This window comes from Phalacrocorax carbo, chromosome 4 (genome assembly GCF_963921805.1).
Source record: "Phalacrocorax carbo chromosome 4, bPhaCar2.1, whole genome shotgun sequence".
NCBI lineage: Eukaryota > Metazoa > Chordata > Aves > Suliformes > Phalacrocoracidae > Phalacrocorax > Phalacrocorax carbo.
In genome coordinates, this window is record NC_087516.1 from 66,419,571 (window position 1) to 66,707,928 (window position 288,358).

The 288,358-nt window shown below is 37.9% G+C and overlaps 1 protein-coding gene and 1 long non-coding RNA gene across 3 annotated transcripts; one reads left to right on the top strand and one right to left on the bottom strand.

Annotated features, from left to right (window-relative positions):
• Nucleotides 1-304: 304 nt before the first annotated feature.
• On the bottom strand, nt 305-137,620 carry TTC29 (tetratricopeptide repeat domain 29). The gene is made up of 12 exons (XM_064450298.1): nt 137,468-137,620; nt 134,517-134,613; nt 130,708-130,791; nt 116,309-116,532; nt 106,446-106,631; nt 87,579-87,791; nt 82,682-82,767; nt 66,797-66,888; nt 57,287-57,410; nt 52,352-52,583; nt 4,667-4,740; nt 305-4,293 (listed from the first exon to the last, which is right to left on the bottom strand). Exons 2-11 carry the CDS (start codon nt 134,606-134,608, stop codon nt 4,703-4,705), a joined length of 1,371 nt encoding a protein of 456 aa, XP_064306368.1. The 5' UTR covers nt 134,609-134,613; nt 137,468-137,620; the 3' UTR covers nt 305-4,293; nt 4,667-4,702.
• Nucleotides 137,621-141,821: 4,201 nt separating this feature from the next.
• LOC135313286 (uncharacterized) lies at nt 141,822-193,149 on the top strand. 2 transcript variants are annotated; one of them, XR_010372904.1, is made up of 4 exons: nt 141,822-142,248; nt 143,339-143,417; nt 180,160-180,225; nt 191,279-193,149. It is a non-coding gene; the product is annotated as an uncharacterized LOC135313286 (long non-coding RNA). The 2 variants fall into 2 exon arrangements; XR_010372905.1 differs by having other exon boundaries at nt 141,822-141,972.
• The last annotated feature ends 95,209 nt before the right edge of the window (nt 193,150-288,358 follow it).

The window sequence follows — 288,358 nt, forward strand, 5'->3', positions numbered from 1 at the left end:
TGTCTATCCCACAGATGAGCTAAGATTAAACAACAGGCTTTCAATTAAAGGCACACTCGCACATTTTTCTCTTTCTCCTCCTCTGCTAAATGGGCTTGAGAGCCCACTTGACTGACCAACAGCCATTCTGGACTTTTATTCTGTAGTGTTAAAAACCAAACCATAAATGTTTAGAAAGAGAAGTTTATCTCCTAAGGTTAAACTCCTGGCAGCGTGCTTTACCATCATAGCTGCTGGGCTCCTTCATGCTCAGCATCACTCTTCGGTGACAAGCCTGTGTCAAAATTAGACTCGCTCATGGAAATATTAATTAACATGTTTATTTGTTTATCTTCAGAGAGGGCACATACATTCTATCTACTTGTAAGCATAAGTGTGGCAAATATGCAGATACTACGAAGTTACACTGTCACACAAGACACAGTTTTGAAAAAAAAAAATGTGCTCTTATTCTCTTCTTTGTAGGTGCTGTCTTCAGAAATACCTGACTGAATCTCAGGACAAAGTCCTTGACATACACCACTTCTGAAGGCTGGTGAGGTCTCATCTCATAGGTAATAGCTGAATCTCACATAACTACTTAAGACTTTAACCTATTTCTTGCATTTTTACATGTATATTATTGTTTCTTCCAGTTACATTCTACTTTTTCCAGCTTTAGCTGGAAACTAAAGCGTGGCTTTAATAATACCTATCATCGATCTTATTTATTCTATCTATTTCAAGGTAATTATATATAGTGTATTTCTTAGTCTATATTCGGATGGCCTATTTAGAGATGAATGGATTCTTTCCAGAATGGCAATGACCTTTCTGTGACTCAAACATTAATTTTCTAAATGGCCTTACAGACGAAATACCTTATATATCATCACAATTAACAAGATATACCCTATTAATGGTCAGAAAACATGCTTTTCATAATTATAAACAATCCTTTCTGAGGTACAACCTTCCCCTCTGCTATGACTTGTTAGTCAATACCATCTGACCCATCCACAGTGAAACCTACTAAAACCCTATTCAAAAAGCAGTCCCAACTGCCAGTCTTACATACCTTAGGCACCCACAAGATGTAGATTTTAGAGATGTTAATAGTATACTTCAGAACTATTCCAAGATTCACCTGCTATAAAATGTTTGACAAGTCTTTGTTTTGAAACAGACAACTAGCATTATTGGTTAAATTGGTTTACCTGCTTTCCTAACTTCATTAAAGTCAACTATGCCTGTAATTTCTCAGAGCACAGAAAAACTTGCAACTGCAATTCATACTCCCTCATGAGACCTTTCTGATTGCAAAGTCTTCAGGGTCAGGGGATTAGTGGCTTTCTGGAAAAACTTGGAGGAAGGATTGCAATGATAATGAACCAGGCAGAGTGGAGAATAATTGTGTTCCATATGAGATGCTCCTTAAAGAAATTAGAGCGTCTCTCATGTAAAGAGACAAAGGACAAAAATTCCATTATACTAATTTAAGCTCTGCTCTCAGCAGATCTTATGAGCAGGACTATGGCTGACAAGAGATCACCTAAGAAAAGTGATGTTGGAAGAAGCATTGATAATTCAGAAAGTGGTGATTTTTCTTCTAAAGAAATACTGAGTTGACACTGTGTACCAATGAGCACTATGCTTTCAGCTGGATCATGCAAGGTGTTACACCGAGGCCTGCCTTTGACCCGTGGAGCTCTGACTGCTTGTATCACCTAAGAGGTTTATTCCAGGATCCTGTCTGAGGTGTAACATACGGAACAACATTCTGCCTAACCTCCTTGCCCCATTAATTTGAAGGGGAAAGCAGAGACTTTGTTATCCCGCTGAAAAAGTCTACAAAGAGCAGAACAACACCTGTGTTAGGCCAAACAGACTTGTCGGACAAATCATTACTGGGATGGGAGGCAGGTACATTTAGCAAAATAGACATAATTTTCTCCCAAACTTTCCTGGCTCTGAAGAACACAACTTGCATTAACATTATAATAGGATGATAAAAATCCCCTTGTTTTTATTAAAAGCTTGATGACTAAGAAGTGTCGTTAAAAGGTATGGGAGAGCTAATGCTCTCGAGGACTAATTTGTGACCATTTTTTTCACAAGCATGCAAAAGTTATCACTTAGTAACGAGTGCAGATTGGCAAAAAATAGTGATGATCATGGATGCTATTTAATATAACTGCATAATAACTTTAGGGACACATACACAGAATGTTCAGTTACTGCAGAAATGTACACGAGGCTCAAAACCCTTAAAAATTTAGAAACTTGCCCTTGAAAAATTGATAATTGTCTTTTCTAGAATATCTGCTTGGTTTATGTAATATGCTATATATATTTTTTTACTGAGAAGGAGAAATTAAAATACGCAATTACTTTCGGCAATATTCTGATAAAAGAAATTCCAAATGTCTAAGAATAGCAACCTCTTACAAGCAGTCCTGCTATTCTTATCAAGATTAGAAGAGTTTGCAGATTAATGTGATTTTCATATGATTTGCAAAACTGTGCTGTTTTTATAATTTTTTTTTTTAATTTCATATCAATAAAATATAAGTGGTAAACTGGATATTGTTATTTCTTATATTTAATTTGTGGTCCTGTTTCTCTTCCTGGTTTTCATCAAGTGTTTACCTCTTTTCAACACTCAAGGAAGAGATTTGTATGCTTATGTGTGTGCGTGATTGCATGTAGGAACATTCCTATACAACTTTTCAGCCTTGTAAAAACATTCTAAATGAACATTGTTGTAATAAGCTTGGTGGTCAGACAATAAAGACCTCTAAGTAAAAGAATTGAAGTATTGAGGTATTTGTATTTACATTGCACGTACACAGCACCTTGATCAAAAATGGTCTAATAAAAGCTAGTTAATGACACATTTTTACCATACCTTAACAGGGAGAAGTCCTACTATCACATGTCAACTAGTTACTCAAATTGCAGTCCTGAAGAAACCCAGTGAATTGAGTTATTACTATGGCAAAAGCTATTGCTTGCTCAAAGACTGTAATAAAAACCGATTACAGGTCTAAGGGACCTTGCTTCAAACTCTGAATCTGGAAACCTCCATTTAAAGAAAGGAATGGGCGACTATTGAGATTCACAAAGCTTTGGTTATGCAGTTTGAAAGAACAGGTTTTCTAATACATGAAATTATGAAAGCTTGCATCAATTTTCCTAAGTAAAATTCAAAGGTTCCAAATCCTGCTTTTACGTATATCTTGCAAAGTGATAATGACCATCTTCTGTCCTCTACCTCTTCTTTGGGCCAACAGTGATGGCAGCTAGAAAATGCCCTCCGAGGGCTGTGGAGACCACAGGAGTCAGACTGCTGTGGGTCATGTGGGGAACCCACTGTCAAGAATTTCATCAGCTCAAAATGGGAGGCAGTTCTCCACACACTCTCGAAAATCAGTGCTTCAGATTATTTATCAGAAAGAATCTAGGCAGAATTCTAGTTTACCTGATTGTGTGAATGAACACAGGCTTTGCTAAAAGAGGCATTTCGGGTTCAATTTTGAAAATGTGACATACAGGTATTCTACCAGATGCACTTTCATTGTTAAATATAGTTGTTTCAGCTGTGCCTATAGATTGATGTTGCACTTGAGACAGTCAATGGCATTTCAAATGCTTTGATTGTACAGGCTTTCAACAGTTTCATGAGCGTGCTCAACCAGATTTTAAATAAACTTGGTTGTGTTTTGGGTCCAACCTGTATTATAGGTTAGATCAAAATTGCACCACAGTGTGCCACCCAGGCTGGACCTGTTCTGTTCAAGTTACTGTTGACCCACAGCTGTTAAGCACAGATGCTAAGATCACTGATAGCCCTATGAATAAGGCATCAAGCCTGTAGTTTATTTTTTCTGAAAGGGACAATAATCTGGGATTTAAAGAAAACTCTCCAGGCACATTTAGAACCTAATCTTACAAGGTATTGAGCATCTTGGATTCCCATTCAGTAGGCATGAAGGATGTTTAATATCTTAACAGGAGGATCTTGACACTTTGGAAGACAATAAGCATTAGGGGCACAGAGTGCAAACTTTCTATTCTGTATTACTCTTTCTCTTTTGTACTTATTTCAATGTCACGAGCTATTTTTCATAAAAGCATGTAATACAAATTGAAGCCACACTTCAGTCACAAAAGAACTTAGAGCTCTCAGATATTTATATTGCTCCCATTTAAATGACAAAATTCCTACTGAAATTCCTACTTTGTTGCATGACTCTTCAAGGATCTTCCTGTACTCATTATACATCTATCAGCTTCACTGTAAGTAGGCATTCTCTATAATAAAAAACAGCAAATAAAAAAATAGTAAATGTTTAAAGTTTATATATACACTTTGATATCTACATTATATTTGGGTTCAGCATCTGGCTAATAGATTTGTTTCTATCTCAAAGGCTTACTTCTGTAAATTAAAAGCAATTACATGTTCAAAGAAAATTAAATTCTAAAACTGGGAAAACAAGTAAAAATCTGAAGGAGGTGTGAATTTGTTCATTTATGGGTAGGAAAAATATTGTTATTTGGACTAAGTAAAAGAGAGATGATATGCAATTGCCTGTCAAAATCAGGTCAAATTTTGATACCAATGACATTTTGCAAAAATCAGCATATTGGTATAAAGACTATGGATTAAGAGCAAATACTGTACCAGGAAGGATCTAGAACTGGTGTCTTTGGAAGAGGCTCACAGGGGCTTTGAAGCACTTGTTTCTAAATCAAGTTCTGTTATTAAAAAAAAAAAAAGGCATTAGCGCTTTAGACTTACAACGTTTTTAATAGTAAAAAGGCCTAAAAGGTTTATTTGAAAAACACATAACACAGTAAAAAGTCACAAGAGAAGGAAATCTAACACAACACAGAGGTGAGCCACAGAAGATATAAACCTAGAAACACAGACCTGACAGGGATTTCTATTTTTACTTCTTGCACTCCCGTGCAGCAGTTCTCAAACAGGCTGGTTTTGCAGGATAGGTCCAGGTGGGACCAGCTGGGGAACCAACAAGGAAGATGCATTTGGGAGAAGATGATGGCAAAGACAGCACTGAAAGATGGCAGGCAGAGGGAAGACTATCCAGGGGAAGATGTGAGCAGTGCAGCAAGCAAGAGGAGGGTACGGAGGTTGGATAAGTGAGGCTGCCACCTCTCAGCAGGGTCCTTCTAATGGGACATGATCAAAAAAGCAGGTGGCTGGGAGGCAATGGCTTAACTCCACACCTTTCGGCAGCCAGGCGCTTCATTTGCTCCCGTCATCTGTGATGCTCAGCCTTGTTCCTTCCCTGCTCAATTTCCGCACCAAACTCCCACCTCCTAGCTGCACTTTCTGCTCCATTCCCGGTGACCCTCTAGCAACATACCTCCCTCTGCCTAGTTACAACCACACCATCCCTGGGGGATTCTTCCCTATTTTGGGAACTACTGATCTGGTTCACCTCCTCAAATGAAGACAGTGCACATACATCTAGCCCATCCCTGACAACCATTTGTCAAATCTGTTCTCAAAGGTTTCTGATGAAGGCTGTTTCACAATATCCCCAATCTCTCTGTTCCAGTGCTTCACAATCTCATAGCTCAGTTTCTTCCCTAATACTTAGGATAAATATTTATTGCAAATTAAGCTGATTTTATTATTGGTCTAACTTTGGTAGACATGAAAAGCAAAGGAACACTGTCCTCTTTTATCATAACTCCTTATAGCTTGAGAGACTATTTTCCTTCCTCTAATCTTCTGTTTTTGAGGCTAAGCAAACGCAGTCTCTTCGATATTTGAAACGAGCTCATGTTTTCTGACTTCTGTATAATCCTTGGCTGGATACTCTCAGATTGTCACCACCTCTTTGCACTGTGATGCCTAAAACTGGACTGTCTTTCAGTCACAGCAATACCAACGGTGCTTATACAGCATGCTAATTTAATCCATGTCCAAAATAAGTACATTAATCCAGTGCTGGAGATGAAAAATAATGTTCAAAGCAGTGTACAATGTTTGGAAGAGATGTAAACTACCGGATCACTCAAGATTCAATAAAATTTATGCTTTGTCATATCATAGGCATTTATTAAGTATATTTGCTAACTAGGACTTCATCCATAGTTGTATGCAAGTAAGAATAGGATAAGTAAATCTATGAAGAATATCTGAGGATTAGCATAAGTTATCATATGAAATCTCATTTTGTACAAGCGCAGCATGGACATTAGTGGTTTACTCTCTGTTTAACAATGTAGTTATTCCAGGAACGTTTTCTGAAACCGGGCCTAAAGTACATCAATGGAAATTCCTTTACTAGCAGACCATGTCTAAACAAAAAAATTTAATAAAACGTAATTGAATACAAGGGGCTCTGCTCACGGCTGCACAGTCTGCAACTTCTCAGCTTGGTTTAGGAACTCAAACACTGTGAAGCAGCTGAGAGCCTCGTGCAATTCAGAAGTGCTAACAAAGGGTCTGAACCACATTGCCCCACCCCAGCTTTACACCAGTGTAGCATTATTGTTCTTTCCAGTGGAAGCTCATTATTGAAAAAGTAGTGGAAGACAGGTGGGTGACCCAAGCCCAAAATGTGATTAGGTATGTACAGTAACATATGTATTTGCAGGTAAGTACACATAGAAGTGTCTCTGACAGCAATGTATCTTACATACACTGACACATGCAAAAAATGGCGGGGATGTTTACAGGACAGATGGGGAATTATAGCATAAACTGCTTTTCTCATGCACCTTTTGGCCTTTTGCCTTCACGCTTGGACACCGAGCTATTATTGTCTGATTAACAGTTCTAACCTTCCAGCAAATATGAAGTGTATCAAGGATAACTGATGGAATACAGAGCCATAAATGTTTTCTTGGCATTTGTTTGGCCTGTGCTATTTGGGAACAATAAAAGCATCTCGTATTCATAATGATAATACATATATACCATCACAGATGACACCATCAAGCATTCTCCTTTTATCTTATTGTGTTGCACAAAATGCAGAGATAAACATGAATATGTATTAATAGCATGTAAATATAATTAATCATAATAGGATGTTCCTGACATATTATCACAGCTGTTGATAAAATATAATTAAAATTGTCTTGTTGAATTTTCAGTGCAGCTAGAATTGGCATCTTGGTACTTGCTGTTTACATGTGTCTATCTAAAGATCTTTACACTTCTAAAAATCTCATTACTTCATTATGTTCCTGGGAGAAAGCTAAGCAGAGCTGCTAGACCTTTACACAATATAATTAGTGAAAAGTCACACAAAGGAATGAAAGCCACACCTACAAAGACTGAAGCTAAAATGATCACTAACTCCAGAGAGGACAGGAATTTTAGGCACCATCCTCTAAAAAGATTGTAAAGAAAATTAAAGAGGCAACACCTGTGTTCCTGAGCTTGCATGCCCATGCGATGGAAAAGCACTCAAATCCAAATTTTGCATCTTTCAGAGACTGCTGGACTTTATTAAACAAGAACTCCACTGAAAAGCTCCATGAACTGATGAAGAATCATAAGAGGACTATTGTTCTGGGAGCTGAAACTGCTTTGAAAAAAAAAGAAAGGCAATATTTTGAGGAGATGACAAATGTAAGAATGAAAGTAGCATGCAGATGGTGACTTGGAAACCATTTTTCACAGTCCCTTCTAATAAAAGAATGAGGTCGGATACACTGAAAATAGCAGGTGGTGGGCTTGGAGACCAAGGAAGGGGTTCTTTGCCAACTCATCCTTGGAACTCCCTGCTGCAGGGTGCTGAGGATGCCTAATTTTCTGCAGGCTCAAGAAGTGACGTGGCAAACAAATAGGAGAAAAGTCTGTACCCTCTCCTACTCGTCCACTTGCTTCAGTGGCATAAAATCCTACAAAACAACACTTCAAAGAAAAGATAGCAACAGTGCTGTTGAATTTTCACACGTATTTGGGTACACATATGCAAGCAAGACCATATTTGCAACTGCTGGTAATGTGAGTGACCTCTTACTATATTGTACATACAAAAGTAGTAATATGAGGCAATGCAATGTTTTCATTACCTCTCTTTTCCTTTAATACAATTAATTCCACGTATTCAGAGTCACTGTTAGCCAATACTGTACTTTTGTCACAAAAGGGAGAGAGAGAAAGCAAGACTGTCTCACCATATTCTTTATGCCCTCCCCATGATTTGTCAGGGTATGCTAGATTATCAAGTTGGCATAATGCAGCTGATGAGATATAGCCCGTTATCGTAATTTAAAAATTACTTGCATTTTTAAAGGTCACGCAGCTGTTTTCAGTTATATAATCTGTAGAATGATGTAATGGAGTAGGAATAAAGATACAGCAGCAAATAATACGACTGCCAACAATATGCACATCCCACACTTGTAGAAGATCTTCCTACTTCTTTTCTGTATTGAAAAATGGAAATTGATGCAATGCTTTTTTTAAAGCAGATTGGGCCTACGTGTTTAACCATGTATCCTGACTAGGTTCACTTGGAATGGAGGCAGTTGTACTTGGAGGTTTTATGAATATAAAGATTAATGAATTTGTACAATTTGGGCATGCAAAGCATTTTTATCAGGAATATTCCATTTAGAATAAGCAGTAAACCATATATAAGGGTTGTGTCAAAGTTTACTGAATAGGGCCCTTGGTAGCTAATGTAACATTTCTCCAACAAATCAAAGGCATTGTTCTATGCTCACATGAATATACAGTAGCCATTACCTTAAATTTAAAACTCACTGTGAACAGCAAACACACAGTGGGGATATGAAGGCCATATTGTATCAGTGGAGTCTGCAGAGATTTTCTTCATATGGCTTTGCCTGGTTGAAATATATGTTGCAGTTGAAAGCTAAAGGGATTACTTTTGAATAGTCATCACAAAGGTTGATTATATTCGTATATCATTTAGCTGGACCCTGCAGGCTATTATTCCATTAGCTGTGCTGGCCCTGCACTGTCAAAAAGTTGATCATATAATGTAAAAAGGTTACATGCTCTGTTAAGGTATGTGAAGTAACTTGAAACAGTAATCTTTTAAAAGCACTACAGTTTTGTACTTGAAGGTAGATTGCATTTAAAATAAATATCCACAAAATGGAATAAATACAATAAATCGACCTCTGTTTCCTATTTTTCCTACTTTGAATAGGCTGTATATAATTTGAGTAAGTTAATTGAACCAGGTAAGATAATGGTTATAGAGTATTTTTTCAACCTCAAATCCAAAGAACTATACCTCCAAATAGCTGTGTCTTTATGCGAAATGCTTACTGAAATTATGTTTCTGGTGAAGAAGATTTGCTGATTATGTTTCCCTTGCACATACAGACACACACACATTTTCTTTCAGTGCTTAATAAAATGGATCTTCAGACGGTTCCATTATGTGGATGCCTTAATATTATTTTATGCTAAAACATGGACAGTGCATTAGATTGAAAGCATCTTACTGTTCCACAAGGCAGAGTAATCATGGGCTATCCCTAGACAGCAAATGCTCCCATTGGGGAAACAATACCAACAACACAGGCTAATGAATCACGGTAGTTATTAATCACAGGCATTTGCAAGAGCCATGTATAATAGAGATGAACTCTCAAGATTAGAAAGGTTAGAAGGTGGGACCAAGAAACGGACAGGAGAGCATCCAATTGCATTTTAGAATAAGTTTATGGACGAGTGTTTCCTTCAATACAATTCCGCCCATGCTTGCTTCAGTCTTTCTAAGCAGGCAGAAAAAGAGAAACAATTTAGTCAGCTAGGTTCACTTAGCTTTCAGATCCTTGTAGGACAATTTGGCAAAAATAAATAAATAAATGCACACATACAAGACCCTTAGGGCTTATGGCCTAGTTAGAAATGAGACAGTGTTTCTTTTATTAGACAAAGTTGTTTAATTTAGATTGTAAAAGCTAGAGTTGGTTCTCTTTTCAGTATACCATCTATATTATTCAGGGCAATGAATGAGTCTTTATGAGTACAAATGGGAGCCTTTAATGAACTGCAGCAAGCATTTGAGCAGGTAGGTTTCTCTGAATAAAGGCTTCACAGACGGGTAAGTTTATGAATGAGAAGCAGAATTTATTTTATACACTTTTAAAGAGCCTACGCAGACTATGGCACTATAAGGAAAGGAAAGTGCAAGGTTTTTCTGGTTTGGATGAGAAAACCTAACAGGAATATGAATTTTCCCCTGCCTAATAACTTCAGTTGTTTACCTATTCATATTAAAGTTCTTTATTCACTCTTCATATTCCATAGTCCTCAGACAAGTTAATCTTCCTCTCTCACATAGTTTGGGCATGTGCCAGACATCTGTACAACAATGGAAATCTCTCTTGATCTTACATTTTTCAGTTCTGTTCATTGTGAAAATTATACACTACCCTGTGACAATATAGTATGGCAGCTTCTTTTGCAGAAACCATTTGTTGAGTATCAACTTTAAATAACAGCTCTATCAGGTTGGGTTGTTGACTGTAGGTAGAAAAAGGGCTTTTCTCAAGGCCAAAGTATGACACTGTGTCTTTTGTGTATCTGGAAGTCAGAGATACAACCAAAAATTCTACACAAGTTTTGGCGACACAGAAAAATCAGCTTTAAAAACAGTCATCAAGAAGATCACTTCAAACACAAAGAAACAAACAAAATAGCAGCCAGATTTTAGTTTATAGTTTTACCTTTACTGTCAACAAATTTTACATGAAATCCAAACTATTAGTTTAAAGTTTCAATAGAGCATATCATCTGGCTCTACTCCAACCCAAGGTAGGCAGAAATTAAGGAAACAATGTTTCAGATTCAGTATCCTGAAAGTTTCTCAAAGGCAAATTTTTCCAGCAACACAAAGCAGGCTGAGTGTCCACCTGGCTGGTTAATCAAGGTTTCCACAGTGCAAAGGAGAATTCCCAGAAGGCCCAGAGAAGAGTTTTTTTCCTTCACCCCCCACCCAGGTGAAGGATAAAGATCACAACTGGAACCTGCTTGCTGTCTCCTAAAGACAGGACAAGCCCTGGGGGAACTTCCCAAGAAAACAAAGTTCTGAACAAAGTGGGACTGCTTGCTCTCATGGTAGAAGCCAAACTCACCCTTGGCTACCCTGAGGAGTTGTGAGGAGAGAACATACAAGTAGAATAGAAACATTTCTGCTAATTCTCTCTCTGCTGAGAACCATGAGCCACCACTAAAGATTGAGCCCAAAATCTACTCGGAAATCCTTATGAAAGGAAATCATTGTCTTGCTCACAGAACTGGTATTTTATAGTCCTGGAGAACTTTTGCCAGCATTTTAAAAGGTATCCCTATAGGATTTTACAAAAATATGTATATCTTGGTGATATATGCAAAGAAGTTTTTAACACACATCTTTTGAGTTATGAGTGAAATCTAATCTCACTGCAAAGGGCAAAGAAGCAGCAAGCAGACTGATGTTTCAGACAACATAATGGTTGTAACAGAAGCAGCATATTTGTTCCCAATTTGTATGCAGAATTGTCATTGCTACGTTCATTTTAAAGCACAGCAACGTATATCAGGTGCTCAGTATATAATGGCAATACAGTAGATGTGAAAACACAGATTCCAGACACAGCGATGATTCTAAGATCAATTCATGGCCAAATCAGTACACTGAAAAATTCTTGCTGTCTTCACCCAAATCACCTCAGCCCTTGTCCTGTAAAACTTCTAAATACTCTGCTTGAGAGCCTACTTTATGCACTTACTATGCAACCTTCTTGCATGGCTACACATAAAACCTCATACCTTATCCTTTACTGATATAGACATAGTCTGTTAAGTATTTGTTATAAAGACTCCATTAAAAACTACAAGACAGGATAGCAGGACAGTTCGTAACTGTGTTTTGTAAACACCATCTTCTACTCATTGAGCAAAATATGTCACTGAACAGAGGAGCTCAGTATTTAAACCACAGGCAGTGTGTGATATTTATTTCTGAATATTCAGCTTGATGTGTTTTCAAAGGATCTGGCTGTCAGAGAGTGCTTAGCACCCCTTTCTCTGAAATCCAGGTCCCTCAAAGGTGTCCCAAAGGGAGGGAAAGCTGGAAAGCTCAGATTGCTTAAACACTTCCTCTTGCTTAATTATACGCCATTAGCATACTGAGCTTCAAATATAGTATCAGACCGCTCTGATTAGAAGTATCTCTGATTTTAGCTCTTTTTGCTTTTATCTCTGTATTTTGACATGAGTGCTTTATGTAATTTTGTTGAGAATTTCTTGTTCTGCAGATCTCATTCCTTATATTCTGGTTTGGCTCTGCTGTTTTCTGGCCTCTAAAGGCTTACCTACTCTTCTGTAATTATATGTAAGAGCACTTCTTCATGGTTGAGACTTCTTTATTTCAGCATCTCCAGTGACTGCTCTGCCTGGTGGCTCACAAACTGTATCATCTGAGGCCCCTATAAAGTAGGTTGGTTTTTTTTTTGCCTGGGAAACTGTCTTCCAAGAGCTTAGCCAAAGGTATCTTCTGGGTACAGAAACTGAAGCCAGTGAAGCAGAGAAAATCCAGCAATGCATCTGCTACAAAAAAAAAAAGGATGCCAGTGAGATTTTTTATCTCCTTATCTGACTTCAGTTTTACATCTTCTAATGCATCTTCAGCATGAGTGCATTCTCTCTGGCTAAGGAGATGTAAGGGGAAGCATCTGGAAGATTATGTTCTTTAAAAAGAAGATACAGAATCCCTTATGGAAGTATCAGTTTTCTTGTGACTGAGGTTTTCTGGGGAGAATATCATCCTCTGTAGCAGCTGAAGTCCTCCTTTAAGATTGATGCAAAGTGCTCCTAGTTCTTTCTTAAAAAAACCCAAAACAAAACAAAAAACAAAGAACAAAAGCAGCTGCTAGAAATTAAGGTCCAGGTTTATGCAGGGTCCTTGCATTCACGTGTGGTGACATCGATGTAATGCTGTGTGAGATACCTCTTCCATGGACACTTTGGAGAAGCTTCTTTGTCTTAGCGTTCCTTGCTGATTTTACCAACAGTGTGAGATCAGACCTACTTCTCTTCACCAGGCATTAGGAACGATACTTTTCTTGGTCAAAGCAACACTGAGTGTTGGGTTTCTCCCTCTTGGTTTTTGGATTTATGGCCATGTTCTTTCAGACAACATAGGACAACTTGAAAGGCCACTACTTGTCTTCTGTCTTTACAGATAAGTAGAGAACTCCAGCTTTCAGGCCAGTCATCCGCTTCTTTTGATGAGAAATAGATACACATGAAAAAAAGATTACACTGAAAAATGGAAATGGATTTTCTGTTTTATTAGCAGTCAGCATAAGACTTGTGAGCTACTTTAGAAAGTTACAGAACTACAGAGATTTTTAAGAACATGGCAGTAGAAGCTAGAATTTAAAAATAAATGCTCTGGCTAGTCTGGGACCAATCCTCAAGTGTTGCAACCAATGCAGCTTCACTGAAGTCAGGATGGTTATGTCAGCTTTGCCAAATTGCTTCAAAACAGCTCTTTTTAGAAAATATTTGACTTCAGTAATTTTACATTCACTTTGAATTATGCCATACCAATCACATTGTCTTGCTCTAGGAACAGCAGAGCTTAGAAACATCCACCAGGCAAACAAATGTCTTCATAAAGTAAAAGATGTCGCCCTGCCACTCCACTCCTCAACTGTAATGACAAGGCTGAGATGAGAACCACTGTTGGATATTCTCAGTGTAGCAGTGACTTAATGAGGCTGAAGGGAGGCACGGACTTCCAGGCCTGAGGGAAGGAGAGCAGCAACAGGTGATCTGGTTTCTTTTGGACCTTTCCCCCAGCCACGATGCAAGGGGAGAAAAGGAAACAGGGCTATTTCTGTGTTGCTGCTATAGGTTAGGCTGTTAAGGAAAGGTTTGACTCTCAGCCCTGTCCCTCTCAAAGGCATCAGTGAAGTGGAAGCAGGCACCATTTCAGTTAGCACTGCTGCCAGTGTGAAATGCCTTCCTCAGGTATGGTAAACCATGTGAATTCACCAGCTGAGAAATAAGGAAAGAATTTTTCCCCAGGGCGCAAGTCTGAGTGGGATTCTGGTGGATTATTTTTTTCCAACTGTTTTTACAACCCAGGAATCCTCTTTTGAAATGAACATAGGTTTGAAAATACCACAATTTCCCCAAATTCACAAAGTGAATGTGGAACTTAAGATGATTTCAGCTATCTGAATCTGCTACAGACCTAGGGACCCCTATACTGTGCCATCATTCCCACCATGGGAGGAAGTGAGAGTCTCTTTGGAAGCTGGATAAATTCCAAGCATTAGATAGAAGACTCTGGGTAACAGTAATTTGATAATTTAACACCAGACTGTATTCAGATGAATGTTTGGTGCTTTGACAGGAAAGCACGTCTTCCCGATTAAAAAAAATAGATGTGCAGCTTTCCCCTTAAAATCCGTGCTGGAATCTCTACGTGCTGATTAAATCATGTTCCAACCTCATCATGAAGCTCACAAGGTATAATAGACAAAATTTCTTGCTCTAAATTATAATAAGACACCCCTGCTTGGAGGTTTAAGAGTCTTCAAGAAAAGCCTTGTTCCATCAGAAGGAATATTTCAAAGGCAAAAATCTTGAAGACTGCCCTTCTTCCAATAGCAGAGCCCTAGTTTGATCCTGGTGTGAGGCATAAAACTAGAAACTGTACTTTGGCTTCTTCTGGGTTCTATTTAGATTGTACCTATTATATTATGAACCAGCTAAGAAAATTATTTGTAATATGAAAGAATAAAAATGCCAAACTTTTGCAGAGGCTTTATTTGAACTGAGCATTGGTTTGTGGTGAGCTTGACAGACTGTGCTAGAGCAGCGCCAGGCCAGTGCACTCAGTAACACGGACAACCATATTCTTTACACATATCTTTGACGATCGCATAAACTCAGCGTGCACAAAGGGAGCATGGTGGGTCACATGCAAGCCTGTCAGGCAGATGGCAGTGGGCTAACAGTCTTGGAAAGGTTTTCTTGCCTGACTGCAAATCTCTCTGGTGAACTGCTTGCCGTGGTTCTATTTAATTCTTAATCTTTGCTTCTCTGCTTAATTCCTAGCTGCTTTAGAGACCTGTTGTAACACAGCAGTTAAAAAAATATTCACATGTACTGTCGGGCCTCCCCAAAGAGCACTAACTTGACACGTAGGCCATGACAGCTGGGCTTGGACTACTAAGAAATGTAATCCAGGGTTTCCATCATCTCAGTTGTTGCCTTTCTTTCATTACAGTTTGACTCAGCCCCTAATGGATTCAGCTTTATAAAATCAGAAAAAGAGGAAAAGAAAGCAATTTATTCATGTTTCACTAGAGCTCACAGAAGACATGAAATTTCTCTAAAAATGCAAATTATTTTGTGCCACACAAGTGAGACTGGGCAGCTAAAGCTCTTGGAGGAAGGCTCTTTCCCAGGGCTAATGTTTTTATACCCAGTGATTGAATAAATCGATCCCTTTATTATCACATCTCTTTTACTCTCCTTTTTCCTTCAGAAGAATGTAACCAAAGGTACCAAAGCACCCTTTTTAATTCTAAGAAAATTGATTATGCGTGTTAATTTTGTTTTTAATCCCAGACATATCAAAATAAACACCGTAGACATGTGTAGCAGAAATCAATATCTCTTAAGCATCAAGTTAGTAAAAACAAGGATTTAGTAAGAATCCAAGATGTAAAAGACTAATGTACAAACTAAGCCCTTATTTATGTAATGTGCCTTTATACAAGCTCGATATAAACCTGAAAGAAACTATTTCAGAAGAGCAGAAATGGTTTACTTGCACTGCATCAAAAATGACCCCATAAGACCTCCTTTACTGAGATAGCCTAGATATTTAATGTGAACATATGTTTTTAAAGGATTTCTTGTCTTATGTCCAGTCATTCTTGTTAATTCATGGGACAGCATACTGCAGATGTGCTCTTTTTTATGTTACATAAAGCAAAAATGACATTTAACAAGTGTAAGGTTGGTCATAAAAAATAAATAAAAATAGACTCTTAAAAGCTGGGAAATCACAAAGTGAAGCTATCAGTCATTCTTATTGAGAAGGGTGAAGACAATGTGAAATAAAACTTGCACATCTATGAGCAGACATTCCTAAAATGCCAGCACTTGGCTGTTATTTCACATTCTCTATAGGTTGCTTTCATCAGCCCTATATCTCTTCCTTTAGGTTAAGCTGCAATGCACATTTTCACTAGATGCCCTTTTCTAGTCACTGACTTCAATTTTAATAGTAATTAAATTAAATATTTTGAACCTATCTGCAAGTTTGTTTAGTTGAAAAAATAGAAAACAAAGTCAATGTTAGTTTTTTGTGTTCTGTTTCTGGGTAAGAACTAAACTACATATTTGTTTTAACAGTAGTATTCATTAATGCAATTGTTTAATATGCAAATAAAATAACTTTCACAATTATTAGTTTTCTAATACTAATCCAAATCTAAGTACCAATTTGTGCACCTTATTGATCTGTACACTAATCGTACCATTATGATTGGTATTTAATTCTGTATGGTTTTACTCCTTCCTGAGCGCAGATAAGAAAAGAAATATCTCTTCAAAAAGGGAGTATTCTCTTCTGTTTTTTCCTGACACTGAAGATCTTCATCCCACATACATCATTTGTAGCCAAGTACTATTCTCCCCAAAACTTCTTCCTAAGTTGGCATAAAATGGCATATTCGAAGACTTGCTACACGGAATTTCTAATTAGAAGCTACTCTTGGAAATTTGGTACAGTATCAAATCAAGGCAAGACATGGAACCAAAATGGCTTGTGAGGCAGTGAGGTCAGATTTCCTTTTATCAACACATAGAGGACAGAAAGAAAAGTCATTCCTTTGGACCACTCATCACCATTTGACACTAACAGAAATTGCTGTCTCACCTCAACAAGATGGATGGAGTCCACAATAAGTCAACAGTGAGACTTTAACACAGTTTGAACCTTTCCCAAAAGTGGGCACTTCTGGAATAACACAAGCACAGCAACAGCCCGCTTAGCTTGGAAGCTTCCACAAGGATTAAGTCTAAATTAAGTTCTTTGTAACACCTTGGTACAGCCATGAAGGATAAAGATCAGATTAGACAGTACCAAATGCCAGCAACATGCGAGTAAGTTGCACAGACCAAGAGACTTCGGTTTGAAACACAACTGAATGTCTCATTTTGATGTGTTATTTATGATATTGATAATGTTACCCAATTCAGACAGGAAGGAATACATTCATGAAGGCACATCTGCACATTAGCTAAATCACTTCCAAATTTTGGTCAGTCTTTATTACTATTCATTATTCTAGATGTCTAAGTGAAATTCAGAAAGAGGAATCATTCTGTGGTCTTCTAGGACATGTTAGTTTAGAGATAGCTAAGTAAATTCACCTATATTAAAAGTACAGACTTCTCAAATACACATCTTTTTGATATATTTATATTCACATTGTTATTTGTAATGGCAAAAAAGCTTCACAATTAATAATTATATGAAAAGGCAAGTTTAGTATGAAATTGGTTTTCCTGTTTTACAGGAAAAACATGTCACAGACAGCAATATTTACAACTCGGTTCCCTGGGAGCTTTTAAGTAATGCTGTAACAAAACAGTATTTTATTATAACTTATTCTGAAGTTTAATTACACTCACTCACTCACACACACACACAGAGGATTTACAAATAACAACTACAGCTACTGGCATGTTAAAACTAGCTTAATAGAGAAGCTTGAATTATGAAACGTGAGAGTAATTTTGAAGACTTCTGAATCTGTTTATGGACAACTAAGTTTATTAAGACAATGCTAATTATTTTTTATATAATACGTTTGCTAAGGAAATATGTATTCTCCAAAAGTAATGGTAACCAAGCAACTTCATGTGAGCTGCATCCCTGCCAAATTAGTGGTTCAGATCTGGATTGAATCCTGACAAAAAACCCCACGTGTCTCTTCACTACAACCAGGGCATTGGTATTAAATGGTTGTAATTTTAATAATCTGAACTGAATTCTTACATTAATGGCAACAGAAACCTGGTGATTTTAAAGAAACAATTTTTGTACAGCTAGATATTTTCTGTAAAATGTTTGGTCAAGTTTTTTACCTCTCACTCAAGTCACCAAGGGAATTATAAATCTTAAAACTGTATTTGTATTCCATCTCTCCCCAACTATACTAAGATTATGGTTGAACCTCACTTCTAAAGATATTAAAAAAAAAAAAAAGAGGGGGGGGAGAGAAGTGAAAAACACACTAACTAGATCCTCAGTAGTCTTAAAACAGACCATAAAGAACTATCTTGAATATAAGGGAACTATGAAGGGAATAATAAGGTACTTTCCCAAAACTTAATCACTGAATCAGGCATCAAGGAGTACCTGAGAGTTTCAGTTTTTCAGTTTACAAGGTTGAATCAATACCCTCTGAACTCTTTGGGATCATAGTCCAAATGTAGCATTCACATAATACAATCTTGTTCATTGAAGTATTAAGTCCTACCTTATCACAAGTCCCTAATGCTTTATTTTTAGGGTGTCTTCAAAATTTCACTACTTTTAGTTCCTCTCCTAAATCTACCTATGATCCAGTTCATCAGAAAACCAGTCTGTTCTTGTGCCAACATTATCCTTTAATTTAAAATGTCTTCTAACTTGGTGTTTATTCATCTGTGTGTGTGCGTACTCTGCTAAATAGGGTGGGATTTGGAACACGCACTAAGTATTTCATTGTATGCAGAGCTTACACCAGCAAGCTGAAAAGGATATCTGTCTGGACTTTTTTTTTAATATTGCATTATGATGCTACTGAACTAACTTGAAAGCAAAAAGGCCTTACATCTGCAGACAAGGCCTTAATACAGAAAGGTTATATAGTATCAATCTGAAGTTATATTTTACCTACATACTTCTATGCATTGTTCTCTTAAATGTAGGTCTTGACTATGTAAAGTAGGTAATTAGAAAAACTGCAAGCTTAGGACACTGTAAAGTGAGAGATTAAAAGTTAAGCTGTTGAAAAAAGGACATGAATTTTTCATCATTTTTTGTTCTTTGAATTTTTTTCAAACATGTAAACAAATGACATCTTAATTCAAACATATATCACATGAGAAGATGTAGTCTGGCAAAAATATAATACACCAGCTTTAAAGATAACTTTGAAAATCTCACACAACATACCACAGAGCACACACCACATCATCTGATATTTTCAAGCTATCAAGCCTAGAAGCTTTCAGGATTCCTTTACAAACAGATCAAAAAAAAAAAAAAGAGTACCCCTTCTTTGAAATCCCTGCCCCCCCACTTTTTGGGTGACCAGGCTAAATGCTTAGAAGATACAAAACTTTCCTTATTTGAGAGTTGATGTTTTCTATGGTTTCACTACATTTATCTATTCCAAATTCTTTCTCTCTCTCCCTTTGTCTCAAGTACCCAAAGACTTCTAGAATAGCCTCACTGAACTATTCCCTCCATTTTTTCTGCAAAGAGGTTCAAGTTTTTCCTCCACTGACTGTTCAATAACTAATGCAGTGGCATTTGCCTAAATCGGCAGACAACTTAAAGCAATGTCCTTTGAGGAGTAAGCTGCTTCTTCCACTCCCAGTTTGATTACGATGTTATCTCTAAATTCAAATATTGACACTTTGCTATCAAGCCAAACTTCACCTCTCATTATTTAACCAGTGCTGTGAGAAGAGAACTAGGAGTGAAGACTTTAGTCCCTGTGAGGAAAGAAATGCGGGGAAAAGGTGGAAGAAAACCCTGAAGACAGTGAAAATGTGAAAAGAAGGATGAGGGAAGAGTGGAAATGGTCATGAACCATACAGCAATTTTTTTTCATATGACTAATGAATAAGACAATAGAGTGAAGAAGCAGCAAGTCACTAAAAGTTTAGTTAGCACATAAGGCTGTATTTTGCCACTGATTACTGTGGAATTTTTCAACATGCAAGAAAGAAGGTATAGATGTCTCTAACATATAGGTCTTAATTAAAAGCAGAGTCAGGGCCTCTGTAGTTTGACGTGCCTGTCAGAAATTCCTTTGGATGGCACAGAAGAACATAGCTGTTTTGCAATCATTCTGTATTCTGCTCATCTGCCACTGACACAGAAACCTGCTCACTGTTACAACCCAGGAACATTAACTTGACACCCTCACTGCACCTAAAAAATAGCTGTTGCCTACCCATTTTTAAACTGAACTCTAATGCTAACTTTCACGATGCCAAGATATTTCTAACTAGAAAAACTAAGAGATTTCAGTGTATTCCATTTTCTCAAACAGAAAAGCTGAAAGATTTCGGGGTATAAGCATAAAATTACAACTTAGTCCATTGCTTTATTTTATGAAGACTGCACAAAGATAACAGAGCACAGATTTCCGGTACATCATCTCCACAGATTGCATTGTTTTCCTATTTCTATTTGTGTCCTTACAATAAAATAGTGGGGAAAAGCATAACTGCATGCTTCTTTTAAATTTTTTTCTAGAAACAAACAAACACACACACAAAGAGTTAAAAGAGGACTCAAGGAATAAAAGATAACAGCAGAAAGGCGAAATGTATTCTTGGGATGGTGGTCACTAAGGAAGATCTCTAGCAGAGATCTACCTCAGCATTTTTGTTTTCTAGGTAAGAGTGAGAGGAACAGTCCAAATAGAAACACCATTGCAGGAGGATTGGAAGAAACTGAGAAATGAATTGGACAAGAAAGTGGTATTTGCTCAAGAGGTTTAAAGGACACATACACAGGTAATGCTTAAATCAGCCTCAATACCAGAATAATATGAAGTGCTAAACAAGACATTAATTAAAAACAAGAATGTTCTGTGGGAGAAGAGACCAGTGAAAATCTGACTTCCATACTAGGCAAATTAGCTACAACTCTAATAAAGGATATAACAATGGAGAAGTTAATTAAAATGTTATAATGAGGAAAAGAAAGCAAGATAGATTTTGTAGAGGTCTCATGAGATTATTGTTCTTTTAAGGATCTGGATGAATATTACCTAGTTGGTTAGATTCCCAGAATGCTTCAGATACCTTCTCTGGATTAATAACTAGCTAAAGGTAGGAAATAAAACTAAGAATAGATAGAATGGTTTTCACTATGAAGACAGATCAGTAGTGAATTCAATAGGGATCTAAGGCAGAATTTGTACAGTTAAACATTAGAAAAAAAGAACACAAAATGCTAGTGAACAGCAAAGTGACAAAATCTACTGCTGGTATAAAATTTCACAAGGTAACCAAAACAAAAACTTTAAAGAACTTCAAAAAGATTTTGTGACTGGACAATAAAACATCAGATAAAATTCAGTGTTGATAAATGTAAATTAATGCACACATGGAACACAGTCTTTTATGCACAGGGACACTGCAAGCTTCAGCTTGATAGATGACTGATGGTCAGATATAGAGAGATGTATGTATTTTCATGAGCACCGTGAAGAGAAGGAGTAAGAAATGATAACTCACTATTTGTCATGGAGCAGAAGTTGAGGGGCAACAACTGAAATTCCAAAACACCAGGCTAAGGACAGATTCAAGGAAGCTATTTTTAAGCTGTGAAATTCAAGGAGGTGCCTTGGCTGCCAAAGTTATGCAACAGTTAGAAATACACTGGACACATTTATGGACAAATACAGGAAGGCCTATTAAATATAGTGGGATCTACACTCATCTTTTCTTCGGAAAGTCTCTAACTTGCAGGCTGCTGAAGATGTGGAGAGAATACCAGACAGAAGTATTGCTTCCAAGTTTCCTATTCTTGTATTTTTTCCTAATCTATTAGCCACTGCTAGACAGATATCAGACTAGATAGACCTTTGATCTGGCTTATTACACCCATTTTTTTCCAGTATATCATGTTACTATTAGAAAAGCATGATCTCTAATCATGGAGGTTAGAGAAGTGTTAACATAAAAAACCTGCAGAGGAACTCTTCCAACTCTTTCTTCTGTATGAAATCAGACTTAATTTACCTCTGCTAAACACTGTCCCAGGGTTTTCATCACTCTACATTTCATATTTTTGGCCACTGAAACTGATTCTATTAAACCTGACGTTTTCTGAGCACTGATGCCTATTTGGCTTCCATTCAAAAGCTACTAACAAATTATGTTTTGTGAGTGCTGATCTTTCCAATATATTGAATGACTATTTTTACTTGCAAAAATAACACTAATTCTACCTGTTGTGCTAACGTAAAGTCACTCAGACTGTTTTTCTACAGTTTTTATCAACAATAGAGCACAACAGCATTGTCACAGAAAAGACTGGACATTAAACTTTTATCTCAACACTTTACCCAAGAGCTAGATCCTTGCTCTGTATACTGAAATTAGGAGCACACTTCCAGTTACTAAAAATCCCAACCCAAGCACCGATGTTTAAAAACAGAAGCACCATTTCCTAGACCGAGCAGAGTTTACAGGCTAGTATTCAGCTTGCACATCATCTGCAGCAGCCCTGTGGGAGGATAGTTTTTATAAATAAAATATTTGTGAACAGCAGTAGTCACAGCATTATTACAAAGTCCAAAAAAAGATATGAAAGGGCACTGTTGCATGTGTTGAGCAACAAGTCTGCATTTTTTTTCCCCTGAACAGTTGTATACTTCTAAATCATTCCAGAAAAAGAGGATTTTTAAGGTAGTTTAAAATACAATGCAGGACATATTTTTTAAAAAACTAGTGTTATTAGTTTTATGTATGGAATGTTTTATGGAAAAATTTATGATGGAATTAATTTTACCTACTGAATTAGTTATGGTTGTTACCATTTTTATGTATTTGCATTTGACTGAGGATATGTTCTGAAATCATTGCTTTCGCCCTAACTCTTTTTTTCAGTGGAAGAGTGAAAGGCTAGGGCAAAGGTTGAGAAAACCTTTTAAAAATGAGGAAAAATTGCCCTTGAATTTGGCAAACTCCTGTGCTGTCCAGGCTTTCACACACACAGTGGCTCTTGCTCAGGCTCCCTCATTCCTGGCTGAGTGACCTAAAGCAATTGTGGCCAGACCATGGAGACTGGCAATAGGTAAAGAAGTCTGCAGGAAAATGAATAAATCTCTAGACTGTATAACCTTTTAATAGAGTCTCTGTCAACAGCTGTAAAGTTCACAATGTGTGCCTATCTTCAGGCTTTCAGTTATCATATATCTATTGAACTCTTCTATGAGTGACTTCCATCCACTAAGGAAGCATTCATCTATGAGGCCATGAGAAATAGTCCACAGAATAGTGCTTTTAATTAAAGTGTTGTTACGAAGACTGCACAGTAGTTTGCAACACATCTTGAGGCTTGACAGCGCTACACTGTTCAAGTAACTCGGGAACTACCTTGACTCCCCATTTATGTGGGATAAGCCTGATTCTTAAGTGTTTACTGTGGAAGTGGGGAGAACGTAGGTAGGTACAGGCTTAATGTTTTCTCTGTTAAGCAAAATGATAAGGACTTCAGGATCTAGGTTACAATATAGCAAAGAAAACCCCTTCTTCTTATGCTATTCTTTCTAGTACTGAACCAACTCAATTTACAGAAACTTGTGTTTGAATGGAAATGCCAAATAATTCTTGGATAATATGTTTATTTATCATTTACATAAAAAATGTGATAGACTAGAAACTTGCATAAATGTATGAAAACAAGTTCATCAAAATACATCACCCGGCACGAAGTATATGCCAGCAGTGAGTCTGCCAGACACAGAGGCAGTAACACAATGCGATATGCAATCTTAGTTCTTTGTAAACAGAGCATTACACTGAGTTGATTAATGTGAAAAGCATGGATGATCCAAGAGCACGCACTGGGATTAAATATTACTACCAGACCTGCACATCATTCAGTAAAACCTGGCAGGATTTTTGATCCTTTAAAGTACTGTTACTGCATTACAGTCCAGACCTTCAGAGATGCTATCACTGGGACAAATACAAATATCTGTATTGATCTTGCTGTTTCCTCCCACACAATGTCATTAGCTTCAATCAAAGACTGTAAAATATAGTTGATCTTTGATTTTGCATGACTGCTAAGCATAAATCTTATGGGTGACAGAAATTTATGACAAAATTTTATGGCAATCTCTGGGACTTTTAGGGGAACACACCATGCAAATAGAAATCATTGCAAGCCAATAGATGTGCATGCAGATTTGGGTCAGATATTTCAGGGAACCTCTGGATCTCATGAAGTAATCAGTACCAGTATTTAAAGAAATTCTGATTTTCTTCTGCTGTACTAATGTAAAAGTGTTCAATTTGGTTCCTAAATGTTACTGTCTACAACTGAGCATGACAGTATTGGTCACAGAAGATTGGACATTAATGTCTTAAAATAATGTAATTTTTATTTTATTTTATTTATTTATAGGAAGTGCCTACCACAAGCTCACAAAAAAAAAGAATCACCATCTGTTTTTGTGCTTAATGTGTATGCTGACAAAGCTATCCTTGTGCTTCAATGACACATTTTTATAAAACATAGTCACTGCTATGTCCATTCTCTAGTAATCAAAATATCTTTAGAACAAACCTATTCAAGCAAGCTTCCAATGCAGATTTTGTTTCCTGAATATATTTCAGTGCTGAAATAGGAACTATGCAGAACATTCCTGGGGTATATTATCTGAGCTGAGGGTCAAAGCCGCCTTGTATTCCTTTGGGTAGGATGTGGGAGCTGGAAAAGACTTCAGCTAAGCATCATCCCTAAACAGTTTTGGTTTTGGTTTTCTTTTTTTTAAACAGACTTGTGCCTGTTGTTCCCCTTTCACTTACTCTGTCTTTGGTGTAGTATAGTATACATAATTTAAATAACCAGGGAATCTCTCTGGGCTCAAAACCACCTGCTGGCTTATATTAGCTAATTAATGGTGATTTATCCAAGTTACTAATTTGAGTGGAGTTGATTGCCTTCAGGAATTTTGAGAACGTTGTAAGAATTTTGATTATAATTATGCTTATTTGATGGGCAGTCTACTTAAAATACTTTAAAAAAAAATTTGCCTGCCAGCTGATTTTTAACTGTGCCAAATGAATGACTTTGTGTTGTTTTCTACTTGAGATCATGCATTCAGGTAGTTTGTTTACTCTGCTACTCAATTTCATCTTTGGCTCCCTATCATTTTCTCTTTTATATTAGGGTTTATTTGCCTAGCTTTGAAACAATGACTGCTTGAAAAATAGTACTGATCTTGAACCTGCAGAGCTTAATCATTTTCACAAAAACTAATATAGCAGATTCATTTTAGCCAAACTTCTCTGTCATGCTGACCTGATTCCCAGGGCCTGAAAGTGTGAATTTAATGGTGGTACAATGTCTGAGGTAAGAACATAATAGAAACCTCTCAGCAGTATATCTATTGGATCAGTGTAATTTCTTTTTTCTCTGCTGGTCTCAATGTCTCTGAAGGCAATCTAGTCTGCAGACAGCAAAGGAGGCTAGCCTTCTCTTTTACTGTGATCCCAATGCTACTTATACTAAACAAAGAATCAACTCCCTAGATAAGGTATACCATAGACATCTGTTAAACACATAATCCTAGAGGAAAATTTACTCTATTAAAAAAAATTATTCTTTTGCTGTGAATTTAAGAGGATACTACTATGAGGTCTATCCTGAAGACCAGAAAATAAAGTTATTACAATTTGGCTGTAGTATTGTTGCTTTTTAGCTTTGGGCATAAGGAATTTTTTCTCTTAATAATTTTCAGGTACTAAAAATAAGAATTATATACTACATTCTCTAGACAGTAACAAGAACCTGGTGGTAGACATGTTGGCTTCCAGCACACATTTGTAGATGAAAATTTAACAGAACTAAAATAATTCACCAAACTGAAGTAACTGCTTCCAATGCAAAACACGCATGAGAAATTCTACTTTACCTGGATCTACTATCACGCATACTCATGTTGTGCAAATTCCTTCTACAGAAACTTGTATGATGACAGGAACTTAGGATATGATGCAGCATAAGCGTGCTCTCACAGATTCTTCTTTATACAAAGCTTTCTGACAAAGGCTTGTCTACTACAGATGAGATGGGGAAATTGTAGACAAGTTTCCTCAAGGTCTCAGTTAATTTTGTATGAGAAAGTATATAAAAGCTATAATTTGTAGAAACTGTCTTTAAAACGGGAGTACTACATTTAGACATTTAATGTCACATCTTTTGACTGAAATCCAAGGAGTGCAAGACAATTAAAAAATGGCCCTGGAATAACACTTTTGATTGGAATCAGAATCCACTGTACTTGAACCATTTTGGAAAGACACTTTTCTGACATACTCTTCCAAAACCTCCAAAAATACACAGATTTCATTCTCTCACTAGGCTTCTTATAAATAAAGTGTATATTTCCATTGGGAGTTATGGGTAATCAACATCTCAAACTGCTTTAAATATTTAGGTACTGCTTTTGCTGCCTAATTATAAATAGCTAATATTAAAGAGATCTGACCTTAGGTTTCAGTAAGCTCTTTTCTTGAATAATGAAAGATTAAGACAAGAATTAATGAATAACTGTGCTTCTCTGTGATTATTTAAGGAACAAGAAAAAAACATATCAGAGAGGAAAAGTGAGTTTTCAACATTTACAAAGCAAATCGGTGTCAAAAAGGGAAATAAATGGCTATCTCATACTGCGCAACCCTCAGTGCCTTATCCTCTCCAGGTATTACTCTCTGTGTGCTTTTCTGATAGTCTGAGTTCTTCCTGTGGTGTCAAATGTTGCTTAGTATGAAAATCAGACTCCATCATTTTTGTCCAAGTTAGGCTGCTCTTTATTGTTAGGCTTTTCCTCTCTGAATAGTGTTCAATGAAATAAAGCAGAGAAATTCAGAGTAAATTTTTCGCTGTTCATTCATTAAAAATTATCTTGCTATTAAGTAAAAAGGGAGACAAAGGACAGAGGTGTTACAGTCACTTCTGCAGTTGAACTTGTTCAGTGACATCACAGTAAAAGCTACTGAGCTTTTGTTGTCTTCTACAGCAAAATAACTAATGCTACTGTTGTTTTTTTCACTAGAAAAATCACACCTTTTTTGGCAGAGAAGACAAAGCCAACTCTCCCTCCAGTTTCTCTCAGATCTTTGATCTCTTAATTCCCCTTTCTCCTTTCCCTTGATATTCTGGTCTCTCTGATCTCTGTTCATCACTACCATATATGTCCGTATAATCTCCCACTCATAACAACTTTAGGACAACCAGAACCTCATTCTCAATTTCTGGCAGACATGCATTTCTTTAGAAATAAAAAGCTAGGCAATCTTGAGGTCCCATTTTAGACTAGTTTGTCAATGACATTCTGCAGAACTTTTTGATTATGACTGCCCAAATTCAATAAGCAGGTCAGTGAATCATGTCTATGAACACCAGATTTACAAAATTTTACAATAATGAGAAATATGTAAAGGAAAATACAAGGGGCTCTGTCATGTCACATCATATTTAAAGTATTGCCCAATTTAGCTGACTCAATTGCTGGTCTGGAACACATGAGTTTTGCTTTATATGTTGATAACGTGATGTTCAGTTTTAATTTTTGAGTAACTTTTTGATGTGTTTACTTACTATGCGTCCAATAAAAAAAGTCTAATCTTTCAGTAATTAATTGATGAAGAGTGTAAGTAGCTAAACATGAAAAAACATGAGGTATACGAAGTGCTTGCCATCACCAAATAAATCAAAGTACACATTATATACAATAGCCTCAAAACCTGCTGCACTCCACATTCTGAGAAGCAATTTATTGCAACATATATTGCACTGTGATATACACAAAATGCATACTTATTGATCATCCCTATTATTTTTATCCTCCTCTCAATTCCTCCCCCACAAAAATTAATATGCTGACTAATCAAATGAAATATTATTTAGCTGAAGAGCCACTGTTGAATGGAATGAAATGATCTTCACATCTCTCAGTCACTCATTCACATCTGGTAAAAACAGAGTTCAAATTCAAACCTCTGAGCAAGGGATGAGTCAAACTGCCAATCTATAGAATGTATTATATTTAGGCTCTACTCACATTTAAAACATCTAGGACTGTTTGGTATTTTGAACACACTATACTCTTCAGAAATTAACTGTGCAGCTTTGGACATACTAATCATTATTTTAAAAAAGACTTTCTTCTGAGAAAATACACTTTAACTTATAGGTACTGTCTTGTGCTTGTACTTATTAAAAACAGCACATCCCTGTAGCCCAGAGGGCTGACAGCTTCCTCCAAAGCTGTACTGCTGCTCTAAGCTAACCTCCAGGGGCTACTCGAGAGTGATGCAGCCTTCATCCCCTCCTACAGAGTCTGAACATATCATACCTATCATACCTACAACAGTCTCAACCTCAGCTAACCTGAGAAATGCTATTCCTAAGGTGGCTACTGAACTTCACTTCTGGTAGAGAGGCAGTTTGGCTAAGCAGAGAAGAAAAAAAAAATCACCTATCATTTTCAAAAAAATTCAAACAATTTTATGAAAGAATAAGAGCACGGATTCAGTGCAACTGAGGGCTTTTTTTCCTCCTGCTCAGACACAGGTAACATTTGTTTCCATTATATCACTCATCCATGACTTTTTATCTCACAGGATGAAAATATAACAAAGAAATAAAACTGCCAAACTCTGAGCCTTATGACTGAGACAGGGAATGCTTGCAGACAGCACTGAAGAACAAAAAAGCACTGAACAAATTCAGTTCAAAAAGACTGATCATATCCTGAGGTACAGCCAGGGCTTTTTTGTTGTCTGTTAAAAGTGGCATAAAATCTTTAGAGATTTTTTCCTCCAAAGATGATATTTCTCTAGTTTACTAGATACACTGTTTTATTTTGCATGAACACCCTCTTTGACATTAAGATCAGCCTTCGGGCTAGCATCGCTTATCTCTGTTTCCAAAAATCCTCATATTTGATCGTCACATTTATTAAGTCAGACTCTGAAGCAACTTCCATCATTCTATAGCCATTTTCTCTTTCTCTTCTTCCTCCAGAATGTAAGCAATCAAATAGTTTAAGCACTTGTAGGAAGCTGGTGAAATTATAGATGCAGTTTAGCCATGCAAGCATTGTACTCAATTTTTCAAATAGTTGTCTGAATTTCAAATGTATAAATATTTGTAATTTCTAGAGGCCAAAAGACATGGGCAAATGCTTAAACATTTAATATTTTACAACATACACTCCCACACCCCAATTTTCTATTAACTTAGTTCACCTTCAAAAGCCTAAGTTTCTTGGGTTAGAGATCCCTTAATACTGAGTTAATGAAGAAAATACCACAGACTCAATAGAATTTCTGTCAAATTCATCTTACTTGTTAGTTACCTATGCCTAAAGTTGAATTAACATGGAAACATTTTTAAATTGAAAAATAAATTTTAATGAAAACCATACTATATCAGAAGGCATGGCAGCAAGAGGAACAATTTTGTGAGTGTGTATAAAATGTTGAATGAGAAAATATTTCTCTTAGTTGATATCAGCCAGTGGAAACAAGCATTTTAGTTAGAGCATGCGGTCATCTCTGGATGTTAATTACCAGAGGTTCTAGGTCTCAAAAATGCATATACCAGAACATTTTACCTTGAAGTAGCTTTAAAACAGTAATTACAGTGTATTATTTGGAAAACGTATCAAGGCAAAACCGACTTGCCCTTGGAGAAGCAGGGAAGTTTCATAAAATGAAGTAAGAACAAGAAAGTAGAAAATAACCTCCACCCGAAATTTTATTTGCAAGCTACTCCTGATCCTAACATTACTACTTGTGAGCTGCTCTCAATGCCTTTTAAACAGGATCTGTGCACCACTCTCCAGAACGATTTGCACAGGAGCCCTTCCCTGGGATATGACGCAACTATAGAGGGACACCATATTCAGGTTTTCATAAATAACTCCTACACAAGGGTTAGGAGCTTCAGTATTCCTCACAATACTAGGACTGAGCACACAGGTGTCAGAAAATATTCAGTAATTGCACCTGTCTTTCTCATATGGTGGAAGGTTTCCAGCATTTGCAGAAAAAACCATGTTCACCGATGTATGCATACATATATGCAAGTATCTATAGCTCCCATTTTGTTTACAATCAAACCAGTTATGTGAAAAAACCCTGAGAAATATAATGAATTGCTGCTAGACACCCTAGCCTCCCACCCTTTCTAGCCAAAGCTGCTAACGTTAGCCCTTAGGTTCTGTGCAGGAAGGATGTTGAAGGCGCTGTATGTGGCTGCTCCCTTAAGACAGGCTTGTCAGTTTTGGGGCATGCAGCCCAGCGAATGGTAATAGGGGAAGTCACAAGTTTAGAATATGTATGTTCTCCTCACGTGAATATTTACATTTGTAAATGTCTGTACCTGAGGATAAACCCCCCATAAAGCCAACAAAAAACTTGTGCTGTATAGTCAGCACGTTCATGGAAGTGCCATTAATAGCAACTTAATATGAAGTCACATACATGGCTTAAGCCTCAAGTGATGATGCCCTGGAAGGAAACACTGAGACAAAAGCTGAAAATACAAAAGATTGCATATGCTACTTGTAGTCCTGGCAGCCCACAGCCTGACAGGAGGAAGAGATGAAATGGTCCTGGGCTGAAAAGTGGACAAGGGACATATGGCAATGCCTGTTCAAGCAGGATGAAAAGGCTGGTTTGTTAGTCTAGCCAGAGAGAGGAGAAACAGGCAGTGGGAGGAAAAGTATAGACTGCAGCTGTGAACTTTGCTCCCTCACATTAAACCTGAATATGAAGCTGATTCCAGGCTTTTCAACAATAGGCAAAACTGAATATTGTTGCCTAAGAACCTACGGGATGGCAAAATTAAGTATTTTGGTGGCCTTGAAATGGTTTCTGAGGAGGGGAAGAGCAGGGATAAGAAGAGAAGAAAGAACTGGAGAGCTTCCAGGGTAGAAAGGATGATGGGATGAATTGGGGTAGGCAAGGAATATGTGTCTCTTAATGTTCTTAAGTCAAGAAGTATTTTGGAAAGCTATTTTATAAAAAAATCAACATCTTAAAGCTGATTTCACAGACAAAAACTGAGGCACAAAGAAATGAAACTATTTACCCAATCTCTCTTAGCAGATGAGTGCTTATTTTAAAGTAAAATGCAAGTTTCTTTATTCCCAGAAAATAATGTCTTTTTCTTTTTCTCTCTGTTAGGCCACAAGATCCTGTCACTGGCATTTCACAGCCTTATCTCCAGAATTACAGCATGTTGAGAATGCTGCTGCCTATATTCTCTAATACGAATCAACAAATATATGTATAAAAATCACCCTCATCATAATGGCAACTCATAAACCATTGAAATATGTGGCTACAATGGATATCACACAGTCCATTCCTGAAACTATTATGAAGTTTTTCCCAGTGGCTAATCAGAAGCATCCTTCCAGTAATTGCACCTATTTGACCTCTTGACCTATCATGGACAAAGAGAAAAGATCATTATTTATTTTCTCCCCCCTCTTCAAATTCTGCTTATCTCAAATCTGCTGTTGTGTCTTCCCTGGGTCTCTTCTGTAGACACAGAAGCTCAAAAATCTACCATTAAATTAATCTTTTTGTTTGGTCATGAGTTTTATCTTCTGTTGAACCTTTCTGAACTTCCTCCAGCTCGTCTGCATACTTCAGAAAGCATGATATCCAGAAGTGCTACAATACTAAGTTGAGACCTTATTAGTGTTGAGTAGAGCAAAAGGATTACTTCGTGAGTCACCATTTTTTAAGATGTTTGCAGTTTTTACAACAGCTTAACACTGTTGATTCAGGTTCAGCTTGTGATTTACTCCAAGTGTAGATTTTTTTTTTCCTCTGTACAGAACTGGTACTTTTCATAACTATGCACTTGATTGCTCTTGATTATACATGCTCACACATACAATAATGCTGAGAACATTACAACGTGTGTTCCTCAACCTTTCAAGATCCTCTTGAATTGCAGTACCATGACCTAGAATGCTTATGTTCCTTCCTTAGTCTGTGTTAGCTGCAAATGTAATAAGCATACTCTCTATTCTGGTCTCCAGATAAGGAATGAAAACACAAGGTAGTAGAGACTCAGATCCCTGTAGAAGCACATGCTAAACAGCCTTCTGTTTCTAACAGCCACCACTGATAGCTTTTAATAGTCAGTTTTTTTAATAATTATTATTCACCCACTTGATAGTAGGTTCAGGTAGTCCATGCTTCTTACTTGCTTCTAAGTGTTGCGTATGATACTATGTCAAAAGCTTCAGACAGACTATATCATATATATTCTCCTTAGTTTGACTTCTTTACCTGGGATTCCTGTTGCCCTGTTAATTATTTTGGCTCAACACAATTGGTTTTGGCAAATCCATTTTAGCTGTGGCACATTTCCTTGTTTTATCCTAGGTATCTATTAAACATCTGATTGTACATTCTGGTATTTTTCCAAGACAGGATCTTAAGTTGATCTATCTGAAATTCCTTGGCGGCTCCTCCTCTTTCCCTTTCTAAAAACAGGGAGCAGGTTTGTCTTTTTCCACTACTCTGGAACCTGACTTGACCTCCATGAGTTTTCAAAAATGGCTAATGACCTCAAGATTGTTCCAGCCAGTTTTTTAAGTGTTGTAGGATGAAGTTTCTGAGGCCCATCTGATTTGCAGATCTCACTCCTCTAAGTACTCTCTAGCCTACTTTCTCCTGTTCTAGCCTTGGATTTCACTTTTTTGTGATGGATATAAACTCTGTTTGCCACATGATCCCAGCTGACCTTTTCAGTGAAGATTAAAGCAAAAAAAGCATTAAAGCACGTTGGCCTCCCCTAGGTCATCTATTAAGAGTTTCTCCCCTCTGTTGTATAGCAGACTAATACCCCCCTTGATCTTCCTCTGGCTAATAACATCCTAATAGTTTATTATCCTTGATGTCCCTTGCTAACTGTATCTCTACTACAGTTACTCTTATTTTATACTTTATCAGAACATGAATCTTTTCTCCTCTGCTGCATGTTCTACTTCCTCTATCACACTTCATTCTGTGTGATTAAAAAAATCAGACACTCGTATATTGGTACATAAAAGGCGATGTTCTTTTTGTCTGCACCAACACGTGCACTTCTGCCTGAAAAATGTCATGGTGCTATGAATTTTTCAGTATTAGCAGGAATAGAGGTGCTATATAAACAATGCTTTAACCATTTATTGATTGGTGCTTTAACAACATTTGACTCTGCTAAAATCACAACTAGATGACTGGAAACTCACTGTTTTATTTAAACTTGTTGTTGCACCATTGCCAATATTGGACACTTGAGTTTAGCACTGACAAACAAATTCGCTGGAAAGAAAATCATATAAAAATTAAACTTATCTCAGTATTTGACTTTTGGCATGTTCTCAGTACAGCTATTGCGAGGTGGGTATAACAGAAACAGTTCCCCCAGTGCCTGGCAACACTGAGGGCACCATCTGGGTTCTGTGGCCTCAGAAAGTGGAAGGAGAATGGGAGGGAAAACTCAGGAAGGGGGGGTGAGAGGGAAATGTTATGAAGGGAGATGACTGCCATGGCAAGTGAGAACAAGAGAGAGGGAGAGGACAAATATTTTGCTACCTTCAGGGCCTGAAAGAACTCCTAGTATCTCTGTCCTTCAAACGTGAAATTTATTACTTAAATCCCAGAAATTATTTTTTCTACTCCAAAATAGGTCTGAAAGAAAACAATAAGAGAAATGAAGAACAAATAAAAGCTTAGCCTTTTAAAGCTTGTTTAAATCTTTCAGATGAACTAATTTTAGAATAAGGGTCTACTCCTGATCCTTACTGCAGTGAAAACTATTCATACGGGCAGGGATTACTCACACGACTAAGAATCACATAATCACATGTATTTCCTAATACATGTATACCAAAAAAATCCTGGATCAATTTTTTCTGCATGTTTCATGGATGTAATATGAAACAATGAAGAAAAGGCTTCAGAAGTGATCTTATTTCTGTTTATCTCAAGTTGTAAAGAAAACAAATTAATAATTTGCAAACGAACAAGAATTCAACCTTGAAATGCCTCTGGTCATCAGCTGTTGCAAGAAAGGGAAAACAAAATGCAAAAGAAAACCAAGGATTACATTTTAAAATCAAAAAAACAACAGCTTCTCTACAGAAGAAATGTTTGCTTTATGCTCTGCACAGATGCTGTACAAGCAAAATTCTCAGTATATTAATATAAACTGTCTGAAAAAAATCCGACCTGATTTCATAAGACCAGCAAAAACAAAACAAAGGGAAGCATGATGTTTATGGGCTTTTTCCTCTAGCACAACCATGCAAGCTGAGCTGTGAAACTGTGATGGAAATATTAGAGCTGTTGTGCCTGAAAAAACGCAGTGATCATTTCATTCTTCCTGTCTTTTAATGCTCCAGGGTTTTGGAGACGAATAGGAGCAATAAGTTCACTTTGCAGAATTAATGCTGTAATTCTTTATCATAAGAGCGGAGCATTACCTCAATCTGATTTTTCTACAAAATGGTTCAAAGTCTATTTTTAATGATGGCCCTAATTTGTTAACACCTTTTAAATTATTAATCCCCTTTATATTCAAGTAGTTATTGCATGTCATAACAATGTATCTATGCAGGGAAATTTAATAGTATTTTCTGCATGTCAAGAAAAGGCTTGTTCTGCAAAATGCTATTAAAACTGATAATGAGCTAAATATTTGCCATAGCAAACACTGAAATTACTATATCAATCAACTTTGGGTTCTCTTATTCAATAAACAAAATTTAACCTATTAACTTTGCCTAATTTTAGGCAGGAAAATGCTTGTTTTCAGGCATATCTTGCCCTTGACTTCATATCTTTATCATCTGATAACTACATTTTCCTGGCCAATTAAGCCATTGTTTTGAATCAGATGTAGTAATATAAGCCTTTTATTTTGTCTTGAATGCAACTGTATTACTAGATCCTGAATGTGATTTTATCTGAGCAAATTTAGACTACATTTTAAAGCACACATATATCACAGGAAAATGATAAGCTATGTTCCTGAAGACACCTTTCACATTAAAGGAAAAAAAAAAGGATTTATAAGGAAGTCAAAGGGTAAAATAAAACCTTATATTGCAAATCTCTTAACTCTTCAGATTTCAGTATCTCCACAGATTTGTCTACGTGGCAGGATGTTTGTGTTAATATTTTAAGAAAATAACTCAAAAAATATAAAAACTGCATGCAAGCATCACCACTGACAGGCACGCGAAGGAAAGCATCTCCTTTCATGAGCATCTAAAGCATAAATCTGAATGCTGATTGAATATCTAACATCCAATTCAGTGAAAAAAAAAGAGGCAGGTTCCATCTCTGAAGGGTACACATAAGCTGAAACGGTTTACTGCATGAGAACCTTGCCTCAATAGTGTCTGTTGGTGTGTGATGTTGCTGTTCATGCATAAGTGGCTGTATTCACCTGCTCACTTGCTTTTGTCATAGCAAATTGTTGTGTGATCAAGAGGGATCAAAGTGCACCCTCTAGAGGCTAAACGCAACTCCTGGCATGATTGCTAGCCACCCACTCACCTCGGCTCCCTACCCCAGGGTTGTGTTTGGCCCTGGATCACCTCTTGCAAACAAAACGACCATAGACGGTCATGAAAGGGGTATTAAAAATATCAGTTTTGCACTGGTGTCTTGATGTAAAATGCTAGAAAGGAGGGATCTTTTGCAAGTGCATCCCGCGTAGCATTGCTGTCCAGGATAGCATGGGTGCACAAACAAAACGAATAAGATTTTCTTACCCCTGCCTGGAGGAAGGGCCACACCTTGCTCATGCTGGATTCCATCATGAAGCTCATAACAACTTCAAAGAAAAACATATCCTACACGTGTGTTGTAGGGGAAGCAAAGTGGAGTCAAAAGGCATGCTCCCCCAGTTTTGAGGAAAAGATGTGTATATACTAATTCAATAATCTGTGGTTCTTCCTCAAAGACAATTTCTTAATATAAAACATTTCCAAGGAAATGATGCAGAGCCACTCCAGAATGGAAATTAGCTGTGCTGTAAGTGTCATTTAGGTAGAACAAGGCTACTTGTAAAGGCTTATGCTCATGGACCTTAATCCTCAGTTTACAATTAAATTATTTCTTCTTTTCTCATATTTCACATCCCACTATACCTCACTGCTGCTCAATAAAGCACCTGTGTGAAAGAATACCAAATTTCTTTTAATTAGGGGCAAGAACAGTATTAAGCTATTTTTTCTATATAAATTACAAGAAGAGTTGACCTAAAAGTACAAAAATTCCCCGCAGAACAATACTGTCATGTGTTAAATCTCTTACACTTTGCTCTCCAAGACAGTACTCAGTTTGCTAAGAAACAATTTTCTGTGAAAGATCTTATTTTTCATAGCAATTAATAAAAATAGTGATTTTCAAAAGGATACTATGGATTGGTCATAAATACATGTAATCTCTTAAACTGTTTCATAGTTTTCTCTGGTTATTAAGATAGACCCAATTTTCAGGTACAAGTTTGCAATCATTCATGCATAAAACTGCACTTGATATGATCATGGCTGAGTTCATATCAGGAATTTGTGTGTAAAAATGGATAAATTATAACAGCAATTATCCCCCCAGCGAGCATAATGAAGCCAGGAAATTCTGAATTACCTTGAGGTTAAATTTAAAAGAATCTCAGATTTAGAGAAAGATTGCTGTTGAAGGTTCAGAAATGTTCTTAGTTTCCTTGTAGTGACATGCAATACATAAAAATTACCATTACTGGCTGCAGTTTCAGTTAAAACTGATTTTAAAAACACACTTTGTAGTTTCAAGTATTTCTGCTTACAATACCACTAATATGACAGGAAAATGAGGAAGAAAGAGTGACTTTGCAACAGGGGAGAGTTGCTTACTTCTATCTCATACTGTGCCAACATAGAAAAGTACGCCATCAGAGGTACACCATGCAGAGACATGCACCATCAGCCAGCTAAACCCAACCCTTCAAGGCAGCTACTGAGACTGAGCCACTGTGGCTTAATCTGAGATCATTCTAAGGGCTAATTTTTTTAGGTGATTATATTTGCTAATAAGGATTTGTTAATCTTATTTTTAGCATATAAAAAGTTGGCAAAACCCTCAAACTAGAGAAATAAAATTCTATATAGCACAGCAAACATGAAAGAACCTGATGGGTCTCCGGTAGGTGTGAAAAACAGGAAGATTACAACATAGGCAACTGCCAAACGGGGGGGGGGTGTGTGTGGGTGGGTGGGTGGGTGGGGGTGTGTGTGCGCGTGTGTAGAGAGAGAGATATATATATATTGCAGTCTGGAGGTACAGCCTGGATAACTGGAGAACTGCACCAGAATCAGCCAATGGAGACAACTCTGGAATAAGGAAAGAACTATGAAGAGTTAGGATTCATCCAAAAAATAAACTGAATTTACTGAGGGGGGAATGAATAATCCATTTTAAAATCAAAACTGTCATTTAAAATATTAAATAAAAAATAAAGTTTCCTTTAACTCTTGCAGCAACCAAACACCTATCAACCGCTAACACCTTAGAATCACAATTAAACACAACATTGATGGAGCAAAACGTTTTTCATCTGTTTCCAGGAAGCTATAGAGCACAATCCTTCAGTCCTCTATAAGTAATGATTACTTCAGAAGCTCTTAAGCCCTTGTTTTATCCATGGAGACTGAGATTCTCAGGCACATAGGAAACCTCAGTCTAGGCTAAATAAAATGCAACAGCCTTGTTAATATCTAGACCACAATGTTCTGTGTACACAGAAATTACAAGGTCAGGAAAAAAACGTTTTCCCCTTAACTAAATGTGAGTGTTTATTGTTAGACATTAGCAGGTCCCACACGTGCATCCTTAGAGACAAATACCTGAAAATGCTTACAGCTAGAGAGATACTGAAGACTCAGTGATTATGAGAACTTGAACACAAAGCTCAAGTTCATGGAAATCAATAATGGTCAACATATCTCATTTTAAATCTGACAATAGGCAATGTTTTAGACAATTTTCTTCTTTCTTTCCATTAGGAACACTCCCCTCTCAAACACCCCCAAACAGAGTGGTATCTCACAACATAAAAAACAAACGAGTATGTGTCTCTGCAGTGCTTGGTGTACGTGTAAGTAGGGGAGACATCCTTTTTCTCCAGAGAGGCTCCATCTATCAACCTGGAACATTCACAGCAGAATGAGATGACTGAAATTGGTAGAAGAAAATCAAACACACCTCTCTCTTGTATGGAGTGAAAGAATCTATGGAAGACCAACTAATTGCCTGGCTTTAACTGCTTCCACAGGATACTCTTTCTGTTCAACTATGATGAAGCCATTTTCCTGAAGCAGTGCCTCCTTGAGCAGAATGCTTGCTGGATGCAATTTGAGTGGGTTTTATTGATCATTTGATCTATTTGAAGATTGATGCTTTTTGTACTCTCTTCCCTTAGTTATAACTTCTGCAGAAGACAAATACAGCCTCAGTCTTTTTTAATGAATAAGTCCTATGCAAACAATAGCCTCGCCATCTTCTAAGTTAGGTAGAAGCTTCTCTGTAGGAAGCTTGTACTAACAGAGGCAGCTATAGTTAAATCTTAGGATAGAAAGAGGAGTGACATTTAGAAAAGAATTTGACTTGAGAACCTGGAGGTAGGGAGCTCTTGCAGATAAGACTATTAGAAGGGGTTACAAGATCAGAAAAAAAAAAAAGGCCTTAAGTAAGTTGCCATAGGAGGAAAAATAAAGAATTGACGAAAAGGGAGTAAAAGCATCTGATAAGGGCTCAAAAGATGAGCCTTTTGGCTTGTAAATACTTTGATTTCTCTTTACAAAAGACTGGAAAACCAGAACACAGTACAGCTTTATGAGAATCAAGAGTTGTGAACGCACACAGAAGTACAGTAATTTTATTTGTTTGAGGATATGTATTCAATTACTGAACTCTGAACCTGGAAAAAAATCAGAGTCTGATTCTGATCTGAGACTGAGAGTCTGAAGTATCAAAACATACAGTCTAGAATGGATAAAGAGACTGTTCAGATCTCACATCTGGGTTTCCAGAAGAAACATCCTCAATCATAAATAAGGATCTAAAGCATTTCATTTGAGTTTAGTTGCATCTTTAGTAAGAGTGAGTGGATTAACTCAGTAAGATGAATTCAGATATCTAGCTGCTTTCCTGCTTTAGAAACTTATGTAAGGAGAAGAGTCCTGAATTATGTAAGAGACTTTGAATAACAAAGCTTCCCAGCACTTACAGAGACCATTTAAGAATAAGCAGCAATGCTTCCCTCTGCATTGGTTTATTTCTGGATGGGGAAGCCCTTGTTCTTCTTGCCCTTTAGGAGCGGATACTAATCTACTGTGTTCAGCTGAGTGATATGGATTAGTCCTACTGGGCAACACATAAAAAGGAAACAGGATCTTTGCATCTTCCTTCCACCTCCTTCCATCAGTTGTGCTCAGAAGAAGGAACTACATTCTGTCATATTTAATTAATAGTTCAACTAAGTAATCCTTATAACCATCCTTTTCAGAAATCACTGTAAAATTTTCTTCTAAACCCCAGCATGTGTCACATAATTCCTTTCTCCAAGGTTACTGCAAAAACGGAAGGAATGAATTTGAAGTCCTCATTGGACAGGACAGATACAGAATTTGAATTACAGACAACTTCAGACATAAAGGAAAAACTTTCTAGTTTTTTTTTTCTTTTCCTGCATCATTTTACACTTTAGAACAGACTATCTATGGATGCTGTGGAAGGTCCATTGCCAGATATTTTTTAAGAACAGGCAAAACGAACTTCTCTTAGAAATGACATAAATACAGTTGCTCCTACATTGGGGCTGGAGAAGATAACTTCTTCAAGGCCTTTCCATTACTATTTTTCTATGATCCTATGTTTATTGTCCTGGCTCATTAAATTCCACAGTTCTGGAAAAGACTAGAGATGATGTTGCCAAGGTGATTTGGGTATCTTCAAATTAACCCCACAGGCTTTGGCACCGAGAAACAGAAGGACTGCCAACTGCTCTTCACATTTTCCCTAGCCTGCTTCTGATCCTTCTCGCTGGCATCTAGTCAAAGTAAGACTGAACTTGTACACCTCTGCGTTTAAATGAATCAAAGTCCCATAGTTTACAGAAACAAATGTTAGAACCAGGTTATTTTTAAAAGGCAGATTGTACTTACGTGGAACCTGAATGTAGCTTTGATTGTCCTATCCAAGTATCTCTAAGTAAACAAAACCTCTGTCTCCATGCCTTATCATATCCAACTCTTATGTCCTAGGTACTTGTATCTTCACAATTGGTAAAGACTGCAGCTTCCTCCATCAGAGGATGATTCTTTCCTCTTTACAGTCTGTACTGAAGACAAATCTTTTCCTAAGACTGTCATTAACATGTATCAAACTCAGGGAACATACACAAAGAAGGTGGTGGAAAGGTGCTTTACTATATTGGGAAATAAATGAATTAAGCTAAAATTACACTAATAAGCTTAAAGTATTATAATACTACTGGAAAGAGGCAACAAAGCAGCAGTGTGTTGTTATTTGGCTTAGCATTTCAAAAGATGCAAAACATTTGCTACTGTGTCAGCCTTATTGACTAAACACAGCTTTAACTCTTATTATGCAGATATAGACAAGCTGCTAAACGGTGAGAGCCCCAAGTAGTAGGCTAAGTTACTGCATGTACATAGTGTCTAATTTGAGGGTTCAAAGCTCAGCTAGACAAGTTAACAGCACGTTACACAGTTATGTACATAAGAAGTACTTTAGCAAACAGCATCTGAAAAAATGCCATAATGCAAATGCCACAATATTATTATGACAATGAAGACCACACATGATAGTAGTCTCTTTCTGCAGATATCAGATGTCACAGTACACATTTATCTGCCTCGAAAAAGATGGTTTCAAACTTGCACTGTAAGGAATCTTCGTTCTTGAACTGATACTCAGTTCACTCTGGAATTGAAAGGAATGGAGACATGCTACGTGTTGCTCTGGAACCTCCTTCCAGCAGTTCCAAAAGACTTACACTGATGTCTTCTTTGGTCTAACTGAAGCGGGAGAGGAACAGTATCCTACTGTTCTGATTCTGTGGTGACAAAACTGGCATGAAGAAGGAATTATACTGCAGTCTGCACAGTATTACTTTATGCTCCAGATTGTGCATAGTATTACCAACTCCAGATGGCTCAGGGAACAAGGGATTTAATTTGAAAAAAAAAAAAAAAAGTTGCAAGAATCTAAATGTAGAACTTAAATGTAAGATCCTAATGATTGAAATGTAAGATCCTGGATCTGCTGCACAACGTACTATTGTGGACCAAATTCTACATTTTAAAGTAACCCCTAAAAATCATAGTAGGACTTAAAATGAAATTTAAAAATAGCCTGAGTATATGTAGCCTACAAAATGGGGAAAGAAAAAAAAAAAGCAAGCAGCTGAGCAGCTGTAAACGCCTTTAATGTTGCATGTACATAATGATGTGCATATATATATTCTGTAGGTATAAGTGAGGATCAGAGTTCAAAATGCCTTGGAAAATCTAAACATCCGGGTGCAAAAACCCTAGATCTCTTACTCAAATGGGAAAAAATACTCAGAAAATAAACACTTATTGTTTCTTCAATCAAAGGTTAAAATGGATTCATTGCTGACTTTGTCCATTTGCCAGTTGTTGACAGCTGTCAATATAGGGATTTGATTTCTTTATCCAAGCATCACAAACACTACATTAGTATCTTCAGTGAAAGATCTTGACTGTGAGCTGCAGTTTCACTGCCCCAACTCAATTACTGCATTCTTGAACTGCAATGTATTCATTTGTGGGCAGTGGGGCAGCCAGTGGGAGGGTATTGATTGGAGTATAATGTCATGTGTAGCATCGAGAGTAAGATGAAAAGTGTTTTCTGCTTAATGGGTTGGTATTAAGTAGGTGGGAATGGCTTCTAATTAGCCAACAATTGCTGTGTTTCTCAGTTTCCCTCCTTTCCCTCCTCCTGTCGGTCACCAGCTGCCAATCTCTCTCTCCTTTTCCCTTTTTGTGTGGAGTTCATTGCTCACTGCAGTGAAAGCCTTTGTTTAAAAAAGAGGGCTCCCAGGGTCTCATCTGCCAGGGTACAGCTTGCTGCCTGCGATGAGTAGCAACTGTCAGTTTATTTTATCTCAACCTTTTCATCATTCTGCTGAAACTGGTCGAGTGAAACCACCTGAGAGACCTGAGGATTCAGTACCTACAAGTCATTAGCCAGGACTGCTCAGTCTCTCCCCACACAGCAAGTCAACTGAACACTGCTTAAAATATAGTCCACTTTAACCCCGTATTTTCCTACGGATGTATTAGAACTCTTCCTGCATCTTCCAGATTTTAGTTTCAGGATCATTCCTTAAACATACTACAACTATGATTAGTGAATAATATATTTTCCAGTGCTTCTCAACACAGATGCTCAAGTAACACTCTTTAGAAATACCAAATATAATATACTAAAATCTATTAGATTACCTTCAGTCGGAACCTCCCTCTTATCTAGGTTATGTTCCCCAGCATGAATATCATACCTAGCGATTCCCCCAATTATTTGAACCTCTGCTTACCTGGACGTTTTTGCTAATCCATCTCAGATAAAAGGGACATATTCTGCTCATAGTTACACTTGCGCAACCCCCCGACCAAATCAACAAGATTTTATGGGCATAAAAAACCCTGTATTTCATCCACATTTTTAGCACATTTGCAGCATTTTCCTCTCTTTGCCGTACAGTTTCCCTCTCTGTATGCACATATATATGTACATATACTCCACATGCACATCCACCTTCCAAACATCTAATTGCAGTACAGTCATTGAAAACTTATCAAAGTAAGTGAGAGAAAGAAATATTTTATTTTGAACTAAAACCAAATTAAATGTATCTAAATCAAATGTCAAAGTCATTAGCCTGAACAATCTTTTTCTGGTAACCACAGTGAACTTCTTGCAGTCATTACTAATAGTTTTAATACAGCAACTGAAGTATTGCTTTCCCCTATGTAAACTGTGAGCCATTTCAAGATATATAAAAGATGACAAGAACAAAACCCCAGTTATCCTCTAATATATCAGTTCATTTCCTAATGCTTAAAATCGTCAATGTTTCACTTCAGCTCTCTTCTTACTGCAGCGTAACTGTGCATACTTCTATGAATATCAACAAAATAAAATATAATTTGCTTTACTATTATTCTAAAAACTGAGCTAAAGGTACCAGTGAGAATAAGCTCACTCTCAGGGAACTGTATGTGTCAAGATGCTGTTCAGCAGACAGAAAGGTTCCGGAGTCAAAGGACTGGGCTCCATAACACCCTAAAGTGCCATTTCCCACCAGGGGAACAAAAGTGTAAGGTAAACAGAGGGCTGCAAGTGCTACACCCTGGATAAGAAGTCAAAAGATAGCCCAGAACTACCAACACCATGCAGCAGGCATCCCTCTCCCCTCCTGGTTCCTACCAACTATAACATTCTGATTTTCCTTGACACCAGCTACTGGGGCATGATCTGGAGCTCCTATTCCTCAAATTCCTTGGGTGCACAACATGAGCTGAGCAAGGCTACTATATGGCATACTCATCCTCCATTTGTCAGGTTCAATTTTATATCAGCAACAAGTTGAATGCACAGTACTATCATGCAGACACAATTAGACAGATCGATGTCTCTGTTCACGTGATCTGTAAATATCTGACAGCATGAAATACGCCTTCACAAAAAAGACACCGTTTGAGTATTGGCTTTCACAGGCATTATCATTAGCATATGAGTAAGAATAAGGTTTAGATGTGAGAGGTGCTGGGCACTTCCAGACCCATTTCAAAAACCGCTGCAGAAGATTAATTCCCCAGAGGGGCTGACACCAGCTACACTGTGTTTGGCTAACATTAAAAAATACACCAGAATTTTTAGGAAAAGAATTATATTAAAACACTGTAACAACGATGAAAAAAAAAAAAAAGAAAAAAAACTTTGAGAACAATTTCAAATTGGCCTCCCCGATCAATTACTCTATCTCATACTTATTAATGTCAGTATTATAGGGTAGTAGCTACATGTTTGAAATTATGTACTTGTATGACACACTGTGGAAAATACCGTATAATTACTTGGCTCTGTGGCAAGACTTGTATGAGCCCTTAAATGGGAATATTCTGTATTACAGATAATATTGAATGCTTAACTGAGTGAGTAGAAACAAGTGGATGAGCCTGGGGGCATGGTCATCTACTTAAGTATGCATTTGGATCTTCAAGCTAATTAATCACCTAGTTGTATACTTAAACTTAGTCAATCCATTCACACAGGTGATTAAGATCTCTTTAAAAGCTATTTTGATAGTCCACAATTTTCTATTAACCATCTTACCAAGATACTCAATACAAAGTGTGATTCTTTCCAGTGTATTCTCTGACCACAATGTAGTAACAACACAGAGCATGAAGAACAGTGCCAAAATTGTAAGTATGAAAAAACTGAAATATCATGCTTAAAAACACCCTATTGATTCTACTACAAGCACTAAAGACATACCTAATAAGGTATAGGTTGAGATGCTAGCTAGTGCATATAAATGTAACTGACTTATACTCCTTAAATATTGACTGGAAACGTACAAAAAATTGGGGTTTAGAATGAAGGTGTGCAGACAAAAAGGGAGAGATAATAATTTGCAATATAAAAGTGAAGAACTGGGGGAAAAGCAAATGAGAAGTAGGGCACAGAACAGACAGGGAAGGAGGATAAACAAAAGGAAAATAACCGTTTCAGAAACTGTTAAAAAAAAAAATATCACAAAATATTCCTGATAACAGAAAAGAATAAAGAGAGGTGGACTTCGGACAAAGGAAATACGGTTTCATAAATATATTAATTGTGGAAGTATGATACTTCACTTTTTAAAGTAGATTGGCTCATTCTAAATGTAAATAATTTAAATCTTGACTATCTTCAGACCACAGAGTCTTAATAAAACCAGTTATTTGTTATTTAAACATAAGAGGAACATAAAAGGATATGTCTAGGCAGGGGAAGGCATCTCAGAAAAAAACACCCTTAAAGATGCAGAAAAAGCTGGCTTGAGAGATCCAGGAGAAGGAAGGTGTTTGATACACTGACTGTGACTTCTAAGATGACCTAAGGGTTCCTTTACAGAAAATATGCACTGAATACAGTTTCTTTGTCTTGGCTTTGATTTTCTGTGTCCAAAGATTGTTGGGGAGCTTTTGGTAAGGAAGGGTTTGCAGCAGAGAACTGTTTTCATGTTGGCCTGAGGTCAATCTCTCTCAGTTGGCATGTTTGCAGACAGCACCAATAAAAGGTTCTTTATGAAGTCTAAATGAGAACAACCTTCTCAATATTAAACAAAAACATAAAAGTCTGCTCTTTGGTTCTTTCTGAGGATCAATTTTCCCTTTTGAGAACAAGAGCATAAAACCACCAGAGACACCTCAGCTCATGTATGCAGCAAAGGAAAGGGGCCTACTATGGGCACATGTGGAGAAGCCCTAGGGCCACTTCAAAGTATGCCAACTGGTTATTCCCCTTTTGGCCCTGCAGCCATCAGGGGACTGCCAGAGCACAGCAGCTGCCAGCTGTTCTACTTTATGACTCTTCTCTTCATCAATGCATTTCTTATGCTTTGCACTGCAGGCAAACCTAAAACTTCTAGGTGCCTCCAAATCAAGGATTTCTCCAGAAGTGACCTAATGTGGTTAGGCAAAAACCTCAATTTCTTTTGCACCATTCAAGTGTCCTACAGAATCAGAGCAGGACTGAGTCTCTGCCCTGAGAATTTTCACTTTTTAAACTGGTAAGGACTCCACTTTTGGTAAAAGTACTGACAAGGCAGTGCACAAAGCTACACTAAAGGGTCTGACAATATAGTGCAGTTTGAACACCACTTCCAACATTTTTTTTCCACAAGAAAGAACAATTCATCTTATTTAGAGAACCATTTTCTGCTGATCTAGAAAGCTTTTCTGAGAAAACACAGCTGGATGCCAACAATGTTTAGCACAGGACGTGTCTAAAGCAAATGCATGGTGAAATTTAGATGCTTCCATAGAAAGTATCAGATGGAAGTAAAATCTAGATGAGAACCAAATTATCTTCTGGTTAAGATGTTTTTATGTAACTGCAGATGACAAGAACACTCACAATCATTTAGACAGGATGATAGTGAACTTTTTGAAGTTAGAACACCACTTAGACACACAAGAGCTGCCAACTCTTGGCAAAGACTATGAAGAAACTTCTCCTAGCACCTTATTCCATGGTTAAAAATTAAAATATTCTACGAACTCTCCTCTCAAATCTGGTACTGCCGGTACATAGACTTGGCCTAGATCCGATCCTGTCAAGCAAATCCCAATTATTTAAGGGAGTATTTAAAAAGAAATCATAGGAAAAACACCTGGATAGTGTATTAGTACAAAGCATAAGAATACTGAATACCAGCACTCTGTCATGTTTTTTTTCAGACAAACTTCAGCCATCAGCAGAAAACAGAACAAGCTACTGCACTCACGGCAAAACTGACATATATGTTTAAATGGAATGGTGTTCTCAGACTCTTCATTGAGAATCTGGTGTGTCCGGCCACTGATCACAATGTGCCAAAAAACTTCCCTGTCTCCCTCAGTTCCTCTCTTCACACCTGATTCTTTCTGTAGCCCAAGAAATAATCATTCTCGCTTATTAAAAATATCAACGTATATCACTAAGCGGACTTAATCAAATACTTAAAAACCAAAACCCAATTAATAATAAATTATATGAGATATAAGAACCACATAAGCTGATTTTCTGAAACACCTGTTCCATGTCATCAACATCTATATGTAAGTGTGCTGTTTTTCAGCATTTACTTAAGGTACTTTGCATTAATATAAAAGGTACAGCAGTTCAAAAAATGAGTGTGGTTTTTTAAAATTAAGAGTGAGATAAGCTAAAAATCAGCGACTGATGAGTGCTACTTGATGTGAATAAGAAGAGGCAATACAAGGGTTTTTTTGCCGTTGTTTTTTTGGCTAATCATTTTCCTAAATGTATATAATTTGGCATTTCTAACCACAGTATTTTTCCAGAAGTAAGTGAATTATTCAATTTGATAAGCCCTACAAAAATGTGGAGAAGCCATCCTGTGAATCTCAGTAGGGGACACTGAAGCATTTGAGCTACTTCTGAAACAAGCTTATTAAGAAGTGAGCCTTTGTGCTTCTGGCACAGGGACAGCCTTGGAATCTGTATTTGGTCACACACCTCCTTTTCATAATTTAAAATTATAATTTTTATTTAACAGTGTAAACAAGTGTGTAACTGTTCGGTTGTATTTTCTGAGAAAACACCAAAATCTGACTCTAAAATCCTTTCAATTTCTCATTATTTTTGGTCACATTAACAATATATCCTGAAAATGTTGATAAACTCTCAGTTTGTATAACTTGTTATTGACATAAATCATAAGCATATAGAGCTTTAAGCAGAGTCCATTACAGATCCTATCTCCGGACTCTTGCACAGTGAACAGACTGCTGAGAGGGAGGAAGGGCCCAGAAGGTCACTGGGGAGCATGAGCATGCTCTCCACCTCCCAAAACAAGGGTCTGAATCATTCCCATCTTCTTTATAGCAGTGATTGGGAAGAAAATCGTAGTTTGGCCTGTTCAAATTCAGTCTAGCTACTTTGTCACTGACAGCATATACATTTCATGATCTTTACTCAACAAGTTAGTTATAAAATCCAGTAATATACCATCAAGAAGAAACGTGTTGAAAAAAAATATTAAGACTGCATGCTAATTTCAGTCACTATACAAGCCTATATATTTGCCTTCTGTACATGTTAACTGCAGAATAGACCTTATCAAGTAATGAATGAGCCAAATAACATAACAGACACACAAACTGTGGCTTAGAGGGAGCACATGCACAATTACAGTAGTGCCGCATCAGCATCATGATATGCCAAAAATCTATGCCAGAGCTTTAGATATGAAATATGCAGTGAAAGAAACCTGCTAACACAAGTCTCTACCTTTCCACTGGCACCATATATGAACTATCTTATGGATGTATATCTGTGTAAGGTACAAAGACTCGCTAGTTTTGATCAGTGCACCATATCTTTTCTTTCTCTTAAATGTTCTCAGATCAAAAAATCTGCTACCACCGATGAACATTTACTGGGCAAATATAAAGGATAATTTATAATGCACATTCCTGATGAAGATAGGTTTTGATTTGCTAAAGTACAGTCAAGCATTCTGGGCACAGGGCCATGGCATAACAGTTTTATTTAGCATGCATTTGAGATAACTAACGATTTATTAATGGAGGAAAGACAAGATTTGTATTGTTAGAAGTTTTCCTGGAATTAGTGTACTTCAGAAAGAAGAGACAGTAAAAAAGCAGTTTATCACATCGTGAAGCAGACTCTTCTACTTTTGGACACCGTTATGAAAATGGCCCATAAATTACATGGCTGTGGTATGTTACAGTACAGAAATGTTAACAGAATTTGTTTAGTGTAATCTTTGATCTCATATCTCACTTCTGACTTCACCATTCTTTACAGATAATTCTTTTATTAATGAATGACAAAGTCACACACAAGCTCAATCTAAAACACACCTGGTAAGATCTCTTTTTCAAATCATTAAGAATTTTGTGCTAGTCACATCTTCTACAGAAAAATCACTATAAAACATCTTAAAGAGCTTTTAAAAATGTAAATTGGAAGGATGACAGTTTAAAATTTTACACAACAAAGAGGACACATTCACATTATGGAATGTACCGTTCCATACACCTATGAGAGGAAGGTGGAGAAAGAATATCGAGGGACTACATATTTGGGAGTAAGAACAAAAGCTCATTGGAATTGTATTTTCCAAGCTATAGTTTTAGCTGGTGCATACATTTTAAATCATGTTGAAGTCTGCTCAGGTGTGGAATGCTAAAAATAGCCCTGATCATGCTGAAATCGATGGTAGAAGATAATTCCATTGATCATAAGACTTCACAATTGATGATATGGGTAAGACAATAATTTATGTTGCATTTGTAGCTATTATAAAAAAAAACACAACCAAAAAGTCAAGAAATGTAAATCTGAATTGTGGTCAAATGCACATAACATTTCTCAAGAAAACAACTGAAGACTTTTTAGTATGAGGAAAAAGTACATTTTAAGTCTAGTATTAAAACTATTCAGATGATTTCAAGCATTCAAGGTCTCTTGCTGAGGCACAGCCCTGCCAGATGCAATGACCTAAACTGAGAGTTGCCACACTCACCGAAAACATAATTCTTGGTCGGCATTTCATGTAATAAATATACAAAATCTGATCCAAAATTTTCCTGCCTTCAGCACCTTTAATTATTCTTCACCCTTCTAGAAGGAGGCAAGTCAGGAGGTTATTTATTGAAAGACCTGTGAAATATTTTCTCATCAGACAGCGTTACTCATGCTGTGGGTTACTTTTTAGGCTTTAATGTGGAGTCACAGGCCTTTTTGCCTACCGATTCTGCCAAGAATTATTTTTTATACATTTAACTAAGCATAGAAGATCAATAAAAACGTATTTGTTCTTACAGTGGCACACTGGCACCTCACAATGGCATAACTAACTCTCTTGTAAGTGAAGTCAGGTGACTGAGTCAAATGCAGCAGACAGAAACACATATTCCTTTGCATTTATAAACATTGTTTTCTGACAATCCCATCTCTTTTGTCCATGACAACTTTGGTCAAAACATTCATATTATTAATAAATGTTGAGGTAAATGTTTGTCCTTTCTGCCTGGTTATTGAAATGATTGATTTAGAAAATAAGCTTTGTTTGAAAGACATAAGGTATATGGCAGTACTTGAATTTAAATGTCATTGTTACTCCATTAGCCTAAGTATTTATTTTGCCTAAGAATACAGAAATTACTCTTGGTTTTTGTTGTCACATTAATATTATTCAATCAGAATATTTAGAAATAAAAACTTATTACCTTCCTCCTTCTTTTCATTAAATTCCTGTACGGATTAAGAACTACCATTGTATCTTGTCTTTAGCTGTTTTATCCTCAAAAAGACTGAGAAAAATCTAGTAGATTTTTGAAGTTGAGCTGTTTGAAAGAGCTAGAAATACTGTTCTATTATCACAGCAGGAATTTTCAAAGTGATGAGTTCATCATAGGATGCACAGACATCCTCCTGGAAGGTAGGATAAAGGCTGTACCTGAAACTCAAAGCTGGTGAATCCTAATATTGGATTGGTGCCAGGTCATGTTTTGCCAGACAAAGATATTAAAAATGTAATGCCAGCACTAACAAGAGATTTGGCACACAAAACGCGAAGAATGTTACAGATTGTGCTGACAGTGTGACACTATGTTTTCCTGGATGTAATCTGGGTATCATGAGAGTAAGCTTGGAGCACTAATGAGAAGAATGATATTGAACTGGAAGAGCTGCTAAATATGCAGTAGCCACAGGGTTCCTGGAGTTAACTGGAACTAAAATGAAAACTGTAATACCGAAAGTAACAGAGGGTAAACTAGGCAGAAATACAGAAGGAAGAGAATCTCAGCAGGCAAAACTTGTTTCTGGTACCATGCTTGCCAGGACATAAAGGGCTTTTCTAATCATACACTTTTTATCCCTGAAGTACTGTTAAAGAGGAGCATGAAGCTCAGCTTAAAGGGGCACATATCATTTCAGGGTATTAATGAGTTTCAGAACTGGCTGGAGAAAATGATGTACAGAAGTTGGACAGAAAACCTCTTCAGGTACAAGAAGTAAAATACATGTTGAAGATACAAAGATCATCCTATATCTTCAAGGCTTCTGTTTTTTTTGCTGTTGCCAGTGTTGATTTTTGTTAGCCTCCTATTTACAACAGCTACAGCTAACGATCCTCATACAAAATGCATATAAAATTGCTTGACATTGGATTGTTCTTTGACCGTCTTTGTTGGAATTCTTGCCATCTACACTACAGGTCTAGAAACTTACTATCCCTTGTAGGAGACATGCACCCAATTAACTCTGCCAGCCAACAAAATCTGTGAGTATGCTGGATATTCACTTAATGAGGCAAAAATCATAAATATATACAGACACAGAAAATGAAACACATTATCATCAAGAAAGAACTGCCCTATTACCATCACTGGAACTCTAAACAGAGTGCTAATTTGTTATCTCTTCACCATGCCAATGAATGTCCTCATTCCACAATTCTTAGTTGATTCCTGTGTTGCCTCTGATATCCTGGCTCCTGTTAAACCGCTAACATCTTCAATTACCAGGCTATTATCTACTTATTTTATATATAAAATTCACAGATGAAGTTATGCATAATTGTTCCAATTATATGAAAGAAAAAGATACACAAGAAAACAGCAGACAAGCTGTTCTTTGTCTTTGAGAGTACTATAACTGAGGGAATCTGGACACAGTAACTCTGAAATTCCATATTATGACTTTGCCCCAATTGTTACTATATTCCAGATTCACACCCCACAGGAATGCAAAGAGGAAAGTTTTAAGGTGGAGTAGACTCATCCCTTTTCCTTCCCCAGTACCATACAGTTCAATACTACCCGTACTTGGAGATAGTGCATAATTCAGTTTGCCTGAACAGTACAGGGGGGAAAAAAGTAAAGAAAATTTAACCTATGAAGAAAGAGATCTACTCCACACAAAGTTATCCTCTAGTCTTTACCCGAAAAAAGGAAACACAGTGAAGAAATCAGAATTGCTTTTTTCCCCTTCCCCTCCAACATCAACTATAAGGACGCCAAAAATAAAACAGCATGTTCTTCTGAATTCAGAACTATGTACACTACGTCAAGCAGAAATTACTTCTTACTTTTAGTAACAGGGAACTTATTTATGGTCACACTTGAAAAACTGACTGCAAATGAAGATTATTATTATTTTTCTTTAAAGATTAAAATAATAATATTTGACTAAACTAATACATCGCTGTTTGCCCATAACTGTGATGTTTTGGAAAACAGCACTAAAAAAACTAAGTTACCATCCATAGCAACTACTACTGTCGTTTCTCCCTGCTGTATTGTATTTAAACCTACTTAATTCAGCCTTTAAACTAAGCACATAAACTAAGCACACAAAGGAGTAAATCTAGCCTCCATTCAGTACAAGGATTAAACCCAGGAAATAATTTAATAAAACTCTACAAGAAAAATGACTTAACCGTTGAGGACAATACAGCACTAATGTGTTTCATAACCAATGTCTTACCGACTGTAAGAGGGTCAGTGCACATGTCACTTCTGTTCTTCTTCCATGCCAGCAGGTACTTGAGGCTGACGGGATCTTCTGCTTCTATATGGCTGTTAAATGCCACCATCAGTTTATGAGCCTTCGCAATGCCACAATAAGTCTTTGTTTCATCCATTAAGGGCAAATTATTTAAAGTTTTTGCTGCCTCAGAAGCCTGACTGAAATATTCAAAAGCTTCATTATAGTTCCCCTAGTAAAGAAGAGAAAAAAAAGACAAGAACTGTAAAAACTACTTGTAGTCACCTGTATTTTAACTTGACATTACAGCCTGCTGCTCCAGCACCTCAGAGATGTTGCAGCTGAGAGGCTAGCCCACATAATGACTCATGGTATGGTATTAAGCAAATCCCTCTCCCTTGCTGTTCCCTAACCTCTAAAATCCAGATAATGCTGCTCATGTCTTTCTCAGGAACTGAATTGGTTTTTGGTTGTCTGTGTGGTATTTTGAACATACAAATCCAAGTATAACAATGCTAAGAACTAATACTGATTCCAGGCAGGCCATTTAGAAATTTTTGCTATTGTTTCATTAAGTTTAACATGTCTGTGGGAGGAAAGGGCCTAATTTACTAATGTGATACCAGATTTTAGAAATCTTAGAAGTGGAAAAAAGAGGATAATGAAATGATGGACCTAAAGCTCAGAAAAGAACAGAAATTAAAGCCTACAGATTTATGGGGGAAGAAGGGGTATACCAAAAACTAGGGGTATTCCTAACCACAAAAACAGAAACAGTAGGAGTAATATAAGCCAATTGTTGCTAAAAAGAAAGCCCAAATAATTTATTTCTCTATTCTGCAGAACACAGAAATCCAACATTCATGAATCCGGTAAAAAGGAGTATAAACTCCAGCAGAAAATAGGTTAAGGGGAATTAAAAAAGTATAACAAGAACTATTTTTCATGTGAGATATAGAAAGAAAACTCCTCAACTTCTTGGCCAAAGAGGAATAAAGAGAAAACTAGGGAAAATCATGATAGGCTGAAGGATACTGCTGAAAAGCTAAAATATTTCTTGGTGTATTTCTTTGTCTTTTGCATATTTCTTCTTTGCCATGAAGATACTTTGAGTTACCATCAGAGATGGAGTCAAAAGAATAGTCGCAGGAGCAAGCTTCTAATCTAAAAAGTAGCATGCCACCAGACCTAAACAGAGCATCAATAAAAGATTTGAAGAAATCTAAACACAGAGAGATTGAATTGCTGGGAAAGAAATTACATCTTTCATTAAAACTAGGTAGCATAATCCAGGCTTGAAAGGTAGTACATTTTGTGTTGGTATTATACGTGGCAGTGTGAAATAATTTTATGCTCTAGTATCACTACTGGCTAATGTTTAATTATTATAGAAAAAGAATCGGATGACAATTTTGCCAAGATTGTCGAAAAAGATAAAGAAGGAAGTTTTTTGCAAGGCTTTGATGATTTCAAAGGGACCTAATAATACTACCTGAATGATTATCTAATAGTAAATGAAATTAATTATTTAGAAAATGAGAGGTAATTCATACTGCCTGAACTATTTGTAACTAATTCTAACTAATTCTGTTTCTAATTAACTCAGGCTCAGGAAGGTGGCCTTGAAATAACATGGGCAGCTCTTCAGTGGTTTCTCCTAAACACAAAACACCTCTAACATCTAGTAAAGTAAAAAAAAATATTAAGATGCATCAAGAATGCAGTGGAGAAAGCTAGAGTAGATATAATCTGTGCAAATAAGCAGTATATTAATAAGACTGGACAAAATAAATATATGCCAAACAGCAAATATAAACAAGGAAGACTGAAAATTGCTACCAACTAAAATAGAAGAATAGCAATGAATTGAATATAACTGAAGAGCAAGAAATTAAAAAAATCTTACAGACAGCTCTCTCCTCTTAATGGATCATTTATAGTGGCAATCTTGATCACAAGCCTACTAAGGAAAAGGTTGGACATCCTTGTGAAAAAAAAATTATCAACAAACAAGACAAAGCAAAAAAGGTCTTCCTGGGAGCAAGTCATTATGGAACAGTTAGTCCTTTACCTTACTGGGAAGGAATTAATCCTGGCTATTGTCAGAGCTAAACAAACTTCTTGTGGCAGTTTCTATATGTCTATCATTAACACTAATTATAGCCTGCCTGCTCCCTGGAAGATGCCTCCCAGTTCTCCCATTGGTGTGGAATTCTGCTGCCCTGATGACACAAACTTCCCGACTGAAAACATTTGCAGAGCTGTTTTATTCTTTCACTCTCAGATTGGTTTAGTAAGATTGAAATTCCCTTCTGCATAAAGACCAGGAGAAGATACTCCAACTGGTTCCTGTTGCACTTGATACCACTTTTTGGGATCAAAATTTGTATAACTGCTAAAATGTGCCTCTAATTTAAAAAAGAGAAAAGAGTAAAAGAAATTCAGGTAGTCTTTAGGCTTTGTTTAATACAGCAGGAGAGCTGAATTGGGGCTATAAGGTCATGGCAATGAATAAAGAACAATAAGTACCAGGATAATAGATAAAAAGCAGAAACATCTACCTACCATACTCATGATAACTATAATAGGTTACATGATGCAATTAGTGAGAGGGATGCAGCAAATCAGACTAAGAAACTGGAGAATAGTGAAATGAGAAATGACTGAGTGTATCATTCCAACTCCATCAGAGTTTGCATATTAAGGAAGCAACCTGCTTAACAAACTGGGAGAAATTAGACCTAATGCTCGCCTGTAACACAAACCCAGGCATTTTAGGAAATAGGAAACATATGGGTAAAACAATTATGACTAGAAAGCGGGAACTGAGCATTAAAGAAAGACAGTGGTTGTGATGGAATAGAGATGACAGAACTGTAAAGATACAGCAAAGGTGTGGACAGAGCAAAGTGAATTTGGTCGAAGTCACTTTGGGAAGAACAGTAAAAGTTATAGCCCCGGATTACTAAAGGTCCCCAAGGATAAATCTGGATATAAATAGAGATATCTTTAATTTGATGAGAAGGACACTACTACTGAAAATTGTATCAACAGGGAAAGTACAGAGCTGAATAAAAATACCCTAATAATGACTTAGAGAACACGGGTGGTGACAGCTGACACCAAGCAGGCAGTGAACCAAGAGAGGAAATGTTAATTTAGACTCAGTTTTGGTAAACATTGCTGACCTTGCAGAAAAATTGGTATAGAAAATAGGGAATTGTAAAGCTTTAAGATATTTTTTTTTTGGTGTGTTTAAATTACATATTTTTATATAAGTTAATAAGATTGTCACTGCATTTCTTCCCTTCTATACCACTTCTCCAGATCAAGGCAGCTAATTCTGAATTGAGAAAGAGAATCTAGAGAATAACGAAAAAGAGGTTAATTCTTAACATATCAGTTCTCATAGAACTGATTATTAGCAATGGTGGCAGAAGCAGTGAAATATAAAAGCAGTTAAACAGAATTTAGCTGTTTATTTTTCAAATCTGGAGTAGAATAATTGAGCACAGTGTCACATCACCCTACTTTCTTCTCAGTTTCATATCCATTTTAAAGTGACTTCAGCAAGTTCTCAAAGACTTTAAAACTTAGTTTTCAATGAGAAATTAGACATTTATGCTAAGGTCATATATAAGTAGAAAACTCTCAGGCTAATTTAGAGATTACAGAGTAAGAAACTTTTCTACTGCTTATGAAACAAAAACAGGCCAGCAACTTTGGTAGTGGGTGTTCTATGTAAGAGCAACACTGGAGAAAAAAAAACCAAAAGCATTTGGGGGTAGTGTAAGTGAAAAAGTGCAAGTAGCCTGTTCAACATATTATATATAGAAAAGAAATTCTGACCAAAAAACAGGCAATAGAAGCTAGAAAGGGTGATTTTCAAAATCTATATTTCAACATCTATATATATTCAAAATTCTATTTTCATTTTGTTCATAATGAAAGTGTTTCCTAATTTCCACATTTTCCAGTCTGCAGAATGAATTATTTTTATTACTTCTTATATCCAAATAATTTAATGTTGCATTTCAGCTCTAAAATAGGTGTTAAAGGGCTTAACATGAATCTTTCACTTCTGCAGTAATGTTTTTAACCTTCTGATTTCAAAACGCAAGTGCTACTGCAGTGCAAGTGCTGTATCTCTCTAGATGCAGTAAGGGACAGGGTAAGCATGGAAATCGCTACCCAGACAGGCAGCCAACCGAGCTGCACCTTTGCAGGGTCCACCCCACGGGAACAATTCAGAGACTGGCACACAGGTCAGAAAGAAGCACCTCAAAGACCTTAGAAACTATGATAAAGGTAGTTTTATAGTTACCGCTAGCTTAATATTGTCTGTCACTGCCTATCTATTGATTTAAACAGGCCAAATCAGCGCCATCAGGCTGGATGGAGGCATATAGAAGACAAAGCCCTTCCATGACCAACACAGACCTTTGCCAAACTATTTGCTGCTAGCATCAATTTAATAAATTTGGCTGAGATAATATAGAGAAGAAACCAAGCTAAGATTAAAAACTGCTTATCGGTATACAGTATAGTATACGTTCATTTTAAAAACCCCACAAATTTCAATGTACAGTAAAATTTCATTTGCATTAACTGATGACTCTTTACGGGCATATGCGGCCCCAGCGGTGATTTGGATGCAGATTTTTCACAACACTTAAAGTTTGTCATGATGTGAACTTGGAGTTTTTATTCACCCCCTCTAGACCAAAAGCCTATGTGTTAGATATGGTGGGAAATTTTCACCTTTCCCAAAATCTTAAGGCACATTTTATTTAGTTACACAGTATCTTCTCCTTTGGTAACTCTTGTAAGATACAACACCTGAGTCAAATCCTTCTGGGTCATCTCATATGCAAAAACAGTTTTACCATGAATTAAACCCATTTTTTTCACATCATTACTACAAGCAGTACTTACTCTTTCATTGTAAATATTCCCAAGTAATACACATGCATCCACCACGCTTTGGCTTAGATGAGCATTCTCAGCAGCCTTCATAAACTCTCCCAAGCATTTAATAGCTTCGGCCGCTTTTCCCTGACTGAAGCAAAAGACAAAATTAAATATTCACTCAGATGGCTTCTCCAAATGCTGAAGATCTATCCCCCTGTTCTGAAGTAACTTTACACTGTGATGACTTATCCATGACCAGACTTTATTTCTGAAATTGATGGATAGGCATTACCTGTGCTGAGACCAATATGCCTAGTCCACACAGAACCTCTGAGGGCAGAACTGGATCCTTGGAGTGAAATAAAACAAAATTCTCCTTCAGAATATTGTGCCATATTTTAAGGCCAAGAGTGAAAATGCAGGCGATTATTTTACAGGGTTTTTAGAGTTTCCATAATTTTAATATTTTTCCTGCTGAGCAACCGATAACATTTTCAATACAGCTGGACCTCACATCCTGACAAAACAGGGGAAGGAGGTAAGGCGGCTAGTTTTTCAGTAAGGCTTTTTGTGCTCCTGTCATTCAGAGCTGCCATTTCTTGCTCTAGAACCCTGGTGGTGTAGCAGCAGCTCCACGACAGCACTGTCTCTTGGTCTGGGGATGACAGCCTTTCCCTGAGTGCAATGCTGCACTTCGGCTGGGTGGATCAAAGGTTGCTGGAATCACACAGGCAAACCTATAAACTGTGGATTGCAGGTGTCACCCCCAAATCCCAGTGAGATCAGAACAATATGAGGTCACAACTGAATCTAAGTTGAAAATTGTTAATGTACTTTGACAATAACATTTGCAGATTTCCTTTTTTTAATAAAGCCAGTCATATTAACAATATAAGATCTCTGCAGTATGATTACAAGATATAAGATAGACATCTGGGTTTGACTGTAAGGCACTGCACTCCTTTTCCCTTTAAGGCTGAAGTATTACTGCAGCTGACCTCAATATTAGCCATGAACTTGAGTCACTAATGTAAGAGTGTAGCATGCTAAATGTCAAGCCACCAAGCAAGACAGAAAATCCAGTCTTAATTAAGAAACTCACAGAAACAGAAATTCCTGTAAGAGATAAAGAATTGTGATTTATTTTCTAACCATTTTAAAACAACTTCAAGTTATATTCCTGCAGCAAATGACTGACTGGGGTTTATTTACATTACAGTTTCTATTATAAACTATATTAGGGATATGCACTTTCAAAATCTGGCAGAAGTCTGCAATTCCCTGTCTTATGATGTGACAGTAATTTTAACAGGGTAGCGCCTGCCACGCAACAGGAAACATAGCAAAGCATGGCTGCAAATTTACAATATTGCAGTGATTATCTGTATGAGACTGAGACTGCTACAAAAGGATGCTAAACCACTGCAAACTAACATGCTTGAAATGTTCAGCTATATGCTACTGTAAAGCTTAGTTGTCAGTAAGCAGAGTTGCATTTACTAACGTTTCCTAATTTCAGTATTTTAATATCATGAAAATATTAAATATTGTACTGTAAACATTTGCCAAATGTCAAAATGCTTCTAAATTTTAGAATTAGAAACACATTTTTTAAACCTATTTTTTTTCCTAAGAAGAGAAAATCAAATGTTTCCCCACAGAAATACAGCATATGATTTATATAAGTTAAAGGACAAGGTTAAAGTGTTAGACAAATATTAATTCCAGGTTTTCTAGTTTTCTATATGCAGTGCACAGGTGCAACTTCAAGAGCATATTATATGGTATAATCATTAAATCCATTCAACCAGACCTTTGAGAGTTAAAAACATATATTCTGAGGAAAAGGACTCCTCGGTCCAAGGAATTAGAATGAAACAGTGCAGAATATTTGTGTATCAAGGTGATTCCAGTTTCCAATTGGGAAAACAGGACTGTTAACACCCACATCCCCTGACAACTGTCCAATTATGTATATCACACTTGGCCTACTGTTTGCAGTAGAAGTAATCAATAAAGGATGTGGTTGAGTGAACATAGATTTTGGTTGAACCAATGCATGAAAACTTAATCATTTACTCAGAGTGGAGAAATCAAATAGAGCAGAGATGAAACAGCCACTAAGGGGTTTGTTGATTGTGCCACCAAGTTTGTGAGCTAGAGGCTGAAAGTAATAAAGCAAATGGAATCAGTGACAGGAGAAAATGTAAAAAGGTTTTCTTAATTTCATGAATTAATAGAAATGTTTTTATGTATTTTTGGCCATCTTTTATATTTCACATAAAAACCTATGCTCCACGTATAGAAAATATGAAAATTGCTAGGGCATATAACCTCTTTCAAGCAAACAGAAGTCAATTTGATACATATCAGAAAGATATTTCTCACTGTTAGAACTTCACTTACACCAACTAGCAATTGGTTGGTAGAGTTTAACAATTTTTCAAAGGAAGTACTTTTAAAAGCACTACAGCTTCAGATATTTAAAGTATGCTAGAAGGATTACTGAAACACTTTATCCTGTACAAGACCTGGAAACATGATAAACAGGTCTTTCCTACTGAAAGGGCTAATATTTTACAGTTCTTTCAAAAATCTACATGTTGTTTTATACAGCCATATACTTTCTACCTCCTTAACCATCACCTTCCTAAATGCATAAAATGTAATTTCCTAAAGATATAGTCATTCATGATCCCACAGAACAGTTATGATGACTTCAGCAGAAGAGATTACATATCTACAGCAACTCATTTCCAGTTTCATGCTAAAATGCCCTATGAGATTTTTACCGCTATTAGACTTTTATGAAAATATGCACCTTTTATAGGATGGCTCATGTGATTGAATTGGATGTATAAATCATGTGTCCACAAGAAGTCATTACCATGGTGGACATTGGCAGAATAAGTCAAGAACATGATGCTATTATGTCAGATTTTTCCTTGGAAAATGACATGCCTAAATGTACATGATAGAGAATTTCAGTTTCCCACGGATTGTGGAAACATCTGCAGCAAAGATTTCACAAAAAATTCCAAAGCCACAGACAAGTTCTGAGCAATTTGGGAGGGCTCAGCCACTTTCTTCAACCTGTCACAAGGCAATCAGTGCAAATTCTCAGGGACGTTACGATATAATGCATTATTTTAGGGAAAGAGTAATCTTTTACTTGTAAAGACATTATCGATCAAATTTAAAATGATTTGAACAAGCCTAGCCTAGATCAGGTAAAAATATAAGAAAAGAAAAAGTGATCAAGCTGAGTATGGAGATTCTGTCACCAGCAGTAATTATTCATGCATTTATCCCATATTTTCCAAACAGGCTTGCCAGAAATTTGCTTGTTTGCTGTACATCAGACAAGTAAATATTGAGAAGTTTGGTGTGAGAGTAAACATAAACTTACAATGTTTTTTTAAATGACTCTCTTTATATTGGCTTTTCAAACCACTTTTCTATCCCCTTTCCTGCTCAAGGAAGAACCAGTAGAGCTGGACCAGCATGATTTTGTTCATGAAAAATTCTGTTATTGAATTTTGAAAAGTAGCCTTGTCTGAAGTATCCATCATACCGGGTTATAGAAAGCATTCAACTAGAAAGCATTGCATGGCTAAAGGGAATTAATCTAGAAGGACTGCTTAAGACAAAGATCACAGAATCACAGTATAGTTAAGGTTGGAAGGGATCTCTAGGGATAATCTCCATTCACCTTGCTCAGAGCAACTAGAGGATGCCTGTGTCCAGTGAAGTTTTGAGTGACTTTTGAAGGATGGAGACTCCACAACCTGTTCCAGCTTTTACCCTCACAGTGATTTTTTTCTTCTTGTGTGTAAATGGTATCTCGTGTATTTCAGTTTGTGCCCAATGCCTCTAGTCCTGTCACTGAACACCACTGAGAAGAGCCTGGCTCCCTCTTCTTTATACCCTCCCATCAGAAGTTTGTACAGATTGATGAAATCCCCCTGAGCCTTCTCTCCTGTGGTCTGAACAGTCCCAGCTGCCTCCGCCTCTCCTCCTAGGACGGATGCTCCCAGTCCCTTAGTCATCTTTGCAGCCCTTTGCTGGACCCACTCCACTGTGTCCCTCTCTCTCGTGCACTGGGGAGCCCAGAATGGGACACAGCGCTCCTGGGGTGACCTCAACAGTGCTGAGTAGAGGCAAAGGACCACCTCCCTCAACCTGCTTGCAACGCTCTGCCTAATGCAGCCCAGGATCCCTTTGGTCGCCTTTGCCATGAGGGTGCATTGCTGTCTCATGGGCAGCTTGCTGCCCACCAGGCAACTTCTCTGTTGTCCCTCAGGACCTTCTCTGCTAGCCTGCTTTCCATCCAGTCAGCTTGCAGCCTGAGCCGGTGCCTGGGGTTCTCTGTCCCTAGGTGCAGGACTTGGCATTTCCCTTTCCTGAACTTCATGAGACTGCCATTGGCTCGTTTCTCCAGCCTGATGAGGTCCCTCTGAATGTCGGCACAACCACCCCCCTGGTGGATCAACCATTTCTCCTCAATTTTGTATTGCCTGCAAACATGCCGAGGGTACGCTTGGTCAAGCCATTCAGGTCATCAATGAAGATATTAATCAGTATTGGTGCCAGTACTGATCCCAGAGTACACCACTAGTGACTGGCCTCCCACTGGACTTCATGCTGCTGCTTAACAATCCTTTGAAGGCCGGCAGCTCACCTAGTTTTCAGTCTACCTCACTGCCTATTTATCTAAGCCATCCTTGATCAGCTGGTGTATGAAGATGTTGTGGGAGAAGGTGTCAGAGGCCATGCTAAAATTGAGAAGGAAGATCCACTGCTTTCCCTTCATCCACCAAGCCAGTCATCTTATCCTAGAAGGTTATGATGTTGGTGAGGCACAATTTCCCTGTCTTAAATCCAATCACCCTCTTGTCTTAATATGTTTGGAAATGGCTTCCAGGAGTATTCACTCCATCACATTATCAGGGATCAAGTTAAGGCTGACCAGCTTGAAGTTTCCTGGATCCTCGCTCTTGAAGACAGGAATGACATCTGGAACCTTCTGGTCCTCAGGAACCTCCCCTAGCTGCCAGTCGTTCAAAGATAATCGAAAGCAGCCTCACTTTGGCCAGCTCCCTCAACACCCATTTCAAATGTTGCTTATGCTATTTTCTCATGTCAGAGACACTTTATGGTGTACTCAGCTACTTTTGCTGCTTGTGATACAGTAAAAGTAATCATGGAATTTATCCATTTCTACTTAAAACAATGAACAGCTTTTATGGGTTTTATGGAATGGTGTCTCCCCATCTGTGAGACCTCTTTACAAAATTGCCCCATGAAGACAATGGATGAAAACTTCCTGAGTCTCTATGGCTCTTGGTCACAGAGTTCAAGTGTTCAAGAAGATTTAAGGCCCGTATACACAGACAGATTTATACATCTTACCTGAGTCTTTTTTAAGGTTTTGGAGCATAAATCCAGAACTGTGATCCTTTGAATTTTTGGTCAACTGAATGTCAGAATTCAGTTCTGATTCAACTCTAGTTGCCATTACTGAAACTTGGTAGGACAAATCTCATGACTGCAGTGCAGCTATCAATGACTACAGGCTGCTCAGAAGGCACAGGCAAAGGAGAAGAGGTGGAGAGGATGCCCTCTACATCAAGAAATAGATAGAGTGGGAAGAGCTGTCCATGAATAATAGCCATGAGCAGGTTGAAAGCTTACGGGTAAGAATTAGAGACCAAGGCAACAAAGGGAACCCTGTGATTGGTGTCCACTACAGGCCACCCAATCAAGGGGAGCCTATTGACGAAGCCTTCTAACTCCAGCTACAGGAGGCACCACACTCTCAGGCTCTCATCTGCTGTGGGACTTCAACCACTCTGACATCTGCTGGAAAAGTAGCATGGTGAGCTGTAGACAATCCAGGAGACTCCTGGAGTGCACTGAGGATAACTTCTTAAGACAGGTAATAGACAGCCCTACCACAGGGGATGAGATACTGGACCTGATGGTCAGCAACGCAAGTGAGCTAATAGGTGATGTCAAGACTGGAGGCAGCCTGGGCTGCAGTGATCATGCACTGGTGGAGTTTACAGTCCTGAGGGACATGGGTCAGGCAAAGAATAAAGTCAGGACTGAATTTTAGGAAAGCAAACTTCCAGCTCTTCAAGGAGTTAGTCAATAGGATCCCCTGGGAAACTGCCGTCAGGGACAAGGGAGCAGAATAGACCTGGCAGGTCTTTAAGGATGCTTTCCATAGAGCACATGAGCTCTTGATCCCCAGGTGTAAGAAATCAGGAAAGGAAGGCCACAGGCCAGCATGGATGAGTAGAGACCTGCTGGTCAAACTAAAGGGCAGGAAGAAAATGCACAGGCAGTGGAATCAGGGACAGGTATCCTAGGAAGAGTAGAGGGACACTGCCTGGTTGTGTAGGGATGGGGTCAGGAAGGCCAAGATGTAGTTGGATCTGAAGTTGGCAAGGGATGCAGAGAATAATAAGAAGGGCTTCTATAGGTATGTCAGCCAGAAAAGGAAGGCCAAAGAAAGTGCACCCTCCCTGATGAACATGACTGGCAAACTGGTAATAACAGAGGGCTGAGGTACTCAACAACTTCTTTGCCTCAGTCTTCACTGGAAACCTCTCTTCCCACACCTCTCAAGCGGATGGACTGCAAGGCAGGGACTCAGGGAACAAAGTCCCTCCCACTGTAAGAGAAGATCAGGGTTGTGACCACCTGAGGCACCTGAACATACATAAGTCTATGGGATCTGATGAGATGCATCCCAGAGTCCTGAGGGAACTGGCTGATGTAGTTGCCAAGCTACTCTTCATGATATTTGAAAAGTCACGGAAGTCGGGTGAAGTCCCTGGTGACTGGAAAAAGGGAAATATTGCACTCATTTTCAAAAAGGGTACAAAGGAGGACCCTGGGAACTACCAACCTGCCAGCCTCACCTCTGTGCCCGGGAAGATCATGGAACAGATCCTCCTACAAGCTCTGCTAAGGCATGTGGAGGACAGGGAGGTGATTCAAGGCAGCCAGCATGGCTTCACCAAGGGCAAGTCCTGCCTGACCAACCTGGTGGCCTTCTATAATGGAGTGACTACATCAGTGGACAAGGGAAGAGCTATGGATGTCATCTACCTGGACTTCTGTAAGGGCTTTGACACAGTCCCCCACAACATCCTTTTCTAAATGGGAGAGACATGGATTTGATGGGTGGACTGTTTGGTGGGTGAGGAATTGGTTGGATGGTCACATCCAGAGGGTAGTGGTCAATGGCAAAATGTCCAGATGGAGATGAGTGACAAGTGGTGCCTCTCAGGGGTCCATATGGGGACCAGTACTGTTCACTATCTTCATCAGTAACAGACAGTGGGATTGAGTGCACCCTCAGCAAGTTTGCTGATGACACCAAGCTCAGTGGTATGGTTGACATTCCCAAGGGGCAGGATGCCATCCAGAGGGACCTGGACAAGCTCAAGAAGTGGGCCCATGTGAACCTCAGGAGGTTCAAGAAGGCCAAGTGCAAGGTCCTGCACCTGGGTCGGGGCAACTCCCAGTAATCAATACAGGCTGGGGGGTGAAGGGATTGAGAGCAGCCCTGCGAAGGAGGACTTGGGGGTACTGGTGGATGAAAAGCTGGACATGAGCCGGCAATGTGTACTTGCAGCCCAGAAGGCCATCCATATCCTGAGCTGCAACAAAAGGAGCGTGGCCAGCAGGTCGAGGGAAGTGATTCTGCCCATCTACTCTGCTCTGGTGATTCCTCTCCTGGAGATTGCATCCAGCTCCGGAGCCCTCAGCACAGAAAAGACATGGAACTGTTGGAGCAGGTCCAGAGGAGGCCCACAAAAATGATCAGAGGGATGGAGCACCTCTCCTGTGAAGAAAGGCTGAGAGAGTTGGGTTGTTCAGCCTGGAGAAGAGAAGGCTCCAGGAAGACCTTACTGCATCCTTTCAGTACTTACAGGGGGCTTATAAGAAAGATGGGGACAAATTTTTTAGCAGGGCCTGCTGCGATAGGACAAGGGGTAATGGTTTTAAACTAAAAGAAGGCAGATTATTAGGATAACACCTTAAATACTAAACTGGGGAATCATTGCGCTCAGTTTCCCCTCTCATTTCTCCTTACATACTGGTTTTCCTCTTTTTCAAATTGCAACAACCGGAAAGCCGTGAGACTGTCTGTTCCCAGATAGCTAGAGAATGCTCTCAGAAGGTGTGCAGTACAGATTTGATGCAGAAGAAAATCACTAGCTACTCCATCTTCAGCTGTACTTTTAAGAAAAGAATTTGCACTGGCATGGTCTTTCAGATGAAGGTTTTAAAACCCTGACTTTGGAAGGATCTCAAAATCTGCAACTTCTAAGTAAATAAATCTATGTACTCTCATTCCAGAATGCCTAAATCTCAGAGAGAGGAAATTAATATACACGGTTTTCTAGGAACTTCGTCTTGGCTATCTTAGGCCACCATCTACTCAGACTACTGTTTTTTGTGAATACAAGGAACTCTGCTACTGAGAGCTCAGAAACCTTTGCACTCACTGCGAAGTCACTCATTGTAACAGCTGATGTCCCAGCAACTAAATCTTTCTCAGTTAGGCTTAAGATAGTTTTGAAAATGGGACCTGGTATTCTAAGCCTGTTCTGTGGCTTTTTGAACATCTTATCCCATGTGCTTATTTAGGATGCTCAGAATATGAATAGCCATGAATTATGTATCAGAGAGCTGAAGAGAGCTGTGATTGTGGCTGATCCCTATATGCTCTGAAAGGCCAGGAGGCAAGGCATCTGACTCAAACAAGAGAATTTGTTCCACACACTGAAATAAACCTGGTGACAAGTCCTCTTCCATAAACAATTTGCCAACCTCTGTCATGCATCATGTGCACTGAAGTCCCCAAACGTAGGATGAATCAAGGATAAGCTGCAACCTTCACTTTAATCTTTCCCTACTTCATACGATAATTACATTAGACTACTTTATGTCAAAGCTATTTGTGTAAGAAGTTGAAGTAGTTTCAAAATAATTCACGTGGAAGAAGGTTTTAATGCCAGATGCTAAAACAAAAACATCGAAGACAAGCATCTTATCTGCAACAATTTTGTATATAGTTACACATGCACAAACCAAAACAGAACTGAGTGCAATAAATGGAAACTTAGAGTTTGGAAAAGATTACACTGAGCCACCTTCTGAAACTTGCTACATTCTTCAAGGTTTTCTGTCTTTTTAAACCCGGAAAATACGCCTCGTTTTCTATTTTCCAGAAAGGCCCCTCCCAAACTTGTGGGAAAAAAATTTTAAAAGCCCCCAAAATATGGGAAAAAGAGACATATTATATTTTACAGGTAAAGAAAAGCTTGGATCATACACTTCAAAAAATGTGTACCAATTTAAAATAACTTTCGATGAAAGGGTCACTTACTGCAAGAAGGGCACTGCTTAAAATTTAAGCAGTCAGTAATGGGAAGCGACAGACCTCTAACAATTTAAGTCTTTCACACTTGAATGAATCTGCACTGACAGCCAGACACAGATGTGCTAACCTACCTTACCAGAATCTTGGCAATAGCTGCATGTGCTCTGCCCAGGCCAGCAGAATCACAAAGTGCTGTGAAGATTTTTACAGATGTCTTCAATATCTGTGAAACAGGAAAATAAACCCCAATAAATACAATGCTAAGAAATTCCACTTTTTTTTTCAGTCTCTGTGTGCTTAAGAAACACAAAATTGAAATTTTCCCACCTGTACATTTCTTCTTTAATTAGCTGTAATGGGACTGGATTTTTAATCATTACAATTGTTTGAAACTATTAAATAATTAAAAATGAAAAAGATACAACTTGCATTTAAATCCCTGTATTTTGGCACTTTTCAAAAACCAAAAATAATATTCCTGATTCACAATATAGATTTCCTTATCCATAATCTAAAACATTTTAAGGGGCTGTGCTTTTATGAATTTCTGTTAATCGTTATCTTAAGATAGTGTCCTATTCGTAGTGCATTAGAATAATATGCTGATATAAAACTTAATGTTATTTTTCTTTCTTTAAACTGTCATATGACAACTTTTCTTAGTAAAATTCAGATGCTCAAAAATTGGATAAAATATAGGTTACAAATTTAAACTATGTTGGCTTAAAATACTGTAGATATTTTTGTTATTTTTATGACTAATTACTCGCACACACAAGGAATTTGTTAATATGCATTTGGAATGCACTCTATTATCATGACCTCTCCCTTAACTGAAGGCTTACAGCTGCTGCATAAAAACATATGATCTTAATTTAATTTAACAGACATCACCTGTATTGCATAAGTTCTCTTTTCATCCATTTTTTTTCCAATGGTGATGACAAGAATGCATATAGAATTAAATCCTATTCTTTCCTCCCTCCTTTTTTTTGCTTGACCCAACCTATTACACACATGAGAAAACAGGAAATCTCCAAAGGCTATCTATGGAAATCCTTTTTGCACATTTCCAAGCAAGGAGTAGTGAATGTCATTTACCAGCTCTGAAGGGGGATGGGAGATGCCTAGGGACGTATGACAGTATCCTGCATGCCCCAGGATGCCTATTTAAACTGAGGTAAAAGATAGGGCATTTTCTATTAAGAAGCTGCACTCCCTGTCATTGGTAGTGTGCATAGTTCCAAAGAAGACAACCTGTGTGCGCTAATGCTATGGATGCCATCATTTCTATCACGGTTTCCACTACTTAGATTTCCCAGTTCTTCAAGGAGTTCTACTACATGCAGGAATATCCTTGGACAAAGCTCTTATTTATTAGTTACATAAGCTCTGTGTGCACAAAAAGTAACATTTATTAATGTGCACTGCACTATTTATCGACCTTCAAGTACTTCCATATCAGTTTTGCTCTCATATCCATCAGCATTGCATCCTGTACTTGAAGGTCATTGCCAATTGAGTTATCAATGCATAATACAGGACAAAAAGAGAGCGTTGGCACCTCAGTTAGGATCTTGTCACATCAGTTTAGAACTCTCCCTAAACTGAAAGCATACTCAAAGTTGTCAAGACCTGCAGTGTGTCCTTCTAATAGTCCAGGCTGGTAACAGGAATGCGCAAAACTGTCCAAAAACCAGTTCTTGATTTTGCATTTAACTCAGAGGACCTACAAAACTTGTTGTAATAACTGTGCCCATATCAGAGAAATCTGCCATAAGAGTGTCAGAAGGTTTCCAAAATTTTATGTACTGGACTGAAAATCACTCCTGCTTTAAACTGACCTCTGCAATACTAAACTAGGACACAGGGCCTCTAGTGGTTACTCTCTAGCACAGAAAGTTTACTTAGGCACCTAAGGCTTAGGCTGCTGTACTTTTTTTCTATCAAAGATATCACAGAGCCTAAAAAGTACAGATAAAACCAAGGAAAAACGATAGCCAGAGTAGGTAATGTAAAAAGTTGGTTCACTGCATCTCTGCAACAGCTGCTAGAAAGAAGTAAGTAAATAAATAAAGCCACTCATTCATATTGACGGAAAGTGCTCATTTTGGTCCCAGGTTACTACTACTCTACACAAATCAGGTGTTTCATTCTAAAGAATAATGAAATAATGATAATTAAATCATCTACATGAAAGGGAGGAAATCTTAATAAATTGCAATAGAAAATATATTCTTTATGTCCATATTTCTCTTAACTCTTTCAGCTTCAGGTATTATGTAGGGACACAGAAAGGGACACATTCTTGATGGAAAGGAGCTGTGTAGTGCCCCTGTATGCTACAATTGCCCAGTGTCCATTTATGTGGAGGAAGTGGAGCCTCCTCATCTATGGTGCATGCCTTACATTCAGGGTAGAAAAAGAAAAGGAGGTAGGGCAGCAAAAAAAGCTAGATCAACATGTAAGTATTAGAGGATTTCACCCAAAGTTTCCTGCAACTACAGCACATTTAATTTCCATTTAAAATGAAAAATTATAAAGCTTGCATGCTGGCAAATCAAGCGGAATTGACACAGTGATGTCTGCCAGAACCTGTAAGCAGATTGAAAACAATAAATGGACATGAAAACTCTTCTGTTGATTTTCATGGGATACAAATACCAGTCCATCTAACTGGGTTCCTATGAATACCGTGTAAGAGAAGACATACATGTGGCAAGAGAGTATTGAGTGGGCATGGCCAAGCCATGCCCATTTCTTAGCTCTCTGACAAGCGGATAAATATTGGGAACGTGTATCATTTGGATCTAATGGAATTTATAGGCTCCCATGAAAGTTATTCTACCCTGAGACAGAAGTATAGCCAGAAATGGGTCTTTTATATATATTTTGGCCAATCTGTGCAGAGGACAGTGACATCCAAGGAAGAGGTGGAACACGTCAATAATTAATGATGAAAACTACACAAATGTGCAGTTTTGCTGTATTTGTAGTCTTAGTGAATACAACTGTCATTACACAAGCAAAAAAGATGGAAAAATTGTTTTGGACAACAGAACAAAAGTCTTCTTATTAAGGTAACATGCTTCTGCTTCAGCATTCTATGGTAAATATTGTGCATTAAAATGTCATCTAGGTTATTTTCTAAATAAAAGTTTCTGAAGTGGCTGTAAGGTTATTTTCTTCATGTTAAATGTAAATAAAAGTATATAATATTGTGTAAAGAGATATTGAATGAGACTGCATAAGAATCTATACTGGAAATGTACACTAAAAAGAGTGGGTTTGGGCATTACATAGATATGGCTGAATTTCCTTCTCAAAACTCAAAGTTTTCAGAGATTTAGAGTTACTTAAGGGGCAAAACGTCTTGGTTTTTTTGGTGGTGGCGGCGGCAGCTTTTATTTTTTAAATTTGCTATGTACAAAGAGTTCTGCGGAAGGAAACTGTTGCAATAGATTTATCCTGATCATGCTAGGCTCCATTATAAAATTTCCATCCTGTTTCAAGGAGAGCTTGATACTCTGAGCAACTAGTGGAAAAAGGTCATTGTATATGCAGTTGAACAGATTAGAATAATGTACAGTTCTTTCTACCTCTAAAAAGAAAAGTGTAAGGTAAGTTTAACAAAATAAAAATTATAAAAACTGCACTGATTCTGGTCATGAATTTATTTTTCACTCTATGTGACCAAGCACACTGACTGGCTCAAACTTTCTACTTCTGTGGGTCTGCAGTGGAAATACTGGTTAAAAAACCAAACCAACAAACAAAAAAAAACCCCAAAATTAAAATCAAAGTCTAATACACTGGGTTTCAATCACTTTTTCCTCATTCATGGAGGATGTAGGAAGGTGGCAGGGTGAAGATGTCAGCTTTGTCTTCTACATTACAGCTGACTGTCCCACATGCCATCCACTATTATTTTGGTGTATGTATAACCCCCACTCCCCGGTGTAGTTTTTATAGCTCCAAAATAGAAATAATAAAAAGAAAATATTCAGGAAGCATTGTACAGTTTCCCTCATTTTCTTGCTTAGCACTAAAAGCTGGATGCAGGTGCACCTGGAAGGAGGATAGCTACTGTGGGAGCATCTATTTACAAACTCAACTCTTTTACCGGGTCTTTGCAAGTCTACCGTGGCTACAATTAGTCACAGTGTAAAAATAAAGTAAAGTAACAAGCTCTACTTAAATCCTCAAACTAGAGCCTATTTGTGGTATAGCTCTTGCTATTCACTAATTCTCTAGATAGCGGTGATTTTCATGTTTACCTCCTTTGCCAAGAAAAATATTAGGTCTCAGGCCCAGATTTGCTTCTCTGTTATCTCAGCATTATGCCAGTGTGACCCTCCTGGGGTTATTCCATTAATATAAAACAGATACATCATCAGCTCCTCCCCAAGGACTCCCCCTCCTCAAAATCCCACCCTTTATTTTTCATTGTTGTCACACCTGTACTTCTTCATACGTACATAAAAACATGTACACACCTCATTGGCATACACTGAGGACTCAGACAAAAAGACATAGGCTGTGCTGAACATTGATACATCTGGGGATAATGGACAAAAGAGTAAAAATCGAAGGTATGAATTTATGTTGAATAAAGAATGTCTATCCAACTCAACACAAGATTAATGCTACTAGCAGTATTTCATTATTTGGTAAAATACATTCCTCTGACAAAAACAAGATGGGATAATATTGATTTATAATACCGTAACTTTAAAAAACACAGGAACATAGTTCTGCTCTCAGCTTTGCGCTTGATATTGTTGTCAAACTTTATTGGAAATACATTTATTTTGATTTCTGAAAATCTAGCTGCGTTTAGCCGTTTCACAGCTGGTGAGCAGTAAAGATGCTTCTGCCTCATTTACAGATCTTGAACATGAATCAGACAATCAGCTGGAACATTAGTCAAAGAGATCACCAGCTAATGATTTCTGACAGGTGCTGCAGTAACAGGCTAAGGCCCAGCCTAGCTAGCAGCATCTGACAATATTCTTCTGGAGCCAACAATAGGTGTTGGTAGACAGACAATACAACTGAGTGAGACTACTAGCCTCATACCACTTAGTCCTCTTAAATACTTTCAGAAAAAACACATAGCTCTGACAGTCACTAAATAATCACTTCCATACAGTCCAGTGAAAATAAAAAAACAATAGAACCATATGCATAGGCATTTTGCAGTTCAGTGAAGTTTCTCCCATAGCTACCCAAGAAACGTATATTTAAAAATGCCTAGGAAGTGCAGTCTTTATTACCATAATTTAAGTGGCTACACACCTGTGGCCATCCCAAGTAAGGTCAAAGAGGAGCTTCACAATACAAACCTAGATGTATTCTTATTTTGGCCAAAACACAGCATCAGTGAGGTTGGACAACAGTAAGAATATTGTATAGTTCATGCAATGTACTGATTACAATGAGCAGAGCTCATTGATCCCAGGAGAATAATACACCAATATCAAATTAATGGCAGGCCACATCTTATTAAATGCTAAATGTATTGAGTCATAGTGAGCATCCAGGGTAGAGGCAGTATAATGTTCTGTCTCCATGCTCCCTATTAAGGGATACTGAAACCGGGTGCCACGCTGAGGAAAGAAAGAGCAGTCTGTGATCTGCCAGAACTGTTAGTTCTCTCTTTTCCCACAACTTAAACTCACCAAATCATATTCTGTAAATGTGAATGCTAACTCCTTGCCCTTAGCTACATCCAATTACTCTGGACTACATTGTTTTGATAAGTACATGGAAAAAAATTAAACCAGAAATGTAAAAACTTTGTTGCTGTTCCTGCAGAGACAGAAATAATTTGTCTGGAATGGGCCAACCTAGTCTGTTCCAGAAATGCTATTCCAGGGACTTTAATGTGGGTATTTGGTTAATGCATAGCATAAGCATGCATGTTGGGGCAAGGGAATCAGGGACAGGAGGATGGAGAGGGATGTAGAAGAATCCACCCAGAAGTCTGGCAAAGTCAAACATCACAGTGGAGCACCCTTATTCAAGACCTTCCACAGGCTCTTGCTAAGACATGCCTATCACTAAGGTGTTGGCATGGTTGTCACTCTTCCCTAAGGGGTAACTGCTTCATCCAGTCCACACTCTTCCCTCCCCTGTTATACTTGGCTATCAAGTGCAATGTTTACCTTGATGCTCTATAAGCTTGCATGGCAATACATGCTTCAGGTTACCTGTGTCTGCACCTGCTTGAAGGATTAGAGAAGGGAAGACAAACATTTCACTTGTTCCTTAACAGTCTACCAAGACAAGACCTAGGGTTTTTTGCCTGTATCAAGTCTTGTATGCTTTGCATGATATTTAGATAATCTAAATGGATATGTAAATACAAGTAACTAATCGAAAAAGTTCCTTTCCCCAGAAACATTTCAAATTTCTGTTGGCTTCCACACAGTCAGAAGTTCACCCTGTATGTTTCATTTTGCTGCATAGGAAACTTAAAAGAGATGAAATGTACAGATGATTAAATAAATGTTAACTTTTCTTCCCATCCTTCTTATTTCTTCTGTATTAGCTTCCATATTACTGTTATTAATTCTGGCCTTCTGTGCCACTAACAATTATATTAATTCTGATTCTCTACACCTACGACTTTGTAGGAATGCAGTCGTCATTTTATTATTTACTATACCTCATTAAAACTATTAAAACAAATAAAAAGTTAAAAAAATATCAGCCAGGTCCTTCAGAGCAAAAACCTACACAAATGTCAAAACCAGGTATTTTAGTTCATTATTATTGTACAATTTGAAATCTTTACTGCAAGAGACATTAATCTAGTGAAGGCTGTTGCAATCTTTATTTAGTATGGGAATGTAATGTTTTCCAAACCAGCCATTGTTGACGTATTTCTTCAAAATAAAGTATAGCTTAACAGTCTGGAGTGAAGAAGCTTCATCTGTTACCCTTTAACAGCAATATAAGAGGAAAAAACAGTTTATGTAGCCCTTCCATCCTGACAGATGTGACAATAGCTGAAAACACTGTGCCTGCCAAGAGCTTTTATCAAGTATGTTATAACAACTAGTAATAAGTGTAAATAATAAATGGCTACGATCTTATGGGAAACAGTGGCAATACTAAACAATTTTTGGTGCTTGCTGATGGGCGTCTGCTAGTCTTGGAATTCCCTGGCTTCCCAGTAGAGTTTTGGCCTGACAATAAACAACAGTTTAATACTTTATCTAATCCCAGCCAGGAGGTAAGTTCAACAGCAAGCTTTTGCAGATGTTCACATCCAATAATCTATCCATAATTGATGAAACAGGGAGGTCAGATGTAATGGTTGCTACTATTCCAGCAACAAATAAATGGTTATTGACAAAACAAGGCAGTGTGGCGCTGAGTGCTGAGCAGTGACAAGCATGAAACAGTGCTGAGACAGAAGTAGTGATGTGAATACAGCCCTTCATCTTGAGAACTCCTCAATGTGATGTGTGGCACAAGGGCCACTCTGACACATAAGCAGATGGAGGTGACTTGTAAAGGAAAAATGAGATTCCGCAAGTACATAAAAGACAAAGGCAGAGGCGGAGAAAGAAACAAGAAGAAAGGGGTGGACAAGACTGGAAATTTGGGTAAGTGCAATAATGTGAATTGTTCAGAAATGTCTTTGTATAGCAGCACTGTGATCCAGATGTCTGGACTGCTTTTATCATGCTGTTGTGTCTACATGAATGTACCTGGCTGTCAGATTGCTGTAGCCTCCTAAGACATTAATATCATACTATTTGCATGTGTGTGCTTAAATGCTCATTACTTCTTAGACAAAGCACCTATAAATATTCTGCTTCATGCTTATTAATATCTTTAGTCCACCTGCGAACAGATATTTTTAATTACACAAAGTTTTCCTAGCTAAAAGCAAACAAACCAACCCTTAAATTTGCATAACACAATGGGAAAAACTGCAGAGATAAACTAGGAAGGTATACAACCAATATAAGTCTGATAAAACCCACTGTTTTTCTGCATACCTGTATGGAAGTTAAGGAAAAGTTCTCATTCAGCTGAAAACCGCATATTCTTTAAGTTTCAACCCATGTAAGAAATGTAGTAAAAGGATTAATAGACTGTTTTTATTGACTGAATAAAACTTGAGTCATTTACATGCAAATAGACACTTGAAATCTTTTGCATTCATTTCAGTGCTAAGATAGTATTTTTGCAATGTTTACTGTGTAATATTCTAATATGAAAAACAGCAGAATGAAATGGTGGCCATTATTGCTATACGTAGTCATAAAAAGATTTCAGACAGAAATATTTTAAATATTAATATTACTAAAATCACTTAAAGCACCAAGGAATGTTAAATCGATTTATTTAGAAGTACAATTTATTTCACACTTTGCTACCAATTCTTTTGATCAGCTCTGAAATAATACATAAGCTGAAAGCAAAACAGCAAAACAAATTGCTTCTAGCAATGAAGCAGCAAGCTCTAGGTTTTATACTGGCATGCTTCAGTGTTTTAACTTCTCAGGTTATTTATCTATCAAAGGATGAATTTTAAATTCCTTAAGATCTGATGCCTGAATCAAGACCTCCCATTCTCCAATTCAGCCATCGATGGCTCTGATCAAGCAAAGCTGTTAAGCATTTGCTTACACCTGAATATATGAGCTGTCCCCTTGAAGGCAATGGGAATAACTGAATTGAAATTTAAACACATATTAAATAAGTAAATTGCTGTAGCTTGAACTATACCAATTTGAGAAACCAATCTAATTTTAAAAGCCTTACTTTATAGAATTCTTTTTAAACCCTCTTCATTTGAACTAAACTGTACAAAGGAAAACAAACTCTCCCAGATTATGAATATATTTGCATTTAAGTACTAAATTCCTGAGTTGGTACAGTGTGGGTACAAATGTTTCATTTCTCAAAATGCATAAAAACCCTGACTTCCCTAAGTATATTATCTAATGGAATTAGAAAATTTCTTACACAGTTTTTCAGCCTTTTGCTACAGCCCTGGGTATAGTATGTGCAGTTTCACTAATGGACATACTACTGACAGTTCTTAAGATCTCTCACGCTATTGTTTCTCAGATAATATAAGCTACGAACTCAGACATGCTGTGACTATCTCTTTCTCTCAGTTATGTACAGCATTGAGGTTCCAAGGTTTAGTACACCTAAGCTAGAAATCCAATATAGTCTAAAGTCCATAAAGTAAATAACCTCTGTAGCATACAGCTGTACTGCTTTGTCTTTTTTGTTCCTAGCCTGTGGGAACGAAATGAGTGGAAACTTGTATATCAGCAGTTATTTAAACACCCACACACCCCCATATTTTATTAGCTACTCTAAAAAAAAAGTTACAATACAGTAAGTAGAAAATGTCTGCCTAAATCACATCTTTTAACTGACAGAAGGCAGTTGTTAGAGTTTTAGAAACCTCAGACAGGGCAAGCGGACTAACTGTAACCTTATATCCCATGAAACAGAACACACTAGCTGTGGTCACAATCTGTCTTCTACCTTGCCTGGGAAAGCATAAAGAAGAGCCACCTCCACTGGCCATACCTAGCAAAGGCTAGCAGAGATTGTTCCATCCCATCAGCTGTATCAGATATATCAGAAAAGGTAGGGCCAGAGCGAAGGCTCCATGATTGCCAAGTGCTATACCATCCACGCCTTGGTGAAAAATAGATGCAAAGGTATTTTTATATCTTTATATATATATTATATATATAATAGATGCAAAGATATTTTTATTCCCTTGCAGAGCAGGTTAAGGCATTTTTATGGCTTTGTCCTTGATGTTTCAACATATTAGAGCTAAGCAAGCCTCCAGTGAGGGACAATTTGCTGCTTTTGAGTTAAAACATAACAGCTAGCAACAATTTCATGGAAACAATTCAGAGTCATACAAATAATTCTCTTGATCTTAGGATATCTATTGTTATTATTAATGCAGAAGCATGTAAATATTCTTATTAATGTTGCACTATAGCCCCCTCCAGTTCTTTTGCAAACTCTTACAGAGGGTGAGAGAGAGGGTGAGAGAGAGGGTGAGAGAGAGGGTGAGAGAGAGGGTGAGAGAGAGGGTGAGAGAGAGGGTGAGAGAGAGGGTGAGAGAGAGGGTGAGAGAGAGGGTGAGAGAGAGGGTGAGAGAGAGGGAGTTTATAAGGTGATAGAACTTGTCATTTTGGAATAGATATCCTGAGTCAAAATCTTACAAAAACACAATCCGAAGTTTGGGAAACCATATTTGAGATGTTAAATGGCATGACTTCTAAATTCAGGATGTCTAATATAAATGTTTTAGGTAAGGCTACATAAACCTTGTAAATATATATATAAACCAGGCAACTTTCATACTGTCTGGGAATTAAAAACAAACCTGCAAACAAAACAATGTCCTCCACGCATAGCCCCAAAACTGGGTTTTTTAACTTTTTGTCACCAACTCGTATTCATATTCCTGAGAACATCAGTGGTCAAATAGTCCTAAAATTCTGAAAAGGTGCTATAGATTTATAGAACATGCAGTCAAATCTGCAGCTTACTGCAGTTGTCTTGCTCGTTTGGGATGTATGAATAAATTCAGAATTATAACGGAGGAGATGAAAGTCCACCCATTTATGATGTTTTGTTAGCCAGTCTTATGGAACATGAGACTCCTGAAGAGTAAGGTTGATATCAACAAGTTACTACTGCATTTATTTTCATTCTTGCTATGGGAAAACACGGAAATCTGATAATCTGATTGGCTTGACATGAAGTAATAGATTGTTTTTATATCGGTAATACTTTTTGTTTCTTATGCTCTATAATTTTTGTTTAATTTGACTACTGTAATTCTGCAGCAGGACTGCATTTAGGAGTGTTTTCTTACAAAGGGTATTCTTGTGGCACATTTATCCTGACAAAAATCCAGTTTACTGAGGGGAGTTATTCTGATGCCATTAACCAAGCAAAATGCAATTTGAACCACAGACTCAAAACCAAAATGATACCACGTTTCAAGGCAATTGTAGTGGACACCATATCACCAAGGTGCAAATCTGTGTGGTACACAGAGAAGTACTGAAGGAAAACAGCACCATTACACCTCAGGGCTACTCAGAACATTTTTCTTGGTGTGTTTTTTTTTTTTTTTTCCTGAGGTTTTCAAGAAACTGGCTAAGATAGGAAAATAATTATCTAAAACCAACAGAAGAAATCCTTCCTTCACTAAGAGACTGTCAACTCTCATATCCAAATAAAAAGTTAGATCTTTCTTTCACCTGAAGAATTAAGCACTAAATTAACAACAACAAAAAGTTGATCAGACAGTCACATCTTTCCTGAAGTTTCATGTCTTCTTTGAGATTATCAACACAAATAATTTCTAATTTCTTAATTCCATCAGTATTTGAGTCAGTATATTTTGCCTGGGCAAAGTTCACTACCAGTACTAATTGTTCTCACATAATTTTGTTTGTACTAACTTCATGAATGCCTAGCAGCAGTGGGACCTTTCAGAAGCATGAAATTTAATCAATTTCAGAATTGGCTCACTAATTCTAGACCTTCAAGAAGAAAACCTTTCCCTGTACATAATCCATTGTCAGTGTCAAGATCAATCAGAAGTGCCTATCTTCAAAGATAACTCAGAGTTTTGTCTGGTTTTTTTATTCCTCAGATACAAAAAATACAAAATTTCTATATGAGTAGAGTTTTAAGAACAATTTAAAAATCACTTCAATAAAAGTGAAGCCTCTGGGAATTATAAGACCTTTTCTTAAACTGGTATGCTAAAATGTATTTTCAAGCATGTAACACCATTTGCTAAGCTGAAAATGTTACGCTTCATCACTAATGGCTAAATATCACTTAAGGATGAATAAAGGACAATCTGGTTGATTTAAAAGAAGGAAGTTTGAAACAGTCTCCATTGAATAGCATCTTTTGATGTGTTTTGCGAGTCTCCATTTAAGCATTTCTTTTTGTAGTAACAGTAATGAAAGCTTAAACCTAAACTCAGTCGTCTACCCAGACACCATTGACAGAAAAGTGTCTTGAAGTTCAGCCTTCTAGGAAAGCACTACAACAGTAAGCAAATCTCAAAGGAATGATGCTCATTCTTCTCAACTACCTTTCACAATATTTGGGAGAAAAGAGGACAGCATTCAGTCCACCTTTCAGATTTCTTTTACTTGTTAAGATCCTCTTTGATTCACCAAATTTGTACACACATATGGGCATAACCTATATAATTAGATATCATAGATATAATTAGATAAAATGTATCGTGCATACTAACTTCAGAATATCTGCATCCCAGATACATTTACTTATAATCTCTCTAGCTGCATGAGTTGGGACAAAGTTTTCGGTTGTTTTGACACAGACTTTGTCAGAAATTAACTTTATGGTCATAAATACCTTCTGATTACTTCAATAGGGTCATTTCAAATGTGAAGATGTCTTTGTAAATTCATAAATTTTCTTGATAATTTTATGCCTGTGGCTTGTATATTGTAATTCTGACCATTCATGCACATAGCATTATGTCATAAATTACCACATTTATTTTGGCACGAGTCTCAGTACTCATGAATGCTGCCTCTATTATTTAAATATGTAACATATCTGAAAGACAGGATTCAACATCCAAAATAAAGGAGCACTTAGAAAAAACTAATGCTCAGACAAGGGATGAGGACTGGAATTTTCCTGATGATTTGGGATGCAACTGTAATTGAGAGGAAACCCTTGATGCCCAACTCTTTGAAGCATTCTTGAAAGCTCAGTTTAAAAAAAATTCCCACATCAAGCATTAAATTACAATACTTTATGCAAGGTTTCTAATGACATAGAAGTGTTTCACTGAATACCTAGCTTGTACAAGTCTGAAGAAAAAGAAGTAAACAGTAACTTTTACTTCAAATGGAGAACTCTCCCTGACAAAATACATGATGTTTAAGATAAAATCTATATGATGTGAACTATTAATATTTTGTGTCATATTTTGTGGAAAAGCCATTAGGCTTGATTATAAACCAGATGATTTGAAAAATAATATGAACATACCACACTGCTATTGAACACAATTAGTTCTCAGGCTTCTAAACTTGCACACACTTATGTTTTTACATCTGAGTAGGTCCACTGAAATCAATCATATAGCTCAAATAAAATTAAATTTATACAGATTATACACCAAATCAGATTGTTAGATTATACACCAAGTGCCTAGCAAATAAAATACCTTTTCCAACAAAACTAGCTCATTTGATACAAAGTGACTGCATATTTTTGATATAATAGGCTGCAGCTTAATCATTTCAACCTTTAATTACTGCATCAGATAATGAATATTTTGAACATATGCTTCTCCACTCTGCTAGAAGACATGAATGAAAGAGAAACAAGTTTATATGCATGCTACTGTGTGTGCATGTTGGGGGAGGGAGTAGCACGCTGAACAGCAAAAGGAACCAAGTGGCAACAATTGGAGGAAATGGTATCTGTAACAGCTGCTCCTTTCAGATTCCCCTAGAAGGAGACTGCCTGAGGTGGACCACAGCACAAAAGGATAAAGAAGATGAAAACTGATGCAAAGCAGGAAAATAACTGCTGAGACCCCTGAGTCTACACCCGAATAGTCCCAAGCTGTGTGGCAAGACCTCTTTAGCATGCTACAGAAGCTGGTGATGAACTACATATTACCATGAGGCAAACTGGCTCCTAGCAGTATTGTCTGCATCTTATGTGTAATGATAACCAGCAGTCCTCTGGGAACAGGATGCAATGATTTCATCTCTGTAAGCATCTGAGCTCCCCTTGGATACAGAGGCCATTAAACTGAGAACAGAAGGGTAAATTTTAGGCAATGATTTCTAATTGGAGAGTGAAGACAACTTGTGCTCAACAGTACTGTCAACCACTGATATTTTATTGCTGTCTATCTTGGTCACTGTAAAGGACAAAAGGAACTAAAATTTTACCCCTTGTTCTTAGTCTCATAATACACTGTATTTCTGAATTAGAGTGCTTCAAAGGTTTCTTATGTATTATTACTGGAAATGCCATTATATTAGGAAATGCCACTGTATTATAATATATTACCCTGAAAAGTACTGGTATTTTCATTACTGTTAAAATAACATTTTATACTCTTAACATGATTTATCATTTATGTTTTGTATTACAGAGACTTTCTTTCCCTTTCAACAAAAATGCACATTGTTTCCTTACCTGTCAGGTGTTTTTGTAAGACTAAAACCAGTAGGCACAACCTGTTATGTATATACTTTAATAGTAGTATGTTACAAAAGTCAAGGTTTCAGAATCTTCCTTAAAAAATAGTAATTCTGCACGTGACAAGGAAAAAAATGGAACTTCCAAATGATTGCTGTAACTTTTTGGTAGGAAGCAATGAAAGGAAAGAGGTAGCTATAAAATATAAGCAAAATGGATCCTGAGGAAACAATGCCAGGACATCTAATATTTTTGACACTTTCAAGGGCAGTTTGATCCTTTGTATATCACGAGGAGTGTGCAGTCTTTTTCATTAATTAATTTCTCCTCTAATGGAGAGATCAAATATGCATGCAGCCTTCTTTATTTAGCATATTTGTTTATCTTGCTGCTCTTCATCATTCATAAAGCTTATTGTAACTCCAGAAACTTAACAGAAAAGTTGATTGGGTAAGAATGCTGGAACACTTGTCAGTCAAAAACCAATGCAGATAAACTTCAGTACAAAAAAACCCAGTCTAATATGTCATACTGTATTCTTGGAAGAGACCAAATATCCTCTTCTCATTGCTGTTGCAACTATTAGATATAATTTTATAAAATTATATGTAGCTTTTTAATTTTGAAATATTTTTACATTCAGCTACTGGCTTTGACTGCAACTGACGCAAGAAGAGGTTCTCAGATAGGCCTATCAGCATTGAAGAATCATGTACAAAGATGGTCAATAACTTTTGGAAAAATTCATATCACAAATCATTAAAAGCATGTAAGAGGATATTTCAGGACAGAAATCCAGAACCCCTCCTACACTGTAGAAGCCAAGCAAGCAATACTGAAACCCAGTCTGAATTAACTCTGTGACTTCTATTGATCTATTTCTGAAAAAACAAAACAAAACCAACAAACAAACAACAAAAAACCCCAACAGAACCAAAACACTCACCAAATAACCACAAAGGATGACCTCTATAAAACATGTTCATTAATAAAATACTGAGTCACTGCAGTTAAAGGAACAAACAGAAATAGAAATACTAAATAGCCAGCTGGTTAATCTCAGTAATCATGGACAAATATCCAAACAATTTTCCACACAATATTTTTAAGAGAATCATGGAGGGTTATGACTTCTCTGATGACTGGCACAGACAAATCAAGTTGATGCTTGATCACATCACACTGACTTATGATGAACCAGAGGAACCCTCCTTCCAGACTAGGATTCCACATGTAGAATTCTCATTGTCTTAGAATTATTATGTATGGGAGGCTCAAGGGAAAGATGAGAAGAGGAGCTTGAACTCAAGTATCACAGAAGGGGTTGCATCAGCACTACAGCTCTTCATACCAAAAGCAATTCATATTTCTTCTAAATTCCTGATGTATTGAAGAGCTCAACCTGTGAATTGATATCTCTTTTATCATTGCTCACAGGTATGCTATATCAAACTAGTTTGCAAAACTGGTCTTTTATACAAAAACCTAACTAAATAAAAACTGGTTTATATATGTATGAATACAGGAAAAGGAAAGCTAGTCACATATAACCTGAATTGTAAATTTATATTATTTCTACAGATCGAAGCATGGAAACTTGGACTCTACCAGTTCTGCATTTATTGGAACCATAATTGCTTAAGCCACACTGATCCCTGTCTACAGAACTAGAGACAGTTATGAAAGCTCTGTGAGCCAAGGCTCTCCAAAATGCCTAGGAAGATGCCAAGGAGGCAGAGAAAGGCATTGGGAAAGCTAAAGCAACTTCAAAATAAACTTACTGATAATGCTGTCTGTTGTTCCCCAGCAACATGATATGCTAAACTTAAGCAATATGCAGCTTCTCCTTCCATCTTCATATCACCTCCTAAAAAGAATTAAAGTCAGTTACCAGTGTAATCTGAACAAAATTACATTAATACAGACAGTTCTTGAAGGTTCTTAAATAACATACAAATGATTAAATGCTGTAGTAAGTTTTTCATTTTCCTCACCCTTGCCATTTATCTTTTTCCAAAAATATATTGTGGTAATTAAAAATAGAGGCTATGGATTTAAACAAAGTTCAAGAAAGAAAGAAAGTTCAACAAAGTCAGAGAAAAATATCTTCCAGTAAGGAATGCAGAACAATCAATTTAACACACTGTAATGTTCTCTGTCATGAATTGTTTAATAATACTCAGTGTCTGCACATTAGTAAATCATATAGCCTCTCTATATATATTCATATACAAAATAAAAGGAGCTACAAATATATAATACACCCTAATATATATAAACGCGAAACATGTTGACCCATACACTTTGCTAATGTGAATCTTAGTGAAACACCAAGAGAGAACTGTCAGTAGACCAGGTTCATATTTCTTACTCTCATGGCTAGTTTGAAAGCTACTGTAGGCTAGAATAGCTAAATAAAGGGATAACTTATACTTGCAAGCAGTAGGCACAGAAAATTCTGTGCAAGAGGTTGCTAACTAAGGTGCATCATACTTTTCCATGCCAGGTTTCATCTCACTAATAGTGATCGAACAAACACTGCTTTCCAGTCTTTTTGTATTGCTCCCTCAATAAAAAACCATCTATTTAATGCTGAAATTTATATAGATTTCAGTTTTATAAATGCTTACTGTATCACACTATATTAAAAAGTTTCCCTCCAGAACATGAGTGTCCATTAAAGACTGTAGATGAAATTATATTAAAAATAGCCAAAAAGCCAGTCTTTCTGTTGTTCAATATCCATCTGCTCAAATACAATAACGAGTGGAAAATCAACCTGAAGCATAACTGCATATCAAGATATTTTGTAAAATGCATATTAAATATAGTTGTAATGAAAAGGGAGATGATCTACTTAAAATTGTCAGGCTAATAAATTCTTTATGTCCAAACTCACAGAAGCCTACATGTAGTTCTGGGACTCTCTGAATGTTATAATTCCTGAGGCCATAGTAATGCTCTACCTATAGCATTTTATACATTACATAAAGTTATGAAAAGCCTGTAACTCAAAAACCTGATAGTGTTTTCCAATATTCAATATCCCTTAAAAGGCTTAATGAGGCAAAAGGATACAGCAATACAGTTTCACATAGGAATAAGAAGTGAAAAGTTGCTAGGGATATAAAAAATTTCTTTCCTCACGTAAGAACAGTCTGAGGGTCTGAAGCGGGTAATATTTAATCCTAATTCATAAAATACATAAACATAGACGATGGTCCAGAGGACAGAAAGGATGTTACAGGTGGCAGCCAGAGCCAGTTTGGGTTTAAGTGAATTATTAAATATGGGCTTCATAGATAAAGGCTATAGTTCTGGAATGGGAACTGGAGAACTTGTCTGAAAGGGACTTCTAAAGCTTAAATTCAAAGAGAACAGTAGCAAGTATTACTGTGCATAGTGATATTTACGACATGTCTCAGGACTATGGAAAGTGATTGATTTGAAGTAAGGGCACTGGAACATCTGCCTGTCTAAAGTAAGTTTTGGAAAGGCATCAGATCCATTTTGACAACCTCTTCATTCCCATCAGTTTTCACTAACTATGGGAAGAAGTTGACGAGAAACTTCATCAGCAGTCCTTCTAGTTACTACAGTAAATGTTAGTAGCAGCAGTTTTACTGTAGCTGTGACTTAAGCATGTATTATATACAACAGCTGCAGAAAAAGCTAAAAGCTTTTATTTGAGCAACAGATGCAGCTGGAAAAGACGGAGAAGTTTTTGGGTAAACATGTCCTTCTTCAGCTCATTAATTGTATTGGCATTCTCAGTATTGGGGTACATACTCCCAAGAGAAAATGTCTAAACAGCTCACAAAACAGATATACTAACGCAAATTGCAGATGAAAACAAAATAGGTTATTTAGTGGTTTAATTAAAAGATAAAAATTAGCCAAATACAATCACATACCCTCACAAATTAAACATTTGGAATGGAAAAAATTGAATTCTTGTCCCCAAAGTCCTGTTTGGTTTATTTCCCAAAAATTATCACATAACAGCAGCTAGGTTTCAAATGGGGGTTTAAAAAGTTATCCTTCATGAGATAGGCAAGATGAGAAATTTTGGTTCTTTAGAATTAATAAAATCAAATACAATATAACAAAAAACCTGAAATGGAAATAATTCACTGGCACTTTTTAAAATAAATAGCAAATTTCACATGGGCTTAGATGCCTGAGAGCATGTTCATTTTTTCCAAGAATAACTGCTGGTCTAATAAAGATATTTCTTTTTAGGAACTTGCCTTGGCTTCACTGAATACATTTTTCACTTTGCTATAGATTGTTGTGTTATATTAACTACCTGTGTAGTCATATATTTATTTCCAGCAAAACTTAGTTTAAAATTTGGAAAAGATTTTCAATTTTTTTTGCCATTTTTGATAGTTTAATTCTATCTATCCCAGCTACTACTCACAGACTGGCTAACAGATTAATGTTGGACATCAATAATTAAATTTTTAAAACAAATTCATCTGTCAATGAATATTGAATTAATATTATATATTAACTGCATGTGCAATTCATATGCAAAATATGCCTCTTAAGTAATACCATGAAAGGCTCTTGATTGCTGTGCATGGAAAAAGATGACTATTTGAGACCTTCTGTGCTACTTCTGAGAAGCACTCCAATAATCGTTTAGAATAATCATCTATGAAAAGTAAGCCTGTAAAAGTGGACATCTAATAGCACCTTTTAAGAAACAACCATTATTAAGATATCTGAAGGATCTGGAAAATTATGTGTATTTTCATAAAGTCAACCTGTAAAATTTGCCATCCCTTTTCAGTTCCCTCCCATGCGTAAGAAATGTTCCAGAGCATGGTATTTCTAGATGATCAACATCTCACATTACTTATAAACATTCAAATGCTATTCTAATTTTCCCCAATTTTAGACTTATCCACACATGGACAAAGCTTTATACAGCCATCATCTAGAACGAGAAGGCAATCAGGACTAGTCAGCATGGATTTAAGACAGGGAAATTGTGCCTCACCAACATCATAACCTTCTAGGATAAGATGACTGGCTTGGTGGATGAAGGGAAAGCAGTGGATCTTCCTTCTCAATTTTAGCATGGCCTCTGACACCTTCTCCCACAACATCTTCATACACCAGCTGATCAAGGATGGCTTAGATAAATAGGCAGTGAGGTAGACTGAAAACTAGGTGAGCTGCCGGCCTTCAAAGGATTGTTAAGCAGCAGCATGAAGTCCAGTGGGAGGCCAGTCACTAGTGGTGTACTCTGGGATCAGTACTGGCACCAATATTGATTAATATCTTCATTGATGACCTGAATGGCGTGACCAAGCGTACCCTCGGCATCTTTGCAGGCAATACAAAATTGAGGAGAAATGGTTGATCCACCAGGGGGGTGGTTGTGCCGACATTCAGAGGGACCTCATCAGGCTGGAGAAACGAGCCAATGGCAGTCTCATGAAGTTCAGGAAAGGGAAATGCCAAGTCCTGCACCTGGGGACAGAGAACCCCAGGCACCGGCTCAGGCTGCAAGCTGACTGGATGGAAAGCAGGCTGGCAGAGAAGGTCCTGAGGGACAACAGAGAAGTTGCCTGGTGGGCAGCAAGCTGCCCATGAGACAGCAATGCACCCTCATGGCAAAGGCGACCAACGGGATCCTGGGCTGCATTAGGCAGAGCGTTGCAAGCAGGTTGAGGGAGGTGGTCCTTTGCCTCTACTCAGCACTGTTGAGGTCACCCCAGGAGCGCTGTGTCCCATTCTGGGCTCCCCAGTGCACGAGAGAGAGGGACACAGTGGAGTGGGTCCGGCAAAGGGCTGCAAAGATGACTAAGGGACTGGGAGCATCCGTCCTAGGAGGAGAGGCGGAGGGAGCTGGGACTGTTCAGACCACAGGAGAGAAGGCTCAGGGGGATTTCATCAATCTGTACAAACTTCTGATGGGAGGGTATAAAGAAGAGGGAGCCAGGCTCTTCTCAGTGGTGTTCAGTGACAGGACTAGAGGCATTGGGTACAAATTGAAATTCCATCTCAACCCAGTAAAATACTTTTTTATTTTGAGTATGACTGAATAGTGAAAATGTTTTCCAGAATGGTTATGGGGTCTCCACCTCTGAAAACTTGGCTAGATGTAGTCCTGGGCAGCCTGCTCTAGCTGACCCTGATGACATCCAGAGGTCTCTCTTCCTACCTGAGCTATTCTGCAGTTCTGTAATTTTTTACTTTTTGTTTCAAAGTATATACATGTATTAAGATATACAGAAGGAATCTTCTTTTCTTATGATAGAAAATTGTTTTTTTGCAAATACTAAATAACTATGTAGAGTGAAAAGATAGTGATCCAGCAGATAATATCACTCAAAAATTGCCAAAGCAACAGTGATTAGCCAATCAAAATCAGTAAGCTGAACTTCCACCAGTGACCTCACTTTCATGTTATGGGTTCACTGTTTTCTACTATTATTCCTACAAGGTTGTTTTTTTTTGAGATAAAGCTTTCAGGAATCTAAAATAATATTTGCCATAAGCAAGAAGGCATTTCTGCTTTAGAGAGATCTGGAAGTGTATTGATAGCAGTTGTCTTTGATTTTCATAGGAAATAATTACCCAGTCAAACACTTGACAATTTCTTGGGAAAATCATGGCATGCACATTAAATAAAAGAATGTTAAAGTGTTGTTATACACCTACCTTCTTTTGCCATTTTTAAAGCTTTTCTTAGTGTTTTGATGGCTTGTAGGTGTTCTTTATTTTCTATCATTTCTCCTGCTAGTAATGTATAAATTCTCCAGAGAAGCACACACGCCAGTGAACTGTAAGTGCGGCCTGTCTCATCCTTCCATGTTGAGCCCTCTGTTAGCTGATAAAATGCTTCATAATGCTCAGTAGCTTTCACGACATGACCTGAAAATGTAATTCATAATTACATTCAGTGTAATCAACCAAAGTTTTAGAAGTTATTAGCCTATAATAATTTTCTCATTAGAAAGTAAGGTGCAGCCAATCATTTCACAGATTTTTCAAGAATCTTCAATATACAACTTACAGATCACTGGAAAATACTGCCAAATATCATAGTTACCAGTAATGCTGTAATTTAAACTTATCACATTTAAAATTAGCTTTCCTTTGCAGATTCACGATGTTGGGGGTGTCTGATACCAAGGATGTGAGGTCAGATTTTTCTAGAAAATACACCTATTATAGATTAATGAATATAGCCTTTGTGGATCTCCTATTTCAAAATAACATCTATGCATAAATAATCACAATTCAAACTGTTCCTCGAGTTTCTTTTTTCTATAATGAAAACCTGTGCTGGAAGATTTGAAATGCAGATAATAGAGGTATAAAATCTGTGAGGGGGAGAAAAAAATTCTTTATTTAAATATTAATTGATGAAAAAAAGAATTGTTATGCAAAGTAATTTATCCAATAGTTACTAATAGGCCAACTCTGGTGAGTTTACATAGTAAATTTACTGGGAGAGCATTAACCACTAATAGATTAATTATTGAACTTGAAGTAACACACTTTAAGGTCTTCAAATATAAGTTACTCAAACATCTTTAAGACAAAGTAAAGTCTGAAGATAAAGTTCAATTCGTTTTAACATGAAGCAGTTCCTTCCTCTCCTCTAACTTCAGCTAGATTTATCTCCATGTATACATGCAATCTAGGAGATTTCCATGCTTTCTGGACAGCAGAAATTCAAAGCCCCTTGAAAGAACAGAAAAGCTTTTCCTTATACGTAATGGGTATAAAAAAAAATACTGGGAAGCAGGTAAGGCGAGACTGTTTACACCCCCCACCCCACCCCCGTCACAGCAGCTGGTTTTACAACAAATGTTTTACGGCAGGGAGAACTCTCAATTTGACCCTTCGTTTATAAGTGTGTGAGAGAGAGAGAGAGAGAAAGAGAAGGAAAGAGAGAGAGAGATGGAGGAATCTTGTCCCATAGATCACCAATATATCAATTGTTATTTCTATTAAAAGCTGAAACAAACCATAAACTGAGTTTGTTCGGATGTTTGCAGTTTACATCTCTTTTGAAACACTAGTTGTAAGAAATGATTACTGTTTTGCAGACTCTTTTTACAGTGCTGCATTCAAATTACAGAAAGAACCAAAAAGGAGAAAAGTTGTTTCCCGATTGTAGGAAAGGAAGGGAGAGAGGCTTGGAGAAGGACCTTCTTTAAGCATTCTGAGAGAAAATGACGCTAGTTACCCAGGCCTCCAGCTGACTTACAAGCAGCAGAACAGCTATGACAGATCTCTCTTATTAACTTAATTTAGATTTGTCTTTTGCATATGTTATCCTTTTATAACCATGCTTCCAACTTTGCAATTTAAAACATAACTTTTAGCTTTATTAGAATTAAATGTTTTTGTATCAAGCTTCTCTGATGATTAAAATGAGTTCAACTAAAATTGACAAGCACAAGATACTCCTCTTCCAAAGAAGCAACTAATAAAATGAGTTTCACAGACAAGTCATGTTAAGTCTCTACAACCTATGATTCATGTAAGAATCCCAGAGGACACAACAAGAAGTGCTGAAGAATGAAGTGCCAGGGGAAAGGGGAGACACCAAGCTTTATTCAGTTCCACTCTAGCTAGGGACGTGTATTGAAGAGATGGTCCAAAATACTGGAAACAATCTTATTGCCAGATTAGCTATCAGATCCCGTAAACAGACAGGAAAAGATCTATACATTCTTTCCAAAATATCACATACCTGACATCAGACTGAACAAACAGAAACACAAAGTGAAATTATCATGACCAGCATAAGCTATTTAAGAATTCACTGACAGTAAATGTAACAGGAAATAGAGATGTAGACTTGCTAAACCCAGATTAAAACTTCTGTCCATTCTGAAGTGCCTTCCAGTTTGAATTTGGGTTTCTGCCTATTCAGTCCAGCTAACTTCTTCGGGCAAGTCCAACTCAGAAGTAAAAGAATTCCACTTATCCAAGTTGCTAAATGCAGATTTAAGACATTAGTTGAAGAAGCTGGTGTTGGCTTTGTGACAAATGATGGGAAGTTGAGTTGGAAATCTAATGTTAACAGCTAAATCTAGCATCTTATTCGCTTGGATACTTATAAGTTCATACAGGCTCCTCCTTGGAATTCCCCTCAAAGTTTATTGATCAACTGCCTGTCCTTTTGAGAGGATATTGCCATACATTTAAGTGATCTAATTTCACTGCATGTGTAATGGATTCTTTAAAATAGAGTTTGATGCATGTGTAACTCAAAAACTTCTAGTAAGAACAGGAAGCAGCAAATGAATGGTATCACCTGGATACATAATTTGGAGCTGAACACAGTATCCGAGTTTCTCGTAAAACTCTAACATAATCTCTTATTGGGACACATCATTTAGGTAAATAATACGTACAACCTTCAGAACTATTGTTTAGATTGTTAGAACTATCAGGTATGGTAATTCTTACCCTTGCTTCCCCACTTGCAGTACCCCCTCGAGAAAGTTTCTGTCAGAGTAGAAATTGCACTCATATATTCCATGTACCCCATAGTTCTTAAGAGTTGACCTAACCATAAGAGCTGTGACCTGACATCCTTTTTGCCAGGTCTCAGTGAAACCTCTTTAGAAGCAATCCATCTACATCAAGCTTCAAAATACAAAAGCAGTATAACCTTTTTGGTAGTATTCAAATAGAACTAAATTAGATTTGGCTTCACTGAACTACCAAGAAAGACTATGAAGTAAAAAGTAACACAATCTGCTCACAGAAATACCAAAAAGATGCTGAGCACAAAAAAATAAAATGCCTGCTAGTTTCCTAAACAAGGGAGAGATGGAATTCCTGTCCTGGAAGCTGTTACATGGCTGGGAATTTGCTTACTGAAGACTCTTTCAAGTAACGCTAGCTATTTGGAGACTTCTCAAATTCATGGAAGGTAAAATATTTTAGACTTTGGAATTAATTCCTCCATCAAAATAACCTGAAATCCATTGTTCTCATTGGAAAATGACATATTGGCCTATTTATTTAATCCATAATGTTTATGTGAACCCCAAATATTGTGGAAAACTAATGTTTTCAGGGGGGTGGCAAGTTTCCGACTATCATGAGTTGGTTCAGTGGGAATCGATTCGGCCAGTGCATTCCAAGTTCTTAAACACTGAACTACTCCAACTGTTAGGAGCAGACATAAGCAGATACTGGCTGAAAATCTTGAAAAACATTAAAAGAAAGTAATAACCCAATGACAGAACACTTCCAATAGTATTATCATCTCACCTAAGCACTGATAAGGCAGAGTTTTAAATTACTTTTATTATCAACTGAAAGGAAAGAAGTGGAAAAAAGCAAAATGAGAGGAAAAACAATGACTAGGAAGATAACTTGGAATAGTTTGTAGAAATGTATCTTTTATAGCTCTAGGAATTCAAAGAGAAAATCCAGAAGGTGTTTCTAGGAAATCCATATTTGAAAAATCTATTTGCAAAATGTTGCACAAAGCAATATAGCTATTTTCAGTTGGCAATAACAACAGCAGTTGCATATTTCTTTTCCCACTGCTATGCAGAAATTAGTTCAGTGTATACTAAATGGAGTTTGAGAATCTCTGATCTCTCTTCCCTGCTTATAAAAGGAATCAAAAAACCAGAAACAGAGTCTTACAACATATATGCTACCAATACTAAAATATAGTTTAATGTAGTTCAGGGCTTAACAAAAGAAACCCTATCAACGATAGTTTAATCTTAAATATGGGAGGTAAACATTGTCACAATGTAATTTTGGGAGTAAAGAATCAGTTTTAAACAATTATATAAGACATTACTCTGCCACTAATAGTATCAAATTTTAGAAATTACTCTTATTTTCATAGCAGCTATATATGTACACACAAAGATTTGTGCTATAGTTTTCACTGAGTTGCTTACAAGTAAAAAAAAAAAATCTATTCATTCAAGCAAAAGAGCTCAATGTAATTTTGTAAATACTGGAGAGAAACGTTTTTACATTATCTAAAACTTCCTTTATAATTCCCCTTCCTAAAACCCACTCCAAAAGTATACATTTGTTATATCAAAATAGATATCAAACCAAAAGGGGTATATATGGAGACTACTATTTTGCCTTTTTTTTTTTAAGTAGAAAGATTGACTAGATATTAACACAAATGGGTTTAAATGTGAAGCTGCCATAAAAGCAGGCACATAAATGTAATTCTCCCAGCCGCTATTTTGATGCACATTTTTGATTCCATGAATATTTTATGAAATGGCCCAAACTAAAGCCATATAACATTCCTGCATTACTGATGCTTGCGCCCGTAAGCTACAAACATTAGAGGCATGATTGAGTGCATTAAAATGAACTCATTCAGCAGTGCATTGATTACTTGAAGGAAGAAAAAAAAAAAGTTACTCCCACTTAAGAAAACAGCACACAAATCTGAAGTTTTCAATACTGAAATTAAAGATAGCAAATTTGAATAATGTGGTATTTAATAAATAAAGGCAGTGCAAAACTATATAGAATTCTCTATATGCAGTCCTGACATTAATTAGGTGAGGTGTTAATTAGGTCCACAGATTGCTTCCAGTAGTAGTGCACAGGTAATTTAAAATGTCACAATCTGCAAAATGCAGTGCCTGACCTGTTCTAGCTCCATGCCTCAGCAATACTGAGAGCACCTAATGATTTCCTTTTCTATCGGCTTGTACATTTACCAATGAAAATAATGCCACAGAAACAAATGCACAGAACAGTGACGGGTCTGTTAGGTACATTTCTTCAGCAGCACTAGTATAAGCAGAGAGCACATTTACTTCTAAACTGTAAACAGTTGCTGAGGACTTTAGAAAACATTCCACTTTAGCTTAAAACAACAACCTAAAGGAACAATAAAGCTTTATGTATATTATAGTATATTTTAATCTACAACTAGGACATCTTTTGTAATCAGTTATTTCACTGTACAATGTGGACATAAAATCTGCTTGAAGCAACAGTTAACGGTAGCAAAAGAAGAAAAATGTTATTACTATTTAAAAGATATAGGCTTACATTTCAGTTTAACTGCTTGAACTACTTGTATTATTTTTAGTTTCCTGTGTTCAATTACCATTATTATGGTAGCACTATTCATGCTGAAATAGTTAAGAATCTGTCACAGTTTCCAATGTGAGCCACTATCTACAGAGGTTGTTATAAGTCTTTTACAGAGATGTGTTGGGAGTGGAATAAAAAGCTCACAAGAATCATAAAACAAGGCTCTCATTCAGTAAAGAGTTGAAACACCCTGGACTCCTGAGGTAAAATGAGTTGTACAGAAGTCATTGTGACTGATCTCAGATGCAAGAACCTGAGTTTATGTGTCATCTGCAAAAGCAAGGAAAAAACTGTGGAAGAGATTTAAGAAAATTTTGCAGTTCCATAACGCTACAAGGCTCCTCTAAAACACAACCAATCATCAGACAACAATCAAGGTGAGTATTATTAAGATAAAGGATAAAAAGCTGTTTTCATTTACTATAGAGGAGCTGATAACATTTTTTAGAAAGATTCCACAAGGAGTTTTAGCAAAATTACATAGACAGTTCATAAGAATCTTGTAATGAACTTTGATGGCTTATCATGGGGTTTTCTGACAGTTTCCCCAATTTGACAATACACCAGTAGATATCTCCCTAGAGTCTAAGCTGCTCAACGTCAACTGAAAGCACGCCTGAGAAGTAGAAGGCTTGAGGACATAAAGGAGAAGGAAGGAGATAAACAGAAAGTTGAGCATCATACAACCTGAGATACAGTATTGGTGGACTGAGGCTGCAGTGCAAAAAGATGGTATTTTGTGTTCCCTTGTTGCGGTTAAGAACTGCTAGGCTAATCCTTGTTATTGCAGCTTAGAGAACGATATATTATTTCTGCTGACATTAGTTAAGCAAGTATCTGTTGTCCGAAAAGAAAACCAGAACTATAGGAATCCAGTGAGCATTAGATCATATATAGTGTTGTCCTCTGAGGATCTAGATTACTTGCCTTAAAGATCAAATACTCAAAATATACCCATACAAACCTAGAGGGCAGTGTATATTGTAGCACCTGCTGTAGGACTATTCGCAGTATATCGTATCGTCAACACTTTATGATATTAAAAATGCTCTAAAAAGATGTAGCTTAAAGGGTTCTTTAAGACACAACTCACAAGCTATGGATAATACTAGTTTCTCTGGTTGCTTGCCTGTCTGCTCTCTAATCCCTTCCCCTGCTGCTGCCAACGCTACCGAACTGCAAAGAAGGAAGGGTTTCCCACAGGCAGCTGAAATGACAGCTGCTTTGGGGATATTTTACTGTGGACCAGCAAGAGAAAAAAACTAATTAACTGAAGAGCACATTACCAGAAGAGAAACTGCTGTGAAAAATCTTCTTGTTCTTCCAAGAAAGCATGAAGTGTAAGTACAGGGGGAACAGGTACTTTTGTAGGAGAGACTGGAACAAATCTCCTCCTCCAGCCTTTTTTCCAGCTACTGCACCAGCCACTGTACCCTCAAAATTCTGGGTTAGCTCCAGGCCTTCTGAAGTTGCTTCTGGCTCCACATAAAATCTCTCAGATTTTCTCTAAGAGACATACAGCTACTCTCTAGATCAATTGCAACTGCTCAGAGTTACTCTACAAAGAAAACCTGGTGTCAGTTACCTCATTTCCCCCAAAACTATATGCATACAGACCTCACATACAATTTACAAAGAGTGGTAGAAAATATAACATACGGACATACAGGAAAGACAACGATAAATCAAAGAGTGATTTCATGTTAAATGTAACCCTTAACTCTGAAAGTTAGAAACATACTTGCAGTTACTGACTTGCTATCTGAACAACAGTATGTCACCGATTTTTCCCTTTGCTTTAGGCTTAACGGTGGAAAAAATGTTCCTATTTCAGGCATTTCCACAGAAGTTCAGGTCTGAGGTGGAATCTAGAATCTCTGAAGGCGTTGCACACTGTAATTGCACAAACTGGTTTAGCAGCATTTTGCCCACGTACAAACTAAATTAAAAAGATGTATTCTTCCAAGACCAGTGTATAAATACGGGGAAAAAAACCTGACAACTGAACAGGTCCCATAAGAAAATTCCACTAACTTGTCTGTCCCACATTCATATTCAAATGACCCAACACAGAAAACTTTGGTTTACAATTAAAATTCCTTTATCTTTTTATGATAACATATTTTAGGAAAGCAAAGTTTGTCAGATGCTGCCTTCTGATTTGTTTGATTATATGTAAACAAACACTTCTTGATATATGTCCATTTTAACCTACAGGAGAACCTTGCAAACAATCTTATATACTGGCTGAATGACAAGATACCCACTTTAAAGAGAATGGAATTCTTGCTTCATGACAACATTCAAACCTCCTTCTTTCATTTTTGTAATGAATCAAAGTGCTTTCTATACACAAAAACTACCTAAGGTGCAAAATGTATTCAGGAAGCTCACAATGTAAGGATCCAGTCTCAAAATAAGAGCAGGCCCGCACTCAGTGGGATGCTCACACTTCAGGTTTCACAAATATTTCAGTGTTTATAGGCAGATATCCAAACGCAGACAAGGAAGGGAGGTAAAAATGGAGCGATTAATATTGAAGAACAGCACACATTTTGCAGTTCTGGTTTTCAGGGCTTGAGGATTTTTTTTTAGCTCAATAGAACCAAAATAAAACAAGTTATATTACTACTTAACCTCAAAGAGTAATATGATCATTGTCTTTTAAATACAGAAAGTGACAGTGAAGCAGATTAGCTTCACTAAATTAACTTTTTTGCTGATTTGTGTCAAATGCTTGCCTCAGTTTAAATAATTTTTTGTAGTGATTACATTTTATTCAGATTCTACTCCATTCCACTTAATTTCCACAGCTTCCATTAATAAATTTAATATCAGATGCAACGCTCCAGCACTGGAGCTGTTCTGTTGTGCTGACAACCTACTTCAGAAGGATGCTTTGAGTAGCAGCCTGGCCCAATGACCTGCTGAGGTCCCCTCCAACTTGAATTATCCTATGATCTTCTGAAGAGTACGATGTATTTTTATTAATAGATTCATAATGTTTGTTTTACCTATGACTTCTACAGATTACTGATAACGGCTGAGGACACACAACCCCATCGGCTCTCAGTCCCACTGAGAGGGCACCTCTGGAAAGAGTACCTCCAGGAAAGTTTATGATGGCAACTGCTGGTTCAGCTGCAGTAGTCCAAGACCTTGCAAAGCTTTGAAGCAAAAAAATCTGTTAGTGAGCGGGCAGCTTTGAATGAAGCTTCATCTCAGTACTACTCATTAAGCAGTAAATAATTAAAAAACCCTGAAGAAGACAGGTAAAATGCAAGCAGCAATGTCAGTAATAGACATGAAAGAGAAGAGAGGGAAAAAGAATTTAAAAAAGCAAAGAAATAATTCATTTGAAGTTTTAATAAAGTTTCATTTGCAGTCTTGTTTAAAGATATATCAGACTTTAGGGATGTAACCTAATTACATTTTTATTCTAAGTTCTATTCAAAGACCTTGGACTTTGAATCTTTAACACAGATCAAACATAGTGTAATTTACTCATGGCTATCAATACTTTAAAAAGATCTCTTCATTAAATGTCATAGTCTTACGAACATGCACGTAAAGCAAACAGAGCAACACTCGATACCAAAAACATTAAGAATATGATTCCTGCGGAAGTGTGTATATAAACAATTCACTTGAGTGCTACACATTGTATTCAAGTGTACACAAAATATTTTTTCTAAAATATTTCCGATGATATCTTTCATAGTTCAATTTAATCAACAGCAAGACTTCTTCAGTAACTTTATGATGTATTTGAAAATGAACTTTACAAATACATAATAGATACAATACTTTACCAAATACTTAAGAACAGAAACTAATTCAAAATCTTATTTTTTTAAAATATGTGAAAACTTTTAAGGAAAATGCAAAGTACAAATTTTAGAATTAGCACTATTGCACTGTTGTGAATATTTTGAAGAGCTTCTCATCACAAAGTAAGAATACAGACCTGTCCCCAGGTGTTAAACAGAACCAAAAGACTCTCCATTTGAAGAATTAGGCTAGGAAAATGGCAGTGATGGTGAAAAGATTAAGGAGGTCTTGGCAAACCTGCTTACTTTTTCCTAGTGTAAAGAATATTATTACTTCCCTGTGCTTAGTACTAAACCTTGATTTAAACCAACTGAAGGGAAATAATGAAGAAAGTTTTTCATTTTCAGTTAGTTATGTTCAGAAGTGAAAATAAGAACCCCACAGAATTCTCCGAGTTCTCTTGTTCAAAATATCTTCATTGCCTACCAACACTTTTTAAAAAATAAGAATAAAAATAATTATATAAAGAACATTTTTGATGAACTCAGACCCTCTTTTCTTTCATGTTGCATATTCAGAAGCTTCTTTCAGACTTTCTTAAGAGTATACTAATTTGAACTGAAAACATACCTAATTTCTATAACATCAATTCCATACAGTACTTGCTAGTTCAATACCAGTAACAACCTTGTAATAATAAGATGTCATTTATCAGGGAACTACATTCTGCACTTGCATAAGGATGAGCTCAATTATTTAATACACCTTTTAAATCTGTCCTGCCCAAGAATCTATCCAGATTTATGGCTGCTCCTCTCTGCCACTGACTGACAGAGAAATCATCGTATCTGAAGACTTTATCTCCTAGTAATTTTCTGCTTAAACTTTTTAAATTATGCTCTATAATCAAGTTTTCCCCAGCTAATGTATGTATGCAATTCTTAAGCAATCAGAAAAAAACAATTAACTGCTTTGTGAAATAGCGTAAGCCCAGAATAACAAAGAAGAGTTACCTTCAGTTGATATGATGAAAATCAATGACTAGAAGTGTTTTAAATGGTCAAACTGGATATGCAGAATTCCATGTCCCATTAAGGAAAGGCTTCTTTCTGACTCTAAAGTTCCCTGATGTGGAGACACTTTTAAAGTACATGTCCCTACATGAACTTAAAGACAAAATTTAGCAACAGGCATATGTAGCCAAAGATACAGGACTTAAAGACAAGTGAGTAAGTTTTCAGCTCTGAACTATTCCTACACTCCTTCTTCTGTAAAAGTTGTTTGGAATAAATAATCACAATGAGGAATAAACCTTAAAAATTAGCAATCTGTGATAGGCAACCTGGGGCGAGGTGGGGGCATATAATGATAAATCAATGATATTTGGTTACTACTGGATATGGTCTGTTATAGAAAGAAAAATTAAAAGAATCACATGAAACGCACTATGCGTTTTCTCCAAACAATGAACAGTACAAAAAGACATTTTTAGGTTAGGCTTGTTTCCTTTGGAGACTATGTGGTCATCCTGTCCTCCAACGACATTTAGAATGAACTTCAATCAAATTTGGTAAGAAGTGGTAAGAAATCTGTAGGACAATAAGTTCCCACCACTTTTTAGAAAATCATTAGCTTGAGGATAGACATTAATCCAAATTCCAAATAGACAGAAAGACAGGCAGAATGCTGGACAAATTCTAGTTAGGGCAGCATGCATCTTGGCCAGCCAGGAACTAAGCACTGGCCAGTCAGCAGCATGTTCACATATAGCTTTCAATTTGTCACAGTACACACTGAATCTTACCAAGCACAAGTGTTATAGAAGCATACAGTAAACAATATTGTATAAATGTAGAACAAAATGGTGGTTCCTGCTTCAAAAGATATATAGCCTCTAAATCTCTAGAACTGTGAATCTCCTTTAGATCACTGCCATATTTTGACTAGCACTCAGGCTTCCTATGAGAAGAATTACATAGGCATTTATACCTTTAAATCTCTTTTCTCTTTTGGTCTATGAAAAATCCCACTATAAAAATAAAAAGAAAGGAAATTTTGAGGCTAATCTTTTACCAAAAAACACAGGTTTATCTGGGTATCATTTAAACTGAAAGAAGTTGCTTACAAAAAAGAATCTTTAACACAGACACAGGGATAGATGAAACCAGAAAGGCCTTGGATAGCTATTAGCTGGTAATTTGAGTTGCTTTTGCTCCTGAAGAGAGAAGCGGAATCCATTTTAGGTTGCTTTCTTCCAGTGTTGGACCTGCTCTTCTGAATACAACAATATGGAGATACTGGCTATACACCTTATGGTGGAAGCATAACCGCATTAAATTAGCAGGTTGAATAGTTCAAATGCAACAATACTGTTATCAGTAACAGTTCTGCACTCCACAGGTAGTAAGAAGAAATTTATCACTCTTCACACATGTTGTCCCATTGGTTTGTTTTATTTACCAGCTGTTTCTAATTTTGCACTCAGATTTTGAAGCAGTGCTTTTCATTTCTACATTTTACAGCACAATAAGGATTTGCTATTTAAGTGGGCTTGTCAGACTTGCAACACAGATAACAATATAAAGTTCTATTCATGTAGAAGGTACATGAGGGCCATCCATCCCAGCGGTGAACTTTATTCTGGCTATCCTTTAGGAATCTCTAGCAAAAGACACTACATGTTTACGTAATTAAAACAGAGTTTCAAAATGCACACACAAAAGCATAAGAAATTTCAAAAGCAATTTTAACTTTGCCTTTTTAAACCTTTTTAGTACTTGATTTTGCAGTATTAACATTCTCTTTTTTTTATCTGAATATAAATGATTTCTGCCTGAAGGCAAACCAATTGGGGAAATTCTGCTTAAACGTGCATATTTCCTCTGCACAGATACTCATGAATGTATGCTGAGTTTCTCTCAATTATTTATACATTACAGTTTTTAATTGAACAACATTTGCTGTAAACAATTCAAAATACAAAATCAACAATTTCTTAGCAATGGATTAAATAGGACCTGTTAAGAACAAGAAAATAATCAGTTTAGACTTTTTATGTTCCAAAACAAAAAGATGATGTTATGAACTGTCTTTAAGTTGTTGTTTACCAAACATATCTACTAATTAATACTTAAGCTTCAGAAGCTTGAATCAAATGCTCATTAAACTCAATGGGAATCTTTCCACAAACTTCTATAATGCCTTGATTAAAAACTTTGATTTCAACAGTATGGCAAAATGATAAGCATAATCCTACTCCTTGGTCTTAATACAGATTGTCAAAGTCTGTAAGAACCCTGTGGGTCGTGTCCCTTTCCACCCCCCCCCCCCCCCATCGATTAAATTTATTTACAAGTCCCCTGTATTCAGTAGGCCTTTCAACCAGAAAAGTCTATATCTAATTCTAACATATGAAGTAGACTGTATTTTATCCATGATTACAAATAGAACAATTATAGCTTTCTCATAAATAAGGTCCAATTTATTAATATTTTTGGGGTGGGTGCAGAGGGATCAGAAATGATCAACTCTGGCATAACATAAGAAACAGGAGCTTAATATTGCTTATAATCAAGGCAGTACTGGATTAAGATTGAACACTTAAAAACCCTCCATTAGTTTGCAGAACACAGCAGATTTTTTTAAATGTCTAACCTTATTTTAGAAAGGACTAAGGAGACCTTGATCACGAATTCTTTAAGACTTGCAGTCTAAAAAACACATAGACAAAATTGGGTTTTGGATTAGCTGATTAGCTGTATGTTATAAGAATCAGCACTGAGATATTTAACATAGCTACTTGTTTTGCATTCTGTCCCTTTCTCTCAGGAGTTCTGCCTGCCTTTAGTCTTTTCCGTCTGTAAGCATTTCAGAAAAAGTATTACCTCTACTTTTGTTGATCCTTATGTGCTAGCAGAATATAAATCTGATGACTAATTCAAAGTCATCACTGCATTGAGACTAATGGCATAATTTTCACAAATCTCACAGTTCTCATACCAGGGGATATGCATTTCTAGCATGGCACTGATTTACATGTGGAATTTTTGTGAAAGTTTTATTCATTGGACTCTACTGTGATACTTATATGCTTTCTCAAAACTAGTTATTTAAATGTATTAAAAAAATGTTTCCAAGCACTGCAACCAACAGGTATGGAACAGTGCATCTATCTTAGTAAATTCTCTTATCCTTCAAAACAGTGCGGCAGCTTGCAAACTGCCTGTTAGGAAAAGTCCTTGCAACAGTCCTAATTATCAAACTGTGACCATGAATAATTGCAGGGCAGGAAAGTCCAAGTTAGCACAAGCTAAACGCATGTGCAGGACTATTAACATCATTTTAGCACTAGCCTGTGCTCCAGTGCTCATAGACATCCCTGTGCACTGCTTAATTTACTCACGCAGGAAAGCCACCACGAGCTGTGAATATCTACTTTTGCTGCTAATGTCTGAAAGGTAAGTGCTGAGATCCTTGCATCAGTCGAGGGTAGGAGGATAGATATTTATAGTAAGATTGTAGTGATCATGTTTCCATTGCTTCCCCCAGAGTTCTTGATGTCAATCCTGGCTCCACTGTCCTGCATGCAATGTTGTACTAGCCTATCTTTTTGTAAGAGTGTGCCTTAAGGCAAGAACCATCATGCATCTGCATTAGAAAAACACCATCAGATATGTTAGTTAGTCATCTTTAAGCTTCTCTCACAAATGCAGAATTGCTTCACGTTAAGATTGAAATGTTAGTATCTGAAGTGCTGGCTTTAAAGCACTGGCTATATTTGAATGTGTGTGTACATATATATGTCTGTATATAGATGTGTACATATATTCACATGTATGTACATACACATTTATATACACACACATTTATACAAACAGCTGTATTATTTGCAATGGCCCTACTGGCTGCTTTTAGAACAAGTACACTTTCAGTTATCTGTTTTTATGTTTTTATTATGCTTTTGAACATTATAGAAATATATCTAACTTTGTTATAACCTATTTGAAGCAAATAGCTCCTACATGTACAAATTCCATGTTTCCCCTGGACTGCTTTTGTTACTGATATAAGTTATCTGAAACTTTGGGTTGCATATATTTAGGGTCTACACAATTTCATGCATGATAGATGTTAACCGTGTAATACAAAACAGAAAGCACTCAAATATTGTAATGATGAGCGCTAGCAGTGTAAGAACCTATACAAACTAGTACTAGCCATTATGCTTATCAGTACACTCAGACTGTTTCTTCTGCAAGATACAATAGTGTAAATGTGAAGTTCACAGTTAACTTTAGCAGAATTTACAGTAATATATTAGAACTCTCAGACTGTGAGAATCTTCTTTTTCTCTGATATGCAGAACAATGCACACATTTATAATGACTGTTATTATTCCTGTGTTTTGAATGTGTTTTTAGAAGTGAAAATATTTTTTCAATTAATTTTTATTAACTGAGATTTTGTCACAAAGCCTGTGCTTACTTGGATGACAAGTAATGTTGGATTTAATGCAAGAAAAAACCTACTAAAATATGACATTGCTTTTCAATGTGTATAAAGTGTCATCAGCATGTTTAATAGCTATATGAGAAAATGACGACTAGCAACCAAACTAATAAAACAATTTACGATCAGCCCCCTGAGGAAAGACAAACTATGGGGTGAGTTCAGCTAATTGAACAGGACCATAACCTGAACAGTCCTACAATAATCAATGAATAGCATCTCATTTTGGTAACTTGTAAACAGAGACCTTATTTTACAGAGTTTTTTTAAAGAAGAGGTTAAAATCTCATTCTGCAAAGAACTGTGACTAAAATCATGTTTGCTCCAAGCAGAATGTTCCATTTATGTCTGCAGCAGGCTACTCAATTATTATGTTTTTCCTTCCCTTATGTACTGACAGCCACTAATCGCCTGCATCCAAATACCATGACTGAAGTCTATACTGCCGACACCTCAAATATTTAGCTTTGAAGATTAATGAACATCAGATTATATCCATCCTTTAGGACAGGGACCAGGCTGAAAGTCAAAGAACTTTACATTTGATTACACAAAAATTACCCAGCAAATGTATTGATTTGCTTCAAAGGCAAACAACAATCTTTAAAAGTACATGTTTAACTTTATACTCCCAAGCAATCAGTCCTAAGCATATATAGACAGCTTCCATGCACAAGTAATGAAAAATACACTACTGGGTGAGAGAATTGAAAGAAACTGGTACAAGATATTTACATCTAAAAGGATGCACACATGAATGTCTGTAAGACAAACTTGTCATTCTTGTAAATTCTCCTGTCTTGGCTGCACTATTAATCAATGCAGTTAATACAGATATGATGATTTAAGTCAGATGAAAGTATCATGTAAATGTTAGGCATCATTCACATCCCTACACCATCCCTGTTTTTATATAGGAACACATACTTACTCCCATATGTATATATTAATACATACATGTCTATACATGTTTATCTCTTCCTGTATATATGTATATATTCCCATAGGAAGTGGGCATCTGACTCATTCAGTTCACAAACAAGTTAGATTACAGCATTATAAATAACAGAAAAAAAGACCATTTAATTTACAAGCTGTATCTATCTGTTCTAATATAAAAAATAGCATGTTATAATTTTACTTGTAACATCATTAATACTTGTGCAATTTTATACAATGCCAACTCAACATCTGCGCTTACTCTTTTTCCGCAACCAGAACTTGTGATTTAATTTTTCACCCACTGAAAATAAAAAGTGCAAGGAATATATCTGCTGTCTTTTTCTCAGTGGTCCCTCAAATCAAATCTTACGCTTACTCTCTCAGCGGCTTAATTTTTTCACCTCTCTCTATGGAAAAAAAAAAATAATTTGCAAAAGACAGACCCTACAGATTCAGTGAAGGTTTACCCTGGGCAGTGAAAATGCACCTTGCTTTATCTCTCCTTACCAATGTTAACAAGAAGCATTTCTTCTGGAAGTTTTTAATATTTTACAGCACGAAAATGAAATTTCCCCTCCTCTGAGCATCTGAAAGTGTATTTCATAACTTTACCTATCTGCTTTTGTAATGGGCTTAGAGATATTTAAGTATTCAACAACTTCTGCTTAATACATCATAAAGTAGGAAATGCTGAATTTTTTTTCAGGAGTTGTTCAGTAACAGTAGTAAGTCACACTCAGTATGAGCCTTTTAAGGTAAGATAGGTGGGGGTGTTTGCTTTTGTGCACCTTCTTAAAATTTTACTTTTTTAGTAACCAAAGGACCAAGTGAAAAGGATGCAAAAAAATCCAGCAACTTCAGTAATTTTATTTTACTGAGTATCAGACAGATAACCTAATTAAACATTTTTCACTCAAAATGAAAATTACTTGGTTGTGACTGGGCTTTAAGCAAGTACTATCTTATCTACTGGGCAACTGGATTTAGCTTAACTTCAATCCCTGGAACGATACTGGAATAAATAAATAAATAGTAAACCAGATTATTCCCAAGCATTTAAACATGAAAATATTATAGCCAATACCAATATATCAAGAGCAAGTGTTATCAAACCAACCTTCCCTTTAAGTTAGTAAATTCTTTCTCACTGTCATATAAATTTCTTTTTAAGTGTTAGGGAAGCATAGTTCACCTGCAACTATTAGGTGAGTGCAAATTGGTTAGGAAATCCAATATAGACATTGGTTATCAGTAGTTCACTGTCAGTATGGAGAAAGGTACTCAGCAAGGATCCACAGGTGCCTGTCCTCGGTCCAGTTTACTACTTAGTATTTTCATTAAGGACCTGAATTACAGGACAGAAAAATGCTTTTTGAATGTTCAAATGAGACCAAACCAGGAAGAAGAGAAAGCATGTTGAAAGACAGCTTCAGAATTCATAACAACCTTGACAGTTTCTCAAAACCACCTACAAAACACACATATTGCATTTAGGTAGAACTGAGTGGTGATCCCAGAATGTGGAATAGAAAAGCTAGGTAATGATTCTTCAGAAAATAATTTAAATTACTGAAGATCATGAACTGAATAGGAGTATGAAATTTATGCTTAAACAAAGAATGTAGATGTCATACCTGAAAACACAAATAAAAATACAGCTTGTAAGAAAAGTAATCTTTCCATTTTATTAATCATTGGTATGAACTCAAATTTTAAAACTGAATCCAGCTCTGGGTGTTGCAGGCAAGAAAGACATGGCAACAGTCCAGAGGAAAACAATGTGAATGACCAACAGTACAGAAAACACGAGGAAATATTGAAAAAGGTGTGATGTTTCAGCTTTAAGAAAACACTGGGAAAAACAGGACAATAACTTTTCAATTAAAAAAAAAAACCAAACAAAACCTGCAGGTTTTATGTCCACAATTTTGCTAGGAAGTAAGGCTGTATTTCAAAACACACCCGTTCTGTCAGACATTTACCAGAATTACACTATTTTCACAAAATATTTCAATTTCTGTGAATCTTTTTTCTGAGAAAAGCCATTTATTTGAGAAACCATCCACAAGCTGAGCTCCAAGTTAAAATGGTTTCAACCCACAAAGTCAAACTTAAAAACAAAAATGTAATGACTATACCAATCACATATATTTGAAGCAATGGTTAGGCATCCAGTACACTTAGGAATTAGAGCTGGAAGATAGGTCCGATTCAGTTACTTGAGGCTCACTCATTGCTTGCCTTCCCATGACATTAAAGGATTTTAAGGAAACATAGGAAAACACTTTTTTTTTACACCCAAACTGCTATATACACACAAATCCCTCTGCCATGAAAGGTAATGTATGTTTTTAAGTATAGAAACAAGGTTCGTCTTGATATAAAAAGAGTAATATTTTTTTACAGTGAGAACAATAATTCACTGGAACAACCTCCCCAGGGACATGGTAGAGTCCCCTTCACTGGAGGTTTTCAAGATGTGATTATTTCAGCACCCTGTCCAATCACATCTAGTCTTCCATTCCTAAGAAAGGTTGGACCAGCTGATCTTTCAAGGTCCCTTCCAGGCTGGGCTGTTCTATGATCCTAATTACTTCTTCTGATTTCAGAGGCTCCCAGTTTGAGGATACAGATACATGAATGGAGAAACCGAGCTTGTGGTGAGGTGTAAATCTGAAGCAAACACCAAGGTGGCAGTCATGTACAAACAAACAGGGTGTCATTTTCAGTCAAGAGAACCAGAATGTAGTTTTTAAAAAGAACACAAAAACATAGGCTGTTTTATCCAAGCATAAGTTGGAGGCAGGATTAAACTGAATTACTTGTTCATACCTCTTATATCAACCCAGTTTGTGTAACTACCGATGTCATCCTACACAAACACCTGTGACCTGAGGCAGCATTAGCTATCTCTTGTCAAAACCAAGCAAAAGGAAATAAGGTCAAACCCAAAGAACCTTTGCGCTAAACAAATGCTTCCTTCAAACCTGCGTTGTTTTTCATCTGAGTACTTTCAACTGTAGATGGAATGTCAGAGGAAACAGGTCCATGAATAATTATAGTCTGTCTTCCTATAGGCTGCTCCAAAAATTAAAATTGCAACAGTTTTAAAATTTCTTTTAAATTATGGTTACAAATCAATTTTACATTTAAATACTATGACCTGCAATGAAACAGAAATTGCCAAATATGACTGTCTCAATGCTGGTACAATGTAGCTTTAGGATCTCAGTGACTTACCTTGTTCTTCATTGATGAGGCCCATATTTGCATGTGCTTGTGCCTCTCTTTTTCCAGCATCAATTTTTATTAGTTGAGCAGTGTTAAAGCATTGCTCATAAAAGTAATTACTTAACCATTTGTCCTCAGGGTCATTGAAACAGTAGGCCAAATTAAGCTGGTTATCATACACCTCCTCATAGCGTCCTTTAAAAACAAAAATGACAATCAAAATGTTAGATTATCATCAGCTTTCAGAAACCTTACATATTACAGCAATAACCACATAATGAAAGTGAAGAACTATAAATATATCCATCACTCAAATACAACCAAGTTCTCCTACATATCCACTCAAAGAAATATGATAAGGGGAAATGATAACCTTACAAATTAGGCAGAATTATCATCTCATCATTTGTATCTAAGGTTTGAATTCAAACATGCCAAAACCTCATCTTAAGTTTAGAAATTTGGCTTTGAGAGGAATAATTATCAATATATAGACTTCATGTATTCCTAATCAGAACATTCTTCATGGCCATAATTTTTCATGCCTTTTCTTCCCCCTCAAGGCTGAAAACAAACCTCTTAGGTACCTCTTCTTCAGAATATCCAGTAGTGTACATCATACAAAATTCATTCATACATTAGAAACTAAGACTATTTCGGTATAATAGCCACAAAAATCTCTGCAAATGATACTGGAATGGAAGTAATAGAACTGGTTTGGGCTTAATATACATTTATCTATCTATCTGCATGCGGGTGCACATATATGCATATATATATGTAAGCACATCTATACATATGCATAGACAAAAAAGTCAAGACATAGTTGGGGTTAATCCAAACTAACCAATTTAGATACAGACATGGGTTACCTAGGATCCCTTTACTCTCAAAGAAGAAAAGCAGATACTTCTTGGCTGTGACTTCTCTCATCCCAACTTAAACATCTATTACAGCACAAGGGAACACTTCTAAAGATTATCTCAAAAGTAAAAGGCAGAGGTTCCCATGATAATTAGAAGTACCTAACCAAATAACCACATAAACAGAGAAATACAAAACCTAATTATAGCCACTAACATAAAGATAACAATACACATTATATATAGATTACAGCTAAGTGAAAATGAACTTATAAGATACTAGAGGACACATACAAATGGTTACAATAACACAGTAAGGGGAAAGATAATTGGATTGTCATTGGGGTAGAACACTAGATACAGATTTGTTGCCTTTGAAATCTTTGCTACAAAGTATCAAGGCACTAATGCGACATAAAATTACGCAAATAACTTCAGGTAGTGCCCTACAAATCTCAGGAGATGGAACTGACCTGAGGCGGACTATTGCTACTGCCACAGCTTTGATTGAATGAACTTTAATGTGACCCTCTGATGGCTATCCTGCCAGTGAATAACAATGAGAAGTGCACAAAGACAACCATTTCTCTGTAATTGTCTTGGACAGTGGCTGACCAGATATGCTGGTCATAAAATAAACCCCCAAAAATAGAGTTTTAAAAGCTGTATTATCTTCTGGATTCAAAGTCTGATGTACAAACCAAGAAATTGAGATTATTCTGACAGTGGTAAAGGTAGTATGCCAGACTTAGTAAAGGTGAACTTTATCTCCCCGGGAGAAGAAAAACACTAGAATAGGTAAGTACTCTCTTTTATAAAATCCTCCATAGGTAGTTCAGTTGTTAAAGCTTTGACCTCTCTGATTTTGTATAGCAAGTTCTCCACAACTGATAATGGAATACACGTAGACAAGTATTTATCTGTCGACACACACAAAAATTATCTGCACCCCTTACCAGAGAGGGAATGATGGCACTGGAATGTGACACTGAATGAACAGAAAAAGTTTGAATCACGCAAGCAATTGTAAAATGGCTCCTGCAAGACAAATTCCTGTTCTTAAATAACAAAATCAAGAGAGCACATAGATAAAGGTTCAAAGGCTGATCCCATTAATCTTTCAAAAATGACATTAATTTCATAAAACATTGGAAGCTAAATTCAGGTCTTCCAGAACATTTAGTTACAGGACTGTGAGAGCACTGCAAAGATTAACATCTACCCAAAATGGCATCTACACAGAACAAACAGAACTTGATGGAGCAGATGATGAGGCCCAGTAGTTCACAGTTTTGGACTTAACTGAAGATCTGAAGCAGGACTAGGAACACATCTTATGGGCAATTATCCAACAGAACATTTTTTCAATGCCAAATTACCAAATTGGAAGGCAGCAATATTTCATAAAAATTAAGCAGAAAACAAATTAAAAGTCATGTTATGTTGCAGTACTTGTTTTATAATACTTTAATATTTTTATGTTTTTGTTGCAGAATATAAATTACAGGAAATGGACCTCTTTCACTTTGTTTGGTCTGAACTTTTAAAAATATTTTCTTTTCATTGTCCTTTGCAATGGAAAACAACTTTGGATTTTGGTGTCTATGCACAAAAGGAAAGCCCCCCTATCAAACCTTGCTGAGATATTTTTGTTAGCAGAGATTTTAAAAAAAAATCCCTTTGACTTGAACTTAAACCCCATGTACTGAACACGTATAGTATTTCCTGCTATGCATCAGGATCTCTTCAGGTGCATCTCAACTGCCAAGTAAGATCTCCCATTGTCACGCTGAAGCCATAGTCCCTGACTGGCCCACTGAACAATATCTTTGTCTTTTCCTGGGATCTTCTCAAGAACTGTTCCCTTGGCAAAGGTGTGCATGGAACAGAGGATCATTCAAATGCATGGTCTGCAAGGTCCATGGTCTGTGTTCAGCTAGACAACTACTGAGCACTGCAATGCACAGGGATAGTGAGGTGGAATGTATGACAATCCCAACAGAACTAAGATGAGAGCAAAGAAACATATGGAAGATCTGCAAGCCATACTAGTGTGATTTAGGTACAACTGCTGCCACATCTGTATGATCTCCTTTGTGACAGGATGTACTGGAAGGCAGGAAAAGAAGTACAGAAATAGTCTTTACAGAACAGATGAAAACAACATCATTAAGAGATGCTGGCTTGGTATTTTCCTTGAAGAAGAGGTTGTACTTGTTAATGAACACAACTTGTACTCATTTTTAAAATATAGGTATCACAGAGAAATTTTTCAACATCCATTTATGTCTGGATATTTTCCACTGAAAAAAACACTAGTCAGTCATTTGTTCCTGCCAGAAGGTGGCCATACAGGAACTTTTCAACATCTGGTAACACTCATCTTCCAGTTCAGTTAGTTGTTTTTCACAAGAATGACTTGATTATAACTGACCACTGGCTCCTGAAGACATATAAAGGAGTGGCCTAAGATCAATTAAACCATTAGGAGTCATTTCTGGTGTCAGAATGAGACACCATTAATATTGGAAGTTTCATTTTTCTTTTGCTGGAGAGATCAATACCAGTGACTTAATAGCAAGACAACTGATGCAGCGAATAATTCACAGAAAGATCCAGAATGGAGGCTGTTGGGCCACAGAGAAGCATAAACAGTAATAGAATATGGTGCTGTAATCAGTTTATTTGCACCTGGATCTATACATGGCAAAGGATCAGTCCCATTTGCTTGCTCAGGACAATCATGCCTCTACATCTACAGATAGAGGACTACCCAATCATTCCTTTTTCCAGAAAGTTTATCCATAAGCTAAACTCACACACAGATGAAGAAAGGTTGCAGTGGGTAACACGCTGACACCATCAAGTTTCAAATAGAGCCTCTGTTTCCAAGATGTGATGAGGCAGGATGTACACAGAGCACACCCCTCCCAACACTGCTAGATACATAAGGGCAATATATTCAATGAAAGCACAATCTATACAAAGATGCTAAGGAAATGGTTAGGGTATAATTTTGCCAAGTAGGGATAAAGCTATCTAATGATAATGATACAAAGAAATTAGCTGCTAATCTGGGACACTGAAGGGGGCCTCCAAGCCATTGCAGTGGAAACACACTTATGAAACTTTCTAAAGGAATGTTGCTTCTGTTAAAGTCAATTGTAGTTCTAGAATTGGCTATATTTTGAGAAGGCTTGGCTTATTTCCTGGGCAGAATCACTTCATTTTTTGTAAGATAATTACAAAAATAATAAACTCCTTTATTGGTCTCTAGCAACTGCTGTGTCTTTTTCTGTGATACAATATTAAGTAAAGAAGGACAAACCTGCTAGAAAATAAAACAGCATTCCATTCCCCATCCCCCCAAAACCAAACAAAACTACACCCCCTCCAAGCAAATATTAAAAGAGATTTTGGTATGTTTATCCTTTTTCTTTTTTAATGCATAACCTCTTTCCTTTTTTTTTTTTTTTCCAAAATAGCATGGGTAATATGGTTATTGCAATGTTTCTAGCCCAGCCTAAGGCGTAAGTGTGAAATCTTACAGAAAAGCTTTCCACTGTAAAATGCTAAACTCTGTTTTCAACCTTAAGTACCTCACAAAGAAAGATTTTTCCAGTGCAAACGCATCAAATGCTCATGCTTTCTTTGTATACTTTATGAAAAGTAATCTTTTACAACAACAACAAATGATAACTCATACTGTCAAAAGTCTTTGCTACACTGAAGTGAGGAAAAAAGAGCCAAGTTAGCATTTCCTTCTAATTCTGTGTGTCTGATATTCTCTAGAACAATAATCAGCAGCCTGTAGCACGTGCACAGATTCAGTGTTTAGCACACAGCATACCACAAAGGTTGCATGGGGTCAAGAACCAGGAGGAGATGGAATCTGAGAAAGACAACAGCTTCTAGGTCTTAACTCCTACTCTCCACCAGCTGCCCCAGTAATCAACTGATAAGCAGCGTCTTGCCCCTTCGAAGGAATGTTCATACCCAATTACAGGTTCCATGCGTTCGCTTTGGCACAATGAACACAGTGATCTGCCACTCTATAGTTCTGACTACTCAATACATGTTGCAGCCACTCAACTATGGCATTTTCCCTGTTTTTGCTCCCCTGCTCTAGCAAAGTACAGCCAATGGCTGAGATATCTCTCCCTTTAATTGTTCTTGAGTTGTAACTTGCCTTGCATCCCCTTCAACTTGTACACACAAGTAAACTAACTCACTCTAGCAAGCACTGATCATATGACCTCTTCAAGGCCTCTGCTAGTCCTAGGTAAGGATTCAGTTAGGGTTCAAGCCTACATTTAATATGTAATTCAGGTGTAATCTGAAGAGCAACACTTTTCAAGCCCTTCTGAAATAATACTGGGACAGGTGACCTCTAATTTGACAAAAACCAAATTTGGCACACCATCACTGAGAGGCTGGCCTCAGTCTAAAACACATGATTGATGCTTTATGGTATAATCTGCATACTATCATTCTTCTAGTAGGTTCAGTGCTGACTAAATAAATAAAAGTAGCTACACAATACTTTGACAAGATGATTCAAAGAATCATGGCTTAGCCTGAGCATATAGACCCAACAAGTAAATCAGCAATGCATTTTAAAACAATAACACAGACTGTGGAAACCAAGTAGTGTTTTAAAGAATTGTGCTGCTTTTGGCTGGGATAGAGTTAATTTCCTTCATAATACCTAGTATGGGGCTGTGTTTTGGATTTGTGCTGGAAACAGTGTTGATAACACAGGGATGTTTTAGTTACTGCTGAGCAGCAGTTACTCAGAGTCAAGGCCTTTTCTGCCTCTTACCCCAGCCCACCAGCGAGCAGGCTGGGGGTGCACAAGGAGCTGGGAGGGCACACGGCTGGGACAGCTGACCCAGGGGATATTCCATGCCATATGACATCATGCTCAGCATATCAAGCTCGGGGAAGAAGAAGGAAGGGGGGGATGTCCAGACTGATGGCATTTGTCTTCCCAAGTAACCATTACACGTGATGGAGCCCTGCTTTCCTGGGGATGGCTGAACACCTGCCTGCCCATGGGAAGTAGTGGATGAATTCCTTGTTTTGCTTTGCTTCTGTGGGTGGCTTTTGTTCTACCTATTAAACTGTTTTATCTCAACCCATGAGTTTTCTCAGTTTTACCCTCTTGATCCAACGAGGGGTGAGTGAGTGGGTAGCTGGGTGGGGCTTGGTTCCTGGCTGGGGTTAACCACAACATTCGTATGGTAAACTCTGCAAATACCAGCTTAAAGGTTTTAATTTCACCTTTAAATGTTTTTATCTGAGAAACATCAATATTATCATTATAATGAACTGTTATTGCAGGCACACGTTACACTAGGTTCTGTTCAAAAATTCCAAAATATAAGTAAAAGACTTCTTACTTGGATTTCCTATGTTCCTACTTCTTTTCCATGTCCCATCCAAACACACAGAAATATAAAGAATAAAATTTTGTCTGGGCTTTAGACAGACAAAATGGACAAAAAGAAATCTACTTGGCACACCTCTGTAGGGTATGGTCATCATTTGTTCATAGGGTATCAGCAGCCAAAGGATATTTAGTTAGGAACCCTCAATGTCAGACAAAGATGGACTCTCTCCTGCTAACTCTCAGAACGGTACTGAGTAGGGGCTACGGAGCTATGGTTTTTCAAAGGCATAGCAACAACAACCCACCAGCACTGTATTATACCTTTCAAGGACAATTACACCTTTAAGTGAAATTACCCTGAGCAGTACAATCAGTCAGGCAAGCAGGTAATCGGGCAGGCCATTCCATGGCTTCAAAATGTAACTTTCTTTTGGAAAAAACCCCAAATATTTTCATACCATGTGCCAAGAAATAACTGTATACATCAAATGCTGAGCTATGTAGATATACTGCTTTGACATTTATCAGACATTCTTCTGTAAAAAACACTACCACTATACATATTTAAACAGCTAAACTACCTTTTTTTTTTTTTTTTAAGCTACAGAGACCAGAACTAGTAAAAAGAGGGGTCAGTCTACAATAATGAATGAAGATCAAAGAATAACTAGGAACAACTCAATTCTGAAGTCAGAAAAACTTACACTCTTTGTATCAAAAAAGACCAAATAGGAATGCATTCCGGTATTGCCAACATTTCTGCCAGCATTCTTGGGATAATAGTGTACCTAGGGCAAAACAACTCTGTCAGCTGTTTTTGTGAGAAGCTGCAAGGACTAGTGCTAGCTCTCTATTTTTAAATACTTGGGAGGTATTCCAATACAATAACAATGAGATTAAGTGGGACAGAAAAAAAGATATTTTCTTTGCACACAGTATAATATTGGTAATAGACAATTTAAAAAAAGATGACTCCTGAGTGATTTGAAGTTCAATCAAAACGTTTCACTAAAAGTGAAAACAGAAAGAACATTCACTGGTGTATGTAAAGGTAAACGGTCTGTACAGTATAACACTGATAAACAAAATGTCACTATTTTCAAACCCAGCAGTAAAGAAAATATTTGCTCTTTGATATCAACCTCCACATTGTGATGGATAGCACTGATTCTGTTCAAACAATTTATGTCCAGCATTATAGTGTCCTATAACTACAAACCATGAAAAAAATGAAGAGGTTAACATATTCCACCAGTAAATACAGAAAGTGAATGAATACCTACCTTCCTCTGTGCACTATGGTAACAACCATGAAACTCTACACTTAGGAGCAGCAGTTCTAAGTTATAATCACATTTAAGACAGCAACACTTTATGAAACAAAAATATCAAGTGAGAAAAAATAAATAACTAATAAGAAAATTATTTGCTGACATAGGAAGCAAAGTTTAGTCTTCTACTTCCCACTTAAGATTCAAAATCAATCCCTTCATGAAGTTTAAACTCATCAACAAACTTACAAGTCATGACAATTTTTTTTTTTTTTTCCTCATAATTTATACCTGCTATCTCTTCTTCAACATGGCCATTAGCTCAGGACAGCACGCCTGAGACAGGCAAACTTTCAACTAGCCTAGTATTAGTGACATCAGCCACACTGTGAAACTCCAACATTTTGGAGCCCCAAAGGTTACTTTCAGCCTTTTAAGCCTGAACTGTGGTGGCTGAAGAGCAAATGCAAGTCAGCTGCTGTTGTGACTGCTACATCATGGTAAGTTTCAGCTGAGGTGAATCTCTGAACACTTCTTAAATGGTGTCAACTAGAGTTGTCAGGAGATCATAAGCCAGAGCCCCAAGCAATTTGATTAGAATCAGGAAGTAACTGGATTAGTGGAACTACTGAATTAGTATCTGATGAGCTGTATAATTCATGTTATCTTCACAGCACTACTAGCTCTAACACATGCAACATGAATTAGCATCCAACCCTTCATGTGCCAGGTGACTCAAGGCTCACTTAAAATAAACAAGAGATTTGTGCAATGGTTTACATTGAAACTGGTGGAAAAAACAGAACTACAACTTGATCTAGCAATTCAGTAAAGATGCTTGCCAACTCTATTGGCACGTTCTCATTATTTTCTCTTCTTTTATTTTATCCAATTTTAACATGCAAAGTTTGGTGATATACTCTCCTAAAGGCAAGATACAATCAGTCAGACAATTGGTGGTACCTTGTCTCTGTGAGAGGTGAAACGCTTTCAGAGCCCAGTATACAACAAATGCTGGGTTCAGTAAGGAAAGGGCCCCTGCCTTTCATAGGGGCAGAAACTGTGCAGTCAGCAGCACCCTGACTCTCTAGGAATGTGTTTGCCAACTCTCTTGTCACACATCAGTTTGTAACACTGAAAAATATTGCGCACTGAAGGAAGGCAAAACGCTTTCCTCAAGCAGCTGCAGGAAGCAGGCCCATCAAGATAAGCCATGTCTACTACTTTTTGAACATCAAAGCATTGGCAGTATGTTTCTGTCAGGGCAGTCTGAGCACAAAACTTCTCTCTTGTACTCCTGCATGCTACGGGGATGCCTATTCAGGTTTTAGTTGTACTCTAGACAAATCTGAAGATTCCTTCCAATCATGGGCTGGCTAGACTTCCTGCCTAGAATTACAATGAATTAAATAAAGAAACACAGTTTTTGGCTTTCATAGTAAACATTAAATACACATTTTAAATGAATGGGTTTTTTTAGTGCTGAAAGGTTTTTTTTTTTGTTGTTCCTTTTTAAAATGAAGTTGTCTGTTTCTACATTTCAGTCAAAAAGCTTAGGTTCCCAACTCGCAAGCTTTATTGTAAATTTTCATATTTGTAGTGATCAAAATGCAACTTGAAACAAGCCAACTATACTAAAATCAGGTCAGTCATGAAACAGGATTGCAGTTAGAGCTTTATCTGCCTCCATCTCTACAATTATTCAAAAGGAGAAAGACAGAGTAAGTTATGTTACTATTTATAGTAAAAGGAAATGATAAATATGAGCGCTTAGTAAATAGAGGGCAATAGAGAAAATACAGTAATTTAGAGTTATATGTTCACTAATACCTAGTAATTCACAGGTGGCATGTTACATCTGTGTGCTGCATTTTATTTGACATGTTCACAATCCTTTTTAAGTCAGTCACAAATCCAAACACAGTTAGCGGACAGGTTATTTAATAAAATCAGATTTATAAAACTATTACAGTGTGAAACAGCATTTCACCTATTAAATTTTTCTAATACAAAACCAGCTACCAAAATCAAAGGAGAAAGAAAAACAATAAATAATGAAACTATGAGAAAATAATAGAGATGTTACCAAAGCTATAAATACATGAAACATTTCTGATGATATCATAATGCACTTTATATGTTTTCCCTTTTTTTCTTCACAAAACCTCTCCCAATACCTGCAGTTCCTAATAATTTATTCTGTAACTACAGCTTAGTTGACTAAGGCTGAAATGTGCCATGATGCAGTAACGTTTTAAATTCATACATGAAAAAATTTGGAAGCTTCCCCCAGGCATTCACGGCTGCAGCTCCCGCTGCTCTGCTACCCACAATCCCCCCATTTACCTGCTCGCTGGGCTGCCTCAGCCCTGGTCAGGAAGTGGTAAAGCTGATCCAGCTTATCAGGCTGCTCCTCCAGGGACTTCTGCTGCCATATGGCTGACCCAGGCCCTGCAGCCTCCCTCAAGGCATTCCACTTCTGTATCAGAGTGAAGAACTCGGAGAAGGACTTGTGATAACCCTGTCGCAGCATGTCTATGCAGATGTTCTTCTTGTATGAATTCCTGTTACTGGGAATAAAAAAGAGAGATTTTAAGCCTTTAAACCTGTATTCTGCTCTCCACCTTACCAAATAAGTACAGATAACTAAAACAGCTTTCAAGAAGACACCTCTGCAGTTCAGCAGTGGGGAAAGGGTATTTTTTATGCCGCTCAGAAAGTATTTTGCTAAAATACAATTCCAAGTGTCATACCCTAGGGTAGCAAATTTGGCAATAATGAATAAGTATCAATATATATATTGAAAACATGTTAAAAATATACTGGTATTCTTTAGCTGGTATTGATAAAAAATGCTGAGTGATGGGAAGAAAACCCTGTGTTTACATTAGCTCATGAAAACACAATGAAGTCTTAGTTTGCTTTAAAACAGTGCACAGGGAAAAATGGGGACATTCCACATGTCAAAACAATGTATATGTTAAACAGTTTTGCTGTAGGACATGATGGCTTGGTTTAAAACGTCAAACAAATGTTATGCCAGAAACGTAATCATTAGATATTATTTTGTGTCTGTTTAGCATAGAACTTCAGCCGGGACTGGTTGGCTGATACAAAAGTTTGATAATTTCTCCCTAATTTTAAAATCAAAAGATGCAATGATGAATTTATATCAAAGTTTTCTCATTCATAAACTCTGATAAGATATACATATCAAAAAGTTGTGTAATCAAATATTCTCAAGAGGTAGTATTTCTTTTGAGGTACTATTTATGGAAATAATAAAAATATTTCTTTTATGTGGCATGAAACAATCATCCTGTCCTATCCTGGAGAAAACTATGAGTCCAATGGGACTGCCTGCAACACTAAAGTATAGATGTAAAGGTTTGCAGGCTTAGGTATCTAGTGTGAGAAAACAAACCTTTGTCCCAGTAAAACAGTAAGGACCCAGATGTTACCCAGATCTTATTTTATATATTCCATTAAGTTTCCAAGCTGTTTCAAGACTGTTTTTTTAGATTAAAATCCATTTAACTTCAAATTCTCAGCAGCTTTAAAACAAATATGGAATTCTGAAAACTGAGATTTATAGTGTATGTAACACATTCAGGTGACCTCATGCTAAACAATAGCTTAATGAGACTAATACTTCTAGCCTAAAAAGAGCTACTGCAGATCTTTAAAAACACTAATAAGATGGAAGCGATGTAAGAGACTTCTTAGCTAGAGGTCAATGAAATAATAATGTGAGATATAAGAAGTAAACAATCTGAATTATTTCATAATTAATATGATTAAAATAAAATCTATTAATTACTACATTGATGCACATTAATCCTTCACATGTATTTTTCACATTTCAGTTGCAAAATGGAACACAAAAATACTACAAAATCCTGATACAACTTAGACTAGACAGTACTGAATTTAATATATAAATAGGTGGGTTTTGAGATTGAAAAGCACACGTTCACACAGACAAGGGAAAATATACAACTATTCTGTACCAGGAATAATTTTGCAACATTTATCTTAGAAAAGTAAATGAGAAATAACTTTAAACATTTACATTTTAATTTGCCAGAATATGCTATATTTGTCATATATCAGATGCACAGTATATAGCTTAAAAATACTGTAAAGGTATTATGTTAATACCATACAATGTATTCTTTACTCTGTATATGGAACACTTCGTTTTTTTCTGTTCTAAAATTCTATCTAACTAAAAAAATTAAAGAATATAGGTAAAAAATTCCTACCAACTTCCAAAGGCCTACGACTGAATCCTACAGTAATATAACTCAGAGCAGTAGAATAACAATCTTCATAGCAGACCTAACAGGCATATTTATTTATATAATGTGATCTATATAAGTGTATATGTGTGCATGAATTAGGTCATTAGATGTATTGGAAGTAAACAAGAAAAGTACTGCTAAAAGATCTTATCAGTGACTAAACAAAACATCATTCAGTTAATTTTTAACACTCGCTGCATAGTCACTGAGCACAGTACCAATATTCATATAGATAGAAAAACTGTGTCCACGTAACATGTTATCTCCTGTAGACTGATGCATTTTACTTGAAGTGAAAGCACATTTTCCCCACAACGAGACAGCATTGTTAGCAAACCAATACAGGAAAACAAAACATACAGTAAAATAGGTCAGTTTTAAAAATTAGTGTCAATATTCTTTCAATAAATCCCATCCCAATTAATAAAGAAATTGAAATAATGCTGAAATAATCATATGGTAGAGAGCACATGTTTTCCTTAGGCAAAGATAACTGATTTTAACTCGCAAGCAATGAAGCTATCTACTGCACAACCGTTCAAATTTTAGAGGCATAAAGATAAAAGTTATCTCTCAGTTATGCTTAAAAACAGAAAATACACAAAGTGCAAAACAATGATACTATCGCTTCCTTAAGTTTCTGCAAGCCACAAGTGACTGATCACACACAAACAATAAAATAGGGCTAGAAGTGAATTATATCATGGGGCTGAATGGTATCTGTGACACCTAAGAGAGCCTAATGCTGCAACGAGTTCTGAAATTGTCTCAGTTATCAAAGTGATTCCAGAGGAAAATGCCAGTGCCCTTTTTCCCAACAAACAGTGCTTTCGAACAGAGGAGCAGTGTAGGTGACAGCAGTAGACTTTTCATGATATCTTGAAATAAACTACAAACCCTCTATCCTCAAAATCCTTTCCATACTGCTTTTCCTGATGTCATGCAGCACGTAAAATGAGAGGTGAAACAGAACATCTCAGGTTTTACGTAGCCAAAGATTATTTTATTTCTAATATCAATATAAAAAACTGTTACCTAATTAAATGTACACGATTTATGTTATAAAATCCAACTGTTAACAGTATGTTTCTACTACATTAATAAACTAGTTTACACTAAACCTTTTGAACCTTACTACCTAATAAATGATGATAGACTATTAAACAAGTAAGTTTGTTTTTCTGCATTGCAGCCGCACCGATTTCAGGTTTCCTTTGAACAATTATGTTACTTCAACAAGCAAAATGAAAAAAGACTGGCCTTTCATTTGGTTGGAGACGTTCAAGAGGTTTAATGGTCTCTGGGGGCATCTACTGGAAATCTGGAAAACTGCAGGCAGGACGCGTTAATCACGCAGCTGTCAGTGCAGCGAGGCACGGCCGCAGAACAAAGGAAGGCACCGTCACGGGTTAAACGCGGGGCGCGCCTCGCCGCGAGCCGCGCGCAGGGGAAGCGCACCGCTGCGCTCCCTGCGCTGCCGCTGCCCTGCCCGGCCTCGCCCCGCGCAGCGCCGCGAGCGCTCCGCGCCCGCGCGAGCCACGCGAGCGGTGCCGGCGAGCAATGACGCTAGTCGAGTTAGGGCGAGCGGGCAGCTTTGCCGCGCTAGCCGTGCCTGATTTTCAAATGGCAAATATAAACCTGAGGTCCTCGTTCGCCTTTGAATGGTCATATGTGCGTGCTAGGGTAAAAAGTTTCAGGCTTATTTCTTAAAACAAATTACTTTTTTATGAAATCTGGAGTATAAATAAATATTTATGGTTAAAACAGACCTGCTAATCTGTTTTTAATTTAAAGCAGATTTGTTTTATTTTTTTTAAACCCATGAAATTCAACAGATGAAAACCGTAATACTTAACACAAATGCAGACGATCCTGAGAACCCGCTGTTCCCCTGACTGTACGCTGATCTCTGTCATTACTGAGACCCCGTTGACGTTGCTAGATATTTGTTTACACAGGCTGGGTAAAACACTGAAATGAGGTCCACTGAGTGGATCTGGCTGGGTGTCCCGCATTTGTCCTACATCAACACTTACTGTGATGCAGTATTTTATGCATGAGGTGGTGAAAAATTCTGTGCGCTTCTGTGTGTGTGTTGCGGGGGGAAGGTCGGGGGCAGAGGGCACGTGTCAGAAGAATTTTCAGCACCAAATAAATAACCACCAAAAATTAAATTTGCCATTTTAGTAGTACAATGTTATAGATGATGATTTCACGTAGTGTAATATCACACGGGTAGAAGCAGCTATTTATGCAATGTGGATCTGCGAGCTTGAAAAGGCACTGCTGCTGTTAACGCTGTGCTTTAAGCATACCTGGATATTGCTACAGGCATTTTACTTTTCTTAAACTCTACAGCTACTTATATAATTTTCTTATATGGCTTTCTTTTATTATTATTATCATTGCTATTCTAAAACAACCTAGAGTCATGCTGAGAAATTGCAGAAACCTAGTTTTAATCTGCCATTACCAGTGCAGAAATCATAAATACCACTATTCAGTGAGGCTAATGAAATTACACTGCTGTTGCAATCTCAAGGACCTTCCTATGCTATGGTATTGTACTTTTACAAGACTCCTAAGCAATGCTGGGAGATCAGGACAGTACCATTCTACATTCCCTTTAACTTAAAATCCTGCACAACAAGGCTATTTGTATTCTACCCTTTACACTGAAAGAGGAAAAGAAAAAAGAAATTAGGAGGCCAAGAGGCAGGTATTGGTGTTAGAAATAAGCAAAATAGTCAGTATAGCATAACAGAATTATTTATCGGGAGCTTAATTCTCCGTGCCTTCTGTCTGGTGCGGTCGATTACAGAAATGCAAAATAAGTGCAAAAGTCTACTATTTTCAGTTAACAGAATTTTTTTTTAAACTAATCAGGATTCATATCTTTAGATTTTGTAGGATTTAGTTAGTATTATAGGTTAATGGACCTGCTGATTACAAGCATACTGTACCAATCCCATTTTGTAAATCACAAAATGGCATGGATTAAACAACAAGAGTATATAAAATATTAAAGTGTACTTCCAGTGTAAAATAATTACTCTACCAATTATTATGATGTTTAAAAACTGTATTCAAATAGGTTTCATCCACTTGGGATTTCCTTCTGCAATTGGCAAGTCAATGACTGATATAAACGCCTTAGATAAGGATCACTAAATTATGAAAAAATAATAAAGATATTTTTGCTGAAGTTTAGTTAAACAAATACATTTTATTTCCCCCCACATTTCCTGTCCATAAATCTACAAGAAAATTAGAATTAAATCAAGTATGTGAATACTTAGCTACTTTGTGTTTAACCTATATGCAAATAAGCACAACATAAATAAGGAGACACCAGAATTTTCTCACTACAATTTGAAAAATATACGCATTAAGTTAAAACAAATATACTATACAAAACACTAAAAAACAAGCATGCTGTAAGAGTTTGTAACTTCAGCTTCTCTGCCTAAGAATTGGAAGAGGAATTATTATTTAGTTATAGCTGAAGAGCCAAAAAACATAACACTTTTGGAACACCGTTAGTGACTGACATCTAAAATATAGTTAAAGCTTCTGCAGGGCATTGTTGAAGACAAAAAGCACATATGCAAATACATGGTAAATATGGAAGCTGAAGATTTGACTATTGCATTCAGCAACGCTACGATCCAGGTTACAGTGATAAAAACCCATGTACTCACACTGTTGAAATCTACATTGTCATGTGTCTGGGCTGCAATCCACCGAAGTTAGGTACATAGCTAACTTGAAAATATATATCTGAGTTGTCTGAGTAGCTGAGTTCAGTGTGAGAATTACATATATAAGTACTTTGGTGAGTCAAGCCCTCAGTTGGTCAAGGTACTCAGCACATTTTCACCACATCCTGCTACTGCTACACAGCTATTTAACTGAATCAGGGCACAGCCCTCTTTAATTCTAGTTTAAAGACTGCCCGTTTAAATACTTGTCTTTTAATGAAATATTTACTGGGTGGTAATATGTTAAATTGTAGACTATAGTAATCTCATTAAAGAAAAGATATGAAAGTACAGTAAATGCCATTAAGTAGTAATAGACTGTTAGCTTACACATCAGAATTTTTGATTACTAAGCTGAGAACTGAATTATATTGGGGTGGCATGGTTGTTTTTTAGTTCCAGATTATAAAGCTGAAATAACTAATGTCCTAATACAAAAAGCAAAAAATCCACCAAACCCCGAAATATTATAAATTCCCTACTCTAAATAGTAAGTTTAAAATCTTGCATGACAATTTGTACGTATCATGAGAAGGAAGAACACCTACTTGAAACTGACTTTTGTAACAATTTGGTTTTTTTTTACATCAGAAAAGGTTTATGGAGCTATGTATTCAGAACAATGAATAGAAGGATGGAAATAAAGTATATCAGAAAATAAAGATATAGGTACTTTATACCATGTATATAGATACAATAACTTTCAATGTAAGCAATGCAGTATTTTCCATCCACTGCCTCAGAGTTTCGACTGCTGTCAAACCACACTTTAACCTAAACCATGCAATCAAAGGTGGATGCATAACCTGTCAGTAAGATCCTGCGAAGAACACATATATTGAACTTGCTTCCTTTTGTTCAAAGCTATGCTGCCACTTTAATACTACATAAAATGAAAAATTAATCAATTATAAACATCAAAGGATGACACAGAAAAAGTATTTTTAAATGAATGTAAGTACTGTAATAATTAAGAATCCTCATTAACCCAGAAAATGGGAATATAAATTTAGCAATGAACTTTTGGAACATTCTGTCCCTAAACATAAGTGCAAAGAAAGCACTAAAAATAAAGATAAAACTGCTACCCTTATAAAAATGTTCTTCATACAGGAGCACACATACCTGTGATTATTTCAAGCATAATCAGAAAAAATCCCATTATCTTCATTAATCTTTCTGCTTTTCTTTCTGAATTAATTATGTTCATTAACAAAAAGTGATTCCAACCATATTTTATGGACTACTATTTATCAAAATGAAGTATTTCTCAACTTTCCCCTTTTGTTTCAGAGCTGACCTAATGGACTGAGAGACAGAAGCTTCTGAGTTTGGAACCCTTTCCATTTGACTTGCATGATATCGGAGAAGTCATTAAATTTCTCTGCAGGTTTCTTTCACAGTGTGCAAAATTATCTTTAGAAAAAAAGATAACCGTAATTATTTACTTTCTGTATCTTCTCAAGCTGATGCTACGAATTATCATAAAACCCTATACAAGACTATGCACTTATTATACTATTGCTAGGAACAATTCCCACAGTATTTTTGCTTTTGTTTATGATATGTCATTCAAGTCTCCAACAGAACTCACTCAGTAGTCTAAGGACAAATAGACCACACAGAGATGAAGAGGAAAAGAAGAGAGAGTGTTTTGCACAATTCAGAAGGATTCACTGTGAGAATTATTAGGAAGTCATGATTGTACCAAGACAAATTAGACGGACTTTATTTCAGACTCTTTGTGTGCTAGAGATGCTTCACCTTTATGGACTGTTTTAAAAAAATGTCAGTTGTGTATTGCTTGTACATTATCTTCAGTACTAAATATTGTTGAACTATTGAGAAATGAAAGCACTAGAAAACCGTAAAACCAAACTTAGTAAAAACAACAAGTTACATAAAAAAAGAAAAACTTCAGCTCACTGTGTTCTTCTTTATTAAAGTATGTCATGTATTTTATCTTTGCAAGAGTTTGATGAGTTTTTGCAAGTAAAATTCTGTTTCCTCTATACTTGCTAATAGTCATGAGAATCTGTAGTTTGCACCTTCCCATTAAAAATGTATTGTATTTTTTGAAATTATTCACCCCGCCTTTTATCCAGATCATGTCTTTGAAAGGAGGAAGTAGATAATAAATGGAATAATTCATGATTTCCCATTAAATATGAAACTTTCTTTTGCAGAGTTTAGAAAATGAAGTTCTACATAATGTACAGAAGTTGATTAGAACTTTTTTTAACCTTTTCAAGAAAAACCTTTCACATTACACAAACGCACAGAGAAGTTTCTTTAGGAAAGGCAAACCATCACTTCTCACACAGTTCTGTTCTTTAGAACACTGCCTAATTACATTAAATTATATGTTTATCAGGCCCAAAATTCACAGAGGTCATTCATTTGCCCAAAAAGAATGTGTGCCTCTAAGTGCTAAAATCTCTTTTTGAAAGTTGTTTAATAAACATTGAATCCTGGTCATGGCAGGCAAGATTGTTAGGAATTATTTAGACAGAAAAAATACATATTTAAATAAAATTTTGAAAGAAATTTAAAATTTATCATCTAGCTCAATAAGTGACTTGTGCCATCTTCCTTTTCACAATCAGCAGGGAGTTTGGGATAAAGTGCCTTAATTTAAAATTTCTTTTACTATGAAAGGATGCATTTCTTCGGTTCTGATTTACCCTTTTCCATAGTTTTTAGTATTTAAAAGTCAGTTATCCTCATAAAATGTAAATGAGTTGACAAAACAGTCCACCAGTTCTCAACCAGAGTAATGTGAACAAAAAGGGTCATTAGGTGCTCACAGGTCATATCCAAAGATTGACATCAGCAAAACCAGCAAAATCTTGCTAGGATCTGAACATGAAAGGGAAAGAACAGTCTACTTCTTTCTCCTTTTGCTACTATGTCCTTCTTTAGCTGCCTCAAATTCTCCTCTCTCCCTCTGCCTTCATAGTGTTACACACAGAAGAAATGGAAGCAGCTCAAATCAGTGTGTCACTAGAACCAAGTACTGGGTAATCAAGGACTGAAATACAAGGGAAAAGTAGAATCTGCACCTACTCGTTGTCTGTCTGTGACTGAAATTGCCTTTTGCAATCCTTCTAGTAACAGCAGCTGCCCCTCCTCCTTGCCTTAACGCCACACCAACAAGATATTTTTTCCTAACCCTTACTCTTGGCAGTGCCCCTCCCCTGCCCCTTGAGAGCCTCACCCCATGACACAGAAATGGCCAAATCCACCTTACAATACAAAATTCCCAATCCTAAAATATGCACGTTCAAACTGGGAAGCCCCAGTAAAGAAAGGCTTTCAGGTTATGAAAAAGAAAACATGGCAATATGACAAGCTATCCATGAAAAAAGGTCCCAATTTATTTATTGAGTTAAAGATTTCATCGGTCACCTCTGAAGTCACCTTAGTAGTTTATTTGGTAGAGGTGACAGCTATTAAAAAGTCTGGATTAATCAAAACCCCAGTCAGCTATTTGTGTTCAGCTTCCTTAAAGAACTGGTCCATCAATGCAATAGACTAGAATAAAGACAAATAGAAAAGCAAATAAATAAAAAACTGAGTACCAAAACTCTCATGATTTAACTAACTCAAACAGAGGACAAGATCAGAAGAAGCCCAGTCTAATAGTAGGGTTTATTAGTCTGTCATAGCTATGATGAAAACAAAGAATAAAACACCCTTCAAGCTAGGACTTCACCAGCCCACAAACCCCATTCTTCTCCCTCAGTGGACTCTGCAGATCACCCTGGCTTCTAATCAGGTGAGGAAGTTTCTTCCTCTTCAGTCTTGGAGGACAGAAGGGGATGAATATTCAGAGATCACCTGGTAGAATAAGTAAGGATGTAGGAAAGGTTTTATTTCCACAAACTTATCTTGAGCACTAACACTTAATACCTCATTAATTTTCCAACATCTTTTCTCCTTAACTCTATCTAGCTGATATTGACACTGAAAAGAGCAGAAATTTGGGGGAGGGGGGGAGGGTAGTAAATAATTTGTCCCTTTTAATTGTATCACTGAAGAATGGAAAAATAATCTATCAGATGGCACTGAAAGAAGATTTAAAATGGATGCGAGGGCACTTTTGTCCTGGACTTGCCAGCTTCTTGTAGAATTAGTGAATACAACTCTCTAAGACTTCTACCTGATCCATTTTACAGCTTTCAAAATTCAATAGTTCTCCAGTGTGGGACTCAGATGTAAATGCACCTGTCTACATCTGAGCTGGCCACCCTAAGCTCTCATGTAAGCAATGGAGAGAAATAGGTGTTTTGAAAGTATAATTCACCTTATTTTAAAGCAGTTTTCTGAATCCTAAAAGATGAGGCTCAACTAATCAAATTCCTTATTCTTAACCATTTCCATTGATTATATGGGGATAACCTAGTCCTCTGGATCAGTTAAGTTTAGGTAAAAACCGCTTTGCTCTTTTTGCTGAGATGGCTGGCAATTGCTCCGGAGGTCACAGCCCAGCTGAGAATGAAAGCCTTTGCCTCTTTGTGTTTCAGATAATCTTAAAGTGGACCAGCCTTCTGGTGAATTCTGAGTGGAACAACACACTGTATCTCAAAAACATCTGATTGTGTATAAGATAATCTTGGCCCATGCCTGAAAAAGGCATATCTTTACTGACACAAATTTATGAAGGCAAGCTTTCCAAAACACATTGGTCCACCACTCACAGGACAGAAAACAGAAATACAAATTTTCTGCATATCTAGGTCAGCCTGTGCTGTCTTTGTATAATAATTTAGATGTCATCTGACTACCAACGAGTCTTGAGTAAGGACACTAGAACTCCATCATCCAATTCACAGAAATATGTCTAGTAAAATGGCCAATGTAAGATTTTGTTGTTACTACTAAACAAAGTTGTTCCTCTCACTGAAATGATTTCAAAGCCTCTCTTTCTAATCTTTAACTCTTTTTGATGATATGATTATCTTTGGACAATTTTTGTTTGTATGAAGAGGAGAGAACTGTTACTTGATCTTTCTGGCCCTGACAAAAAGATCAGGAACCAGGAATGACAGTATCAAATTCTGGTCCATTCTAGGCTCTAAACTCAGATTCAACCCTGGAATCAGTCTCCTGATGGAAAATGCCTTGCTTCGCAGTTCATCATGAACTTTTTGACTCTTAGATCAGTCATAAGGACAATTTTTAATTTTTACTGCAACCCGATTTTGAGCCATTAATGATTTGGTGAGTCAAGACCAAGAACAGAAAGTACCAGGGAAAGCACACTGAATGCCAGTGGAGTCAGCCAACCTCCTCATAAGCTTACAAAACCCTAATTCTGTGGCAAGCAACCAGTCACATTCTGCATTAATGGGAACTTTTACTTTTTCTTCATTTCCAGCTTCTTACACCACATTCGCTTATTTCAAGTTAAAGTTTTAGAGAAGGAAACAAAACAAAATCAATGAAGAAAAAGCAATATCTTGTTTTAATATAATTAAAGTACCATCTTTCTTAAGCACTGTTTTTTCTTCCTCTCCTGGGACAAAAAATTATTACAAAGAAAAAAAAATGAAAAACATCTCCACATTTTTCCACAGAAAAATGAGATTAGAACATAAGCACACTTAACTGAATTCTTTTCAGTTGTGGAAGTTTGGAACAGAGTACAATACTGTATAACAGAAGGATTACTGCAACCTTCTTCTTCAACTATGAAGAAACTAGCTTATCTTAATTTTAAATAATATTGTGAAGGATATAATTTTAGGGAACAGCTTTAAAGAACGCTGCTTGTTTCCATAAATATGATACTACCCATACATTTTTTATTTAGAGGTAATAAATTTGTTATCTGCTTAACATGGACCAAAAAAAAAAAAGGGATGTTTTATATTTAGAAGGCATGTGGCTACAAGAAATTGTCTTGACAAAATAATGACTGACCTATTAAGTAAACCTCCATATTAAACAAAAATACAGATATTTTGGTGGCAGAAGAAAGATATCCTGTCCTTTTATAAAGAAATGCAATAATCTACTTCTGGAATGGAAACAATATTTATAAAAAACCTCACAGCATATTATAATCCATTTCTCACAGGTTTTTAAATAAAAACATCTGTTGTCTGCTTAGACATACAGAGAATAACATTGATTTCAGTAAGATCACTTAAAGATATGGCATTGCCTTACTTCATAAATTGGTTTAAAATTACAGTTGAAGCATTTAGTTTTTTATAACTAGATCAGCCCAGTAGTAATATAACTGTGCAGCTGCTAGTTTGTTACCATTCGTTTGTTCTCAAATGATTGTATCAGGTTTATGGAACAGCAGTAGCAAATTACATACTACAGAAATTTTGTAACTGCTGAGCTATTATCAAAAGCTAAAATTCTGAGAATAATTAAATACACAGAACATGAACGCAATCTTTTAAAAGATGTACTGAGGAAATCTCCATAGAAATAAACCAGAACACATGATATTTCAGTTTAATCTTCTAAGAGGCTTTGATAACTTTGAAAAACAGCATATTACAAAACAGTAAGGGAACACCCCACTTTGTGTAAGTATTGCAGAACAGATGATAAAACCCGCATTTTATTGTGGATTTCCTTGATGGTTTCCTTTCCCACAACCTCCAGACTCAGTGTTTGGATATAGAAAGAAAAAAACATACTTTTTTTTTGGGTTGGTTTTTTTTGTTGTTTTGTTTGTGTGGGTTTTTTGTTTGTTTGGTTGTTTTTTTGTGTTTTGTTGTTTTGGGTTTTTTTTAATAGCAGTAAAAGGCTGACCTGACCAAATCAGAGCTGTAAAATGCTCTCTGAAGCCCAAAGGCCTTCCTAAAATAGCAGTGACTTCTTGTGTAATCACAGAGAGAACAATTCTGTCCCTAGCATGATGAGCGTACTGTGGAAATCCATTGGGGCTAAAGACTGAAACAGCTCTCTGGGAAGGCAAGTCAGTCTGCAACAACTGTTGTAGCGGAATGACTACAGCAGCACTGCATAGGTGGTACAGAACCAGGGTGACAACAAGTGAATGTACTTACTTCTGGGCTTGCTCCCTGAGGTCTGATACTTCTTGCCCCTCCACAGAGCAACTACGCTGCCCTTAATTCAGGGGACTGGACCTGATCCCTTTGCTCAGGAAGGATCTGTTCCTTACATTGGTCCAGCTCCTGCAGAACGTGACTGAGTCACAGACCTATCTTAGTTTCCTTCTCTTTTAGCAGGGAATATTTAAACGAGCTATGACATGCAGCATGATTAGTATGTCAGCACAATCAAAGGTGACTGTCCCACATCAACCACGTGTACTCACAGAGCAGTAACACTGCACTTCCCACGGCCTCACCTAACTCACTTTCCTGCCACTGTCAGACTGCTCTCCCCACAGACTGTGACCGTGATAAGAGAGTCTCTCCTACAGAAACAAGGAACAAACTGAACTTTGCAAACCCCGGGATGACATATTGAGAAGGTCCTGCCCAATCCCATCATTGAACTAATCTTTAGTCGATCATCTTTGAACTTAGTCTTAATTCCAATAAAAGAAGTGGGGTATGAGTTTGCTTTAAACAGATTGCTCTCCTAGATCATCAGACCAGGTACATTAAAATCTTTGTACCAACAGTCAGAACACTTACTAGCTTTATCATGTTTCCATTGTAAAAATAAAGGTGAATTGGTCACGAAACACAGGAAAGGAAAGTGTGTCTGCTGGCTGGTATTGTTTGGTAGTAGCATAGGGTATGGTTTTAGGACACTGCTCAAGTCATTACCCCTCAACTCAAATTTGGTAATTTTATAGATTTTAATTTTAAAGTTTTTAGGGAAGGTTTGCAGGTACATTCTTAGGTTAGGAAGAAGAAAAGAAGCATGTTTTGCAAGAAACCAGCTGGTCGAATTCCTGTCTGACTGATAGCATGTTTTTATGTTGCAAGGGTGATCTTCCAATATTAATTGTTAAGGTGCCTAGAGCCCTTGTCTATGCATCCTTTTATTATTTAAATATTGAAATAAATAAATCATCTCACTTAAGCAACCAGCAATTCACATTTGTTAAAATTCTGTCATTAATTTTGATGGTGCTGAACCCGAGATCTGTTAAAAGACTCCAGAAGAATAAGTCAGTCGTAGTCTCTTGTAACTTCTAAATGTAAATACCTCAGCTGTAAGAAATAAAAAGTTATCTAGATTTCTTTATTCATTCGGTTTTTAAATAACTAATGGTGTATTAAATGCTTCACTGCAGAAGTCAGCACTTGGGCTTGGCTAAATAATAATTCAGAATTACAGGAATGTGTATGTTGGTACACGAAGCTTCCACCCCAGAGGAGATATTTCACAGAGGCTCAGAAAAAAACCATGAAAAAAAAGTAATAAAGAAAGAAAGAAAAATAAGCAGCACGATTTCAAATACAATTACTGACACAATCTTAACAATAATGTTACAAGTGTGATACAATACTTTGGTAAATATACAAATTAGTAAAACCAAGGAGTTAAATGCTTTGATATATTTACGATCAGGAGAAATGAACCATCATTATTTAATATCAACTTCAATTTTTAAATGCTGAGTTCCACTAAAAAGGGTAGGGCCTAGGGAACTTTAAATTTAAATGATGATGATGACTAGAAACAAAGGAAACAAACTTATGGATGTTAAAATGCCTCAAAAAAGCCAACTTACGCAGCAGCTTCTTGTTTTGACAACCCTTTGATATTCTTCGCCAAATAATCATCTATGCCATCTTTGTCTTTGATCAAATGAATCCTAAATTTAAATGAAAAAAAATTAAAAGAAACACTGTGAGGTGCTAACATAGACTTCTGCAGCATGTATAATATATTAGCATTGCCAAGTAGAGCTAAATACTGCAGTATTGACAAAGTAATATATCAGACATTCTATAAACACATACAAATATCTTTTTAAATTTTTGGTCTGTAGCTATTTCAAATCTTTATTTCTGCAAGAAAACAGAGCTGGTATTAGCTTTCAAGGACCTGGTTATTTGATATTTCTGTCTAAACTAGAAGAAACTGTGTATTAGCTAAATCAATAATAATTGATTAAGCTATCCATATTTAAACTGTTTTCTAAACCAGACCCATTACATTTTTGCATTACCAGTATGGACCAGAGTGGTCCAATACATTTTATATTTAACTTTTTCAAAATTAGAAAAACAAATCAACAGCAACAAAAAACCTCAAACGCAACTCAAAATGTTTTTCTTAGTGCAATGGAGACTCTTAGTACTGCTCTCAGCTTTCCACAGTTTGAGAAGCATATTGCAAAAGGTGGTCCACTAATGAGGTAATCCAAAGGGCATTAAAATAAACAGCAAATTTCAGGATGCATGGACCTAATTTTAAAATTTGAACTACACATCATTCCACCTTTCACTTGAGCCATCATCTCTTTGCATCTCTATTCTGACACACAAGAGATGCCTAGAATTTTAAAGGATAATATGTACTCACTGACCATAAAGAGTACTTAAATAGGCTCTGATATCCTGACTGTAGATGATATTTTCTTTATAAAAGTAATGTGAATTTATTTTTACTCTTCTTTAAAGGAGCATAAAAATTGTCTGGTTAATCACTCAAAGATAAAAGAAATTCAACATTAGTGTTCCATATAAATCTATTACTTTCCTCTTTCTCTGTCTATATTACACTGCTGTCTCATTACAGGCATGAGAGTAAATTCTTTTCATAATGTTAGCTAATATAAGCGTCATGCTCCTTATTGCTCTGAGAATACCAAAGACACTTCATGAAGTTAATTTAAATGAAAACAAAATATCTAAGTAATGTAGAGATATTTTGACATGTCTGTATTTAAAACAATGTAATAGTGAAAACTTCCGGCACAAATAGGGCATTTAAATTTGTTGCAGAATTTACTACTACTGAGCTGCACCAACAGAGGCTTATGCTTTCAAGCTGCACATAACACAATCCATATGAGTTGCTGCTGACCATGCAAAATGCACACCCTATGGATATTGCCATAAAAATTCAGTTTAACCAATACCAACACTTAATAAATATTTTTCACACCAAAGTAGTCACAATTTAGGACTATACACAATGTCATTAGGATAATGAAGACAAGGTAATTATTGTATATTTTAAACTGATGTAACTCATTTAACTGATGTTTATCGAAGGTAATAGAAAAACTGAAAAATAGTAATGAAATACAAAGTATCCAATACACAACACTAAAACCCCTGCCTGACCTTTGGACTTTAGGACTGAAAAAGTGAGTTTTCTGCACAACAGTGGCACACAGAGAAGACACCAGATATGGGGGAGCAGGGTGGGCAGTGGTGCAAACCCCCAAACTGAAACTACAACAAGGTAATTCCTAAGCATTGCTATCAGTGTGTTGCAATTTAATCTACACTGCAGTTAAAAATAATCTCAAACTGGAAGAAAGGAAAGCCTGATGCCTTTTCATTATCTTCTCAAAGGTATTTTAATAAAAACCAATCAAGGAAAAAGTCCGTAGAATCATATACAACTTAAAATGACACCTGCCTTAGAGTCAAGGTATAAATTTCTGAGTTCTGATTGGTAACACTCTCTAACTCAAAGACAACTAGAGCCAAGGGAAAAAAAACAAAAGCAAGAACTTGCAAACTAATTACTGTTTATGTAAGTTTTGTGATATCCTGTATTGGACTGATGCAACTACAAACACGGTCACCCATCATAAAGAATTTAAGTTACAAAAAATAATAAATACTTATCCCATCCTGGGTGTTATTATCAATGATGTTAATGTAGCAATAACACAGAAGAGACAGGTAGATGATACATAGGAAACAATACACTGTAGAAAATTCCATCAACTCAAATAATAGTTATTTAAAATTGCTTGTTATATGCAATGAGATTTAAAAACAATAAAAGTAATTAATGTGAAGAATTAAGACTGCGACTTGGAATGGGCATTGTTTCTTAACAGAGGAATGAGGTGAGATGGCACTGGCTAAGAGGTAATGTTTCTTTTCTTCCAGAAATTGTCACTTGCTTTTTCCAAACTGTTTTAACCTTATTTCTCCAGTGTTTCCAGATGACTCACTATATTTCATAAATAGTTCTATAAAAAAGTCTACTTCACCCGTAAATTGGCTCCTAGTTAACTTTAAATCACTCACTTATTAAAGACAAATATGTTTTAATCCAGTGGCCACTTATCCCAGAGTTAACATTTTATGTGTTCCTTAACTATTTCTGCTACCAGTCTACACAGCAAAAAAATAGCTACTGATTTTTTTTCTAGAAATAAACTTCATGATAAATAGACCTGGCTTTTTAATCAAAGAACAGAACAAAGTCACATAAAGAACCAAACTGATTCTCACATATCTTTCTATCCTCACTGCCTATTTTGTTAACTCAGACTCCAGTTTTCTCAAAATTTCCTATCAAACAAAATGGCAGAGCTTGTCTTGCTCTGATAACTAAGCATCCATAGCATGGTCTAGACTATTGCAGAATCACAGATTTCTTTTCTGCAGATAGGCACAACTTCAATAAGACTGCTGCAGAATGATCTTTTTGACCATGAAACTCCCCAAGGGAAGAAACAAGCCTCCTACCTCTGGGGTGAGTTCTCCAGCAGTGTAGTTACTGGAAAAAGCGATGGCTGCAGAACACAGCTCCAGCCATAAGAGACTTTAAAAAAAAATTGTAAGGCATCACTGCATGTCCTTGTTCTATCAACGTGTGAGAGGACACCTGTCAGTATGAGCCCCTCAGAAGCACTGGGCCCAACGATACCATGTTTCTAGATCGTTACTGCTTTTAGACATAAAGATGCAGCTGCTGAACTCCGAGATGCCCCAGACCCTTCAGCCAAAGGCTAAGGGGAACGCTAGGATTTTGGGGGGGCGGTGGGGGGCAGAATGGGGCAGAGCAGTAACTGAGAGACCAGTACTCACTGAGGGAGACAAAAATGTACGGATACAAGTAACTAAGCGGAGAAATGAGTGCAACAGAACAGAAAGCCATGTAGGCATGTGCAAGAAGAAGATGGCTTGAAAGTGTTATAGTACTGTTGTTAATTCCCTCATTTATTAACAACAGGATAATGTTTTTTCCAGTCAGTTTTATTCATCATATTTTGAGAGACACAAAACTGTTTTGTGTCTGAATGAAAAAAAGAAAATCTTGTTTTTTCATCCAAATAAGTACATTTTCAGTGACCTACATTCATATCAATGCTAAATGGAATTGACTTCCTACAGCTTTTGAAGGGATTTTGAAAATTAGGATGAAATATCTACCTCAAACAGAACGTTTCCTATTTCATTTTTTCCCTTTTAATTATGAAACTTTCCTAAGAGAGAAATTATTTGCTTCTGATTTTTGCAGTTTTAAATATTGCAAAAAAGCAAACATAATTTGCCACCTCGGCATAGCTGATTGAAGCTATTCACAGTAAAAATGATACTCTGAAAGAAAAGAGGTACATACCTTGCAAAGTCTAATGAGGGACAAACAGTCTGCTCTATGAACCTGGGATGCTCCCGTGGGCTTTGTAGGATTGCTTGAGGAAACACATTCATTTTAACTATAACAAACAAACAAAACCAACTTGAAACAATGTCTTCACAGTGATGCAGTTTCTTATCCTTCCTGCGCGGCTTTGCGGTCAACTCTCTCTTATTTCCAGTGTGTTACTTTTAAAGCCAGGCTCCAGTTCCACACAAATCTTTTCAGGCCTCAGCATTACTTCTGCAGGACATAATGCATAGGAATGGTCATGATCTAACAATGGTTTTGTCTCTTTCATTGGAGTGCTTTTGATTTGCACAGCGACAACTGATTCAGGAACCTTACTTGCATGTGATGCTCTGTGCTTCCTCAAGCTATCTAGGTCCAAGAATTAATAATATTTTAAGTTAATACATAAGGTGGAGAAATGATTGAAAATGCAGTGTGCAATGCAACAACAAGCACTGTATTAACATTCAAAATAATACCTAATCCTTTGAATAAAAAAATGTAAGTAATGCTATGCTTACAACACAGGGTTTTACTTAAAACAAAAGCTGAAAGCCCCACAGTTATGTAGGATCGTCTAGCTCGTCATTTGAAGTACATAAATGCTAATAGGACTTTTTTGTCATATAGAGCTACTGTGTTTTTTCCCCAAGTATTCAGTCTACTCTTCCTACCATTAAAGTTTCAGCTGCCAGTTCCTTCATTTTGCATGTCTGTGATCTGAGGACGTTAGCAGCAGGAGCACCCTTACTTTTAAATTTGGTTTAATGTAGGTATTGCATGCCCTGCTGGTAGGCCTCAAGGCACAAACTTTTAATAGGGATGGGAAAAGAGAATATAGTGGGGAGGTGAAGGAAAGAGTTTAACTATTTGCTACATTCAGTGAAAAGAAATTTATTTTATGGGAAATAAATGTTAGATATGAATCAACTTGATACTGAATGATCAGCATCAGACTAGCGAATATTTTATATATTAGCCGTTCTGGGATCAAATGCTTTTTCATTGATGCAATACTTTGCTACAGTTATAGTGAAGTAATTTTTAAAACTGTGTTACTTAGAATAACAAAGACAACAGAATACAATATTTCCCCTAAGTTGTTCTTTTTGGGCTTAGTACTAATGGTAACATTCATTACAGAAAGAAAAAAGTATTATTTATAAATAAACTAATCTACAATTGAAGGCAGCAACATTTTACACAAGTGTGTCATGGAAAAAAAAATCAATAGAATAAAAACATATGGGTAATTCATCACTATAAAAGATTATACTTCTTACAGAGAATGACAGGTTTGTATCCAGGAGCAATATAGAAAGGAAAAGCTCTTTTTAGGAAGATGCTATAGAGTGAGAAACGGTAATTAAACTTTGGAACAATATCGAAGCCCAGAGAAGATGCAAAGCTTTCTACAGGCCTCTTAGTTTTGAGGTATTAGGTGAGAAAATGCAAAAAGACCATGTCTTAATGGCAGCTGTTGAATTTGGCAAGGCAGGACAGCTGACCATCTGCAGCTTTGGGGCAGAAAAGGCAGGGGTAAGCAGCTGAAAGGAGACCCTGAAAGCCCTGGTGGAGCCACTGCAACCATGAAAAGCCATCGATGGGTAAGTGTAGTTACATACATATATATAGGTGTACATACTGTGCAATGCCACAGGCCTCAGGCTCCAGGCTGCACCCGCACGGGTCCTGGCCAGAGCATACCACATCTCACGGGCCCACACGCTCCAGGTTCCCACCCCACAGAAATCAAGTATATGATATGGCTGGCACGCACACAGGCCTCACACTAACACGAGGCACATATGCAGACATTTTTCTGAGTCCATTACTGCCTCACAAGGATTAAAACTATCGCCCTGGCTTCTATTTCAAACACAAAGCTTGGGAATGAAAAAAAACCTGCTTCATAATAATGCCAATTTACTTTTTATTTTAGAGGCGGGAGGTTGCTTTCACTGTGAAATGGATGGTGTTTTTCCCTCATTTCTGAGGTAACTAATCTTTACAGGTAAATTACAACCACGGAGACACATGACAGAAGGTATCAGCAACAACATCGTTCTGAAACACGGGCTACTACATACACATAAATGTTGTTGTCAATCATTTAAAAACTGCTAACTCCTTCACATCTTATTCCTTTAAGTCCCAAGCCATGCCTCATTTACTTAATCAAACACCCACAGAATCCAGCAAAAGACCAGGCAGTGCAGTTTGCTTCTAAAGAAGTGCTACATTTAATCACATGATCAAGGGAATCTCCCCACAGGCTGGAATTGTTCCAAGGTGCACTGAAGCTAAAGGTAAGATGCCAACAGATTGTAATGGCCTATTCCAGCATGTTTTAGGAAACCTGTTCTCTGCTACCCGGCTCTTCCCCTGCATTTTCTGAGGCATGCATAAGTCTAACTGGAGGCTGAGGATTTCCCAGAGAGGGAAGCAGCCTGGGAAGTAGGCACGGCTATATCCAGCTGCCCTTACGGACCTATTTGCTGCTATCTGGCACCTCATAAAATATAAGGATGTCAGAGTGTGACAGGACAGGCTTACAGCCGCGCTGCTTTATTACACTGGAAGTGCTGTTCCGATTGATTTAAAAAAAAAATTTAAAATTTATGGCCAGCATGATAGATGTAATTCGTTCCAAGTAACCTGGATGAGGTCACAGCCCCAAACCAAGCGGTTTTGCAGTGCTTGACCCATATTCTGAACCTGTGGCCCTCCAGCCCCGGCTGCGGGACGACAGCCACCCTTTGCTGCTTCCCAGCCTTCACCGACCACCAGCCAGGTACGCTTTTCTTTCCCCGTCACCTGTTAACCACCCCCATACGCTACATACCCTCCGGCCTCGGCTCTGGCACTGTCCCAGCCTCGTAACAAAAAATACATGTATGAAAAATAAAATATTAGTTGACCTTCGCAGAGGAAGGGACCACAGGGATAGTGGCGCGGCTGCGGGAGGAGGTCCTCAGCGGCGTACCCGCCGCTCCGGGGCTCCGTTACCGCCCCGCCGCCGCCCGGAGGTCGCCGCCTGCAGCCGGGCCGCTCCGCGGGACGCCCGCGGCCTCGCCATGGCGACGGGGGCGGGCGGCGCTGAGGGCCAGCCTCCCGCCAGCCGCCTTCCCCGGCCAGGTCGCCCTCAGACCCGCCGCCCCCTCGAGGCCGCCGCGGGGTGAGGCACCTCAGCCCGTGGACTCTGCGCGGCGGCCTGTCTCCGAGGCGTGAGGAACAAGTCCGGCGATTCCCTTCTGGCAGAGGCCTGCAGGCCGGGAGAGCCGCAGAGCCCTATTTAGGCCATGAAAAATGTGGAAGCTGTGAGAAATCAGCACAGCTTGAGGTGTTCAGCATCAAGGGGTGCTCCAGCCAACAGAGGCCACGTCTGGCGTGCTGCATCCAGTTCTGGGCTCCCCAGCTCAGGAAAGAGAGGGAACTGCTTGAGTAAGTCCAGCGGAGAGCTATGAAGATGATCAGGGGCTGGAGCATCTCCCTTGTGAGGAAAGGCTGAGAGACCTGGGTTTGTCAGCCTGGACAAGAGAAGACTGAGGGTGTATCTCATCAATACCTATAAATACCTGAAGGGTGGGTGTCAAGAGGATGGGGCCAGACTCTCTCCAGTGGTGCCCAATGACAGGCCAAGGGTCAATGGGCACAAGTTGAAACACAGGAAGTTCCAGCTAATCATGAGAAAAAACTTCTATCCTGTGAGGGTGACAGAGCAGGGGCACAGGCTGCCCAGGGAGGCTGTGGAGTCCCTTCCCTGGAGACATTCACACCCTGCCTGAATGCGTCCCTGTGCCCCCTGCTCTGGGTGTGCCTGCTCAAGCACGGGGGGTTGGACAAGATGATCTCCAGAGGTCCCTTCCAAGCCCTGCCATTCTGTGATTCTGTGAAGTCATTTGTCTGCTTTCTTGGAGCTCAGATGAGCTCCAAATGAGCTTATGTCCAATGGGAGCATCTCCTAAAGCTAATTAAGTTTCTGAAGTTGGCAAGCAGACAATCAATGACAATATCGTATTGATACTTAAAGGAAGGTTTGTGGGCAGTCTCTTAGATGATAGACAAACACTTGCAGTGAGCAGGCTTTTTTCTTTCAGGACCTCTGATCTCCTCCGACATCCTTCAGGACTTTCGAGCAGTGGAAAAGAGCAAGTAGAAGAGACTAGATTTAATCTCTAAGTAAGTGACATAACACGAAGTGGTTAGTGGAAAATTTTGTCCCTTTCTGTTGATGAGAGCCTGCTGCTTAATTTACTGTAACAAAAGAACTGTTCTTCTAAGGGACCGATCGGCTAGGGAGTCTGGAAGCTTATAAGAAATGGAAACAGTAAGAAGGAACCAATGAGCTTTTGGTAAGTGCAAATGAAAATCATAAGCGAAACCATAATCAGGATGCTAAAGAATACAAAGAGCAGAGATTCTTCAGTAGTCTCTTTTTTACTGTTGGAAACTTGACACTTGCAGAAGAGGTCATTTTTTAGCACAGATTTGACCTAGTTTTTCTTGCTAAAACTGGCTGGAAAACTGGAATGTCAAAATCAATCATTATGATCTATTTTGGAAGGATCAAGTGGACAGAAAGCACTTCAAAAATTGCATCACCTGTTTCTGAGTTGATGGCAATCGGAAGCAAATGATCTTGAATGTTTATGGGTCAATGTTCTAACAGATAAGTCAGAAGTTGACAGGGTACTTAGCTGATATCAAATCACACTAGAGAACAGCATGACCTATGCCTTACCCACCTACAACATATGGGGAAAACACTGCTGTACTGCAGTGAATTTCAATCTGAGTGACATGATGGAGGTCTCATGCTGCCAGTGTTAAAATGTACTTGGAATTTCAAAATTTTTTAAATGCCAATTTCCTAACTGAAAAAAGTGTTGCATCCAACACAGGGGAATTCTATATTAGACCTCATCTTGTCAGATGAAAAGGAATTGATCACAGAATGAAAAATTAGCCATAGCTTAGGTATAACTGATAATGATTTGATCACATTTGTTATGTGCAAACAGAATTAAGTCCAAACCGATAATATATATACTTAATGCTTCAAAGGGGCTAATTTTATAAAGGTGAATACTATTGTAAGGTACATCTGTTGGGAGAAAGAATTTAATCTGAAATGGGAGAATGATAATTGGAAACTCTTTAAGGATGTTAGCCCAGATACCCACAAAGCCATAATCCCACAACTAAGGAATACATTTGCTGGAAAGCCAAGGTGGTTTACAAGGAAAACATCTATGAAACAGAAGAAGGAATGTGGTATCGTACATGTACACTGGAAACTAGGAGTTGTAGAAAATTGCTGTGGGAAGTGAAAGGTTATAAGGGAAATATACACATGGTCAACAGAGTTAAAATGAGGAAAATGACGGGTTTTTTGAGTCTAGAATATAGAAAATTATCTGAATAGTGAGAAGACCCTATTAAGGGATGAAGATGTCAGCTTTAACCATAATTAGTGAAAAACTTGGAATGTTAAAACATATACATATTTATTCCGTGCATTTGGGAAGATGGCAGCTTATGTAGTTATGTTTTATGCTATTGAAGAGTTGTTTTCTGTTCAAATGATAGTGTAGGAGGATGGTTCAACTTCAGTTACTAAAATAAAACAGGCATTAGAGGGTTTTGAATAAACATGTCAAGAAGTTGTATGCATTATCAATTTTCATATTCAGAAGGTCTTGGAACACTAAGCTGTTTACATAAAGAGGGTAAAGCTAGTATTGTTCTAGTACTTTAAAAGAATAAATGGAATAATAGTAGCGTATCAGTGTGTCATCGGTCACAGGCAAAATATGGTATAGCCAATATAAAACTCAGTTAAAGAATTCAAATGAAGACAGATAATTCCAATTAATATGGGCTTCTGCTAAAAAAATTATATATCCTGGCAGAAAAATACAGCCTGGCAAACAGACTTTGTATTCTTAATGGGGTTTCACGTATTGATGTAATTTAATTAGACTTCAGTAAAGCATTTGACATTATTATATGGCTTTTTGGATGGAGCACTGCAATGACACAATTATTTGTATCCTATAATAAACTTACAAAGAAAACTTGTAAAAACTGAAAAGGTAAAGCAGCAGATTTAAAATTACTAGTAATATTCTGCAATGATATCTGAAGTAATTCACAAGCAGGCATTTTACACCATGGCTACATCTTCTGTGTTAAGCATATATAATTCATTTGACTTGGAAGCAATGTAAGAATTTTTTTATAGAGATGTGTTCAAAGGATCCTGCATGCCAAACAATATGTAACTCAGAGAGAACACTCTTAGCAAAGAATCAAAGGCAGTCTACATCTATATAGTAATATGAAGAGGCAGTAGCCTTTCTGTGGTTAAGGATGAAACCAACTCCAATTACAATGCTGTGTTGTAGCACCAATATGATTGGTCTAGAAATGTTTGTCCTGCAAGTCCTGAAGGGGAAGGGTGTCTGTCCATGGAAAAAAGATAAATTTAAATTGCTAGCACTTTTTCTACCTATCATTGGGGTAGGTCTTCTAATCCTGTAAGTGATGATAATGTCCAAAGAAGGATAATATTTTATAGCAGATCAACTTTGCAAAAACTGTGTTTGTGAAAAATTAATTTGTTTGAGCAAAACTTGGTGTTCAGAGGGTGGCATATTCAAAAATGTCATCTAAAGAGGCAAAAAGTGCAATATATTGATCATTTTGAGTAGCTGATACCCTTGGGAATGGTGTTTGTACAGTTTCAATGGTTGCGTGAAAAGGAATTGCTAAATTCTGTGCTTAAATGCAGCAATGCCAAAAACTTACCAGAACATATCTAGATACTCTTGAATATTGAATACTTGAATACTGTTCATAAAACTAGTTAAGAACCAATGCCGTATTACTTTATATTAAAAAAAAAAAAAAAGAAGAAAAAAAGTTTTTTGGCTCCTGCCTAGCTGTCCACCTTTGGTCCCTGGTAGTTTTTATTTTCCTATTTATTACCTGTTAACCTGTCCACTGCAGAAAAAAACCAAAATTGAACTGTCCCCACTCCTCCACTTTAGAAGAGGGGAAAGAGAGAGAGACTTGGTGAAACTGAAGTGGAGAAAAATATATATAATAAAAAAGGAGTAAAGGTCAAAGTGTCAAAATTACAAAACCAGAGAACTGGAGAAGGGCAACACTAAGCATGTTACCAGGCAGCAATCTTTGTACAAGGATGTACAAAGTCCACAAAAAGCACAAAAGCTAGTGCTGGCTGCTGTGGGCTGCAGGTGTGGAGACATGACAGGCTGATGGAACAGAAAAAGTCTCTGAAGTTGCCAGGTTTCTTTAGTCAAACTTCCTCCTCTACCAGGCCCAGGCCCAGAGTCAGAAGGAGGTGAATGAGAAGATTCTACAACTCTGTGAGACCTTGGATGGCATACTGAGCCAGGTACTGATTTGGCACGAACTTTAACCAAAAGTTGACTGTGGCACTACTGTTGTTTTTCATACCAAATGAAATACACAAAACCTAAGAAAACAGGAGAATTTCTGGAGGCAGATCCTGTAAGGTTTTGCAGTCAATACCTCTAACCTCAGTTTTCAATGTTTTGTGTGAACTTTCTCTAAAGCCAAATAACAGGAAACCTGTCATCTCTGAAAATGGATTATCTTTCCATAGAAGGATTCATTTTTCCTATGCATCTTTTCCTTATACATGTGAGAGGTAAACAGCATTTCTACCTTTCTGTTGTTCCTATGTCAGTGGAATGTGTAATTTGCTTCTAACTAGTTATCATAGGCCAAGTACCACCAGAAATGGTTTTCTTTTACACAGACTCAAGACACTTCCCCAGGTACATTATAATGTTTTTCTTTCACAGCAGACTCTTCAAAACCATATTTAGATACTTGTAATCACTCTGCATGTAATACCCCTTTGGTTTCTTTAGAGATGAGCATGAGGGTTTTGTGGACCAATCTGATAGTATGGAGCCCAGTTCTGCCATGTGTTGATCAGCTGCTCTTTTGGTGGGTACTCATGATGATGCAAAACTTGCTGCTCAGGTACCAGCATGAAATTAGCACTTGAAGATGCAAGAGGGGTAAATACAGAGCCCTCACAAATAGGGGTCCTCATACAGGTAGTATTTAACCAAGGAAGGCTGTGGCAGGCAAGAGCTGGTACTGCTTTTTTTGACAGCAACAAAGTATTCCTGAATATAAAAGTTACTTTTCCTACAAGAACCGTCTCTTTTAATTTTGGAGACAGTTGGAATATGCAACTAAATTGGAGGATTCACATCTGTTTTTTTTTCTTTATGGCAAATACATATTTAGATCTGAATAAGTAATATCATACAGTCTAAAGGTTTCCACTGTTATTCTAATGCAGCACTTGCATCCTGTTTAACCAACCTCAGCAATGTCTCTGCATCATGTATCCCTTTTTTAGCTTTCTGTTTGAATGATGAGTTGGAGACAGCAGTGCTGATGAAGATCAAACAAACTTACAGTGTAAAACTCACTATAAGGATCTCTAGTCTTGCTATTCATTATATACATATTATGCATCAATATACTAGATCACTGTCAAGTTCCATTGCTGATATAATACGCTCAGAGAAGAGCCAAATATTTAATACAGAATGCAAGTCTCCAAAATATTTACTTCATGGTTCTTGTCATGTTTCATCTTGCTGTAGCTTGCAGCTGGTATTTAGATGGAAGAGTTCCACAGGAGCATTAGAGCAAAAGGATTAGACACCACAAGCTTTTGTTTTATCAGGATTTCCATTTCTCTTTGCTTATGTCAGGTCCAACACTGTAATGGGAAACTAAGCAAAACAGGACTGCGTTAACACTACTCTAATATGCTGGTGAGCATTTATATAGGTAAGTTGGTCCACTCATATGACTAAAAACTTGCTAATGTTAAATATCAACCCTTCCCAGTTTATCTCTAAACAAATAGGTATAAGGGCTGATATAGTTAAAAGGAGGATAAATATAATTATTGTTTACTAAAACAAGCTATGATTATTTCAGTAACAATCTAGTCCAAGTGTTTATGTAAGTATGGAATGTGCCTTGGTAGAAACAGGTACTAGGGAAGAGGATATGCCACAAAAGGTGAGAAAACATATTTAATTTTATATTTTTTACAAAAGTAGAATTTCCTCAGCCATTGAAATAAGAGCTACAATGGGCAAAAATTTCTCATTTTCAGGCCTTATTGTTCTGCGTGCCTAGAAATTTGAGTTTTGTGTTCTTAAAAAGAGGGTAGAAACATTCATTTGTGGTTCTGGAAGGAATGGAGATACTGCACTTTCATTTTATGGCTATTAGAAATGATCACTGGATTCATGGTAACCTAACACATCTCAGAAGTGTCTAAATCAGTACTTCTTTAACCTGAGCAACACGTGTAGGATAAACAAAGGTGGCATTGTACAAAGGTTTTATTAGCATTTGTCTGAGATCACCTAATCAACTTATTCATGAATGACGGCGTTGCAAATAATACTGCTTTCCAAAACTCATGCTGTTAAGTCTTATCCTACCTGCTGTTAAATAGATCACACCACTGTAGGCCCTGTATTCTACATGCACTACAGAGAAAACTGCCCGAGCATGCGCTTTAGATCCCACTCCCTTTCCCACTCACTCCCTTTACAATAAACTGAAATTTATCCCATTAATATCTCCTCCTGGTTCTGTGGTAACGTTTACTTATTTCAGGTACTAGTACTCATAGATTTACAGGTCTGCATCAGATAGATTTTCACCTACTGAAGCATTTGTAACTATCAACTTACTTGTTTTGCCTTCTTTTGAAAGCTGTCTCGAAAGATTTATATAAAAAGTTAATCAAACTACATCACTGACTCGGCTCATCAGTACAACTTTTTCATCACCATAACAATATCTATGTGACATCTAGCTAATCATCATGAATTATGGGGGAAAGGATAAACAACCCATTAAGAAATTAAAGGCCCACAAAGGTGCAGTTTGATAAAGGATAAAAAAAACCCACGGGGTACATATAATAAGATCTCTCTCCCTGGAAGAGTGACTGTTATCTTTCTTTCATGAGCGTCAAAGACCTGGAGCTTCTCAGTGCCTCAGGCAAGTGAGTTTGAAGGTCTTCTTCATGACTGAATGGAAAATAGAAATCAAAATTATGGTAAGACTGTTTATTTTACAGAGCATTCTTTAAAAAAATATTTTATGTGTAGAACCGTTATTAGTAACTGACAGAAACAGCCACTCTAATCACATTTAGAAAACTTTACTGTGGTTTTTTTTGTATTCAGTGTGTCATTTTCTGTTTTTTCTGGTATATGTTGGGACAAGCTTTTTTTCATGGATAACTGAGCTAAACAGCTCTAATACATTAATTTGTATAGTCTTCACTTTTCAATAAATGGAAACCTGTGTAAAAGAACAGTGACTTACAGATAAAGATGTCTTTACAACCCCAAGAGAGATAAGTTACTCAAATAAGTTTTCATTTCCTCAGACAAAATATAGAGCCAATATCCTTACTGTACTGTAATTAAGTATGCCTTTCTTTATAGTAATAGAAGACAGTAGTATTTGTAGTCTTTTAGATTCCTCCTCATGATTCTGTACGTGGTATGACTTGTGGCTGAACAAGAATCTGACTAAATCAAAGGAGGTGCAATCAAAATTAATGACTTAAGTGATGACAATAGAATTATCCTGTACAATTCTCTTCCTTGTCTGATAGATTATGCTTAAATTGGTGAAAAAAACATTTGAGATAATCAGAAAGACTGCTAGCAAAATGTGCTTGTATTAAGTTGCACTGAAGGATGATTTTTTCCTCCATTAAGCTGACACTCTAAAGTTTTGCACTTGATCCCTGAAAAGTTTTTATTCCTAATTGCTATTAAACTCTTCTTCCGCTATTGTTTTCTAGTCCTGGTCACACCTGTTTATTGCCTCTCGTCTTAAACACTGATACAGACAAGTAACTACATATTATTTACACATAACATTTCATGTTAGAACCTAGCCCTGAGACCTGTGCACACTACTGGAGTGTAAAAGATAAATAACAATATTTTAGCTACGTAGAACAGACGTCTTGGAGGTCAGGAGGTCTCAAATTCTCTTTCTAGCTGATTTCTGGAACACTCTCAGTGACAGCCAGTATTGCCTTTGGCCTGTGATTTATGTAATGTATTCAGATGGGAGAGTACCCCATGTGGGAAAGTACCCAGTGGGGGCTCACCTATATTTTAAATGCTTACTTATTGAGGTTTATAACTTAAATAGCAAGAGTGAAAAAGGCTTGGAAAGGCCAAGTCTGGGAAAATAATGTGGTGTTGTTACATAGTCCGAAGACAACATTTAGTGTATTGTGCCAGAGATAGTTCAAATCCTTTGGGTTCTGTAGGTCGGGCAAACGATGGATGTTTTTGCTCTACTGTGTAAACTCTTTTGTATCCATAAGGCTAAGAAGTGTTGCTCTTTTTAGGTATAGTAGATGTTTAAATTGAACTTTGGGAACTTTGGGGATGAAAAGCACTTTGTAGGCATACACTTCCACACTAAGTACTTCTAGGTACTTACCTCCAAACTGAACTTAAAATTATGCATTGTGATAAAAACATTCCATTATATGACCATAATTTTGTCTTAGTGTCCTTACCAACTTATTTTGTGAAACTTTCTGATACATTAGATTGTTGTTATCAACCAGCCACAGAAGTGATACTGAAATTCTAATGGAGGCCATTTTAACATTCCCTATCAGTGACGTGAATATAGGCTTCATTTATTAATTGTAGCTGATTAGCCACAAGGCAAACATTTAATTAAACCTTGAGAGACAATAACATTGCACATAAATTATCCATTTAAGAGCACATAGGTCTTTATATTTCATTAAAAATTGTTTAACCAATAACCACACATCTTAAGCTCAATCTGTACTTGCACAGATTTGAAGTCAGAAAATCCCCTAGTGCATTGCTGGTTTTTTCAGACATTTATTTCTTGATGCATTCTGATTTGTGTTTACTTACCACTTGTTCATGCTGCTTTCCTGATTAGTGAGACTGCCACTCAAATCGAGGATTAACAATTGATTAAAAAAGTTCTACCAAATTATTTACTTTTAAAATTATTTCAAAATAGTGTAAAAGGTATGTTAGGTGCTCATGGGATTCAGAAATGCAAAAATCAAAACAAAAATAGTGTTATATTGCTATATATTGAAGGCTTCTGCTTTGAGTTATCTTTGTCCCTACGCAGCTATTTTCTGTTCTTCTATTACTGAGATTTTTTTTTCCTACAAGAATAAATGCTTATTGTTTTATGTGCTTTTCTGAACACTGTCATTATATTAAATGCATGTTTGAGTATGAAATTTAGATGTAAGCAGCAAGATGACTGCTCAACAAAATACTATATGAGTCTTAATATCCAGTTTTCCCTAAAAACCCCCATACTTTCCATGAGTTTGAACAGATTGTTATCTGCTCTGTGAAGCAACTTTAAGAAATGGAAACACCCTTAAAATACTCACGGTCAGACATAAGTTTCGTGGGCAGGTCATTTGTCTTCAGTGTATATTTTCTACCCACTACATTTTCTGAATTATGTAGACTGAGGCAAAGACATCTGACAAGTAGGTGAGAAAAGAAAAATTACTGATAAAAAGAAATATAGCTTTGATAATATAGTGCACCAATTCGTATTTCATATGTTTTTAAGTCTTACAGCCCAACCTCAAAGTTATAAGAATTTGATACTAAATCCGATTTCACTATCCTGTGATCCTATATAAAGAACATAGGAAAGCATGATGTGAGGTGTACTTGATTTTCCTTTGGTGTGTTTATATTTATGTAGAAAAGTTACACAAGTATCAAACACATTTATGTGTATCAGACATGGCAAATATTTCCTGAAAATAAGTCAAAGGAAATTCATATAAATGTCAATGCCAGTCCATATGCCTGCCGCCTTCTTTACCTGGCCTTTGTCTGTGTATGCAATTCTTTCAGAGCAGGGATCTTCCCTCTTTGTTTTCCAACTGTCTTATTTTTAGGAGTACTGGGAAAATAGCTTCTACTTAATTGTGGGATGAAAGCACTTCTGAAAACCAGTCTTGTGGGATACTACCAAAGGTTTACAAATAATTGCTGCCGCTACTAAGATATTAAAACCAGACAACTACTCTTTCCTGTAATAGGCATTTTTTTTAGAGAAATTGCCGAGCTTAAGTACATCAACTCCACTAAGGGAGTCAGTATGAACAAACCTCTTAGGTCAGATGGGCCCTCTAATATCCCAAGCTAGCCTCTTCCCCCTGAGGTTTAGGGATAGGCTCTGTGACTTCTTTCCTAACCTTACTTCCCCGCCCCACCTCTATCTTTCCATTTTATTTTAAATTTGGAAAGCAGAGGAAAAACCAGCTAGAAATCAATTATCAAATAAAAGCAAGCAGACAAAAACCCCCAAACCCCAAAAGCTGGAATACAGTAGATTTGCACAACTGCTTGTGAAGTTAAATGTAGGTTACTCTATTCATGTACAAAGATATTTAGATGGCAAATGGAAACTAGCTGCTGTGAAGCACATCACATTCATATATAATTGAAGCACCCGAGAGTAAAATACTGAGGCACAATAGGTGACAACTGATAAAAACAAGAGAAGTATAAAACAGGATACAAAACTCTGGGGAGCATAGAGAATATCTAACATAGGCTGAAGAACCTACAATAACTGTATCTAAATTACCAGATAATACAAAAATAATAACTGAACTGATGAAGCCAGAGAATTCAGTGAAGTAGTGCCAAGGCACAGAGCTTCTGTGCTTTGATACATTACTTTGATACAGAATGATACATTACTGGAATCAGTAACATTTGCCTGATTTTCTTTCCTACCACGCAAAGAGAAGGAAGATTTCTAACTTGTCAAAAGATCCCTGTCCAGAACAGGGAAGCAGGAGTTCCCCAGCATAAGCCACTGTCCCCGCGTCCCTGGAAGAATAGCTACAATCATTCTTTATGGATCTGCCTCAAAACAAAGTGCTGGAGATGGAGGTGACATTTATTGTCCCTCAATCTGCCTGGATGCCTAAGTGTAACTAAAGGTAATACTATTCCAGCCTACCCTTACCCTTAGTCAAAGTAATATCTTTTGGTGAGTGAAATTGAAGGCAGCAGTTGGCAATGACAGTTTAGGACCATAAATCCTGAAAAAGACATATTGCAAGCTGAACTTTGATCTATGTGCAGTTGCAGTAGGCTTTGACGTAAATGCCTTTGTCTTGTGGTGGCCACATGGCCAAAACTGTTGAGTCACATTCTTTTCTAAATGTGAAACAGAAGTTTGGATCAGACAGTGTCTTATGAATTAGGCTTTGGGAGAGCGCACTGTTTATTTAAAATGGATGTTCTTGGCAGTGATTCTTTTGTGGACAAACTTTATTGTAAACGGTAGTACATGTTTCTACACCACAGTTTCCTCAGATGCAGAGAATTCAGGTATATTGTCTACCTTGCTCTATCCTGACCATAATTTTTCCACAAATATACAGGCTTTCTGGATTTTAAATCTTTCAGCCCCAGAAGGAAAAGGGGATGATGCTAAGGGCTCCTTTTTTTGGGACCTGACTGTGAATTCAAAAGCTTTATAACAATTTGTTATATTTATGTCATAACAACATCAGTCTTTAGCTTTGCCTTAAATATTGCCAGATAGATGTTCTTACAGGGTGATTGATGATAATTTGTTTGAACAATGTTATTTAAACAGTTGCAGCTAAGTACATAGTATCTGCCTTGAAACAAGCTGAACTGAAATTGTAGTTTAGTAACATGGCTCAGCTGGGAGATGGATTATGGCAGTATTCAACATAATAATTTTAGTTTACTGCAAGAAAGATATTAAGCTAACACCAATAATGAAATTCACCATTATCTCCTGCTGGACAATATGCTCTAATATCAGCACCCACCTGCCTTTGACCTTGGATTTGTTGAGAGGAGTTTCTGGTCTCCAGCACCCCGTACAGAGGGGATTCAGCCAGGACATGCCTGTGCGTCTGCTCATTGAAGGTCAGTAGTAGCTGGTAAAGCCATAGGACAACATCCCCAAAAATGGAGTGTCTCATTGCTGGGGACAGAATAGAAACAGCTAGCCAGAGCTGCTCATTATGATGGGGGAAAGGGTTCAGATGCATATTTGGAACTGGCAGCAGCAGGACTGTATTGCTAAACCAAAGCTAACCGAAGAAGAGAAAAATGGTAGAATTGGCGTGGGACAGTGGTGTTGGGTAACAAGTTTGGAAGTCAACAGCATTCCTCCTGTGTGCTTTGCAGAACCAGCCTTTTCTGCCATAACACCTTAAAAAGGTCAGGGTTAAGAATCTTGCATAATGTAGGTTTATAATCACCTACATTGTAATTTTATAATCACCTAATTTTGTAATTTTAACAGCGGCCTTCTTGTCTACCCTGTAAACTTTGCATCTGAACTCTCATTAAGGCCTCATAGTGAATCCTTACCCTTTTCAACCTAGCTAAACCAGAGTTTAGCTACTGCCTTTCGGTCTCTGACTACAGTCTTAGCATGCAGTTCCCCTGTCTTGCACACTCCCCTGAGAGCTGGGTCCCTGCTATCCAACCAGGGAGGGCTCATTACAAAGACAAGTTCCCCAAGAGCCTTCAGGAATTTAGTATTACTTTTCTCAGTTGCAGATTAATTGGCATAGGTTCTTAAAGTACCATAGCAGAGAAATGTGATGACTGAAGTGTCCGAAATACAGACATAACAGAGATCCTACACTTGATTGTTTTTAATTTTAGCAGTTTACAGAGCTGGACAAAAATGTGTGGCACACAGATAGTTATCTATCTGGCTTGTTTTCAAGCAGATGTTTCTAAAGAGTTCATGATTCTCCTTCTTTGCACCTAGCATTTTCCTTCAAATACTGGTATTTCTTTCTCTCATTTACAGCTAATTCTTGTTTATTCCTTGAACTTATAGCAAAATGGGCCTTCTTCCTATAAGAGAAGTCCCTTGGTTTTGCTGTCTTTATCCTAGTAAATTTTAATCAGTACGTTTACATCATCTCTTGAAGAGGGACAAAATTCTGCAGGACTGCAGGGACACACGAAAACACTGGAAACAGCACACAGCCAGGCATGCCCAGAGAAGCAGATCATACTGCTTATGGCACAGTCATATCCATGTGGAAGTTAAATAAGAGTTAGGTATTTTGTTCTTCCCAGGAAAGATTTAGTCAAGGCCCATTCATCTCAGATAACTTATTTATGTACATGAAAACACATCAAGACACCACTTAAGTGTCTATTACAGGTAGTGGCAAAGGCAGGATATCAACATAAAATTGTGGATGGCTTGTAAAATAAAATGAAGCAAAATTTACTTTAAAAGCTGGAATAATGTGTCATTATTATAAGGCCAGTAAGGGGCAGGTTAGAAAAGCAGTGAAATAATTCTTTAGAAAAATTCACTTTCTGTTTATATTTTTGATGCTGTCAGTTGTATTTTCACTAACTGATAATAGTGTAGAATAAATAGAAGTGTTCTCTTCTGTATGTTTGCATAGTTGAAGCACAGGATTAATATAGCTGATAATTGTATCATTTTAAAGTTAAATCAACTAACTATTGTTAACTTTCCTGTGCATTAAAACAGTTTTGGGAATGCAAATTATATTTACCTGTAGAAATCAAGCATTTCTCCTCCTTTTAAAAATATTACTACAGGATTTCTGTAGCAATGATTTAAGACACTATACGTAACAATAGCATTACTGCAGTTTGCAGTAATTACTGTAGAATACTGTATTTTATAAAGGTGACACTTCACATCATATTTCACCCAGTAAAACTCACTTTCTCATGTTTTAATATTAATGTGCTAAAAAGTGAACATGCAAATTTTTAAACACACCGTTACAATTATGCAGATAGAGAAACAAGCGTGAAAACCCAGGCTTTCATATCTATGTTTATATATAACATATAATCTGCCTGCAGTTGCAATTCAGCATGATGTTATTATAAAAGCCTCGATTTTTTCTGGACATGCATCGTATTACTAAGGCAGAGAGTGGTAGCTAATACTGAGAAATAGAAATGTATACAGGTAAGAATATGTAGACCTAAACTGCTATACACAAAACATCGAGTATTGCAGAATGGTTTTATTCTTTGATAGCCATCTGAGTTATAATCCGTAATTAGTAATCATCAATCTAATTACTTCTGCCTGGCTCACAAACACACTAGCATGCACAGCTTTCTATGCTTCCCATTATTTTTATTTGCTATTACAACCATTATTGCAGTATTGGTTGAGCTGGTAGCAGCTAGGTTACTTCATATGGGGATACATTTTTCAAATGCTGTTCTGGGAATAAAATATTGACCCCACTGCATGTTTTTCCTCCCAAGATTAGCTGGTGTTTGTTCAAATTGAAATCCAAAATGAGAAATACTGTTGTGAGTTGGACTTGGTCATAATCTTTACAGAAGATAAAGCACTTAACATTTTTAATGTTTCTGGATTGATGTACCAGATTGTTTGCATCTTCAGAGTAAATCAGGTAGTAATAACTGCAGCTATGACTCACTTTTGAGTGCACGTGACACGGTTTAATTTATCATACCATCATAGTTAAGGTTATGGACTGTAAATTAGTCTAAGATAGTGTCCTAGATGTCTTTATATCTAAGAGCTTTGTATGCTGATGAGAGAATTCTTCAACACACATTGCTTGTTTTTTCCATAAAATTTTTTGTACTTCAAATCATTTTGCACCTTTCCTGCACATATATCCGTAATATTTCAGTCCTTACTTTGTTTTCAAGCATTAGCATCATAAGCGGAATAAAGAGCTGATGTCAGGTGTCAGTTTGCATATCCTTTTTTTATTCCAGTCTCGTGCTCTGATTCAGGCATTCCTACTGCTTATTCCAGTTATATCTTTTGAACTTCCTGTTGCCATGTAGATAATTGGGTATCTTGCACAGTCTTTTTCTATACAGAGTAAACGTGCCACTTTTGGGTTATAAGTACAATCTACGGTCAGTTCTTATGCAGTATTTATGCATGTCTTTCCAGAAAGATTATTTTGATGCTAATTTAGGCCACTGAAGAGCAGTGAGGCATCAGTAGTAAATTAAAAGCTGTAGACAAATCAGATCTGTTATTTCATATTTTTCAAAATGATGACAACAACGAAATGATGTGTGACTAACACATCTATCTCCCCCTCCCCCCACCAAGCCCTGCTCAAATCCTGTCAGTATCATAGAAGTTTTCAATTTTTATGCTTTCATTTCTGTGAACCTTCCCAGGGTGCTACTATTTATGAAGTGGCAGGTACTTCCAGAAAGTAGGGGTTGATGTAAAACGTAAGAGTAAGAGAAAAGATCTTGGGACACATGACTTTTTCCACTTTGTTTGCCAGAAATTTGCAGACACAGCCGGTAGAAAATCTGAAAAATTATTGATTAAATATATTATTTGGCAAAGATCACTGTGTATAATATTTCAAAATTGCTTCAGTATTATGGACCAAAATATACTTTAAAATCATGCCAGTGGAATAATCAGAAATTTTAGGTTATACTATTACTGCAGCACTAGTAAAAGGAAGCAAACTGTGTCCATGTAATAGAATTTTAAAATTCTGGGTTCGTTTGTTTTCTAAGGACATCATGATAAAATAATGCAAATAACTCCAATAAGGCGGCCATGCAAACCTCTCAATTTGTTTTACTTTTTTTTATAGTTATGTATTATTCATGTTGCATTAGGATACGCACTGTTTATTTCCCTAATTGTAACAAGCACTTAATTAATTACACTATAACCTCTTGAACCTATAGGCCAACTGTTGCGTCTTTAGTTAATATTTTAAATTCTCATCTTTTTCCATTTTTCCTTGTGTCTTTGATGTTTTGTTTCTTACCCTTCTTGTTTGGGTTCTCTGTGGAATAGTCTCAGAATAATCCTGCGGTTCTCTTTTATGACTGAAACTTTGCATTTTAACAGTTGTCTGGAGATAGTTTCTTCCTTGTGAAATATCAGTTTTAATAACAAGAAAAGAAAAATGCCATAAATCTGCACTAACCACATAAAGCTGAAGTCTCTGAGAGACTGATTAACATCGAGACTCTACACAGGTTTTTCAATAATTAGAGGATGTGCTTGCATGGAGCCATGACTACTCTGGCCTTGATGCCATTTCCCAGGGCAGACAGCAATTATTACAGCCCACAGTAAATTTCCTACATTCTCTGCCTCCAGCCACTGAAGATCTTTATGGAGTAAAGGTCTCTTAATTTTCTACACTCTTGTCATCAGCTTGGATTAGCAACATGTTCTACTCGTTTTCTTCAGTTGGTTTAGAAACAATTGACAGCTGCTTTTCTGCTGTAGTATTTTCTTTGCACCTGAGGTTGAAGAGATCCTGATCATAGCCTTGATTATATTAACATAGTAGACAACAGTCTTGGCATTTTCAGCAGGACAGCTAGAATTAAACTGTTTCCACTATCTTTGAGCTCAGGTGAATAACCCCTACTCAGCACTCCCATGCTTTGTGGTGTAGATTATATTTATTTATTGTTCTCAGATTTTTATCACTTCCATGGTTCACAAATAAATTATTCATTGAGGTAGAGAGCTCTTTCTTCCATGATACCATGTCTTCACCTCTTACGTATGTTCTGTGGTTATTTTGACTAGAATTTTATTGTATTATAAAGGCACAAACTATCAAACTGACTCACCTAATTTAACATTAAAAACCAAAATATATACTCATGCTAATAATTTACATATTAAGTGGTTAAACTTAAAGTTGTTATATTGCTCTTTAATTACAAAGGTGAGATCCTGCTAGTTATTAGTAAGGAAAAAATGTCCAAATTGCTTTTTGTAACATAACATTGGACTGGGCTGTGTAAGATATGAAGCCATTGCTATATCCTGCAGAGCTCAGATCTGACCAGAGGAACGGGCAGACCCACGCTGAATGCCTTTATGGGTAGGCAGTTTCACTCCTCGTTCTCTGGCATACTTCATAATTTGCCTCTATGTCTGATGTTGTCAGTTCATGCTAAGCCTTTCCGCAGTGTTACGGTTAAATGTAGTAAAGGAACTTTTTAAACAAAAAGGGACTTTGAACACTTACAAGATCCACTGTAAAAGACTGCGCTTTCAGTGTGAATTTGTATGCATTCATCAATGTTTCGAGCTGACCTGAAACTTATCATGAGGTAGACCAAAAGGTGTGGAAAGTGAGGGTCCTCAGTATCTTCTGATTGTTTTTCATTCCCAGCTGAATCACAGCATGTAAACATACATAAACAGCTATGTAAAAGAGCTCTAGCTCTCCCTGAGCATACTGGTGCAACTGCAGAACTACAGCCCTGGCTCCTGGCTGCTTTATACCTGTTAGACTTTAGCAATGTCTATATGTCTAGATGTTTTATGTGTGGATGCAAGCAGTGTTAGGGTTCTTTTTGCTACTTGGATATCATATCAGCATATATGCGTAGGTTTGCCCTAAGCAACTAATAGCTGCCGTAGATATCTAGCTGGGCTGCTCAGTGCAAGCCAGGTGTAATGCAGACAGACAGTAAGACGAAATGAAGAATGATGTCAAAAAGAAGAAAGGAATATAACTTTATGGATTAGCAAACTGATTAGAAATCCTTGGAAAAGGAAGTATGTGGAAACTGAGGTGACTTTTCAGAAGAAGATAAAGACTGAAATTGAGATAAAGATTGAAAGAAGAGGAGAGAAAGAATAAACTAACATTAAACAGGTAATTCAAAGAAATACAAACAGTTAGTGAAGAAAGAAGTGTGGAGGAGGATGAATGATTTAAAGATAGAATGTGATGAAAAGAAGGCACAACTAATGTTAGTGGAAGAAGGTGAGTTATTAAAAACTTGTTGAATAAACTTCTGTGGAGAAAATAGAGGAAAATCACTGTCAGGCCAGGTGTTGGCTGCAAAAAAAAGAGTGAAAATACAGGTAAATACAACTGGATATCCAATGGACTGCTATCAGTGTTGTCAAGTACAGTGTCTGGCAGTTTTGAAGATGAGGTGTCCAGGAGGATTTAACATGTAAGCAGACTTTTCATTCTCAGCTAGTTTCAGTAGGATAGGTTTGAGTTACGAGATGTGAATACCCTGGTGAAGGGAGTACCTTCTTATTGCTCTACATATTCCACATGTAAACAAGATCTTCAGTCAGGCACCATTTAAACAGAGTAACAATTTTATCTGACATTTCTCTTAAGGCAGTGGAACATAAAGTATAATTTTTGCACATCACCTCAGCTGCAAAAAGCATTAATAGTGGTGGCTTTGATTTATATATTTGGGTACTAGGCAAATGGTGCTGTGTTAGAAGCAGCTGCTGATGTTTATGCTTCATCCTTTTCTAAATAAAAATGAAGGAAAGAAGCAGACTCTGAAATGGAGAAGAGTGCTCTTCCTGAGCCACTTCAGAAAGAAAAGAAACTAGCACTGTTGCATCCAACAGAGATGAGATATATATCCAGTACAGGTAAAGAGGAGGCCACAAAATAGTGTTGCTTGGAGCTGACCTTTTCTATACAGCATTGCAAGAGCTGAGATAAAGGATTGACTGATGCTGGAAGAAGCAGTTCTATCTGAGAAGGAAATTCCAGCAGAGCAGGTAGATTTAAAGGAGAAGAGAAGAACCCCCATGAAAGATTTTTGGTGTGACAAATATTTTTATAAAAACTTCATACCACTCTATAGTTCTAATAGGTTATTTGCTATAGAGTATGATCAGTTATGGCTGGCAGAGGAATTAAGCAGAAAATTTAAAATTATGACACGGATAAAGAACATTCCAGCAAACACTCAAACCCAGTAGCCAGATTTGTAGCTGCAAAGCAGTGGCTGCTCAGCCCAGTTCTTCAAACCTGTTTTGCCAGGGATAAAGATAAGTCAAAGAAAGCCCTACAAATCTCATGTCTTAGCAAATGACATTAGCAAATGTCATGTATTAGCTGCCAGAGCATTAGAGGAAATCTGACAAGCTAGCAAATGCAGAGGTAGCCTGTTTCTTCCTGCCAGAGATGGGATTAGCTGACCTGAAGGTGACTTAGAAAAGTGAAAATAATGTGACACTGATAAATCCTTTTTAGTCCAAGATCTCAAATGAGATTCCACTCAGAACCCTGTTCCAAGTGGAGGGAACTTATGCTTCTGTACCACATGCCCTGGACTTCTTGCGTCCAAAGTTGTCGCTAAAAGGTGTCATTCCCATGCAACTTCTTTCTCCAGGCTTTAGATATTTACATAACACTAATTCTGAAAACTGAACCCACTCAGGAGTTTAACTTCATCTTGCAGAAACATTCTCCACATGTAGTCCCTGAATATGTTATTTTGTATTCTGTACTTCTAAATTTCATGCCATTGAAATCAGTCCAGCCTTCAGAGTGATTGCGTTCTGTGGATATTTGGATCCCTTTCTGTGTTTAAAACTTCAACTCAGCTTTGACTCATTTATTGCTAATTGCGAAGACCATTTTTGAATGTATTAAATGTGATTTATCTCCTCTCCACTACTTTATGAATCCTATATATAGCCTCTTTTTAGCTTGGCTATTTCTCCTTCAACATAGCATGTCACCATCTCCTCTTCAGCAAATTCCCTACATGCTTTCTTATATAAATTCCACTGTAAAAAGTTACTCCCATGAATCATTGTATTAGGCTCCATTCTAAAGTGCAGATAGGAAATCTTTTATAATTTCTTTTGTCTAGAAGGAACATCGATTATCTTAGCAAAGACTAATATTACGTGTTAATCTGACATTCATTTCTGTACTTACAGGCAGTATGCCTCACAGCTTTCTGTGTATATATTCCAAATTCCATTGGCTCCTGCTCTTTAAATTAAAAATATATTTTAAAAAATAAATGAGTAATGTTTAGAAATGTGGGGCTAGATTCTAAGCAAGCATTTCTCTGTTAGCTATGCTATTTTTTGCCAGGTAAGAACATAGCCTATGACCTCCTTTCACTTATTTGATCATGTGATGGAAATAGAAACAAAGGAAATTAATGAGATTTTAGATTTAGTGTCTAAATAAATAAAGTCAGGAAAACATATGTTTCAGAGCTTATGCCTGTTAAAGAATACTTTTAGGAAATACAGTATTTTTACTTCCAGAATTCTTCATACTGAATTGCTTTTTGGTTATTTTGTAGTTATTGAAATTGTAATTAATAATACATTTCCTGAATAAGGGGTGTTCTAGGTGGATTAATATATATAAATATATATATGTGGTTTTATATGTACATAAAAAGTGTAGCAGCTCATCACTGTACTGTGTTCCACATTTTAATAGAATTTTAAAAGGGAATAAACATTTTTATTTAGGGAGCAACAAAGAGTGAATAAAAAAAAAAAGCTTAGTATTCAACCATAGAATTCTATCTGGCTTTGAAAAGGGGTGGAGACTTCATATAACTGTTTCAAAGCTTAAACGAGGAGTAAGTGGAAGTGTGAGAAGGAAAAATCCAAATAGGGAAAATTGTGTCATAATTCTGCACTGAGATGTAATATGTTTTTTTAGAGGTCAGAGAGATGTTATCACAAACAGAAGACATCTGTTGCTGCCTGATTTGGCAGGTGTCATGTTATGCTTTTATGAGGATAAATAAGTTATATTACACAAACAGTGCAGAAAATGTTTTAGTAAAAAATTATGATACTGCAATGTGGTATTTAGGGATAAAAATAATTATTAACGAAGTATTTGACCATACTCAGAAGTCCTGCTTTTGTTTCAGGATAGTGAGTGGGATCTTCAGTGGCAGAGACAGTGCACATATTAAATACAGTTAGGAAGAAATAAGTTTTTAGACTAGAATACTGAATAAGGCCCTCATGAAAGAGTAGTTCCTCAATTTTTTTCTGGTCAGATCAAGGGCTGTGCTGGCCTTCCGCAACCAAAGTACAATGTTTCCAAGGCTCCTCGGAAAAGGATCCTGATCCTGTGCTCTGCTGGCTTGCAAAGCTTGTTCTGCACCCTTCTTTGTGGGCTATTGTTTCCAGTGCTGGCTGGGTTTAGCTAACCAGGGATGCTGGCATATGATAATGAAGTTATGTCTTTATTTTACTAGGTAGACAGCTGCTCTGAAGTTAGGATGTTATGGGATTCCAGGAGGTTTATTTTTTTTTAAGGCAAAACAGGTAATGATAGACTTTGATGTTAAAATTGATGAAACAGACTGCCTAAATAGACTTGTTCAGAAATATGGGCAGGAAACCTGTGTGCTCAATTACTTCTCTGAAATGCCTGTACACCAACACACGCAGCGTGGGGAATAAACAGGAGGAACTAGAGATCTGTGTGCCATCGCAGGGCCATGATATGATGGCAATTACAGAGACATGGTGGGACAGCTTGCATGACTGGAATGTGGTCACATACTTTTTAGGAAAGACAGACCAGCAAGTTAAGGTAGGGGAGTTGCTCTTCATGTGAGGGAGCAACTGGAATGCATCGAGCTCTGCCTATGGGTGGAATAAGAACGAGTCAAGAGCTTCTGGGTAAAAATTAAGGGACAGGCAAATATGGGTGACTGTTATGGGCATTTGCTACGGGCCACCTGATGAGGAAGAGGAACTCGACGAGGCCTTCTACAGGCAGCTGGAAGTAACCTCACAATCGCAGGCCCTGGATTTCAACCACCCTGATATTTGCTGGAAAAGCACCACGGCAAGGTGTGCACGGGAACCAGGAGGTTCCTGCAGAGCATTGTGGATAACTTTTTGATGTAGGTAGTGGAGGAGCCAGCAAGGCAAGATGTGCCACTGGACTTCATACTAACAAACAAAGAAGCTATAGTTGAGGATGTGAGGATTGGGGTAGCCTTGGCTGCAGTGACCATGAGAAGGTGGAGTTCAGGATCCTGCATGGTAGAAGCAGGGCAACAAGTAGGATTACAACCTTGGACTCAGGTGAGCTATCTTTGGCATCTTCAAAGGCCTGCTTGGAGGGATGCCATGGTTTAGAGCTCCAGAAGGTTGTGGGGTCCAAGAGAGCTGGTCAATATTCAAGTACCATTTCCTCCAAGCTCAAGGTGGGTGCATCCCTAGGAGGAAGAAGCCAGGCAAAGGAGCCAGGAGACCTGCATGGATGAGCAAAAAGCTTCTAGAAAAATCAAATGGAAGAAGGAGGCTTACAATATGTGGAAAAAATGATTGGCCGCTTGGGATGAATATAGGAATGCTGTCAGGGTATGCAGAGGTGCAACATGGAAGGCCAAGGCCCCCTTGGAACTAAATCTGTCAAGGAGTGTCAAGGATAACAAGAAGGGCTTCTTCAAATACATCAGTAGTAAAAGAAAGACAGGGGAAACTGTGGGCCTCCTGCTGAACGAGGTGGGTGTCCTGGTGACACAGGATGCAGAGAAGGCAGAGTTACTGAATGCCTTCTTTGCTTCAGTCTTTATTGATAAGGCTGACCCTCAGGCACCCCAGCCCCCAGAGGTGAGAGAGACAATCTGGAGAAAAGGTTACTTCCCCTTGGTTGAGGAGGACTGGGTTAGAGATCAGTTCGGCAAACTGGATCCTCACAAATCCATGGGCCCGATGGGATGCACCCATGAGTGCTGAGGGAGCTGGCAGATGCTGTCACTAAGCCACTCCGTCATCTTTCATAGAATCATAGAATCATAGAATCATTAAGGTTGGAAAAGACCCTTAAGATCATGAAGTCCAACCACTAACCTGTCACTGCCAAGTCCACCACTAAACCATATCCTCAACCATCACGCCTACCCTTCTTTTAAATACCTCCAGGGATGGAGATTCAACCACTTCCCTGGGCAGCCTGTTCCAATGACTGACAATCCTTTTGGTGAAGAAGTTTTTTCTAATGCTCAACCTAAACTTTCCCTGGCGCAGCTTGAGGCCATTTCCTCTCATCCTATCACTTATTACTAGGAAGAAGACTCCAACTCCCACCTGATAGCCTTCTATGATGGCATGACTGGCTGAGTAGGTGAAGGGAGAGCAGTGCATGTTGCTTACCTCAGCTTCAGCGAGGCTTTTGACACTGTCTCCCATAACATCCTCATAGGAAAGCTTAGGAAGCGTGAGTTAGATGAGAGGACAGTGAGCTGGATTGAGAACTGGCTGAATGGCAGAGCTCAGAGGGTGGTGATCAGTGGCGCAGGGTCTGGTTGGAGGCCTGTCACTAGTGGTGTTCCCCAGGGGTCTGTGCTGCGCCCAGTCCTGTTCAACATATTCATCAATGACCTGGACGAAGGGACAGAGCGTAACCTCAGCAAATTTGCTGATCGTACAAAACTGGGAGGAGTGGCTGATACACCAGAAGGCTGTGCTGCCATTCAGCGAGACCTGGACAGGCTGGAGAGCTGGGCCCAGGGGAACCTGATGAACTTCAACAAAAGCAAGTGTAGGGTCCTGCCCCTGGGGAGGAACAACCCCATGCACCAGTACAGGCTGGGGGCTGACCTGCTGGAAAGCGGCTCTGCTGAGAAGGACCTGGGAGTGCTGGTGGACAGCAGGTTGACCCTGAGCCAGCACTGTGGCCTTGTGGCCAAGAAGGCCAACGGTATCCTGGGCTGCATTAAAATGAGTGTGGCCAGCAGGTCGAGGGAGGTTATCCTCCCCCTCTATTCTGCCCTAGTGAGGCCACATCTGGCGTGCTGCATCCAGTTCTGGGCTCCCCAGTTCAGGAAAGAGAGGGAACAGCTTGAGTAAGTCCAGCAGAGAGCTATGAAGATGATCAGGGGACTGGAGCATCTCCTTTGTGAGGAGAGGCTGAGAGACCTGGGTTTGTTCAGCCTGGACAAGAGAAGACTGAGGGGGGAACTTATCAGTGCTTATAAATGTCTGAGGGGTGGGTGTCAAGAGGATGGGGCCAGACTCCCTTCAGTGGTACCCAACAACAGGCCAAGGGTCAATAGGCACAAGTTTGAACAGAGAAAGTTCCAGCTAAGAATGAGAAAAGAACTTTTTTCCTGTGCGGCTGCCCAGAGAGGCTGTGGAGTCCCTTCCCTGGAGACATTCACACCCTGCCCGAACGTGTCCCTGTGCCCCCTGCTCTGGGTGTGCCTGCTCAAGCACGGGGGGTTGGACAAGATGATCTCCAGAGGTCCCTTCCAACCCCCACCACTCTGTGATTCTGTGATAGAATACAGTACATTGGGGTAAAGCAGCACTCAAGACATTGATCAGATGGAGCAGAAAAAGATATAGTAGGAACTGAAGACTGAATAAATTCTCATGCTGTTTAGTGTTTTTCTGGAAACGTATGGCTGTCTGCGACAAGAAATGTTCTGAAGGCTTAGCAGAAGATCGGGTGATCAAGGTCACATTTGAGACACTAGGAAAACATTAAACTGAAAGCAGTTGTGTTTTTGTCAACAGGAGAAGCAGACAAAAAGCCAATAAAAAAGGGGGGGATATAATATCAGAAACAGACTAGATATATTTTTCAAATTTGAGTTATATTTTGCATTTACCCCCAAATATACACAGTTAATTTAAAAATCATTAATGTAAAAGTATGTTAAATTTTTTCTACACTAGACATGCACTCTCTCAAAAATTTAATGTCTAAACCTACAGTTTCTATAGATGTTTTCTTTTTTACTTCCATACTGTGTTTGCTCAGTTTACCAGCCAAAATAAGTTTTTGATCTTTTCAAAACTGTAGATCCGAAAAGATGCAAAGCTATGTTCCTTTGGTTTCAAAAGTAGTTTTCAACAATAGAAACCAAAATTAAGATCCAAGGATGCTTTTTGGTTTTTTTAGTGATGCTGCCAAAAGCAAAAAGAAGGCAGTCAACCTCTTTAAAGGAAAGTAACTCCCAGGGCACTGCTACTCAACACTCTTCATAGCATTCTCTTCTGTGGATTTTCAGACACGTAGATCTGGCTGTCCATTATTGACATTGCTGCCATTGCTCTGCAGAAGTGGAACTACGGGGGGTGTGCATCACACACACTCAGACCTTTGCTGACTCTAGGTAACTGCAGTGTTTTCTGCTTTATTTGTTTTTATGACCAGTTACCCTCACAATTACAACCATCACCTTTGTTGCTCTTCCTAGCAGCGATCACTCTTCATATAAATTCTAAAATGCTCTCTTTAAAGTCCTTAATGTTGGTCTAGAATAAAAATACTCTTAGGATGGTGAAGAGCAACAGGAAGTTAAGAAATGGGGTGAAAATAAAATTCCACTTTAAAAGAACTATATCCTTACTTAAAAATCTATAGTCGGATCCAACAAGCAAATCTGAGGATACACAAGATAAAGAGGGACCCTTTGGAAAGTAAAGAAAATTGTGTCTCATTACTTGATTATTCCCTACTGTAGCATCTATAATCCTTTAAATTATTTAGAATTAAGACACTATTGTTCATTATCTGTAGCATGTTAGAGAGTTTATTTTTTCTTCCTTAGATATGCAATTATTCCCATAATTGTATCGAGTCTTATTTATGTTTACTCGTTAAATATACCAAGGATTAAATATAAAATGATCAGAATTTTAAACTTTATTAACTTAAAAAATAATTTTATTTTAAAATTCTTAGCTATAGAAAAGGTTTTTTTTCCAAGACTCCTTTCTTGGAGTTTTGTAACTGTGTGAACTTTACAACTTTACTTAAGGAATGGTCTCCAACTTCATGCTTTGAAAAAAAAATCACCCTTGAAAGTTTTGTTGATAGTTTTCTAAAGAAAAAGGCAAATAGCAAAAGGCTTTAATGATGTGTAGGTGTTAATATGTATATACATATAATTATAGTTTTAACTAAATATTTCTTGACTGCTTAGACTTATGATATTGTGTTTATGATAGAGACTTTTTCTAAAGGAATGCTCCAACAGAAAGAAGAGCGAATCATTTTACTGAATCCAGTGAGATTCAGTGTTTATTTCTGTTGCTTGTGAGATTAGTTTTATAACATATCTGTCTATATGTGGTGGGGCTCAACATACTCTTTGGAGTAAGAGCCCCATAATTTTAAGGGTATTAGTTATTGATGAGATTGTTATAACAGAAAAAAACCGAGATTTTCCTTAGTATCTATAGGCTTTCACACGAAGCTGAGTTTCACTTCAGGATATGGCAGCCTCCACTATTTAGATAAATGCCACTTGGCCACATACAGGCATGTTCTAATTTATTTGAAATTATTTACACTAAGTTTCTTAATAATGTTCTGTCAATAGCTGCTGTGCAATTACTTTCTTTCTAGCTTCCAAACTATAAGGACTCTTACTTCTAACTGGCCATCCAGGTCACACATCTTTTTGTTCCCTGAGTGGATGAGTGTAATCTCTTGAACCAGCTATCTTTGATTCTGTTCTCTGCTCTAAGCTTAAATTAGATTGTTTTTAAGATAATTAAAAGAATGTTTCTTCTTGCCCTAGATCCTTTTTTGTAATTTGGTATCAGGAACATTCTGAACCTTCCTTGTTAAAATAATATCTGAAGAAAAATCCCTTTAATAGATTGCAGTAATTTGTCTTGCTAAAGAAAATTGCACAGAGTCTCTGTAATGTATCATAGTGCTTTAGTTTCTGGACCAGCACATTTATGAAACTTCAGAGTTTTCTATTCCTAAGAGCAAGATGGACTGGACAGACCTAATGGGCATTCATCATTTTTTCAGGGGACTAGTACTGTGTATATAGTCCTCCTGTTCTCTGTGACATTCTCCCTAGAAGTCTGTCCTTGGATCTGTGCATAATCCTCTAGACAACTGAGGGTAGGGGATAGTTTCTGTAAGAGAAACGCTTACGTAAACTAGAAAGAGTTGACTAAAAGAAGAATAGCTGGAGGCTGGTATAATCATCACTGGTATGAAAAAAGTGGTAAAGGAATGATTGCTCATTGTCTCAGAGCAAAAATTTCGGCAAGAAGAATTTCTTGCAAATATTAGATGTAATCTAATCTGTTAAAAAGATTAAGAAATCATCCTCATTCATTTTAAAAAATCCTATAAATCTGGGGATATTTTTTGAAATTTCCTTTTTGGCCCTACTGTAGTTCCCATATAGAAATTTATTTTTAAAGCATCCATAAAGATGAACCCTGACAGATTCAATTGTACTCATCACTGTATGTTGTTCCATAGGACAGTATCACCTTAATTTCTTTTTTTTCACATGACTTGAGTGATAAGAATATAAAGTCTGCATAAAATCGGTACCCCATCGTTCTTAAGGTAATCGCATATACATAAATATTTTGTGTAATTTTTCTCTGCTATTTCTGGAGCACCCCAACTTTATGTGAGCTTAATTGCATTATTTTATTATTTGCATTCTATTTTGTTATTTACTAAGCTCCTAGTTGGCATGAGAAATAATGAGAAGGCTTTCAGAATGCACATTAATGCAGGAGTTTTTTTCTGTGGCTGACATTTCCTATAGACCTACTGTACAAGTGTCATCTGGGAAAATAATATTTGTCACAAATGTATTAGCATGAGGAGTAAAGTAGAGAAAGAGTTTAAACAAAACCAAGTTGTTGTGTGTTTCTCTTTTTTTTTTTTTTTTGATGGAAAAGCTGTATTTCTCACACCATTGCTAATATTGCAGAAATCGTGGTAGAGATCACTTCATTACTGACCGCTCGGGCAGTATGCGGCCAAAGCTTTGACAGAACAGCCAGTGCAAAGGGTCACATAACACTATGCAATTCTGTTTGAGCCTTGAGATTTGGAAGGAGGGTCAGCCATGAAATAGGAGGTCTTTTCCCATGCACCATTATCTCACTGAGATTTAAATAAAACATTGGGAAGTGAAACAATTTGAGAGTTCTTTGGAGAATGTAAGAAACAAACTAAGCAAGCAAAGAATCACTGCTTTTGCACCAGCAGGACACTTCTCTGCCAGTCTTCCCGAGGAAACAACTTCCTGCAAAACAACCAGTAGGCAACACAGTCATCCTTATGGCAAAATACTCTTAAGAAGTAACTTTAAATGTTATTTCTGTACCTGGCAGTTTGTATATCTCTGTAAATCGCCACAACAGTGTTAAACCCAAAATCCACCTGCTACAATGCCTTCAAATTCCCATCTCAGTCATCAGCTGTTGCTTTATCATAAGTGGAAGAAAATTGTCTAGAAATCAAGTCACAATCTCCAGTCCAGCTCTTTCTGTGGAGACTGGCAGATGTAAGAACGTTTCCTACATCAGTTGTCTTTGTGGTGAATCTGACAGAAATTGTCAGCTTAGCGTGAAACTAATACTGCTGCATCCAGAATTATAGCAGAATCAGGATTTTACAATGATTAAGATTTCTACACCCAAAAGAGAAATGCCCCATCTTCTGGACGTCTTTCTATTGAAAATGAACACAAATTGTTTTACTTTGGACACAGATGATCCAAATTGCACACAAGTAATTCTGCTTTCAAAATATCAAAATCAGACACCACTGAGCCAGCTCTGTTGCCAAGAAAATACTTTTCTTCTCTCTCATGTCTTTCTCTTGCTTTTAGTCCACTCTCTTCTTCTACTACTCAGCTTTTGATCTGAGAAGTCCCTCAGCTCAAAGGAACTAGTCTTCAGTTTGATGTTTTGAAACCTTGCCTGGCCTCAGACAAGTGGGTCTAACAGCTCAGCCCCTTGTAGGGGTTAGAGATGAAATGACAACCAGTGGAGCCCAGATTTCTTCCAATCCCCTTCCACCCGAACAGAGCACTTAATCTATACAGTAACCTGAATGACGAGGCCCTTTATGTTTAGCACTTTCTCTGGACAGTTTAATATGAAGTAATTCCATTAATGTTTCATACTCTTGTTTCATTAATTTTTTGAAGGAAAAATGTATTATTAAATGTTCAGCCCCTTCTCTCTTATCAGTTCAATTAAGGTACAAGACAGACATCCACAAAGATGTCCTCCAGCAAAACCAGAATTAACAGCTGATATTTTGAGGATGAAGAAGGCTGGGAAAACCACAAAAAACAAATGGTTTTCAATCTCCTTATATATATAACACACAAAAGAAAAAAAAAAGTGCAGTTACTCCTCTCTTATTAAAGAAAAATGTTGCAGCTTGTTGTAATTGTAAATTGTAAATGTGACATAAAATCCCCTCTTCAAAATAAGTATCTTTCTTGATTAGGGACTTTCCTAAGGGTATTCAGCCTTTGCATCCCATGAAGACCTTTGTCTCTGCTCTCAGAGCATAAGCCCTTCTCTCCACTTCTTTTGTCTCCTTCACATTTCCAACTAACTATATTAAAATTCCAGCATTGTTACCTAATTGTTCGATTTCAGTCATTTTTAATGCTGCTTATTACCACTATTTATTTACTTAAGACATCCTATGACTGACTTAATTGCATGAATGGTGTGTTTCCAACAAACACCATGTCTATTTTTATGTGCGATATAGTTCGTTCAGCTCACCATAATTCAGTTGACTCTATAGTTAGATGATACAGTTAGAATAGAATAAGCAGCCCACCTCAGCATGAGAATGCAGTTTTAAGACATCGCTAGTTCTGTAAAATAATACATTATTGCATATGGTAGTTATGGTAGATCCAAAATTGCCAGGAATAGGATTGTCCCTATGGTGAACTGGAACCTGACAGCAAAAAGTACTCCAATAGTACTTTCATAAAAGCAAGGCTCATGAAAAAGCCAGTTTCAGCAAGTCTTACTGCATATAACGCAGCTAGGTAGTGGTATCAACTGCTCGAGTGTCTCAGGCAGGCTGTGCATGAACGGAAAAATTCTGTCCCAACAAACCCTCACACCAGTCTCCTGCACAAAAGCAGCTTCACTCAGGAGTGTGCCATCTACAACCTTTCACCAAAGCTATAAGGCAGGTTGTCAGAATTCCCCAGAATTGATTGCTTGTGTTCATGCCAGGACTCCAGAAACCTTAAATTCTCTCCAGTCCCCCCTACTTCCCTACACATTATGTGTGGTTCTTTTCTCTATAATTCCTTAATCCTATACAGTGCAAGCAAAGATGTAGAGTATTTTATTTTGGGGTTTTTTTAATATGCTATGCCTAATGAGAGCCTATATTCCTGTGTGTATGTTACAGTGTGTTCTGTGTAATGCCAATCATTCCTTTGAATTTATTGCCATACTGGGGAAAAGTTTCTGATTAATGAGTCTTTTTACCCATGTGAGTGAAAAATGAAGAGATACCATTTAAACCCAGTGAGTAGTGGAGGCAGGCAGAGGAATCAGCACAGTGTTGTTTATGTGTTTGACTGACTTACAGCTTGTTACACAACTAAAATAGTGAAGGAATATTCTTGCTTTACCTTTTAATAGAGCACTGTGCAGTACAGTATTTTCATCTACTGAAAATGTTTTTTATGAAGTATGTATATTTTAAAAAAGATCCCACTTGCATAAACCTGTACATCAATGACATAATTGGAAGCACTTTGTGAAACAAGTGTGTTAATACAATGTATTAACTCAGTAAAACACAAATGAAAACTGTATATTAATTGTTTTATATGCCCTCCTGTCCTCATGCTTTATTAACTTTTTAATATTACCATGTATCATGCTAGCATGTGATACTCCTCCAGATAAGGTACTATTTTTGTTTGCTTTATGAAAATAAATGAGCGTTTCAGATTAGCATTTTGATTTTGCACGAAAGCACATGTTTTTTCTTGTATTCCCTCATTGTTTCAAGGGCATTGTATCGTACCATAAAGCTGAACACTCTTTCATCTTTCTTCAGATAAAGTTGCTAATTACTTTTAATTATACGTGATATTTAAAGACTTTAAAATTCATTATTACTATCAGTATCAAATCCTAACATCATTCAGAGTAGTGAGACACTTAACTTTTTTTTAAAATGTTTCTGTTACAAAGTACAGTGATGACATACTCCACCACCGCCTCATTCCCTTCCCTGACTAGAATTTTATCAGAGTACAAATGTTAGGAAGCTCAATGAAAATACAGTTTAATGCAGGCAGTTAAATTGCCTGGGAGGAAACAGTGAATACAGCCTTTTTTAAAGCCTTTCCCCTCAGGCCATTAACTAAGAAACTGGTCACTAACTGCTGGTAACAAACCATTTTGGAGGGATTATTGCTATTACCAGTATTCAGTGGTTTATGGCTACATTTTGTTAAAGACATTAAGAACTGTAACGTGGATGGGCCCACAGTATTGGAAAAATCATTCTTTTCCCTTGTGATTAACAACAGTTTTTCTTCCAGTCTAGATGTCTCGAATAGCGGGTTCATTATTTGTCATATCTCTCAATGCTGTAAAAATGGCTTTTCATTATGGCCAGAATTCAAATTAAAAGAGTGAAACTATAACACCGACTTCTGGGAATGTATGATTCATGTAGAAACCACCACATGTAGACTAGATTTCAACTATTTCCAAGAATTTTAGTTGCCACTGAGAACTGGTTGACAGAACAATATAGAGTAACTTTCCCTTCCTGTGATCAGCTGTTTCTTGGTGAAGGCATCAGCACTGCTGAAGGAATAAACAAGGTTATATATTCATTTTATATAATGATGTAGTATAAGTTTAGGTGTAAGAAAGGGGTTTGGATCAGTATGTTTCTAGGACTCTACAGTTAGTTCCATTTCCTAATTATCGTAATTTCCATAATCTATAGTATTAGCAAAGATGGGTCAGCCTTAGCTGTAATGGGAAGTGCAGAATTGTAGGAAGTTCAGCACTTAATTAGGAGAAGTTCTGTGAGCTCCAAAAATCTTCCTTTTATTCTTTTTTTAAGGAACTCCATCTAAAAAGATATTTTGACAGTTTAGTTGTATAAATGATGTTGTTGAGTTAGAATATGGATTACAAACACATTATTTGCATGGGAAATGTGTTTTTCATTCTATTCTATCCCCCTCCATCTTTTAATTCTTTTAAAAAAACATAGATCAGAATATATCATTAGCTGTGCTTCTTAGTGAACCTGACTTTTCTCGAGAAATTTACATCTTTCTCTCATTTTCTGTTAAGGTTTCTTACTCTGTTTTCTCACCTAAAGAATTATAATGAGGTAGACTGAATGAGATCTATGGGGAAAGCAGTGGACCTAGAGACTAAAGGTAAAAGGATGATTGATGGTATGAAATTACCATAAAAGTACAATCAGGATCAGATTTTAAAATGAATTTTTAAGCAGCCTAAGAGATACTCTTTGATTTGTAGTCTGGTGGAATGGATAATGTCTCATTCAGTGGATAAAGTTTCTCACTGTGTGACTTGAGCCTTTTCTGATCTTTCTGACTGGGAGTAAAATGGAACCAAAGCATAAAGTGGTTTTTAATGCTGAAAATATCAAACACAATATTCTTAATGTCAAAACCTAGGCATAGCAGGTGAGAAAAGAAAAATAAATATAAGAAAATTATAGTGTTGGTATAAATGTATTAGATAAACACACTATCTTCTTAAGTATCCTCTTGATCTCTAAAAATATTTTAAACATAAGTAAGGAAAGGGTTAGATCTTCATGTTGATGTGAAAAAACCCTGAATCTTTAAACAGCTTAAGATTTAAGTATTTGTGAATTTGTTACAAAAATCCATAAAGCCTACCAAAATACTCAAATACAGGGCAAATGCTATAGTTATGTCTATTTGAGCAACGCATGATGTGTCTTGTGATGTCTATGTAACCAACAACAATTTACAGTGTATTCAGTGGGTCAATTAAAACAGAGCTTAGTGGGTATTTAAAAGTGTAAACTACTCTGTGAAATTATTCCTGTATAATTGCATCAAATGCTAAAATAAATTTAGGAAAGTTTTAAGTTGAAATTAAGACATTTTTATCTTTCTAATTTAGTACATACACATGAAGCAACTAATTGGCTCTGTAGGACTGATGTTAGAAATTATTACATTGTTGATAGGCTTTTTCTTTCAGGAAAATTCTTGCAACTGTGAATTCTTGTTTTTTCTCTCCCCACGCTGTAGTTTTACTTATTCAATTTAGAGGACTTAAATATGATGGTAACATGTTAAAATAGGGATTCTGTTTTGTAAGCTAATTTACTCTTCTTTCATGTAAAAGGAAATTTATGATTAATTTCCTCTCTACCATATCTCTAATAAAGAAGGGTGTATATACCATTTATGGATTAACCTCAAAGGATTTATTTTATGGATCCTTATTATATGGGTGGATATTGTGATATTAGAATTCAGACAATATTTTAGAATAGTTTAGCATTATAAAAAAATCCTAAGATTTCCAACAGTTGCTTCTTATGACAGTTTTCATTTTTTTCCCTCCTACTGACAGTTCCCATAATGACTTTAATCATAGAGTCTGGCAATGGAGCAGGTTACTGAACAGCAACAAACTCACTGGTCAATGTCGGTGTCACTTTTCTGGGAGCAGGACTTTTTGAGCATCAAGGAACTAATTTTAACAGCCTGCTGGAAAAGTGTTAAGTGCATTAACTCCCTGTCAATCACATTTTTAGCATGCTGGCCAAATTATTGTTATTTGGCTCGAGACATTCTATTGAAACTTATTTGTATGGTATTCTTATCTGTGTACCTTATGTGACTAATGATGATTGTTTATGGAGAGGTGCCTGTCCAATTATTTTTGAAGGAACACAAGAATGCAGAATGACTGGAAGCATCAGGTTTTTGCCAGAGAATGCCTCAGGTAAGAGGAGAATGGCTAGAGGCTATAAGGAATCACAAGAGACAAGTCAGAGTCGTAAATTGGGAAACTGACATATCTCATCTAATATACTTGCTAACTAGGCCTTTAAAAACCTTGACATTTAACTAAGTTTGTGGAAAAGTTATAGATTTTGTCCTTTTCTATTGGCTATAACTCATTAATGTGATGAACTGAGGTGTTTATAATCATTACCAGCATTAGCAGACTAGCATATGGGATCATTTAGAGATCCAGTTAAGCACCTAACAACTGCTCAGTTGTTTATGTAGGTTGTGCCTTTTTCAAAGTCAAGTCAGTCAAAAATGATATTGCAAGTTATTTACCCTTTTGGTACTTCAGTGTGTGAAATGGGATGAAAGAACGCTGGTATTCAGCTGAGGCATTTAAATAATGCTTTGGAAGTCCTGGCCTGCTTAGAACAGACTGCAGTCTTTACAGTAAAACGGAAATTTCTGATTGTTTCAAGAAAAAAAAAAGGTAGTATAAAAACAAACTTTCTAGTGAATGCTGCCTATTAACTCAAATAGATTTAAATACATTAGGGACTTAACTTTTTTTTTGTGAAAATAAACTTTTCATTTACCCATTAACATTTCAAGGATAAGACTTACTGTGTAATTAAACACATAACCTGCTCTGATTCTGATCCTGTGTATACAGATTTTTATATGGGTGAAGAAAATCTAATTTCCATGTAAAAAATAAACCAATAAAAAGTCAAGCATAGAATTCGGCAAAATGAACAACAAAAGGAACCCATTGCAGTACGAAAAGTGGAGACGATCACAAAAAAAGCAGGAGGAGGCACTATAGCACAATAGCCAGAAAACAGTATGTTTTAATTTCTGAGTAGCTTTTCTGTCTGAACAATTAATTTAAAACAATATCCTTTGCAAGCAAGCAAACGTTTTCATGCTTAGGAGTTGCTATAATCATTCCAAAAAGCAGGGAAAATGTGAAGGCAGCTAGTCAGTGGGGGTGGGGGGGAAGCTATTAGGGATTGTTTTCCCAGGGCAGGAAACTGAAATTCAGTAGGAAATGGCATTTTGACAAGCACTTTGTATTTCCAACCAAAATGGAATCTTGCTCATTTAATGCAACTAGAAAACAGTTAATTGAGGCAAAACCCCCACTTAATCTTACGTGTGAGAAACTGTATTGACTTTTATAGGATTGGAGTTAACTCTTCCAGCCCTAAGAATTCATTACTTTTAGCTAATGTACTTTGGAACATGAATAAATTATACTGTAACATATTATAGTAGGAGAGAAAATGACTACTACTGTTCAGGTTGTGTGACGTTTTCCATGCTACCCCCATTTTCAGCAGCCCGTAACTTCCTGAAAACTTCCAGCTGCTGGGTGAAATTTTCATAGTTTATGTCTCTGTTGAACTAAAGTTATTTTTGAAAGTTTGAGGGACTCATTCCATTATTTCTGGTTACATGCAAATAAAAACATATAGCCCATCAGGCAAACATTCTTGTTTCTTCTGCACTCTCCTGTCATCCAAATGGAGAGTGGAAAAGGGATCCTTTTATATGAATCTGTGGACTGCAAATGAATAATTAAATCTCTGCATTTGAGTAGCCTAGCTACTTTTGAAAATAATAAAAATCTAAAAGGGATTTCCAGGTGTTGTCCACTGTGCTGTTGAATTCCCTAAGCTCTTTGTCTTCAGCACATTTTTCATGTGATGATCACACAACCTTTTTAAATATAAGTGTTTAAATATAAGTGGTTGCTTATGAATAACAATTACTTGGCAGTATTTTACTGGTCTAAGATTGCTAAAGACTCTATGTTGGGTTATACCCAAGTAAGACTTCAGACGTAGTGAAATGAAATCACAATGTTCCAGTAGGTGTAGGCTCCTTGAAATGCTACGTTCCATCATGAATCTAGTCTTTCAGAGGAACGTGTTCAGATGGCATGTTAATTTTCTTCCAATTACACTGCAAGACATTATCCAGTTAGTTAAAGAAATAATTGTAAGCAACTTGGAAAAGGCATTTATGCTTGCAAAAAATAAAATCTTACTGTTCCAACTGTTTGTCCCACCCGAGGAGTTCAGTTCCACGGGGATTCTGGTAGGAACTTTCACAGAGGTAGCAGACTCCTAAGTATTAGCATTTACACCAGAAACTTGGCTACAAATTATTCCCAGCCAGTGAAGAAATAGTAAGCACATGATTTCACTCAATGTCCAGAGAAAAACAGTAAAATATTTTAGCAAACTGCTTGCAGGTAATCTGCAGGACAGGAATGACTGTAAATGTGATTTGGTATATAAATGCTTTAGGTAAGAAAGGAAATCATTCCTGTCTCAAGAGGCTGCAAATTAGGCAAGCAGTCAAAGCAAAAGACAGGCAAAACATGCATGATCATATATGTAAGTGTTTGTGTGTGTTACTGTTCTCTTTACAGTTCCCTTACCTTTTTTGTGAACAGAACATGAATGGTATGTGAAGACAACTGTGAAACCTTCAGGCAATATGTTCCCCAATCTATAGATATTGTGTTTAAAGAACAAGAATTTTACTATGAAGAGCAACGTATAGCAGTAAATACATGATATATAGGCCTCTTATTTCTGCTGTACTGGTCTCTGTCACTGAATACTCTGAAAAGACCTTGACAGATCTCACAACTTGTTCCCACTTCTGTCAGAAAGTATTTTTCCTATTACTAGCAGCTCAACTAGTAACTCAACAGGAGGAACTCTTAGTTCTTGTTCAGTATAATTCCTCCGTCTTCTCCTAGGTCTTGCCCAGGAGAAGACAGAATATGACATGTATCCCAGACATACTTTGCTGTGCTGTTTCCATCATTATAATAACATATCATCATTCTTCATAGACTTCCCCTAATTCTTAATTAGATCTTCTCCAGACATCATTCTCATTCACTAGCCTGAAATTAATCTTATTATTCTATTTTGATGTCATTCAGTATGTGTTTTAGTTATCCTTCCTAATAAGTTCTTGTGGTGTTACTTCCATATCAATCAGCAGGCATCATAAAGTTTTGTTAGCATTGTCGTTTGGTAGATGTTCAGAATCAAAAATCTCTCTGAAACAAAAGGTCTAAACATTATTACTCCACCTGCCATGATCTTCCATTTCTCATCAGTAAAATAATCTTCTTTGCCAGTACAGACATGACTGTCATAATCAGCCCCTCCCTGAAGAATCATGCAGATACCACCCATATTCTTGAAGGGGTTCTAACCTATGGCTAATTAGACTGTGATGGGCTGCTCCTTGTTCTTTTAGCTTTCTGCTCTTTGTTTAATACTTCAGCAAATGGGTAGCAGAATAGAACATTTTGATGGGCATCAGTTCACAGGTCAACATCTTACCATAAACATTTTTACATCAGCCTTCTAAGAAAATATGCTAGTCTGGGAAACTACGTAGCTAAGAAACTGTCACAGAACCCAGTCTGCTGCCCCAGCAAGGCACGCAACTGAACAGAGGGATGAAATGATGGAAATTGCACCAGAGCTTGTAGGATAAATGACATATGCTTGGGTTTTCTTAGTGCCAAGTGCAGCGAGGCTGCTTTATCCTACAAACTTAATGACACTTCTGTGACATTCAGCTCTGGAGATACATATTATTAATTTAAATTAAATGACTGAATAAAGGTAACAGAAATATTGACTGCAATCACTAGAAATAAACCCCTTTGAAGAGGCAGCCTGGAAGGGAGGACATCTTTCCAGAATGAAAAAAAAGATGAGAAAGAGTTGCTTTCTTTCCTCCTTAACAGAATTAACTGTCTTAACAAATATCTCTTAATTAATAAATTTGGACAAGAGATTGGGAAAGCAGTTTCTTTTAAAATTCTGAATCTCATCTCTCTTTCTGCATTTACAAAGCAAATGTATAAACAGAAAAGAGGAAAAACAATATTCCAGTTCCTGTCAATTGTTTGCATTTGGATTAATTCTTTAAAATACATCTCCATAAATGGCAGTGGATTGTTACATCTTTCCCTGGGAAGTCAGGTGAACCGCACTGTGCCAAGTTTTTATGCTGGGTCTAACCTTGCAGTTAGCCTTTTCTTTAGCCGTAGACTAAAGCCTTAGTCCCCAACTTGACCAAAATTCTAGCTCCAGTCCCAAGTTTCATTGCTTAAATAATATATTTTGTTTCAGTATTATTTTATAGCTCTTATATTGTGCTTTATATTGGTTGATTGATAGGACTAGGTGAGTAGAAGTTAATTATTTGGAGTAATAGCAGCAGTAAGTTTAGAAAGAGATATGAAATCTTTTTGCATCAGTATGCGGTACCATCTGCTATTGTGTAGGTCAGTGAAGTTAGTAAAGAAAGTTAATAAAAGATGCATACAGTATATTAACTAAATTTGTAAAAGCATTTTTCTGGAAAGGAGTATGTATAAGTCTTCCCGTAGAAAGTTAATAAAACAGCAGCTTAGTAGATTCAAACCCTACGAGTGTCTAAGTGCTCTAAATGCATTGGGCTGCCCACGTTGTTTTCAGATTGGCTGCTCTGCTCAGCATGCAGGCTTAGCACTGTGCGTGTACAAGCTGCTGACTTCAGTGGGGCCTTTAATCCTACACATGAGTGTATCTCTTTCTGCTTTACAATTCCAAACAGATCTGAGACATGTGCATCACTGGACATGACTGGAATAATTATAGGGAAGGGACTGGAAAAGTACATGGAACATTTGTATTTTTAGCAAAATAGCACTTGTGGATACACTTTATAACTAGTACTTACACTTAACATTTTCTTGTCTAACTAGGGTGTGTGAGAAGAAACAGAGTATAACCTGTTCCGTGTGTCTTCCTTAATTCTGTCATATGTGAATGTTTACAAGTGAGGAATGGAGAATCAGCAGCCATGGCACCCCTTGTGTCATTGTGACTGCCTCTGCAATGTCCACGCATGGGTAAAGCTGTGGATTGATGTTGTGGCATGGGAGAATGGAGAGACAGTGCTGGACGCTGGATTAAGCTCTATGCCTCCCATCCCCTTTTCCAGTACCTCTTTTGTACCACTGTGCTATGTTTTTCAGTATTTTGGGTAGCGAAAGAGAGTCCTATGAAGCCTCAGAACTGTGAATCTGGTGTAGGGAGAAGTGTATGAAGGCACAGACGGGAGGTTCAAGATGGAACTAAAGCTGAGACAGAGGGTGAGAAGTGAAGGCGTTGAGGAAGAGAGCCTTTGGACCTGCTAACAAAAAGGAAAAGAAGGAACCTCTTTTGCAGTAAAGAGCAAGTGCAGGCAGAAGGAAATGGATGACCTAATATGTCTTTCCCCACAGCAAATTTCTGTGATCTGAGGTTCCAGATAGTTTGTTCTGATACATCATACGTATGTTAGTTTTTATTATATGGCTTGATCTTGACCCACTTGAGTGAGTAAGTGCTTTTGCTCACTTTTGTTCTCTACATCCAAAACATAAACCAGTACATGTCTGTTAAGCAGCTAATCCTGTATATTTAAAAAAAAATGTGGCATTTGACTTATATATGCAGGCCTTCCTAAGGGGAATCAGCATGACCCAGGGGCAATCGCCTCAAGTTTGATTCCATTCCTGACTCTGGTGGACTCTCTCACTGGCTTGCAGGACAAGCTTATTCTAATCACATGAAACTCAGTGTCTTAGTTTCCTCATCTGTAGGACTTGAATAATAACTTCCATTTTATTTGTAAATATAGAACAACACTTTAGAGAAAGAGATGTTATTATTATTAATTGAATCAATTATGCCTGAATCCCAAGGTATTTACTAAGTCTAGGCAACACCCTTCACTGGACGAATGAGACCAGCAGGCTAGACAGAACACATAAATCCATGTGTATGGAACCATTAATTTAATCTACTTATTTTTATCTTTTTTTTTCTTCCTCTCCTATAATGGTACACCTGGTACTGTTGTGCTTGAGAAATCTAGGCTTGGTCATTTATAGTAACTATGTTGTACATAATTGTTTATAAATAACACACAAGCATCTTTGCAGTATCCAAGACAAAAACCATCCAACTCTCCTTATTATGTTCTGGTCAGTTCCTTATCTCAGTGCATTCTTGGCACATGTGCAAGTAATCTGTCCGGTTTACGAGGGGGTACATTGTCTGATTTTATTGGTGAAAACGGTTTTAACAGCCTTCCTTTCTGAAAATAACTCTGAGACACTGACATTTCCATTAGATTCATGTCTATTTTACTGAAGTGGTGTTCTTCTAACAGCCTGTTATGTTTTTCCTCCTTTTGTTCATTCATTGCTAATAAAGCAGCCCCAAGAGTCACTTTAGCTGTATCCCAAATTATCTTCAGTTGCATGAACAATATTATTTAGATCAGAGAATACTTTACTTGTGCAATTTTATTTTTATCAACACTTAAGTGATTCCTTAAAAGGCAGTTATTATATCTTCAAAACTTTCAGTCAGTGTTTCTGTCTGTAGTCTTTGATATACAATCGCCTGATACTCAGTATACCAGGCCGTAGGAGGTAGCTTTTGTTTTCATTATTGATCAAGAGTAAATGATTTCTCAGAAAAGAATTGCAAGGAGCATACAACACTTTTTTCCCCTTGCAGGGGTTGCTAGCAGCAGTATCAGGGAAAGGGTTCCGTTTACTATCTTTAAAAATTGCTTACCCATTGCAGGTTTAATTGCAACAATCTTCTGGTCATTGAAACCTTCTCTTATAGCTAACCTAATCTGAATTCAGATAGGTTGGCATGAACTGCTCAGACCAATGTGTAGTTGATATTAAAAAGCACAGATTAATTTTAGGAAAGCAGCTGGCCTCAGTTTTCCTTTAAACGATATTTACCATTCGCTCCTTAATGACTATTGTTTTCATAAGTCTTATTTGCAGCTTAGAATCTCCCCTGCCTCCCAGTTTACATTTTTCTAAAACTCTTTCAAACATAAAAAAAGAAGATATTCTCACCTCCATACTGTCAAGAAACCATCTGTTACTTACCCATTTCCCAGGATGATCAACACAAACAAAGAAAGGGGACAGTTTTTAAAGCACATGCATTTAGCCAGTATCAGGCTTATCAGTAAATTTTCACCAACATCCACCTCTCATGAAATGCACTGTTACCCCCATTTATCAATGGAGAACGGAAGTAGAATAAAACCATTTACTCCACCTCATACTGAAGAGTTATACTAGAACTAGGACAGAGCCTGAATTCCCTAATCTTGGTAGAGGGCTTTAACAATGCATCACACAAAATTGCTAACTGAAAAAATATAAATTTGGCAATTGAATTAAGAATGCCTCCATCATTATATGAGGAGGAAAAGAACAATTTGTTTAATATTTCACTTCTTGTTTTACACGTCTTTAGAAGTCTCTCTTAAACTGCATATGTTTTAGGGTGTCTGATTGTACTGGGGTTGATTTTTTGTGGGGACAGGCAATTTCTCGAATACTTCGGGACTGGTGGAAGAATGATTTTCAACCCAACAGCTTCAAGAGTGGCAGATGCTACTGTGTCTCTGCTTTATGTAGCCTGTTTGCAACTATCACTAGGGCTTTGTAGATCTATTGGAAGGATGGAGCTGGAGAAGTAGTGTTTGATGGCTGTGAAGCAATTTGTGTTGGATTATTTGTGGGTGAAAAGAGGCTTCTCTTGTCTAGTGCTACTAGTATGCTTCATTGGATTCTGGAGATTGTGACTAATTAAAGTAAGAAGCAGGTAGTCTTTTCTCAAAAGAAATTGTAAGTCCATAAATAAAGCATAACCTGACTGCAAAGTCATTATTGTAGGGAATTACTGTGTTGCCATATTCATTACAGCATACAATACTATCTACATGTTTGTAAATTTATCATATTGGTTCATTAGCATGGTTGTCCTCCCAGGCAAATTTTAAGACTTTGTAAGTACTGTGTTTTTGTCTTAAGTCTTCAAATTATAATCCAGGTTTTAATATATATATATATTAATATATATATAATATATATATTAAACTGCTGATGCATTGCCTATGGTAAATATAAACAAACTTACTTGAAAATGAACACCAGTTTATTTGTTAAAGTTATCTGGCACATTAATGGGATATCACTATCATTATCTTAGTGGAGGGCAGAACAATTAAGTCAATACTTAGGGCCGAATTCTCTCGTGTCACTATTGACAGGTAAATGAGCGCTGTAACACACCTATGATGAGAACCAGCCTATCATGTCTTGGTGGTCTAGATTTTATGCTGTGTAATTTTCACATCATACAAGATGTTCTGATTGTCGGACAGAGCTGCTTGGCGTAGACCTTTTGTCTGGTTCTTAGAAAGATGCAAACAGCTCTCACTGAAAGCATTTTTGGTGCCTGGGCTTAGCTCTTCTATGGTTTTCTGACTGTTCTTATTGGGAGGCCTGTTTTTGAGCATAGTTGAGAAAAGCCACTGACAACAGCAGATTCTTTCATCATGTTGGTCTTTTTGTCCTCTGACAAGGTTGACAGTCAGCAACTTAATATGCAATGGCTCTAAATCTTGCTAAATTATTAGCCAAAGGCTATCATAAGTCATACACTCCTAAAGACTGAGAAGTGTTCTAGCTAGGGAGCCTTTCCAGATTTAATTCAAGTTACTCTTTGAGTTAACCTAACTGAAATAGAACAGCCGTTTTGCAAATGGAAAAAAACCCAACAAACCCTAATATATGTGTCATTTTTTTAATGTTTATAGGCCTATACCTACTGAAAGTTTAACTTTGAGGATCACAAGGGATCAGAATATATAAACATCACCTTTATAATAAATGTTAATAGAAACATAGAAAAAAGTGAACTGCAACGCCTGTATTCCCTACTGCTTTCTGCTCAATCTAAATACTTTTTTTTTTCTTGTCTTTGTAGAGCCAGAAGATGATTACAAAGCTGCATTAAATTTCTTTCCCACTGAAACTGAGCAGTTAGCAACAGGTAACTACAGTCAAATAACTGTAGTTTTCCTTAGCATACACTTTACAGTTGGAAAGAAAGGCAATGAGTAACTTCTAAAAGCCACGTGTAATACCCTACAGCTTTGGTGCTTTAACTGTTTGCTTTTTCTGACTTATGAGGTATTTAAAAGATTTCACTGGTGTTTGTTGCCACAAGACTAAGCACACTGAAAATGTCTATGCAGAACCAACACTTAATGTCTTAGTGTTACACAACAATGGGGTCAAGTTAACACTTCTGTCTTTGGCATCTAAAAGCCATAATACCAAACAAATGTAGACTTATACTCTTCAGAGCATATTTTTGTCTCCCTTGCACTGGAGTTAAAGGAAACACTTCCATGAATTATTGTGTGAGAATTCTCCTGTGTTTTCTTCATACACATGGGGTAATTTGGGGAAAGAAGGGAAGGCAACCAGAACGTCAGTTGAGCTCATCTGCAGCCATGCTGTTGAATAATTTTGTTAACAACTGCTGTGTTCACTGAAATTCTGGCAAACATCTTTCTGATGGCTATTTGGACTGAGAAGGACCTCTGACTGCCTTCCTCCCGCCCCATGAAATGTATGCTAGAAACTTGTGCTGGTAAAATATTTAAGAAACTGAGTGAAATCTTTTAATGAATACACACAAAATGGACTTAAATTATATGATTACAAGATCATTTTGCCTAGGCTATTTGTCACCCTCACACCAGTTTTCATGTGATGAATCCTTGGGGAAGGCAAAGAGAGACAAGCCCAGCACAGTGAGAGCTCTGATAGTCCTGTAGTCATTTAGCGCACCGCCTCATGAGGCTGTTGTGACCTGAGGTCAGAAGTGTCATTTAAAATTGTCAGGCACAGGTATGTGAGTGTCACTAGGCCAGATCCATTTCAGGAATCGCTTTATTGCAGTCAGGGAACAGGCAAGGATGGTGAATGTTGATAATTAATTGTAGTTTACACTTCAATGCAATTAACACTTTCTGATGTGAGTGAGTAACATTTTAATGTGAAGATGTTACTTTGTAATCCCATTTTTATTTAATACTTATTGCCATATGCTGTATATTTTGTTCTTTTAAATAGTGTTAATATTCTCTTTGCATTATAGACAATAGTGCATCTCGCTTTTGATTTATAAAATATGCTTATGAGACTAAAAGCATGTACAGTATTAAAATACATTAGACTAATAGAGCCACTCTCAATTAAAAGACTCTCCAAAAATGCAGTTTATGGGCTCAACAAAGTCTCTTCAAAACGATCAGCCCTCGAAGCTTCTGGGGGAACAATCTGGGGCTTTTTTAGTCATCAGGGAGCTGAACTCTGAGCTCTCTCTGCTCAGCACAATTCATAGCTGCCTAAATAGCTTTATAATTCAAGAATTTCATCTCATCTGAAGCGTCAAAGTAGAATACAAATAGAGAAGTGACCTTTAATCAGTAACTTAAACCATAAAACTCATGTATTTGGAAACTGGACGCAACTGCAAGCTTCCCTGGGAGCAATCCCACCACAGCAAGCAAGCAAGCAAGCACATCCTGTACTACATGAAGAGGCATAAGATTTAGCTCAGCTTGAATGCATTACAGGGTGGAGATGAATCTCCAAAAGGAAAATTTGTGGGTTTCTTTGCCAAATAAACATATGAAGAAAACACTTTTGGCTACTGATATATTATTTGTCCAACAAAAATAGACAAAAATCCTACTTTGCACACATTTCCAGCAAAAATATGTCTTTCCCATCAGGTATATTTCAACAGAAGCCTCATAATAAAAAGCAAAACCTCTAGCAGCCACTACAGTGTTTGTTGTCTCTCTAAAATGTACTTAGCAGCAATAGCTTCTACATGGGTTTTATTGTTTTCATTTAAATAAAAGATTTTTACAATAAAATTTCTGATGAAGAAGAAAGCAAATTCTTTTAATGAAAAGATTGAAAAAGATACCATTCAACTAATGCAACACAAACGACTTCAAAATTATAATGATAAGAGAAGAGAAAATTTCTATTCATTTTTCAGGCACAGTTCTCATAAACCAGATATACACAAAATAATCCTTTGTAGCTGTTGCTTAAAGATACCCCGGCTCCAAAAAATCTCTGTATGCTGGACCAAAGTGTGCATGCAGTGTCTGGTAGCTTTATGATACTTAAAAGAAAAAAAAAAAAACCTACAGAAGAATGTGCAGTGTAGTATGACTAGAAGAAAAGAGATTTTTAGATTTTTCCTCTGTGAGGCCGTGTTGGCGGTGTTCATATTAATTTAATTTTGTGACTATGTTTCTTCAGTAAATATTCAGTCCTGCTGTAACAGATGATTTGGGATTGCATTGGCAGAAGGAGCTTCAGCTTTCATTTTTACATTCTGCTGTTGGTCATTTCAGGCAGCATTCAAGGGATGTGCATATTAAAAGAAAAGGCACATCAAGCACATAGCTGCTGTATGAGGGGCGCCTTCATTTACATCACTGGAATGTAGAACTCCTTTCAGAAGAGTAAGATGAGGCCCATGAGGCCTGAGCCCTCACAGGCTTACAGCCACGTCTAGTTACTCGTCAATGCCAACGGGTTCTGTATGCACAGAGAGGCTCAGAGAGGACACACTTCTGCTGTATAGACCCAGCAAAAGACAGCTAAACAGGAAGGCTCATATCGTGCCAGCAAGGGTACAATAAATAAAAAGAGCTGATCTGTAATACATATCTCCATTTGGGCATTTCTAAATGAGTACTATGTTCATCAAGCATCTTTTGAATAGCAGATACTTTTGGAAGACTGCACACTGTAAGAGCAACTGCTGATTGCCGTACTGCTACAGATAAACAAATCCTGCCTACTGGCTATAAGTATCAGAAGCGCTTGCTAAACGCACGTGCTGTCCACAGGATCCAGAGTCACAAAACTGTACTTGACAAAGAATACACAACCTGAGCACAGGTTAATGTCAGCATTAGGGTAAATTAGAAGATAGGATATTTGCCCAAGAGGAAATTCTGGCATTTCTGAATTTTTGTCTTAAACCAGAACAAGAAGGCGGCATTTCTAAATATGCTACTAAATTATACCAAACCTTGGGGAGAAAGGATTTTGAACAATTCAACATAATATAGCAATACAGAAGCAATCTATAAAAATAAAATATGATAATGCAAATAATTAACTTTTTTTTTTTTAAAGTATGAACAATTTGAAGGTAATTACTGGAACTGTGAGTATATTGACATCCGGAAGGGCTGTGCAAAGTGGTTCTGAGAAAAGGAAAGTGGAGATATACCTGAGTAACACTCAAAATAAAGCCTCATTACCTACAGCTGTTCTCCTTCGACTGGAAATAGTAACAAAGTAGAACTCATCTTTTCCTTATGACATTTCTTTTAATGTTAGTTAAATGGAGGACACTCCAAAGTTTCTCCATGGAGTTTCTTCTGCCAAAACACATGCACAAATTCCTCATAAAAATCAATATTAAAAAGTGAGGAACCAATCATAAAAGACCCCTACATAAAACCATGGGTGCCCAGTTCCACATTTTATTGCATGGTAAACTGCTGCTAGAGTTTCTCAGCAGGAATCATCAATATAGCCCCAAGAGACCAAATGACATCTTTGTGACTGGCTATTTATCTCTATCTCACTTATGTCAGGAAAATTTGTATTAAAAATGTAACAAATGATTCTTGAATTTGTAATATCTAATTCATATGATATAACTAACTGCTCAGTGATATATTAATGTCAATCTCGGTTAAACTGGTCCAATTTTGTTTCAGTTGCTACCAGAAATGAATGTCACCCTTATAAACTGTATTAATTTTGAATGCATTGAGTATAATGCAGTAAAATGTTACCTTCCAAAACCAATTTACGATGGTTTTAGTGTGTGTGTGTGTGTGTGTATATATATATACACACACTATATATATAGATGTATGTTAGTATGTTAACCTGTACCAGCCCTTCAGCCACTGAGGAATTAAACCACTAAGATTAACAAAAAAATATTTTAAAAGCTTTTCTCTTCAGCTGTATCAGTGTAAGGACAGAGGATAAAGATGTGAACCTTTTTTTTAAGTAGGGGCAGTTGCTAATACAATGCAGTAAAATAGAGAACAATGCAGTTTGAGAAAGAAAGGAGAGGAAAAATGGTCAAAGCAAGTTTCATTGAAGAATAAGCAAGAAAAGGTCTGAAATGGCCATATACTTACTGGCCCTTTTATGTCATTCTGGTTCACATGTGTTTACACAGTGGTGTCATAAAATGAATAAAGAACACATACTTGGAAGAGCAAAGTTACTTTCTGAGGGGAAGAAGAGGGAAAAACATCCTGTGCAGGGGGTGCAGGGGAAATGTATGTAGGAAAGGAATGAGGAACACCTGCAGAGAAGAAAGTGGGAGTCATGAAGAACTGAAAAGCTTAAAAAGAGACTGTAAGACATGTAGCAAGAAAGAGGGGAAAAAGAAATCTTAGGGGGCCAGGCCAGGCCAAAGACTGAGGATGAAGGACATGGTTTAGAAGAAGGAGAAATGAAGAAAAGGCTATTTTGGTCATATGAAAAAGAGAATGAAAATAGGTGGCAAATAGGATGAATGACATTTTAAAAAATATAAACATTCAAAGGGTCCCATGACAGTTTTTTAAATCAAGATTCTCATATAGAGCATGGCTCTGACTGCAAGTGTAAACCACGGGCTGTCTGCAGGATGCCCTGTTGTGTGTAATTGTCCCACCACACAGAGCAGCCTTTGTGTGTTCTGGTTTAGAATTACAATTTCTAACTAAAAGAATTTCCCAGTCTTGAGGTTGCTAAATGACAGGTGTAAATGAAGAAAAAGGTTATCTCTTTTATGAGATTTAGAAGCTGAAGGCCAAGTTTTTATAAGATTTTGGATTTGCTCTGGCATGGAGATAGATGGAAACTATTAAACAGCAGTGTTAATTTTGAAAACAGGACTGAGATATTTTTAAGCTTTAAGATATTTTTAGGCAAACTGAAATAATAATACTGAGGTATACGAATGTACCTTGCATGTCTTGGGCAGATATTACTTCCGAGCCTTATTTAATTTTTCAAATACATGCATGACATTTCAGAATTCACCATTTAGCTGAAAGATCAAGTTAAACACATATCCAAGACAATGCAGCATAGTGTCTGGTTTGGGACTGGGTAAACCAAGGATTATTAAGAAGTGTCAAGATTTTCTGGAGAGTATAAAGAAAATTTCAGCTCTTCTTTAACTTTAAAATCATCTCCATCCCTTCCACAAAACAAGAGATTTCCCAAGTAATTGTGTTACAGTTTTCTAGGGCTTGTGGGGATTGCTGATATATAGTAAGCTCGCTATAGCTTGTAGGATGAAAGAAACTGGCCAACTCTGATAAAGGTCAGTCCCTGTTTCACTATATGAAAGAAGATAAATTGATTGCAGGTAGAATACTGAGATATGAAAATAAAGTTTTAGAATCTTTGTCTTAACATGCATATACCCAAAAGCAACACCCAAACTCTTGTAATGGTAAGTTCAGGAATGATGATACCACTTCATAAATGCTCTCTGCATTCTGCAGCCTGAGTTTCCCTGCAGTTACCATCCATACTGTTGTATGAAACAATCTCCAAGGCAATTTTGCAAAACTAATTTGCATGGTTGCTGGTCCAATATGTTACCTGCTACATGTATACATTTCCTCAATACCTTAGTTTGTGAACTTGCTGAACAGGGCTTCACAGGCTGTTGATCACAGTGTACAAATGTTTACAATTAGTGAGGGCATACAAAGATAAGGAATTGCCACAATTTATTAAGCAAAATTTAAGTGACCTCAAGAATCAGATCAAGCACATTTTCCTCTATGAACACGATGAAACAGTAAGCATTTCCCCTGCCCCGCCAACTACAGAGAAGCTAATTTTTATTTTCCGTTTAGTATTACATTTCAGAGAGCATATAGTGACTAAGTGTCTCTCATAGTTTGTGCTATATATTCATCTTGTGAAGGTTTACAGAGAGTAAGAGTCAAGTAGCTGTGTGGCTGCTCCAGCAAAAGTGCCAGGTTAAGCAAAGGAAACCTTCACTGTTGCCCAATCAAACTTACATTTTTGCAGACGTGTCCCCTCAGACCACAGGTTTGCCACTAAACTTTGCACACCAGCCTTGGACATTTCCATTCCCAGTTCACATTCATGCAGCAGAATTATTTAGACAAGCTCCAATACCCCCAATTTGGAATGGGAGGGAAAAGTGTATGGTGCTGCCAGGCACAAGATTATATCTTCGTTTTGGTGGAGGTTTCAGGCTCTTTAGAGAGCCTGTGGTTGTGGCTGTCACTCTCTGCCACACTCAGAGGCTTTTTTTATTGTCCCTGTCAGTTAGCAGCCCAAGGTTACTGCCAGCTCTCTGTCAGTGCTTTGATTTTTGTCAGCTATGGCCAGGTCCTTTTAGTTATCTGCTATCTTTTCAGCTTTGTTCAGCCTGAGCTCTACTTGTCTACTAATTAGCTCTTTGGAGATTTCCCTTTTAAAACTCACTATCACAGAGGACAGGAACCGTTCAAAAGTTTTGTGCTTCATAGAAATTCCATATTCATCCACATCCCATACAGCCATCTTTTTAAAATTAAAAGTGGCAGGTCAGGCCAATTTAAGGTATATAAGCAGCACAGCCTGTAAAAAAGATACCTTTAGGTTCTTGATCAGGTATGTAGATGAATGACAGAAAAAAAGGTTTCCACTGAAAAGACCAAGGTGTACAAATAAAAAAGAAACTATCATTCTGTATAACATATTCTCATTTTCTTTATCTTCTGGTGTGCAAATATTGTGCTAGCTGAATATAAAAGTAGCACAACTTTAGGGTACAAAAAAAAAAACCACACTGTAACAACATCAAGAGTGGTCTTACATCAAGGAGGGCCCTGAGGATGTCTTTGTTGTCAACTTCAGAAGAAAAGAGAGGAACAGAAGAGGAAACTGGCAGAAGGAATAGATGCCAAAGAGAACTCAAAGGATTAGGTCCGGGTGAGGTGATCGGTATTCGAAAACAGTCTGCCTTCTGGCTCTGATCTAAGGGAATAGGCTGGCAGCAAAGCCAGAGGGCATAACAGCACAAACACACCTTCAGCACACTGCTGGAGGCTTGCCTCAGTGCCTTAAAAATTGTGGTAGCAATTAGAAATAAAGGTATATAGGAACAATAGGCAAAAGTACTCTATTTGTGAATAAAAGTCCTCTTTTTACATAATACTCAGTCTACTTGTATCTTTTTTTCCTTCTTTTTTGCCACTTAGTACGTTTTTCTTGTGGTATCTTATCGATGCTGTAAGTTGCGCCTACATTGCACTTACATAGTGTTAATGCCTGGAAGATGAAAGTAAAAACCTTTGAATATATTAATGCTATAACACAGATGTCTTACTTTTTATACTCTTTTTTTAGAAATATGGTGTGGTTAATAATGATGCAGATTGTGCTGGATGGATGAGCAGATGAAACAGGGGAATACAGATTAAATAAAAATTTCTTCAAAGCTTACGTTTGCTTCATAATTTAACTTCTGTACTTGTCATGATAGTAGTAGCTAGGTGCAACCATGCATAATCACATTGTTCTAAAATATCCTGGTGAAACAGAACAAACCTAATCTAAACAGCACTGCCACACTTGTTCACATAACTGGAAAAAAAGTAATTAGGGAAAGTCAGCTCGGCTCTGTGGTTGATGATAATTAGAAATCTATAGTTACAATAAAAACTATACAAACAGTTTTACAGTTGAGAAGCAAACATTTCTTACTGAAGGCAAAGCTGCAAAGAGACTGTGGAATAATCTGTCCAGACTTCCTTTTCTGACCCAACATCTCATGCAGTTTGTGCCTGGTTTCTTATTGTTTTGCCCTCACATTTGTCTTATGCATTGGACTCAGAAAGGAAGACAGATTTGGCAGCTTTTGCTTTGCTAATGGGAAAGCTCCTTCAAGTCACTGCTAACCTGGGTGATGTTTGGCCTCCTCAGAGCAGTCACACTTCTATCTGAGAGCTGTTCTCGTTCTTCAGAGCTCAGGTTTACAATGACCCAGGTATTACAAGGAGTTACTGGTATAGATGATCTTGTTCTTTGAACTTGCTATGTACATGGGGTCCTTTGCTCCTGATGTCTGGCCAGACTGACGGAACAACAAACATTTGGTTGTTTCTTCTTGTTGACATCTTTGGACATTTTCAGTCTTTCTTCAAACTGCCTCATAACTAGCCTGGTTGATAGATTTGGAGGCTTTACACATTTTTTTCTATTTCTTGCAGGATGAAAATTTCACACATGTTCTATTATAACATAATTCTGCTGTTCTCAAGGTTGGATGCCATAATTCTTTCCTTGTTGGATTAATCTAAATTAGGGCATATTAGTGGCATAAAATTAACACAGATATTTTAGCTGCATGCATTGAAAGCATTTTGAAGCCACTCCTACTGGTTTTAAGAAAAGTTCTGGCTAGTCATGCTAATTTTCAATTTGATTTGCAATCTTCAAACTGCAAAATTGAACTGGCCAAATTTTGCATTTGAAAAGCCAATTCATGACTTTCATAATTTGCCTTCCATTGATAACAGCAGATACGAAAGCTACCTGGTATCCATTTTGGAGAAGCAATGACCCAGACACTTTCTCATTGGCATCGCATTATTTGTTCATCCCTACTTTCTGAATCTAGCATTTGTACATTATTGTACAACTGTACATTAGGTAGCCGGTCACTTGCCGTGACTTGCTTGCTCTGCCACTTGGAGAGTTACCTACTGGATACACTGAGCTGAAGCAGTTATGTCTGCATTGCGTCTGTGTTCAACTGACACCTTAAATGCTTGGAAGCAATTTAGTTCAGAAAACTAAAACTCAGTCTCAGTCTCTCCTTCCTCAATAGGAAGATGACAGACTTCACATATGGGCAGCTGTCGCATTGCTTTAGCCTTTCTAGGTTCAAGGAATACTTGTAACAGACAGCAAGTAACCCCCGTATAACACTGTTGGCAGTCATTGCTTCTCTTGTTTTTCCCTTAGTTTAGTTATGCTTCCCTAGCTTGCTCTTAGAGCAAAGGGATGTTGCAGACATGATCTACCTTGACTTTCTGCTAACTTCAAATTACTATACCTGAGCATGCTGATCACCCAGGTATTTATCACAAGGAGTGCTCTTAGCATATTTGGCTGGCAGCATTAATATTCTTTATAGCAAATTTAATCCATATTGTCTCTCTGCGCCATCCATTTCTACTCTATAGTGTGGAGATTAGGGTAAGTAATTGCCTGCTTAATACAAAATTGCCTGGTTGTGAGACAGCCTGCTTTTGCCAGCCAACTCAGATATTATTCCCTCAATTGCAGGCATCTGTTACTGAGCTCATCTCAGTACCATCCTGTATAAACGAATTGCTCTATGCAAATGTATTTTGTCATTTTTTCACCAGCTGTCATGCTGCTTACCCAACTCAAGGGCTGTGTCTCTTCACTGAGTTTTTCCAATTGCTTATACCAAACGCATTTAATGCATCAGTTGAATCATTTCATCTAGTTCTAGTACTACATGTCTGACAGACATTACAGTCCTTGAAGTACCTCTCAGTAATCTTTTAATAGCTTTGTTCCAAGGTGCATATTTTGCTTTGACTGATTTTATTTCTTCTTCTGTGTTTATTTTATGGATTTTTTTGTCCTATTATAATAACTGAGGCAATGCATATCCTGCAGTTGAGCAGTGAGTCAACTGGTCAAATGCAGGTTGAGGATTGATACAGTGCTAGGATTACCAGTGCATTTGCAGCATGCTTTGGAATTTTCTGAGAAATGCCTCATTGGCTGAGCACTGTCAGATTGGCTGTACTGGACAGTAACAGAACGAAGAGGGGACCCCAAGAGAATCAGTCACTAGAAGTGCATTACTGTCACCATCAAAACAATCAGTTCATGCTGAAACCTGCTCCTAGGAAAGGAGAATGCGAACAGTGCAGGGAGCTCTAGAGAGAACCTTATATCTCTGGCCTTAATGATTTAAAAAGGTACCCCCTCTCCTCCAAAAAATAAGTGTCTCTTACTACTATCTTGAGACTGTCTAAAGACCAAGACTAGTAAAATAAAGAAAACAATGGAAATTTAATTGACTGAAACTGGTGTCAGGAATTAGGTTTAACTAGCGGACAAAACAATGATAGGTGCACTATGCTGCTCCTTTCCCATATCCATCCTACCCTCCCTAAGCAGAGGTGTATTTCTGCACAGAGAACAGCAGCTCCTGAGGATACACCATGCGTTGTGGCTATAGGAAGAACTACAGGCCTGTACCTCCCAGTCAAGGTTCACGAATTCTGAGAGTTCAGCAGAATCACACCTTTTGTTGAAATAAAATGCTTGTAACACTCTTAGCCATAAAGAAAAATCCCAGAATATGATCCAAGTTAAATAAAATCAGTGATACCTGCCTAAGTTTGCAGAGAACTATGTTAATATTTGTGAGAAAAGCTTGATTTATTAATCTCATTACTGCTTTAAATGGCAAGCAAACCCCATCCCAGCAGGAGGAGAACAGAACTAGCCCTCAGGAGGAGAGAAGACCCAAACTACTACTCCTGTTACTCCTGAAGAACAAGGCTACTCTTTTGGAGGAGAGGAGATCTCTGGTTACTGCTCCAAAAGCTCAGTTTCACCCTGAGTGTGCACGTACTGAGGGCCACAGGGTCAGAGCAGGGAAGAGAACCACGTTTCAGAGCTGGAACTGGGGCCTTTCCCATGTCAGAAGGCAGGTATGGCTCTGCCTTGCCTTATGCCATCCTTGTTACTGTGAAGCACCACAGTACCAGCCCCATGGAGTTACCTAGCAGAAGGGCAGGTGGAAGCTGTGCCAAGGAGACAATGCTTTCTGTTGCAATTACTTACTTGAGTAAAATGGCAGCATTTTTTTTCTGGGCACGAAACCCACATTTAAAAACAAAGGTTAATTTAAAATATGAAACAAAACGTATCCCTATTAATGTGTTTCTTTTCCTCTGCAGGCAAGTATCTATTTTGCTGTGAGAAGACGGTACGGAAAACAACAAAGCTCCCATAGGCAAAATTTCATGTTGTTGTTCTACCTGCCATATTGGAAGTGCAATAAGGGCCATTTACTGGGGATGGGAATAGCTCTCTAGGGGAAGGACAGGAAGACAGGATCATGTTAACACTAAACTTGCTTTCTTCCCAAGAACTTCATTAAAGAGAACAAACAGTATTTCTTCAGGGCTTTAACGAATAATGAAATCCCTAAAATCCTTTTTTGAGGGATGTAACTATGAACATTTTTACTTTATAGGAGGCAAAACCAAGAGAGAGGCTTTGACTAAAAATTTTTAGTGGTCTTCATTTTAGGTCCCTTGTGTTTTGGATGTCAAGGTCTATATTTCCTCCTGCTCCTCCTCCTTCGTCTAAAAGATGCTGGGCTCCCACAACTATAGCTAAGAACAGCTGTATCACAGTGTCACGGAAAATTAAACTCAAATTATTTCAGGTAGAAAACCAAGTATTAAAAGTTTCAGTGCAAGAAACTGGACTCTCAGCATCTTACACAGGTCTCTGAGTTTCAATTTCCTCTAGCTCAGCACTCCTGCACCAGAAATTCACAGTGCTGCCACCATGTATCTACACGAGTGCAAAAAATCTTTTATAGAAAAGGCCAAAGGGCAAACAGCTGCTGCATAAATACTTTGAAAGTCAGTCTCTGAAGTGGTGAATGGTTAAGGGGACATCTACAGCTTTCAAATAGACAAGAGCCTACTTCCCTCATTCTCTGAGCTTATCAGGCATGGATCACTCCAAACTGAAATCCTCCAGCTATGGCTAGTGCTTTGATGAACCCAGGGGCAACGGGCCCTGCCATCAGGACCAGCATTACAGTGATGTTATTATTTGGCTTCAGCTGCCCAGACTGCAGTCAGAGACTCTTTTCATCCTGTTGCAAAGACTTCATAGACATACCCTAAACAACAGCTGTTGCATTACTCTCTTGGAAATAAAGAAATATAATGTTACAGAAGTCTCACCTTCCTCCTCTCATGGTTGGTTTTGCATATTTTTGCTCTATACCAAATCATTTTTGTGTCCTTTTTTTCTCTCCAGAAATTAGTATTTTATTTTTCCAGAGAGTGAAGCTGCTCTGCAAGGTGAAGAGTGCAGTGGAGAGAAGGCACAGCAGGAGTTTAGGAAGCTTGGGAGTTTTCCACATCACCATTTTTTTCCTGGCTGTGAGAGCAGCAAAATAATTAAGATCCTTGTAATTAATAAAATATGAAATCTGTGTAACTTCTGACTCTGTATATGCAATGTTAAAAATGGTGATTCACCTGGTTTGTACTGCGAAGATGAAGTGACATGCTTTACTTTTTTTGAGCAGTTAAAAGAAGTCCCTCAGTAAATACAGTATATTTACTTGACTGTTTTTTATTTCCTAAGTCATCCAAACCTCACTCACATGGCATTACATAGCCGGTAATATTTACATTATTTTGTCTTTGCTGATTTGGTAAATAAGGAAGGGAGTCTGTATTTCTGAAATAGAAGCAAGAATTTAAAAGTTTAACAGTGGCCTTGAGCAGCTCCTGTGTCAGACTACATGATGCAACATAACTTGAAGCCGAGGTCCCCACATTTATTTCCTTCTAGACCTGCTTTAAAAGTCATTTGTGCTGTAATGTTTACAGAAAGCCCCAAAGACAATTATGAGGTTAGTGGAAACTTGTGGTTACATTTAACAGCTGTCTACATATGCACACAGGTGGTCCACAGATTTTGTTGTTGCTTGCACCATTAGCAAGTTTGCTGATGATACCAAACTGGGAGGTGCTCTTGACTCTCTTGAAGGACAAGAGGCCTTGCAGAGGGATCTAGACAGATTGGAGCACTGGGGTGAAATTTAACAAGTCGAAATGCCAGATTCTGCACCTAGGACAGAGCAATACCGGGCACAAGTACAGACTGGGAGAGGATGATTCTGCTGGAGAGCAGCCCTGCAGAAAGGGAGCTGGGGGTGCTGGTCAACAGCAGGCTCAGTACGAGTCAGCAGTGTGCCCTGGCAGCCAAGAGGGCAAAAGAGGCAATTATGCCACTGTATTCAGCGTTGGTGTGTCCCCACAGTTTAAGAAGGATGTTAAGGTCCTTGAAAGCCTGCAGAGGAAGAAAACAAAGCTCGTGAAAGGGCTGGAAGCTTTGTCCTGTGAGGAGCGGACTAAGGACTCTGGGCTTCTCTAGCTTGGAGAAAAGAAGGCTGAGGGCCAACCTCATCGCTCTCTACAGCTTCCTGAGGAAGGGACGTGGAAAGGGAGGTGCTGAGCTCTCTTCCTGTATCCAGTGATGGATGTGCGGGAATGGTTCAAAGCTGCACCAGGGGAGGTTTAGACTGGACATTAGGAAGCGCTTCTTTACCGAGAGGGTGGCCAAAGAGTGGAACAGGCTTCCTAGAGAGGTCACTGATGCCCCAAGCCTGTCGGTGTTTAAGAGACATTTGGACAATGCCCTTAATAACATGCTTTAACTTTTGGTCAGCCCTGAATTGGTCAGGCAGATGGACTGGATGATCACTGTAGGTCCCTTCCACCTGAAACAGTCTAGTCTTCTCTAGTCTGTCCTTGCTATTTTGATCTCTTCTCCTTTCTGTGTTTTACATCTTGTCTCAGATATCCCAGTGAAGTTGGGGAGAAGCCCAGCTGCTCCAGCAGGGCCCAGTGATTTCATAAGCATTTCACTTGAGCAGAGAAGTCCACCTCTGCAAAAGTATAAGGTGTAACGTAAATCTCCTGAATGCTGTTGCTTTCCCTGTCTTTCACTTCAGCAGTGCAGAAACCATTACAATAAATACAATTATTTAAAATGAAACACCTGTGCTTGTGGTATTGGTAATGGAGCTAAGATTAGAACTTTTAGCTCCAGTTGTAGTATTCTGTTTTAAATGTTTTAGCAATGCTTGTGTCCTGTAGAAGATCTGTCAGATCCCTAACAAATATTACCCTATTTTATAACAACTGACCTACAGTTTAACTTTCGTCCTGACAGAACAAAAACCCTGGTGATATCTGGCAAACTCAGGGAGGATAATATACATGGCTATAGACGGTTATATGGAAAGGTTTGAATTGCAGAGGAAATGAGGAGAGGAAAACAAGCAAACAGGAGATAATCCCAAGTTAAATGCAAGTAATTAATGGAAGCTGCTAGGAGGGAAAAGAGAGGAGAAAGTGAAGAAGTGAACAAGTGAAATTTAAGAACGTCCACCTCATTTAATTTAGGCATGTTATACCCATGTTATACTACTGCTGTAAAAAAAAAGGAATGAGCTTGTTCTCAGCCCTGCAGGACTGATGCATTTGCTTGTCAGCTTGCTGTAGGTGGGCAGAAGGGCTGTGGGTGGTCAGGGCTGATGGCAGTATTAGATGGCCTTCCACCTCCTAACTCTGCCTGTGCAGTATGAAGAAACACTCCGAGCCTGATATGTACCACTTGGGTGATTTACACCCTAATACTCAGGTGGTCACAAAAAATACTTACACCATTCTGAAAGTCATTCTTATTCCAGGAATGACAAACCAAGTAATTGTCAGTGGTGCTCTCTGTGGCCTTAGAGAGCAAAGAGTAATATGTTCTTTTAACATATCTAAGTAAAATGTGGCAAACCCTCATGATACAGAGCACAGTGGGGTGTAGATCAGAACAGAATGGGAAGGGATCTCCAAAATGCAGGACTGCAAAGTATTGCTTCACAACCAGAGGTATCATTTGAGATAAGCAAAATAAAATGCAAATCACTAGAGTCACAGAATCACAGAAGAGTAGGGCTTGGAAGGGGCTTCTGGAGATCATCTTATCCAACCCCCCTGCTTGAGCAGGGACACCCAGAGCAGGGGGCACAGGAACGCATCCAGGTGGGTTTTGAATGTCTCCAGGGAAGGGACTCCACAGCCTCTCTGGGCAGCCTGTGCCACTGCTCTGGCACCCGCACAGGAAAAAAGTTCTTTTCTCATTCTTAGCTGGAACTTTCTCTGTTCAAACTTGTGCCTATTGACCCTTGGCCTGTCATTGGGCACCACTGAAGGGAGTCTGGCCCCATCCTCTTGACACCCACCCCTCAGACATTTATAAGCACTGATAAGTTCCCCCCTCAGTCTTCTCTTGTCCAGGCTGAACAAACCCAGGTCTCTCAGCCTCTCCTCACAAGGGAGATGCTCCAGTCCCCTGATCATCTTCATAGCTCTCCGCTGGACTTACTCAAGCTGTTCCCTCTCTTTCCTGAACTGGGGAGCCCAGAACTGGATGCAGCACGCCAGATGTGGCCTCACTAGGGCAGAATAGAGGGGGAGGATAACCTCCCTCGACCTGCTGGCCACACTCATTTTAATGCAGCCCAGGATACCGTTGGCCTTCTTGGCCACAAGGCCACAGTGCTGGCTCAGGGTCAACCTGCTGTCCACCAGCACTCCCAGGTCCTTCTCAGCAGAGCCGCTTTCCAGCAGGTCAGCCCCCAGCCTGTACTGGTGCATGGGGTTGTTCCTCCCCAGGGGCAGGACCCTACACTTGCTTTTGTTGAAGTTCATCAGGTTCCCCTGGGCCCAGCTCTCCAGCCTGTCCAGGTCTCGCTGAATGGCAGCACAGCCTTCTGGTGTATCAGCCACTCCTCCCAGTTTTGTACGATCAGCAAATTTGCTGAGGTTACGCTCTGTCCCTTCGTCCAGGTCATTGATGAATATGTTGAACAGGACTGGGCCCAGCACAGACCCCTGGGGAGCACCACTAGTGACAGGCCTCCAACCAGACCCTGCGCCACTGATCACCACCCTCTGAGCTCTGCCATTCAGCCAGTTCTCAATCCAGCTCACTGTCCTCTCATCTAACTCACGCTTCCTAAGCTTTCCTATGAGGATGTTATGGGAGACAGTGTCAAAAGCCTCGCTGAAGCTGAGGTAAGCAACATGCACTGCTCTCCCTTCACCTACTCAGCCAGTCATGCCATCATAGAAGGCTATCAGGTTGGTCAAGCATGCTCTCCTCCTGGTGAATCCATGTTGACTACTTCTGATAACCCCTGCATGCCTGGAGATGACCTCCAGAATGAACTGTTCCATCACCTTTCTAGTGAGCGAGTTGAGGCTGACAGCCCTATAGTTTCCCGGGTCCTCCTTCTTACTCTTCCTGAGGTCTACTGTCTGTAAACTCCCATTTGAGTAGGCAATCACCAAATATTGTAAGGCCAACAGGACTCAGGGTCACCACAACTCTTGTACAACCAGGCATTATCTTCAGCTTACACACAGAAATCAACCTGACACAACTTGTTGTTTTTAGAAATATATTGAATATGGACCATCTCTAGAATACAGTCATAGAAAGGTATTTTTGGTTCCTGAGCAGGTGGGGCTTCCACACATTCTCCCTCTTGCCTCATCCCTGAGCCAGTCTGCTTTACAGCTAGCACAGGTGTGTCAGGGAGTAGCGTGGTGAGGTGCAAGCTTTGACTAAAGGAGGTGATGCTTTGGCAGCAGAGGTTGTTTGTGTAGCCACAATTTCTAAGAAAAATTCTGCTTTTATCAGCCAGGAATAGTGTTAAAACAAAGGGATGATTTTTGGTTGGGTATTTTTGGATTGTTTTCTAGACACGGCATCCTTACTTAGAATATTTTCAGTATAGGCTTGAATTTTTCACAGCATAGAAGCAGCCTGGAAGAGAATATGAGGAAGCAGTTCCTTTCCACACACACACACACACACCCCACCCTGTGCTATTCTGGACTGCCTTGAAGGAGGCAACTCCCACTGCCCAAACCTAAATACTAAGTTGAGGCGCTTTCAGCCTGGAGGCTAGGCAAGCACCTGAGTTAGGTACCTCTCTGATGAGTGTTTGTGCATTCTTGGAGAAGAGACAGAACACATCTACATTGACAAACACTAGATACCATAGTCCAACATCTTGCGGTGGTTCCCTTTCCAAATCCCAGAGCACGTACACAGGTGCAGTGTCCAAAGCCACATTTTCAGGATCGCGTTTATTCCTAGCTTTGCAAATGACTGCAGTTTTTTAAGAGGCACTAGGCATACCCCATTTACTGCTGTGTTTGTGATTTAACCTACCTATCTCCTGCTTCTAGACCAATAGATAAATGGGTTGTAATACACTCAGCCTAATGCTAATTCGGAATTAAACAATGTCCATCCTATGGCTCTACCAGAGAGCTGTTACATGCATTTTATAAGAGGAAGAGGACATATCTTTTCTGGCAATTAGGAAAGTGAGCAGGGATTTACCTGTATGGGTGCATCAGATAATGAACCCCTTCAGAAGTAGGAAAGTAAGTGGGGCATAATTAAACTATGAATAGTTTTATCAGTGTTCAAGGAATATACAAACTCATAGTCAACAAAGCATTTGATTGTTCTTGTACCAGTTCTCAGTAGCTCCTTAATCCTCACCCTACTCAGCAACAAAGGGATTTTTGAAAGAGGAAAGGGTCAAATTGTTTTTCAAGTTAGTAAAAAAGAGAACCCAAACAATTTCAGATTAATCGAGAAAATGGATCACCTTACATGGATTCCATGGGCATGTCCTTCTGGTGACATAGGTGTATCTTCCAGGGCATAGCAGCAACATGCTCAAGAAAGTAGAGGAGTACTCATTACTCAGATTCATAGAATACAGAGATTTCATGTCTTCCATATTCAGTTCTGGTGGATTACAACTTTAAAAACATTTTTGTCTCCCAAACAATGTAGTGGAATATGAGAAGGGTGAAAAGTATAATTAACGCCAAGTAGGATATGTAAAAACGCAACTTCCCTGTGCCAGCGAAGCAATGAGTTTCTACCTGGTCCCTTTTGGGCTAAGCTGTTTGATCAGCTTCCCTCAGTCTCTGTGGATGTCCTTATACTAGTCTAATTGAAGGACCCCTGTTCTCTTTTTATTTTTGCTCTATGAAAAATGCATTGGAGATGTCTTATAATGAACTTTGATATGGTGAAATGATAATAATGTCCTAATTATATATAAAAATGTAATTACACTTGCTACTATTATAGAAAAACTCCCTTTATAATGAAGTGTTATGTTAGAAAAAAAGATTTCATTATAGGCGGATTCCTTTACTTGTTAATTTGGCCTGTGATTCATCGCTTTAATATTAAAAAAAATTTCTCTCTAAGTTACTTTTGATGTTTCTCATTTATGGTTCATTTCTCTGCTCTGGCACCTTAAGATGCCAAAAAATTACAAACTTATTTAAGATATATTTAAAAATGCACTAGTTCTTTAAAAGGAAGATGGGGAAAAGAGGAGTAAGAGTCCTTTTTCTGGTAAAAATATTTTTTAATGGAACATGGAACCAGGTTAAATACCATGGCTGTGTTCTCACTGACCAATTGCCTTTGCTGTTGAAACTTTTTTCCTCAACATATTATTAAAGAAAGAGAGTATCAAATACCTGAAATTGCTAATGAAAGGAAGGACAGTATTAAAAATAGGCCATTTAGAAAGAACAGTTCAATGAAAGAAGCATCCAGTCACTTCTGGAAGTCACAATAAAGTGTCAGCCCTGAGCAAAAACTGAACAAAAGAAAAAAAATAAAAAGGAGGAGCAAGAACGAACCTAATGTGATCTCAGGTCTAATATATCAAAACTGATACGAGTTCAGAATGAGGATATTTCCCCTTTTGTACCATGAAAAAAGTACTTCAAGTGCTTTTATGAGCCAGCAAGTTTTCCTTGCATTATATCATAGATTGCAACTAATACCCTGTTTAAAAGCCAGAGAGGGAAGGTGATGGTAAGGCAGTGATTTGCTAATAATTGAAAAAGTTAACAGCAATTTTTTGGAACAGGAAATAGCATTTCCCAACCCAAAACATAAAATGGTTATGAGGTGATAGCATGTCTAACCAACTCCATTAAACTACATAGTCACTGTAAAGAGACATCTCCTAAGATTTTTAAAATTGAAAAAAAGGATTTTTAATAAAGCATACATCCCCGTTTCTATTATATTTCCAAGTACAGAGCTTCAGTTTCCTTTTGCATGGAAATCCCCTGCCCCATCATTGTCTCTTTCCTCCTCTTTGTTTTAGTCAATGTGGCCTCACTAAGGAGGATCTTCCCCACTAGCCCGCAGCTCTCAGAGCTCCAGCCCTTGCTAGAGCAGGTAATGGATCTGCCTTGTTACAGTGCATTATAGAAGTAAACCAAGTGTGAGAGAGAGATCTGTACATCTGAAAGCTTCTCTGTGTTTTCAAATTGTACCGGAGACCTAATGGAAGATACTAATTTTTCGTACAAGCCTTGCCTCATTTCTCTCTGTAGACCACGCAGCTGTAACACCACTGTTGACAAAATTTATTTACCTATGGATAAAGCTAACATATTCTGTATGATGCTTACGCTGCATCATGCTCTCCACTCTTGCTCCCTTGCCAGGTACTTGTGTGGAAATAGCTTTCTGCTCTCTTCATAGTGCACATCCCTATATGCCTTCTAGCCTGCATATAAAGACAGAAAGGTTCTGAACGTCCGTCTCTTTGTGGCTTCAGTAGTGTCTGGCACATTTTCCTCATTTTACACTCTTGAAAAGCTGCGCAAGGCAAGTTCCTCAAGCCTGTGAAGGTTCTCACAGAGAACGTCTAGGTACCAAGAGTTTTGGTCCACATAACTTTCCTTGCTTCATTTTGCTTATCTGAATAGAGATATCCAGGAGCACTTACTGTTTAACAAATTTGAGGGGGAAAAAAAAAGTTAATTTGAATATAAATATTCTGACTTAATTGAGACTGAATTAATCTATCCATCTACGTTGTTTTATCTGCTTTTGTCAGGAATTCTGAATGTTATTTTCCTAGCCCACAATGGTGTCTATTAAAGTCATATCCAGTTATTCATATCTTGTGGTGACAGAATTGGGTCTGATATTTTGTTATTATTCTCTGTATAGCCTAGATCTGGTGACTCCAAATAATTGGGGCAAAATTTCACTATTTGCCTCTCTAGTATTAAGGAGGAAAAGAAAAAGAAAAAAGATGGTGGGGGGAACAGACCAGGAGTTTGGAGGACTCACCAAGCTAAAATCTGGGCGTTATACTTCAGAAATTGTTCAGCTGTTTCTCCCTGCCAAATTTGAGGGTCTTCCACCAGAAAAAAAAAGATACTGAGAAAAGCTTCAATAAAATTACATTCTTGCCCTAAGTGAAGTTAGTATGAAACAGGCTGTTGTTAAAACAATATCCCTGGGGATGGGGCCACTCTTTGTGCTGTGCGACACCACGATCTCACATTCCAAAGGATGCTGTACAATACTGTTACACTGTTGTATCACTAGACAAGATTATTTCTTTCCTGGTTAGAAAATTGAAATTTAAAAATTATTCCCACATGCAAACTGAAATGATATATTATACTGAAAAAGAAAAGCATTCTTACAGATACTAAGCATGAGTGAGTGGTGTAGATTCAGGTGTAAGATATTGCACTTTTGTCTATAAGGTATAATAAGTCCTGACCATGATACAAGAGTATTTTGCTCCTCTAGAGCATCCTTTCAAAGCATCCTCCTAATGAGTTCTTACAGCAGCCCTGTGTAACACACTCAGTGATTCATTTCTTCACAGTCAGCAAATCAGATTTTCATCCTAGTGTGTGTACCAGCTTATAGAATTCATTCCGTGAAAATAACTGAAATGAGACCCTATATCTGGAAGTCTGAGAGAGGAAGGGATGTGCCCAAGGCCAGAGAACAAGTCAGCTGTAGGACTGGAAGGAGATGAGCAACATCAACAGGGTGGACTGTTCTTCCAACTGTCCTAATAGCAGCTGGTTCCTTTTCCAGTTAAAAAACCCCATACTTATTAGTCAACCTACTTGCAAAACCAACACAAGCATTTGAATGTCTAATGGCCTAAGTTTTAAGGATATTTTTTGTTTTGCAGTTGGAGGGTCTAGATATACAATTAAAGAAAAATGAGATCATCTTAAGAGGTGGTACTGAATAGATGCATGTCTAACTGATTGCATTCTATAGCACTGTTCTCTCTCCAGAGGGAAAAAAACCCCATAAAATCAGTGGAGATATAAGGAAGGGCAAAATAGAGACATTTAAAACAGAGCAACAGACGTAGTCTGCAATAGAGCAGCAAGTGTTGCTGGAGGAGATGCAATCTCATGCACTACCTCAGTGCAGAATTCCCCCCAATCTTTTTCTCCTTTGTCAAAGCAGCACTCCCATGAATAAATGCAGATGAAGCAAAATTGGTTTTATACAGGAAAACTAGTTACAATTTTAATCACAGAAAATGTCTGAATTAATAAAAAGGCATACTGTATTCTGTTCCCTTTCAGCACCGTGACGAGTTGGGGTTCCTCTAATGTTTTGATGGAGATGAGATTTTTGGAGTGTTATTTCTCATTATATTAGGGTTATTGGAAAATGAGGGCCTTGGTTTCTGCTTGGTTAAAAGCACAGTGAAACATTTTAAGAAATGCCTATTTCAGCCTTAATTATGTCCCTGCTACTCCTGGCTATGCAATTTCTGATTCTGAGCCACTACCCAGTGGTGGAGTCAGTCCTCTCTGCCAGCTGTGCTTAATCCCAGACCCCTGCAGCATCTACCTCAACATACTTGCCTGGTAGCTGCACTGACAGGGTCCTGGCAGGTCTACCAGGCCAATGGCTACAAAACTCAACAGCCATTTAAAACTAATGTACTGACAGTACTTCTGGCATTCAGAGATGCTAATGTTGACGTACAAGGCAAGTATTTCTGCTGTTAGCAAAGACTCACATAGCAGAGCAATCACAGCGGTTTTTTGACAGAAAGCACACCTTTGAAGGCTTTAAGATCCTTGCAGCCTTTAAAAATTTCATTCTAAGCTAGCCAGTTGCAAGATATTTCAAAAGCTTAAGCTTCCCATGATCAAAGGCGCTCTTGAATAACACTATTATGTTCTCCTCCTTAAATCCTGTCTACTTGGCAGTGTTGGTGAGGAATTTGGCAATTTATTGCTTCTACTAGTGAAGCATATTGAAACACGCAGACTGCATGCATATAACTCCTCAACAGTGTCACATGTTCTGTTGACATCTCAGGATCTGACAACATATATAATACTTCGAGAAAACCAGATTGCTGTTTATTCCACCATTTAATTTAGAAAGCAGAAGTGATCAATGTTTAGTAATACCATTGTAGGCAAGACAAACATGTAGTTGCCGCTTTGTAGTCATATCCTTTGAAAGTAACATCTATTTGAAAATAAAATTGGGGACCAAATTTTCAGTCTTTGACTTAAACATTTCTTACCCAGTTTTACTTGCTGTCTTGTCTGCAAAGGCAGGGTGTATTCAGAGAGCTATTTTCAGGTGCCAGGTGGTTCATCTTACCTTCTCATGAGTGTATACAAACACAAGGTTGGCGTTATAGAAACCAGATGTCCATTCTCGTTGCTCACATACCCAGTTTTGCCAATAATGAATGCTGTTAGTGATGAGCTTGTGGTAGACCATACAGCTCCTCACCTATGTTTTATCCGTACTGCATTTATTAGCACAGAGTAAAAACATTCTGCAGGACAACTCAACTGTACAATTTATGCCAACATATGGTCTCCCATCTCAGCAAGGCTGGTCCAAGGCTGTAATCACTAGATGTCTTTAGTTCAGAGTTTCCTTTGGTGGACCCTTCTATTTCACTATCAGAATATCTCAGACAGGCAGTCTTTGAGTCTTCCATGCTTTTATTTGTTATAAACTATTTTATCTCTTTTTTTTTGTATAACACGGCTGAATATGACTAGAAGTTCAATTTTTCCATAGAAACCTACATGATTATTCACCCTTGCCATTATGACAAACACAGCTTCTCTTCTTGCCAGGAGGGGAGAAAGAGGGTGAGACAAAAAGTAGCTATATTGCATCCTACTGCTGGGCTGTAATTCCTATTTGTTGGCTCAAGTTTGAGGAATAGTGAGAGCACGAAGGCAAGAGCTGTTCCCACTAAGAAAATGGTAGCTGGGAAAGCTACCAACTAGACTCAGCACGCTTTTGTACACAGGTCTGTGACCTGCTGCTGCCTGTTTATATTCTGTTGTAGTCCAAGCCCTGATCTTGGCTTTTAATGCCTTGGTTTCCTCAAATATAAAATAAATTATTGTAAAATTGCAAAATATAAGTGCCTGTGGCCACCTCCAAAATATTTGAATCAGAACCCCATATTCTGCATGCAAAATGAACAGGCAAGCAAATACCTAAGGACAAACATTATCATCTACAAGTTTTACAGCTGTCTACGTAATTACATGTAACTACGTTTTTACGTGTATCTCTTCATTAGAAGTTTTGACATTTTTTTATCTTTACCTTATCTGAAGTTTTACTGGGGAACATGCACCATTTCTGGAGGTACCAGCAACCTCCACTAGCAAATGGAGAATGAAACATCTAGGACACTCTGGCAGACCAATGCTCTTGCATTTCAAATTTATCCCAGGACTGATCTGTATGAAAGTGCAATACAAGATCTAAGTCTATTCCTTAACAGTTTGGAAAGCATATGAAAGGACAACTGCAAATGAAATAAGCATTCTACTTCAGCCACTAAGGCCCACTCTTCATTTACAAGGACAGGCTGCTTCTTACACTACACAGGACTACTACAGGTACAAGCCTGTTTGTACTCAAACTCCTCAGTATGCTTTTGTGAATACAGCGAAACCACTCACTAGATGGAAAGATTGCATAATCAAGGATCATCTACCTCTTTGCTTCTCCTCAGCAAAGAACTTTAAGCATTGGCCCAAACCTGTTGTAGCCGACAAATTAAAAGCTGTGAGAAAATGCTAATGGGCTGGCTTCTAGCAATCAGGATAGAGAGACTTATAAGCTGCAGAAGAAATAATACTCTCTAGCAATAATGTCTGACCAGACAAATGATCTATCATAAACCAGGGTTTTTTCTAAGGGAAAAAAGAAAACACAAAACAAAACAAAAAACTTCAATAAAAGCTGATATTGCTTCCACCTTGCATACGAGAAGTAGCAATTCTGTGTAGCAGAAGCAATTGTATTTTGGGGGGAGCAGAAAGGGTAATATTTGCCTCAATGTTGCAATGACAGCTGTATACATGGCAGTAAGGACAACAGAGAAGCACTGCTAACACTGATGTCCTCGCTCAGGGATGGATGCTGAGCAAGTCAGGGAAACAACACAGGCCAACCAGGGCTGTAACTGTCAAAGAGCTGGAGATGAGTAGTTGCCAGCAGTGACTGGGCCAGTGGTGCTGAAGACACTTATCTACTCACCATCTCAGAAGAGGGGTGGGGAACAACAGAGCCTTGCCACAATCTCTAGCTGTTTTGGCAAATCTACTTCTGCAGAGTAGACTTCTCTCATCTCCCTGTATCATTTATGATGTATGGACATGATCACAGTTATTTCTGCAATAGCTGCAACTGAGAAGCAGAGAAGAAAATTTAAAAGGATACAAATGATGCAAACAAACTACTACAGCCACAATATAAAACTGCGTCCTAGGCAGAGAAATGCATCAAAGACTATTTTCCTAGATAGCTGTTAGTTTTACTTGAAATAAACCCCACATACTCCCATCCTACAAAGAAATTAGAAGACATTTTCTATCCTGCTGACCTTCTTAAGAAAATACCTGGAAAAGACTGCAGTTTGCAGTTTTAAATTCCTGGAATTCCTTTACAGAGTGATTTCATGCACATCACTTCCAGCTGGTCCAGTAAGGACCAGCCACCACTGGATGAACAGTATAGATTGCTGTGATGTTCTAGAAACACAAATGACAGAAAAAAAAGCATAGGTTGTGGAGGTGTTGGGGCAACTTCAGTTAGCTCAGTATAGGAGCCCAGGTCATTTTCTAAGTCCTGACAAATCCAAATGCTATCGATGCATATAGATGACCAAAAACTTGGAAAGCTGTAAGCAGAAGCCCGACAGCGTAACAGGGAAAGTCACATACACTCATGGCTCTTAAATAAAGCTTTGTGCTCCGTGCTGGAAAGTCACAAGACACTCTCACTCATTGTGGCATGGAGGAAGCAGTCGCTTCATAGCAACACTGATGAATTTGCTGTAATTTTAAGTTCCTCAGTATAGATAATCACCTGCTTTATGAACAGTCTACTAAATTCCATTTGGGATTACTAAGACCGTTCACAGAGTGAAGCCTGCTCAACTTAAGTGCAGCAAAATACCCCGGGAAGTTTGCACAGAAATCAGACAGCTGAGTGATAACTTAACTGTTTGACAGCTGGGAAAAATAATGCAAACAAGAAACATCTCAGAATATTACTTTATCATTCCAAAATAAATTAAAAATTATATATTTGGGGAAGAAAAATATATTAAATCATAAAATAGGGAATGAGCGGGAAGGTTCTGTTAAGGTTGCATCTTGAAAGAGAAGCAACAGCAACAACCACCAGGATATATACTACTAGTACAGGAGCTCCTGCATTTCATCATAAAGCTGCAGTGTTCAAGTAGGGCAAACTGCTGTTGTTGATAGTGAACCAGGAAGCCAATAAAGTCTGCACAGAAGCTTTGCTAACTTTTCATGGGTTATTTGTTGGCAATGGTTTATTCAATTTCAATTATTTCAATTGAAAAGTACTCATTTGCAGATGCTGATTTAACATCCCTGATGAAGGTAGCAATTGTGGGGGCTCCCAAATGCACACTAATCACAAAGCCAAGATCCTTTTTAAAAAGTATTGATTGAGAATTTCAGTTGCAAGTAATCTGTTGCAGATTTTCACAGAGCTCTTTTTCTTGTTGGAAATAAAACAATACACCTGTAATAAACTGGAACATCAATTATTTTCAGCCAGATAAATGTCATAAAAGACAGCCATTCTGCCCCAGGAGCTGTACAAACTGCAGACACTGCAGTCACTACACAACAACATGTGGCAAACAGCAATATTTCGCTAAAGCACCGATGCTGCAATTTTTAAAATTCTCTTGGTTTTGTGTACCGCCAACAACTTCCTATTCAGAATTACGGCAGCTTGAGTCCTAGTCTTTGGGGAATATCTGCAAGACATTTCAGTGTCTGATTCTTCAAGTAGCTCATTAGGGTCATGAAAAGCCACATGATGAAGGGGCAGTGCCATCCTTGAAGAGCTGGGGGTTCCTGGTGTCTTGAATTATTAACAAGTCAATATTTAGTGGACTGTTCCTGCCTGCCTGCCTACAGCAGGTGGTACTCCACTGCCTTTCCCTTGGAAAGCATCTGCTTGCTCTGAGTCTCCCCAGAGCTTGCTACAGTCATTTGTTCGATTTAAGACAGACACTGTCATTACTCCATGCAGCGCTTCACAGAAATATTTCCTACTAAATGCTTGAACCATTCTGAGCAGCACTAGGCAGGCTGCAGGCTTCATTAATAATGCATCTCTGCTTATCAATAGATTTAGACAACTGGTATTTAGAAGCTTCTTCAGAAGGCGTGGGGTTTTTTTCACACCAGTTAGCTTCATTCTGTCAGTTCCTTGATGTAGACATTACATCCAACTGAGTTCTGAAAGGCAGAGGTGCTAAAATTGTATTTGAGCTGCTCCCTTGCTTTGGAGCACCATTTGACTGATATAACTCTTAAGATCAACCCCTCTGTTGCATTATTCTTTGCTGGTTTCAGGGGAGGGGTGGGGACAAAGTTACATTTACATTAAAACAGAAAGTTGCCTTTATCTTACTTAAAATATATGGCTTTGCATTCTCAAAAAATGCAGCTTCTAAAACTTCTCTGGACTCAGCTCACAAATGAGGGAAGAAGGTTCGATATTAGTTACCTTGTGATTTGCAGAGAAGTGGCAATCAATTTTAGCAAAGCATTCAGGGTGCTAAAAACAGAGTAAAAAATATCAAACTGCTGCATGGATCAAACAGCAGTGTGGACAAAGTAGCTATTGCCCAATTTAATACAGGGGAAGGGAAAACAAAGCTATAGTTCCATTTTGGGGGAAAAAAAAAAGAGGAAGAAAAGGAACCTTAAATAGCTGTGTCATGACTATAGGGAAGATACGCTCAAATCTGTTCTGGTTCTGCTAGTATGCCTTCCTTCTGGATCAGGTTTCCCCTCCATCACCGCCTTGGTGAATCCCACAGCCTTCAGATGGATTTCTGCAGTGCAGTTCTCTTGTTTGCTGGGCTGATTCTATTTGCTATCTGTATCCTTTTCTTTTTTTTTTTCTTTTTTTAAATGAAGCACTCAAGCAAAGAGTTAGTAAAACTGTACTGATCTTACCTACACTGTCACGTTTATTAAAAGTTTACAGAAGTCTCTTTCAGCCCTGTTACCTCCATCACTGTGCAAGGAGAAGCTGCTGTTTGCTGCACTTTCTGCCTGTCCATCTCTAGAGATACTCACCTCTAGCTGATGCAAACAATCCAGTCAGCAACTTCACATTTTTTGGTAGACCTGGAATCCTTCAGTGATTTCATATCCCCTTTGTCTCTGTCTTGTGCAAGGAAGCCAGTCTACACAGTTTTCTTTCTTTCTTTCATTTGGGTATTTGCTTGACATAATTCCTTGATTCTTCATGATAGAAAATTTTCTAAGTTTTTTTCTTCAACTACAGGAATGAAGTAAGTAAGAGATGCTTTGGCAGAAAGTATGGAAATATTAACATACAATAACGATAGACAAAGTTTGCCGTCAGATTGATTATAGAATAATTTTACCAGAGATTGTTTTCAGTGTAGAATTGCAGGTTGCTAATGAAATAATTACATAGCACTTTTTTTTCCTGGGCCAGTAAGATTCACCATGCATGCACATTAGAATTAATACCTCTTGGACAATTGGACATGTCAGAGATACTGTGTACCTCAAGGAGAACTCCATGTGAGCAGTTACCCAACCTGCTGTCCGAGGCATAGTTGATTTAAATGCCGTGGTTGCTGGCAAATTAAGGGCCTAGTCCTGTACCCATCGGTTTGAGAAATTCTCAACCAGCACCAGAATAATTGGACGCTGTTTGTACACTGTACTTTGTGAATAAACAATTACTTATTAAAATGTTGACACTGGCACATGACCAGGGGCTGCTGTATGCAGCCTCAGCATCTGCTGAAGTTCATGGGAAGCTAAAGTTTGTCCAAAAAGAGCAGAATTTGGCTGCAATGAATAGGATGATGTTCACACTATAAACAAAGGAATCTGAGCTGTAGCTGCAGCTGCTGCTGTGCTTACAACAGAAGCGCCCCTTTCAAATATCTGTCAAGAGTTGAACATGAAACCCAATTTTGTGATGCTCCAAGGACAGAATTCTGATATGGGGAATAAAGCCACAGTTTAAAAAAAATACTTTGTTCTAATAGCTTTATGCAAATATATGAGAAATGAAATGATTTCAATTACAACTCTTCCAACTCCTTTGAATTAGACGATGGATGAAGCATTTCACAATGACACGTGTTACAGGAGATTGAACATCCATGCTGAAAAAGTCTGTGGAAGGAGTTTGCATCCTATCCCTGTCCCCAGCAACTAGGTCACACATGATTTCTCCAAAGATGTAAGAGCATATTTCAGAAGGATGGCTTCTGGATCAAAAGGTAGTTCAATCTCTTTGCCTCTTAATTCATCAGCCTAGCTAAGAGGTGCTAGTGGTAACTAATTCACAGGCCTGCCCACCAGTAACTATGCTGTTGTCAAAAACTTGTTTAATAAATTCAGAATGATTATTTAAGCAGAAGTACTGTAAGGTACAGGAAGTCAGTGTATCAATTATGTTCTTTTTCTTATTTTGAAGGAATAAATTCCCTTATGCCATTGTTATACCCCTCTAACAGGGTAAAAATCACCTGCCAAGTAGAAAGTAAGCACAAGATCTTCAACCCCATCTATATACAATCTTGAGACATGTCTTCATATCCTCAGTGGACAGAGAAAATGCAGTAGATAATAGGCATGTGCAAAAGCAATGAAGGAGCAAAGAAGCCACAAAGAAGCAAGAAATTGTGCATGGGCCTCTGTTTCTACAGATCCAGTGAGTGCCTCTAAACTGACAGGAAGAGCAGCAGCTCTTCCTGAAGCTGAAGCAGTAGCTGCCTAGGAATAGGAACACCGAGCTTCATGCTTTGGCTTGGAGATGGAGAACACCTTCTAAGTCAGCCTGTTCTTCACCAGAACAGTACAATTCCAATTCCTTTGTCCCACCACAGAAAATTATTTCACCCTCAGGCTAGTCTGACATTTCGACTGCCATCAAGTCAGAATAAGAATTCTAATTTTTTACAGAGTCTTATTTTCTTGTTTCATGCACAGTTAAAAAAAAAACAAAAACAAAAACAAAAGAAACCAATAAAACTGGTTTAATAATTTTTAAAGAGATTTTAAATGATACTCACTTTATCTCAAGGCTGATGAAAATGACAGTAGTGTCAGAGGGTAACAGGTTGCTAATAAATACAATAGTTTAGGAAAGTGCTATTCTTGTCATGGAAAAATATATTCTGAGAAAAATAATACCACTGTAATTCATTTTTGAAAGCTATAGAGACTTCTTGGATGAGGAATGCAGTTATTAAAGGCAAAAGTACACAATATGTTGTAATGAAATGGTTGTGCTACACACTTCATTAAACGTTTTGTGAGCCATCTGGGAAATTCCATCTCTCCCCCCTCAGAAGGAAATGTTTTACGTGGCTGGATCACTAGAGGGAGCACACAGAGCAAGACTGGCAAACAAAAAACATACTGCCTTGGTGACTCCAGCCTGCAAGCAAAGCTGAACATGGGGAAAGATTAACCAAGGGGCTACAACAATTTGTATTTATTCTTCCAATGCAAGAAGTATGGCTACAGGATTCATTGAGAAAGACCTGAACATTTCCAGCTATCAAAAATAAGTTGATATAGCAATGCTGAAGTTCTTTCTGAGCAACAGAGTTGGGAAAAAGCTGGCAGACTGTGCATTGCACATGTCCATTGGAAGAAAACATACTTGTCATATGAGAAGCTGAAAAACTTAAAAATTCAGACAGCACAGTAGGGAGTCTTCCAGAAGGATTCAAAGAACTGATATGTTTTGGATGTGTTGGCTGCTTGATTTACAGTATTTAAAGGTAGAAAATGGGGGGGGGGGGGGGGGAATCAGCCAAATTTTATATGAACCATGACAAGATTTATATTAACAGGAGCTAAGGAATGGCTGAACTGCAGATGTACTGGAATATCTATATTTGCATGATCATTTCAAAAGCTCATAATTTGTTTAAAAAAAAAAAAAGAAACAAAGAAAAACAAACCCCTAACTCTGTGCTTTAACATTATGAGCAGTATTGCTGAAATAATACTCTTTACAAAGCACGTTTTACAGTTTTAGCTCACCTTAATTGACTATTCCCTTTAGATGAGCAACAAAATCTACATTACAGACAAAAGAACCAGTGCAGAAGAAATTGCACTTATATCACAGAAGGCAGTGAGCTGCCAAAGTGTGGTGTCGTCTTTAAAAGAATTTACAATTAGTGCTGTAAACTTGAGGTGTAAACCCAGCAGACTGTATAAGGCAAACATGAAGATATTGTCGTACGATGTTATAGAAATAATACGCAATATAAATAGTGGAAAATTCTCTTTTTGCTCATTGCTTATCAAAGCCTGCAGCCTATTAACTCTACTGTTTTACCTCAACTAGAATTACAATATGCTCATTTAAATACTGTAGCATAAAGATCAAAACTTTAAATGAATACTTCAATTGGCAAAGTTTTTATTAGTGTCTCAGAGTAATTGTAATAACAATTATCTCTGTCCATATCCATAGACTCACACTCAGAAGGCCCCTGTGGATAAGAATACCACCCAGGCTCATAAGTGTAGCATCTCGCACTCCCAGCCTTCACTTAGACAATTTTACATTGAGTCCAGTGAGACTTTAGTTTGAGTGACTCTTGCTCCCCAGTCCTTGGTGGAAGGAACGGTACTGTCACGTGCTGTCACAGTGCACTGGGTGGTTTGCATGCATGTAAGAGTATTTTGGTCTTAAACTTCTCTCCTTGAAACAGCAACTGGGAATTTTAGCTGTGAAATGCTATTAACAGTCAACAACCAAGTCTACCTGTCAGCCTCCCTCCTGCACCCCCTCACAAACGTGCTTGTGTACGAACAAGCATGTAGGAGTGGGCATGCGTTTCCACATGCAGCAATCTCATCTCTGCGTGGAACTCTTGCTGGGTTGTCCTGCAGGATTTTGTGGCAGGAGATAAACCCAAAGCCTCAACGGTCAGTAACCTGCCAATCCCAGTAGCATTCATTTCTAGGACATTCATAACTTCTGATGTTCCATGCATGATTTTCTTCCTTTAGGCACAAGGTTAATCTCAGCCTATGAACGGTTTCTTCGATTGCTTTCTGTGATTATTTCACTGGTAGAGAGCTCATTGGTTGAGCCATCCCTGCTTGGGTAAGAGACTATAACACAAGGCTAGTCCTATCTTAACAGTAATAATATTTTTCTGGTATATACATACATAATACAACTCTCTCTCTCTCCATATGTGCAGACAGATATGACATACACTAAAATAAGTCTGAATTATATAAAGATTGCCAAGTCAATCACTCACAAAGTGACAAAAACACTTAAAAAACAAAGGAAACACTGGTCTTAAGGTTATTCTCATGACCTCCTGTTTCTCCATGAAACACCTGTTCAGTACATTCTTAATCATCATTATCACTTCTCTTTTTTCCTCTCCCTACAAAACCACTGCCTTATTCAACAAACATTTACATATTAAATACTGTTCAGTGAATGGGTCATTCCAAACCTTATTCTCACACATTCCACATTCCTGCACTGAGAATAAAATGATTGATTTCTGTGTCACCAGTTTCATCGTGCTTTACAGCAAGAATGCATGTATTTTCACATACGCAACCTCCACCAGCAGAAAAAATATTATTCCCATTTTATAGATGGAGAACTAAAAGCCAGAGAGATTAGAGTCAAAATGTCAAGTGACCACTAATTTTCTTAAAACTGAGACTGAAATGAATTCTACAGAAGTAAACTTATCTTCGTTGATTCTGAGACCATTTACTTATTTATTTTGGTCCTGTAACTTCCTCCTGAATTTATCACATACCTTCCAAATGGGACAGTAGAAGAGGTAGGAGTCCTATACACATGAGTCTCCTCTTGTCTTGCGTTTTTCTGAGACACTTTACCTCTCTGCCATGGCACTAAGTGTAATGCCGCATACAAGTCCCATGCAGCCTAGCTCTCCGAATGGCAAGCCATAGGGATTATGTGAAGCTTTGCTTATTGGTATTCTACTAGCAAACAAAACAAGCCTCCTGAAGAGGCCGTTACAAAATATACTGTGGTGCAGATTTTGGCAGAGGGAGAAAACATGAGGAAGTAGGGACTGGACTATAGCCCCTCTTTCAGCACTTCTCAGTAACAAGGAACGTGCTCTCAGGTGTATGAGGTGTTTTTTTCTGACCGGTTGTTTAAAGCCATCACATGTCCCTGTACTTAGTGTGTGCATGCTCCTTGGAAAAGACATAGGAGGAGAATTTTTCCTCCTTGTTCAATTTTTGTTTGCAAAGCTGAAGAGCTCTGCAGGGAACTGAAATGAATAGTAAAGTCTGGTTTAAAACAGCTTTTGGCCATTCTTGCTTCAGTTCTGTATCTTCTATCCTCCAGGGCATAATTCTTCCTCCTAATCAATCCCTTTTTGCATTCCTTATGGATTGTCTTCTTACTATTAACACACAGTTTAAGATGACTATCGTTCCGGGGAGATCTATACTCCTTCCTACTAGTATCATCTTGCTTGCTGCTAAAAATTTTTTGATTCGAAATTATTATAAGCCTCCTTAACGTTCAAATATGTAGGCTTCCCAGTACTCACTAAATATCTTCAGTTTTTCAGTTTGCCTTTCTAAGGTCCCAGAAGTACAGATTTATCTTTTACTTTTCTCAGAATGAGAACTGGACAAAATTGAATCTGCTCTAAGTTTAGTTTTTATGTCCAGCCCCTTTAGATCTTGCTGTTCAGTGAAACTAAGCATAACGCATCATTATTTTTTGCTGGTTCTCTGTTTGGTTAAAAAAAAAAAAAAAAAAGAAAATCTACCTCCATTCACTTCCAAGAATATCTGAGACCTGACTTTATTAGAATGTAAATTTGCAAAAAAAGTTACAGTATTCAAATGTCCAGTTTTTCAATGGATATTTTGTGTCTTAGTCTGAGAAAGTTAAAGCCTTTCCATAATCACATAAATTCCACTACTACTTCCCCCTGCCCCACCTCACAAAATGGATATCATAATCCAGTGTTGAACCTTGGATATTTCTCAACATCCCCCTTCCTGGTGGTTGCATTTTTTATTTCACTAGTAGACAATGCTATCTCTCTGCCTATGTATCTATTTTGCACTTTCCTAATCAGTTTCTATCTTTCAATTCTTTAATCCAGAGTATGTCATGGCTACCATATTTCTATCGCTACTACAAGATTTGGTCTTGTATCCAGTACTTGGAGTTTTAATTCCTTCATGCTACTGCTCAGGCTTCCAGCAGTAGGAGGAACAGCCAGTTCCAGTGATGCAGCCAGTGTACTTGATGTGACCTTTCATTTGCCATTGTTAAACATCACTTTTTTCTTCATTTCACCCTCATGCAACTGTGCTTCTTCCCCTTTTACTGTCTGTAGGACCCTTAAGTAGTTAAGAAGTTTCAGCAGCATTCTTCCCCAGGTTCCTAGTTTAGAGCTTGCTTTACCAGTCGTGTCTGCTGTCAACCTAGGAAGCTCTTTCCTGTAAATTAACTGGAGTCCTTTCTTTGAGGAAAGAAACATAATTCCTACATGCATCACAGACGCCAAACACTGTCATACCTTCATAAGAGCACCATATCCTGATTTGTCAGGATTCAGGTCAAAAGGCCTGAATCTACCTTCTCCAAAGGCCGAGTCAGGTTCTCAGGAGCTTCAAATGAACTAAACAGAAATGAAGGTTGACTTTGTGGGAACACCAAATAAAAGCAAGTAATGTTTACAAGCATTGTAGTGTACCACATGTGCAGCCTAGGGATTACATCTACCATTAGGGCACCCCCAGTCCTTGCAACAGGCCTTCGTACTCCATGACTATGCTTCTCTGTGTACCTGTTTTGCCACTACAGCCCCATTGGCCTCTGCCTATTACCATTTTGTTTAGGAAACTGTAAGATCAGAGAGGTGCAAATGAGAGCAGCAAGGCGCTAGGGAGAATCTATTACTCTTCTCAGTCTGTTCAGGAGTTTTAAGTGCCCTGACAGAAATTAAATTATGCAGTTAATAGAAATACATTGCATGGTGGCACAATACACTGAGAAGGTAAAAATCTCAGCCAACATAGCATCACACACCTTGCTCCCACACCTATACCTAACCTTCTCTTCCCAGGAGAGAGATACTTCCCAAGAGTATCTTTTCATAGGATTAGGAAAATAATATGGATTAATTTCATACTTAAAGAGCTGAGGATTATATCTAAATGTAAAAGGAAATAAATGTTGCTTCAAACTAAGGAACAGTAACACACTTTTGTTTTTAAACATTAATAAGAAGGCAAGATCCTACAGGACAAAGCCTCTTGCCATATGAAATCCATATTTTGAACTGCTCAGATAAGAAAACATCTGCAGTTCCATGAAACCTTAAAGCTCTCTGTGGTATTTCCATCATCATTGCTCTTGTCCTAAAAGCATTTGCCTTGACATCCCTTACGCTGGTGCCACCACACACTCACAGGCAATAGGGCACAGTCTGGACCTTCTTATGCTGAGATGTGAAAAAAATCAATCAAATCCCCAGCAGATGGAATCACTGGTGCAGAAAGTGACTAAACACTAACAGTTATTCTGCGATACCAAAGTATTGAAAGAGGATGCTGCAAACACATACACTACAAGAAAAAAAAAAGGGTGATTTAATTTACAGTAACTCTCTGCATGGTATTCTTAATTTGGGTCTCTGTCCTTCTACAGAGATGCTACTATTCACTGGTAAATTACTAATTTCTCTCCAAATATTTTCTATTCTCTGATAACACAGAGATATATGATAAGATATGGTATGATACACGCTGATACATGACATTATCAGATCATGATAGTGAAACATACAGATTATTTCTATTCCATTACCATTATGGACCAGACTGACAGAAGAGTCTTTACATTCTGTGACAGGAAACACAATTTTTATTCCTATTCCAAACTTGTGTCTATATGCTTATTTTACTAAATAATGTTTGATTTTTACATCCTGTCCATAGTATCTATAATACACAATTTAGTCCTGGGTATGAATAGATCCAGTCTGACTCCTCTTTCTTCCCATTTTTTTCTTCCCTCTTTTTTTCTGTCATTCTCTATATTTCCTGCTGATTTTATAAGCATCGTCTCACGTCTGCCTCCAATTCTTTGTTTCTTTCTTTCACTTCACATATTGCCTTATATATCTGTGCTAACATACAGCTGAGCTGCAGGGAGGATTTTTTTAGTGTACTCCCTGTTTGTGTCAGTCCTATTGTAACATACTCAGGATGATATATTACACTTGAAAGCTTCTAGTATAAATATAAAGAAGTCATATTATCTATTCCCAAAAGAATGTTAATCATAACACTTTAATCATAATGACAATCATATACATATTTGGAAAATAAACCCCAACACTATGGCTAGGCATAGGAATAGATGTCAAAAGAAACATGTTCACATCTTGGCTTTTGCACAAACAGCCTTGTGGTCACAAGGAAAATGTCTGATTTTGTTTTCTAGTTTAGTTTACCTGTCAAAGTAAATGAATAATACTGGCCTACTTGATTGGGCAATGTTTGATTCAGCTAATGCTTACAACGGCTTTGAAAACATCAACTATGCCAGGCTAAAGACGTGCAAATTCTTATTAGCTGTCAGTTATGTTTTATAGAAAACACCGTGGCTGAATACTCATCAAACTAGTAAATTGGTAGAAAGAAAAAAGAATAGAGAAAAGAGAAGAAAGAGGGAAAAGAGTAAAGACTAGTTTGAAAAAGAACGTACTGGAGCCTGAGTGTGATGCAAGGCAACAAACTTTTGCATGAAATCTTCATAATCTGCATAGCTACTCCTCACCTGAAGTGTGAAACTGCAGCGTACACACACAGACTGGTCAAAATGAAACTTTCCAGTTTTAAATTCTCCAGCTTTCTGTATAAAGTTTGTGCTGTAACTATACAGATGCTAATGGATTGAGGTCAATTAACTTTGATCTATAATGACAAGAGCGCTAGCTCCCTAATTTAGTGGAAAAAATAAACTTTCAGCAACCTTGAACACTCCCTATGCACTACGTGTGCTTCCTATCAGACTATAATTGAGCACACTCTAGCGGTCTCTAGCATGCTAAGGAAACTGTGCACACACAAGTACAGTCAGACAGACAAATGGGTTTGTACGTTTAACTGTGCAATACGACACAATGGCTCAGCTGTGGACAACTCACCCATGGAATTCCAGCTGCTCGAGAACCTCCGGCCTAGAGACTGACGATGTTCGATATTTGCAATTTCTACTTTCTGTAGCTTGCTTCTCAATGAGATTATATAATGCTTTATAAAACGGCTAGGGCAATTTATGGAAAAAAATGCACGTCACTAGATTAACCAGTTTGAGATCATAATTTATCTCTAACGGCCTTTCTTTGACAACAAGAAAACAAAAGAAAATTAAAGCTGATAGGGCTGTTCTAGTAATGTCAAGAGTTGGCATTCTTTATCAGTCTTTAACTTAAAAGCAGTCCTTGTCAGAATAATGATAAAGGCATCAGAGAAATTTTGCTTTTCATCTGTCTGACATATAAATCAATGAATCTAAAAACCAAATCATTATATATGTATTTTTTTTAAAAGTGACTATAAAGCAAGCCGGCTTGTCTACATTGTATATTCATCCTCAGCAGAGTCAGTTATACCGTTTCTCTAGGCACTCACTCATGACTGAAACTGCTCCCTCCTCCCAGTTATAACACTGACCCCGTTTAGAGAGCACATCACAAATAGATGCACTGAAATCAGTAGCCTTTTCCAGGGTGTGAGCTGACATAATGGGCGGCTTTGCTTTCTCCTGGGAGCAAGCACTCTCTTTATCACTAGGACAAATGACCTGTAGGAGAGGTATCCAAGGCTAGACACTGTATTTCCTTATAAATGCCAGATCAGATCATAACACATTACTGTGACTCACTGTGTTAATGACCAGCACTTCGATTTGCAGGGAAAGCATGAAGATGTATCAGACCGAAGCCAAGCTCAGCATATGTCAGAGTACACTTTCTAAGCAGGCACACTACTTCTAAAACTTCACTTTCCCTTTCAGTACACAGCTTGGAAAATCATAGTTAGAAACAGACCAAACCATTTACATTATCAATAAGCGAGGCTTACCTTACAGCAGTTGTGATCTGTTAGAAATGGTGTAAATGATGTGTTTTTCACATCAGGGAAGGGTGGTTTTCAGCTCGCAAGGGGGCTCCTGCAGGATTTTTCACTTTGGATATTTTTTTTTTTTGTGAGTGTAGGTCCTTGTTCCTCAGAGTGGGCAAATGCCAACCGCTACATATCCTTTCTCAGAAGTACAAGGCTCCACTTCATGCCTCTGTAATCCTGGGAGTGGAGAAGGATTACTGAGCCTAAAAAAATAAAAACAATTCTTTCTTAGGTTCAAATGAATCAGAAAAAGAGAAATAGAACTATCTCATATTTTGGAGGAAGCAAAAAAAAAAACCAACCCAAACCCTACTATAGGAATAATCAAAGGTATATTAAGAAAGAGAAGGAGAATTAGAGAAGGAAAACAAAAATCAGGTGATATAATATGGGACAGAGAGAAAAGAAGACGGAATAAAAAGCAAAGGATTAGAAACAAGAAAAAAAGGAGAGGAGTTTAATAATAAAAAGGAAGTACTAGAAATAAAAATATTTACTTTCCCTGTAATGCATCTGTTAAGATTAACAGAAGTCTGAGAAAAAAAAGGAAAATGTTAGATATCCACAGAGAATAGAATCGCTTCTTGAAGAAAAAATGGAAGAAACCTAGGAAATGAGGAAGACAATACATGTGGAGTGAAGGAAAAATATAAAGGCGTAACATAAGGACACAGGCCTTCACATTGGTCACCAGTTCAGCGGCCCTGTAACCACAGACAGCCATATTAGGGAAACCTACATCAGAATTGCCCACCAGATATTCCATTCAAATCAGGCCATGAAACACTTAGCACAGGAAGTAAACAAAACACTCACTGCACTGAAAAAATGTGTCAGAGGCAGAGAGCAAAGTAGAACACGGTATCTTAGGTCCCCACAAAAGAGATATTTTAGGTTAAAATTCTCAGAAAAATCTCAGAAACCGTACCCCCATGCTCTACAGGAAAGCTAGGAAAATGTTTATTACTGCTAGCTTTTCTGACACCCTGACTTTCCATACAAAGCCAACAATATATATGCAAGTGAAACATAACAGAGACTTCAGTTCAAGCTTCTTTAATATCACAACCCTTAGGATGCATCATTCTTCTCAGTGAAGGCATTCACGAGCTTATATGTATTCCTCCATGTAGTGTTCAAACAACATCCTTAGATGTAGGAAAATACTCAAATACATTGCCAAATTGGGGAGCATAAGCATAACAGCGTTCATTTCTGTCAATGTCAGATGGACTATTGTTACTTGAAGTCTAAGAAATCTGTGAGAAAATGTCCTGATGCTTTGAACTCTTACTCCTAGACTGTTTTCAGAAACTCTCGTTAACTGAACTGTTCTAAAAAACAGTATTCAGACTTCGGTACATATTGCAGCGAAGAGCTGCCAGGGCAATGGACCATGCAGATTATCTGTCTGCTTCCTCTGCCAAGGTTATTAGTCTCCTGCTTACTATGCTTTTATCTGTGTTTATCCTCTAAACTAAATTACTTAGAAATCATGTCTTTATCTTGTACTACTTAGAAGTCCTTCCTATTGTTTCCATCTTAAGGCAACTTCTTAATGGAGCCCATTTTCTTTTTGATGAAAATGGCGTAAACAACAGTGGATGGAGAAACAGAACAGGTTTGGTAAAGCTCGTTAGAGTCAGTACATTTTAGCTCGCTAAGTCTTAGATTTCCCAGCACAGAAATTAGGAATAAAAATTAAACTTTTCCAGACATTACTTTTTTTAAACAGCAGCTTAAACAAAACCACTTATTTTGCTTTCAAAGTTGATGATGATGTTTTCTCCACACACGTCGCATTATGTGAAAGGTAAAGCAAGCCCGAGTTCTAAAAAAGAAGTTTTTATGTGATGTAAACAGTTTTTTAAAGGAAGTCTTACAGAAGTGTTTCAAAATTATGCACACCACTACCAGATAACAAATTATCAAAGCCTTATGGTTTAGTCTTGATTTTGTTGTGAAGATGATAAAGAGCTGTGCTTGCTCTCTTTTCTTCCTGTTGCCTTCATAAAACTGCAAGGAAATTCCTCTTAATCATATTTATATGGAACAAAAGACTGCCTTCCATTTTTAGAAAGCTCGATTACCCTTTCTGTGAAGCTATTGCAAAACCACAGTCACAGAAGGTTTGGAAACAGCAAACAAGAGGGAGTCAAAGCTAAAGTGAACTTAATGTAAAAATAGAACGTATTTGGAATTATTACTTCTGCTTTACCATTTATGTTTACTTGCAAATGGACGTTCCTTTCTTTCCTTAACATGTTCTCGGTGTTTAAAAGGGTGCATATATTAGAAATCAGTTTGTATCTCTCGGAGAAAGATGGTAGCATTTATAGGTCTGTATGCCTATGTCAGAAGATTTAGAAGCAGGAGTTTTAAGTATGGATGTACTCAGGTGTGTATATACGTGTGTATATATATATCTGGGCTTCTTGGTTCCACAAACAAAACTTGGGTATAGGCACAAATACGTTTCCCTTTTCTACACAATACCAACCACGTGTCTGGTTTTGAGCAACACAATTACTCTTCCCTAGAGCCAGCAAGAAATAGATTCAGGAACAGCATCTGAAGAGTACAGAATATAGATCAGTCCTTGTTAAGTTTATATTTGATATGAGTGTCATGTTAGGGAAAATGCACGAGCATAAACTCTCCAGACAATAGATTGCCATTATTAGCGTTTTCCCAAGCAACTCCGTGACACCTGTTTTCAGGTGTCCTGATGAATCAGAAGTACCTTCAAATGCATTAATGAGTGAGACACAGAAGCAGGCACGTCAGAGGAAGAGAAAGATCTATAGGTTGGATCCTTCATTTCTAAGAAAAGAAAAAAAACCTATACTTATTCTTACCCTTGGTAAATTACCAGGTTTGTTCATTTTTCCAGGGCTTTGTTTCATTCTAAATTGCTGCCTCTATTGTGCTTTCCTTGACACCTCTGTATAAAGGCTATTTTTCATTGACCATCTTACGGTGATATGCTACATTTGATTGAGCATAACTTCTGTCATTTATATTGGTAATAATATTTTGCAAGAATTTTTTAGCTTAAATTGGTCATTACTTTTTTAAAATATGCATGTTGATAGCATTTACCAGAAATATAAAAATCAGCTGAATAACAAAATACAGTAGTTAAAACAGGATTTTTTTCCAAGCCAAAAATTTATTTTCTAAGCTTCTTACAGATATTTTAAACACCTGTGTTAATGGTGCCAGTCTTTTTTTTAAAAAGCCTTGACTTTATGGCAGGGATATTTTTTCAGGGTAGCTGTGATAAATAAATAAGTGCTGGAACCTCTGATCCTATGGATGATTTGCTGATGCAAACTGAGTACAAATGGATTTCAATTGCATTTTTTCTACTGCTTCTGTATACATCTGATAGCGTGCAAAACTTCATACTAGCGATTCGTACACCTAAGGCTGCATATACATGCACACATTACCCAGAGTGAATCATGTCAGGATATTAGACTTTCAAAGTTGCCTTTTCAGTAGTAACAGAGAGTGCCCTGCATTACAGAGGCTGGAGACCCATTATACTCAGCTGTATCTAAAAAAGACGGTTTCTCAACTAATGAAACCAGATATCTTTTGTTCACTCTACAATACGATATAAAGGTGATCCTGTGAATTAAACATACATAAAGCAGCAGTGATAGTGGCTAAGCTGCGTTAGGCTAAGTATCCACATGAACCTATGGAATGCATGTTTCATAGCTGTGGACAAAGATAATGGCATGCAAGGAACTGCTATTCCAGAAGATGATGTAGCCTTTCATCCTTAATAACCAAATAAAAAATGGGAAGTCAGTACTTGGGAGCTACTCTAGCAAGCAGATCTCCAGGAAACAAGGTTCCCCACAGACTCTTCCTTGATCTTAAAGCTTAACGTGAAACATTTATATGCACGTAGCACCTGGCCAGCAGACGTGGGAAGGCACTTTTATCACACTGGCTGTATTTCTTTCTTAAATAATAGATTTCCTCTTTTTTTTTCCCCTCTCCTGGAAACGGAATACATGCTCAATAATGTTTCTGTACTTTTTCTTTTTTTGTGCTTTTTTTTTTTTTTTTGAACAGTTTGAAAACAACCAGACAATCTTGAAAACCATTAATATCCCTCAAATTGTCTGGTGCTGAACTGCATCCCGGTTTTTGAAAGCAAAAAAATAAGTAGTCAACTAAGTTAAGCATTATTAGGTGAAGAAGTATTTTTTTCAAAAAATGTGTAAAGGTTAATTGAATGTTAATATGCCACCCACATTTCTTTGATATCCAGGCACATGGATAAATGATGCACAGACTAACTAGGTCCAACCAAAACTACACAACAAATCAGTTGAATTATGCACAATATTTTCCCAAAGGCATTCCACAGGAGTGAAAAACAACAGTATGTGAACCCTAAATTGTTGCTCCAAACTATTGCCCGCTTCACAATGGCTGACGCACTTGTGTCTTAAACTGGAATTAATGTATCAAATATATAATACGTATGTAAACCTGTACATACTGAGGCTATATCTTTGTATGCTTCAAATTATTCTTGTTTTTATCCTCATCCTTAACGTGGTATAGAATCAGTTATATATGCAAACCTCCATGATAACAGCATAAAGCAACCTCTATGTATGTTTCCACTGAAGCAAATAGGAAAACACACTTTGAGTCAAATAACAAGCAGCTTAGCGCAATGCTTATTCGCATTTGACTGACAGAAAAATTGAAGGGGATTTCCACATGGATTTTAATTTTTTGCAGTATTAATATTTTCTTTACAAATAATAAATCCAAGATGTGTTATCCATTAACCAGCATCTGTTGAGTGCACAGGCTGAGAAAATAAAGCCATTTTTGTTAGTGTAAAACAATTTTTTGCATCTTTCTCAAAAAAAAAAAAAAAGCTTTGCTTTTGCTTCAGCTTTGTGAATTAGTCTGGCATTTTGGCTAAGAGCAAACCAGAAAAGAAAAAAAAAATCCAAAACCAGATTACCCAAAACTGCAAATTGGGTTATTTGTGCATATAACTGGGGCTCCGTTGCTACTGTGATACAAAGAGAATTTTCTGTGGTTTAAATGTGAGAGAACATACATTTTGAGGGAGACTGTGAGAAGTTTTTGCCCTGGTTACTTCTATGAATTGGGACATACAGAGTTTGGACACCAAATTCTAGCTTAAACCACCTCTTGCTAACTGCATCTCAACTTTTGTCCCTTTTTCAGGATTCCCAGGGATTTGAGAAATAAATGTTAAAAAAATCACAAGTACACAGGCGGAAAAACAATTGTAGAGACTGCACACAACTCTGGCAGTAACAAATGCAATTAGGTCCAAACAAAGCAAATGAGGAAATATTGGAAAATTTCACTGTCCTTGTCGCTTCTTACCACATCAGAAATCTTTGCTGTAAAGTGTGACTTAGACTTGCATCACATAAGATTATTTGAAATGAGAAAAAGCAGCAGCTCTCTTCCAGCAACAGGAACAGAACGTGAAACAGCTGAAACATTTGGGGTTAGTACAGCTATTATAACAGCACGCATCTCTGCAGCTGACTTTTCTAGATTTGCATATGTGTAGAAGAATAACAAATATTCCTCTTTTCTGCCTTCCCTCATGTAAGGGCGTATTGTTTCCAGTTAATATTTTGGAACCTGAGGCACGGGAAATTCTCTGCACAAGCCAGCAGGAAATCAGCACTCCCCCCTGTGCTCTCTCTGATGCTTTGGAAGTCTTTAAGAGTGCTCACTAGTTTCTCTCCACTTCTCAGGAAAGTAACTTCAGAAAAATCAGCAAAGGTGAGGCCACTAGTTAGACAGTTTTGAATATGGGCAGGTTAGGCTACCAATACAAGTTCAGCAATAGTGAGCAAGCCATTGTGACTGCAGGCACTGGGGTACCTGGTCATCCCTGTGAAATGCTGCTGTGTTCCTTATGCTGGTATGTGGAGAAATGAGGACATTTTGGAATGAGATTCAAAAAAAGCCCAGCATAATAAGTGAGAAACCCACTGTATTTTGTGGCAAATAAAGGGAAGTGAGCATGGCACCAACCCAGAGAGCTACAGCTTAGCAACTAGAGCACACTTCTGGGGCGCAGGTCGGTCTAAACCATTTAGTCAGATCAAACCCCAGCTTTCCTGGGCAAATATTGCAACCACTGAGCAGCATTTGCTTCCCTCTCTCATTTATTTTGCAGAACCTACTGTAAGAACAGCAGAAAGCAGAGCACAGGAGCTGGGACAGGCAGAGAAACCCCAACTTTAGGAATAGTGAGAATACTTAGAGATGTGTCTTTCCAGTGCTGTCTCATTTGAGGCTGTTGAGATCATAGTCTGGAACAGAGCTTTAGATGTCTAGGGATTTCTAATGTAAATGAATGTAGGCATACATAGAAACTGGGCAAGTCCAGTGTCCAGCTGAGTAGGGACTTGCGAAGATTTATGATTTGGACACAAGCAGTCCTAAGGGCAGGCACCTTAGGTGAACCATAAGTCCCCGATGTGAATTTACACCTAAGACATAACTGCTAGAGTTAGCTTATTTGGCTTGCTAAATGCACTTATGAATCCATATTCTTTACAGCAAAAATAGTTGCTTAGCATGATGTTATTTCCTGCCCTCATTAAGCAGGTAGAGAAAGAACTACAAAGTCCTGCTCTACCACTTCTACAGCCAGTCCAAAGGCCTGGTCTTGGTACATCCTTTTCAGGTGCAGACAGCAAAGATTGCTTTGTAGGAGTACTATTCTCTCAAAAGGAACTAAAGAGGATCCAGCAATGGTATCCCGCTCCTGCACCAATCAGTCTGTTAACTACTAGAGACTGCAAAAGAAAGGCCAGGCTTGTGGCCAAGCCATTTGTTTGGCACTCAATCTAATTCTTGGTACTAACTCGACCATCTCGGTGACCCTGGGCAAGTTGCCTATCAGTTTCTCAGTGATACAGCTGTAAAGTGGGAATTCAGAGTACCTCCATGTTTCCTCACCATCTGCCAGGTCTATTTTCATTGTAAACATGGGGCGGCAAGTGTCTTCTATTATTCATAGACTAAGGCCAGACGGGACTAGAACACCTTCTCATCTGACCTCCTGCATACCAGAGGCTATTATGTGTATATACAATACACAGTGGGGAGCTGATCACAAATGGGGTCTCCAGGTGCTTTTTCAAAAGAAGAGAAATAATAATAACTCAGACATAGCCATCGCCTTCCTCTATACATCCAAAGCACTGGGCCCATCTAGAATTTTTCAAGTAATTTTGGTTATTTTTATAAAGCTAGCAAACTTCTGAGTGTTTCTTCCTTATTTGGAAAGTTGTTTCAGAAGGCTTTCATTTTTTTAATGGAAGTTACTGAAAGAGTTCATGAACATTAGGATATTTCAAAGACAAAATACATAAACACCCCAGCTCCTGAACTGATAATGGCGTGTGCTAATGGACTTAGCACTAGTGAAATTATTTCTAAATCAAACATGATACACCTTTAAGAAAAAATAAATTCTGAAAATGTTAGACTGTTCGGGCATGATGCATAAAACCATATAAATCAGACCTCCGTAGATTAACTTACCCCACTCATCAATGTCTAAATATCATACAACTTTTCCAAGTAAAATACCCATATTTGCGTTGCTGATACAAGTTGCCAAACAATGAGTAACTCAGGTTTAACCAAACCACAATCCTTAACTTTCATGCATTTTCAGGTAACGTCCTCAGTGGCATTATTTGCTTTCTGTAGGTTTATAATGGAGTATTGAAATGGCACTTAACACTAGGAGAGGATCAAATAAAATTCAGCTGAATGAGAATTAAGTTTACTCCTCATTTCTGCTGGTATAAAAAAAGAAAACTGCACAACTACTCAAAGTAATAATAGAGTTTTCATATCTTACATCTTGACGGACTGGAAGAAAATAGTGCAAAAGAAAATACTGCAGCAAGAAATGTGACAGAAAGCGTCATATACGTACTCTAACATCACCTGTTTATTCAGTTTATAATTGTATTACACGCTGCCATCATGTCAGCTCTCAGAAAAACACCATCATATTGACAAATACGGTAATTCACGTTGTTTTTTCATCCTAGTTGCATGCCTGTGTGTTTCTTCAGGCTTTCCAATCCAAGTTTAAGGAACTATGATCATCTCAGTGTCAAAATTCCATTTATCAGATCCAATAGATATTAAGGGAGTGAAATCTAAGGGCTTGCAGCATGTAAGAGTTCAAACAAGAGGATTTGACCATCCCCTCTAGACATGAAACCTGTGAATCTGTGACACCTAGCACTGAAGTAAATGAGCTGGAAGATACACTGTCTGCTTCCTGTCTCCTTATAATACAACTACACTGATTTACCTATAAAATTTAAGACAGAATGTAAGACCCTCCTCGACTGCATTCCATTCTCATTCAACAGCTATGTGGGTTTCTCCTCTGAGAACTTCTTTCAGGAGTGAGTACACTGAGGAAAGGAGGTAAAGTTCACCAGATCTGAAGATAAAACTTACCTAACTTAAACACAGGCAGGACAATACCTTGGCTTGCAGGAGGTTACATTCAGGAAAATACCCTCTGGTCAAGGGCTCCAAGACTTAGAATGGACCCTGTTATGCAGGGTGGGATGAGGGAAACTCGTACTGGAAGTGGAGGAAATGAAAACTGCCAGCAGATGCAGCGTGGTACATCAGGAGTAATCAGGAGGTAACAGGAAACTTGTAGGTTTTGAAGTGATATCAGCTCATCTACTCTGAACCTGGAGAGCACTGGGCTCAGAAGACAGCACACCAGGGAGAACCAAACCAAGAGTGAGGCAGGAAATTGCAGAGACCACTGAGGTGGCTAGAATAATAAAGGGAAATGAGATGAAGGATTCAAGGAAGAAGAATATCGGGACAAAATACAGTGGCAGGGAGGAAGATGAGATGGAAGACTGAAGCAGGGAAACGCAGAGTAGCCAGACAAGGACATAAAGGTTCAGCCTTTGAGGAACCGGTCAATTGGCCAAGACTTCCTTCCGAGGGACTTGGATGTTATGGGAAAGTTTCTTGACCCCCAGCAAGAGGTTAGGGAATCCACAGGGTGCACACCCTTTCTACTGACAGTCAGTATAAAAGATAACTCTCTGCTACTGCTGTCAGTGACACAGTTCGCTCAAGCAGCAGATGGTTGTCAGATGTATCCAAAGACTGCCTTCTTGCTGATGAACCCTGCGGGTGTTGTTCTGATTCCACAAAATCTAGTTCGGTGTTTTCAGTTTGCTTTTCTAAAAACCTAGGGAATTACACAAAATACTAAAAAGAATATTATGCTTGCGAGTAAAGAAATTCATAAGAGAAGCAGTATCAAAATTACAGACGCCTGCTCCTTCCTAATGTGCTCCCTTCTGGCATACTCCTTGTGACGTACATTGCTCTACAGCGATCACAGCTGCATAGCCAGGACTGCTATTGTCCTGATAATCTTGTCGCACTTCTTTTTCTGTTGTTCTTGTTGTTGTTTGATTTTTAAATAACACAGAAGATGGATGGCAAATTAAGGAGACCACTGTAGAGAGAGAGAGAAAAAGTATACTCTGAGGGTCAAGACAGCTGAATGCCGCCTGAAGAATGAGATCCTATGTCTGCCTCTGTACGTAACACAGGCAGGACTCCAAACGGAAACCTTAACTTTGCTAACATGATGATCACTAATTCTCTCACTTCTTACATGTCCCATGTGAAACGTCTGGCCAAGTTTGCTGAATACTCACAGTTTCAGCCAAAGTTTAACGCGTTATAATGGTTTTCTGAACACCTAATATGGTATAAAAATGCAGAGTGCTTTAAAAAGCATTTTCAAGACATCTCACTGTGACCACCAAAATTAATAGCAGTTTGGCAGTTTTAAACGTCATCTCACAACACTGTCCAGGTTGCCCAGTAACACTGCTTGATTTTATATGTGTGTTGTAAAGTACTGCGGAAGCATCCACAAAGAAATTACATCATCACAGAACACGAATGTTGTATCTCATCTTTATCAGTTAAGATAAAACAAAGCATTGAACGCTGATGAAGGAAAGACCGCCCCAGCTGAAGACGAAGGAGCGTGCTGACGTGGCAAAAGTGAGCGATGTGTGTCCGTATACATGAACGCTGTATTTCTACTTCTGTAGGAGGGAGAAAACACAGGGTACACAGGCAAGGCTAAATTTCAGGCACATGCTTGATTTTGCAGCCTTAATAACGCTTTGGTAATCCAGATTTTTGAATGCAATACGCTACAGATAAACTCATCTATGCTTCAGGACTTTACAGCGAAGGGACAAACCCTCAGAAAACTGAGTCAAAACGTAACACGTTTTGTACCAGCGTGGGAACTGCAACCCGACACGTTACTTCGGAGCCAGCGGCGGTACAAAGTTCTGTCAAAGATTTGGGCTGGACTAACAAGAAGTGCGAGATTAACTTAATTAAACAATACTGACTGATCTTCTGCCATTGAAATCATCGTACTTCGTTCCAGTAAGAAGAGAACCAAGCAAGTTCGTGATTTCCATTTGCGGTCTTCAGGCAGAGCGAACTCGGCAGAGGCCGTGGATTTTAGAGTTTTAACCCAGAGGCGGGAGCGCTCCCGCTCCGAACCGCTACAGCTCCGGAGAAAACCACCTGCAGCAGCACTTCTGGGAAACCCACCGCCCCGTGACACCCTGCAAGCGCGCGGGGGCGCTGTCGGCAGCCACGGCGGCAGCCTGCGCGTGACCCCAGCTCCGCGGGTGCGCCTTGAAACACCTCCCACCCTGACGCTGCGGCCCGCGAACGCCCACGCCTGCGCTGCCGCCGAGGGGCTGCTTGCCGGCCTCCAGGGGGGGCGCGGGTGCTGCGGGCCCCTCCGCGCGCGGGCGGCGGTCCCCGCGCACGCTTCCCGGCGCTCGAGGTGACGAAGAGCAACGGTGACACCTAGCGGGGGGCGGCAGCGCGGCCGCCACCGGCAGGGGCACGCGGCGGCGGCTCGCGGCGCTCCCCCCCCCCCCCCCCGCCGCCGGAGCGTGCGCAGCGGCGCGCGCCCCCCGACAGCGCTCCCCCGCTACGGAGCGTGTCGTAACCGCCCTGAGGGTTCCGCCGAAAGGTGCTTTAGATCAACGAGTGGCCGCATGCACTTCAAGGGAGATGAGGGCAGCCACAGAGACGATAGACTTCAAAGCATCCCCTGTTTTGGCCACAGGTGCCGGTTTACGATGACAAACTCTAACAAGTCTCCAGTCGGCATCATTTTTTGTTTTTTCTCCCAAATCAGGAAAAATGAGGGACACCACAACAACTCCCGTGTCAGATTAAAAATAAGTTTAATAATAACAATAACAACAACAATAACTATTTTGTTTTTTTCAAGAACTACTTACTGAAGAGGCTATGAGGTATTTTCTGGACGCATGGGCAAAATATATTTTCCCCCTTCCTACCTTGGAAAGCTGAACCATTTTTGCCGTTTCTGGAAAGCTTCATTCAGCCTAATACTGACACTCACCGGGGAAACATGCTGTGGAAATGCCAAGGCCAAATGGGTAAAACCTGGCACGTAACAATCAGTTGAAACCGGAGCCTTACGAGTGGGAGTGCTGAGCAAACACACAGGCGTGATGCCGCCACTTTGTGCTCTAGCCCTCCAAAATCTACACAGGCTACATGAGGAGATCAAGTTAAATATGCTCTATTTTGCAGACCGGATCCTTTATTACACCCATACAAATCAACCCAAAATTTCTAAAAAGAAACGATGCTTCACTAAAATGCAGTCCTACTTGAACTATCCTTGAAAAATAGGAAATAGTATGTACATAGCAAGAACCTGTTGAGGATTCGTCCAATGTAATGCATCCGTTAGAACATGAGACCAAGTCCTCAGGAAGAGTGATACAGGCAGTTTCTTTAGCCAAGCCCAAACTTTTCTTTTCTGAGCATGTGAGCCCTGTGTTATTTGTCATCCATACAGCCAGCGAGGCTTCTGCTGCTTCTTTGGTACCAGAACAAAGTTTAGGAGGCTTATACCGTCACAGGTTTTAGTAAAATGCAAATACGCTGTGGTGTATCCACACATCCCTACTAGCCCTAGTTTGCATCTTTCCAAAGCTATTACTACCGAATCTGATTTATGATAAAAGGTTACCTGCTTTTTGCTCTATGTTTAAAGCTAAAATGCTGGGCTTCACATTACAATGGCTGAGGCTTAAACACTTCCTTGACTCGGCTTCAGAGGTGGAAACCGCCAGCAGAGAGGCAGCACAGAGGGAGCGCTGCAGGTTAAGGAGACAGTTTAAAGTACCACACTAAGATTCACCAGAAGTTTTCTGTTAAATCCCTAAGTTAAAAAAAAAAACCTCAGTGAAATTTTTACAGACCCCCACCTGGCTTGTTCTATCATACAAGATGGCAGGGAGCGAGAAGGAAGAGTTTCAGAAAACTGTATAACATATTGGGGGGGGGGGGGGGGGGGCGGGGGGGGAATCCACTGCCAAACATATTGCAAGGCCTATCCACAACTAACTCTGTTTGGTCAGGCTTAGCATCTACATCACAGCAAGTAGTACTGTTTTCTGCCTATAGAACTGCTTTTCTTAAAAACATGTTCTTAATAGACTGCCCAAAACTCTTGCACTCAAGGAAGCCCAGATGAAATATTTTCAAATACTTGCTAAGTCCCTCTGACAAGATTCTTACTCGGTTCAACTAGCAGATTTGTTATACACAGAATACAGGGAGGCTTCTTATACACACATCACGGAGCTGTGCATATGTGGGGACAGAAGCTGTGGAAAGAATAGAGCAACATGAAAACCAGAAATAACCGTAGTAGTGCAACCTTTCCCTTTCCTCCTAAAAACTAACAACAACACTAAAGCACATGCTGGGTAGCAGCAGTTTGTCCATGTGCCAGAAGAAAACAACTAAAACAAAATTTAAAAAATAAAAAAAGTCTAAAGAGTTACACAAGCCAAGCCCTTTGAGAGAAAAAACAGCCCTCTGAATAACCGAACACTGGGTTCTGGCATTAGTTTTTAGAGTTGTTATTCTTCTCCTACATGACTGCAGTAATCTTGAATATCTACTTACCCTTCTGAGGTCCATGCAAGAATCTATTTATAATTGTGGGATACCAGTGCTAGTGCATCATGACACATGGCCTCTGTTACTGGAAAGGGTCTTGGCTGATTTACTAGCAACAGAATGAGTCTCTGACATATCCTATGAGAACAAGAAGTACAATTCTTAGAGAGGAAGTAGTAAAAAGAAAAGAGAACCCTTGATTTTTCTTGAGTACCAAGGGTACTCAAAAAAATCAAAACAAAACAAGAAAACCCCTTCTGAATGCAATTGTCCTCATTTACAGGTAAGTAATAGAGGAAAGAGCGAGCCAAAGACCAAAGTATCTATTAATTCTGTTACATCAACTCTTGGATGTTCTAATCAAGATAACAAGGGTATACTTTTTCAAAGGTGAAAAGCAACCATAAAAATAAAAGCCAAGGGAACCAGTCCTGGCACACACTTTAAAAAAACCTTGCTCACAAGACTGTCCATCGCCACACAGCAGCTCCACAAAACTAGTAGAATAAAATTCCTAATACTGATTTTGCCGGAAGTTTGAGAGTTATTGTTCCCTGTAACCCATCAGGAGGATATCTTCACAGAACCAGGAAAAAAAAAAGCTCCTACTGGGATATCAGCTGACACATTTTTGCATCTTCCACAACTTTCTCTTTTCCGTTCCCTTGAGTGCTGTATCAGTCAACACTTCATAACGTCCACATTCCCTTATCAACAATCAGACGCTAGTGTTCATGGCATTCCCTTGGCAATGGATAGGCAAGCTTGACACATGCCTTATTTATTCTGGAGATTTGATAAACCGTGATTCTTGGCTCTCAGTATTTTAAAGTTTAGGAACAGCTTTATTTATCACCAGCTCTGAATTAAGGCTGTAAGACTTCCATGAAAATGTGTAGATGGTCCCTTAGAGGAGAGCTGTGCAACACTGCGAATGAAGCGGTTAAACACAATGTCTGTTTAATAATAAAAACGATCGAGCTGGCATGCTACGGAGTAAGCCACACCAGTACTGATATGACTGGAGTGTGTGCCACTTTTTGTGATAACAGGAGTATATTTATACACTTTGGTGACAGACCAGACACACTGTGCCAAGCACAGGTGAGAGCAAGTAAAAATACACACGTATAAGCTGTCTTACTCTTTTTCAACTATATTCTTAGGTTACACAAATGAATAATTTTCAAGGTGTTTTCCCTAGAGTTTTAAGTGAGTCACGGGAAATCCACAGCATTCCTACAGTTGCGAATGCTTCTGGGTGTTTGAATGTCACCCAGTGGGAAAGCTACTTTGCACTCAGTGTCAGCAGGAGACTCCTACTAGGTTTTCCAGAGGGCATCCCCCCATCACAGTGACTACATGGACAAAGAAGGGTGTTCCTTCACATACGGCATTCTCTCCTGACTCATGTCAGTACAGTTCATCTATAGCATTCAGAGCTGGGTATTCAGAGGAAGCTGCTTTGTCAGAGAGTAGCAATGAGTGAACTGCTCTGGCAGAAGCCAGTGTTTCATGATAAAGGAGGCCGATGCTTGGACAGAGCAGAGTATTACTATAAATATAAGCTTCTTGCAGTTATTTCTCTTCTTGGTAGTGCTTGATACCTGGAGTGCCAAATTAAAGAACAGAAGTGGTAACTACGCCCTATATTGTAAAATCAATAAGTTAACAAGTCTCCTTGGGTTTTTTAGTCTAATGCAAAGTCAGTATTTCCTTGTCTACAGTAGAAGATATTTAACTGGGCAGTTCATATTGCAGGAGTCAACAATAGTCTGGAAAGTGCTTTGCCTCAGTTTGAAGATGACATGATCATCAAAGAGCTATTTCTCTAATTAAAACTAAAAGAACTTCTGGTTAAGTCAGTGTAGGCAGCCCTAAAGACAGTACTGACAATTTCTGCAACCAAGATATTTAGGTTATACAGCACCATCCTGTAGGAGATGCAGGATTTTTCAGGCTAAGAAGGAAAATTTGCAGCTTAAGTAGATCATTAAACAACACATTTTATCATCAGGGATTAGCTGCATCTTCTGTTTCACCATGGTTATTTGGTATTTGTTTTGGTTCTATTATCTTCTTGCACTGTTGTGCAAGCTGTCAAATTTGTGTCAATAAGAAGAAACTTCTTGCCTGCAATGTTTCCTTCCCCCAGGTGAATTTGATACCCATTAGGTATCAAATTAGGGGCTGCACCTCTGTTTCCATTATGGGTTTTGATCAGATGTGGGTTTGGTCTAGAAGGTGCAATTGCAGTAGATGCACGTCCACATTGCGAGAAGTTCAGTCAGAAAGCATTTAGCTCTCTACTGCATTAATTCTGCCCATGCTTTCCAAGAGCTGTTGGTAAGAAAGCAGTTTCAAAACAGGTGTGGAAAGAATAACACCAGGAAGTGTCTTTCAGGACATAGTGGTAGGATTCAGAAGAGCTGATGGTATCCTGGAGGATCAGTACTCTACAGCTACCTATACGTTAGAGGCTGGTGGACTTTAGCCTTGCTAGGGGAGGTGGGTCAGAAGCTAGTGATGATACTGGGGGTTCTTCCTTCTTTCCCAAGCCAGCGTGCAGGAGTCTTGGCAGCCCTGACTATGGGTATACGCACGTATCTGCATATGCATTCACCTGATAATGAAGTTGTGGTCTGTATTTTAACCTATGCTTTCTGGTGTTAACAGTAATTCACACATGGCTCTCCAGGTATCAGAGTTGGCAGTTCTCTCTCAGCAAGGCAGTATTATTTATTTATTTTTAAATACTAACACAATTAATCTTTACAGTTTGATTTTGGGCCAGATACTGCTTTCTAGGCACCTTCTTCCCCTGTGGAGAAGACACAGCAACTCCACTAAACTAGTAGAATAAAACTCCTAATACTGATTTTGCCAGAAGTTGCAGGCCACATACCAGATAGTTACTGAACGTTAAAGAGTTACCTCAGGACGGACCTGCCTAGTGCCACATGCTGCTTCCATGGGCAGAGCCCGGTACAGGGAGGCAGTTTGCCCAGTTGCATGTTAAGGACTTTCATGATCTACACAGACAGCACAGGCGAGACAGAATCACTTTATCAGCTCTGCACTCAGCTCACAGATTGAACTACTCAGGAGCCAGAGAATCTGCTAGAGCTAACAGCCCCGGCTCCACAGGACATTTGCTGGGATCAGAAAAACATTTCTGAAGACCCTCATCTTTGTTGACTCTAAGTCTCATTTCCTAGCCTCTGTAAAACTCATGACAACCCAACAGTGTTCTGCAGCTGCCATAAGTTTAGCTAAATGTATCTTTGGTACTCTACAGGGTGTCTCTTGAGGAACTCAAGCCAATTGTCCTCTGAGCTGCAAAAAAACCCTGAAACCTCCACCTACAGACCCTTCCTTCTGCCCTGTGTGTACTGCCAACGAGAACCATTTAATCTTCTTTTTATTTTGCACAAATATCTTACTGACTTCTTCCTAGTTCTATAATGCTGAAGTTACTCTGCCATAACATATTTGACGATTTACAACCATGACATCATTCACAGAAGATTCAATGGAATTCAGAAATACCTGACACTTATTAAAAGAAAGGTATAGGGTATGACATTGAACTGCATATAGAGACATTACAACACTCGTTGTCCTAGAAGGCAGCACACTTTGCACTTTCCTAAATCTATGCTGCTCTAGAGGCTGAAAAATTCCCAATTTCAGTACATGATTAAAATACAGGGCCCTTTGTGGGATACCCTCAAGGTGTTCTCTGTTTAAGTCATAGTCCTCACCCGCGCCTCTTACTCCCTGCCCAACCCATGCTAGAGCAGGGCATAAGAAAGCAACCTTAAAGGGGATTATTTTGAATGTTCTCACAGGGCTTTGTCTGTCTAGGTAAAAAACTTTTAAGAACACCTTGATTTTTTTCCTCTGCTTTAATCAGACCCAACTTCCAATATTTTTTTTATTTTTTTTTTTTAAATTTCTGATTGCCCACAGGTTAACCATCATGACTAGACAGACAAATTTTAAATACCGCCATTACTGTTAACCAATATGATGCTTTTTCTCTTTATCCAGAAACAAACCAGATAACCGTCGGTGTCAACAGGATTTCTGAGTGGGTCGCAACAGCGTATTTTTCCCCGAACTGACCCAGAGAACACACTAAACATCTGTCCTCAACAGTTTTAAACTGTCCTCTGGCATTAGTTTGGCTTTCTCTCCATTTTATTCTTTTTTTAACTCAGAACAACTTTTTCCAGTCATCCAGAGGGAACTCCAGTAAAAACAAGAAGTCATGAGTTGATGTTTTGATATTTTTGAGGTTAAACAAGCATTTTTATTTTTATTTAGAGTAAATCAACATAGTTCCTACAGATTGCAGCGGAGACTTCTGACTGAACTGAAACTTTGTGTCTCACATGTTTTATGAGGCTGTACATACCTCTCAGTAAAGAGGAAAAGGAGGGCATAAGACTTATTTTTCTTTAAATTACAGAAACAGTTTAATTTTAGGCCAGCTAGGTTTTCCTTTGCAGTCAATAACACTCCTTCCACAGTTTATTCTTGGATTTACACCCTCATGTAAAAAGATCCCATACTTTCACAGATACACGTAAATTTGTAAGTTTTAAAACATACACATGGGAACAGACACAGTGGCAGTGAACATGGACATTACCAAGAAAGGGCTCATGTATGAAGATGCAATGGTCAACAGTGGCTTAATGGGTGATCACATGGCCAGTGGAATTAAATTCACAGTAAGAATTCCTTCTCCAGCTGGACGGACTTGCTACTGAAGTGAAGCAAGTTTAATGTTTTCTACTGTAAGGATTAATTTTTTTACTTCACTATTTCTTCTAGCATTCTGTTATAGAAGCAGTTCCTTCCAGCTGCCTAATCAGTTAGGGCCCCAGATAATAAACATTCAAAAAATAGTTTTACCTAAACATTGAAAGACTTGAATTGGTCTGTTGTGTCTGACTTCTGGTGGTCTAAGATCAGTTCCAAATACATAAGAAGTCTGAAACAAGAATTGCTGGAAGTGAAAACATTAATTTCCCCCAATGAGCAGGAGAATCTAAGGAGAAAGAAAAGGTAGTATAATTAAAAATATTACTTCTTTCACTATTCCTCCCACAATTAGGAGGAACTTCTTAGCAGCTGCAACAACTTACCATTTATTAAAAATTGCCCCTTTGAAGGCCAATTTTTTAAAAACTGATGCATAATCCCTCTCCAATACATTCTCAGAAAGCATGAATCAATATAGCTCCATAGAAGTGCGTTGTACAGATTTACTATATTCAAGGATTTTTTTCCCCTAGCATCAAGCTGCTTGCCAGTTATATCGTCAATGAACACACTGGATTTTGCAGTGTGGAATACCCCAAGACACATTTGGTGCTTTGTTTTAGGAACAGTGTTCTTATATGTGGCATTAGAGTGTGTCCACACAAGTAACAAGTCTTTGATCACTCACCTAAATAACCCCATTTCACCCATACTACCAAGGTGAGCATAATAAAGGAGATTAAAAAAAATCTGTTTATCCTAATAAAAATGGAACCTGGATGACAGAACATAACTTCTAGTAAGTTACAGGAACAGAGAACTACACGTTAAAGGAATAGGGTGGTGCAAAGACAGACAGAAGTTATCCAAAAAAAGGATGCAAAGTTGGAAATTGAAAAAAAAAAAAGGGTGTGTGTGTGTGTTCTAATAATGAAAACAACGATGAACCAAAGTAAAAGTCCCTAACTGCTTTAGGGGAGAAACCTGGGTGGGGGGAATAAAATGGGATGGAAAATAAAGTGGCAATGTCAGATGAAGAATATGTGCAAGCAAGGGAAGGCTAAGACAATTTTCTGTGGGTATTTTCCAATCCTCCAAAGGAACATGAAGGCAGGACAAAACAGCCAAGATCAAGTGATGACTCAAGGATTGGTATTAAAAGATAAGCTTAGGGATGTTCCACAATTGTACATAATTTACAGATAAGAGGAGCTGTCTTTGAAGGCTAGCCTCTCCCTGAAAAAAAAACCAAAACAAACACCAAAAAAAAAGAAAAAAAAAAAAAAGAAAAAAAACCCCCCACAAATAATCAAACCACCTTGTTGGATCAAATCCAATACAACCAGTGAGAAAAAAGTTTAACAGGAGAAATAAATTGCATAAATGTAAAAGCCTTTCATTACCTAGTCCTGATCCACACAAAAATAGGAGCAAATGTGACCCCCTACCTCCCAACCTCTTTTTCAAGCTACAAGAATCCTTCAAGTTACACTGGTGTTTTCTCCCTAAACCATTTCCAGTTTAGGGAAATCCTTCTTGAAGTTTGGCTTCTAGGGTGTAACAGAGTGTTCTAATAGTAGCTGAAGTAGTATCAGAGTCATGTTTATCACTTCATTCTTACAGAACTTCTACTGCTTATTATAGACTTAAGCAAAGCTCTTTAAGGAAGGCATGGGGTTTATGATGCATGAAGTTACTGCTTCTGAGGAGAAATCTCACACACAAAGTTCAGCCAATAGCCTTAGCTCCTAAATGTCTGGCTTATTGTATGAAATATCTTTTGGTAGCTTAAACCAGGGCAGTCCCAATCATTTCCTTACCCATTTCCACCTATTTCCTTACTTGAAACTCCTATTTCTTTTACTTTTTAAAGTTGCTTTTAAATATTAAATAGCTGAGGAACAAGAATTAGTTCCTACCGGGTCCACTAGAAAGACTCTTGACTGATGAGTATGTCTTATTTACACTGAAGTCCATATTAAATATTGCTTATTCTTAACAATACTTTCTCATCGAGTATCACAATACAAAGTCTGGCAAAGGGCTAGGTACCACCAATTATATGTGGTCATTAGCCTTCATTAATATGGCACTGGGATGCCTTTGTAAGACACAAAGCTGAATAATCTATTACCTAGGGAAGAAGGTAAGAGACCCAGAACTGTCTCTACTCAGAGACAGCCGGATGCAGTGACATATTTCTGGGCCATGCTCCCAGTGCTCTGAGCTAAGGCAGGGTCCAGTTGGAGACAGCCCTAGTCCTGAGCTTTCTGTACATTCACACCATGCTGAGCTGAAACTTTTCCTTCCTCCTGGAATCCAGCATGTCCAGAAGGAATTTGAATCTTCGAAGGAATTGGCACAAACATAGGCTGGCTTCTAACACCTGCTTGAGCTCTAGCAATGACAAACTCAAGCTTTCTCTATAGAGGGCCATACAGCTGGTCTGCATCACATTCACAGTTCTAGTAATAGAAACATGGGGCAGAACGCTTGAAGCTAGCTTGGGATACATTTAAAGGTCCTTCCTTTGTCAGCCCTAAAATCCTTGTTACTGGCCTACTCCTGTCAACTAAAGATTGACAAATACTGATTGTGATGTTACCTTCTCCCTCCCTGTAATCTCACCAGGGAAAGATACAAAGTTACTTTTGATGGGGTTCATTTCCTCTGAACAGATAGCTGTTGACCTTCACTGTATTTTTTACATGATAGCTTATTAATTTGTTTTCATATTTTCCTCTCATGGTTCCCAAATGCCAAGGTGAACCTTGGTACAACACAACCTCTTCCAGCCTGTTGACACCCTGCTGTAGCTGAAAAACCATTGCTAGCAGCTGACGCACTAGTCCCTGGTTTTAAGTGTCTCAGGTACAAGTTTTCCAGATCTGCATATTTTAAAAATATTTGATTTGATGTCTACATATGCACAATGCTTAAAGAGAATGAAAACAACAGAAGGTAGCGCTCACAGACCAGGCTGGCAAGGGTTAGGTAAGAGCTGAGCGATACAATCTATATTGTTTTTTCCTTGTGACCGAATTAAAAACTAGAAGCTGGTTTTACTGGTCGCACGTGTGGCAGAGACAGAAACAGGCAGAAATATGCAAGACCATGAGGAAGAGGAGTTTGGGAAGACTGCCCATACAGCGCCAGTAACAGACTTCTACAAAGAAATTTTTTTTTGGCTGTTTGGAATGGGACTTGAAAGTAAGAGCAGTTTTCTGAAAAAATTCTTTCTCTATAAAGATAATGTGGAATTTTTTTAAGAGAAAGGGTATTGGCTTTTTTAATTATTTTTTGTTCTTAAGAAGAAACTGGCTAGGTTTTTTGTTTGGTTGGGGTTTTTTGTTTGGTTTTGTTTTGTTGTTATGTGGGTTGGTTTTTTTTTTAAACAGTATTCAGACCATAAATATTTCTGGTGGCTTCAGCTGGACTAGTCACAAGGTTGGATTTATACATGTGCTTCAGTATCTTGCAGATCAGTAAAGAAGCCTTTCCATCCTGACGAATTTAAGACTATGTGCTAGAAATTCGTACCAAGCCAACCAGAGGTAGCCATTTTAGCTACAGCACGCTTGCATGCATGTGCCTTTACCTGTTAATGGAGCTTTACAAAAAAAAGTCAGGAGCCAGCATTAGTTTGCATGTTTTGAGTCCCCTTGACTACATAGAAAAAACCATGCTTAGACTAATTTTTCTATTATATAGTTTACCTATTTTCTAAAATAAGTAGCTGTAATCACTGAAGTCTTACAAGATTTTGCATACAATTAATTTCCATTTAACTGACATTGGTTATCTAGAGCTTATTTTTGCTCTCTTAGGCCTCCTTCAGTGGTCAGCTGGCATCAAATCCTACAGTTCAGACCTGGAATTCATTCCCTGGCATACCTGGCTGCCAGCTGGCCACCTGGCATACCTAACTGTTTAGATGGCATGTGTCTTCTTAGATTCCTCTATTCTCTTAATGAAAGCACTTTTTGATCAATTTACTGCATTTACTTGTTTGGAAGAAGACCATCATCCTTCCTGAAGAACTAAAGATGGAAGTTAAGAGGAGATTGTAAAACTCTGGAAACTGCTGAAAATACAGCCTGGAAAAATCTTTGAATATCAAGCATGGGTCTTAGCAAGGACAAGATAACTATCTTCAACAGTAGACAAGCTGCTGCGATGAACAAAAAGATTAATTTGTTCACTGTGCCCATGGCAGACAGAAAAGAAATAGTGGACTTACACAGGCATACAAAAAAAGCACCTCCTTTTTAATGGCATGATTAGTGAAGCTCTGGAACAGACTACCTAAAAGGTTGTGGAGTCTCTGACATCAGAAGCCTTCAAGAAGAGATGAGAGAAATGTAAGGAATGATGCAGGTATAGCACAGTCTGCCTTGACTGTGATCTCATGACATCTACTCCTAACCTATTTTGCAGTAAATACTCCTTTTATTTTTTTGCTATATCTTTAGGTGAATGAAGAATCTTAAGAAAATAAAATGGGCTGCCTGCCTGACCAAACACAGGGTGACGTTTTAATCAAAATTCATATAACCTGCAATTGAACAAGCTTTCAGCAAAATGTTTAAGCATGTTCCTAGTGTTAGACACGTATTCTTGCATGAGACTGATGACTAAGGAAGAACTGATTTAGGTGCGTGTTTCCTACAAAGGCAATATTTTATAATTTGTTTTCTGGGGGAAAAAAACCCAAACCCTAAAGCTTTAGCATAAAATCCCCCAAAAAAGATGGAGAGTATTTTTTATTTCTTCCAGCCTCTGCCTCCGCATTGGGAAAGGAAGTGAAAGCTGTAGCAAGTAAAGGAAATTATATCTTTTTCTTCATTACTCCTACACATGCATTAAAAAGAAGGGGTGTGTGGGAGGAACATAAACATATTAACCCATTTACATTCCCTTTGCTCCATTTTCTCCATCCAAAAATCAGAGTTCAAATGAAACATGAGAAGCTTCAGCCCAAATGCAGAGAATCTCAAAAAGTGTCAGACGTTATTATGGGAATGAGGACTGAGTGAGTTTAAAAGGCCTTCCAGAGTACATCTGTTACATTAACATCCACAAATGAATTACCTTACCGGCCCTGAACTTTAACTATGTACATATTTTAAATCACTAGTGATCAAAAACTACTGATACAGTGTTGTAAACTGTTGTGTCTTCTGAGCACATATATCAGCAGTTCTAATCCATAAAACTTAAGACAGAAAAGGTTGGCACACTCTAAATTTCAGTTTTGTTACTACTTAAGAAGTTGAGACACTCCAATATTTGTTTACGGACAAAATATTTTACCTAACTGCAAACACTGTGTAAAAGTGACTGATCCAGCACATCTCTGAAAGCACATATAATATATGACCAGTTTTCATACACTTATTATTTTCCAATAATTCTTTTGGGTGCCAGAATTATTGCCTGTATTCACAACAAATAAGGACCTTGTCCAGGAAAACAAACTTGGACTGCAGTCCACAGAAAAGTTAAAATCTAGCAAAGAACTTTGGTGTTGACATGACCACCATAACAACGTACTCTAAAAAAAATAGAATTTAAAAAAATGCACTTTGTCAAGTTCATTTTCAGCTATTTCCTATGAAACTGAAGGCTACAGTATACTTGTACAGTATAAATCAACTATTTCTTTATTAGAGTTATTTTTTAAAAGGCCAAAGTACATTACATTTTCCTTTTAGCATTAATTTTTTCAGGTTCTGTTTAAAATAAGATGTTCATTTTGGACTATGACAGCTAAAATAGAAATCTCTGATGCAAACGTAGCTTTCTAGCCTGCAGGCAAAATATAAAATTGTTGGTAAATTGGAGTGGACCAGAAAATAGACGCTGAAACTCATCTGTGAAACTTTTGCTAATAACGAACATTTGTCCCGTGACATGGACTGTAAGTAACAGCACATGACGAGGTATGCCTTACAGTGTTACAGCAGCAGGATTCAGGAGCATTTTGCTGAGTGAGTCTGAAGACCAAATATTTCTGGTACCAAGCTATATAGATGTTACACCATCAAATACCTCCCTTCTTTATATATAATTATCAGTATACTTTTCATGTGATGAATGAAACTCAAAGTTTTGTAAGCTCCTTAATGTTCATTTAATTGATCTTTTCTCTGTTCCCTCAGATGTAACCGACTGAATATCCCCTCTTTACATTCATACCATTTGCCCCAAATATACTGGCTGTTTGAACCTGAACTGGTCAAATTATTTTTTGAAGTACATGGCAATATAACAAAATACCTTACACTGGTGCAGCAGGAACAAATCTGACAATTTTATTCCCGGCTACAATAAATCTGTCAAGAAATCCAAGCTTACAGTAAAATTGAAAAGAAAACAGAGTAGCAATCATAACATTGAAGTAGGCGCTTCCATTTCCAAGCGGAATTCTCATCCCTTCTCTCCTTGTTCATTGTTGTTTGCCCCAGTGTCACAACTTTGTATTCCTTGCACAGGATAAAGGAATGGGTCCATAATGTTCTAGCTTCATAAAAGACTGGGTTGAACATCAGCCATCTCAAATATTATCCTGAAATATGAACTAAACATGAACTTTTTAAAGTTCAAAAAAGTTAACAAATCCCCACGCTGCTTGATTTTAATATGGCACAAAATCCTTCTTATGAGGAAAAGGTGGCGTATTTCTAATTAAAGAGAGACTGTTAGATACTTTCAGTTATTTCCAGAGCACAGACAATCAATCCATTTGTAAAATTACCATATTAAAAGTAAAGCCAGGATAGGGATGCTACTAAAATTGTGCCATAATTCAAGGCTAGATATTCGAGTATGTTGGACTAATTTCCAGTTTCATTAAGAAGTAAGGAGCTGACAACTCCTGTTCTTGTAAGGAGCCAGATTTCTTCCTCAGTAGGAAAAAAAGCAGCCAGTTATAAGCTTGCAGTTACTTATGCTACTGCATACATGAGTCTGAGGTGCCACTACCACTTGTGAAACTTGTTGACCATCCATTTCTTGGTATCTTGAACTATACTGTGTAAGTTCATTGCACAAATGTGTAACACTCACATGATGATCAGATATTGAGCAGTCTTCATTGTCCCTGGCTCCCTTCAAGCACTAAGTATTGCATGAACTTGTTGGTTTTTTTTTTAGTTTATAAATGAATCAGCTAGAATACAAGTACCACTACAGCAGTGAAGGTCTGAAGACATCACAACAAGCAGAAGAGTAGTATTCCTCACATTAGTGAAACTAATACACTTGGGAAAAAAATACACTGAACTTTGGGCACTGAAGCCCTTTGTCCAGTAACTCCCTCCCAGCCCCCAGGTGATATCAGTTGTTGTAATTAAAGATATTATTTGTGCACAAAAGCTTTGACTCAGATTTTCTGGAAATTACACTAAGAAATTCTGGTGCTGACCATGACCTAGCCACTCAGAGACAGGATAATGGCTGTTAGGAAAAAACCCAAACAACTAACCCCAAAATACACACACACACACACAAAATGGTTAGAAGACCACTGACTGCATTCTTAACTGTTCTCCACATCTAATTCATCAGTAGTCCCAAATCACTGGAAGGAAGGATTTTTCTTTGAGCCTCCTAAGTAGGAACTGGTGTTGTGTTGTTAGAATCAGAAATCTCGTTATAGGGAGAAGGTTTTGCTTCAGTTTTCTTGTGGTGATTTATGTAGCTGAGTTTTAAGGCATATTACTCTGCAGTTCAAATTGATCATTTTGCTCCTTTTTCCAGCACGCAGTTTCAACAGAAATAACAGACACCACATTCCACCTACCACTGACCGCCACCATGATTTCTGGAAGTGTTTGAAGTCAGACAACGTATTTATGATTACTGTTCATCTTTGTCTGATATGTGGCAGCCAGCTCACAAAGAACATTTAAGAGCATCAAGACCGATAGCTGTTTCTTGAACTGTTTACTCAACACGGTTGAAAAGTTTTCTTCAGCTTTGGCTCAATGGGATTTCAGTTTTGAGCCAGAAACACTGTGATCTTTGGGGGCTTACAAAGCATGAGTAGCCTTATAAAATCTAGGCAGTTTGCCAAAGGCCTTTTTTTGTTGTTGTTGAACTGTGGTGGAAGGTTAAACAATTCACACAGTTTTGATTCTTCCTACCCCCAATTTGCCTTGTACTTAATGTTTTCTTGTCAAGAAATAAAGTAACTTATAATGGGATGGATGGAACCATTTCAGCTATTATAAAGCAATGATGGTATTGCTAGAAATCTGAAACAAATGTTAACCTCAGTCCTTCTCAGCTTAAAAGAAATAAGTATATTTAACATGCTGAAAAGTCTTTACATCACATGGTATCAATTTTCTTATTACCTTACTTTATTAAAAAAAAAATCCAAATCCAGCTTTATGCCCTCTGAGAATTGGAGTGCAGGAAGTGAACTGCTCATGCCAAGGGCCAAGAGTTGCAAATTTGACTTGAGTTGAAAGAATGTCTTGTTTCTAAAAACACTAATACACACATCATACAGTACAAGCATGTTTCCACACATGCATTTTAATTTATGCATGCATTGTGGCAGAAAAGGTCCATCACTTAAGAACCTAGAGAAAGAAAGAAAAGTGCAACATGTTGAAAATTAGTGTTTGAAAGCCCTGGGCCACATCACGCCATTGATTTTCAAAATTAAAACCAGATGTCTCCTTTCTAAAGTGCTCTGAATGATATATTGCTTCAGAGAACCCTCTAACTGGACATAGAGATTTTAAGTCCTATTGTGAGCTACAAAAATTTTGTAAATCAACCCTTAAATGCACAGACGCATTAAAAAAACCAACAGACTAATATGTAACAAAATGTATTTTTGTTCATTTTGAAAAGTATTATTTTATTTCTGATTGCATTTTGAAACGCTCTCATGAATGCCCTCTAGTGTGTCTGGGGACAGGGGAAAGACAGTCTTGATGAGAGGCCTTTTGCTTGGCACCTTTGCTAAGGGACCTTTGTCAGGAGATATGAAGAATTGGCCCTGTTTGTTCAAAATACAGAATTCCTGAATTAAACAATTCTTGAGGTCCCTTTGTAGACTATAATGTTTACTAGTAAAAAGCTAGATAGATTTCGGCTGAAATTTTCAATATGCAAATGATATCCTCATTAGGGAAAAATAAATATACCTGTTCTTGCTTAGAAATGTATATACAGAAAAGGAACCTGACAAGTCTCCCTTTAAAGCAAAGAACAAACTGAGAGGTAAGGTCAGTAACACTTTTTCCATTTTATACCTCTTCTTCACATTTAGAAGGGGTCACTCCTGTTTGCTCTTTCAGGCCTAATTATAGCCCATAACAGAGCTGTAAAGAATTACATTAGTGGGCATTCATTTTTCTGTATTTAATGTAAGAATAAGTAGTAGCAGTAACATTATGCGGATTGCAACTGCCATCATTTCCAGTATAAACCAAGATGGGAATGTACCCTACTAACTTCTGCTGCCAGAAAAACTCTGTCTAAATGGAGGCCTGCATTCTTGCCAGGATTGGAGTGGAAGAGCAGTGGGTGGGTCCTTACATGAACAGGCCCACTGACAATTTTAGGGAATGCCTGTGATGGCAATCAGCCAGCTGCAGAGAGTGTGCAGCTCAACCGGGCCTTAACCGACGTCCCCAAATCTCTGTCAGCCATGCTTTGCCTGCTCGTGATGCACTCTCTTCCTCAGTCTTACACCTTTTCACATTCCCTGCTAGCAATGCGCAGCAAAAAGTAACACGTGCTTTCTTCTGGGCTGAGAGCCCAGCCACTACACTAATATTTTTACCTCTGTGAGACACCCCTCTAAGGTCTGTATGGTATGTTTTCCAAATTGTTGCCAAATTTCAAGCCACATTGCTAAAAATTTATCCAGAAATGTTTTTATTTCTTTATTTCATTTTTAATAGCATCTTTCTATAAATATTCTGTGAGTGAGTGCATGCTTTGGCATTTTTGCCCAAAGGGGGCATTTTCATTTATGTCAGCAGGAGGTTATAGGATTGTACAGGGAACATTTACTGTGAACTATTAGGTCCAAGTGGTGGATGTTAGAGGGAAACACATTTCTGCTGAGTAAGTTATTTAGGCTTTGGCTTTGATGAAGCTATGTGACATTCTCTAGTTCACATTACCCCCTTCTACAGTATTATTTCTAACACCACATTTCTTTCCATACATTCATGCTTTACCCCAGTTTGCAGTGTTTCTGAACACATTCATCTTTCCTTGGCTAGCGGAATAACTGTTCTGTATTCCAGCTTCAACACTAATCTTCAATACAAAGGCATGGATCAGAACCATATCCTCACGTGCAGCCTCTGTGGAACTGATTATTCAAGCATGTGTCACATAAAGCTTATGTCTCTCAGGCTAGTTTGCAGACAGGATGCAAAACTCCATGAAACATACTCAGATACTCCGGGAATGGGCTATGCTTTGGACAGATTAAATAATATTGTCAGTATTTAAAGAGTATTTTGCATTACCACAATACTTTCCTTTGACTATTCACTACAAAGGTCTTTCACTTTAGTTTACTTGCTTAATATAAACAAATATAACTGAAGTACCTTGTAAAGTCATGACTTATTTATACTGTAATCTTCAATTTCCTACCTGTTGCATAAGCCGGTCACATTTTGGTGTCTGGCTCCTGATTGCATATGTATATTGCCAGGAGTAATATTCACAAATAATTTACACTCAGAATCTGAGAACAATGATTTGAAGCAAATGCGTTGTTTATACCAACAGAAAGCCTTATGGTAGTTGTATAAAAATAAATACAATATGTACAATGAAAGTTACATGCTGTTCCCTCACTCCATCCCTAACATTATTTACATAAATGGGTACATTACACTTTAAGAAAACAGTAAGGCAGAGGTTTCAACTCTACAGGAAAAACCCCTGATTTTCTCAGTTCCTTAAGGACCACTTCTTCAGCTTTATCACAAAGAAAATTATAATTGTGGTATTTAAAAAATTAAAGTTATTGATGGAAAGAATCAGAGCAAGCAAGCATATAGAGCTATTGCATTAAAATATTCTTATGTAACAGCATATTGGAGAGGTGGGAAAAGGGAATAAATCATTTGTGTGTGAGGCTGAGCTACCAGATAAGCTGTCTCAAAGTGGTTTGAGGTTCTCTGACACAAATGCAAAAAGCTGCGTATTTATGCTAATGAAAACCACTTAATCACTTGACAGTTATTAGACATGAAAATCTAACTGCATTATAGTCGGTTAATACCACTGGGTAAGCTAACAAATTCATAACATACGTAAGCAATTTACCTGAATAGTTTGTGCTATATACTTAGGACCAAACTCAACCTTTATTTCCTCCAGACATCCCCACTGGGGTAGAAGTCATTGCATAGGCAAGAAGAACATAGGTTATTTTCACTAGGAGAGTTTGCCAGGAGCAGACAAATTCTGTTCTGAGCTACATATGTATGATCCCAGTGATAACCAAGAAAAAAAGTTTATTGCATGCAGAACACAACTTACATGCAGTGGATAAAGTCTTTCTAAGTATCTTTGTCAACAAGGATCATGGTTACAATAGATAGCACTGGGACACAGAACTTAGGCCAATGCTGGACACCAAACTTCATTCCCCTGCTCAGGACTGTTCTGCTCTGACTAAGCACTGTCCTCTGGCCCAAGAACTCTTAGGATGCCATGCTGCTGTTTCCGTATGTGCCCAGAAGTGGTCAGATGCAGAGATCAGGCAGAACGGCACTTAAATCCCCAAAGGTCCTGTACCACTCATTGTGCACAGAACATGTCTAAAATATACATCAACATGACCATGTTAATCTCACGAAGGGTCAGATCATCACACAGACACCAGATGAGCAGTGAGAAAATCCCCACCCCCCACCCCCCCCAAGCTGGACACGCAAAGCCAGTGTTGCCAGTCCGAGGGTGTTCCAACCCACTTTCTAGAAACTGCATCCGAAGATGAGTCAGAGTATAGGAGACATGCGGGGCACCTATAGTCTTGCACTTTTTCTGGCATGGATATAATGCAGGCATTGCACTGCAGTGTCTGTAATGGTGACCTTAACCTGATGAGCAAGAAGAATCCTCAGATCTATTCTCTCACTGGCTGTCCTAAATTCAGTCCAGTTTGTAGCTGATCTTACCTATAGAATCATAGAATGTCCTGAGTTGGAAGGGACCTGCAAGGATCATCAAGTCCAACTCCTGTCCCTGCACAGGACAACCCCAAGTTTACATCATATCACTGAGGGCAATGTCCAAGTGCTTCCTGAACCTTGTCAGTCTTGGTGCCATGATGCCTCCCTGGGGAGCCTGTTCCAGTGCTCCACCACCCTCTGGGGGAAGAACCTTTTCCTAATACCCAACCTAAACCTCCCCTGGCACATCTTCCTGCCATTCCCTTGGGTCCTATTGTTGGTCACCAGAGAGAAGACATCAGCGCCTGCCCCTCCTCCTCCCCTTGTCAGGAAGCTGCGGACCATGATGGGGTCTGCCCTCAGTCTCCTTTTCTGCAGGCTGAAGAAAGCAAGTGACTTTAGCCACTCCTCGTATTGTTTCCCCTCTAAACCCTTTACCAACTTCGTGGCCCTCCTTTGGACACTCTCTAGTAGCTTTATATCCTTAATGTACTGTGGTGCCCAAAACTGCACACAGCACTCGAGGTGAGGCTGCACCAGCGCAGAGCAGAGCGGGACAATCACCTCCCTCGCCCGGCTGCAATCCAGGGCTTAATGTGCCTCAGGACACAGTTGGCCCTTTTGGCTACCAGGGCACACTGACGGCTCATGTTCAACTTGTCACCAACCAGAACCCCCAGATCCTTCTCCACGGAGCTGCTCTCCAGCCTCTCCTTCCCCAGTCTGTATGTACATCCAGGGTTGCCGTACCCCAGGTGCAAAATCTGGCACTTTCCCTTGTTAAACTTCATGTGGTTGCTGACTGCCCAGCTCTCCAGTCTGTCCAGATCCCTCTGCAGGGCCTCGCTGCCCTCGAGAGTTCAACAGCTCCTCCCAATTTTGTGTCATCAGCAAACTTAATTAGTCTTCCTTCCAGTCCTGCATCCAAGTCCTTAACAAAGAAATTAAAGAGTACCAGCCCCAAGATGGATCCCTGTGGAACCCCACTAGTGACTGGCCGCCAGCCCAATGTAACCCCATTTACTATGACCCTTTGAGCCCGACCCACCAGCCCATTGCTCACCCACTGCATTACGTGTTTATCCAGCTGTGTGTGTGTGCTGGACATCTTGTCCAGGAGGAGACTGTGAGACAGTATTGAAAGCTTTACTGAAATCAAAAAAGATCACATGGACTGGCTTTCCTTGGTCAACTAGGTGGGTGACCTTGTCATAGAAGGAAACCAAATTTGTTAGGCAGGACTTTCCCCTCGTGAACCCATGCTGGGTAGGACCCATGACTGTGTTGACTTCCAGGTGTTTTTCAGTAACTCCCAGAATAATCTTCATAATTTTACCAGGCACAGAAGTGAGACTGACAGGCCTACAGTTACCAGGGTCATCCCTGTTGTGCTTCTTGAAGACTGGGACAACGTTTGCCAGCTTCCAGTCAACTGGGACCTCTCCAGATTCCCAAGAGCACTGAAACATTTTTGAGAGAGGTCTCGCTATGACATCAGCCAGCTCTTTAAGTACCGTTGGATGAACCCCATTAGGCCCCATCAACTTATAGGGATCCAGCTGGAGCAGCAAGTCCTGCACATGTTCAGGGTTTGTTAGGAGTTTATCGTTCCCACAGTCATGGTTCTCCAGCCCAGGACACTCTGGTTCCCTGAGCCCATCATCAGTGTTGAAGATGGAGGTAAAGAAAGCATTAAACATCTGTGCCTTGTCTATGTCCTTGCTTGTGAGGTGACTGTTCTCATCAAGCAATGGACCAATGTTATTTCTGACCTGCCTTTTGCCATTAATGTATTTTTTAAAAGTTGTTCTTATTGTTCTTCACTGTACTGGCCAGCCTCAACTCTAATTGAGCTTCAGCTGCATGTATTTCTTCCCTGCAGTGGCAAACAGCATCCCTATGGACCTCCCATGTCACCTGACCTTGCTTCCACTGGCCATATCTCCCATCATATCTGCTATCAAAGATTCTTATTTACTTTGACAAGTGAAAGACTGTTCTTGAAAAGAAACCTAACCAGAGGAATGAGTAAAACTAGTAAGATATCATCAGTGTAGGGGTTTTGATTGTAGGGTTTTTTGTTGTTTGGGTGTGATTTGGTGGGGTTTTTTTGGTTGGTGGATTTTTGTTTGTCTTGCTTTGCCACACAGTTAAGAATGCATTTCATGCAGTCTGCCCAGTCACACTGAATCTACAGGGAAAGACCACTGCATTAAATATATACATGTTCTACTCCCACAAATTTCAGTTTGCCATTTTCACCATAGTACTATTCTAATTTCAACATAATGGCAAAAAGAAAGGCAGCATAAATCAAGTCTTCCTAGATAGAGAGAATGAAATACCATACTTGTAGAGAGGTGTTTACCTGAATACTTGCAAAAGAAATAAGCAATACACATCAACTGTTCAAATAAAGTAAAAAATCCCAAGCAAAGTTATTCTGTATTTCATAATGCATAACATATGCCTATCTCTGCACTTTAATACTCAGTTCACATATCTTGGCCTCACCGAAGAGGAAACATTGGAGACTAGGATTTGTTTCTCTTTTCAGCTTGCTTTTCATTTTGGCACTCCTTTTTAGGGATATAGATATGGAATATTTTTCCTTTGTTCAATATCATCAGTGGATATATTAAAAGGACAAAAGAGGATTGTGCCAGTAGCCTATTTAAACAGAAAAAAAATCTGAATTTAAAAGAAAGAATAGCCTTTGAAAGTAACATTTCTATATAGTTAGGATAACTACAAGAGGAAAATATCTGTTAACCCCAGCAAGAAGCAAAGAAATGCCCCCCCAAACACACAAAAACTCCAACAGCCAAGAGATCATTTTTCCTTCGCCTTGTTGTGTAGGTATTCATGATGCTTTTGCATTTTTCTCTTTCACAAGAAGAACAAGAATTGGTTATGACCCTTTTGGCCTGTTTTCTCTCTTTCTGTATATTCATACTGAACTAAGCTGTGAAGGTAAATTGCATGCAGGGGACACCTTTTTTTAAGCGGGCATAAAATGCTATTAGTAAAACATTTTTTAAAAGCCAGTTTGGCTTATCCTGTGTGCAGGCAGTCTAGACTAAGACAACACAAGGTAAATATCCCTTAAGACCCAGGTGGCAAGTTGTGCTGCAGCACCTGAGAGAAGCTTATCACCAGTGTTCACAAAATTCTACATTCATCCAAGCAGCATGCTCATGTCTTCTCTCGTGGCACATTTACTGGAGCCAGTGCAGCTAAGTCACTTATGTTTTCTTTCAAAACCCATCTCGTCGCTTCCATTAGGGACAGAATTAACTGGAACCACTACATGGCAAAGGATGAGCTGTGATGTTTCAGCCTGACACAGTACGATGCTGTATATCATGGTATTTTTCTTATTCTGACATTATTTTGTATTTGGACACACATATTTGTCTGGGACATCTGCTATTTCTCATTCCTTCCTAATCCTAAGAGCAGGGACATACGTCCATGTGTCTAATATTTGTTGTCTCTATCTTGTTGCCTTATCACAATATAAAAAACCAATGAGTACAGCAATCACTGCTGAAAGTAATAAGTGTTCATATAACTCATAACTCTCAGGGTTAATGTATCACTTCCACCTGATTGGACCTCTTACAATACTTCCTACTAAGAAAAGGAAATGAACCTTTAGAGTGAGGGGATCTAGGTGGTCTTTTAGAACTTTGTGCTTTACTTTTGGGGTAAATAACCTATCATCCTTTGGCTAGAAATGGTAATATTTTCTTGAGGGATATTATCAATGCTGCTCACCCATTCATGATTTCAGGACAATTTAATAAATACTTTAATAAACAACCAGCTATGGTTTTCCTGAGAATGGTTTCCCCCACACTACTACACAAATGTAGCCATTTAAAGGTGGCTATTAGAAGCCTCCAAGTCCAAAACATGTGCTAAAACTATCCACTAAAACCTGTGATTTGGGGAGTCCAAATGGTAGTTTTGGCTTTCTAGATTATCTGTGGTACAGTAAGACATCCAAGTGGCCATTAGGTACACATGCAAATTCAGGATGATATTACATACAAAGTTGTGCAAACTCAAACTTTCAGAACTCTTGTCACTTAACCAGCCTTCTTGTAGCAAGTAGAATGATAAAATGGTAACACTGCATTTGTGCAGTAGAGCACTACTAGTAATTCTCACTGGTTACCTTATGAGTTAAGGCCATAATCTTACTAGAAATTCTGCCTGGGAAAACTGCTGTTCCACGATAACGCTTTTTGCCACTGTTGACATTTTATTCTCTTGGAGCCGAGGAGTGAATCCCCATTAGAATTGTTAAGACTTTAAAAACTGTTTTCCTTTCAAGCAGCTGGTTATAAATTTCAGAGGGAAATCAGTTGGTCTTCCATAGTTGGCAGTCAAGATGAGTTGAAAGCCAGTGAAAATAAATACTTCCAGATTATACTTCAACTAGGAGTCAGTTGTATTCTGTTTAATGTCCTTAAAGTACAAGGAGGAATAACCACACTCCTCCTATTTTGTCCATTACATGGAGTACTCTGCTGATCCCCCCTTAGGGGCAGCAGTGTTTAAATCTGTGAGTCACCAACAGACTTCCCCATTTTGGTTCTTGTTTAGAAGACTTCGTAAAGTTATAGCTTACAGGAATCGAGTTTTAGGCAAGTTTCAGATCTACTTGTCCTGCTTAGTAGCTTTGTTTTGTGCTATGTACAGCACAAAAGGCAAGCACAAAGGGAAGTCTAGGTATGCAAGTTCAGGAATTTATCTTCGAAGTACAGAGCCAAAACAGATGGCCTTAATTTTCTTGATGCCAAAGAACCTCACAGAAGTCTATTGCTAGCATAAGGCAAAGAGTACACCAATATTTTTCCAGGTATTGGCACATAAGTGGAACAGCAAAAAGAACCTTCTTGTTCCCCAAACACATAGTTTTGTACAGCAAGCAACACAAGCTGCTCTCTTAGGCTCAGAGAAAGGTGGGGAAATAACAAAACCCAGCCACCCACCCCCTGCAATACATATGTGCTGCTTTGGTTGACATCACACAACATCACATACCTACAAATCAGTCTGTCAGATTAGAAGCTGCCTCCTTAACCTGGTACACATGGTTCCCATTCAGAACAGCTACACTGGCCTTAGAGCATTAAGTGACCAGGAAAAAGCTCGTTTATGTTCAGAGTCAAATCCACAGTCCCCACGCCATGTAATGACTTATCTTTTGAACTGAGGCTGTTTTCCCTCTTCATGCCAGAGCAGAGCAGACCAGTTTGCAGGGTGAAGAAAATAGCTTTAAAATTCATCAGTCAGGTACAGGACATTCAGGATTTAACTGTACGGTTTTCTTTAGACATCCTTACCACACCACCCCCCCCAGTGTTATTCACACAGCTTGGCTCAAGAATAAGACTTAGATTTTTCTTTCTGATAGACAACAGTTAAACTGGGACTTTCAAATATGGATTTATAACTTTTAGGCTACAAACTCTTTATAGTTACAGGGCATAAAGACAAACCCATCTGGAAGCAGAGTTGCGGTGGGACTCATTTGACAGTAAGGACTGCTATATTTGTAATGAAACAGCACAATCAGAATTTTTCTTGATGTGATATGTTAATTGCTCTTGGTCTTTCACTGTGAACATCAGCAAGAGCCTGGCTCTGCCTTCTCTGTAACTTCCCATTAGGTAGTTGAAGACAGCAGTAAGAGCCTCCCTTGGCCCTACCTACTAGAACACATAAAAGTGTTTCCTCTGAAAATATAAAGAAAAAAACCCTAAATGTGTTCCAAAAATAGAAACGTCCAATGCAAAGGTGATAGCTGTTATTGTATAACAGTAATAACAGCATATGAAAACCAGTAAGATGTTATGTAGTGCAGTGAGTTTGTTAACAGTGACAGATCATATCAATCTGATGGAGTGACTGTACTGAATAATTTGGTTTATTGCAAGCATTCTTAGAAAAATCTGAGTATCGCATTCTTTACCTTGGTAAGAGATTTGATAGTCATGTCTAGCTGGGTCAGATAAAAGATGATGCTACCCTTATCTCAAAAAAAAAAAAAAAAAAAAAAAAAGAACCAAACCCACATTCTTATTTAAAGCTTCTTTAACAGGCAGGATTTAAGAACAGTTCATTTGGTTCTCATAAGTATTCTGCTAAAGGAAAAAGAATGTTACCAAGTTACACATACTCATAAATACAAGACAGCAGCTGGAACATGATTTACTAGAGACACAACCCAGCAAGAATACTTAAAGCCCAGTGCCTAACTTTAAGCAAGGGAGTGTCCTTGTGAAGCAAAAAGATTTAGCTCACATGTTTGAGTTAGGCAAATACTTCAAATGCTTCATTAAGACTTCAGGATTTGCATTCTTTTGTCTTCTAAGTGCAAAGTAAGCACGCCATCATACCCGAACTCACATTAACATTGGTAAATGTCACAGAGACTAAACCTCTGGGGAGGTGGTGAGCAGGTATACAGTAAGGAAACACTGCATCTGTGCCACTGTATACAAGCACAGCTTAAAAAAACCGAGGGCTCAAACTGAAAGCAAAGAATTTAGGACTGTGAGTGGAGTATGTCTTTACTGAGACACAGTGGAAAGAGTCATGGAATCCTGGTTTCACTGGAACAGTCATCATATGATGCAAGCAGTAGGAGGGACATACAGGAAACATCCTTTAACATTACAGAATCATATGGAACCATTAAGGTTGGAAAAAACCTCCAGGAAAGGAGAGATATTCTGAGAATTTTGACACCTTTGCCAGAAAAATATTTACCATTTTGAGAGTTATGAAATCTACTATATTTTCAATATTTAATGTCTTAATCCAACAAAACTGCACCTTTCTAAGCAAGGTAGAAGAGAACAACAATCTCCATTTACATCTACTAATAGCCTTTTTGAAACAGAAATACTGGAAGTGCACAGGGGAAATAAAGTTTTACTGACTGGAGGCAGCAATGGAATGTTCTTCAGAAATCATGAGATTATTTCTCATCTTTGAATACTTAGTATAGATCTATACCCTGGAAAACTCTACAACTAAGAGCAAACTCTGTTTTCAATTCTATTTGATATTAGGAATGCCAAAAATGAGGAAACTGGTGCCAAAGTCAACCATACAGAGAATTTTGCCCTGAAGCCATAAAGGTTATCATGAGGCTTCTACCACAAACAAGGCCATTGTATCTGAACAGCTCTCCTGTTCTGGCCATTTTCAGACTTCTAAGATTTTATGCTTTCAAAACAGATTCTCTTTTCTTCATTGCTTTCATCGCTGGAGACGTTTATAAGAAGTAACATGGTTATTCATAGCAGGGTGTACTCCATTCTTACTACTATACAAGAGAAAGCCCCACAAACCTTCACATAAATATTTATCTTGACTATGTGATTCTGTCAAAGTTCTCCTCTGATTTTGTATCAGGTCTCTAGACCAAGTTCCACCTTTCCATTCATAAGGCTTCTGAGTATTCTTTGACCATCTCATTCCTTACCTTGAAGTCACATTTTTCTTGCAGAGTCATGGCTGAGACCCAGGAGTCCAATCTCCAGTGAACTACTACTTTCAAGCAATGACTTGCCTAAGTTGTTGCGGACAGTGTAACATCGTCTTGTAGCTGAACTAAAGATCATCTGTCACCAGTCAAATTTGAACAACAAAGACTTAAACCGACAGTTGGAAGGTCCAAGATTCAACCTTTGCTCTTATTCCCTATGAGAGGGTACTATGGCTGTAAGTAGCAAGAGTTTTTCTAGGTTTTATGATTATTGGAATTTAAAATTTCTGACTGAAAAGGTCATCTGTAATTCATGACATTACATTCAAATACGAACAATTCCCTAGGGGTGAGGGAATACACAGTATGTATTTTGTAACACCTGCATTCAGTTTGCAAGCTGACATTTCAAAACCCAAACCCCATAGAAATAAGCAAAGGCATCTGTATGCTTTATTGCAACCCCTTCTTATTGTTCTTATGTTATCTTGATAAAAAGTATAATGATAAAACTCAGGCTGGACCTGTGCAGGTATAGAAAGTTGGGAATGCCCAAGAAAAACAGCTCTAAGGAGGCTGAAAGGCAAAATATGCTTCAAGTTCTGCATTTCAGCTATGTATTCATAAAGACTGCTCAGAACATTGCTGTTGTTTTGGAGACCCTGTAGAAGCATCTACCATGCTTACTCATTTTCAGAATCTACTACAGCTTGAGAAATGGGAAGAAAAAAAAAATCCACCTTTTTTGTAACTAGGATGACTCGATAGACTTCTGCACAAGACAGAAAAAAAACGAAGCAGCGCAAAAAGCAGGTTGGCTTCTTGAGATCCCATAGTGAGTCATAGAGACCCTATACAGCAAATGGCATCTTTTTCTAGTCAAGTTTAAGTTCTTGCTTCCTAGTTAGGGAGAGTGCCTTCCTTCCCTTCAATGTGCAGACGGAGAGCATCAAGGCTTCACGATCGCCAGGCACCTTGCCATACAAGATGCATTCCCACCCATCCACATAGCTGATATTTGTCCATTACTGGGCTGATGGTGGTCTAAGTTTATGGAGGTCTTTCCCTCTCCCCAACACAGCAATTGGTTAGCAAAAAAATACACTAAGTAAACAACAAAATGCACTAAGTAAACACATCACAGGTGATATTCAGATAAGTCTGGAGCTGTGGGCTTGGAGAATCATGGAAGTTGCAATCCTTCACGGATTTTTAGCTTCTTTCCTCTCTAAAGGTCAGTCCCTTTATATATAGCTTTGATTGAACTTCAGATATTTTATAAACATTAACATAAGCCAGTGCACAGGAGCAAAGATGAAAACTCCCTCTCACCCTTTTAAATATAATTACTGGTTTAAGAAACACATCCAACTTTTAAAGGCACACTCACATTGCATTTCAAAATATATAGGTCTAGTCTCATTGATTTTTTTCACCTTGAAGGTTAATTTCATGTAATAATTTTCCAGCTTCTGCTACAGTGATGAATTACTCCAGAAAGCAAGTTCTTGAGCCATCCTTGCTATGTAACACTTCTGTAGTCAATATTGCCACTAGCTTTCATCTACACCAGAAAGGAAAGAAACTCTGTTTCTGCTTATCTCATGTCTCAACTGCCTTGTTTTTTATCTCTTCCTTCAGGGCTCACGCAAAGACCATCTTTAAGATACTTGCATAGCAAGGATTGACTAACCTATTTTGAGAGATTTCTGTAAGATGGGAAACTTCAATTTCCACTGTATTTTTTCTGTAGTTCTTCCTTCTCTGTCCCTCTGGATATATTCATATTGCATGCACAACCCTCCAGGCTGGGTGACGAATGTGGTAGGTAGAGTTCAGCTTATCAGTTTTCATCTCTCTCTGGTACAGATGTGTCTGTGTGAGCTCTGGCACAGGTTAGTTCCTATTTCTCTCCATTGCCTAGAACTCAGTTAATTTCATTTTTACAGAAAGAGCATTTTTCAATCAGTTCACATCTGCTTAACATGTGGCTATACAAACATCTATTGTTGATACGATGTCAGGGACAGTCTGGGGGCAGGAAGGATACCTGTGAACCAGATGGGGCCAAGTACTATTTAAGCTGCTCTTATCTCTAAAGAAATGCATTTATTTGTGTTGAGGTTGAGTTTTATGAGATGTTCTCCGGCCAGTAATATCAGCTGAAGAGGCTCTTGCCCTGTCCATCCCACTTCCTCCTTCTCCCAAAACCACCAATCACCATGGCACAGCTATTTGGGTGGCCATTTTATAAGCCAGTTTGGAGAGCTGACCTGGCTCAATAACAATATATAACATTTCCCACTGTCCCACTCCCCCATAAATCTTGCTTTAAGATGAGTTCTGTTCCCTGACCTGGTTCACAGCACAGCCACACTGGCAGACCTGACAGGATTATAAAAAGACAGAAAAAACAATCACTAGTAATCACCTGTCAGTATTTCTATTAAGGAAATCAGTCTGACAATAGCTATACCCCCTCAATTTCATTGCTTTTATTTCAGAATGACATACCCAAACCCTTGTCTTTTTCCTCAATTGCTCAGCCCTGCCACATAGTTTTAAAGAAAAAGTTAATATATCTGCCTACAAGTCTTTCCTCACTCAGGAAAGGGGAGGATAAACAAACAAAAAACCTGAATTAACCCCTCAGAAGCACCCCACTCAAGCCCGAGGTCTCCCTAGAGGTTTAATTTCAGCAAAAAGTAGTCCCTGAATGTTAGCCAGAAGTTGTTTACTTTTACTTTTTATGCCATGGGAAGGCACTTTACCAAGTCACCAAATGCTGACCAAATGTATTTTTTCATATGTAGTGGTGTGGCTGCATGCCAGACCATCTGAGTACAGTCAAATATGCTATGGATGGGACCTGGGACACACAAACATATCCTGAGATATCTGCAGTGTAAGAAATTCACATCCAAGCTGGTCACCTTGATTCCTTTTGGAGTCAACAGAAGGAACAGGTACTGCTAACATGCAGTCCAACTCATTCCAGAGTAGATAGCCAGCCTGTACTAATGAGCCTGGTTTGTTCATAGAACTGATGCTTATAGAACTTGCACACCCAGAGGACTTGAGGGGCTGGACATGGGCAGACAATAACAGGAAGCTAGCCTTTTATTCTTCATATTCAGAGTAAAGTGGTAAAGACCAATCTGATATGGCAGTACTTGATAGTGGCATTTGATCAAGTGCCCCAAGCACCCAAATATTCATCTGCCCCTCTCACTCCACTCGCTATTATCTCTCCAATTTCTTTCTAATCCACTTCTTCACTCCCTCAGAGAAACCCATTTTTCGCCCAGTCTCAAAGCTGGGCACTAGAAGCTATATTAATGGCTTTCCAAGAACACAGAGCATTCCACGATCTTACTGCCTCAATAACAATTTCTTGAGATTCATTAAATACAAAACATACATTTAGGTTCCTTTGGTTTTTTTTTTTCCAACTTAGTTTCAACTTAGCTTCTCTTGCCAGGGCCAGAACAGCAGAACGACTTCTACTGCCCTTGTGTTGTTCCCTCCCTTGCCCTGTTCTCTGCTCCTCTGATCTTTTCCTGTGTGAGGGAAGCTTGTCAACATCCTGGTTGCCAGGACCATCGATCCTGCCCCAGGACATTAAGTCCATCTCCCCATTTGTCAGATATCTTTTCTAGCCATTTCCTCTCCAGTATAACCATAACAACCCACATTTTTGCCTTTAGCCTTACACTGCCTCCTCTCCATTGCATATTTTTTTTCTTTGGCTATGTTTCCTTTTTTCCATTTCAAGCCAGAGGGCAAATGAGCAGTGACCTCTGTAGCTGGCACCAGGACCTCTCCTGTGGCTAGGGAGGAGCCAGCCCCTGCACAAGAGGCATCCAAGTCCCTTTCCCAGGAGGGGATATTCACCTCCTCACAGCAGTTCCTCTCGGAAGCTGATATCGATTAATCCTCTCTTTTTCTCTTTTATTCTATGTGAATCTATGGCCTCTTTCTGTATAGCATGGATTCTCTCAGGAAAATGAGGTGGCTATAATAAAGAGGTTTTTCCCCATTTTTATCCCTAAAGTACAAACTACATCTAGAAGTAAACCCATAAAATTTTGATTTTATCATGTTAAAAAAAGATAATAAAAAAATAATTAAAGGCTTATTAAATTTAAGTGTCTGTGTTCCAGCAGAGATGTATCAGAAGTAAAACAATAGTATAGCTGGTCAATTAATTTCTTGCAAATAGTATTTGCTGTGAGATGCGTTGCTTTCAATGAACAACTGTTCAAGTGTGCATGTTTCTGCTTTATGGCTAGGTTGCCCTTGTGCTATTTATGAATCCAGAAAAACAGGAAGCACCCTAAATATATATATATATATCTCGTTATAGTTTTTCCTTGTAGTTAAGATTCAATATTAAAATTGAAGGAGGTCATGTTTGACTTAGATAGGTTTTGTTCAAACCTAGTGGTGAAACCACCTTCACAAGCCTGCATTTACACCACTGCCCTACAGAGCTATGTAATACTGCTCTACACCAAGTTACACACCACACTTCATAAGTTCCATTTGCATTTGAACCAACCAGGCTGTGTGTTTACTGGTCCTCGCAGGGCCTCAGTACACGCCCCAGGCAGCAGTGGCCATTGCTATTTACACTGTAGCTTTAGAAAGTGGAAATTCAGCACTGAATGAATTGAAACAAAGACCTAAAACTCAATCTTTGTGTGTCCAAGACTCCTAATGCTCAAAAAACCAAACAAACAAAACGAACCAAAAACCAAAACCAAACCCACAACCAAAAAGCCCCCAACAAAACCAAAATCACACATGCACAAAACCATATGTTAATACCTTGGTTATGTTTTTGGTTTGGCATTCAGAGTTTGTATAACTCACAGGGCACAGATTCCGTTATGATCTTAATTGCCTTCAAATCCCTTTTTGATTTAAATAGCAAATGGAGGCAATTACTATCTTTCAAGGCTTCTGGCTCTCTCTAGGTTTGTTGTTGTTTTTAACATGCAGCAGAACCTTATGTTTCAAGGTTAATTTTGGCTTCACCGAGCAAAAACAGGTCACAGTGACATGCACTGGTACAGCTGTCCAGCTTCACACAAACTAGTTCTATGAGTTGTCTGCATTATTCTAGCACTGTTTTGCCTCTTTCCCTGCAGAGTGTCATAATATAACTGATTAGGACATGATAAATTCAGCAGCTATCAGGCCAAACAATAGCAAGGATTTTGCATGGCAAAACCTTTCTCAAAATTGGTTTTAGTTGATAAACACAGGAATGCCAGTTCAACCCCTGTAAGAGAGAGTGACAAATGGCACGCCTGAAGTGCCCAGTGCTGGCTTCCTGTCACTGGAATGCCACACTCCCCTTCGCTAGGACTGCGATAAGCCCAACTGTGTTTAGCAGCTTTTGCCAGCAGGCTGTATATCAGAACAATCAAAGCTGCCGTTTGACACATTGGGTGTCCTGTCAGCACAAAAATGCTTTAACCTTCAGTTGATCTTGCACACACTGTTAACCTTAGAGCCATGCATAAATCTAGGTAATCTCAGGAAAATGGTGAGGTGGGAAGGAGGTTAAAAATTACTGTGAATTGAATAACTAACTCATTTGAGGGAGCTGAGACACATAGATCTTGCTCTGGTACTTTGATAATGAGAAATTTAGTTCATGCTTTTACTGATGTCACTATAAAGTCCTGTGGGACATACAGCTTCCAAGTTGTGGGAAATGAACTTTATCAGAACAGAGAACCCTGGAAACCAAACTTAAAAGACAAAACAAGTCAGAAACACTAATTTTCTCTACAGAAAAGCTGTCCCAGAAAAGTAAATTCATCACTAATAATCACAGAAATACAAAGTGTTTTGAAACAAAAGCACCCTAAGATATCCAGTGAAACACATTTTCTTTAAAGCTACAAGAACAAACACAAAAGCAGAACTGGGATATGGTCTGAAAGTCCAGGGCAATTTACACTCAGAAATGTTTGTACCTCTAGACTTGTCAGGTGTTGGCATCTTATTACCAAAGTCAATACTTTGAATGAAAGGGGGGGGGGGGAAATCAACAATAGGAACTAAGCTAAGAAATTGCTGCTGTTTTTTCTTCTGCTGATAGAAGGAAGAGCTACCAGAAAATTTCAAATCATATTTGGTCAGTAAGTTGTATTGTCTCAAAGTTTTGAAAAAAGTTAATATAAATAAAACTCCTATTTTGATGACCTAGATTAATGACCTAGATTAATTTTCAGAGTGCTGTGTTCTGATATTCATAGAGCTTAGATTTTTCTTTCATTTTGAAATAAACCCTATTTCACATTTATTAAAGTAAAATAAATTCTGGTAAAAATGGAAAGAGTATGAAGTGACCTGAAATCTTTTTCATCCAAATTCCATTTTCAAAACTTTGGAGTCCTTAGCCTCTGTCACAATTCAGAATTTAACATGGAAATGCATACAGTAGATTAAAAAAAAAATCTGAAAAACTGCATTTGCAATAAGTAGCTTCTAAATATTGCAAAATAAAAGAGAAGCCAAAGAACTTGGGGATTTTTCTTAAGGATGACAATAAAGAAGCAACAAAAAGCAAAGGGACAATAAAAACCTAGTTGTCCAATACGATCATTCTTTCTGTGGTTAAAAAAAAACAAAACAAAACATGGTGCCAGATTATGCTGATTGCCACTGGTATATGAATTTAAAAATTTGATATTAAAAGCAAAATCCAGAATAAATTGAAAGGAGGTAACTAATGCTGCTCAAAGACTTAAAACTGAATCATGACTGGTAGAAAAGATGCAGATGTAGGATTAAGAGAGTCTCAAATTCTCTTAAAAGTTAATGGAGGATAGAGAGTAAGGCACATGCAAATCTAGCAGAAAGGCTGACATCCAGGTGCCAACCAGAGATAGAGCAGACAATTCATAAGTATTATGGGGAAAACATAACCCTCTCTCCACTGAAATACAATTACTGAGGAGCAATCAAAGTATAAGAGACAGACATCAAAGTGCCAGAGAAGAAAAGAAAAAAAATACTGAACTCAGGCTGAAAATGAAACCGTGTATGGGGTTACACACTGTAGTCAAGTAACAAGAATCATTATGCTGGAGTTTAAAGGCAGAAAAAGAAAAAAAGAGAAAAACCTACGTCTAGGAATCAACAACTGACCTGGAAGACAGCACTTTGATGATGATAATGCTGTTGTTACGCTTTCATGCAGCTTTAAACACATAATTCATGAAGCTCAGGTGAGTTTCAGGTTAGAATAATGCCAAGACAAGAGCAGAGCACACTTACAGTAATTGGCACGTTTCAGAGGCAATGCAAGTAAGTCTGTCGCAAGCAGTTCTTCAGCAAGAGGGGGGAAAGGTCACCAATAAAAGCAAATTTAAAATTTTATGATAGTGAAGTTACACTACCTGAATCAGCAACTGCAAGATTTTGCCCAAGATGATGGCAGAGCTATGTCAGGTCAAAATCCAATAACCCAAGCCTAGGCATCATATGCTAGCCAATATAGCCAAGGCTTTCTGAGACACAATAAGCATTTACAGTTGAAGAGTGTGGGAAGTAGCAGGAGAGGCACAGAATTAACATAAACAGCATTTCTAACAGATGAAAGAGCAAAGATCATCTCACTGCAAAGCATAAACTGTTTATCTCATTATAGAGGACTAATCAGATTTTGAGGAACTTCACCTCACTAGAGTGACTAGAGTGAACACAGCAATGAATCAGACTTTCAGAAGGCTGACTTTGGTTTCTGCTCAGTGGCCCAGGTATGGGAATTCAAGCATATCACATTTTACTATATCAGAGCAGTTGATTAATGGGGCTGAAAACAGATGTTGGAGGACTTTCAACATAGTACTACAGAAATCTGCAGGATGTATGGCAGCTACTCCTAAATGTACAGTTTGCACAGGGAGAGCTTTGCATCTTGGGACAGTAACACCGTAGCTCCAGCATTACTAGAACTCACAACAAAGCCAAAGCCTAGAGCAGCCATCAAGTGAAAGACCTCTTCAAACCACTACTACTTGACTAAACTTATACACTGGAGAATAGTTCACGTATAAATAGGTGTTTACAGCGTTGCCATTCACTTCACATGACTGTCCTGCAATATTTGATGGGATGCAGTAAGGTACAATGATCTTTTTGAGATGCAATCCACATGTATTCAAGCTCATCTGTGGCCTTTAAAGCTCGCTTGCAGGGAGGAGAGGCAATAGCGAGCTGCACCGTTACAAACGCAGAATCGCTGTAAGTGTTCTCTAAGACATAGCTGCTCACAAGCAGGGGGAAGGTTTGGGTTCTGTGCATATGGAGCTACAAGGAGGACACCTCTGGAGCAAAGCCTCAGGCAGTGGTAGAAACTATCTGGATAGAGAGGCATATTTGAAACACACCATGTCTATAAAGTCCATTTCTTACCAACTTTAATGCTATTCGACGAGCTCCCCCAGCTCCATCAGTGTGATTGCCTCCACAAATACTTCTTATTTTTTAAAATAATTTCACAGCTTTGCATTCTGACCCCTTGGAGTTTGCTAAGAGCAGTTTAGCAAAGAAACCAACGTTGTTGCTGCATGATAATTAAATTTTTTTAAAAGGGGTAAGAAGCTCTGCAGAGCCGAGTGTTGATCCATTTCTTCAACTGCAGTTTTTGGATTTTTGCCACTGAAGCTGAAAAGGACCAGAATTCATCCATTTGACTTCTGAGGAGTCTACCTTAAGATTACCATCATTCCCCTCTCAATTTTGGTGCACATAATAAACATCTCTTTTAAATCAGCACCAGATATTTCTCTTAAATCAGAAATAAATTAAATTCTGCAAGTAGTATGCTTTCCCCTGAAAACAATGAATTTACAGTTTACTTTGTGTTTTTTTGTCTTTCCTCTTATAGTTAATCTTTTTCTTTCATGCTCCCAAACCAGCAGGCTGAGTTTTCCCCATGGGCTACTGATGGTATTAAAGTGGACTGTTCAGCAGCTGTGCCCTGCTGCCTGCCCTATTGATTGGTTTCTCACAAGGCTCTTAATAGGTTTATTGATATTTTGGATTCATTTTGTCCTGATTTTTGTCAATCTTCACATTTTCACAGTCAGGTTCCATTTTGCTTGAGGAATGTGTGCAATTAGTCCAGCTCTTAAAAGCCAAGATCTTTTACTAACAGTTTAGCCAGTGGCTTTATCTGCCCAGCTTCTTTTCCTTTTCTAGTGTTTCTTTGGGGATTTTTGTCTTGGTTCATGCATTAAGATAGGGTCTATGTATTATCTGTTTATTTCTGAATGCAAGCAGCTTCGTAGCAAACTATCTCCAAATAGTTTTTTTCCTTTTTCTGGATCTCAGTCTACCATTCTTGTTTGACAATGTTTTAAAACTATTTGTATGTTTCTTAGACATTTTAACATCCATGAATTTTGAAATCCATTGCTGGCATTAACTGACATGGCATTAATATTACAAAGTAAGGGTGCTTTACTTCAGCCAAAAATTAGTTTATTTGCCTTTAAGAAGAAAGGCTAGCAAATAAATGTACTTAAGTCTGAACAGTTACTCATTTAAAAGTCTTACTGAAGAGCAGAAGACAGATCCAATGAAAATATTTGTCCCTAAGATTTCAGGCATATTGAAACTGTGCAGCTTCTGGAAACTCATCAAAAGACAAAGTACTAAATGGGTTTACTGATAAATACTATGTCATAAAATATTTTCAAGTTTCTTATATTTGAAAGAATTAAGATACTGTTTATCTTAAAGTTTGTTTCCTCGATATAAGAACCAACGTCATTTACAAGCCTTATTTTCAGTTACTTTTATGACCTTTTTACAGGATGCTACTTCAATTTATTGCTCTACATTTTTCATACAAGCTTGCTGTTTAGTTTCATGAGACTATACCTACTGTTCATTTACAAATTTATGGTAACAAGGTGCTTCGCAATATCAAGGTTTTTAAATGAGTATGAATGTCATTTGTAGATTAAAGCAAAACAAAAACCAACTCTACCCTTCTACTATATTAAATGTCTACAAAAGGATATGTTACTTTTAATTCACTTAAGGAACAGGGGAAACCACAACAGTACACTATCAATGCGTAACCAAGACATAAGAATAATTTTCTCATGTTCTTAATACAATTTGTAATCAAATCTAATTGACAACAGACAAATAATAACGTGCCTCGATGCAGGCTTTGTCAGAAATTCTCTTGGTACTTCACAGATAGGTTCACTACAAAAAGGCCTTATTTTCTTAAATAACATCAAAAATCTCAGGGTAACTTTTGTAATTTTGAATACTGATGGAGCAAAATCCCCAATGAAGTTAATGGAAATCTTACCTCTGACTTGGTCAGATTTTCATCCTAGTACCTCAGACCTTGAAATGTTGCAGAAAGAGCAAAGAATTTTTTATTTATGGAAGAAGATTGAGGAAACTAAAGGCTCTAATTTGCACCATAGAGTCAAACATATTTTCAGAAGTCCTACATTTAAGCTGATAAATTAGGGAAAGCATCATCCTTTAAAATAGCACACAGAGGTTTTAACTTGAAAAATAAGAGATTTAGAAGTGCCTATGTACTCATTCACTTAGCAGGAATTAATGCTGGGGTGCCTATTATAGTAGACTGGGCCACAACAAAAAAAATCAGAGGTTTAGCAACGTCAAGCAATGTCAAGATTTTTTTTTTTAAATCTTACAGCTTTTACAAATATGACTTTAGACCATTTCAAATGAGTGTTTATGTATATAATCATATTATTTTCACTATCATCCTCCATGGTTCTTAGACAACTCTTCATCTGCTTTTAAAGTTAAAAAAATTCTTCAGCATAGGCATTGCTCAACATCTGGCATAATGAAACCCTAATTGTGAGGCCTCTGGGCTCTCCTGTAAAACAAATTAAGATATATTTGAGAAAGTAACATTTCTCCAGATGTTCCTCAAGCAGTAGGGGACAGTAATACAATTTCTTTAAAGATACATGTGTCTGGAGAATAGGTCCATCTATAAGTTACATTTATACATTGAGATGCTTTGTTTTTTAGCTGAGTTGGAACCAAGACTGTGTCTGCCTTTTGTTTACACAGCAGGATTAGAACAGGAGGATAAATGAGGGGTTCTTGGCTGGCTGAGGATTATAGAAATAACAGAAAGACCTCATAAAAACAGATAGCATCCTGCTTCATATTTGCAGCTCCAAGAAGCTAAAGTTTGGCAGGCACACACTGTGATTAAGGCTTCCTTATTTGGGAAGAAAAAAGCAGTAATACTAAAAAGGTTGAGAGAGAAGCAGTGTTCTCTGAAAAGACTTAAATTCAGATAAGCTAAAGTAGGCACATATTAACTGGGCAAGCATCAAACTGATAGTTTGATAACCTCTACTTCCAACAGAAGAGTTTGGAGTCTCTGAAATGTGTTTCCAGTCAATTTTTATTAGACAGCAATATTTAATATCTGAACACAGACTGTTCAAGCTTCCTTCCCCTTTGAAGCCTGGAGTATTATGGCTGCATGCTAGCAGGGAATTAGAGAGCCTCCTGCTCCCTTCGGTCAGCAGCATCTCACTCACAAGCCAGGAAGGAGGCAGTGCCAGCTGCATTTTTCTGGAAAGCTCTATGCTCTAAAAACACCCCAAACGTGCAGACAGTAAGGGCCAGCGTTCAACCTGTGTCATGCTGGAAAACTACCTGCCATTTAATAAAATCAGGTCCTCAGAGAAATCATAGGATTTCACAGGGCATCTAAAAAGTCATCTGGTCCATTTCTTTGTTACGAGGTAACACTGGTTATACTATGTCATTCCTGACCAACAGTTGCTTAATCTGTTCTCAAAGGCCTCCTATGACAGACAGTCTCATTGACCACCCTGTTAGGTTTCCTAAAGTCTCATCCAAGTCTTACTTGCTGCAGCCTGAGCCCATAGGACTTCTTGTCCTCCTACCCCACGCAAATATGAGGAAACGTCACCCTCTGTCATTGCAGTAGCCTTTTAATAGACAATGACTACACTGGCAATCCCAGTATTATCTAGACTAAGCAGTTTCAACTCCTTTGACTCTTTGGGCTGTGGGGTTTTTTTTCTTTGTTTTTAAGCTTATGGTTTCTAGACTCATGATCATTTTTGTTGCCCTCGTCTGGAACCCCTCCAATGGGCCCACTACTACCTGAGGTGCAAAACCCCAAACTGGACACACTATTCTAGTCGAGATGTTACCACGCTTACCAGAACGGGGATACCTCTCCTGTCTTGCGTGGTCTATTCTTGCTGTTACAGCCCGGCATGAAAAGTCCCTTTTTGCAACAATAGTTGCAGCAAAATAGTATTAATACAAACCAGTCCTTTTCAGACAAAATGAACAGCATACAAACTCAGACACAGACATTTGTTTACAAACACATAGGTGCTACATTCTCACACTACCAGGAAACATCTGTAGTAAAAATACTTCAGATCCACTCTTCCACCCCAAGTCTTCCCAGTGGTCACAAGAAACTTGATACAATCTATTCTAGTAGTAGCTCAAATACCATAAAAACTACATGACATTACAAAGAAGACAAGGCTTCCTTGCAAGTGGGACCCAATATTTTCAGACACAACTCATCTTCTGCATAATTATATACTTATGAATATAGATCTTTTGTAGGTTGGCTTTCTACATTTGAGACCTCTATTTGAGTTCCAGGTGGATTTTGTAAAATTCTCACCAGGTGATTTAGAACCCCCCCTCCAAACCAAGCACATCTTTTCTTGTAAAAGTATCTTACACATTAAAGCCTAAACTCAAATGGAATTGAAGATAAAGGTATTCCTGAAAATCCTCCCCACTGCAAATATTTCTGTAGCTGTCATGGGAATAATGGAATTTAGGAAGCTTGGGGAAAGAGATAGCTTATCATATTTAGAGTATATGCTGTTGTGCTGAATGAAGAGTATCTACAGGGATACCAACACCTTGCAGATCACAGACACATTGCAAAATACTGTATCTTCACAATATAACCCTTGGCTTCTTATCTCCACATTTGCTTGCTGCAGCCCCACTATCTCTTGTTTAGTGTCTTCAGGAGATACAGGGAGGCTGAAAAGGATCAGCAAAGCTCTGGAAAATCTCTGAAGCTGGGAGACTCAGTAAGACAGACAGGGTTCTTGCAGCAGTTTACTTATGTAAGTTTGGCTGCTGGGACCAGCTTGTACACAAACAAAATATGACCAGGACTGACTTAAGGCCTGACTACTTCATATTTACATAGCATTCAATAAAAGCTAGAATCTGAAGACTGATTTTTTTTCCCCCTAGGGCAAAAGATCTCCTGAAAATCCAGTTAACTCAATCTGTGGTTTTGGTTCAGCAAAAAAACTCTAAATGTTATTGTAGAAAACTGCAGCAACAAAAGAGAAGTTTGGAACAAATTTTCTGAAGTGTTTCTAATGCATCTAACCTTTTCTCCAATAAAACTGTTACACATATTTCTTACACACAGAGAAACAAGCATATACATACAAATGTAACTTGAAGGAGACAAGAAATTTATAGTTCCCTAATTGTTTTCAAAATCCACAAATGATCCTAAATATCTTTATAAACAGATCTGACTGAATGCCTTCATAAGGTCAAAGTTCAGTTGTGTACTCGAGTTAATTTACTGTGTCATAAAACTTGAGATCAAAAAGTATTTAGAATGATAAAAGCAGAAGACTAGGAAGAGTAGTAAGGCTCACAGGTCATGATAAAGGATATAGCAATGCATCAAATGGAGGAGTCCAGCACTTATTTATTTCTAAAGAGCCTGGAAGCAATTATTAAAACTGAAGAGCTGTGGTTTTAATGAGCATGGAAAATTATTACATGTCAAAAAGATCAAACCCATGATTTAAGGATGTTAATTAAATCAATTATTTTATTAGAATTGCCTTAAACAAAAGCCTAAGTAGAAAATATTTGAGAAAAGCAAATGTAGAATCTGTAAGTTAAAAAAAAAAAAAAAAAAGGAAGTTGCACTGTGAAACATGCCTTACTAATAAACAAATAAAACAGTAGAGGTCTGGAGAAGCTCCCGGCAGTGAGTTACATCATTTACTGCAATGTTTGACTAAATTTCAGATGGAGTGCAGAATGTTCTTTGTATAACACTAGCAAGCCAATGGTGGGCTCCAAATAAAAGGATAAGAGTCATCATTTACCATCCCTTCTGCAGCTTTCTTTTCATTACAACAAAAGGCTGTTTCAATTAGAGCTGCGCAGATTCTCTGTGCTGAGTTTGGTTCAAAGTGCTTTTATGCAATGCCAGCATCTCCAGGGATTAGCTTCCCCACAGGCCAAAGCTCTCCCCGTGCTGGGACTGCAATTTGTTTGGGTCAAGCCATGTTTGCCATCTCTCCCCTTGGCTCCCTTAGAGTACTGGTTCTCAATATTGGGCCTGATCTGACCTCTTTCCAGTGAGTTAAACACTGCAGCCTGCCACCCTTCAGATTGGATCTTAAGGCTATTGCAGTACACCAGAATCGTACCCCCTTGGCAGCTCTTTTCACCCCTCTCCTGATGGGGCCCTGGCGTTCCACTACATGTGGATGGTTCCATGGTTAACCACACCCTTCTGTCTTCCACCTTCCCCATTTTCCAGCCACATTAACACAGGAGACCCAAATGCAACTGTCAGCTCCCAGGTGCTTCTTAACAGAAAAGGTAAAGGGATCGTAACAGGTTCTCTTATATAGAATGGCACCTTGACTCAAATAAATCCAGTGTGTTTAGAAAAGCACATATAATACCTGCAGACTGGAAGTGAATATGTAGAGATTTGAAACCATAACACTGTGCATTGTTAGCAGTTGTCTTCATTCTTGGAATTAATTCAATATACTTGCCTCAGCCTAGGAGCTAAGACATGACACAAATAACATATTGCATTTCCTAACAGCTAGAAAGTATAAAATACTTTCAACAAATTGATTTAATGTCCGAGTCTCATTTGCAACTAAGTACAGTATTCCATAGCTGGCTGGCAAAAATTAAATAGAATCCAACCTAGATGGCTAACGTCTGTCAAGGGCTAAGTACCCGGAGAGCAACAAGGTAGTAATTCTGGCCATTGATGTTTAAATACAATAAACAAAGCTGAAGGAAATGCACAAGACAGCAAGCTTTACCTGGGTGCTCACAATTATAAAGTAAGCACTAGCAATTCCTGTTCAATACTATGAATAAATGCAGGTACCTCTAGACAGTATTTAAAAAAAGACAGAATTCAAACTACTTTGCTGTAAGAATGTTGGTCTGTAAATATAACAGTATAAAGTATTATGACATGCCTATTACATTATGTCAGACTCTGACAACTGAAACTAATAGGCTGCAGGAGCTAACTTTGTCTATATTGTATATAATATCTTTGCTACCAAAACCAAACCTTCTTCGCTTTCTATTGTTAATAAGTTAAACTATTTAGCAAACTTTATGTCCAGCACCAAAGCTCAAAACAATGCACTCAAAGGTACCATTTGTTGTATAAGATTACTGAAACTATTTTCTTTTTTCACTTATTTTGGGATCTGATATCAAGCCCTGTATTTAGGCTAAATCTTTCAGTCTTAAAAGCTTCCTCTGACCTTTGCCCAAGAAGGTCCAACATTATTTTCATTAAACATTTAAAATTGTTTGCAAAGGATGAGTAGAAGGCACCATTTCTGGAGATGAGTGATGTGCCTAAAACAATTATCTCCCTTGCCAAATGGATTCCACAGAAAGATGCTGGTAACATCTCAAAAAAGATGGCCCTAACTGTGGGTGGGAGCAGTATGCCGCACTCAAGAGTGCCAAGGAATTTTGTTCTTTCTCTTCTAAAATACCTAGCAGCTCAGAGACAATTTCTAAAAATAATTTTTCTCTGTCTAGGACATTAAAACAAAAGCTGGAAAACAGTAGATTTACAATTACCTATATGTCCTTATACAGGCAGTATCATATTTGATTAGAGGACTACATACAAATTTTCTCTGCAAGATCTCATAAGGCAAGTAGGATAGATGCATAAAGTGGCAAATTCACAGAGAAAGGGCAGTTCTGATTTTGGAATTTCTGAACTTTTGAGGGCTCAGTTTGTAAACTAAGTAGTATTTAAAAAAAAGATCCCTTACTGCTGCTAAGCTACAGTCAATATCATTTTAGTAACATCAGTGCTATTCCATTGATGCAAAGTTCAGTGCTAAGGAAGGCATGAGTAACAATTTAATAGGTATTGTACATAATTAAAGACCAAGGTTGATATTTATATGACCCCATGACTGAGATCATGCAGCACTGTCCTGGTTTAGATGTTATTTTCCTCCAAACATGGGCCTCACTACTTAAAACAAGGGATGGTAATGCCCACGGATTGGCAGCATGGGGCGTCTTTGTTAACAGTGTTTGCAAAATTGCTTGTGGAGGACGTGGGAAATATTAATGAATAAGACTTCTATAGTTTTTACATAGGTCTTTAGATATGGAGCTACGGTAGTTTATCCTTCTTGCTTTAACTTTGGTTTTAGCTGGCAAGGTGGGAACTATGGTTCTCATTCTGCTTGTATCAGCTGGAAGTGGGCTATAGCTTGGTCACAAGGGGAAGTTGTCATGGAAATATTGGAGAGTACCTCAGCAAGCCTTCCTGTTTGCTTCAGTACTTTATTCCACCCAGAACTAGGAGGTTAGAAGCAAAAGGGGCCCATTGCAGAGCACACATGCATACAGAGGAAATACATTATTGTTAAAAAAAGCCAAGTTGTTATAACGAGAAAGGAGCAATGTGTTTGCAAACTCTAAAACCCTTAAGATACAGGTACTTTAAGACATACTGAAAGTTAATGCACAGAAAGCTATTCCCATTCCAGCAAAATCCTGCAGACAAACTATTAAATAGATATACTGAACCTTAAAGAAAAGCAGTGATTAAAGCATCAAGGGAAATTATTTGTGTCACAGTTTTGCAATGGAAAAGTATTCTGAAGAAAACAAAAACAGAGCTGAACTGAAAGAAAAATGAAGAGTTGAAGAATGGCACTTAAACTTGCTTGATTCTGACTCTTCTCAATTATATTCAGAACTGAGAGAGAATTACAATTCATACTCCTCAATACTAAAGACAACTGAAAATATCCCATTCCCCCACCTCTGGAAAATTACAGTCTTTCCCTTTAAAGGAGTAAAGGCATTAAGGAAGAGACAGTTTTTCTTACACCAAAGTCCTAATTGAAAGAATATGGCATGACCTGAAGCAAAATGTTAATTAAAACCACTCTGGATTTCTTTTCCAAGCAAAGTCCTTTTGTCTGACTTTTATAGATTAATTTGACACACTCCCTTCCCTTGCCTGGAAAGTTCTGGGGTTTTTTGTTTATACTGTACAAAGCCTGAAATTATTGTCCTTAATGCTTTGTTCTTTCCATTTGCATGAAAATTAGCAACATTTTGAAACATATTTGTAAGATGATGAAGGCCAGAGTTGACATATGAAAAACATATGGGTATGTCCATTTCCATGCACAAAACCCCTACCCAGTCTACACGAAAACAAGCATTGTAGTGGCTAATTGATATTTTGTCCTCAATGCACCTGTGCTATTAATTAATACAACACACCTGCATGCTTCTGATGGAAAATCAGATGCAGAAGCACTGCTTATGTAAACCCCTCCATCATCATCCAACAAAAAACATATTCCTCTACTTGCAACACACAGAAAGTTAGCTTTATTTCACAAGACTTCTCAGAAAGCTCACTCTAAATTTAGTGTCCTAATACTATTCCCTTTCTCTATTAGGCCATATAGCATCTTTTCTCTCCTTTTTAACTGAAAATTGGGAGTCTGAAAGGATGTTATACCCCAACAGGCAATGCCACTGAAAATGAGATCCATTCTAATGCTGTATTCTTCCAGCCGGTCAGGTTTAAGAAGACAATTGCCATTCTTTAGAGCATAGAACATTATCCCTTTACTTATTGCTACCCAGAAAACTTCCCTGTGTCTAATTTCAAGGGCACTTTAAACAAATCAGCAGTAAAATCACAAAGAGATTTTTTTTCCCCTGGAGGGCAACAAGATGGGGAGGCTTGAACAGACCATTTTATATTCAGTAACACCTCTATACTCTCCCTTTTAATATGCTGCCCACCAAAAGAAAGCCAGGCTGAAAAGACCAAGAAATTGAGGAATTAACCCCAAATTTCCAGGAATATAACAAAAATCCAGCAATAACAAAACTGAAAAATACTCAAGAAGGGAGGAATATGCTCATAAACAACCTTAGTAGAACTACTGGATTATCAAAGATATTTTTAACCATAAATTACATACCATGGAAAAAAATCAGGTGACTGAAGAGTGTATACCTGACCCCCTCCATCCCTACAGGTTGTTGGGGGGGGGGGGGGGGGGGGGAGTGCTTCTCCCATGATGCATCCTGAGCCCAGGTGGCAGCAATCACCTCCCAAGCCTCCCAATCACCTTCAGCTGAGGCAGGGGGAAATGCAGTAGCTTAAGTAAGAACCTGGTGGTAAATGAAATATTTTTCTGTGGAGGAAAAAAAAAAAAAAGGGAGTTGGGGGAAGATCAAGAAAATGCTATCTAGGAAAGCCTTTTCTTAGAGAGTTTAGAGTTTGCCTAATTGATTATCTTTAAAATACTTTTATATAGTTAAATGGCTTTTAAATAAATGAAAGCTGTAAAACACTTATTTTGCTTATGCTGCTTGGGTGGAAATTGCACTATTTGCATATTTTGAATAAAAATTATATAAATGGTTACCTCTGAAGAATTAACTCCTCAGGCTTAATCTAAATTTGTTGAAGTGGAGAAAATAACTAAACTGCTTGTGAGTGTTTTGTCACACCATTCACTGTAAATTCTGGTTCATCTGTACCTTACAGCCATAATATAATAAAAAGACTCTTGAGTAAAACATTTTCTCAGGCTATCTCCTGGTTTAAATTTTGGCTCAGAAAATAAATAGAAGTTTAATTGAATGTGTCCCTTAAAATTTCTCCCTTCGTAACAACTCCAAATCAAATAGCATTCTAAAGCACAGACAGGTAATCAAATAGTTGAGATGTAAGTTAAGACTGGAAATAATTTTAATTTTACAAATGACATAAGGGAGTTAGTAATTAAGAAAGAGACATAGAAATTTGTAATTATTTTTTTCTTTCCAGATTGAATAATTTCCAAGATTTGTTGCCATATTTACTTTCAGGGATTCCTTTCTTAAGTCTTCTACACACATTTTAATTAAGAGTTACTATTAGTCTGGTTAAATTATGCTTTATCCTTAGGCAAAAATTTTGGAGGCCTAATTTTTGGAGATAACTAGTATACAGAACACCTGTTGCAGCCATTAGAGAAAGGTTTCACTAGAATCTATGACAAGTCTAATTGATTTTGGCTAGAGTGATGGTAACATTTAAGAGAGTGTTTTTTGTCAGTGATTTTACTCAGAGTGACCAACAATACTCAGATTCCTTGCTCAGGACACCTTTTGCATATTTGAAAGCAAAAGCTTTATTGAAAATGGGACCATTAGCAATCTGCTTGTGACTGAACAACTTCTGTATTTGGCTGGGTTAACTCTTACAAGAGCTTCTTCCCTGCACCATCATTCACAATACATACACCAGGTCAGTTGTGTGCCTGCCGCCTTCTTTACAAGGAAAGAGGGAGCTGGAGGGTCAATCTTCTATTGGTGTCCTGCAGTTGACCTCTTTCTCCCTCATTCCACAACTCTAAGAAGAGAAACATAATGAGAAAGTATAAAGACAAATATTATTTAAAAGTGAGATACTATTACAAAAAATATGGAGTAAATACAAATAATTTCCTAAACTATTAGCATTCCCATCTAACATCAAATTACGACAGTCTTTTTGCAAAAACAATCTGCAAATTTTTACATTTTCCCATCATTTATTTGCAACTAATAATTTCTAAACAGCACAGATTTTCTGTTCTGAGCCTGTGAAATGGCTGGAAAAACACTAATTTTCGAAAGAAATCTCACCTTATAAAATGAAAAAGTGAATATATCTTGAGGGGGCATGAATTGAGACAACATGACATCAGACAATTTATATGCTCTATGGAAGGTTATTTAGTGGAATAAACAAGAAATCCAACCAGTTACACTCAGCAAATGTAAATGTGCAACAGAGAGATGCCAGACTGTACAGGAAAGTAACCCAACAGTCAGCAAACTGCTCCCTGGAAGACCTTTAAATCTCTGTTAAATATCTCAGCTGAGCCCTGTCTGCAGCTCGGAAAACTTTAAAATGGCCTTCTCCCCTCCTTCCTAAAGCCCCTGAACCTTAACACTGTGCAAGGTAAAAAGGATCATGGGCTCCAAAAAATGCCATCTGTGACATCTCAGAATACATGCATGGCCATACTACTGCAGATCAACAGTCCACCTTAGCCAGTGCAATCTCTCAGCCCCCAAGCAGAAGCTGTTTAGGGCATTTTCTGAGCTTCCTGTGGTTTGCCTTCTCAGTTACCCCAATAGGTATCTCTTCCAAGAACCAGTTCAGTCTCCCTTAAAATCTGTGTTGTGGAAATAAAAGGCTCACTTTTTTTGACAAGGAGTCCCACAGGCCTACTAGCTGTTTGTTTTATCTAGTCAAGCATTGTATAAAGTATAGCAATCTCTTTAATGTGGGGCTCAGTCTAGTAACTTGTTTGTAGGGCTGAAAGGCCTATGGAATGACAAGAGTGCCTTTACCTTCACCTTATGTACATCAATGACTCAGAAATGTCTTGCTTCTTTCAGGCTCTAATCATCCCCTTCCAGTTGTGCTCTTCCATCCATTTTCTCTTTGATCTTTAATCTTTGAGGCTGCTTTTTTTCTTTCTTCTTTCCTCCAAGTCCCATATTTGAACCATTTCCAAATCTGACGTTTTTCCCTCCAAAAAGCTCCAGACCTCTACCCTGTATCACTGTAAGTAAAACTTGATATCCAAAGTGCCATGACTATCCAGCTTCATTGATGCAAATTCCTCTCATCTGGCTTTCTTAATGTCAGTGCTGCTTGGTCTAGTACAAATAAAATAGAACCACAAAGATGCTAGGAAGAAAGAACAGATAAACCACAGGAGACACAGGTAGTTTTGGGGGTCAAACATAAGGAAAACTGTTCAGCCTACACAGCCTGGGCTCTAGTGTATGGCTGGCACACATGGACGCTTCAGGGATTGTTGCTGCCAAACTCCCATAGAGACTGTATAATAATAAATTTTCAGAAGCTTGTGACACAGTCAAATTTAAGGAGATTCCTGACCCCAAGTTCTCCACCTTCTCAAAAAGATGCTTATAGATTTTTTTAACCATTGGTTAAACAATATATTTTGCCTTAAATTTGTTCTTTGACTACTGAAACTTTCCCCAAAAAATCAGCCTAAGGCTGATGATAGCTGTGGAAAATTCAGGTCCCATTTTTTAAAGTTATACACTGCCACAAAAAGGTCTCATAAAGAAATGTGTTAGGTAAGTTTAATGACAGCCACCTCTGCTAGCTTCACCTATAAGAACTTCTAACAATAACAAGAATCTTATCTTTTGTTTTCTCAGCAAAGGACCAGCTTTGTGTTGTGTGATGTTCTATGAACGGTTCATGCAGGCACTTCCAGCTTAACTTCAAGCCGAGGTTTCAATGCAAATCTTTTCTGATTTCCTATTGCTAAACACTTTCTAAATTAAAATAAAATCAGCAGTTTGGTGTAAGTGCATTTTTAACTCAGCCTCATTGGTTGCACTCAGTTACTGAGGGGCCTTAGAATAATAGAATCATGGAATAGTTTGGGTTGGATGGGACCCTTAAAGGTCATCCATTCCAAACCCTCTGCAGGGAGCAGGGACATCTTCAACTAGAACAGGTTGCTCAGAGCCCCGTCCAGCCTGACCTTGACTGTTTCCAGGCACGGGGCATCTACCACCTCTCCGGGCAACCTGTTCCAGGGTTTCACCACCCTCATTGTAAAACTAGTCTAAATCTACCCTCTTTTAGTTTAAAACCATTACCCCTTGTCCTATTGCAACAGTCCCTGCCAAAAGGTCTATCTCCATCTTTCTTATAAGCTCCCTTTTAAGTACTGAAAGGCTGCAATAAGGTTTTCCTGGAGCCTCCTTTTCTTCAGGCTGAACAACCCAACTCTCTCAGCCTTTCTTCACAGGAGAGGTGCTCCATCCCTCTGATCATTTTTGTGGGCCTCCTCTGGACCCGCTCCAACAGGTCCATGTCTTTCCTGTGCTGAGGGCTCCAGAGCTGGACGCAGAACTCCAGGAGGGGAATCACCAGAGCAGAGTAGATGGGCAGAATCACCTCCGTCGACCTGCTGGCCACACTGCTTTTGATGCAGCCCAGGATATGGTTGGCCTTCTGGGCTGTGAGTGTACATTGTCAGCTCATGTCCAGCTTTTCATCCACCAGTACCCCCAAGTCCTCCTTCGCAGGGCTGCTCTCAATCCCTTCACCCCCCAGCCTGTATTGATTACTGGGAGTTGCCCCGACCCAGGTGCAGGACCTTGCACTTGGTCTTCTTGAACCTCCTGAGGTTTATATGGGCCTATTTCTTGAGCTTGTCCAGATCCCTCTGGATGGCATCCTGCCCCTTGGGCATATCAGCTGCACCACTGAGCTTGGAGTTGTCTGCAAACTTGCTGAGGGTGCACTCGATCCCACTGTCTGTTACTGATGAAGATACTGAACAGTACTGGTCCCCATATGGACCCCTGAGGAGCACCACTTGTCACTGATCTCCATCTGAGCATTGAGCCATTGACCACTATTCCATAGGGAATCATGAACTCAAGAAATTGTAAACATTAAGTATTGAAGGTACTTTGTTTAGGTTTTCTTCCTCCCTTTGCAACAGATTTGAGGGGTGTGAAGCATTCCTCTTGGACACTGAGTCTAATTATAGCTAATAATTTCCTTCTTTTTCCTCAGAGCGATATTCATTGACTTCTCATTTTAAGGTAGTTGGCTGACACAATTCAAATTTAATTACTCTTTCTGCAAGATAAACTGCAGTCCTGTGAGCAACTATGTATCGTTTTCAAGTCTGGCTAGACAGCAGCAGTGTAATAAAGACCTTTCCACCCCGGTGCAGCCTGTAGCTTTTGAAATCTTTCCTAGATGACAAAACTTTCTCATAACATCCTTATTAAATAAACAGCTAATCCCTAAAAACCTGTAAGCTAATAAACTGGCTGCCAATTATAATGACTACTTATGTCAGAATTGCTTGACGTGCAACCACAGCAGGTAAATGGCAATGTTGATGGTGACTTTCAAATTAAGGTTTACTAGGCAAGGATGAGAATTGTCACAGTCATTCTAAATACATTGTAGTTTTTCTCTCACAGAGTAAAAAAATCCAGTCTCTGAATGGTTGTAGTAATCCAGTTTGTATAATCACTAGATACAAATATCTAGACAGCAAGTTCTGACAGGGTTGCTTGTGCTGTATAAATTCACACCTTGGCTTACTATGTACTACTTCCCTGCCCAGATTCAAACTAATACAGCAATATTAAAGAAGAACAGAATTCTTTTAATATTTACTTCTCAATAGCATCTTCAGATGGGAATTTCTATACTCTGATTCATCTTTGGATAGCCCTTAGCAACTGAGCAAAATATAGAGCTTTGCGCCTCAAACATACTCAGACTATCTTGCAGAAAGAGGAGGCCAAGTAAGGACAAGGGGCATCTCTAGTTAGTCACATTTGCAAGCTGTTACGAGGCAATTAAAATATTCTGATCATAGGCTGCCAAAGCACAAGTGCTAACAATTGCAACTCCCTTAGGAAAATACGTCAGAAGCATATGATTTCTCAGACAAGAGGTCAAGAGCAGCATTTGACAGATACATTCAGTCTGCAAGAGTCAGATGAAGGGAAGTATGAGAAACAGTTTATGCCCTGTAAAACTGGCAACTTAGCCATGCTTTTCCTTCCAACACTTTTAACCCATGAACCCCAGTAGCTGTGCACCTCTTTCTGGCTCAAACTGAGATAGGTATCAGGCAGGTATCAAGCACATGCCAACTTCAGTTTCTTTCAGTGAGGGCTACAAGGGATCGGCACATCTCTATTGATATAGATTTTGAGTTAAAACCCCCAAATAAAGAAACAAGTGGTGGTAACATAAAAAATAAGCAGGCAATTCTGATGACAAATAAATCACATACTCCACCCCAATATATTAAAAGGAATAAAATTGGCAAAATTATTTCAAATAACATTAGCACTGTAAAGTGAAGCAAATACTGCATTTTAACTTCACTGCTCAGGAAGGGCCCAGTTTTGAGCCGCACCTATTTTATACAGCTCATGTTTTTCTTGAGTGAGTGAATTTTGCATCCACTTTTTCTAGGAAATTCTAAGCAGGAGTGCAATAGGGTTCAATAAAAGATCGATCTTGTTCAAGTTCTGTTGCACCAATGAAGGGTGTGGCTATTAGCACTGGTTAGTTCAGATTTCATATACCATGAACCTTTTAACAGAATGATATTAAGCATAAAAACACCATGATCCTTACTGGGATACTACCAAAGAAGTAGTAGACACTAGGGGTGCACTTGCTACAATGTGCTTAGAAAGGGAGACAATCCACTGGTATTTAATTATAATGCTTTGAATCAAGGCTGGCTGGCTGACTGTGAGAATATAAACCAAATCCTAAAAGATCACAAAAACTATTGGCCGACGGCATTTGGGGTTCTTATTTTGTTGGGGTTTTTTTTAACTAACTTGAACAACATGTCAGAGAATTCTCCAGTCACCTACTTAAACAGGCAACATCCAGAAGAAGCTGTACAACACTGCACACTGAGTTCACTTTCATTGCTTATTTAAACCAAGAACTCAGACGAAGCTGCACATTGCTTTTCGTCAGTCAGGATACAGCTCTGAGAAAGTACCATGGAAATAGGAAAAGGCAAAATAGACTGTATTTGCATATATCACATGAAATTAGGCTGTGTTCCAACATGTAGTATACGCATACGCGTTGAATGTCAGCTGAGTTACATTTTTCTCAAGGTGACATTGGTGCTTGTCTTGCCAAATTTGATACAGCTGACAAGTGTTTTCATGTAAGGGGGATCTATTCCTCCCATCACATTGTCAAGCTGAGTGAAGGCAAACTCCAGCATAATTCTTCCTCAAGTGATGAGATGGTTTCGGAGTCATTAAAAGTCACAAAGTTACACTCTAGGAATGTGCCATGCATACTAGATTAACTCAGTCAAGGCTGTCTTCCTGGGGTCTGGTGAAGGCTCCAGCTCCCAGCCCTTTCAGCTCCCATGGAGACACAGCCCCAGAACCTGGGTAAACTATGGATTCATTTTCTTCTATTGTCCCTCTCAAATTTTCTTGAGAACTGTAAATATCACTTTGGCCAGTCTCACTGTTGCTTGCTTTCTCATTAGACTAGTATCTAACAGCTCTTTTTTAGCCAGTGTATCCCCAAACATAAGAGAGTGATCAACATTATCCTGGTGTCAGCTTTCTCTGCAGCTGTCTCCATAATGATATTGTCTTTCCTAGCAATTGTGGTAAACAAAAGGAAAAATGGGCTTCTTATACCAATCCTTATCTATCTTAGATTTTAATTTTTCACAGCAGAAGACTGAAACACGTCATGGGCATGCTTATAGAGTGCCACAGAAGATATGAAAGCAAAATTATTTTAAAACATTTTTGTGAAAGAAAAAGAATCCAAAATACAATCCATTTTAAAAGAGCTTGGGAGAGATGCTATTACTGGTCTTTGCTTCAGTTATACAACCTTACTGGCTTGAAACTTTTGGCTTGAAGCTAAGTTCCTTCGCGTTATTATGTGACAATAGTAAGTATGATTGAGAATTCCAGCTACATAGCATCATGCCATTTCCTGCGCCCAGTGAGGTGTTCCTTAATTGGATTATGTCATAAAGCGCAGATTCTAAACTATTGGAGCAAATTTATTTCTGTTTAAATAGCTATTTGATTAACGGCTTCACTTGTTCTAAGGTTTAAGGTAGCATAAGCCTACACAATAATAATAATATTAAATAAGGTACCCTTAACAAAACATTAAAGCCAAGCAAAGTGTCAAACTATGGACTCAAGGAGGATTCCAAATATTACACTGTCTCCATTCTACATAGGAAAGAGGAAATTTAATATTATCGAATTTCATGTTAGTTTTATTATTAAGTATCTAAAAGCATCTAAGGCTCAGATTTTTAGTGAAAGTGTATATATAAAATATTTGTCTATCCATATAGTGACGGACGACACATACCTTTACTGATAGGCTGTCCTGATTCCAGGGTTTTCATCTGTTTCCTCTATCATGTAAAAACAGTACTTTAAAAAACTATATTCTCTAGCTTTTAAGAAAAATAGAAAAAGCACACAAAACTCTTAGTGCTCCTAACCTATTTGTGAAATAAGGTTACATACACATACATACATAAGGACACATACACAATGTAAATTCTACCTATAATGAAAGATAATGGAGATACTTTTTTTAGTAAAGTATGTACTTGGGCTCTTTTATGATTTTTGTTGTTTTAGAAACATTTTCCTCTGCTGATACTGGTAAGAGCCACACTACCAAGGAAAATGATAGGGCTATACTCAGAAGCAGAGATACCAATCAAACTTCATGTTACCACATAGACAAAACAATGAAAGTGCAAAAAAGGTTAATTGCTCCATATAGTTATCTTATTTCTTTCAGATGAAGATATTTATATATATATATACACACTGGAAAATAATCTCAATAAACTTCTAAAATGGATTAGTAGCATCACATTAAACTGCCCTGCATATGTGTTTATCCTAATAAATTGTGGATGTTAATGATGGTAAACTGAATAAAGCTATTTTACTTCTGAATAAGAATATGTACACTACACTTGAATGTCACTGAGTTAATCCCTTTTATTGCATCTCGTTTTCTTGAGCTCTCACATTTAAGAAAGATATTTGGTTGTAAAACAAAATTATAAAATGAATCATGTGATTTTTAAAATAACCTGTCCTTTGAATAACACATTTTCAATTAACATACCCTAAATTAAAGCACACAGCTTAAGAATGTTGAATTAAAGTCTCGATAAATCTCTACTTTAATTTGCCTGCATACCTCAGATGGTCTTAATTAATACGCTATTTGTTGATGTGTAAGATGTTAAATTATTTTGTTAACCAGAAAAAAAAAGGACATTCTATTGTGCATTTTGAAATGTCAACTTTTAAAATAAGGAACCCATATTTCTGAATTTCAGCTTCTTTTTCGCTCCAGTTTGAGAACGATGAAACAATCCTACTTCAAGATTTATAACAACAGCTGTGTGAGTTACGAAAGCACAGAAGTGCCATTTGGAGTACATGAAGGCTATAACTTTGCCTCACGCTAACTTCAAAACAGCTGAGCATAATTTGCTTAAATTTTTCTGAAGACTGGACATTGTAGCTGAGGCCAGGCATAGAAAGTGTCAGGCAAAAATCTATCTCAGAAACTTTTGTGCAGATATACCACTCAGAATGAATAAATTAGAAAGACTTCAATGTTCATATCAAACTGATAATGCAGCTTGATTTTAATGGAAATATTAAAGGTAAAAATTACATCATATTGTATGGAAATTTAATTTGCTACACCATGGCTCTGCCATCTGGAAGGAGTCATGTTACACCAGCTTTTCCTGTTTCGTTTCTTTTTTTCATCAGAGCAATATCAAATCATTTTGACCTCTGTCTTATATCAGGACAAACAAAAAAAACCATCTATTGTGTTTTTCCTCTTGGCAATGTTTGGTGTAATTTAATGTGCTTCATGAGATTGCATATTCATGAAGACTCACAACCTTCAGCATTTTTACACCAGCCTAGAAATACCTTCTGATTTATTCCACCGAACACCTTTGCTCCTGCACTGAATTGTACTTTCTCCTATGTCAAGGTGCACATCATACTGTAAGAGTAAGTACATTTGAATTCAGTAATGAATCCATTTCTTGTCAATAAGCAAAAAACTATAGTCAAAGAACAATGTGAGTGGGTGGTAGAAAAGCAGACAAAGAGTTTAGTTCTGGGGTCTGGACCAGCAGGTAGGATGCAAATAAGAGAAGGGAATAAAAGATGCCAAGTGTCCATGTTCATGGCTGATGTGAAGGGAAACAGGCCTGAAAGGAAACAAATATAAAACCCAGTCATCCATTATAGTAGCAGGGAGAATTCTGCTTTCTATTATCCAATCACTATTGGGAATCAATGCAAAATACCCCCATGAATATACAAATCAGCTCTAGCTTATGCATCTTTCCAACTTTGTGAATGTTAATGAAGTAAACATGGCAATTGGACCTAGATGTTTTTGTTGTATTAAGCATCTGTTTTTTAAAATACTTCCATACTAGAGAATAGCAAATGTCATACAGTAATTGTTTCAGCAAATGCAGCTTTTTGTCCTGTGAGTAGCATAAACCATTATTGATTTTCTTAATCCTGTAGCAATTACTTTCACAATGATGTCTACCAACTCTTGATTTATAATTTATCAACAACTAAATAAGAGGCTTTCAAATTTGTGCCACCTCGGTTAGATTGGATGCAAACCCCATGGTAGTGTTATGATTTACTTATTAAGTGGCTAACTCTTACAGTCAGGTTTCTCATAGAAATACTAGTTCCTGATGAATTCCAAATTAATTTTCCACAATAATTCACTGAACTTACAGTTTATTTGTCCCATGAATGTTCCTGCCAGCAAGTGTCTAGACAATTTCAGAAAAGCAAAAGAAAAGCAGGGGGAGTGGAGACACAGCTAACCAGCATTTGATTCTTTACTTCAGAGAGTCTTTCAGAAATACTTTTTTGTCTGTAATCAGAGCTGCCAACTCTCTTGTTTCCATCAAGATTTATAAAATTCATCCCACAAACACCACAGCTCTTGAAATCAAATGCATACCCAGGAGCGTCCTCTTTCATTTAAAATGAACTTCAGCAAACTGAAGTTCAAAACCAGAAGACAAACAAAAATAAAAGATGCCTTATCTTTAAACATCTTATGAAGTTAAGCCAAACTGAAGATTTTAATGAGGAGGGCTAAAGGTGTAACTCTTCTGCAAGATCATGGTTGTCACAGCTGTGACTGGGATAGCCATACATTAATACTCAGGTAAACCAAAAGTAACTAAGCACAGCTTAAAACCAGCTGCAGCCGCAGTAGCAGCAGGAATCAATTAAAAACTCTACAAAAGATTTATATTAACCTGACATGCTAAAATTTGTTGAATTGCAAAAGTCATGGGTGGTAAATGGGAAACCACAAGATAATGAAAAATAAGGGAATAAGATGTACAAAATGAACAAACTGCGTGGATTTATGAGAACAGAAAGACCACTTACCAAAAGTTAGACGTGCAAGTTAAAGCAGATTACAGTCATCCTCAGCAATTGGCACTTAAATAGCAAAAGCTTCCAGGTCTTCTATATCTTGGCCATAAGAAAGACACTCTTTACTTAAGAAATAATTAAGTCAATATAATAATGAAAAACGTGTCTGTCCTCTGTGTAAGCCATGCCCGCTTTTGTTTGTAACTATTTCCTGAACAATGCCTTCCCCATTTCATTTTCTGGGTTCTGAAATAAAGTCTGTATCTGTGTCTGACTTGTCCCAGTTCTGCTTTCATTTAATAGAGTAGGAACCAACAGCAGGATCAGAGTTTGATATGCTACTTAGATTGGGTTCCTACCTTAGACTGCAAACTCAAAGTCATCAATATTGTGTAAAGATCTTGCACAATATTTGTTCTTTCTTTTGGAGTTAAAATACTTCTGCTTTTGCCAAGTAAGACTCCAGACTGTGACATGCCTGATCTCCTATGAGTCCACATCAGTGTGCTAGCTTGTAGGACATAAATGAACATTACCTATTGACATGTAGAAATTTTGAGACCTTCATAGTATGAAAATCCTTTCTGCACAGTTTGGTCCTGATTCCAGCTCTCAGTTAGAAAGGTGCCGTTTGCCTCATGTGTTCTAAATTCTTCAGTGTGGCACAGTTACCGTTCCAAGTTGAAGCAGCCCCTGCCAATTTCAGTTCAGCTGCAGCCTGTAGGGAGAAAGCTATTCTAGGGTGAAGTATTCCTAAGTGATATGAATCCACTAGCTAAGAAAAATAGGGCTATAGCATTTTCGTTTCATTGTATACAAGTACTACACATGTAACCAAATTTAATTTTCTCGAAGGCCCCTCAAAGTAGCAGTTATTAATCGAATCTATGTGAGGATGCTCCTTCCTTTATCCACAATAAATGGCGTTAGCCAAGTGTTTTTAACAGACACCAAAAGATTAAAAGACTAGGACAATAGTTCTAGGACAGAAAAACATACCATGACTTCAGGCTTTGAGAAAGTATTGACCTCCATCAACTGAAATTTCTGCCCCTCGAAATCAAGAAGAACATCACATCATGTATTTAAATATGGCATGTTTAAGAAATAAAAAAGAGAGAAACATTTAAGATTGTTATCTGAGTCTCATGTGAGGTTGAGAAATACTGTCTGATCAATGGTTTTCAAAATAAGATAGGGTTAGATACAAATTAATCTACCACTTGCTAAGGTAAATGAAAAGCTAAGTACTTAAACACCAAAGGAAGAACAGAACTGCTTTGCACATGATGTTATGCCACTGCACTGTTGCAAATAAAAGGCCTCATGTAATACTACAAAGTCTTTAAACAAAGGAAGAGCCTGAATGTAAGTAGCCATTTATCTCCTCTCAAACTAATAAACTTATTCAAGACTTGTCTCACGGAACTGTGTTTTACTTTCTTAATTTCAGATTCATATTATTCAGAAACACATGGGCTTACTGGCCTGAGTTATATTCCCAGCTGTGTCTGCTGGAGATCCACCAAATCATTGTCCCCATGTAGGCACTTTTTTCTTCTTCTTATCTTATTCTACCATACCTATTTAAACTGTGAGCTCTTCTTTGCAATGACTCCCACTCCAGTGGGTTTGTAGAGCAGCAGCACAACAGGGTCTGAACCTAATTTAAGTATTCTATATTAGCATACTAATGTTTTAAAGGCACTTCAAACAATGCATCTTAGAAAATATCCAAAAGGTGGAAAAGATACAGATGAATATTTATGGTAAGTACAGAAAACTCCTTGGGAGACCTGGTGAAACACTGTGCTTGTTCATTTCAAAGGGCCCAGAGCAAGCTGATTTGATTCATGATTTCAAATTGTTCAGCACTCGCAGTGGTACTGCTTTGTCTAATAATTCCAAAAGCTCCTTTTTAGTTCAGCTTTGTACTGAAATGTCAGATCTCTTCTCATAGAATTATGTGCATGAGCACAGAAGAAACCACTGGACCATTTTAGGAAGCTGGAAGACGATTACTGCAATATAGAAAGCCTTCTAAAAGCAAAACCAAAAAGAAAGCTTGGAATTCAGACAAAATGAAGATCACAGCAGATTTGTAAACAATACTTCAAAAAATGATGAAATTTTTTTTTCATTTTCTAAACATTTCAGGCACTATAAAAATGCATATCCAATATTTTGGTGCTAAGGCCTTCTCAGCCATCTATCAACACATGTATCCTCACAAAGACAGAAAATGGCACATTGAAGTGATCATTTATAATTTCCAGCTTTCAGCGAAGGGTGAAACTCCTCGTGGCTCCATTTTTTCCATGAACGTAAATAACATAAAATCATAAGAAAAGTTATTACAAGTGTATGTTACTCAACATATGCTAACATAAGCATCCTAGGTACTAGACTACACAACAGTACTTGGTGACACAATTTATAGCTGTTGTTTAATACAATAAACAATTAAGATGTGATTCTTTTTTTTTTTAGTCTGTGAAATGGAAAAGGTATAAATTGGTTAAATCTATGGTGAAGAAGCGATACATGAGAATAGCTTACAAAAAGCCTTAAATACCTTTAAAAACAACTTTTTAACCTCTAAATCTTTAACTACAAAACCTATTTTATTTTCCATTTGTAGGGATTACTGAAAATGAGCTTTACAAGAAATCCCAAATTAAGTGAAAAATATACTACTGGACTGGTGTCTTCTGCAGTATCACCAGTAAGAATATGCAACAAAAACTTTTTTTGTTCGTTTGTATTACACTGTGTATTTTTCACTAGAGATTTGCAAAGTCACTGTTTTTCTCTTCTGTGGCTCTGCTATGACCCAAAAATAATTCAAAGAAAGATTCAGACATCATCGATAAAAGGTTTGGTTGTCTTTAAATCTCAATTTAAAAAATTAACTCAGCCCACATTCTTAGAACAATTAAAGGAAAGTACCAAATATCTTTGAAGATCTGGCCTTTATTTTCTTCAGAACCTCAGCCTCATTGAATGCCTTAAGTACTTCTCATATTTTTTCCCCAGAAAAACCTCAGTATGTTCGGCTGAGATGCTCAGTGATAAGCTAGTAAAGAAATAATAGATTTTTAAGGATCATACCTAAACTATTTTGGTCTTCAAAACTGTTCTGTGTATATGAGCAGTCTTTTTATAGTCATTTTAGCTAAACCTACCATCAGCAGCAAATAGTTAAAATAGAATTAGTGAAGACAGTGATGAATGCATACAGGTATGAAGACATAACCTGGGAGAAGCTTATATTATTAACAATCAGTAGTAAAACAAGAGAGAATAAAGTCTTTCCTCATTCTTTCTCTTGGTAAATCCTTGTCTGCAAAAAGTCTCAATATTTCAGATACAGTTCCTTCACCCTAACCTTCTTTTTGACAGAGACCATTGGAACTAGGATATGGGCTTTTACAAGGTATGACCAAATACTCATATTTTTAATACACAGAGTTATATCAAACTATGCTTAATTTGCATAATTCTAAACTTTTTTCCCCATATTCTTGCTTTCAGAGGAGGAGATAAAAGGTAGGAAAAGAAACAGCTGGATACATGGGTATC

Bases quoted from the DNA above. Each gene is read 5' to 3' on its own strand.
- TTC29 (XM_064450298.1), bottom strand. From the start codon at position 134,608: ATGAATGTGTTTCCTCAAGCAATCCTACAAAGCCCACGGGAGCATCCC. The intron at 87,792-106,445 runs GTAAGTCACTGA...TTACATTTTCAG, and splicing joins CCTCATCAATGAAGAACAAG to GTCATGTCGTGAAAGCTACT. The intron at 4,741-52,351 runs GTAAGACATTGG...TTTTAATAACAG, and splicing joins CACTGACCCTCTTACAGTCG to AACTTGATTTAGAAACAAGT.